This window comes from Giraffa tippelskirchi, chromosome 8, assembly GCF_054371585.1.
Source record: "Giraffa tippelskirchi isolate mGirTip1 chromosome 8, T2T-mGirTip1v1.2.pri, whole genome shotgun sequence".
Classification (NCBI taxonomy): domain Eukaryota; kingdom Metazoa; phylum Chordata; class Mammalia; order Artiodactyla; family Giraffidae; genus Giraffa; species Giraffa tippelskirchi.
Window position 1 is genome coordinate 15,821,316 of NC_137282.1, and position 269,135 is coordinate 16,090,450.

The window sequence follows — 269,135 nt, forward strand, 5'->3', positions numbered from 1 at the left end:
ATGCATCATGACCAAGCAAGATTTATCCCTGGGATTAAAGGCTGTTTCAACCTATGAAAGTCAATTAATTACAATGTACCACATTAACAGAATAAAGCATTCAAATCACATGATCATGACAATAGAGGCAGAAAACATATTTGACAAAATTCAGCACCCTTTCATAAAAGAATTGCTCAACAAACAAGGAAGAAATCACCTCAACATAAAAAAGACCATATATGAAAAGCCCACAGCTAACGTACTCTGCAGTAAAAGACAGAGTTTTTTCTCCAAGATCAAGAAGGCAAGGATGTCCACTCTCACCACTTCTATTTAACTTAGTACTGAAAGGCCTAAGTAGAGCAATTAGGCAAAAAAACAAAGAAGGAAGAAAGTAAACAGCATGATCTTATATATATAGAAAACCCCAAAGGCTCCACAAGAAAGAAACTTTCAAAAGTAATAAATGAATTCATTAGAGTTACAGGATCCAAAATCAACACACAAAAATCAGTTGTGTACACTAACAATGAAAACAATCGCATTTGCAATAGTGAAACCTAATATAAGGCCACCTGATGTGAAAAGCCAATTCACTGGAAAAGACCCTGATGCTGGGAAGAAGAGGGCGGCAGAGGACAGGGTGGTTAGGCAGCATCACTGGCTCAATGGACATGAATCTGAGCAAACAGCAGGGGATAGTGAAGGATAGAGGAGCCTGGAGGGCTGCAATCCATGTGGTTGCAAAGAGTTGGACACGACTTAGCCACTGAACCACAGGAACAATATTACTTAAAGACTTCAGGTTTTCTTTTTTTTTTGGTGGATGTTCTAGGATTTCAAATATACATCCTTAAGTCATCAGAAGCTGCTTTCAAATATTATGCAACTTCATATACTGTGCAATAACTTATCAGAAGCTGCTTTCAAATATTATGCAACTTCATATACTGTGCAATAACTTATAATAGTATACTTTCATTTCCTCCCTCAAATCTTTGCACTGTCTTTGTTCTACACATCACTTCTATACATGTTATAAACTCCACCATACATAATACATTGTTACTGTTTTTGCTTTAGACAATTATGTTTTAAAACTGTTAAAAATAAGGAAATGTGCCTTTTATATTTATCTTTCTTTTTACCATATTGGAATATCCTGACATGTTTGTGTGAATCCAGATTTCCACCTGGCATCTCATTCCTTCAAACTAGAAAGCTTCCTTAAACATCCCTGGTGGTGCAAGTATTTTGGCAGTGAATTCTCTAAGCTTTTGTTTGTCTGGAGAACTCTTTATTTCACCTTCATTTTCAAAAGATATTTTCATTGGGTAGAGAATTTGGGTTGCCAGGGTTTTTTTTAAAGACTTGGAAGATGTCACGTTACTGTTTTGCATGGTTTCTGAAGAGAATTTTGCTGATATTCTTCCTTTATATGTATGTTTCTTTTCACTCTAGCTACCTTCAAGATTTTTTTCTTTATCCTTGATTTTCAGCATTTTTACTATGATATGTTCAGGGACTTGGGGGAAGTGTTTACTTACTCCTTTTTTTTAATTCTCGGCAGTGGCTTCCCAGATGGCTCAATGATAAAGAATCTGCCTGCCAGTGCAGGAGCTACGGGAGACGCAGGTTCGATCTCTGGGTCTGGAAGATCCACTGGGGGAGGAAATGGCACCCCTCTCCAGTATTCTTGCCTGGGAAATCCCATGGACAGAGGAGCCTGGAGGGCTACAGTCCACAGGGTTGCAAAGAGTCAGACATGACTGAGTGAAGGAGCAGACACGTACACATTCTCTGGAATGCTTGGATCCATTTGATTTCTGTCACTAAGTTTGGAAAATTCTGTGAATTGATTTGGGCTGCATGTGACAGAGAACCCCAAGTTACAGTGAATTGAAACAAAGTAGAAGTTTGTTTCTCTTTCATAAAAAGAGTCAGAACAGTAGGCAGTCCAAAACTTTTATGGCCTGGGTCAACATCAAGGACCAAATTATTCTTATCGTTTTGTTTTACAACATTTTTATGGTGCCTTAGGATCTAACGTGGGGCTTCCCTCATAGCTCAATCAGTAAAGAGTCTCCCTGCAATGCAGGAGACCTGGGTTTGATTCCTGGGTCGGGAAGATCCCCTGGAGAAGGAAATGGCAACCCTCTCCAGTATTCTTGCCTGGAGAATCCCATGGACAGAGAAGCCTGGCAGGCTCATCTATGGGGTTGAAAGAGTTGGACATGACTGAGCTACTAAGCACACAGTGTCTAACATGGGTGCCTGAGCCTCAGTCACTATTTTAGCATTCAGCCAGCAGGAAAACAAATTGGGTAAGGGAGAAGAATGTACCCCTCCCTTTGAAGACTCTTAAGAAACTTCTTGGAAGTCCTATCTGATAATTCTTCTTATGGCTAGAACTTAATCAAGTTGCCCACACTGGACACAAGAAGACTGGGAAATATACTTTTTTATTCTGAATGGCCATCTAACTAGCTAAAACTCATGAGGTCTCTGACTAAGAAAATAATAAGGACTATAGAGTAAGGGGGGAGGGTAGCAGTCTTTTGCACAGCTCTGTGTAAAAACCGTCTCTATAGCCTTTAAAGACTGCAAGTAACTGGTGTTTCAAATACCTATTGCTATGTAACAACCACTCCAAAACTTAGTGGTTTTAAATAATAATATGTTCTTATTTCTCATCATTCTATGCTTGACTGGGCTCATCAGTTCAGTTGCTCAGTCACGTCCAACTCTTTGTGACCTCATGTACTGCAGCACGCCAGGCTTCCCTGTCCATCACCAACTCCCGGAGCTTGCTCAAACTCATGTCCATCAAGTTGGTGATGCCATCCAACCATCTCATCCTCTGTTATCCCCTTCTCCTCCTGCCTTCAATCTTTCCCAGCATCAGGATCTTTTCCAATGAGTCAGCTCTTTGAATCAGGTGGCCAAAGTATTGGAGTTTTAGTTTCAGCGTCAATCCTTCCAATGAATATTCAGGACTGAATTCCTTTAGGATGGACTGGCTGGATCTCCTTGCAGTTGAAGGGACTCTCAAGAGTCTTCTCCAACACCGCAGTTCAAAAGCATCAATTCTTCGGTGTTCAGCTTTCTTTATAGTCCAAATCTCACATCCATACTTGACTACTGGAAAAATCATAGCTTTGACTAGATGGACCTTTGTTGGCAAAGCAATGTCTCTGCTTTTTAATACGCTGTCTAGGTTGGTCACAGCTTTTCTTCCAAGAAGCAAGCTATGCTCAGTTGGATGGTTTTTCTAATCTACACAGTGTCTGCTGAGATCATGCATGAGGCTGATTTCGGAGGAGAGCTTGGCCAGCAATGTATGACAGCCTTGCTCACAGGTCTGGGGTCCTGGTAGGGAAGACTGGACTATCCAGAAGGCTGCAATGCCTCCCTCGTTCTCCATCAGGAGAGCCAGGTCTCTCTATGTGGTGATCGAAGGCTCTCAGAAGCCAGGTATAAGATGCCAGGTCTCTGAAAGCCTAGATTCAGAACTGTCATGATGGTAGTTCTATTGTATTCTATTGGCCAAAGTAAGTCACAAGGTTATCCTAGATATAAGACTAGGAGAAAGAGATCTCACCTTTGTATGGGAGGTGAGGCACATGTACAGAATGAGAGGAGGAATTGCTAGTGGCATCTTTGGCCGTTTCCCAGGTGGCACAGGGGTAAAGAATCCGCCTGCCAATGCAGGAGGCACAGGAGATGCAGGTTCGACCCCTGGGTTGGGAAGATCCCTTGGAGAAGGAAATGGCAAAACGCTCCAGTGTTCTTGCCTGGGAGATCCCATGGGTAGAGGACCCTGGCGGGCTACAGTCCATGGGGTCACAAGAGTTGCTTGAGCGACTGAGCAGAAGCACACATACGAGTCTTTGGCTGCAGTCAGATCACAGCTTAGAGATTCTCCGTAGGCTAGGAGTCTGCTGAAGTTGTCTGTATTTAGGGTGAAAGGAAGAAGTGAGGAAACTCACAGGTGGTTGTGTTTCGTATATAATAGTCCGATTCACCAGCTTCCTCTGATACCACTGCCAGAATCCCAGCAGACAAGACCTTGGAAGAACACATAGAAGTACCCATAATGGGACTTCCTGGTGGTCCAGTGGTTAAGACTCCATGCTTCCACTGCAGGAGGTGTGGGTTCAGTCCCTGGTTAGGGAACTAAGACCTGGCATGCCGAGTGGCACGGTCAAAAAAATAGAGGAAAAAAAAAAAAAAAGAAGAACCCATAATTTCTGCACAGAGCAGTTCCTAAAGTGACAAAATTCCTCTCACACAGAGTTGTCAGCAGTGCAAACCGGTATAAGCTTCCCTGATAGCTCAGTTGGTAAAGAATCTGCCTGCAATGCAGGAGACCCCAGTTTACTTCCTGGGTTGGGAAGATCCCCTGGAGAAAGGATAGGCTACCCACTCCAGTATTCTTGGGCTTTCCTTGTGGCTCAGCTGGTAAAGAATCTGCCTGCAATGCGGGAGGCCTGGGTTTGATCCCTGGGTTGGGAAGATCTCCTGGAGAAGGGAAAGGCTACCCACTCCAGTATTCTGGCCTGGAGAATTCCCTGGACTGTATAGTCCGTGGGGTTGCAAAGAGTTGGACACGACGACTTGCATGCTAATGTGTGTCTTTATTTTATTTTTTAAGATTTCTTTTGATGTAGACCAGTTTTTAAAAGGCTTTACTGAATTTGTTACAATATTGCTTCTGTTTTATGTTTTGGGTTTTTTTTGGCTGTGAGGCATGTGGGATCTTAACTCCCCACCAGGGATGGAACCAGCACCCCCTGCATTGGAAGGTGAAGTATTAACCCTTGGACCACCCGGGAATTCAGTCTAAAGTGTGTCTTTAAAATATGTGTCCCTTTGACCTAGTAATGCCATTTTTAAAGACTCTATCATAAGCACATAGTTTATCAAATGTGAACAAAAATGTGTAGTTCAGTGTTTTGTATACAGATAAGAAATTGGAAATAATTGAATATTTATTAGAAAAGGGAGATTTATCTAGAGGGATATAGAATACACTGTAGTTTTGAAGGGTAATAAAGTGTGAAAGATCTTCACCATACATGAAGCGGTAAAAGTGGCCTAAAGAGAAGATAAAGTTAGACATGTATAAATTAGATATAATTTCCTTTTTTGCAAAATTGTACACTAGAAAATGTCTAGAAGGATACATGTTAACAATGGTCATATCATGGTTTCTACTTCTTTTTCTCAGTTGTATTTTCTAAAAAATTTTTTACAATAAATAAGCATTGTTAATGACTAAAATTACATACAACATTTAATACTAAAGCAGTTGCACAGTACTCACTTGGCTTGGTTTGTGTTTTCCAAATATAACCATGTAAGTGAGGTTTATGTGAGTTCTCCTTGTTCTTCCCAAGGAACAGAGAATTATATTCAAGCATTCCCTTTCTGGATATAATTGTAATTTTTGAGCCTTGCCATCTGTGTGGGGCTTCTTGTGTCTCTCCTTACTGGTTCAGCCTTTCAGCTACACTTTGGAATAATTACAACAGAACTAACCTTGAAGTTATCACCTCTGATAGCAAAAGAAGGCAAGATCCTGGGAATCTGGATTTTTTTTTTTTTTTGCCGTGAAGCCTGTGGGATCTTAGTTCCCTGGACAGGGAACCCACACCCCCTGCATCGGAAGGCAATGTGTTAACTGCTGGACCACTTGGGAAGTCCCGATCTTAATTTTTCTTACGGTAGAAGCATATTCTTTTTAAAATTCCACATCTCCTTTATACTTTTTCATAGGTTGTGGGTAGGTTCCACAGGGGATCCTGGGTACTACGTCCTGGGGAACCATCGGGGTCTCCATCTTGAAACATCCATGGCTCCATCTGGTCCTTATTCAGAAGGACCACTGTTACTGACAGTGAGGCCTCTCCAGATCTGGGGGCTCTCTTAGCTACTCCTGCATCCCTCAGAAGTGGATTTAAAATTATCCCACTCTTCACAAACGTCCCTTGGGCTCCGTAGGAAACCAGGTGGGACTGCAGAAGAGCCTTTACCACCTATTTCTATTCAAGTACTCCTGCACCCTCTTGCAGTAGGGGGCGCTCTGAGGCCTTGTCTTAGGAACCCTACCCTGGACGGTCCATGGAGAGCAGACGGTCCACGGGGAGCAGCCGGCTCACTGTCTCCTGGATTCCTCAGATGTTGCTACAGTTTCTACTATTTCTATTTTCCTCTCCCCTTCATTTCTGACATGATGAAAGGCTCTGTCTCAATGGATATGTAACCTGTTTACCTGATTTCTTTGATGTTTTTATTCTCCCACTTTAGGGGAAAAGTTGCTCTGTGTTCTACCAAATCCTTGAAACTCAAAAGCCAAGATTTAGAAGACAATGATAAGGTTTCACCATTACGTGAGGGGTTTGTGATAGGATTCTTTTTTGTAATCTTTACCAAGCTATGGTGGCATCCTTTTACTATATTGAGATGTCTACTGCTATCAAGAATGGGCATTGTATTTTATCAATTGCTTTCTAAGTATCTATTGAGATAACCATGTATTTTTCCTATATACCTTCTAAAGTAGTAAATCACATTAATAGATAAGTATATATTCAGTCTTCTGTATTTCTGAAGGAAGGTCTCCTTTGTCATGAATTATCAGCTTTTTAATTTGCTGGTGGCTTATTGAAAGGGTCACTGAGATTCTGAAAACCTATGATTGAATTTGAGCTTTTTGTAGGTGCCTGACTCTGATCAAGTCACTTAATTTTCATTAACTTTAGTTCCCTCAAGGGTAATACGAGTACATTCCATTTTGTTCACAAAGTAGCTGTTAGGATTAGATGATATAAGATTCTTATTTAATAAAAAGGTTGCATAAATATCATTTATTATCTAAGGTATTGAAGAGAACTGAGTGCTTATACTTATACTCCCCAGTTGGGAAGCATGAGCTATGTAGCATACCACTAATGAGAGTGAACTAGTGCATTGAATTACCGCTTTGTGCAACTCCCCTTTTTCCTGGTGGCATTGGCTCCATCCCCCAAATGGATGAGGAGCCCAAGGCACACAAGATGATATTTAATCTTCACCAAGACTGCTTCGATGTTAGAAATGCCATCATGGCCTTGTCTGAGAGTTCCAGGATACCAACCAATAGTTCTTGGTTTGTAGCTGGAGCTACTTCTTCAAGAATAAAGGCTTTATTTTGATGGGTAGAAAGAAAATGGCCCATGGGATGATATTTTGAAGGTTGACCACTAGATGGCATTATGAACCTATCAGAATTGGTTTAATGAGGCATTTATTCACCAGTTAAATACTAATTAGTTAAAGTTATTAGTAAAGGGAAGTTAGTGATAATAATAGCACCATCTTTGAGAAAGCTGTTTGTACCGATTGTTTTGAAGGTCAGCTAAAGGTAGCAGTAACACACGGCTATCTAGGGACACTGTTGTTTAGCTCCACTTCAAAGTAATTACCTCTATCAGGAAAATTATTATATTATAGCAAATAGAATGGATATACTCTTAGAAACAGAAAGTCAGTGAGAAATTCTATCAAAAAAAACTAAACATATTTTTCATTCTCCATTGAATTGCCTTCGTGAGATAAATGAATTCTAAAAAGGGTTTAGATAAGTATATCAACAACAAGATTAAACTTGGCTTTAAAAGGGAGTGGGTAGGATGACAACGTGGAAATAACTTTAGGTTTAACTCAGAGAGGGCTGCTTTTTCTGTTGTCTCTTTGGGGTTCCTTTGGGCAATGGAAGACTTAGATGGATGGAATTTTATGTAGTAATAAATAACAAATGTTATGATGATAGTTTTTAATTCTTATTTTAACTCATATTAAATGTTATGATAGGAAGCAACTGGATGTAAGGCTAGGCCTTCTTTGTTGGGGACACTGATAGTAGCATTAACTTACCCTAAACAAATGCTGGCTTTTCTGTTTTTATTTTTGTGTTGTTTTTTCTTTCGGCAGCATCTCAGTTCCCGACCCCCTGCACTGGTAGCCTGGAGTCTTAAGCAGTGGACTTCCAGGGAATAAACCTCTGGTTTATTCTTCTGCTTTCCTGTAATCTCATTTATCCCCTCCATGCATCTCTACTTCCTCCAGTATACCTTTACAGGTTTCCCTTGCTATCAAAAAGTAGAGTGTTTCAATGGAACCTTTCACAAGCCACAGCGGTGTAAAGCAAAGAAGCAATTATCTTAGGACATGTCTTGCTAACGGAAGCACAAAATACATGGAGATAAAGCACAGATGCTCAAACACACAGTTCAAAGGCATGGCGGCTGGGTGCTGAGCGTGGTTGTGGGGAAGAAGCTTGGTAGGGCCACCCTCCTTGTTCCGGGCGCCCCTCTGCCTCTACAATGCAAAACAAACGCCGAACACTTGTTTTGCTTTTTGCCTTTTATGGTCAAAGCAAAAATCTCCTTCAGATTTCTTTCCATTAGAGAAAGTTAGTACTCATGCAGGTCTTCTGTAAAAGCAGAGTGGCTTAGAGTGAACTTTTGAAAATCAGGGTATACCTGCGCTGACTCTCATAGTATTTTAAAGAATATAACAAGTTTCTCTCTCTCTTCAAAAAAAAAAATTTGCTTATTTATTTAGTTAGTTATTTTTTTGGCTGCGCTAGGTCCTTGTAGCTGTGAGGGCTTTTCTCTAGTTATGATGAGTAGGGGCACCTCTCTAGCTGTGGTACGGAGGCGTCTCTTGTGGCGCATGGGCTCCAGGCACATTAGTTGCAGCGCTTGGGTTCGGTAGTTGCAGCTCCCGGGCTTTAGAGCACAGGCTCAATAGTTGTGGCACACAGGATTAGTTGCTCCATGGCTTGTGGGATCTTCCTGGACCAGGGATGAAACTGTGTCTCCTGCATTGGCAGGTACATTCTTTACCACTGAGCCCCCTGGGAAGCCCTACACTGATCTCTCTTGAATTTCTTGAGAAAGAAGGAACTACCATCAGCTATAAGCACAGCTCCTAACTTGTGCTCAGTCCTACTCCAAATGTTCTTGTGTGCGTGCTAAATCACTTCAGTCATGTCCAACTCTTTGCGACCCCATGGACTGTAGCCCGCCAGGCTCCTCTGTCTATGGGATTCTCCAGGCAGGAATACTGGAGCGGGTTGCCCTGCCCTCTTCCAGGGGATCCTCCTGACCCAGGGATCAAACCTGTGTCTCTTAAGTCTCCTGCATTGGCAGGCAGGTTCTTTACCACTATGGCCACCTGGGAATGTTCTTATTAGCATATGTTTGTGATGATGCCTGTTAGGGATCTTTTTACAACTATGAAATAACAGACCTGTCATCAACAATTTCATAATTTATATATATGGACATGCTTGATAAAGAAAAGACCACTTTCTAATGGCCAGGAGGTCTGAGGAAAGAAGAAAAAAAAGAAGAAATATCCCAAAGATGTAGTACATAGCAATTCATTATCTAGAGCTGCGATCCCACAGAAAAGTTCATACATGTCAAGGATCCTAAGAAAATTTGTTTACAGTTTTCCTGGGTCAAATTTTTGGCTTCGAACTTTATTTCACAATTTTGAGGAATTCTGTCTTCACAGTTTTTCAGTAAATGGTCAGCATTTAAGTCATGCCACTCTTCTGAAATCAACCAAAGCTCAAGTAGAATATTCTCAGTCAAGCGTTGTCATGCTGACTAAGGGCAGGGGTGAGGGAAGGTGGGAGAGGATTCGGGCCATCACAGAAGGCACGTGAACAACAACAACTTCATTCTAGGGCTGGAGAGTTCTCCAAGTCCAGGAGCCAGAGTTCCTAACCAATGGGAGAGATGGGAGCTTGAACTGCCCCCTTATGTCAGTGGGAGAAAAATGTTTGGAATGTTATTTGCATACCTCTGACCTCAATTCAATACAACATGCCCGGGCAGGTAGAATCCACTCCCCTGGAGGTCGAAGTCTCAAGGGTATACTTTTACCATTTCATGAGAGATATTCTTATCATGGGATAATATTCTCATCTACATAAGGTGAGACTATAAGTTAATGTGATTCATTTAACAAGAACACGTATAACAAATGTATGCTCTGTCCCACTCAACTCTTTCTTACACACTCTTCTGTGTAAAAGAATGACTAAAATGCATTTATCTTTCTCATCAAAAGAAATCAGATTATTTATATTATAAGCCTCCCTCTCTCCACCAAGTCAATGTCAGTCTCCCGTTTTATCCTAACACAAAGAGCATTCAGGAGCAAGAGTGAAGAGGCCCCTGGACGGAGGTACCCTGGAAAGAATGCTGAAATGTGAGACCCAGTACCACCTTTGCCTTGGAGCAACTTTGTGCCTTTGGGCAAATCAGGTGACCTCTTTAGGCTCCGGCTTCCTGGTCTGTAGGATGTGGAGCTGAACCAAAGAGTTTCTCATGCGGTGGGTTTCTACCCACTGTGCACAGTAGAGTCACCGAGAGTCTTTGAAGGAGATGAGTTCCTTGAAATAAATAACGGTGTTTTAAACCCAGAGCTTACCACAAGGCATGACATGTAGTAAGGTTGCCAAAGTAGCAAATAAACACAGGATGTTCAGTGAAATTTGGATTTCAGATAAATGATGAATACATTTTTAACATGAGCATGTCCCAGATACTTCTTTGACAACTCCACAGATAACAGGAAGTCCAAGTTTGTATCTGGAATGAATTTACATCATCAAGCCTCTACAGGGGGAAATTTAGATGAAGAAGGTAAAGAGGTAGGAGGTGTGTATTTCCATAGATTTTCAGTTATACCACATGAGGAGTCCCTTTCTCTCTCTCTTTTTTTTTCTTCCCCTCAAGCTTAACAGCCTTGACTGGAGTACTTTTTAAACCTTTGACAAGAACTATTATATCAATTGGAGTGCTTTAGTCTGTGAGTAAAGTATTTTGCTTAGTCACTGAATTGTGTCTGACTCTTTGTGATCCCATGGACTGTAGCTCTCCAGGCTCCTGTGTCCATGGAATTCTCCAGGCAAGAATACTGGAATGGGTGGCCATTCTCTTCTCCAGGGAATCTTTACAACCCAGGGATCGAATCTGGGTCTCCTGCATTGAAGGCAGATTCTTAACCACTGGAGCACCAGGGAAGTCCAGGTATTGTTCTTTTAAAGGCCTTTATACATTAAACCCTGACTCAAAACAAAGACACATCTATGTTGGTCCTAACACAACCCTTTAAAAATGTTCTCCTTTAGTCAGAATGATTACAACATCAAAAGTTCATGATCACTTTCCTCTTTGCTCAGAAAACAATTTTTTTTAACTTGAAGAAACCTTTTTCTTTTTCCCATTATTCACTTCAATCTTTTATGCCAAGCATATGGCACAATATCCCATGGAGTATATGCACAGCAGACTTAGAAGAGCTGGCAGAATCCTCTTTTCAGAGGGGGGTTTCTTTCAGCTGGAATCCATCCAAATATACTTTCATTTTTAAGTAGGTTATTAGAAGCAAGGTAAAACAGATAATAATTTTCTTTTGATGCCTGATACTGCCCAAGATTCTTAAAGTGCTCTGCACTCTGGTTTTAACCCCACATCACTTTGATCAGGCGGAGCAGGCCAACGTGCATGTTTTAAGTGTGGGCAATATTTAACTAGTCTCGAGACCTGGGTTTGGCCCTGATTTTTCACACCGTGTTATATGCTTTTGTTCACCATGTAAATGGGGTGTGTAACTGGGGTAAATTCTTTCACAGTGCTCCTAAAGCACACATATTAAAGTGTATTTTCCCAAAGCTTACATAAAATTCCAAGTGGTGTACACAGTAAGTTTTAAATGCTACATATGGAGAAAAGAGAAGAGTAAGAAAATTAGTATTTAACGAATAGCTTTGCTATTCCAGACATGATGCTAAATGTCTGACATCTTTGAATTTATAAAATCTTGCAAACTACTTTTGGGGGTTTTTTATAGGCTATTGATTCATCCAAGGTTATCCAATCTAATGAACATCAGACATGGAATGAGAATGATTGCCAAAGACGACTCCTGCAAAGGAAGCGATGTGGGGTTTCTGCAAACATACACTTGATAAGGGAGTTTTTCTTAGTCTGTATCTTTGCTTGTTTGTTCAAATAGAGTCTCTCTTTAGGGTAGAATTGCAGAGAAGCCTTTAAATCCAAAACAGCACTCTCCTGATCACAAGCAGGATATCCAAGCAGAGATCATTTCTTCAGGAAGACGTGTACATTTTCTCCTGCCCACTGGTAAGGGTAGTCAGAGTCTCTGAAATTCCCTGCATTACACATTCCAAGCACAGCAAATCAATCATTAATTATTTTCAGGAAGAGTGTTCAAAGTTCTCTTCCTTCTTTAGGTGATATGACAGAACTGTGAAGAACAAAACAAAAACCCTGGGTATGTAGTATTGGATTGGTCAAAAAGTTTATTCTGGTTTCTCCATAACATCTTACTGAAAAACCCAAACGAACTTTTTGGCCAACCTGACACTTAGGCAGCATCTGATCCAGTGTCTCCTTTGTAACAGATCCTTTAATTTCAACACAGCTTCATCATTTCCTGAGGGCAAAGAAGGGGAAGAAGATGGATTTTTGTAACGAGTAAACTGCTATTGAACTTTCTTGACCTAATTATGTAAATCTGAATCGTAGCTCAAAATAACACAGGTTTAGAATCTTGAGCTGTATGTGAATTCTTCAAAAAAGGCTTGGAGGTATGCATAAGAGTTTATAGCGACAACATGAGAAAAGTTTGAACTTTTTTTTTTTCTTTTTTTTTGGAGACAGCAGCAACTGGGGTGCATATATTTCCTCCTGGGCCTGGCAGGCTGGGAGCGGAACACAGACAAAGGGACTGAGACACGTGGGCCTGTGATGGCCTGGATTTCGCCTCCCAGGTGGTAATGAAACGGATGTGTAAGGACTGAAGTGATCTTCCCAGAACTGATAGAAGGGCCCCTGTGGTGTGGAAGCAACCCAAGTGTTCAGCATGTCACAGGTGCAGGAGAGGGGGTGCAGTGGGTGTGAGATGGGGTGTGCTGGGGTGGGGTGACCCTGGGGGCACTGCCTGTTGAAGCACATTGGGCCCTGGCTGTTAACTGGAGAAGCTGGGTGCCAGCGGCTAGGAGAATGGAAAGGCTCCTGCAGGTGTGTCTGCAGACAGGACCAGCCCTGCGTGAAATGGGAAGAGTCCAAGGTAACTCCCATAGGAAGGCGATGAGGGGGCAGGTCTCGGGCTCCAGTTCAGGAATACATGGACAGCTGCAGTCCCTCCTGCATGTCCACCTGGATTTGGCCAGTGCTATCTCTGTCAAGAGTTCTGAAGGCTCGGAAAACTGACCAGCCGGACCAGAGAGCTGATGAAGCTGTCAACACCCACGTTTCCTCCCTCATCTGGGTGGCTTCGGACGATACTGTCGTGGAGAGGCTCATTCAAGTAGAGCCCTGATGCCTCAAAGGTCCCTGGGGAGTTCCCCGCTGCCCACGGTCCCTGAACCATCAACGGTCAAACTGTATATTTCCTGCCGCCTCTGAATGTCGTTCCAGAAGTACTGCTGCAGCTGCTGCTGCTGCTAAGTCGCTTCAGTCGTGTCCGACTCTGTGCGACCCCACAGACGGCAGCCCACTAGGCTCTCCCGTCCCTGGGATTCTCCAGGCCAGAACACTGGAGTGGGTTGCCATTTCCTGCTCCAATGCATGAAAGTGAAAAGTGAAAGTGAAGTCGCTCAGTCATGTCCGGCCCTTAGCGACCCCATGGACTGCAGCCCACCAGGCTCCTCTGTCCATGGGATTTTCCAGGCAAGAGTACTGGAGTGGGTTCCATAAGTACTAGAATTCCGCAAAGTCCAGCTTGCTGATCGTGACACTATCGATCACGGCGACGAGGCTGTGACAGGTGTCAATGCTCAAACCATCAGTCTTCAGATCAGGTTGTTGGGTTATGACTTGGTTGAGAAGGTCTGAGAGTTCTGTGGCAGTGAGTGCCCTGTGTCTACAGTCAGCTAGGCAAAGAGCCTCGGGAACTGCCGGACCATCTGGCCTGGAGGTTGGAGTGAGGCGTGCAGGGGGCGGGGTCTGGTTTGTACTGCGCAAGCGCCTCCCGGTCCTGCGCCAATGACCCCGCCCAGGATGTGCGTGGGGTGTCCCGCCACCACCACCGCCACCGAGGCTGGCGCTGCTGCCACGCTCCCCCGACCTCCGTCTCCTCCCAGTTCCACCCAGGTTCCACCTTCTCCCTTGCCTCTGCCTCCCCGTCACCTCCGCCCACCCCCGACCCGCTTCTCACCAGCACCGTGGCTGTGAGTCAAGATAACCGCACGCTCACCATCGGCTGGTCCAATCACCTCTGCATCATCCCCAGGTGTTGGACTTTGGAGGAAGGCCGCTTGAGAAATCTCTAAAGAAAATTAAGCAACAAACTCCGGTTATCTCCAGCAAAAAGAAGAAAGAATTTAAAGGTAAAAAATATTTGCTGCTTGAAGTTTTCTTTTACAAGGCATGTGGGTTTTCATCTTTCTGTTTCCCAATAACTTAGACATAATAAGTGTTTAATTTGCTGCTTTAGGGTAGAAATTTCCTAGATTCAACAGTGATTTGTTCAACAATAACTTCAACAACTTTGTGGTAAATGCCAGACATGGATATAGGGGGCAGACTAGAACTATAAACTGGGATAATAGAAGCTGTCACTGCATAGAAGAACCAAAATTCAAGAAAAAAGATGGGAATAAATTCTAAGGGATTTATTCTTTAGTGTGACCCATGAATATCAGGTCATCCGTATACTACTGTCCCACCCACGTATTAGATAACTGAACAGAAGAGGCCCAAGGTCCTTGAAATTTCTCCATTTTTTTGCACATTTAACAATGTGCAAAGAACCTGTGAGAAACGTGTTTTTGAATAGAGTTAATAATAACGGAATATTACAAAGTGTGATGTTGGTCCTTTAAAATGGTTTGAGTCAAAGATCATCTGCTAGCATATGGATTTCAGTTTTGCTACCCTAAAGAGATGGCTTCAGATTACAGTATTTAAAAATTTTAGTTTACTCTCTGAACTCTAATTTAATATTAACTTTCACTTAGAGAAATGTCTTGAAATCTAACCTGAGCCAAAGGAAAACTTTCGCTGACAATACCTTTTGCCTGGGAACGATTCTTTGCCACTCCCAGTGTTCCTGTCTTGATCCTTCTGATGTCTATTACTATTTTATTTTTGAGTTCGGTGGGAGGGGAAGTCTCAAAGTGTGATCCATTCTTCCTAGAGAACCTCAGCATCACCTCGAATTGCAGACAGAAACCCTCAGCATCACCTAGAATTTCAGACAAGACAGGCGTACGGCAGACTTGCCTCAGTGTCAGTCTAACTCAGACCGGAGAGGTCCTTCTCTGATTGGGGACAGAGATCATTAAAAGTGTATAAGAGCTAGGCTTGCACCCTAATTCATGAAGGAATCACCTTTGCTTACACACCCAAAAGAAGAGGGTCCCTGATGGCTCAGGAAACCAATAAGAAACCTGACCCTGAAAATAGTAAACACATGGATTACAACTGAACATGATATTGCCCCAATATTCAGGAAACTGATGAAAGATTTTCAGTTTTAATCCTAGTGTCCGTCTCCTGAAGACACATAGCGTCTCAAATAATACAGGCCACATCCCTGATTTTTTTAAAATGAACTTGTAGCCAAACAGCTGGTAAACAGGTTTTCTTGAATGCATTCAATATCTTATTGTCTTTCCAAAGATTCCCTTTGATCATTCATTTCTCTGCTAGTCTAACTTCTTATCACCGATTTCTTCTACGGGTGTAAGGCTCATATTCCTTGTTCCCACAATATTATGCAAGTCTGTAATAACCCTAAAATGAAAACCATAATGCACAACGTGCTATTACAATAAAGACTTTTGAATTATAGTCATAAAAAGACTAATTTGGTCTCTCTCTAATTTAAAACAAGACCCTAATACATTTTAAGGATTCGAGAAAAGAGGCATTGCTATTTGACTCATTCTCCCTGACCAGTCTTTGAGTTGTTAGTCTTGAGTCTGTTTCCTATATGTTTTCTAACCAAAATATATCCTACTAAATCTGAGAAGCAACCATCCTAGGTTAAGATTCTGATTCATGTTTCTCTCTTTTCCTTTCCAGTGTTTCTCTCTGATCGTCCCTGATTTCCCATAGCATTTAATACTCATATAATGCAAAGAGCTCACCATGTTCCCTAATGGATTCGTACGTGTACATATGGTCCATATCTTGAATCAGGTTTTAATTTCATATAGCTGTGCACTCAGCTGCTGGTTTCTACTGCTTCCAGAAACCTTGCCAGACCATCTGCAGACCTCTAATTATACTTCTGACCAGAGGGCAACTGGCAGGAATTAAGTGTTATCATCGTAGTCAACCGAGTTTCACGATTCCAAAGCCCTAACTCAGAAGCGGTACCAACTGGCCTTCAGAAAGAGACAGAGGTTAGCAAGGCCCCTACTTCAGCTGCTGTCCTGCACTCATGCTCCTCTGAGTCAGCAAATATTGTTGACGCTTAAGAGGAGCCAAACTCATTTGAAGAGCAATTTCAGCAGCTGGGGAGACAGCTTCAAGTTCAAGTCCCAGTGACCCTGGCAACCACTTCCAGCTTTTTTACTGGAATTCCAAAGGACCATGCAGTAGAAATAAGGGCAAAATTAGAATACATTTTAGCTATTGTAAATCCTCTATAGAAAAATGTGCAAGCTATGCCTATTCTTAAAAATAAAGTTTTATTAGACCACAGCCAAAAAAAAAACACAAAAAAACAGCAGAGCTCAGACCCTGTACAAATATCAGTCATCAGCTGGTCAGAACAATAGGGCTGGATATGTGAACAATAACAAAGATTTTCGAGATGCTGACATACCTTCTTGGAATCAGGAGGAATAATTGTGACTGGCTTTGAGATCACAGCAAATCATAGGATGAGGCTAACTAAATGCAGCTTTAAGGAATCCCCACCAGAAGAAAAGACCCGCTAGACTGAAGGAAGCAAGCTAGTTCAGCAGACCTTCTGTGTAGGAGGTGACCTGAACGTGAGGGAGTGCAGGATCCCTGTGAAAGCCTTGCAGACCAGGGTTGATTCAGCTGATCTGAAAATGGTTGTCCCCTTTCTCCTCAATAATCCACCCCAAAGTGGCATGACTTACGTATAATCAGTTAACTCCTACAATTTTTTTTTTTTTTTTTGGTTGCATGGTATGTGGGGTCTTAGATCTCCAACCAGGAATTGAATTCATGCCCCTTGTTTTGGAAGCAGGAAAATTTAACCACTGGACCACCAGAGAAGTCCCTATTCCTACAGTTCTTTATTTGTGCCCTTCTAGCCATTTAGTTATCACATCCAATTCCATCACTTGCTTCCTTGTCTGGTGCTGCTGCTGCTAAGTCGGGTCAGTCGTGTCCGACTCTGTGCGACCCCATAGATGGCAGCCCACCAGGCTCCCCCATCCCTGGGATTCTCCAGGCAAGAATATTGGAGTGGATTGCCATTTCCTTCTCCATTGCATGAAAATGAAGTCACTCAGTCGTGTCCGACTCTTCGCGACCCCATGGACTGCAGCCTACCAGGCTCCTCCATCCCTGGGATTCTCCAGGCAAGAGTACTGGAATGGGGTACCATTGCCTTCTCCCTTCCTTGTCTAACTCCCTGCATAAAGGGATGTTTTGGGGGACAGGACACGCATACACATATGCTGTTGTGTTTGTTGTTTCAGGGGAGCCTAAAGCTGTTGTGTTAGTCAGAAGGGAACTTCATGCTTTTATTTTGTGAGTGGATTGGTAGATAAGAGTGAAATGTGGGTTATGCATGACAGGAAGAAAAGGAAAATTGGCAACCAATGGATCCCTCGTTATATGACACTGGCAAGTGATCTGGTGCTATTTGGCAAGTTCGAGTTCAAATTGCAAAGACAGGTGGTTTTATGTAGAGATGTAGGTATATGTAAAGACAGAGTATTGGACCAGCCTTCATTTTTGTTTGAAAATTAACTTTATTGAGATGTCATTTATATGCAATGTAATGCATTCATTTAAAATGCATAACTCGGACTTCCCTGGCAATCCCAGCTTCCAGTGCAGACGGTGCAGGTTTGGTCCCTGGTCACTGAACTGAGATCACACGTGCTGCACGGTGCGGCCAAAAAAAACACTCAGTGTGTACACATGTGGAACTACTGCCGCAACCGTGAGAGAGAATATTTTTGCCACCCTCTAAAATTTCTTCTTGCCTCTTTTCTGTCCCTCCCTTGTTCAACCCTTGGTCCCAATCAAAACAGAGCTGCTTTCTTGCCACAACTTTTTTTGCATTTTCTAGATTTTTATAAAAATGGAATCATTCTCTTATGTTTGGCGTTTGCACTCAATGATGTTGACATTCATTCGTTTTGTGGATATTAGCAGTGTGTCTGTTTTTACTGTTGTATAATATTCCACAACTTTTAGTTTATCTATAACCTGCCTGTGAACATCTGGATGGGTTTCAGTTTTTGATTTTTGTGCATAAAGCTGCTTTTTGGTGTGATTGTGTGCAAAACTGTTACAAACGTTTGTATACAAGTCATTGTGCGCTCATACATTTTCACTTCTTTTGTGTACTTGGGAGGGGAACATCTGGGTCATACGTTTCATTTTTTCAGAAATTACCAAAAAGTTTTTTCTGAGTGATTGAGCCATATAACTTTCCCACAAGGGATGAATGAGAATTCCAGTTGCTCAACACCCTCACCTCCATTTGGTTTCATCCTTTGTTTTAATTATAGCCATTCTGATGGGTGCATGGTGGAATTTCACGGTAGTTTTAATTTCCATTTCCCTGGTGATTTAATGTAGTTTACATCTTTTCATGCAACTTGTATCCTGTCATTAGTGAAGTATCTGTTCAATTCTTTCACTCATTTTTTTAATTGAATTGTTTGCCTTCTTACTATGGACTTATTAGTGTTCTTGAAATTGTCCAGTTACAAGTCCTTTGTTGAATATATGCTTCAAAAACATTTTTCACATTCTCTGACTTGTCTTTTCATTTTCTTTCGAAGACTCCAATTTTTATTTTGATAAATTCTGACTTGGTGGTATTTTCTTTTATGCCTCATGGTTTTTGTATCCTATTTAATAAATCTTTACAAAACCCAAGTCAGTAAAATTTCTCCATTGTTTTCTTCTAGAAGTTTTGTATAGTACTGAAAGGTACATGCAGAGCTTCCCTGGTGGCATGCATGCTCAGTCACTTCAGTCATGTCCGACTCATTGCCACCCTATGGACTCTAGCCCACAGGCTCCTCTGTCCGTGGGGATTCTTTAAGCAAGAATACTGGTGTGGGTTGCCATGCCCTCCTCCAGGGGATCTTCCCAACCTAGGAATTGAACCCATGGCTCTTAAGTCTCCTGCATTGGCAGGTGGGGTCTTTACCACTAACATCACCTGGGAAGCCCTTCCCTGGTGGCTCAGATGGTAAAGAATCTCAGATGCAGAAGACCTGGGTTCGATCCCTGGATCAGGAAGATCCCCTGGAGAAGAAAATGGCAACTCACTCCACTATTCCTGCCTGGAAAATTCCATGGCCAGAGGAGCCTGGCGGGTTATAGTCCAGGAGGTTGTTTAGGTCTATGGTCATTTCGAGTTAATTTTTGTGTATAGTTTGAGTTGACTTTTTTTTTGCATATGGATATCCGGTTGTTCTAGCGCCCTTAGATATACACGGGGGGCGTGCTTTCCAGACTCTATTCTGTTTCATTGTTCCTTATGTCTATCTTTTTGTCAATACTGCTGTGTCTTGATTTTTATAGATAGCATTAAGTTCTTCTGACACTATCAAGTTCCATCTTGTTCTTCTTTTTCAAATTGTTTTGGTTATTCTAGAGCCATCAGATTTCCAAATAAGATTTAGAATCAGCTTGTCAGTTTTAGTAAAAATGCTGACTGGAATTTTGATGGGGTTTGCTTTGAATCCAGCAATCAATTTTGGTAAAACTGACATCTTAACAATTGAATCTTCCAATGAATCTGTGAATTCCAGCTTATTATGAATGAGAACCTTCCAATAAACCTATGTACATGGATTATTTCTCTGTATATGTGATTCTTCCTTAATTTTTTTTGAGCAGTGTTCTACAATATTCAATGATGAGTTCGCACATATCTCTTTTTAAATATATTCCTAAGTATGTTTTGTTTTTAGGTTCCCTCTTGCAAGTAGAATTTTCATTACTTAATTTTCTGATTGCTTTCTGCTAGCATACAAAGTCTCTTGCCTGGAAAATCCCACGGACGGAGGAGCCTGGTAGGCTACAGTCCATGGGGTCGCTAAAAGTCGGACACGACTGAGCGACTTCACTTTCACTTTTCCCTTTCATGCACTGGAGAAAGAAATGGCAACCCACTCCAGTGTTCTTGCCTGGAGAATCCCAGGGATGGCGGAGCCTGGTGAGCTGCCGTCTATGGGGTTGCACAGAGTTGGACACGACTGAAGCGACTTAGCAGCAGCAGCAGCATACAAAGTACAATTAATTTTTGGACGTTTAACTTGGTATTCACCAGCATTGCTAAATTTACATATTAACTCTAGTAGTCATCATGTAGATTCCTTGAGGTTTTCAACACAAATGTAAACATAGTACATCAAGCCATCTGTAAATGTAGTCCAGTTTTCTTCTTCCTTTCTGCCTTTATTTGCTTTTGATGTTTCCTTTGGTTTTTCTTATTCTCATTTTATTGTTTTGTAGTCAGTTTTTGCCCTCACTGTTCACTGGGGATAACTCAACACTATGTTAAAACCCTGACCTGGGGAAATTTAGCGGAGATCTCAAACTGAGGCAGGACCAAGGGCAGGAAGATAGCCGAAAGAAGATAGAGAAGAAACCAAAGTAGATACTTGGAAGAAATCTAGCTTGTTTGAGGTAAGCCTGAAGTTTTAGTCTTGCTCTGTGCTTACTGTTATTGATGAGAGCGGTCACATCGAGGTCCTTTTGAGCTGGCTGGAATGAAGGAAAAAAATTTGTTAGGGCTCTGAGTGGACGGGTGTTAGTTGTGGCTGGAGAGCTCTGTGGACTTTGAAACTCCTAGGATTTTCAAGTGAGAAGCCAGTCAGCCATAGGCTCACATGCCAGTCAGATCCCAGTTCCCCTTCCCCTGCACGTCCACCCAATCTGGAGAAGCAGTCTCTCTCTTTCTCCATTTCTAGACCTTTCTCTCTTCTCCAACAGGATCCTCCTCACTTACCAGAGACCTTTGCTTCTTCCCCTAGCAAAAGCTCTCGGGAAAAATCTGAGTCCCTTTCTATGATTAAATTCTGCCCATCCCCACATCTTGCCCACTGTTACGTTTTATGAAGGTGTATCTGAAGATGTTTTAAATCCCAAACAAACAGAAGTACAAACACAACAGCAAAACATAAAGGGAAAGGGAAAGTCGCTCAGTCGTGTCCGACTCTTTGCGACCTCACTGGCTATTCTCCAGGCCATGGGAATTCTCCAGGCCAGAATACTGGAGTGGGTTACCTTTCCCTTCTCCAAGGGATCTTCCCAACCCAGGGATCGAACCCAGGTCTCCCACATTGCAGGCAGATTCTTTACTAGCTGAGCCACAAGGGAGGCTCTAAACAGCATTTATTGATAGGTGGTGCTAGTGGATAGATTTGAGAGATAATAAAAGTAAAATTAATAGAATTTGGAGACTGATTAATTTGGGGAGTAATGGAGAAAGCACTGATGAGGATGATTCTTAGGTTTGGGAAAATGGTGGCCAGCCAGGCTGTTTATGAGCTCTTGAACCCAAGTGGAGTACTCGTCTGTGGAAGAATATCTCCATAACTATCCTCCCAAGCAGTATACTTAGTCCTTTAATCCATCTTAACCATTTCACTAAATGATTAGCATCCCCCTCCGCAGCTAATTTGCCACATCCTGTATAATGCCATCATTTTCTGAGTCACTGAGGCTGCAGACCTCATGTGCATCATTGGTTCCTCCTCTCCTCAGCCCTCCCTACACTTCCAATTAGTCACTGAGGCCTGGTCGTCATCCTCACCAACGTCTAATGAGTCGGCCCCCTCCTTCCCTTCCCACTGTCATAATTCTCTTCTGAGCCCCATCACTTCATGCCTGAACTATTTCTTAGCTTGAATAGTTCCCTAACTTGTCCTCATACCTCCAGTTGCTCCCAAATGCAGTCCATCTGGGACCCCATGGCCAGAGTGACTTTCTGTAAACACTGCTTTCATCACCTCTCCCAGCTCAGACATGTTCAGTATACTCTTTTCTGGACCGATGAGTCACCCAGCGTCTGCCCAGGACGTCTTTGGCATCTCCACCTAGGGAAGCTTCGCTGGGATGAGACTTTCTCCTAACATCTTCCTCTGCCTCCCTAAACAGTCTTCATCCTGTTGGGCTCGGCTCTAGTCCCAGCCTCCATGAGTCTTCTGGGACCATCTGCAGCCATCTCTCTGAGCTCTGAAAGCCTCTGGCACGTCATACCAGTTTTGTTCACTTTCTTGTGTTCTTCTCTGTGTGAATCTTATCTGCCTATCTGAGTAGTCAACTTCCTGATGCTGAGTCAATGGGCCTCTTCTCCAGCTCATGATGCACAGGCAGTGGAGAGAGAATCAGGTTCTGATCAGCTCACTGCTGCTGTTACTGTTATTTTTTCAGTTCAGTTCAGTCGCTCAGTCGTGTCCGACTCCTTGCGACCCCATGAATCGCAGCACGCCAGGCCTCCCTATCCATCACCAACTCCCGGAGCTTACCCAAACCCATGTCCATCGAGTCAGTGATGCCATCCAACCATCTCATCCTCTGTCGTCCCCTTCTCCCGCCCCCAATCCTTCCCAGCATTAGGGTCTTTTCCAATGAGTCAACTTTTCGCATGAGGTGGCCAAAGTATTGGAGTTTCAGCTTCAACATCAGTCCTTCCAATGAACACCCAGGACTGATCTCCTTTAGGATGGACTGGTTGGAGCTCCTTGCAGTCCATGGGACTCTCCAGAGTGTTCTCCAGCACCACAGTTCAAAAGCATCAATTCTTCGGTGCTCAGCTTTCTTCACCGTCCAACTCTCACATCCATACATGACCACTGGAAAAACCATAGCCTTGACTAGATGGACCTTTGTTGGCAAAGTAATGTCTCTGCTTTTTAATATGCTATCTAGGTTGGTCATAACCTTCCTTCCAAGGAGTAAGCGTCTGTTAATTTCATGGCTTCAGTCACCATCAGCAGTGATTTTGGAGCCCCAAAAAATAAATTCTGACACTGTTTCCACTGTTTCCCCATCTATTTCCCATGAAGTGATGGGACCAGATGCCATGATCTTAGTTTTCTGAACGTTGAGCTTTAAGCCAATTTTTTCATTCTCCTCTTTCACTTTCATCAAGAGGCTCTTTAGTTCTTCTTCACTTTCTGCCATAAGGGTGGTGTCATCTGCATATCTGAGGTTATTGATATTTCTCCCGGCAATCTTGATTCCAGCTTGTGTTTCTTCCAGCCCAGCATTTCTCATGATGTACTCTGCATATAAGTTAAATAAGCAGGGTGACAATATACAGCCTTGACGTACTCCTTTTCCTATTTGGAACCAGTCTGTTCTCTGCCAGCTTATGCTCGTGGCACGTGGAATCTAGTTCCCTGACCAGGGATCGAACCTAGGCACCTTGCAGTGGGAGAGTGGAGTCTTAGGCACTGGGCCACCAGGAAAGTACCTGCTTTTATTTTTTGCTGCTTCTTGAGTTTGTGGTTGAAGATGGGTTATGCCAGTTTCGTGAAAATTTGTCTATGGTTGCTGGTATATTTTGGACAAGGCAATGGCAACCCACTCCAGCACTCTTGCCTGGGAAATCCCATGGACGGAGGAGCCTGGTGGGCTGCGGTCCATGGGGTCTCTAAGAGTCAGACACGACTGAGCGACTTCACTTTCACTTTTCACTTTCACGCAATGGAGAAGGAAATGGCAACCCACTCCAGTGTTCTTGCCTGGAGAGTCCCAGGGATGGGGGAGCCTGGTGGGCTGCCGTCTGTGGGGTCGCACAGAGTCGGACACGACTGAAGCAACTTAGCAGCAGCAGCAGCAGCTGGTATATCTGTGCTGTGGTAGGTCTCAGTAGTGACTTGTCTTGGGTACAGAGATCACACTTTTTCTGACTCATATTCCCACACCCAGACATTATTCCTCAGGCACATTGACAAAATCTAGAATATCCTTGACATTAGCCATGGATGATGCAGAAATCAGCTCTTCTATCAGAACCTCTGAGAAGCCTTTGTTTTCAGTCTTTGTCACCAGCCCAGGTACCTCCTATGCTCTTGGTTAGTCCAGCTTTGGGAGACTTTCTGTGCTTTTTAGAATTAGTATGTTTCCTCTCTGGGAACTACATTTCTGGGACTTCCTTGGTGGTCCAGTGGTTAAGACGCTGTGCTCCCATTGCAGAGGGCATGGGTTCGATACCTGCTTGGGCAATTAAGATCTCTCATGCCACATGGTGAAGCCAAGAAAACACATTTCCATACCCTGGATCAACTCCTATATATACTGCAATAGGGAGCTTCCATATTGTCCTCCCCTCTTCCCAGCAAGGAACACCCATTCACCCTGCATTTATGTTACCTAAATGCATTTTACAGCTCATAGAGTGAGCATATGTGGGGGGACAATGAACCCCACAAGTGACCCTATGCAGAGTGAAAGTACTTCAGTCCAAGATGACCTATGGTTGCAACCTTATACAAAGGAGAGGCCTGTTCCATTTTTCGGTGCCTGGGCCAAAAATTACTTTCTGTTTGCCTCTCTTTCATCCACCAATTCATTCTCCAGTCTTCTGTCCTGCTCTGTGGCTAAGGAGGGCTGCCTGGAGTTTGGACTAAAGGAAGGTACCTCCAGAGACTGCAGGTGGGAAGAGAAAGGAGCCACCTGTTCATTTCCTAGTTCCTTCCTGCTTCATCGCAGTTGTAGCAGCAGCTCCATCATTTATGGCAAAAGGACTTGCAAGGCCTTCCTCGGCTCTAGTGCTCTGGGCTTCGAGAATGCCACCAGCTCTGTGGGTCCTTTCAGACTCCAGGTGGTGACAGATTTCTGGTGTTGCTCCTCCTGGCATGTCACCAAGGCTTGATGGCTCCCTTCAACCCCATTTCTTCACTCAACTTCCTTAAACTCTTAATGCACCATCTGTCTGCCTCATGGCCCCTAATTGATACAATGCCCTCTCCAAGAGCACCAAGGTTAATCTTTCTTTGCCTTTATACAGATGCATCTGGGTATATTGATCTCTCCCAGGGTGCTAAACATGGTGACTGACCCTAGAAAATCACTTGTTATCTCAGATGAAGAAAGATTATTCATTTCATAAGCCAGACCTTAGTTCTTGGTGTAAATCCAGGGTTCCTGTTGACAAACCAAGCTGCTGAACATGACCCCTGTTAGCACGGGCCCCGTGAGCTTGACCCTACACCCTATGGGGTTCCCAACTAATAGTGAACAATCAGGACCACATAATCTTATTTATTGGCAGGGGTACCCATTGAATAGACTCAACGGCCGTCTAAAACTCAATGGAATATGTCCGCCATCTTCCAGCTCTGAGTTTCAGGACATTGTGACGATACCCTTCTTATGATGCTAGCTAGCTTGCCACTGTCCTAGAGGGTGGCTCTGGCTGGAGTTATTCCAAGGGGGCTGATGCTTCTACACCAGTGCCTTCAGGTCATTTGGATATGATTTGTTCACAGTCCTCTTTCTGTTCAACAAGGGTGATGTTCATGCTCAGAAGTGTAAGAGCCACTAATCGCCTGTTTCATCAAAGAGATGCCCTCACTAGCAAACCCTTAGCGGAGTTTGCCTGCTTTGCCGCTTCCTGGCGGCCTCAGAGATTCTTGTTTTGATTATCCTTTCTGCACACATCGTATTTTTGAAGTTCCCAACATATTTCCAAGTTATTTTAGCTGGGTATTTCCCTGCCAGCCTTAAAATCCGCGTTCCTACTCTTGGCTTGTTAATGACGCTTCCTGATGGGAAGAAAAAAGAAAAAAAGGAGAGAAAGGATCTATCTCAAGATCTTTTCCCTCAGGAGGTAGCGTAACCATCTCTTGCGGAGGGATTTTTTTCATTCAAGTGCAGGGTGCCGAAGGGCCAACACATGCAAATTTGAAACAAACGTTTCCAGAGCATCAGCCTTGTCACGCATGCGTAAAACAAATTATCCAATGGGAGCCGTGCGTAAATCACTCAACAGAGCATGCCAAAAAATTCCATTGCACTCCTTCCAGGATCTAAAACCCAAACATGTTAGCGTTCCAAGCCCTTACCTAAAATATTCTGAAGGGAAAATGAACTGTGAATAATTTTGGAGAAAGGAGAAGCAGTTCATCCACCTGATGTGACCACCTGCTAATCAACGTTCCCACAGTGTTTGGTATCCAGCTGCGAATCAGAGCTCTCAAGCTAAGTTTATGGCTTAAAAAGCCAAAGATTCCTGTCATCATCATCACTGTTATTTACCAGTGACTGGAGCCAGAATTTGCATGAGTCGTGATGCGTCTTAAAGGATCTTTGTCTACGTGGGTTGTGTCTGATTTGGGGGAGGAGCGTGGCTGGTTCCAGAAGCTGAGGCTAATGGGCAGTGCAGTAATTCACAGTTCAAGAAAGGAAAGGCCTTAGAGAGGATAGATGAGAGTTTTAGTGTCTTAACCCACTGCGCACCCATGGAAGAGAGACCTCGACATGTGTTAGGAACGTATAAGAAAAGGTACTTTCGCTCACTTTTTTAGTTAAGTGCTCTTGTACAAGACACAGCGCTTTGTGCAACACAGTTCAAAAAGCATTTATTGAGGTAGACAGGAAGCAATTCTTCAGCAAAATGACTGCCCTCCACATGCAGAAAGTAAGGTCAAACAGGAGGAGCCCCTAAAAATTGGAAAAAGAGAAATGGATTCAGCTATAAAACCAACGCCCTGAAATAGATTAGGGGGCACACAGTCTGGCACTGAGCTGCAAGATTCAACATAGTTATTTATCAGTTTGCAAAGGCTGCTGTAACAAAACACCCGGAGTGGGTGACTTAAAACAACAAACATGTATAGTCTCAGAGTATTGGAAGCCGGAAGTCTGAAATCAAGGCGACAGTAGGGCCACGCAGCCTTTGAAATGTGTAGGGACATCCTTCGTTGACTCTCCTAACTCCTGGTGTTTGCCCACCATCACTGGCATTCCCCAGTCTGCATCACCCTGATTCTTCTTCTGTGGTTGGATGGTGTCCTCTGAGGCTCTTTCCTCTTATAAGGACACCAATCATACTGAATCAGGGGCCCACCATACTTCAGTATGACTTGATCTTAACTATTACATCTGCAACAACACTGTTTGGAAATGAGGTCACGTTCTGAGGTACTGGCACTTAGGATGTCAACATCTTTTTTTTGTGGCGAGGGTACACAATTCAGCACACAACAATTTTTATATGGAAATACGGCGGGAATAAAATTTACAAATTAGGAATTTTCATCTTTGTTTCTTTTCACCTTTTTTCTTCCCTTCCTCCCTTTCTTTCTCTTTTTTCTTCCTCCTCTTTCCTTCCTCCCTCCTTCCTTCCCTCCCTCTTTCCTTTCTCTCTCATCTTCTCCTGATCACTCCCTTTTTTTCTTGTTTCCCTAACCGTAGCACCTTGATGAGGAGGGACGAACAGAACTAGAAGACACTGAGTTGATGTATATAAGAAAAGGCTTGTCGACAGCTAGAGAAATGTGACTCACAATGAGAAGGACCATCTGCCCGTGTTATTAGGAAACCTCACACACAGCATGATGGAATTTTGAAGAAGGAGAAAGAAGATTTAGAAGTGTAACGTGGGTGAGAGAGCTAAAGATGCTTTTCAGAAATTGGCTGTGCTTCTGGGAACAACCATCCTTGACCACCACTGAGAGCATCCTGAGTCCATAGCTGTGTTACCCTTCATGGCTTTGGAGTCACGTCTGTATTCCATCCAGATGTGTCACTGTGGTGAGGCAGGCTCTGTGGAGGGAGGAAACAGGACTGATTTGGCTCACGCTACGTGAAGCCTGGGGATTAGCATGCTACATAGATCTGATGGGGGTTCTCCAGCAACGGAGGCATGATAACAAAAGACGGAAAGAAGTGAATAGTGGTCAGGTCCGTTCAGGCACAGCCCAGAGGACAGAGAAGCTTTTCTGGTGGATTTTAGTATCATAGCTCCCTGGGACTTCGCGGCTGGTCCAATGGTTGAGAGTTCGCCTTCTAATGCAGGGCCTGTGGGTTTGATCTGTGGTTAGGGAGCTGAGATCCCACCTGCCTCTTGGCCAAAAAACCAAAACTTAATACGGTAGCAGTATTATAACAAATTCAATAAAGACTTTAAAAATGATTCACATAAAAACATCTAAAGGAAACCATACTCACGTGGCTCCTCTGTAACAGACCACTACGTCTTAAGCTTCCTCGGTTGAGAACGAGTCCTTCACGTCACCCAAGGGAGCCCATCGGTTCTGCTCCTATGCTCATGAAGCAAGCTCACTTTTAATTTTCTCCTCCAAGGGGAGAGTGTATTAGCTGTATTAACAAAAATATTCTCTTCCCTTCAGAGTTTAGTACACTTTTTTGTCAAGGGCCAGATGGCAGGTATTTTAGGCTTTGCAGGCCATAGAAGCTCTGTGACCACAAGGCGGTTCTGCTGCTTTGGGGGGAAAGAAGCCCCAGACGATGTGTAAACCTCAGGCTTGGGTGAGCTGCATTGTGATGTGATTTACACACACAGACGTCAGGCAGAACTAACAAGCCTTAGTTCGCTGACTCTGTACTAGACCATAGGACGATAATTTTTTTTTTTTTTAGTGAAAATTTGAATTTCTGTTTTATATGTAAATCTCACTTAGTTTGGTTAATGCAAACTGCCTTTTTGTCCCCCCCAGGAAATTCCAAGGGTTTAATTTTCTAATTTTATTTTTTAAATTTGAAATCTTTTTTTTTTTTTTAACTTTTTACTTTACGTTGGAGTATAGCCGATTAACAATGTTGTGATAGTTTCAGATGGACAGCAAAGGGGCTCAGCCATACATATACGTGTATCCATTTGAATCGCTCTTTTGTATGTCAGCCTCACTTAGTTTGGTTAATGCATACCACCTCTGAGAAACAGTTCCACCTTCAGTGGGCTTCCCCGGTGGTTCAGTCAGTAAAGAATCGGCCTGCGATGCAGGAGACTTAGGTTCGATCCTGGGTCAGGAAGATCCCCAGGAGGAGGAAATGGCACCCCACTCCAGTGTTCTTGCCTGGGAAATTCCATGGACAGAGGAGCCTGGTGGGTTACAGTCCATGGGGTCACAAGAGTTGGACACAACTTAGTGACTAAACCACCACCACCATCCACCAGGATGAGATTATCGGGTGCGATTAATTCACTCACTCGTTAACCTTGTAAAGCATCATGGCAACAGCGTGCTGCTTTCTCCCCAGCCTCAGCACACAATTTTGTTTCAGTGATTTTCTCTTTTTGCTTTTTTTCACTCTGTGGGGCCTCACGAGATGAACTAGTTTTGTAAAGGACAGTGTGAGCCTTAGAAATGTGAGCTGACAGAAATGAAAACTGGAAGCGAGGATGAGTATCCAGGATTCCCAGCCTTAGGTGTAGCTTCCCAGCCTTTGAACTTGGCTTCTACAACTTGGCATAAAAGCTGGAGATCTGGGACTTTAGTCAGGAGGCAGCAGTTATGTGGTATTGATGATGCTGATGGTGAGTAAGCCAATGGCTTGCTGCAGAGGGCTGTCAGGACTCCCCATAGTTTGTATACTGTCTTTTAAAATTTTTAGATACTTCCCTGGTGGTTCAGTGGTTAACAATCCATTCTCTCAAGGCAGGGGGTCTGGGTTTGATCCCTGGTCAGGGAACTAGATCCCACATGCCACAACTGAAAGGTCTCGTGTGCACAACTTAAGACCTGGCACAGCTATATAAATAAAACAAAATGTTAAAAAAAAAATTTAAATGCTGTTAAACATTATTATCCATGTATTTATCTAAGCCTGCTGCGAACCTATGTTTTCGCTTTACCACTAGTTCAGGTAACAAATTCCATGTGTTTATTTCTCTCCTAGAAATCAAGAGCATTCCAAGGGTGTCCTTTGCAAAAAGGTTCTTTGGGTATTTCACATACCACAACACTTCTAAGTAACACAGATATACAGTGATTTTCCACCATTTTAGCCACCCAAACTTCTAAAACATTGCATGGGATCTTAGATAAAACTGGTAACAAATGCACTGGTCTACTTGTAGACAATTTAATTTTCCCCCAGAGAATTCAAACTCATATCACACACAATCATTTTTTTCTTTTAATTTGGCTTCCCGTCACTCAAATATAAGCTCCATGAAGGCAAAGCCTTTGTCTATTTATCTCCATAGTCAAACGCATGTAAGGCCTCCAATGAATATTGTTAAATAAATGAGGCAACGTGTGAGGTGAGGTCCTGACTGCACACCTGAGTCTGAGGCTTCCTCTGTGATTCCCTTTCTCTCATCTGGTACCCAACTTGGGCATCCTCCGTGAAGCCCTTCCTGGGATGTAAGGTAGAGTTTGATTGGCACAGAGCCTTGAAGTAAAGCTCACATGCATTTTATCTGATTGGGGCCTCTTGATCACCCTAATATGGTGCATATTATTACCACTCCCAGTTTGCAGATGAGAAAACAGACTTGGTCACAGTCACACTGAGGAGAAATGTTAAAGCTGTAGCACCGAGACAGCTCCAAATACACTCCACTAGAATTTCAAGCTCCTTTGACTGCAACTTATAGGACGGGATTTTAAATTATACCCCAGAAAATATACACTCACACGCTTATACAGTTAAAGCAAAATTTCTACAAAAGAATGCCCTTACTGATGTAATACACTGACATTTTTTCTTCTGTTTAATTTCAAAAAAATCCTAATTGCAACCACGGACTGAAAAACAGCGTTGTCTGACATCCAGATTTTCTTGCATAATTTCCCCTCTCGTATCATCTTTGCTCTTCATTTTGAAAATGCAAGGGTAGTTGCTTTCTTCTGCCAGTCTTCCCAGTCTGGGTGAAGTCAGCCAGTCTGGGGAGCAGGGCAGTTTCCTTGAGTTGAAGTCAGGGAACACAGAATGATCAGGACATTCATCATCTGAAAGGAAATGGACAGCTTTCACAGGGGCAAAAGTGGAGAGCAATTCCGATCTGAAAGCCTGGACGTGTCGGGCAGGAAACAGTTAAGAGACCAGTCAATGCCTTGAGCTGCCAAGACCACCACACTGTTCCTCCGAAGATTAGACAGAGAACAGATGTGGGGTAACTCGAGTCCTTCAGAGGAAGATAGCAGCGACGTAAATTAACCTTGTCTCAGGCCTGACAGAGGGACCTCGCGCTTTTTGAAGTCTTCAGAGTGAAGCTGTGTTTTATGGGCCCTTCAAGGTTGTATACCTTTATCCAACAGAATGAGCTTAATTAGAGCTGCTTATTTACTGGCGGGAGGGAAGCGAGGCCAGTGGGGACTATCAGGGTGACTGCTCGGAAAACAGACAAAGGAGCCTGCAAGATGGCTGAGGTTTCCTTGAGTTCTCTTCAGCTTGATAAGACTCCCTTCACCCCTGGAGATGACTTTTGTCTATTTTTTCTGAAACTGGAGAAGCAAAGAGGTGAAAATGTTCCGTACGCCCGATCCTCCAGTTTGGAAGGATTGTGGTCACCGTCTCCCACGAGGCTGGCTTATCTGGTGGATGGCGAGGCGCACCCACACCCCGCTGCTGGAGGTTGGACCTCCGGGACCCTCACCGACCTATTGACAGGAGCCACCACCTGGGATACGGCTGAGTTTTATCAGTTGGGTGTTTACCCGGAGGCTTTGAGGAGGGCCTGGCGCTTCAGCTCCCCAAAGATAAATCCTGTTTTCGGGAGCGGCCCAGCTGGGATGGGATTTGAGCCAGGGATGGCTGTGCTAAGGGCTGGGTCCCAGAAGAAGATACAGGATTTGGCATGTCACTGATAAGGGCCTGGGGATCGGAGGCCTGCTAGGAAGTCCTGGTTGGATTCCTGGAAGAATCTGCAAAAGGGCAGGAGCTGGGCCTGGTGGGCGGCAGATGGGGGTGCTGGAGTCTGCTCCAGGCTTCCCTGAACATCCATGGGAGTGCCTGGGCTCCTGGGGAAGGAACAAGAGGATGGAGTGAGGTTGGGGGTGGGGGCCAGAAGGGGGACAGGAAGCTGCTGTGTCTGTGAGTCCCGGGCTTCTCTGAGTCCCTGGCTTGATGTGCTGGGTTCCAGTGGTCAGGAACTGATCAGGGCGGACAGACCTGGGTCCCAGAGCCGTGCTTACCTTGTCACGGGCAGCTTTCTCCCACTATTACCTTCAAACCCGCTCTTTGGTCCTACGAGGAGAGGATACAGATTCACCCAGGCCAGCCCAGGGCCCTCATGAACTGGTGGATCCCAAACTGAGAAGGGCAGAGGCTGCCTCTTCTCCCTGATGGAAGAGCTGTGTCTTCTTTTCGTTCCCAGGGCCAAGTTTATTTGTGGGTGGGGGCACCTGCGTTCTGGTTGTGGAATCTAAGGACCCCTGAAACAAGTTCCTGCCTTAAACATCCCTTCCAGATTGCCTGAAATGACACCTATAATTTGAAAATTAAAGTGTTATTAAAAAAAAAAATTGGTCTACAGGGAGATGTGAGAGCATTGTAACTGTTCACATCCTACTACTCCCTTTGCTCATCTTACCATCGGGCTGAGGTCTTCACAGTTGAAGGGATGGAGGACTTTCTGGGGAAGGGAAGCAATTTGGAGTAAGAGGCATTGCTGGGAAAGGCAGGCCAAAGGGATGTCAGCTTGAGGTATTTGGTGAATCTGAGTGTTTGTGGCGAATCTGAGTGTTTGTGGCAGGGAGGGTGGTCAAGGAACAGATTTTAGAAGGGAAAGTGTCTAGGAGAAGCCAATGAAACAGATGAGGAAGGACCAACAGAACTGTATTGTGATGACTAGGAAACTGTCCCTAAGGTTTACCTAGCCCTTCTGTTCCTCTAGCTCTTGCATCCTGGAGGGGCTTGAATGTCCTTCTGTGTGAGATGCTCTTGCCCAGGGAAACCTTTTTGCTTCCTGACTTTCAACCTGGAGTCTAGGCAACATCCTTGTGAGCAGTTCTGAGCAGACTTTGCAGGGAGCTCTTCTGAGCAGGGACCACTCGTGATTCTTGTCTGCGTCACCCCCACTTAGCCTAGGAAACGCAGAAGTTACGTAATAATGTTTGCCCAAAGACTGATCCGCCCAGTGGGTGGGGTGTGCTGGGTGCACATCTCACACCAGTATGTGGTCCCAGACCTTGGTCCTTGCTCTTCCTCCTGCTGTGTTCTTCTTAAACCATCAGATCAGTTCAGTTCAGTCGCTCAGTCATGTCCGACTCTTTGCAACCCCATGAACCGCAGCACGCCAGGCCTCCCTGTCCATCACCAACTCCCAGAGTTTACCCAAACTCATGTCCATTGAGTCGGTGATGCCATCTAACCATCTCATCCTCTGTCATCCCCTTCTTCTCCTGCCTCCAATCTTTCCCAACATCAGAGTCTTTTCAGATGAGTCAGCTGTTCGCATCAGGTGGCCAAAATATTGGAGTTTCAGCTTCAGCATCAGTCCTTCCAATGAATATTCAGGACTGATCTCCTTTAGGATGGACTGGTTGGATCTCCTTGGAGCCCAAGGGACTCTCAAGAGTCTTCTCCAACACCACAGTTCAAAAGCATCAATTCTTCGGCGCTCAGCTTTCTTTATAGTCCAACTCTCACATCCATACATGACCACTGGAAAAACCATAGCCTTGACTAGACAGACCTTTGTTGGCAAAGTAATGTCTCTGCTTTTTAATATGCTGTCTAGATTGCTCATAACTTTCCTTCCAAGGAGCAAGCATCTTTTAATTTCATGGCTGCAATCACCATCTGCAGTGATTTTGGAGCCTGCAAAAATAAAGTCAGCCACTGTTTCCACTGTTTCCCCACCTATTTGCCATGAAGTGATGGGATCAGATCAGTAGGTGCCGCCTAGTCATCCCTCCAGACTCAACTCAAATGCCACGTCCTCTTTGTAGCCTCTTCTTTCTGTCTTCATGTGAGTACACTCATGTAAACACCTCATCACATATGTCAGAGTGGATTACCATTGCTGACTTCTTTTGTAATCTTACCCACTTGACTTTGACCTTCTTGGGGTCATTTGTATCTTATTTCCAGCACATAGCGCAGTACTTGGCACCTAGCAGACTCTTAGTAACCTTTCAGTGAATTGATTAGACCTTATATAAAATTGGCTTCCCTGGTGGCTCAGACGGTAAAGAATCTGCCTGCAATGCAGGAGACCCCAGTTCTATCCCTGGGTTGGGAATATCCCCCGGAGAAGAGAAAGTCTACCCAATCCAGTATTCCTGCAATGCAGGATACCCAGGTTTGAACCCTGGATCAGGAAGTTCCCCTGAAGAAGGAAATGGCAACCCACTCTAGTATTCTTCCCTGGAGAATCCCATGGACAGAAGAGGCTAGTGGGCTACAGTACATTGGTTTGCAAAGAGTTGGACATGACTGAGCGACTAACACTACTGCTACTGCTATATAAAATTACTTTCAAGAGATCAACATTCCCAGTGGTTTTTCAGCCATTGTAGGGCTCAGCAGCAGAGAAAAAAAACAACACCTGCGTTGGAATACGAGGAGGTCTGTCTTCTCATTTCAGTTTGCCACAAAGAGCTAACTCCCTCTCCTCACCAAGTCAAGTTCCCTTAACTTTCCTTCTAAACACTTTCTGGACTTGGCATCTGAAATGGCAGGTGATTAATTTGGCATATGAACAGCTGACATGCATTTCTAGAGCTGCCAGGTAGTGAAGGATTTTCAAGAAATAAAAGAGTCTATACAAGGATTGCAACTCGAATCCATAAACTAAGAGGCCGTCCGGTTGTGATGAAGCCGTGCGGCTGGGAGGCAGATGTGCTGGGCTGGCCTCTCGAGTGGCGCAGAGAAGCTGGACCGAGGACTGAACACGCAGGGGGCATGTTGAGTTCACGTCGGATTTTCTGCCTTTGGACAGATCCAGCCCCTCCCTGCTGATCCTCTCAAAAGGGACCCCTGCTTCCCAAGAGCTGAGGCAGTTGGTGGGACAGGTTTCTGGCAAAGTAAAAGACCCGTGTTAAACGCAGGGTCAGAGTGTGGGCCCCGGTTTACATAGATATGCACAGAGTGTGGAGTCTTCTGCTGTGGTCGTGCTTCATCCTTGGTTTAGGGGGGAACTGCCAATTTCCTTCCGCAAGACTTGAAGCTGGCCTTCCTCCCTCCCTTCCTTCCTCTTCACTTTTTTCTGTCTTTATTCTTTCATTTTCTCTTTTCTTTCTTTCTCGCTTTTTTCCCCTCCCTTGCTTCATTCTGCTTCATTCACAGTTGAAGGGATGGAGAATAAATCCTGTCTTCTTCTGGGTTCTTCCCTCTCTCCCTCCATTCCTTCCTTCCTTTCTTCTCTCCATCATCCTCCTTTCCTTCATTCACTTTTATTATGACATATAAAAATAGACATAGATTAGTGAACACACTATAACAACCCCCCATGTTCCTGTCACCCAGATTCAATAGCTGTCAGCCTTTTGCTCACCTCCTCGTATGTCCTGCAGATCACAGACTGGATGATGTCTGAGGTCCCTTCTAGCTCTAAGAAGACAGGAGTCTTTATTCACATCACTTGTTCCTGCTCTGTCTGTTGTTTCTCCACCATAAAGAGTATACAAAGGGGTTCGTGTGTATTCAAACTGCAGTGGCAGGTCCAAAGGAAGAGTTGTATATACGTGAAGGGTGTTTTTGATCCCTCCCTACCCCCCAGTTTTTATCAATGCCCTAAGGCCATCCACATAAAGATGTAATTTACTGTAAAAGGTTTGTGCTTTCTGTGCAAATGCAGCTTCCAGAGAAGCTCTTAGCTGCTGCTTCCAGCAGAATGGCTGCTCCTAAGTCACTTCTGTATAGAAAGTCTGGTGTTGCCACCAGTAGTGGGTGATCTCAGTGTCCAGCTTCTAGAAGCCAGATATCGTGGTCACTCACTTTAGCTTCAAGAGCTCATCTCTTTGCTTCATTTTTCGTTCTCAGATGTCTCTTTAATTGCCTTGGTTTGTGAGGAGGGCTACTTAATTTTTTTTTACTGTTTGCTTTTACTTTCTTTTCCTCCCTTTGCCCTCCTTCTCACTTCTTATGATCACAGCAGCTATTATTGAGCATTTACAACTTTTAAAATTAGGCTGATTCGAGTTCGCTAATGTCTTCATGGAATTCAAAAAAATGACTTTATATATGCGGCCTTTGATCTTTCCAGCCATCTGCACAGTTAAAATGCCTCTGCTTAAGCAACTTGGCATTTTTTATACCGTCTTGATCATTCATACTTTTTGTAAACAATGTCAGTATTTCTTAGAAAACTGAGCTGCGAGAAAAGTGGGTGGGAGGTACATGCCACTTCAGCATTTTTCCATTTGTAACTTTCCACCAGTCCTTTGAAGAGGTATACATTAAGATAACACTGTGTGTGGTTTTTACTTTTGTTATGTGCTTTACCACCATTCATTAATTCTCAGATTGAAAACCAAGTCACAGAAGAAAAAAATGACTTGGCTAGCGTTGCAACTTAGTAACTATCAAGTTTCAAATCAAAGTCAGAATGTACTATACATGTGATGTATGTATATATGAGTGTACATCCAAACTCCGTGTCTCAGAATAAATTAATACATGAGATAGGGAAAGTCCCTCCATTAATTGAATTGCATGTTTCTATTTCAGAATTACTGGCTTGAATTTGGGGTTTCATTTTAAGTATGCTAATGTGTAAATTAATGTGCATTTACATTTCTATGGCATGTGTTCCACTTTGTCTCAGCTTTGGACTTCTAGAACTTTGGGGGAGTCATGTAAGCTCTCTGGAATCTTGTTCTAATGTGTTGGAAAAAAACAAAGAGGACAAAAATATTTCTACCATTTCTTTTGCCTGACATGATGCACTTTTTTTTTCTTCTGTTTTAAACTTTTATTTTATGTTGCAGAATAGCTGATTAACAATGTTGTGATAGTTCCAGGTGGACAGCAAAGGGACTCAACCATACATATACATGTATCCATTCTTCTTCAAACTCCCCTCCTATCCAGGCTGCCACATAACACTGAGCCGATTTCCCTGTGCTATACAGTGGGATCTTGCTGGTTATCCACTTTAAATAATGACATGCTGTACTTTAACATCAAGACATGAGGCTGAGTCCATTTTACCAGGTGCTGATAACTCCAAACAAGGACATATGCATTAAAATCAAATAATTAAGTTGCCTGAAAGCTACAAGTGCAAATACAACCGTAAGTGAGAGATGTGCATGTTTATCTTTTCTGCTGTGGCTGTTTAACTTCCAGGTACGGTGCCTCATGCACATGCATTTTGAATGTGTACACAGAGTGAGAATTTGGCCCACTGTATGAAAATAAAGCAAAAGTATTTGGTATTCAGCTCTAAAAAATGTTGGAAGATTTTTTTCATTCTTCTCAAACGAGTGTTGCTTGGGGGAGATATATGGCATGCCAATTAAAATGTAGACTTTTTCAACAGTTTTGACTTTTTTTCCTTCAGAGCTTCGAGGCATCATGTCAGGTTCTCTTCTGCCAGTCACTTTCCATAATTTTGCTGTTTATTTCTTGTGAGGGCTCTAAACCGTGTTCTCACGGCAGGTGCCATCTGGCAGCCTCCTGGGTCAGCCCTGTCGGCAGGTGCCCCAGGAACCAGGTTGTTCTCAGGATGCAGCCAGACCCATGTTGAGATGGAAACCTCTGCTCCTTTCCAAACTGCTGACTGCCAGACGTCACAGAATTTCACCAAAAAATTGATAGTAGGGAGGACTGGGAAATGTCGCTGAGCCCCACATAAGAATGCAGGTCATCATTCATTACTTTATTTCATGAATAGTAACTGAGCCCTTTCTTTGTCCCAGGAACTGCTCTAGGGGAAGGGCATATAAAAGTTAAAACACATGCAAATTCTAAAAAGGGAAAATGCAAGTAAAGAAATGATCGAGATACTTTTGATGGAACTAGACAAAATTGAACTTAGGGGGTGTGGCAAGAGGCTGAATGGTCACTTTGGAGAGCAGGTTGGGAATGACCGGTCTGAGGAAGTTGTATGAAGGTTGGGGATTGAAGGTCAGGAAGGCCGCAGATCAGGAAGGGAGAATTCAAGTGCAGGATACAGGGCGTGCAGAGGTCCTGAGAGAGAAAACGCCTGGTATGTTTGAGGAACAGAAGGGAGGTGGCAAGTTGGGAAGGTGTGAGTGAGAGGGAGTATGTACGTCAGAAGGAAGAGCCTGGAGAACCAGAGTGAGAAGTTTGGATTTTGTTCTCAGGATAATCAAAGTGATTAGAAGATAGGATCTGAATCATTGTGCTACCAAAAATACATACATACATGAACACATAATACATACGTATATACATACATACATGCTAAGGCACTTCAGTCACGGCCGACTCTGTGCGACCTATGGACTGTAGCCTGCCAGCTGTCCATGGGGTTCTCCAGGCAAGAATCCTGGAGTAGGTTGCCATTTCCTTCTCCAGAGGATCTTCCCAACTCAGGGGTCGAACCTGCTTCACTTATGTCTCCTGCATTCACAGGCAGGTTCTTTACCACTAGTGCCACCTGGGATACGTACAGACATAAATGGAATTGGAAGAACCAAGGTATCTAGAATGACGTATTAGGATTGAAAGTTCTAAATTCATGTAGTTTTGGAGCAGGTGGCAGCCCACTCCAGTATTCTTGCCTGGACAGTCCCATGGACAGAGCAGCCAGGCAGGCTACAGTTCATAGGGTTGCAAAGAGTGTGACACGACTGAAGCAACTTAGCATGCATGCATGCCTTAAGAACAGATGTTCACACTGAGGGAACTAGAAATGAGACACATGTACCCCAATGTTCATTGCAGCACTGTTTACAATAGCTAGGACATGGAAGCAACCTAGATATCCATACGCAGATGAATGGATAAAGAAGTTGTAGTACATATACACAATGGAATATTACTCAGCTATAAAAAAGAACACATTGGAGTTAGTTCTAATGAGGTGGATGAAACTGGAGCCTATTTTATAGAGTGAAGTAAGTCAGAAAGAAAAACAGCAATACAGTATATTAATGCATATATATAGGAATTTAGAAGGACAGTAACGACGACCCTATATGCAAGACAGCAAAAGAGACACAGATGTAAAGAACAGACTTTTGGACTACGTGAAAGAAGGTGAGGGTGGGATGATATGAGAGAATAGCATTGAAACGTGTATATTACCATATGTAAAATAGATGACCAGTGCAAATTAGATGCATGAAGCAGGGCACTCAAAGCTGGTGCTCTGGGACAACCCAGAGGGATGAGGTGGGGAGGGAGGTGGAAGGTGGGGTTCGGACGGGGGGCACATGTACACCCATGGCTGATACATGTTGATGCATGGCAAAAACCACCACAGGAGTGTTAAGTAATTAACCTCCAATTAAAATAAATACATAAATTAAAAAAAAAAAAGAACAAATGTTCATAACAATGTCTGGAGGGAAACGAGACTTGGAAGTGAGACTGAAAATGGCTCGTTTTGCAGCAGGGACCTCACCCCCATGCTCCACTCTGGCAGCAGAAAAGGAAGTAAACATGCGAAGGTCCATTAGATGAAAAAGAACACTGTGCAGCCCACCAGACATCAGCCTGGAAGAGAGAGGTCTCTGCCCTAGAGAACTCACCGTGTCAGGCAGCTTGGGGAATGAGTGGACCCACACACCTAAACTGTGGTCAGCAGTAATAAACGTTGGTCAGAAGAAGCCCAGAATCTAAACTCTGTAGCAAACACAGTTCTCATCCTTCCCTTCCCCCTCTCTTTACGATTTAATACTTGGCAAGAGAAAGGTCACTTGACAATATTTATTAGCTCATTAACTGTAAGTGTCTTTGCTTCCAGGGGAGAGATTTTTTTATAACAATTCTATTCTTTTCTACAAGCTTCGCTGCAGGTGTAAATGGAATAGTGAACACTAGCTCTCTCCTGGCACCTAAGAGCTATAACTAAATATTACTTTTTCTCCAGCTGGTAAAAAGGAACATGATTAGACTGAGTCTGGCTTGGCTGACTTACATGAGGCCAACTAAGCAAAAATCAGCATTCCCTGTCATGGGCAGTGCTTTCAAGATGGTGAGCTCACTATCCCATTTCCACTGTTCAGACCCCTGCTCCCAAGAAAAGGGAATGGGAACAGAATTAACTGCACCAAGGGCTTCCCTGGTGGCTCAGGTGGTGAAGAATCCGCCTGCAATGTGGGAGACCTGGGTTTGAGCCCTGGGTTGAGAAGATCCCCTGGAGGAGGGCATGGCAACCCACTCCAGTATTCTTGGCTGGAGAGTCACCATGGACAGGGGAGCCTGGCGCGCTGCAGTCCACAGGGTCGCAAGAGTCGAACATGACTGAGCGACTGAGCACGCACACAAGTGCCAGATACTAGGCGCTTTATATACACTGAAAAGTGAACTGAAAGTGTTAGTTGCTACGTCGTGTCCAACTCTTTGTGGACTGAACAAATGATACCCACTGACCAAAAAACACCAAAAAAAAAAAAAAATCCATTCACCCATTCACTTCCAGCGTTTGCACAGACTCTTCTTGTGCCCCCACCCTTGACTTCACTAACTCCTAATTCTCTTAAACTTATCTCAGGAGTTCCCTGGCAGCCTAGTGGCTAGGATTCCATGCTTTCGCTGCCATGGCCCAGGTATGATCCCTGATCAGGGAACAGTGAGCTCCTGCAAGCCGTGGGCACGGCTGAAAAAAGAAAAAGAGAAACGACTCAAGTGCCAGCTTTCCTGGGAAAGTTACCTTCCCTCTCATAGTACCAAGTACAACTGTCATTGTTGTATATGTTCCACCCTGAGTTTGCTTGTCCAACTGCTGCTGTATTTATTCCTTGAAAGCGGAGATTTCTTGTCACTCATCTGTGTTTTCAGTGCCTACTGGCTGCCATTTTACTGGGTTCCTGAGTTAGCTGTTGAATGAATGAGTGAATCATGAGTTAATATGATGAGATGATTATTTACTCGGCACCTATAGTGGGTAACAATATTTCATACCAGCTCTAATGCTGGTTGCCACTGCTTTGCTGATATTTGAATCCAAAACCCTTGGTACAATGACAACAGTAGAATCCTCAGGGCAGACCTCAAAAACCAAATCAGTTTCTTTCTCCTTCTCTCCCATCCTCTTTCCCTCCTTCTCGACCCCCCTGCCCTATCTCTCTCTCTCACACACACCCCTTTTCTCAGATCAGGGGATCAAGAAAGCATCCCATTGTTTTGCTATGGGATGAACTTGTGAGGTCAATTGATGTAGGTCTCATTTGGAGTGGACATTATCTCTCCATCAGTTCAGTTCAGTTCAGTCGCTCAGTCGTGTCCAACTCTTTGTGACCTCATGAACCGTAGCACACCAGGCCTCCATGTCCATCACCAAGTTCCAGAGTTTACCCAAATTCATGTCCATTGAGTCAGTGATGCCATCTAACCATGTCATCCTCTGTCGTCCCCTTCTCCTCTTGCCCTCAATCTTTCCCAGCATCAGGGTCTTTTCAAATGAGTCAGCCCTTCACATCAGGTAGCCAAAGTATTGGAGTTTCAGCTTCAACATCAGTCCTTCCAATGAACACCCAGGACTGGTCTCCCTATCTCTCCATGACATCCATCTATAAACAAGGCCCTGTGAACTTTTAAAGAAAATGCTGGCTTTTGGAGGAGAGGTTGACCAACCTTTGAGAACTGTCCCATAGGACCTGGAACTGAGAGCTCATATTCCTGTGAGTCGAGCAGATGGGTAGCAGAGTATGATTAACCATGACAGGTCAATGGTTAAACTTTTCATCATTTTTGAGCTTCAAAGTTAATGCTTATTGAAAATGAATTCAGCCATTCCAGAAGGTGAGAATACAGTATATTTAAATAGAATCATCACAGAATGTCAAAGCAGGAAGTCTTTCCAGGGTTTTGAAATAACTTGATTTTCTATGATAATTAATTGAATTCTCCACTTACCCTATTCCCTTTGAGTGGAAGTCTGTGGATTCAAAATTTTTTAGAACAATGAAAGCATTAAGGATTATTTAACTTTTCTCTACTAATGGGGCCTCAGAAAAGGATGGGTCTGTTCTGCTTTATCCTGTCTTTATGATCAAAGCGGTGCTTATGAGCCCAGCTGAACAGGGGAGAAACTAACTTGTGATTCAGAACCAGCCCTGTGATTGGTGGGGATGGTGTAAAGAAGAGAGTAAACGGGGTGCTGATATTAGAGAGACTGGCTTTTCAGGAGAAAGCGTTTGTTTTACAGGTTTTGGGAGAATTTACTACATGGTTAATATTGGCAACCATAGCACGTTTTGTACAAGGAGGGCTTTGAACAGCAACTGACCAGATGCCAACAGATGTGAAAGGGGATAGTGCTTTGGATGTGAAGTGCTGTCTGTATTTGCACGGGGGCAAATCAGAAGAGTCCCTCTTGTTCAGTGGACACTGAGGACCAGCGGCTACAGTTTTGCAAATTACCAGCCAGTAGTTTTTCCTTCAGAGCGTGCCTTAGATTACCTTTCAGGATTTTTTCTTCCTTTCTGAAGGAACGTGCCCTGTAGCCAGAACAACCGTCTGTCCCAGACTTTTGAGAACCATTCTGATTTAAAATAATCTATCCTGTCGTGCGCCCCCTGCATGTTAGATTGTGTGACCAATTTGGGGTTCTGAAAGCGTGGTCACCATAGATTCAGCCATTCCAGCTGAACAATTGCATTCCATCAACTCTCAGACGATTCCATCATCCAGTGGTCGCCTTGGCACCCCCTCCGGCTTGGACCCCACGCGCTATTGTTCTTGAGGATCCGAAATGAGGAGAAAAAGAGGGCAATACTTTATTACCATATTACAGAAATGCTACTCCAATTTTTTAAGTGTGGACAAAAGTCTTTTTATTTTTTTTTTAAGTCACACAGTGCAAATTGTAGAAAAGTTAAAGGAAATATAATCAAGCAAACAAAAGGGAAACATCCCAAAACTACCAACCTGACAGCATTCCCATTTTAATGTACGTATATATAAACACACTTTAGATATCTTTTTTCTTAGCTAAACATGTGGTCCTAATGACCACGTATAGGTTTGTCACCCTATTTCTCATTTAGCAACGTCTTATGAACATCTTGGTATATCATGAAATGTATATTTATGTCATCCTTATAATCACTGCCTAGTCCTCTGTAGTAAAAATATGCAATAAATTACCTTAAACCCCTTGGATGTTGTTATTTTGATGTTTTGTTGTTATACGCAGTGCTGAGAAAAGGCATGATTTTCTTCATGGAAAGTATTTGGGTGGTGATATGGGACTTGGTCCAGTAAGTCTGCAGATCTTCCTGGAAGCTGCCAGGAATGATAGCTTGCTGTAATGTCTGATAGTCTGGTCATTTTATGCCCAAACACATCAATGACACACTAACAAATTCCACTTTAATCTTTATTATCATTTACCATTGGCTTCCTGTGTGTTTCTCAAGGATTCTCTGGTGTCCAGACCAACTTTGTTGATCATCCAGTTGCCATTATGTTTTTGGCTGATGGGGCAAGCCTTGCTCTGAGGTCAGCCTATGGTTGCGTCTGTCTGGATCACATTTTCGGGTGATGCATCATACACCATGTCTGCTCCCTGGCTCCAACCAACAAAACTTTGAAGAGACTAAAGAAAAAAAAAAAGGCTCAGAAAGTTTCTTGGATATCAAACAGCTCTTATAAAAATAACATTTTTATGACTTAAAATGTAAATGAATCAGAAACATATGGATTAAATTTCCTTTGAAATACCCAAGGGCTCAGACACTGAAGGGAAGAGCACTTGCAAAATGAGTTAAATCGAGTTGTGCCAAAAATAAAACATTTGAAAAATTGTTGGGCAGGTTTCGCTGACCCCTAAGGTGCTCAACAGCCTTCCAGTCTTGGTTTGAAAAGTCCTTCGATTTAAAATTTTGGGTCACTCACTGAGGATGAGTTCAATGGGTATCTGGCTCTTGAGTTAAAGAATTGATATTAGAAAGTCAAATTTGGATCAAATGTCCTTGAAACACGCCTTCCTTCTTCAGTATCTCTCAGTGTCCCCCTCCAGCTGTCATCCTGCCTGTCTGGTGTGAAGGATGTTCCAGCAGGACTCAGACTGTTGGGAAAAAGATTGATGGGATCTATTGATCAAGTCCAAATTCACACTCTGTTCTTCTCATCCCTTCTCTGTTCCCTTCTCTGCCCATTGCTCCAGTCTTTCCCTCCTCCTGTCCCTGAGGTCAGGAAGCAAAGAAGCAGAGCCTAAGATGGGGATTCTTGGGTAAGTGATTTATTGAGCAAATGCTCCCTGGAGAAATCTGTAAGGAAGTGAGGGAAGCAGGGTGGGGACAGAAGGTAAAGCCAAGATGTGGGTACGGCTGGTATCTAGTCTCAGCCAGGTTCTTCAGGGAGCTCTGAAGCCTGAATGGCTCCTCTGAGTTGTCCAGAGTTTCCATATTTGGAACCTTGAGGTTCCAACCTCAAGTGGTCTTGAGGTTCCCTATCAGTCAGTCATTAGCATCAGCTGCCCCAGGAGGGAGACTGTAACATCCCTGGAGTTGAGAGTGGGGCAGCTCCCATGTCTCTGCTGTGAGCAGTCCTTGAAGGCATTTCTCCAGGCAAGAGTAAAACTGTGGGTCTTAGTGGACCACACCCAGTGCAGTTGGGGAATAGATGTAGTTTCACATAAAAGGGATCTGGTGGGGATTAATGGTGTCCACCATATCCCTCTTCTCAGAGCTTCAAAGACATCTTTAAATTCACTCTCTCCGGCTTCCCACATATTCAGATTCTTTCCTTTTTTTTATTTTTTGCAGTTTTTTCTTGTCTTTATCTTCTTTGCATATTTCCCGCTGCAGTCATGCTCATCTAGACTTCATCATCCTCAAAGCTAGATTACCTTCCTCATTTCTCAACTGAATCCCCAGCTTTAGAATATCCCCTAATCCAGGTTTTCTCACAGATGGCTGGATTACTGTTATCCTCCAAATACCAGTTTCAAACGTTGAGGGATCAATTGTAATTCTTAAATATCTATGGAAACATTTCTCAGTTGTTTTTTTTAAGATGAAGGATATGTTAAGATCATGGTGTACCCTTTGGAACCCCATTCAATGCTAATGTAGTAACTTTAATGACAAATTTGCTATATCTTGTTTTATACTAAAGTAGGTTATATGGAAGAGTAAAGTTTAAGAAAAATTATTGGAAGATAGAATCTATCAATTAAGCTTTAATTTTACCTATGTGTAATAATATGTAAAACCCTTAGATCAGTGCCAGAAAAGTGTAAGTCCTCAATGAATATTGGCTCGTATTATCATGGTGGTTACAATAGTCTCATAATTCATCTCTCTGGTTACACTTCTGTCTTCCTCCAGTAGTTGTTTTACTGTTTTACACAGAAGAAAGAGTGTTTAAGATCGTGCACGCATGCCAAGTTACTTCAGTCATGTCTGACTCTTTGGGACCTTATGAACTATTGCCCGCCAGGCTCCTCTGTCCATGGGATTCTCCAGGCAACAATATGGGAGTGAGTTGCCATGCCCTCCTCCAGGGAATCTTCTTGTCCTAGGGATTGAAACCTTGTCCCCTGTGTCTCCTGCATTGGCAGGTGAATCCTTTGCCACTAGCGTCACCTGGGAAGCCTGTTTAAGATTGCATTTAAACCCAAATCAGGTTATTATGTTAGTGTCTTGCATATATTTCTTCCCAGCATGTTGACAGTAAAACCTAGTCTTTTTCAAATTCTTTTCCCAATTAGGTTGTTACATAACATTGAGCAGAGTTCCCTGTGCTATACAGTAGGTCCTTGGCGGTTGTCCAGTTTGAATATAGCAGTGTGTACATGAATAGATGCATATGTATCAATTCAGTTCAGTTCAGTCACTCAGTCATGTCTAACTCTTTGCGACCCCATGGACTGCAGCATGCCAGGCTTCCCTGTCCATCATCAACTCCCAGAATTTACCCAAACTCATGTCCATTGAGTCAGTGATGCCATCCAACCATCTCATCCTCTGTCGTCCCCTTCTCCTCCTGCCTTCAGTCTTTCCCAGCATCATGGTCTTTTCGAATGAATCAGCTCTTTGTATCAGATGGCCAAAGTATTGGAGTTTCAGCTTCAGCATCAGTCCTTCCAATGAATATTCAGGACTGATTTCATTTAGGATGGACTGGTTTGATTTTCTTGCAGTCCAAGGGACTCTCCAGAGTCTTCTCCAAAACACAGTTCAAAAGCATCAGTTCTTTGGCGCTCAGCTTTCTTTATAGTCCAACTGTCACATCCATACACGACTACTGGAAAAACCGTAGCTTTGACTAGATGGACCTTTGTTGGCAAAGTAATGTCTCTGCTTTTTAATATGCTGTCTAGGTTGGTAATAGCTTTCCTTCCAAAGAGCAAGCGTCTTTTAATTTCATGGCTGCCATCACCATCTGTAGTGATTTTGGAGCCCCCCAAAATAAAGTATCTCACTGTTTTAATTGTTTCCCCATCTATTTGGCATGAAGTGATGGGACCAGATGCCATGATCTTAGTTTTCTGAATGTTGAATTTTAAGCCAACTTTTTCACTCTTCTCTTTCACTTTCATCAAGAGGCTTTTTAGTTCTTTGCTTTCTGCCATAAAGGTGGTGTCATCTGCATATCTGAGGTTATTGATATTTCTCCTGGCAATCTTGATTCCAGCTTGTGTTCATCCAGCCCAGCATTTCACACGATGTACTCTGCATGTAAGTTAAATAAGCAGGGTGACAATATACAGCCTTGACGTACTCCTTTCCTGATTTGGAACCAGTCTGTTGTTCCATGTCCAGTTCTAACTGTTGCTTTTTGACCCATATACAGATTTCTCAGGAGACAGGTCAGGTGGTCTGGTATTCCCATCTCTTGAAGAATTTCCCACAGTTTGTTGTGATCCACACAAAGTCTTTGGCATAGTCAATAAAGCAGAAGTAGATGTTTTTCTGTAACTCTCTTGCTTTCTCGATGATCCAGCGGATGTTGGCAATTTGATCCCTGGTTCTGCATATGTATAACTGAAACTAACACAACATTGTCGATCAAATATACTCCAATATAAAATAAAAAGTTAAAAAAAAAACAACAGTCTTTACGTTGGTCTGGGAACACACCACAGACCTGCCATGCCCGTGTTTCCAAACTTGGCTCCATCTGCTGCCCAACACATGCTTCCAACACGGGGGCCTCCTTAATTTCCTTAGTGCTAGCCTCGTTCATGCCTCAGGGTCTTTGCATCTGCTGTTTCCTCTATCTGGAAAGGTCTCCTCCTCCTGCTCCCCCCTACCCCGCCACCCTGCATGACTAGATCCATTTTTAGGCCTCAGTTTAAATGTTTCTTTCTCGGAAAGTCATTTCCTCACTGCCTCATTCATTCATTCACCCAACAAGTATTTATTGAACACCTACTCTGTGCCAGACACCTTCTAGCCCCAGAAGAAAAAAAACAAAGACAACCATCATGATAGAAAGGCAGTAGTCCTTGACCTCATAGATAGAACTTACATAAAGCAGAGAAAGAGAAACCAAAATAAGTAAGTGAATTATATGTGTGTATGTGTGAGAAAATAAAGATGAGAAGGAAATAAGAAGTGCTGGAGAGGAATGATTGCTAGTTTTACTAAAGAGGTCAGAAAAAGCCTCTTTAAAAGAGGATCTTTCTTGGAGCCAAGACCTGACATAGCTCCAACAATCCCACTATTTATTCTGCATTTCAGTCTTCTGTGTTATGTCCCTCCTCGGAGCTACTTATTAAAATGGATAGTTTCCCCCCTTTTTTCCTTGGTCTGTTTCCCCCACTAGACTGTAAATTTAATTAGGACAGAAGCAGTCTGTCTTGTTCACTGTTATAGTCCCAGCCTGTAACACTGTACCTGATACCTAAAAAGTATTCAGTATCTATTTATGCAAGGCATATGTGAAGTTATTACTGAATCAAATATTAGAAATCAGTTACTCTTGAAGACAACCTATCATACTGGAATGAAATGAAATGCCACGTGTGAAAGATTGCATAATGACAAAAGCTAAGAAAGGCACAATGAAGTGTCATAAATAATGCGAACCATAACGTGGTCTCATACTTTTAGAATAGAGATGGAGCATAAATAAAAGAGAAACACTTTCATTACCATCTCAGCAGTGTGGTGCGTTCCATCATCTTGCGACAGAAGCCAAGAACAGAGTCATGTTCCACTTCTGAACCTCTGACCTCTTTTATCTCCCCACTATCCCACCCTTCTTCCAAACAGAAAGAAAAGGAGTCCCCACCAGATCTTCCAGGTCTATCTCACTTTCCCCAATGAATGCCAAAGATACTGAGAAGATAAAGACTGAATGTATACAGTGATTCATTTAGACCATTTTGCGTATGGATGGGGATGAAACCAATCAGGCTGCTTGTCAATTGTTAAATAGTCAACAGTCTGAATTTCAAAATCACCCCTAGATCTGGCAAGAGGAGTCCTTGCAGTGGGCCTTGCACTTCCGAGAGCCTCACTCTGCTCTCTTAGTTGAACTCCTTCTGATGGGGAAGGGTCTTTGGGCTAAGAAGCCTTGTTCATACAGTGACCATCTCTAGGCACTAGGATCTCAGAATTCTTTGCCCAAGCACTTCTTGGGCCTGTGCTCCCAAAGAGCAGATGGCAAAGCTGACGTGCCTATTCCTACACACAAGGAACCGTGACCAAAGATTGGCTACTCATGGGGAGAGGATAGACCTGGGTGGCTTGAGTGTCCACATGGACATTCATAAGATCCCTTGCAGCACAGGATGGAGCCAATGCGGGAGAAGGAAGAAGAGATGCAGGCTGCAGTCCAGGTCCTGGGCAGAAGGACACTGGCTCTCTCTTTGCTGCCACTGACAGACTTAGAATTCTAAGGAGTCTGGGAATTCTCTACATCTGAATCTGACCTTCTAACCTTGACAGTGTTACATCAGTAGAAGTGGAAGATCAGGGATTCCGTGTGGGTCAGGGTGGCTTGACTTAGATTGAGAGCCTTGAAGCTCATGGCATGTAAGTGTCTCTATCTGTGTCAGCCCCAGGCAAAAAAGTCTAATACCTTTTAAAATTTTTCTCCACGCTTGTCCTGGACTAAGAGGGAAACTTCATGCAGTCTGGTAGCAACTCGATTTAAGGGGGCGACGGACAGAATATTTGTTGAATTCTCGTTTCCCAGTAGGATGGTATTTGGAGGTGGGATCTTTGGCGGGGAATTAGGTCATGAGGGTGGAGCCCTCGTGAATGGGATTGCTGCCCTTATAAGCAGTAATGTGAGGATAACAGCAAGAAGGTGCAAACCAGGAAGTGGACCCTCACCAGCCACTGAGTTGGCTTACACCTTGATCTTCTACTTCCTAACCTCCAGAGCTGTGAGAAATAAATGTTGTTTAAGTACCCACTCTACAGTGTTCCTGGGTGCTTCCCGGGTGGAACTTAGTGGTTAAGAACCCACCCACCAATGCAGAAGAAGTAAAAGATGCAAGTTTGATCCCTGGGTTGGAAAGATCCCCTGGAGGAGGGTGTGGCAACCATCTCCAGTATTCTTGCCCAGAGAATTCCAGACAGAGGAGCCTGGCGGGCTACAGTCCATGGGGTCACAAAGAGTTAGCTATGACTGAAGTGCCTTAGCACACACCATGATGTTCTGGTTGGGATCAAACCCAGGTCTCCCACACTGCAGGCAGATTCTTTACCAGCTGAGCCACCAGGGAAGCCCAAGGATACTGGAGTGGTTAGCCTGTCCCTTCTCCAGCAGATCTTCCCGACCAGGAATCAAACTGGGGTCTGCTGCGTTGCAGGTGGATTCTTTACCAACTGAGCTATCACAGAAGCCCCACGATGTTCTGTTTTAGCAGCCTAAACTGACCAAGACAAGTGGAGATACATCTTAGGAAAAAAAATAGAACCACAAAGCACATTCAAAACTTGGAGACCAGGGACTTCCCTGGTGGTCCAGTGGCTAAGACTCCATGTTCCCAATGCAGTGAGCCCAGGTTCAATCCCTGCTTAGGGAACTAGATCCCACGTGTCACAACTAAGACCCAGGTGCAGCCAAAGAAATACGTAAATGTTTTTTAAAAACCCACAAAATCTGGGGACCTGAGAGGGATTCTGTCTTTGTATATACAGGCCTATAGCTGGTGAGTACCAGCCATAAGCTCCTGAGTGTCACATCCAGTGCTGGGAAAGCTATGGAATGTGCCCATGGAGGTATCATTTCTTACAAACACCTGCAACCTTGCTGAGGTTTGGGTTTCAACCCTTTTCCTAGACTCTCTTGTTCACTCCAGGTGGACAGTCTTGAGAATTAGAAAGTATCCAACTAATATGCTAGTGTTATTCTAAGGAAGAACAAGAAGACAAATTAGGAAGTTCTAAGCCAAGAAGTCAAGGGAAGTACAGTGTCTTGTAAATTATTCTAATGGATGTATTCAGAAAGAGTAGTTATGAATTCATTTAGATTACTGAGGAAAAATGATCTAGCAAATCGGATTCCAGGTGGAGCAGGAAGGTTCACAGTTTGGTCAGGGCTTTTCTAGACACTTAAGATACGTGAAATATTGTCTTATTTCATATTTCTTTGATAACTAGGGATATTTAATATCTCCTAATGTTTATTTATAGACCAGGTGCATTTCTCTATTGTACACTGCCCATATTTTTACCTGTGATACACTGCGGCATTTAGAGTGTTTCTTATTTGTTTGAATGTTTTAAATATTTTGTTTCTCTCTTAATTTTATGCATTTTTAATATAGAGAGGTTTTACATTTTATCAGTTTATAATGTAAATTTTAAGGGATTGTGACTTATCTTGTACAAAGTCTGCACATCAATTAGGACAAAAATATTCCTTAGGCAAAATTTGGTCTTTTATCTAGGCGTGTGCTCTGTAGTTACATATCTTTCTTTTTTTAATAAACTTTTATTTTAAGATAATTATAGATGAACTTTCAGTTGTAAAAAAGAGAGAACCTGTATACCAGTTTTTGCCTATGGTATCTCTAGTAAAACTGTAGTCAGTATCACAAACAGGATATCAGCATTGATACAGGCAGGATGCAGACCATTAGCATCAGCACAACGCTCCCTCAGGTTGCTGTTTTGTACCCAAACCCCACTCTCCCAGTCTTCCCCCTCCCTCATCCCCAACATCCACCAAGCTGTTGTTCATTTCTACCATTTTTTCATTTCAAGAATGTTGTTGTTCAGTCGCCAAGTCGTGTCCGACTCTTTGGGACCCCGTGGGCTGCACAGGCTTCCCGGTCTTTCACTGTCTCGTGGAGTTTGCTCAGACTCATGTCCATTGAGTCGGTGATGCCATCCAACCGTCTCATCCCTGTCGCCCCCTTCTCCTCCTACCCTCAGTCTTTCCCAGCATCAGGGTCTTTTCCCATGGGTAGGCTCTTCTCATCAGGTGGCCACAGCATTGGCAGCTTCAGCAACTGTCCTTCCAATGAAAGCTATACCAATGGGATTGCATAGTATGGAATTTAAGACTGGCTTTTTTCATATGGCATAATTTTCTAAAGATTTTTTCAAATTGTTCTGTATGTTAATAGTTTTTTCTTATTCAGTTTTTTGGGTAGACAATCACCCAGTTTCCTTTCTTACTTGCATATCAGAATTTCCCTTTCTTGCTTTATTGTACTGGGTAGACCTTCCAGCACTATGCTGAATAAGAGTGGTCAGAGGGGATACCTGCCTTTTCCTGAGCTTGGTGGGAGGAAAGACTTCATTCTTTCATCATTAAGGATGTTAGCTGTACGTTTTTCATAGGTCTTCGTTATCAAGTTGAGGAAGTTTGCCTCTATTCCTGTTTTGCTGAGTATTTTTCTCATGAGCAAGTGTCAAATCATTTTTCTGCATTGATGAAAGTGAGTCATGTGATATTTCTTCTTTAGTGTTAATATTGCATATTACCTAGATTCATTTTTGAATATTGAACCAGTGTTGCATCCTCAGATAAATCTCAGTTGGACATGCTTGTTTAATTCTTATGTATTGCTGAATTCTATATGCTAATCTATCTTATGGAGAAGGAAATGGCAACCCACTCCAGTATTCTTGTGTGGGAAATCCTATGGACAGAGGAGCCTGGTGGGCTATAGTATATGGGGTCACAAGAGCTGGACATGACTTAGTGACTAAACCAGCACCAACCTGTCTTTAACGATTTTTTTGTGTCTATATCTACGAGATATTTTGGTCTATAACTTTCTTTTCTTATGCTTGTTATTTATGTCAATTATTTTCATAATTTTCTTTATCTTTTCTTTATTAATGTATAGAAGTTTGCATTTTACGATTTATAAATTTTGGTACTAGGGTAACACTAGTTTCATGTAATGAATTGAGACATGTTTTTTTCCCCTCTATTTTTTCAAGGAGATTGTATAGAATTGCTTTTAAATCTTCTTTATATTTGGTAGAATTCTTAGGAAAACTATTTGGGCTTGGAGATCCCCTTTTCAGGACTTTTTAAATCATTAATTCAATTTTTAAAATTACTTATAAGGCTATTTATTCAAATTATGTATTTCATATTGAGTGAGTTATAATAATTTGTGGAGTTTTTTGTCTAAGTTGTCAGATCATGTGTAGAGATATCCTCTTATTATGCTTTTGATGTCTGCAGTATTGATTTCTGCTGTTGGAAAGTTGTGTCTTTCTTTTTTTCCTTTGAGCAGCTTGTTTAAGGTTTGTCAAGTTACTAATTTTTTTCCAAAGAACCAACTCTTTGTCTCTTTCTCTATTGTTTTTTCTGCCTTCAGGTTCACTGATTTCTGCTCTTATCTTTATTTCCTTGCTTTGGTTTTATTTCCTCTTCCTTTTGGTTCTTGAGGCAGTAATTTAGATTATTGGTACGAGAGCTTCCTCTTTTCTAGCGTTCGCACTTGGCGCTACTGATTTCCCTTCTACTTCTTGCTTCTGCTTTAAATGTCTCCTTCAAATTTTGATATGTGTTGTTTTCCCTTTCACTCAGTTTAATATACCTTTTCTGTTTCCTTTGAGGCATCCTCTTTGACTCACGTGTTATATAAATACCTATAGTTCAGTTTCCAAGTGTTTGGAGATACTTCTTTTAGCATTCTGTTATTGATTTCTAGTTTGATTCTTTAGTGGTTGGAGAATGTGTTCTGTAGCATTTCAGTGCTTTTCAGTTTGTTGAGGTTTGTTTAATAGCCCAGGGTCTATTTTGGTGTATGTCCTATGAGTACTTGAAAAGAATGTATATTCTGCTGACCTTGGGTGGAATGTTCTATAAATATCCATGAGACCCTACTGTCTCCTGGTGTTGTTTACTTCCCTGTTCTTCCTGGTTTTTCTGTCCAGGTGTTTGGTCAGTTGTCGAGGGAGGGATGATGGAGTCTCCGCCTGCAGTGAGTAGATTTTGGATGTTATGGCTCCCTCCAGATCTATCAGTTTTGCTTCACATATTTCCCGACTCTTTTGCTTGCAGCACACTACTTTGTAAGTGCGATGTCTCCTGGGTGGATGGACAGCTTTGTCTTTCTGTAATGCTCCTCTCTGTTGCTGGCAGTTATCCTTGTTGTAAAGTTCACTTCAATATTAAGACAGACGTTCTTGCTTTCTTTTGAGTAATATTATCATGATATATATGTTTCCTTCCTTTTATTTTCAACCTGAATATATCATCTTTAATGTGAGTTTCTTGTAAGCACCATATAGTGTCTTATGTTTTTTAATTCACTCTGCCAATCTTTGTCCATTAAGTGGTTGCTTTAGTTATTACATGGTGTGTATGCGATTTATCTTAGTCTACTGGTGTGTTATTTTAACCTCTTACCTCATCTTCCTTTACCCTTTCTCATTTGCAATATAATTGTCTTAAATCTTCTGTCTGCATACACTTCACTTAGAACCATACCAGACAGTGTTACAATTTTTGCTCTAAACATCAGTCATAATTTAGAAAATTTAAGACTAGTTAAACCTGTTGTATTTACCCAAATATTGCTTCCCATATTCTTTCTTCTTTACTGAAACCCCAAGATTCCTTCTATTGTCATTTATTTTGTGTTCAGAGAACTTAATTTAGCCATTCTCTTTGGGTACCTGTGCTGGTGACAAATTTTTAATCTTTTTCATCTTTGAATGTCTTGATTTCCATCTCACCCTTGAAGGATATTTTCACCAAGTACAGGATTCTCTATTGACAGTTGATTTCTTCCAGCATGTGAAAAATATCGTGCCACTTCCTCCTGGTCTCCACGGTTTCGGACGAGAAATCTGTCCTCGTTCAGCTTGTTTCCCCCTGTAGGTGGTGTGCATTATTTTCTGGCTACTTTCCATATTTTTTACTTTTTCTTCAGTGTTTAGACGTTTAATTATGATGTCCTTTGATGAGAATTACTTCGGTATATCCTATTTGGAGTTCACCTAGCATCTGTAGGCGCTTCTCTGGTGGCTCAGATGGTAGAGAATCTGCCTGCAATGCGGGAGACCCGAGTTCAACCCCTGGATCAGGAAAACCGCCTCGAGAAGGGAATGGCAACCCACTCCAGCTTCTTGCCTGGGAAATCCCACGGACAGAGGAGCCCGGTGGGCTTGACTGAACGACTAACACTTCACTTCAGCTTATTGAATCTGCAGATTTAACCCTCTTGCAAAATGTGAGATGTTTCCAACCATTATCTTATCAAATACTTTCCAACTCTCCCCTTTCCTGTTTCCAGCAACCTGATGCCGTGAATATTAGATCTTTTGTGATAGTTCCACAAGTATGGGGCTCTGTTCCTTTTTTTCCAGTCTATTTTCCATCTTGTTCAGGCTGTGTATTTCTGTTGCTCCGTTGTCCTGTGCTCTGCCTCCTGCCTCTGTCAGTTCTGCCCTTCTGTTGGGTCCCTCCACTGAGCTTTTCATTTCAGCTATTGCATTGGTTCCAGACATGTTTGTAATTGCTTGTTGAAGGATTTTTACCATGGCTACTTTAAAATCTTTGTCTCATAATCGTAACGTCCTTGTCATCTCTATGTTGGAGTCTGTTGACTGTCTATTTTCATTCAGTTTGAGATCTTCCTCATTCATAGCATGACAAGTAATTCTTGATTGAATCCTGGACATTTTGTATCATGAGACTCTGGCTTTTATTTAAACCTTGTGTTTTAGCTGGCTTTGTCTAACACTGCTCTGGCAGCAGAAGGTGTTACTTCCAGGTGGAGATAAAATCAAGGTCCCTGTTCAGGTTCAGCGTTGTTTGCACCTAAGTGGGGGGCTTGGGGAGTGTTGACTGGGGTTGGGGTTGGGAGGTGGGGGGTGGTCCTTGTTACTGCTCGCAGGCTTCATATTCTGCTCTTAGCGTTACCTTGACTGACACGGTGGTGGGGGTGATTTCATAGCTGAAGGATCATATTACATGTCTTGACTCTCCAATTAAGCTATTAATACAACAAACGAGGCAAGAATATACAATGAGGAAAAAATAGTCTTTTTAAAAAGTGATGCTGGGTAAATGGAAGAGCTGCTTGTAAAAGAATGAAATTAGAACATCTTCTCACACCAAGTACAAAAAAAAAAACCTCGAGATGGATTAAAAACCTAAATATAAGACCTGAAACCATAAAACTCCTGAAAGAAAACACAGGCAGTACACTCTGAGATAGCTCTTAGCAACATCTTTTGGGACTCTGTCTCCTCAGGCAAGGAAAACAAAAGCAAAAATAAACAAAATGGGATCTAATCAAACTTAAAAGCTTTTGCATAGCAAAGGAAACCATCAACAAAGCAAAAAGGTTACCTACTGAATGGGAGAAGATAGAAGGTATTTGCAAATTATAAGGGGTTCATATTCCAAATATATAAAGAATTCTTACAACTCAGTTTCAAAAGCCAACCAACCACCCAACCAAAGACCTAATTAAAAAGTGGGTAGAGGACCTGAACATGCCTTTTTTCCTGGAAGATGTACAGATGGTCAAAGGGCACATGAAAAGATGCTAAACATCAATAATCAGCAGGGAAATGCAAATCAAAACCACAATGAAATATTACCTCACACGTATCAAGATAGCTATTATCAAGAAGATGACAAATATGTGTTGGTGATGCTGGGAAAGGGTGAAGGAGGAGGAAAAGGGGACGACAGAGGATGAGATGGTTGGATGGCATCACTGACTTGATGGACATGAGTTTGAGCAGGCTCTGGGAGTTGGTGATGGACAGGGAAGCCTGGCATGCTGCAATCACAAAGAGTCGGACATGGCTGAGTGACTGAACTGAACTAAACTGATGTGTTGGTGAAGATGTGGATAAAAGGAACCGTCCTGCATTGTTAGTGGAGATGTAAATTGATGTAACCACCAAGGAGAAGAGTACGGAGCTTCCTCAAAAGAAGTAAAAATAGAATTACCATATGATCCAGCAATCCCACTCCTAGGTATATATCCACAGAAAACAAAAACAGTAATTTGAAAAATATGCACCATTATAGCAGCATTGTTTATAATAGTCAACATATGGAAGCGACCTATATGTCCATCAATAGATGAATGGATAATGAAGATGTGGTACATATATACACGCTAGACTATTACTCAGCCATTAAAAATAATACAATTGAATAATTAAAAAAAAATTGCAGCAACATGGATGAGCCCGAAGGGTATTATGCTTAGTGAAGTAAGTCAGACAGAGAAGCACATATATGTATGTTTTCACTTAAATGTGGAATCTGAAAAATAAAACAGATAACCAAATACAGATTCACAAATACAGAGGGCAAATTAGTGGTTACCAGTGGGGAGAAAGCTATGGGGAGGGGCAAGATAGGGGAAGGGGATGAATGAGTATAAAATAAATAAGTTGCAAGGATGTAATTTGCAGCCCAGGGAATATAGTTCATATTTTATAATAACTTTATATGGTGTATAATCTATAAAAGTAGCAAAAGTATCACTATGTTGTACATCTGAAACTAATATTGTAAGTCAACTATACTTCAATTAAAATAAAAGCCTTGACTCTCCATTAGGCTTCTTCTGACACCACCAATTAAGGAGAAGAAGAGATGGGACTCCCCTGGTGGTCCAGTGGTTAAGAATCCTTCTTGCAATGCAGGGGGCACAGATTGATCCCTGCTCCGGAACTTAGATCCCACATGTAGCAGAGAAACAGCCCTCGCGCCACAACTAGCTGTGTGCTGCGACTAACGCCCAAAGCAACCAAATAAAGAAAAAAATTGTTTTTTTTTTAACAAAAAAGAAGAGATAACTCATTAATGCTGGGCAGCAGTTGAAATCTGGGCACTTCATGGGATCTCTCCTACCCGGCTGGTAGGGCTCTGCACCTCTCATTGGAACACAAAAGCCATGGCTTGCTTCTTAGACACTGCTTCTGCAAGGTATCTGCAAGGTGGGACACCTTGTTGCAGACTCTGGGGATGGAAGTTTTTATTGTTGTTTTGTGTTTGGCTGGAGTAGATGATCTCAATATTTTCTCTTTCTAGGCTGTCTCTGTCTTCTTCTTTTGGATACAGATAATAGGCTTTTGTTGGGGATAGATTTTTTTTGTCTGTACTTGGCAGTCCCAGACTTCTAGCTTCTTTAGCTCCAGTAGTGGGATGTAAGAAGCAATAAACAAACAGACAAACAGACTCAAAAAGCCTATTAGTGTAACTCACCACCTTATCATTGTGCAGGTTCAGAGATCCCTGACCTGTCTGCCTTCTTTGTACTTTTCAGAGTCTTCTTCTGTTTGCTTTGTACATAATGTCCAGAATTTTTAGTTGTAATTGGAGGGAGGAACAGGAAGAAGTACATCGACTTCATGTTCTCCGAAGGGCAGTTCCTTACATCTTCTTTTATTTCTTTCAGTTGGTTTGTCGGTATTTTATTTTTATTTTACAAGTGCCCTGTAGTTCTTGTTAAGCCTATAAATAGCATGTGATATTGTTACTATTTCTAAGCTGAGTCTCTGTGGGATCGAGAACACTTGAATCCTTCACCAGTTCTTAGTTTCTCTGAAACTACAAGGAGAGTCCCAAGAAACACACGTATATATGAAAAACATTCCAGATAGAATGCCATTTTATTATCAGCTGGGGCTTTGACTCCACAACCCCATATAAATCAGTGTTCTGGTGATTGGGGCTTGAATGTATGTGAATCTTTGAAACAGTAGAGGCTTAGTTTTGGCTTCATTAAGCCCAGGGTGAGAGCATACAACCTGGCATCTTCACTTACTAGCTGGGTGACCAGGAGAAGGTTCCTGAGTGTTTCAGGGCCTCTTGATTTACCTGCAAAGTGGAGATAAATGAGCACCTCCGGAAGAGAAACCTGCTGTCATTCTAAAACGTTCCTCCCGATAGATAAGGTGTCCATTTCCTCTGGTTGTTGTCCAGAATTTTTTTTTTTTGTCTTTAGTTTTCAGAAGTTTATTTATGATGTGCCTCAGTATGGATTTTTTTGGTTTATCCTGTTTGGAGTTCTCCCAACATTTTTAAAACTTTGCACTATAGGTGATTTACAATGTACACCTGTCAGTTTCAGGTTTAGAGCAAAGTGATGTAGTTATATACATTTATTCTTTTAAAATACTTTTTGTTTATAGGTTATTATAAGATTTCAAATATAATTCTGTGTGCTATGCAGTAAGTTCTAAATCCTTGTTGTTTGTCCATTTTATATATAGTAGTGTATATCTGTTAACCCCAAAGTCCTAATTTATCTCCCTCACCTTTCCCTCTTGGTAACCATAAATTTGTTTTCTACGTCTGTGAGTCTCTTTCTGGTTTATAAATAAATTCATTTGTATAATTTTTTAAAATTCCACATATAAATGATGTCATATGATATGTGTCTTCCTCTGATTTACTTTGAGTGTATGATAATTTCTAGATCCATCCATGTTGCTGCAAATAGTATTTCACTCTTTCTCTGACTGATATCTCCCAGCTTCTTGACTTTGTAGATTTAAGTCTACAGTAGGATTAAGTGTGCTACTATGCATACAGCATTTATAACGATCTCATAAGAACCATATAAATGTTAGCCATTAACATAATTAGTACTCCTTTTCTCAAGGTAGCACAGAAAGCAGAAGGCAGTGCAGTGTGGTCAGAGTCTACCATATGACCCAGAAATGCCACTCCTAGGCATATGCCCAGAGAAAAACATAATTATGAAAGATCCGTGCACCCTAATGTCCACTACAACACTATTTCCAATAGCCAGGACATGGAAGCAACTAAATGTCCATCAACATAGAAATGGATGAAGAAGATGTGGCACATTTATGCAATGGAACATTACTCAGCCATAAAAAGAACGGAATATTGTGCCATTTGCAGAGATGTGGATGGGCCTAGAGACTGACATACACAAGAGTGAAGTCAGAAGAAGAAAAACAAATAGGTATTAACCTATATATGTGGAATTTAAAAAATGGTACAGATGAACGTATTTGCAAAGTAGAAATACTCAGATGTGGAAAACAAATGTATGGACACCAAGGGGGAGAAGGGGGGAGTGGGATGAATTAGGAGATTGGGATTAACATATATGCACTATGTATAAGACAGATGACTAATGAGAACTTCCTGTATAACACAGGAACTCTACTCAATGCTCTGTGGTGACAAAGAGGGGATATATGTATACGTACAGCTGATTCATTTTGCTGTACAGCAGAAGCTAATGCAAAATTGTAAAGCAACTAAACTCCAATAAAAAAAAAAAAATCTGTCCTTCCCAATGATAGTAGTATCTTCTAACCTTTTGATCGTGAAGACTGTTTATTTCCCTTTGTGCTTTTCCCTTGAATATCTGAGCAGTTCCCTAATGTCACTGACACTGAAATCTTCTTCATTATGTGATAAACAAAGATTCTAATTTCTTTGTGGTTGTTCTACATCTTGTTACCTTACTGCTCTCTCTTATTAACTCTAAGTGGTTTTTAGTTGATTATTTTGCATTTCTGGGTGGCCAATTATTTTATATGTAAACAATAATAATTTTACTTCAGTTATGAGACTTAACTGTGCTGCCCAGACTTTGAAAAACAGATAATTTTCTGTTTTCTCTTTGCTTTGATTCCCAATATAGGTAAAACATCTATTCTTTCTTTCCATATCAACAACTTCTTTCTTGTAATTATCACCTATTTGCTTTTCATCCAGGAAAGCATCTCCTTGCTTATGTTTTTGTTTTTTTGTTGATCCCAACATTTTTATTGATGGTTTTATTGCTGGAAAAATATCTTAAAAGTAATTTCCGATAATGACGATGTTATGTGGAAGAGACTTATTTTCAAACATTGATGCTTCTTTATTACAGAATTAGAATTATCAGAGAAGATGAGCCAAAATATTTTTCTATCATCTTCTGGTCCATCTGCATCTGTTCTGTGCATAAATAAAGAAAACTCTATGATTTTTTCTCTGTCCAATTCCTTGGGGCTACAATTACTGAAATTTCAATTAATAATCTTTCTTCTCTTATACTTACTTTGCAGCAGAGTTGCAATTTCTTGCCTTTTCGTGTATCTTTATGATCTTTCAAAAGAAATTTAAAGATAGTGTATCAAGTGTCAATTTTAACACATACACTTTTGTACCAAATACTAACTTATAATTGTTACTCATCTGTGTGAACTTGAGTATGTATCTTTCCAGACTCAGTTTTACATATAAATTGGGGGAGGATGAGTGAACTAAAATTATTTATGATGTTTTCCATTGCTAATATCATCTTTTATCATAGGCTTATGTTAATAGAAAGTGAAAGCTGCTCAGTCACATCTGACTATTTGTGACCCCGTGGACTATACAATCCCTGGAATTCTCTAGGCCAGAATATTGGACTGGGCAGCCTTTCCCTTCTCCAGCGGATCTTCCTGACCCAGGAGTAAAACTGGGGTCTCCTGCACTGCAGGCAGATTCTTTACCAACTGAGCTATCCGGGAAGCCCAATTATTTATCAGAAGCAAACAAAGGTGGGTTTGTCCAGGATTTGAACCCAGGACTTCTCACACCCTAAGCGAGAATCATACCCCTAGACCAACAAGCCACATGTTAATAGGAAATGTTTAAATTGTGAGGTAAATATAATGCAATTTAAGTAATGAAGATTATATAAAAAATATTCAGCTCAGACTCATGCAACCCCCAAAACTCAACTTAAAGATAAATACTTGGGTATGGTGTAGCAATTCTGACAACACTGTGCAGGTATACTGGAATTGAACAAGTAAGTACATAGATACTGGATGGAAAGATCCAGTTTTCTCACTGTTGGGGTGGGAGTTTGCAGACAAACAAGAAAAGGAAGCTGGAATGATTCCTGTAGTAATAGATTAACATTGAAATCAGAGATATAAACTTGTGTTTAGCTTAGTATCAGTGAAGATGGTTACAAATAGAAATAGACAGTGATATATACACATACACCAATCTGTATAACACATATATTGGGTGGTCCAAAAAGGTCATTTGGGTTTTTCCATAAGATGTTAGTTATTGAAAAATTTGAATGAACTTTTTGGAAAACCCAATATTTCCTTGCTCTGTCAGCTGGAAGGGCCTGGGGACAGCACCCTAGGAGCAGTGAGCATATCTAGCATCCAGATTTGGGTTTTAATACCATTCTCCAATAGACAGAATCTGGGCTCCTTAGCGAAATGGCTAATTCCAGGATTGGGGCAGAAAAGATGTATGATGAAAAACCTGGAACATCTTTTAGTATCAAAATGTAAGGAAGTGTAAGAAAAAAAAACTCTATAAGGATGAGGGTGCATCAAAAGCACATGCGAGCTGCACCATAAAGAAGGCTGAGCGCCAAAGAACCGATTCTTTTGAACTGTGGTGTTGGAGAAGACTCCTGAGAGTCCCTTGGACTGCAAGGGAATCAAACCAGTCCATCCTAAAGGAAATCAGTCCTGAATATTCATTGGAAGGACTGATGCTGAAGCTCCAATACTTTGATCACTTGATGGAAGAGCGGACTCATTGGAAAAGACTCTGATGCTGGGAAAGACTGAAAGCAAAAGAAGAGGGCGGTAGAGGATGATATCGTTAGATAGTATCACTGACTCAATGGACATGAATTTGAGGACAGGGAAACCTGGCGTGCTGCAGTGCATAGGGTCACAAAGAGTTGGATATGGCTTAGCAACCAAACAACAAGATCAAAAGGACACCAGAGCTAATGGAAAGATCTCTCAGTGGCCCAAACTGGAATAATTTCTGCAACAAAATAAGGTAGTAGAGGATTGATTATAACTCAAAGTATAAAATAAATATCCAAGAGTCCATATTGATAGAAATAAAGTATTGAGTAGGGAGGCTAGACAAATCTCCCATACTGAAGAATTCAAAATAATTTATGTAGATGCTCAGCCCTCTAGTAAGTGGAGCATAGCTCTCCTTAAGGGTGGTCTGTGGATAGTGACTTCTTCACAAAGAGAACAGCATGGAATGAGAAGGGGGAAAGTGACTCTACAGAGGAGAACCTCGACAAGGCAACCTCAGCCAGATGATCAAGGTCAAAGTCAACAGTGATGAGTCATGGGGTTAATAGGTGCCCTTGATATGATGTGATGAGAAGAGCCCCTCACCTCTGTGATCTTCCTCCCAAAACACACAACTCCAGTCTGATTATAAGAAAAACATCAGACATATCTCAAGTGAGGAAAATTTTACAAAATACTGGGTTAGTTAGTACACATCGAAACTGTCAAGGTCATAAAAAACATGAAAAGTTTGAGAAACTGTCACAGCCAAGAGGCCTCTAAGGAGACAATACAATTAAATGTAGTGTAGTATTTTGGATGAGATCCTGAAACAGGAAAGGATGTTAGGTGAAAAGTGAGGAACTACCTATAAAGTATGGACTCTGGTTAATAATGCATGCAGGCTAAGCTGTTTCAGTCTTGTCTGACTCTTTGCGACCCTCCTCTGTCCATGGGATTCTCCAGGCAAGAATACTGGAATGGGTTGCCATGCACTTCTCCAGGGGACCTTCCTGATCCAGGGATCGAACCCCTGTCTCTTACATCTATCTGTATTGGCAAGTGGGTTCTTGACCACTAGTGCCACCTGGGAAGCCCCCTGGTTAATAGCAATGTATCAGTATTAGTTCATTAACTGTAACTAATGCACCATACTAGATAAATAATATTAAATAATAGAGAAAATGGGCTGTGGTACATGTAAAGATTACATATCTTTGCAGGGTTTTTTTTTTTTTTCTGTAAATCTAAATCTATTCTAAAACAAACCAAAAAAAATTTTTTAAATGAGTGAATGGAAGGAACAATAAAGAACAGGAAACAAAGAGATTTTTAAAATATTGTACAATGAAGGAAACTTTGTGGAAAATAATAAATTTGATTAGTTTAAAAGTATAGACTAGAATCAATTATTCTTTTATTTTCCTTTGCAAAAATAGATGCAAATAGAAGACAAAAAATTTGGACACTGTGTAACTAAGTCAGTATGTGGCCAATAGCATTGATTTCAGTTCATAGCTTATAATCACAATAATCAGACCAGAGCCGATGAGCCAAGCTATTGAAACTATTTTTCCAATAGAGTAATTACTTTAATTCGGACCAGGGAACTATTTGGGGGAGGGAGGGTGTGTGGTTAGGATAGTACATAGACCCACTGAAGTTATTAATTAGTTTACACAGCTATGGCCAAAAAGCACAGGAATAATGGGCTTTTATGAGGGAAATAAACCAATAAAAAGAGGATACGAATAGTTTTTCACAGTTGTGCTGATCTGATTACTGAAAAGTGTATTTTGAATCCATTTCGGTATTGAATCATTGCAAAGCAATGCTTTTGTTGTCTAATTGTTAATTGCTTTTCATGATGTAGATAAATGATAATCAACTTTTTACATTTGCAAATGTTTCCCAGCAATCTGATGGTGAAGTGATATTTTGCATTGTTTCTTTTTGTTAATTTTCAAGCTATTTTTACATGCTTAATGATTTATTTTTTGTCATTTGGAATAAAATGTTTTTTCCTTTTCCATAATTACATCTATTAATTCTCAAAATTTAAAATATAGTGAAAAAAATTAGCCATAATCCCATCATGTTAACTTTTTAAATATATTTCCCATTAGGCTTATTTATATTTGAACTACAATTGTGACTACATGTATATCCAATTCAGGTCTGACTTAACAGTTGAGTTTAAGGATTTTCTCATACTGTTTAAAATTTTTAATAGCCACTATTTTGAGTATTATAAAATATTAAATCACTTGTTACATGATTTATTAACTTATTAACCTGTTGGATGTTTATAGGTTTTCCCCAGTGATATTTTATTCACCCATATATGTTCCAATACCAGAAGAAAACGCCAGATCCACTGATTTTTTTTGTGTCTTTGTGTGTGCTGTGACTGTAGTAGTCTTATATTTGCAATTCAGGAAAGACACCTGGGGTCCGAACAGTCAAGCATGCAAGTAAAATACAAAGGTATTTTTTAAACTGCCATCTTCATGTCAAATCCCATTCACTTAGCCTCCCAAAGATGAAGCATATATCTGGTTAGCTATGTAATAAAATAGCAAACATACTGCATTCTGAACATCACAGGACAGTGGCCTATAAAACTAGACCTCAGGCAGACACCAACACAGCATTGTAAAGCAATTTTCCCCCAATTAAAAATAAATTTTTAAAAATGCCCAATTTAAGAAAAATATATATTGAGAAAATAAAATATAGACCTAAATCTTGGTATGTAATACTTAAAATGTAGAATACAATGTATCAAATTGGGGTTAAAATGAAGACATTTTAATATTAGTTTTGATTGACATGATAGAGAAGAATGAAACTTCAACACATTAAAAAAAAAAAACCTAGACCTCAGACTTCAGCTGCCTTTATCCTCAGAGTATCGTCCTCTCTGAGACAGTTGTCTGAGCAAGCTCTGTGCTCACGCTGAATTTCTGAAACTGAATCCATGACTGTGACCGGTAGGGCGAGAGCATGTATGCCAACAGACTCCAAGTCAGAACTGTCAGTTTTCTAGGAAGTCAAAGGATAATAGTTACTTCTGGCAGAAATCTCTATTACTGAAGATTCTCCCCTCATTGGAGGACAATGGATTTTTCCTTAATTTCCCGGTCCTTCATATCTACTCGGTTGCCATGATGTAAAATGGGGATGTTTTCATATATTCCTACCAGATCTCTATGCCACTTAGGTGCACATTTGATAACCCTTGATGTCACAGCAAGTGTTACAATGGCACACTGGAATTGGGAAGAATAGTCATTTCTCAGGCCACCAATGTATATCTAATGCATTGAATTTAGAAAGTCTTGTTGGTATGAAATGCGGGGTGATAGACCTCAAATCAAACTAACTAGTCAAATAATACTTTGAAAATATAGTTTTATCAGTCTTGTCATCACCAGCCAATTCATATTTAAACAGAACTTGGGATTCTTTGGGCTTCCCTGGTGGCTCAGATGGTAAAGAATCTGCCTGCAATGTGGGAGACCTGGGTTCAATCCCTAGGTTGGGAAGATCCCCTGGAAGAGGGCACGGCAACCCACTGCAGTATTTTTCCTGGAGAATCCCCGTGGACAGAGGAGCCTGGCAGTCCACGGGATCATAAAGAGTCAGACACGACTGAGTGACTGAGCAGATTCTTTGGGGGCAGCCAACATGATGGTTCTTCTGGAAGTGTCTCTGTTCCTCACCCGGCTAAGTGCAAATCCATTTTTTACTTGATTGTTGATTGGCTTTTACGTGATCCCTGTTAGTGATGAAATTGAGAACATTTAAAAATGTCAAATATTGCAGCATGAACATGCCTTTGACCTAAAATTGGTGAACTTTCTTTTGAACTGAAAACAATTCAGTTCATAAATGGATGCCTCATTCATAGATATCTAATTCATTCATTCACTACATACTTATTGAAAACTGGCAGTGTACCAGTCACTGTCCCAAATGCTATGAACAAAGCAGGTAGGAATCCCTGCATTCATGCAGTGTACCATTTTGCAGCCCCAAATCAATGAACCCCACTGCCTTCTGAAGTGAAGTTGGTAATACCGAGAAGATCACTATTGCTGAAGAAGGAATCTTGACTAGACACGAGAAATTCTTTACATCCCCGCTCTGGGTTCACCTCCACTTCCATAGAATAAGCAGTTTCTGAGACAACAGAGGCATCAAGAGCTTCTGAAATGAGACAGAGAACCCAGGGAACAAATTCTGCTGAGATGGGGCCAGTGAACAAATTCTACATTTTTTGTGTGTTGGGAGCAGGGAAGCTTGTGGGCCAGAGGGAGCAAGGAAATTATTTTTCAAAAACAAAGCAAAAATACCTGCAAGACTGAATAAGATATACTCTACAAAAAACAGTAATGTGTAAGAAAGAGAAAAACAAGGCTGAAGTTTCACAAAGATTTGGATGCAAACCAGAGACTTAAATCAGAACAAGAGCCAAATAATGCTAGACTGGAAACAAGTCAGAATGATAGGTTTTATGGCTGGTTTAAGAACTATGAAGTTGCTCAGGATTTGGGGATCTTGTTTTCAGTTTGGAGGGTGGATGAGTACAAGGAGTCCCCAGTACTTCAGAAATGTAAAAAGGGTCTCTGGGAGTGAGGAAAACTTACGGAAAGTTAAGGACCCAGTACTGTCAGACTGGATCTCTTAATCCAACAAGAGCAATTACTGAATTTACCAGGTCCCTTCTCTGCTTCATACTGCACTTCAAGGATGAGAAAGAGACTAGAGCCACAGCCTTGAAAGTGTTCTGTATCTTGTCTGGATGGGAATAGGAAAACCATTAGAGAGCCTGCCAAACATTGCATAGGAATTCTAAGGGGAGCTTAGAAGAAAAGAAAATAGATTGAATGTGTCCAAAGCAGACAGACAAATAAAAGGAAAAAAAAAAAAGAACTAGGGTTGAAGACAGACGTAGAACATATTAACTTGTACTCCTTGGGAAGTTAGTTTCTCATCCCATCCTTGAAGATATTACATGCACGATTTAGCATGGTTGTGTTGAAAGAAGACAAAGGGACAGGTTATAAAAAAGGGCTTGGGGGAAATTAGGGAAATGTGGAGCTTCATCTATCTTCCTGTCATTGAAACACTAGAGTTTATTTGGAATGACTAGGAAGCCCTGGTGGCTCGGTGGTAAATAATCCACCTGCCAATGCAGGAGACCCTGGTTCGATCCCTGATCTGGAAAGATCCCCTGGAGAAGGAAATGACAACCCACTCCAGTATTCTTGTCTGGAAAACCCATCCTGTTTAGGCTACAGTCCATGGAGTCACAAAGAGTTGGTCATGGCTTAGAGACTGAACAATAACAATTGGAATGAAGCAAGACAAGTTGTGAACTTGGTTAAATGAAAGGAAATGGATTAAAATGTGGTTTACTATTTGGTTTCAAGGTTGCCTGTGGAATTTTTGCCAGACTACATGCATGAATTCCCAACATAATGCTCTTCTAGCAAATTTCTGGAAGACTGTATGGACTGTGCTCACTGAATATGTCTTGGTGTTCTCTGTCTGCCCTTTATATCTTAACACATCAATAACTGTTTTTGTTATATACTAAGAGATTTTTATTCTTTTAGATGAGGATAACTACAGTCATTTTCCCTTGAAATTTGAAGTAAAAACATTATAAGGCGTGAATAAATAAATAATTCCTTCTGAGTTATATCAACTGACGATCTAAATATGCATCCTGAATGTGTGAAAGAGTATTTTGGAAAGATCTGTGCCTGCAAAACATTGATATGTGAACAAAAATCTCTCTGTTTTCCCCCATAAGGGGAGATCTTTTTAATGATGCTCTCAAGCTGAGAAAGATAAGAATGGTTTCCTGGTTCATCAGCATCACGTGGATCCAAATATTAGCTGGGTATGAGTAGTGAGGTCACTAGATCTGAAACAAGAGGCTTTTTTTTTTCTGGATCCTTAAGGTCCCACTGTGACCTAAATTACACACAGACGTACACACATACCATTTCCAATGACATTAGTTGAAACTTCCTGCGAGCAACTGGGAAGGAGACTTGGCCCGGAATTCCAAGAAACCCAACCTGAGGTTTTAAACCATAGTCATTCCCAGTACTTTGCAACTGATTCAATTTCCAATGAAATTATTGTCGTCCCTGGTTCCAACAGCAAACTAAAGGGAGAATTGAATTAGAAAGGAGAAACAATTTTGTTGGAAAAAAAAAAAAAACAACCCACATTACTTTGTGAGAACATTTCAGGAGGACCCCAAGGAGACAGAACCCCAAGGTGCTATTCCCAAGATCTGTTGGATTACCTGGAAACAGATGTTTCGTGTAACTGAGGTGGTGACCGCAGTGAGCAGGAATGGAGAAATGGAGTGAAGAAACCAACACCTCCTCTTTCCTTCAGTCTTATTTCCACCCCCCTCCCCGAAACCCAAGCTTGATCTGCTGTTTGGCTCGAGGAGCAGAAGAGGACAGAGGAAGTCACAGTGCATTTCCATTTCTTGTCCAGTTTCCAGTCCCATGTCAGTAGAGCTAAACCTTGGATGGCCTGGTAGCATCCCCACGGAGAGCTGCTTGGCAGAGAAAGGGAAGGAGCTGGCGTTGGGGGACAGCCGTCTGCAGTGTTCAGCCCGCAAGCTGTCTCTCCCCTCTGACCCCTGTCAGTACTACAACGGGAAGAACAAGATAAAGAACACTCCCTTTCTCATCAAAAAGACAAGACTTTTGTGTACAGCAGGCAGCAGACACTGCCTCCTTGGCCAGTGTCCAAGCTGGCTACAGAAATTCATCTGCAACAGAACAAATCAGTGCTGCCCTGTGACTTGAACCGTAGGAGGCCCAAGTCCACCTACACAGCAGCTTCTCCAGGACTGACAAATGTCACAATTAGTAGATTATGGGGCCAACTATATGGAAATGTATATATATATATATTTTTTTTTTTTAACAAGATAATATGGTTTAGAGTCACCATCACTGACACTTTAGAATGCTTGTTTCTACCAGACCTTGGATTGCATGATAATGTGAAGTCATTCAATGGCCCACATTTATCTACTTTTGGAAAATAGGGTTCTGAATCCCAGGCTGCTGAAGAGAATTGCCTGTGTTAAAGTCATCTATTTCCAAAAGTAGCCACGACAGGAATTCAGATCTCTTGCTGGCTATTCCAGGCTTAATGATTCACCTTCTATAGACATGGTGCTTGCCCTGGATTCCACACAAGTTGACATGCCATCCAGAAAAGTTTGGAGCAGATTATCCTCAGGACATCTATGTCCTCAAGTAGGAATTTACTGAGTATCTTTTGTTGACAGGAGATGAATGTGAGGGGCATCAGTTCAGTTCAGTTGCTCAGTCGTGTCCGACTCTTTGCGACTCCATGAATTGCAGCATGCCATACCCCTCTGTCCATCACCAACTCCCGGAGTCTACCCAAACCCATGTCCATCGAGTTGGTGATGCCATCCAACCATCTCATCCTCTGTCGTCCCCTTCTCCTCCCGCCCCCAATCCTACCCAGCATTAGGGTCTTTTCCAATGAGTCAACTCTTCGCATGAGGTGGCCAAAGTATTGGAGTTTCAGCTTCAACATCAGTCCTTCCAATGAACACCCAGGATTGATCTCTTTTAGGATGGATTGATTGGATCTCCTTGCAGTCCAAGGGACTCTCAAGAGTCTTCTCCAACACCGCAGTTCAAAAGCATCAATTCTGCAGCGCTCAGCTTTCTTCACCGTCCAACTCTCACATCCATATATGACCACTGGAAAAACCATAGCCTTAATTAGACGGACTTTTGTTGGCAAAGTAATGTCTCTGCTTTTAAATATGCTATCTAGGTTGGCCATAACCTTCCTTCCAAGGAGTAAGCATCTTTTAATTTCATGGCTGCAATCACCATCAGCAGTGATTTTGGAGCCCAAAAAATAAAGTCTGACACCATTTCCACTGTTTCCCCATCTATTTCCCATGAAGTGATGGGACCAGATGCCATGATCTTAGTTTTCTGAACGTTGAGCTTTAAGCCAACTTTTTCACTCTCCTCTTTCACTTTCATCAAGAGGCTCCTTAGTTCTTCTTCACTTTCTGCCATAAGGGTGGTGTCATCCGCATATCTGAGGTTATTGATATTTCTCCCAGCAATCTTGATTCCAGCTTGTGTTTCTTCCAGCCCAGCATTTCTCATGATGTACTCTGCATATAAGTTAAATAAGCAGGGTGACAATATACAGCCTTGACGTACTCCTTTTCCAATTTGGAACCAGTCTGTTGTTCCATGTCCAGTTCTAACTGTTGCTTCCTGACCTGCATACAGGTTTCTCAAGAGACAGGTCAAATGGTCTGGTATTCCCATCTCTTTCAGAATTTTCCACAGTTTATTGTGATCCACACAGTCAAAGGCTTTGGCATAGTCAATAAAGCAGAAATAGATGTTTTTCTGGAACTCTCTTGCTTTTTCGATGATCCAGCGGATGTTGACAATTTGATCTCTGGTTCCTCTGCCTTTTCTAAAACCAGCTTGAACATCTGGAAGTTCATGGTTCACGTATTGCTGAAGCCTGGCTTGGAGAATTTTGAGCATTACTTTACTAGCATGTGAGATGAGTGCAATTGTGTGGTAGTTTGAGCATTCTTTGGCATTGCCTTTCTTTGGGATTGGAATGAAAACTGACCTTTTCCAGTCCTGTGGCCACTGCTGAGTTTTCCAAATTTGCTGGCATATTGAGTGCAGCACTTTCACAGCATCACCTTTGAGGATTTGAAATAGCTCAACTGGAATTCCATCACCTCCACTAGCTTTGTTCATAGTGATGCTTTCTAAGGCCCACTTGACTTCACATTCCAGGATGTCTGGCTCTAGGTGAGTGATCACATCATCGTGATTATCTGGGTCATGAAGATCTTTTTTGTACAGTTCTTCTGTGTATTCTTGCCACCTCTTCTTAATATCTTCTGCTTCTGTTAGGTCCATACCATTCCCGTCCTTTATCAAGCCTATCTTTGCATGAAATGTTTCTTTGGTATCTCTAATTTTCTTGAAGAGATCTCTAGTCTTTCCCAATCTGTTGTTTTCCTCTATTTCTTTGCATTGATCGCTGAGGAAGGCTTTCTTATCTCTCCTTGCTATTCTTTGGAACTCTGCATTCAGATGGGAATATCTTTCCTTTTCTCCTTTGCTTTTCGCTTCTCTTCTCTTCCCAGCTGTCTGTAAGGCCTCCTCAGACAGACATTTTGCTTTTTTTGCATTTCTTTTCCATGGGGATTGTCTTGATCCCTGTCTCCTGTACAATGTCACGAACCTCTGTCCATAGTTCATCAGGCACTCTGTCTATCAAATCTAGTCCCTTAAATCTATTTGTCACTTCCACGGTATACTCATAAGGGATTTGATCTAGGTCATACCTGAATGGACTAGTGGTTTTCCCCACTTTCTTCAATTTAAGTCTGAATTTGGCAATAAGCAGTTCATGATCTGAGCCACAGTCTGCTCCCGGTCTTGTTTTTGCTGACTGTATAGAGCTTCTCCATCTTTGGCTGCAAAGAATATAATCAATCTGATTTTGGTGTTGACCATCTGGTGATGTCCATGTGTAGAGTCTTCTCTTGTGTTGTTGGAATAGGGTGTTTGCTATTACCGGTGCGTTCTCTTGGCAAAACTCTATTAGCCTTTGCCCTGCTTCATTCTGTAGCATGAGGGGCATGGTTTCCTCATTATGTCTAGAGAAATCTGTGGATCTACCAAGGCTTGCCACTGTGTTCCAAACAGCCTTGTCTGAAGGCTCCATTTCTTACTGAGGTAGTCTGGGACATTTTTTTCTGGAGGAAACACCAAAGAACGTCTACCATTCTAGAGAATTCTGAAGAATTTCTAGGCTTGCAAATAATATCGGCAGTGTTGTGGAAACTCTGATTTCCAACTGAACTCCCACAGAACTTCTTGGAGTTATGAGACTTGTTTTAAAATAGCATATGTCAGAGAGCAAAGTGTAGGCACAGTCTCTTTTTTTAAAAAGAGCTAAGTAATATAAGAAATTTTAAAAAGAAGCTATAAAGAATTTTGAAAATGAAATCTGAAATCTTGGTGCAATGGAAATGTTTAGAGTAAAAGATACCTAGAATGTAGTTCAAATGGGACCTGGGTAAGAAATGAATAAAGCTAAATAATAAAGTAGGATGAATGAGATAGCATCACTCAGTGATTAAGACTGCAGATTCTGAAGCCAGACTGACCTGACTTGGATCCATATTTGGTCATTCATTAGATATGTAGCCATAGGAATATTACTTAAAACCCTTTCACTTAAGATTTTCATTTGTTAAAGTCGGAGATAAACAAACCGATCTCATAGCTGTTCATCAGGCTTTTCAACGACATGAAGTGTGTGCAAGCTAAATATGAAGCCTAGTACAGATTAAGTGCACAATAAATGTCAGTTAAAGTTATCTTGAAAAAAGAAATCAAAAGTCTGAAAGAAAGTGAAGAGAACCTGCAATTTATTTGGTGGGCAGTAGCAGAAAGCAATTTAGATATAAGCAATATTACGGGAAAATGCCCAAAGTATGGAGCCCATATTATCTGAAAAAAGCAAATAAGCACACATGGCTAGAGTGGGAGACATGACTGTCTAATGGGGTTTCCATAGGGCATCCAGGAAAGGCCATCTCTGCATGAAAGTGTGAATTATATTTGCAGAGGAGAAAATTCCTAAGCTGAGGGCTCTGAGAAATTAACATCTTCCCTTAGGCTATGATTTTGTGGTAGCGTCAACTGTGAACTACTTCGTTTATTATATTAATGTGGTCTTTTTCCTTCTTTGCGCTTCTTGATACACAGATTTTGATCATTTGACTACTTGGTAACCTTCCACCAAACATACTTAATGGAGAAGAGATGAAAAGGCAACTCATCTTGATTCGCCAGGTGTGTACAATGGCTGCCGAGGGGAAAATGGCCACAGCAACCTCCCCATCAGCTTGGGCCTAGTTGATCGGGATTTCCCGAGACACTATGCCCGTCACTTGGTTCTGTTCCAAGTGCATGAGCCCAATTTCATGAAGACTTTGGGGGCTTATACAATCGTCTCCCCTTTTCCATGGTTTCCCGTCCCTGAGTTTCACCAGTGGTCAACCACGGTCCAAAAATGTTAAATGAAAAATTCCAGAAATAAACAGGCCGTATCTTCTATTTTTATTTATTTATTTGACGGTGTTGGGTCTCAGTTGCAGCACACAGGCTCTTTGTTGCGTCATTTAGGGTCTTTCGCTTCGGTGCACGGACTCTGTAGCTGTGGCGTGCACCAGCTCAGTAGTTGCAGCGCACAGGCTTGGTTGCTCTGCGGCATGTAGGGTCTCAGTTCCCTGACCAGGGATTGAACCCTGGTCGTCCCCTGCACTGTAAGGCGAATTCTTAACCACTGGACCATCAAGGAAATTCCAAATCATACCTTTTAAATTGTTTTGCCATTCTGAGCAGTGTCATGAAATCTGCTGACTTCCAGACCCATCCACCCAGGATGTGAATCATCCCATTATCCAACTCACCCCACCTGTTAGCCTTCTGGGTTATCAGATTGACTGTGGACTGTTGCTATCACAGCTGATGTTCAAGTAACCCCTGTTTTATTTCACAATGGCCCCAAAGCATAAGAGGAGGTGATGCTGGCAATTTGGATGTGGCAGAGAGAAGCCTAAAAGGGCTTCTTTTAAGTGAGAAGGTGAGGCTCTTGATTTAGTAAGAAAAGAAAAACTTTTTATGCTGAGGTTGCTGAGATCTACAATAAGAAAGAATCTTTAATCTGTGAAATTATGAAGAAGGAAATAGAAATTTGTGCTAGTTTTCTCTTTCTTCTCAAACTGCAAAAGTTATGGCTACAGTGCATGGTAAGTGCTTGACTAAGATGGAAATGGCATAAAGTTTGTATGGTAAGATATTTCAAGAGAGAGATCGCATTCACATAACTTTTATTACAATATATTGTTATAATTGTTCTATTTTCTTGTTGGTTATTGCTAAACTCTTACTGTTTCTAATTGATACTTTAGCTTAATCATAGGTATGTATGTAAAGGAAAACACATACCATATACAGTAAGTCTACTACATATGAACAAGTTCTATTCTAGGAGTGCAGTTATAAGTCCGATTTTTTTGTAAGTCCAACAAAGTTAGCCTAGGTGCCCAACAAACAAAATTGGCTATAGAGTACTGTACTGTAATAGGTTTATAATACTTTTTACACAAATAATACATAAAAAGCAAACAATAAAGGAAACATGTTAAATCTTACAGTACCTTGAAAGGTACAGTAGTACAGTATAACAGTTGGCCTATAGGGGCTGGCATCGAGTGAACAGGCAAGAAGAGTTATTGATTGGAGGAGAGACAGGAGGTGGGAGACGGTAGAGCTGAAGGATCGTCAGCAATAGGAGATGGAGGGCAAGCTGCAATTTCACTCCCACCTGACGTTGATGACACAGGTACTGTTGTCTTGCTGGAACCAGATGTACATTTGCATATTTGAAAGTTCACAACTTGAAGGTTCATATGTAGGGGACATACTGTATAGGGTTTGATACTGTCAGTGGTTTCAGGCACCATGGGCTGGTCTTGGAATGTATAACCCATGGATAAGGGGAGACAGCTATATAAGCCTTGTGCCAGGAGCTAACCCAAAACTCCCAATTCATCCCTCCCTCTGGGCAACCACAAGTCTGTTCTCTATAAGTCTGTTTTTATTTTGTAGATATGTTCATTTGTGTTGTATTTTAGATTCCACGTAGAAGTATTTACAGTTATTTTAAATCTTTGCCAGGCAGCTCACAGAGCTGTGTTTCTTCAGAGTCCATTTTTGGGTTTTTATTTTTTTCCTTAACGACCCAATGTTTCCCTGTTTGTATGCCTTGTAAGTTTTTGTCATGATTTGGGCATTTGAGAAAATATCCACTTGTCCAAGTCTTTGCTCATTGGTTTCACCCAGGGAATGATCTTCACCATCAGCCCGGCTGGAGGTTCTCGGACTTTTCAAACTCAATCTGTTCTCTTACTCACCCTGGCATCTCCTTCGGCTTCAGTCTTGCTCATCTCTGTTTTTCAGCACCTCCTAATCTCTAAGAGCGGTCCCTTAAGCTCTATGAGTCAGGCAAAACAGAAACTAGTTGCTTGGGAAGTCCCCCGAGAAGCCAGACTATTAGACTGATGAACTACTCTCTGTTCTCAACCAGGAGGAGGAGCCCTGGTGTGGAAGGTTTCCTCTCACTTCCTTGAGGCAGTTCTGTATCAGGGAGAGGGGGATGGATGGCCATGTCAAACACCACAATGTTTCCTATCCCTTGTGTTGGAATTTGTTCTGGATTTGCTATGTTCTGGAGGCTGTAGCTTCTCAACTGGTCTCTATTGTTCTCGGAGAAGTATTATGGTTCATTTTTTGTTGTTAACTTTGTGTCTTTGTTGGGGAAGGAGGGCTTGTAGCTCACTAGCCCTCCATATGGCTAATGTCACTTGATTAATGAATTTTTGACTAAGATATGAAGGCAATGTAACGGAGAAAGCCTAGTCTTTTAAACATATAGTGTAGCAACAATTAGGGCTTCCTGGTGGCTCAGTTGGTAAAGAATCTGCCTGCAATGCAGGAGACCGAGATTTGAACCCTGGATCAGGAAGTTCCCCTGAAGAAGGAAATGGCAATCCACTCCAGTATTCTTGCCTGGAGAATCCCATGGACAGAGGAGCCTGGCAGGTTGTAGTTCATGGGGTCACAAACAGTTGGGCATAGCTGAGTGACTAAACCACCACCACCAAGGGAAAAAGAAATTTTGATCTATGTATAAAGGTAATTCAAAAGCAATCATAGGACTTCCCTGGTGGTCAAGTAATTAAGAATCGCCTGGATTTTTTCAGCAGTCGTGTATGGATGTGAGAGTTGGACTATACAGAAAACTGAGCACTAAAGAATTGATGCTTTTGAACGTGATGTTGAAGAAGACTCTTGAGAGTCCCTTGGACTGCAAGGGGATCCAACTAGTCCATCCTAAAGTAAATTAGTCCTGAATATTCATTGGAAGGACTGATGTTGAAGCTGAAACTCCAATACTTTGGCCACCTGATGCGAAGAACTAACTCATTTGAAAAGACCCTGATGCTGGGGAAGATTGACGGTGGGAGGAGAAGGGGACGACAGAGGATGAGATGGTTGGATGCATCACTGACTCGATGGACATGAGTTTGGGTAAACTCCGGGAGTTGGTGATGGATAGGGAGGCCTGGTGTGCTGCGGTTCATGGGGTCACAAAGAGTCGGACATGGCTGAGTGACTGAACTGAACTGTCAATGCAGGGGACACAGGTTTGATCCCTGGTCCAGGAAGATTCCACATGTCGCGAGGCAACTAAGCCTATGTGCCACAACTACTGAGCCCTAAGCCCAGAGACCTCAAAGCGCAACTGCTGAGCCTGTGCTGTGGAGCCTGTGAGCCCCAACTACTGAGTTTGCATGCCCGAGAGCCTGAGCTCCACAACAAGAGAAGCCACTACAATGGGAAGCCTGCACACCGCAACTAGAGAGTAGCCCCTACTCGCTGTAACTAGAGAAAGCCCTTGAGCAGCAATGGAGATCCAGGGCAGCCAAATACATATTTATTTATAAATAAATAAATAAATAGCAATCATACACCTCAATGTAAAATTTAGAAAACTATAGATGCAATTAGTTGGTGTATACAACTTCTTGATAACACCATTTATATGGCAATTTAAAGGTCTTGGAATAGTCAAAGCATCTTGAAAAAGAGAAACAATGCTTGAATACTCATGTTGCCTTATTTTGTAATTTAATATAAAGGTATTAATACTATAATCAAGATAGTATGGTACTGGTTTAAGGACAGATAAGTAGACCAAAGGGACCTAATGGAAAGTCAAGTAATAGATCCACACATAGAATCAATTTTTTTTGACAAAGGCGCTATTGTTATCTACTGTGGAAAGAAAAATCTTATCAGTCTTATTGTTCCATCTGGATATCTTTGTAGCAAAAAGAAGTACACTTTGACCTATATTTCACACTATACATAAATCTCAACTGAAGATGGATTATAGACCTAAATACAAAAGCTTAAAAAAGCTCTTGGCTACCTGGAGATTATCTTTGCTACATTGAAGGAGATTACTTAGAATATAAACATCACTAACAATAAATGAAACACTTGAGAGCCAGATTTCATCAAAATTAATAAGCAATTTGTTCATCAAAAGAGATTGTTAAGAAAATGTAAAGGCAAGGCACAGATGGGGAGAAAATATTCAAAATAGACATATGACACAAGGAACTCACATTGAGATTGTACAAATATCAAAACTTCTACAGATCAATAGCAAAAGTAAACAACTCATTAAAAATAAGAAAAATATTAAAATAGACCTTTCAAAAAAGGATGTACAAATGGCCAATGAACACATAAAACATATTCAATGTCTTTAGTCAATATGGAAATGAAAATTAAAAGCACAGTGATTACCAGTACATACCCGTTAGAATTTCTGAATTTAAATTGACTATAAATTTCAGTTGTTGAAAAGGATGCAAATCAACTGGTACTCTCATAGAGTATGGTGAGAATATAAAATAGTCCAACAAGTTTAGACAGTTATTAGCGTTTGCTTTTATAGAATTAAACATACATTTATCTTAAAAGCCAGCAATTTCACTTCTACTAATTTACCTCAAAGTAATGAAAGCACATGTCCATCCAAAGACTGGCACAAAATATGTACTGCATTTTTATTCATAATAGCAAAAATTGGGAACAATCCAAATGTCCATCAACAGGAGGATGAATAAATTGTGTACATTCACACAGTGGACTGGTATTCAGTGATAAAAAGGAATAGATTATGGATACATGTGGCATTATAGACAAATCTCAAAAATAGCATACCAGACACAGAAGAGTACATACTATGTTATTCCATTTTTCAGTGGTATCTACAGTTATTGAAATCCAAATGGTAGTTCATTTGGGCTCTGGAGATGGGGAAGGTAGACTAGAAAGAGATTTGAAGACATTTTGTAGTGTGATGTCAATGCTGTAGATCTTAACTGGGATGTTGGTTACATGGTTATATGTATTTATGAAAACTTATCACACTGTTCACTAAAGATCTATGTATTTTAAAAATCTATAGGTGAGTTTCTGGAGAAGGGATTGGCAACCCACTCCAGTATTCTATCCTGGAGAATCCCATGGACAGAGGAGCCTGGTGAGCTACAGTCCATAGGGCTGCAAAGTCAGACGCGACTGAAGGGACCTAGTGTGTACTCGTGAACATATGTATGTTTACCTTCATAAAAAATTTTTTAAAGAAAAGTAAAAAATATTTTTAGTTAAGCAAAAACAAGGTAATTCATTAGTAGCAGATGAGCTCTCATGGAAATACCAAAGGTTATTTTTCAGGCAGAATAGGTGTTGATGAAGATGTAGTTGAAATTCAGGAGCTGCAGATAGCAATGTAAATTGGTACAACTTTAAGAAACTGTTCTGCCTTATCTATAAAACCAACAACCTGGCAATTCCACCTCTCTTTACCGAGAACCATACATTTGTGATTTTGCAACAGACTATGTTCCATGTGTATCTGCAATTTTCAGAGAAGGTGGGAAATTTCATTAACAAAGTCAAAGTATAAGAAGCAGTTAAGATCTCTATTTAGATGATGAGACTGGTAGACATAACCTGTGACGGAACCTGGGCTCCTGAACAGTCAAGGAGGGTGAACCAAACATAGGATGAAGGGAGGACTTCAGACTCATCCCAGCGCCATGTGACCTGGCAGGCTGGCTCTAATATCCCCAGAAGCACAACATCCAGCGCACCCCAGCATCCACACAGCCACAGCTCCGCACTCTCCCAGAAACAGATTAACACCTGCAAATCCAAGGCTATGGAGATGCCTCCAACTAGTCTTACTATTTCACTTTTAATAAAATTATTTCTTTATTTGGCTGCACCAGGTCTTAGTTGCAATATGCAGGATCTTTAGTTGCGGCGTGTGAGATTTAGTTCCTTGACCCAAAGCATGGAACCCCGATCCCCCTGCTTTGGGAGGGCAGAGTCTTGGCCACTGGACACCAGGGAAGCCCCACTATTTTACTGTAGTTAAAACTCTGTCTCTTCTTTAATGGAACAACAACAAAAAAAAGTTCCTGATTACAAGTGGTACTTTTCTGCATGAAACTTTTCTACCTAATTCCCTGTCTTTTATTTCCAAAGCAGTCAATTAGAATTTCCTGTGTTCCTTACATTTTCCTGGAACAGCAGGCTCAGTGGAGGGTTGCGATGGAAGGACGCTTAAAGCAGAGAACAGTAAAGTCAAAGGCCCTGAGATGAAGGAGAAAACAACCTAGTGATTTAGAATTAAAAGTCATTCCGTCTCACTGGGCTGTCTGCAGTCTAGGGAGCTGGCATGAGAGATGAAGCGGGAAAGGTAGGCCAGCCTCAAACGGGAGGAATTTTGCAGATATGTTTGGATTTTCAACTTTTCCTCAAGTGGTCAGGAGTTTTTTGTTACCACTTCACTCACAGTTACAAAGATGAAAAACTCCAATCACTTTTATTTTTTTTTAATCTACCTAAGATTTTTTAAAGGCAAATGCTCTCGAGAAGTTTAAGGATTCTCTCTCTATAAATACATTCACATGAGGACTATAAAGCTGTATTTTGGAAAACAACGTGGTGTTCCTTTTGTGCTTTAATCTGTGCTTGACATAGAATAGTAAGAAACGATCCAGTTTCCTCCTTTTGATCCTGGTTCTCGTACCATGAGCACTGACCCAGTTAATACCAATGCCATTCTCCACAGGCTTCATTATCTACTTCCTCTGCAGGTTTGTGTTGGAACGTTTTAAACTCTATCCAGAGATGCTTTAGTGAAATGACGATTTCACTAAAAAGTGAAAATAATTTAATTCATTTGAGTCCTCTCCTGACCAGCTCATTCATTCTTTCACTAGTTTTTTTTTTACATTTTTAAAAAACTTTTTATTTTTTAGCCACGCTGCCCAGCCTGTGGGATCTCAGTTCCTTGACCGGGGATGAAATCTACGACCCCTGCTTTGGAAACACAGAGCCTTAACCACTGAATCACCAGGGGTGTCCCACACTATTCTTTAACTTCAGAATCTCTAGTACACTGACCTTTCTTTCTTCCAATCCATCTATGACCTTCTGTGTCCATTTCTTTTGCAATTCAGATAAGACCTATGAATCATGACTTCAAACTCTCTGTGTATCCTTTACTTTTTCACCCTCCTTGCTTTTTTTGCACGGTAAAACCCCAATGAACCACTTCAAGTCCAGGGGAAGACGGACAGGAAATGAGGAATATGGAAAAACAATTTAGATAGAAGCCGGCCTAGAGGCGGGAAGCCCGTCATGATGGTCTTCTTGTAATCTAGGCAAGAAGTGAGAGGAGCCTACACTATGGCAGAGGGACTTTATAAAACACTAGGACCAGATTCTAGGAATATCAAAGAAGTGGAATTATAAGACTTCATTTCTGGCTTTTGCAGCTAGATAGTGGCCAGCTGTTCACTAAGATTGATAACAGTGAAAGGGGAGACTTTGGTAAAGAGAGAATCCACTTCAGCTAACAATTGGAAGTCCTTTTGAGGTCTCCAAATGGAGCTTTTCCAGAGTTGAGGAGACAGTTGTGGGGTGCATAGGAGACTTGGGAGTCATGGCAGGTAAACAGTAATTGGGGCCATGGGGTTTAATTAAATACAAAAGGAAAATATGTTGAGAGAGGAGGAGAGAAACCCAAGGCCAGAACAGAAGGATCCATTAAATAAATGTGCAGAAGCCAAGGAAAAAGAAATCATCAAAAAATTAACTAATGAGATGAACCAAGCTCTAAGAGATCAAGAAAGGGAAAAAGAGAAAACGTCCGTTGGATTTAACAATAAAAAGTTAATTATTGACTCAGAATATGAAATTATTGACTCATATTTTCAGCTGGAAGTCGTTTGCAATAGCTTGAGAAGTGAATAGAGCATGATAAAATGGAGAAAACTTAGAAATTGTCATTCAATAAGCTCAGCTGAAATAGAAAAGAGCCCAGTAAGAGGGCAATGCATGGATGAGGCAGTACTTTAAAGGCGGTGAGCGTTTGAATATGTTTAGATGTTGACGGGGAAAAGCTCGAAGATAAGGAGAGTTGGAAGGTTTAGAATAAGATGGAAGAAATAAGTGGAGTAAGGATGCTGAGAGGTGGGTGGGGATGGGAGTGAGAGCACAGGCAGGGAGACTGAGACTGAAAAAGGTCTCCCTGTTGAACCCTTCTACACTGTTGGTTTAAATGTAAGTTGGTGCATCCACCATGGAAAACAGTATGGCGGTTCCTCAGAAAACTAAAAATAGAATTACCACATGATCCAGCAATCCAGCCCCAGGGAATATCCCCAAACAAAATTATAATTAAAAAATATACATGTACCTGTAAGTTCATAGCACAACTATTCACGATAGCCAAAACTTGGAGATAACCTAACAGATATCCATTCATCTGTCAATGAATGGATAGAGAAGATGTAATACATATATACTATGGAATACTACTCAGCCACAAAAAAGAACAAAATAAGGTCATTTGCGGCAATGTAGACACAACTGGAGATTATCGTACTAAGTGCAGTAAGTCAGAAAGAGAAAGACAAATAAGATATCACTTATATGGTATCACTTGTAAATAAGATATCACTTATAGCTTCCCTGGTGGCTCAGATGGTAAAGAATCTGCTTACAATGCCGGGCACCAAGGTTCGATCCCTGTGTCAGGAAGATCCCCTAGAGAAGAAGATGGCTACCAATTCCAGTATTCTTGCCTGGTGGATTCCATGGACAGGGGAGTCTGGTGGGCTACAGTTTATGGTGTTGCAAAGAGTTGGACACAACTGAGCGACTAACACTTTCACTTTTTCTATATACAGAATCTAATACATGGCACAGATGAATTTATCTACAAAACAGAAACAGACTCACAGACATAGAGAACAGATTTGTGTTGCCAAGGGGAGCAGGGGAGGGAGAGGGATGGACTGGGAGTTTGGTGTTGGTATATACAAACTATTACATTTAGAGTGGATAAACAACAAGGTCCTAATGTATGGCAGAGGGAGCTATATTCTATATCCTGTGATGAACCATAATGGAAGAGAGTGTATATAGACTTATAACTGAATCATTTTGCTGTACAGCAGCGATTGGCACAAAACTGTAAATTAACTATGTGTATGTGCTAAGTCGCTTTAGTCATGTCTATTTGTGATGCTACGGACTGTGGCCTGCCTGGCTCCTCTCTCCTTGGGATTCTCCAGGCAGGAACACTGGAGTGGGTTGCCATGCCCTCCTCCAGGGGATCCTCCGAACCCAGGGATAGAACCCATGTCTCCTGTGTCTCCTGCATTGCACCTGGATTCTTTACCACTGAGCCACTAGGGAAGCCCTGTAAATTAACTATACTTCAATTAAAAACGAAAACTCCCTGTTGTTTTGATTTGAAAGGTAAAGATTATCGGTGAAAACAGATGTAGGCAAGTAGGCTGGGGGAATCTGGATTGGAATAGGGAGTAGCTGGAATTTCTTCCCAAAAGCATCTATTTCTAATATCAATTATTTTAAGGAAGTGAAGGGAGAAATTCAAGCTCAAAAGGAAAAAGGGACTAGGACTGAGGAGAAGGAAAACTGAAGGTGAAGATCCAGCTAGACTGGTCAGATTCTCAACTCTGCCTTCTAATAGCATCACCTGGGGAACTTTCAAAAATACTTATTCCCAGTTTCCAACTCAAGAGATGCTAATTTAATTGTTTTGGGCAAAGTAGTTTTAAAAAGCTCCGTAAGTCATTCTAATGTACAGCCAGCGTTCAGAAAGTTCTGTTCAGACCCCTTTGTTTCTGGAATTTTGCACCAGCTGGGTAGAATTAGTGAAGGCAGATGGTTGAACTGACCAGAGTTAGAGTTTTGCTGGGCAGGTTCGGAGGAAGGAGAATGGAAAAACATTGAAGGCTGGTCTACATAGTCTAGGCTGAAGTGAGAAAATGAAGATATGAACTGATTAAAAAGACTGATAGAAAATAGAGTAGCCAAGGAGGGTGAACACATGTAGAAAGAGGAAGGAGGTGATTGATCCGGAAGCAATGAAGAAAGTAGTATTCCCTTTGACCTTTCTGATGATCTCAATCCACTCCTTCAGCCACATGCCCTTGAAAATAGTTTTTAAAATATTTCTGATTAAAACTATAGAAGAAATAGAAAATAGAGTTTGTAGGGAATTGGTGATTATGACAGCCCTTGAAAGGTAGGGGAGCAGAACGCATAGATGGTGGGGGAAAATTCTCAATTAAAACCTTTTTTTATGGTTTCTTCTACTTCTCATGTGTCAGTCTGAGGTTTCTTGCTTATAAATAAACACTTAGCACCTAAGAAAATAATTGGAATTTTAAGTTTTAGTGGGTATTAGGTAGTAGTAGTATGGTTTGGAGATTATCCCTCCTCTGGAATTAAAGATATGAATAATGCTTTTCTCTAAAGAAAGGATGTGATTAATAGAATTAAGGGGTGCTGGCTATATTAGTAGTAAGTTATTGGAATGATCTTAAGTCATCTGCATATAATATAAGGTTTTAAGTAATAGGAGTCCCAGAGAGGAATGATTAACAAAGCATCCGTAGACCTCAGGACAAAACTCATTTACTCTAGATTTCTGTAAGAGTCTAGGGAAAAACTCTGAACTCTCCTTAACAAAGGTGAAGTGACAGTAAGATGGGGGAAAACAGCAGAGCCATCACATCCCACAGCCACACAAAATAAAGTCTTGATCATGCCTCAAGAGAAGAGAAAGAAAAATGCATTCTGAGAATACGTGCGTTATTTCACAAGGAGTCTTAGAAAAAAGACGGCCAGAGCATTATTCATTGGAATTCTTTTTTTCCATTGTTCTCTCATTAAAACTGGCCCTGTTTTATCTTCCTCTGAGACTGTTTGAACTGTAGATTCTGGTGTCCTTTGAACTTTGTTCTTTGATAAAAGTTGGGCAAAAAACACATGCCACATACAACTGGGGACCTGAGATTTGAGACTTGTGATAGTTCTAGGGAGGACTTCCTGTCCTGTGCCAAAAAAGAAAGACAAGTGTTCAAACTGACCAGGGGGCAAAATATTTCCATAGTTACTCATTCATATCTACTGAGAAGCATCAATGAACTACAAGTTTTTTAGGTTCAAGGTTTTTTTTTTTTTTTTTTTAAATCCTGTTTACTATCCCCATCAATCTGACAGGGCGGAAGGAAACATTCCCTAGGATTGGTGTCCGTCAACACATTTCCACCAAAATGGTCTCTGGGAAAAAAAGCATACTTCTGTATGTTCCTCCTTAAAAGATGGTGCCTTTTGAAGAGCTCAAAAGGAAACAAAGTGGTGGAGTTTTGTTTTCAACTGTTTTTTCCACTCTGTGACTTTTTTTCTTCCTTCTTGCAAAAGAGCCTTTAAATGGAGGCATTCATGATTTTAGTATTCTCTTTGATTTGAATACTTTCATAATGGTGGTAGCTTAAACTGATGGAGGTCTGTATTCCTTTTTTTTTTTTCCTCCCCAGCAGGCTGTTTCTCTGTGTTTTAGGAATTTTATGGGGCTGCTCTATTCCAACTGGCTGGATTGTGTTGCATTCATGTTACCCAGATCAGCCTTCCTCATAATTGAAATACATAAAAAGCTAAAATATGGCTCAAAGGATTTCAGTTGAGTCCCATATATTTGAAGGGAATTTTTGAGCACAGAATGCAAAGCTGATCCTATTCTCATCATGTGATAGAAAAACAGATTCCAGAGCAGTAATGCTGCTTACTTCCAACGCTAGACAACCAGAGGAGCTGACCCACTGAGCTCCAGTCTGGGGGAAGACAGAGGTTAGGATCCAAGGCTGATAAACTTCACTGTACCCTCAACCCAGGAAGTGAAGTAATAATGAGGTAATACACACCGATAGGAAGTCAGGGAGTGAAATCTGCATAAGGTCTCCATAGGAAAGTGGACTGAACTCCCTCTTCTATACTTAATGGTGTGACATACGGGGGGAAAAAAGGTAGGTTGGACTCATGAAACATTAATACACTCAAGAAGCAAACACAGAAGTAAGAAGATAGTGTGTTTCATTTCTAGATAACTGCCAGGAACATTTTTCAGGTTAATCACCTCCTAACTCAGCACAATTAATTGAGCAATTGTCATGTTTTTTTGACTTGGCCTGAGAAAAATGGCTTTAACACACTGTTGACTGGGGGATTATTGCAGAAACTAATGCATGTGGCCAATGATTTGTTATGTAAATGAATATTGAAGCATTCCAGTCAATAATGTTTGGGTAGCAAAAAACATATTACTATGTCTCTGGTCAGTAAGTTGTTAAAAATGAACTCACCTGGTCTAGTCAAAATTTGCTCTGTTTCACAAGTCCATCTCATCCTTGAACTTTTATCATTATAGGCTTTAGCACAGTTATTGAATCACAGGGAAATAAAGACGTGATTCACACAACTAAGTATGTGTCGTTCATCAAGTTACCCATGGTTTTTTCTTGGGTTTTGATGGTAAGAACCAAATGATACCTTATGTTGTTTAAAAGTGGGGACAACTACACATCTGTGAGAGCAGCTAAAATGAAAAATAGTGACGGTACCAGATGTTGGCAAGGATGGAAGGAAATAGATCCTGTACTTTCCTGGTGGGAGTGTAAAACTGTACGGCCACTTGGGAAAATAGTTTGCCAGTTGCTTAGAAAAGTAAAAGACGTGAACCTTATGATTCAACAATCACACTCTTGGGTATTTATCTCAGAGAAATGAAAACTTATGCCCACACAAAGACCTGTATGCAAGTGTTCATAGCAGCTTTATTGGTAATATACAAAAACTGGAAACAGTCCAGACATCCTTCAGTGAGTGAATGGTTTAAATAAACTGTGGCACATCCATACCATGGAATACTACTCAGTAATAAAAAGGAACAAATGATTAACACACACTACAGCTGGGATGGGTCTGAAGGGAATCGTGCTAACTGAAAGAATGACAATGTCAAAAGGTCACATAATGTGTGATTCCATTTAAATAATGTTCTCAAACCATTAGAACATGGTAGCTACATGAATCCACACATATGATAAAATTGCATAGAACAACACACACATGGACACACACACAGGTAAAAGTAGTAAAATCTGAATAAGCTATGTGAATTGTAACAGCATCAATTTCCTAGTTTCCATATTGTACTGTAGTTCATGGAAGATGTTACCATAGGGAGAAATTGGGTAAAAGTTACATGGGATTTTTCTAAAATTTCCGCAACTTTCTGTGAATCTATAGCCCTTTGAAATGAAAATTTGGAACAAATGCAGTATAACATGAAATCAGGGCCACTCTTTGAAACATTGTCTGAAAAATATGACCAACTTTGTTTTGTGGCAATAAGAAAGCCAGGGTGACAACTTGTGGATAGTTGATGGCTCTAAAAATAGAAATTCCCAAATATAAACTGATTTAGTCTATTTTTGTGTTTCTGGTTGCTAAAACATCTGATTTCCGTGTGTTTATTGATACATTTTGCTAATTGTGACATGTCAGTTTTTCCTAATGGAAAACATTCCCGAAGACCAAGCAACAACGTACATTTCTATACAGCTTCAAGATGCTGTTCTGTTGTTGACTTTGAACTCCTGCCGTATCCCCTTTCTGAAGATGTGCAGCAGCTGATAATAGCCACTGGGGGTCAGACTTCCCCACGGCACCTACTCACACGTGTTCCATACCCAGTGCAACCGCAAAGCCCAAACTTAAAGATTAGTAGCACTCAACCTTTCCTTTCTACTTGTAAGAGCTCACCAAAACAGACAGAAATATTTATATCCATAGTAATCATCCAGCCTGGAACACAAACAGATCCACGGATAGTGGAAGAGATAGCAGAGTAGTTTTATGTAAATCCCACTTACATAGATCATAGTTAACGAGGAATCCAGCAAAGGGCTAGTGTTTCCTCTAACCGCTGGATGAGCTACATTCTGCCTTCTAGCAATCTGGGAAAGAGGCGCCTCACCCTCGGCCCCTCCCATTAGAAGTCCCACTCAGGCTCCCATCCAGCCTTGTTCCTCACAATGGGACAAGAATCCTAATTACTTTTCAAATAGCTGGAAAAAAAAAAATGCTAGATTTCTTGCCAGTAGTTAGATATCACTATAGTTATAGTACTTAGAGAGCAACTTTGGTGATGAGCAGAAGATAGTTATGAAAAAGACCTCAACCTAGAGAAGATATCAGCCTCCTATGGCTATGGATGGAGGAGCAAATTTTAAAAGGAGGACTCTGTCCCATGGGGTCACAAAGAGTTAGACATGATTGAGCAGCTAACACTTTCACTTTTCCTGATGAATCACAGGAGAAAGTAAATCAGGCTTGATGTGGCCAGATTCTAGGAGTTTTGGATTTCTTGAGTTTGACCAGTGTATCACTGAATCTGATTGCCAGGCCATGGCACTGAAACACCAAAAGCTGAGCTGTCACGTTGCAATATGGTGATGCCAAGGGACAGGCACCAAACACCACTGCCAGGCTCACTGATCCAGAAAAGATGCTGGTGATCGCCAGCGTGCTATTATTGCCTCCCAGGTAACGCTAGTGGTAGAGAATTTGCCCGCCAATGCAAGAGACATGGGTTCCATCCCTAGGTTGGGAGGATCCCCTGGAAAAAGGAAATGGCAACCCACTCCAGTATTCTTGTGTGGAGAATTGCATGGACAGAGAAGCCTGGTGGGCTACAGTCCATGAGATCACAAAGAATCAGACATGACTGACCACACACGCACACACACACACATCATTGCCTCCAGTTGGTTCTCTGAAGACAGGGTGGATGAGTCATAAGGGCACCACCTGTGTTTCTGCCTCTATAGAAAACCAATGACTTGAACCCTCTCTCAGAGGAAGAAGAGAGATTTTATCTTCCCAGGGATTAGGGGAAGAATTTCCAAGTAGTCAGCTTCACAGGTCAGGCATTACTTGGTCTAGACACTTCAATGATCAGATCTCTTCCCTCTCTATATATTTCTAAGTGGAGTTTGGATTCGGGAAAATACATGTCACTGAGATGGTTCTGGATACCTGTTCTCAGACTTTGAGAATCTAATTTGGTTTGAACTAAGGGATTTTCAAAGCAATCAATGCAAAGAAATAGAGGAAAACAATAGAATAGGAAAGACTAGAGATCTCTTCAAGAAAATTGGAGATACCAAGGGAACATTTCATGCAAAGATGGGCTCAATAAAGGACAGAAATGGTATGAACCTAACAGAAGCAGAAGATATTAAGAAGAGGTGGCAAGAATACACAGAACTGTACAAAAAAGAGCTTCACGACCCAGATAATCATGATGGTATGATCACTCACACTCACCTAGAGCCAGACATCCTGGAATGTGAAGTCAAGTAGACCTTAGGAAGCATCACTACGAACAAAGCTAGTGGAGGTGATAGAATTCCAGTTGAGCTATTTCAAATCCTAAAAGATGATGCTGTGAAAGTGCTGCACTCAATATGTCAGCAAATCTGGAAAACTCAGCAGTGGCCACAGGACTGGAAAAGGTCAGTTTTCATTCCAATCCCAAAGAAAGGCAATGCCAAAGAATGCTCAAACTACCACACAATTGCACTCATCTCACACGCTAGTAAAGTAATGCTCAAAATTCTCCAAGCCAGGCTTCAACAGTATGTGAACCCTGAACTTCCAGATGTTCAAGATGGTTTTAGAAAAGGCAGAGGAACCAGAGATCAAATTGCCAACATCCGCTGGATCATCGAAAAAGCAAGAGTGTTCCAGAAAAACATCTATTTCTGCTTTATTGACTATGCCAAAGCCTTTGACTGTGTGGCTCACAATACACTGACGAAAATTCTGAAGGAGATGGGAATACCAGACCACCTGACCTGTCTCTTGAGAAACCTGTATGCAGGTCAGGAAGCAACAGTTAGAACTGGACATGGAACAACAGACTGGTTCCAAATAGGAAAAGGAGTACGTCAAGGCTGTATATTGTCACCCTGCTTATTTAACTGATATACAGAGTACATCATGAGAATGCTGGGCTGGAAGAAGCACAAGCTGGAATCAAGATTTCTGGGAGAAATATCAGTAACCTCAGATATGCAGATGACACCACCCTTATGGCAGAAAGTTAAGAAGAACTAAAGAGTCTCTTGATGAAAGTGAAAGAGGAGAGTGAAAAAGTTGGCTTAAAGCTCAACATTCAGAAAACTAAGATCACGGCCTCCAGTCCCATCACTTCATGGCAAATATGTGGGGAAACAGTGGAGACAGTGGCTGACTTTATTTTTGGGGGGCTCCCAAATCACTGCAGATGGTGATTGTAGCCATGAAATTAAAAGACGTTTGTTCCTTGAAAGGAAAGTTATGACCAACTTAGCATATTAAAAAGCAGAGACATTACTTTGTCAACAAAGGTCCATCTAGTCAGGGCTATGGTTTTTCCAGTAGTCATGTATGGATGTGAGAGTTGGACGGTGAAGAAAGCTGAGTGCCAACGAATTGATGCTTTTAAAGTGTGGTGTTGGAGAAGACTCTTGAGAGTCCCTTGGACTGCAAGGAGATCCAACCAGTCCATCCTAAAGGAGATCAGTCCTGGGTGTTCATTGGAAGGACTGATGTTGAAGCTGAAACTCCAATACTTTGGCCACCCGATGCGAAGAGCTGACTCGTTTGAAAAGACCCTGTTGCTGGGAAAGATTGAGGGCAGGAGGAGAAGGGGACAACAGAGGATGAGATGGTTGGATGGCATCACCGACTCAATGGACATGGGTTTGGGAGGACTCTGGGAGTTGGTGATGGACAGGGAGGCCTGGCATGCTGCAGTTCATGGGATCACAAAGAGTTGGACACGACTGAGCGACTGAACTGAACTGAAGGGATTTTCAAGCTTTACTTGTGTCTCCTTTGCATACCTTCCAGCTCTTGCTTTGCAAGGTGGGTTGCGATGTCATCACTTAAGATTTGAGAGCACAAATGAACGGTCTAACCACAGAGTCAAAGGATTTCCTAAGATGACTGTCTTGGAGACCTAAGTGGCAAGACACACAGCTTGCATTAAATGGCAGTAAATACAGTCGTGTGCTACGTGAAGCAATAACAACTAAACCCATCAACTTTAACTGAGGTTGAGAAAACAAAAGACCTTCTAGTTTACAGTGGCCCCAAGCCAGGAGACTGCTGAGACTGGAGAAAAATCAGACTGCAGACTGAAGAATGCTATCTTCTAATAAGAATGTGCTCGTGAAAAAATTTCAGGAGCAGCAGTTTTGTTAAGTTTCTTCCAGAATGTTAATCAGCCAGGACTTCAAAGTATTACCAGTCAGGTAAATATTCTCTGGCAGGTGCAAGGAAGAGAAACACACAAAAGCTCCCTTGAGCAAACCTAGAAGAAATAAGATCTGATGTTATATGCTGGCTCTTAATTTTTTTCCAATAATGATAAATTAGCTTGGGATTGATGAAAGATTGAAATATCACCTAGACCTTTGAGGATATACGTAGATATAAGTATAGCTTACGGAGGAGGCAGAGGCAGAAAAGAAAAAAATAAATGCTGCCCTGAGAATGAGCTTGGGGTTTTCTGGCATACTACAAGATTAAATAAATGTTTCTTGCCATTGGCAAAAAAGTTAATTTCAAGTCACAGCTTCTATGAGTTCTCATCAATCTTCTCAAGTCATTTCTTTTGATCTAAGCTTCTTTTGAGCAAACAAGTACAAGATTATGATTCTCAATAACATATTTATCCAGCTATGATGAAGTTAAACTCACATGGAGCAGGAAGAGTAAAAATCCATATTGTCAAAATTTACTGTATGGTACTAGGGAGGTGGGATAGGGAGGGAGGGAGGCTCAAGAGGAAGGGAATACATGTATACATATAGCAGATTCATGTTGCGGTACAGCAGAAACTAATACAATATTGTAAAGCAATTTTCCTCCAAATAAATTTTAAAAATCTGTATCTGAAGTCAGACACTGAGTTATAAGGCTCAAAAATCTCATTTTTACATCCCATGGCATTCAGAGAGGTAAACATCTCGATTTCCAACACAAAGTTTCCTATCTTGTGTTAACAGTTGTTCGGTATCTTTGAGGTGCCGGAGAGTTGCTGGGTTGGGATAAAACCATGTAACGGGATTCACAGAGGGCTTTGCTTCCAGAATGATTGGGTATTGTTCTTGCTGCATGCACAAGCTACTGAAGCATTCTGAAACTCAGTTCCACACCTGTAAATGAAAAGAGCACACCTCTCCTGGAGGGTTGTTATGAGAATTAGGGGAAGCATGAGAATTTGCTTGTAGTAGGAGGCATTCTGCGGATGGTAGTTATCACCACCTGAGCACATTGAATGAACACACTTGACAAGTGATTAAACATTTCTTCTGGGGAATGTCTCAGGTCCTAAACTGGATTTGCTGACCTCACTCTGAGAAGCATTTTGAAAACCTCAGAAGTCCTTGTAATTGCATTTTTCCCCCTAGTTTTATTGAAACATAATTGACACTGCACTGGATAAGTTTAAGGTGTACAGCATAATGATCTGACTTATGTACATCATAAGATGATTACCACAATAAATTTAGCGAACATCTATCATGTCATAAAGATACAAAATTAAACAAATAATTTTTTTTTTTCTTTCTGGTGAGAACTCTGGGTTTACTTGCTTAACAACTTTCATATATAACCCAGGGATCAAACCCAGGTCTCCTGCATTGCAGGCAGATTCTTTACCGTCTGAGCCACCAGGGAAGCCCATATATAACACACATCAGTGTTAATTATATTTATACTTATCACATTGTACATTACATCCCTAGTATTTACTTATAACTGGAAATTTGTAGTTTTTGATTGCTTTTGTCCAATTTCCCCTCTCCCTAGCCTCAGTCTCTGGTAACCAAAAAAATGATCTCTTTTTATATGAGCTCATTCATTTTTGAAATATAATTGACCTTCAACAATTTGTTAGCTCCTGATACACAGAACAGTGAGTCAACATTTCCATACATTTCAAAATGATCACCGCCATAAGTTTAGTTACCATCTGTCACCATGCAAAGATGTTCCATAATAATTATTGACGATATTCCCTACACTGTACATTTCATCCCCGTGACTCATTTATTTTGTAACTGGAGGTTTTGTACCTTTTAATCTCCTTCACTTACTTCTTTCTTCCCCCATATCTTCCACTCCTCTGCTCTTTTTTTTTTTCTTTCTTTCTTAATAGTGTTTTCACTGGATTGTGTAAGCCAGGTATAGAGCTTCCCTTTTTAAGAAATGCTGTTGTGTTGAAGAAACTAGTTCAGAAGCAACAGAAAGCAGACAACATAACAGTGGAAGCTGAAATGGAAGTAACCAGAGGTTTTTGTTTATCTGTTTGATACTAAAGGCTTGCAGTATTCATTTATTTTCAAACTCCACATACATTCTTATCACTACTATGGTTGCTTTTCTTATTGTCTGCCGATTCCTAGAATGACCCTTTTCTTCTCTCCTCCTTACCATCACAGAAACGAATGTGACCTTGCAACATTTTTGTGCCATTTCTCTTCTGGTTTGCTGTCACACAGTCCCTGTGAAGAAGTGGAGGTGACTCCAATTCATCTTTCATTCCTTGCTTTTTGTCCTCCAAACTTGATAATGATTTCCTTCCCGGGAAAGATAAAATTCCAGAGTCTCTCCTCTCATCGACTCTCTCCTTTTCCTTCTGAGCTGTGAACCATCCATAATTGTTATTCTTTACATGAAACGTTCCCCTTAGACTTCCTGTTCTTTTATTTGTTCTCGTGGGTAAGCAGATGAAATTGAGCTGGGGGATAATGTTATAAAATTCATTTTTATCTGAATGAATAAGGCACCAAAAGAGTTCTAATTAGGGCTACAGGGGAAAGCTGAAAGGATAAAAAAGAAAAAAAATATGTATATATAAAGAGAGAGAGGTCTTTAGTAGGAGAGCACAGGACTCTGGCCTGAATCTTGTCTTGAGTATTTGAATGAACACAGATAAGACATCAAATTTGCTGATGAACCAAAATGTAGAGAGATAATTAAAATGAAAATTGAAAGACGAAAAAGCCAAATTATTTCAGTGTATTAGAATTATTGATGAATGCCAAGAGAACAAAATTGAGCAGGAGTGCATGCAAAAATCTGTATCTGGTATTTAAAAGTAGTTGACTGTAGTGTGGAAAATTAATAAAGTGTTTAAGAAGAAACAAACCACAATGATGGAAATATGTCTAAAGGACAAGGGAGCTAATTGAAAGAGCTCCCAATGGCCAGAGCTAGAACAATTTGTACAAGATAAATTGGATTATAATCCAAAGTATAAAATATTGGATTATAATCCAAATTATAAAATAAATATCCATGAGTCCCTACTGATAGAAATGTTTGACTAACTGGGAGAGAATAGCCTTACCTTGACTATACAACAAAACCAAATTAAAAATTCTATATGAAAAGAAATCATTTATATTTTCATTTTTCCTTGGCACATAGTAGTCTTTTCTAGAATCCGTTTAGATACTAATAAAGTATTCCTGATATTTACAATAAAAATAATATCACTTGCTTTTGAGAAGAATCTTAACCCATGACTTGTTGTGCTGTATGAGTTGTATCTATTATTTCTATATATTTCTCTGCTAAACTCTCCCTCTTATATTTATTATCCATGGGCTTCCCAGGTGGCGCTAATAGTAAAGAATCCACCTACCAATGCAGGAAATGTAAGAGAAGTGGGTTCAATCCCTGGGTCAGGAAGATCCCTGGAGGAGGAAATGGCAACCCGCTTCAGTAGTCTTGCCTGGAAAATTCCAGGGACAGAAGGGCCTGGTGGCTACGGTCCCTAGGGTTGCAAAGAGTGGGACATGACTGAGTGACTGAACAACAACAACGTCTCCATCTCAGTCCTGACACATGCTAGCTTTTGCCTGATGTTTTTCTTTCCGTTTTACTGTATGGGAGAGGGTGTTTGTTATTCCTCCAATGTCCACTGTCCAATTGAACCACAGTAACAGAACTCTTGATTTTTACTATCTATGTGACTAACTAAAATAAGCATTGCATTTCCCAGCATCAGTTGTAGCTACGTTCTGATATTTGGCTTGGTTCTTGCCAATTGGTTGTAAACAGAAGCTTGTGCAAGTTCCAGGAAGTATCCTCTTTCTAGATTTCTGGAATGTGGAAAGTAATTTTTAGAGTTCCTGCAAGCATCTGGGACCTTGAGGTGACTTTGGGGACCGGAAGTCATGCGTACAGAAACAGAAGATAAAGAGAGGCTGAGTTCCTGTCACTGAGGACGAGCCTATCAGGCCTGGATGGCTGCCTACAATTTTTTCCCCCAGGGATATCGTATTATTTATTTTTCTATAATTTAATTTTTGTCTAGCATTCACATTCTTCCCAGCAGAGGAAAATTTAATTAATTCAGAGAAAACTCAGTCAGAACGACGTATATAGTAGGCTGCTTGAAATCGTAACACAGGTCATTGAAGCTCTGTCTATTTTTTCAGTCTTTTTTCTACTTTAATGGTTTTTACGGCATGTCTTTTTGCCCATTAATCTTTATTTTTTCAGCATGGAATCCATTGTTAATTCCTTCCAGAGTACTTTTTTTTTTAATTCTAGCTCTTGCATGGTTTGCCTCTAAAAGTTTTGTTTAGGTCTTTTTTTATATTTTCCATGCCTCTCCTTAATATGTTCAAACATTACACTGCTTTCTTCAACATACAGAATATAGTTATAATAACCATTTTAATGTTCTCATCTGCTAACTGCGTCATCCATGTAATTATAAATCCGTTTATATTGCTGTTTCTCCTAATCATGGGTTATATTGGTCTAGTCTTTATATGCCTTGTAATTTTTTATTTGATGCCAGACATTGTGATTTTTACATTGTATTAGATACTTTTGTATTCTTATAGCTATTCTTGAACTTTCCCCCCTTAATTGAAAATAAGTTACTTGGAAATAGTTTGATCCTCTTGAGGCTTTTGATATTTGTGAAGTGGGACCAGAGCAGCCTATAGTCTAGCTGAGATAATACCCTTCGGAGTACTTCACTCAATGTCTTGTGAATTTGCAACCTTTCCTTTTTCTTTTTTTCCTGAAAGAAACACAAACTATTCCTGGTCCTGTGGGACTTCCAGAGATTGTTAGTTCTTCTCTTTTTAGGTGGTTCTTTCTTCCCCCTCCTATGGTCCCTCCCACTCATGCTCAGCAAAAGATCTAAGGGGGATCCGCTGCGATCTTCAGGACTCTGCTTCTGTGTGCCTCTCTCCTCTCGGATATTTGGCCCTATGAATTCTCACTGCTGTCGACGAAAAACGATGTACAACGTGAAAGCTGTGAGTTAAGTTTGAGGCAAAATGATGACTAGAGGCTGGCAGACAGCATCTCAGTTAGCTCTGAGAAACTGCTCCAAAGAGGGGGGAAGGTCAATATATATGATTTTGGTGAAGAGGGAGTTCATGCAATCAAACACGTATCTTACAAAAGGTTTTCTGCTGGTCACGAGCTGCTGATGTCATCGTGAAGGGATTTAGTGCTTTTCTAGATATGGGGAGATGCAAGGATTGGGCTCATAAAATTGGGTCCTAAAAATATCTATCTAGAGACTTGTTCCACCAGTTTTCCTGGAGCACAAAGGGCCTCATTCTCCATCCTGAACTCCCTTCAGGGAGTGTCAAAGGTCAACAGCTGCACAGGATTCAGTCCCCGCAGAGGCAGATGGCAAACGCCACTGGCAAGTTCCAATTAGTAGTTGACACTGGTTCAGCCTAACTCTGTCTTCTCAACTCAGCCAGGACTCTACCTCATTTTCTCTCCTGCCCTGCATCCTGGAAACTCTCTGCAGTCAGTAAACTGAGACATCTTGTTTGTTTCCCCTCTCTTAGGGCTTATTGTTCTGTGTTGTCTGATGTCAGTGTCAGAAAACCACTGTTTCAAAGACATGTATAATTGTTTAGTTGTTTCAGATAGGAAGGTAAATCTGGTCCCTGTTAATTTATTAAATTCTTTTTATTTAAAAATTATTATTTATTACCTATTTATTGTAGAACTGATTACAAACACATAAGGAGAATGTGCATGTATATTAAGTCACTTCAGTCATGTCTGACTCTTTGTGACTCTACGGACTGTAGCCCACCAGGCTCCTCTGTCCGTGGGATTCTCCAGGCAAGAATACTAGAGCGGGTGCTATGCCCTCCACCAGGGCATCTTCCTGACCCAGGGATGGAAACTGCATCTCCTGCAACTCCTGCACTGCAGACTGATTCTTTACCTCTGACCCACCGGGAAAGCCCACGTAAGGAGAATATTGCATGTCAAACCCCAGCATCCTTAAACAGTAAGGTTGAAAGAAAAATATACATGGAAAAGTTAAATCAAGGCCCTCAAGAATAAATTATTATTCTTTAATAATCATTCTTTAATATCAGTGTTAATTTATTAAAACTCCACAATCCCATCTCCATGTATATAAAAGATACAATGGCTTTTAAAAGGTGTTTCACACGTAGCATACTTCTCTCTCTTCATTTAAATAAACTCCTTACTTGTAGTCACCCTCTATGACTTTCAGGAAGTATTACTTTTTGTCTTTTCCAACTAGATCACAATTATCCACTGAATAAGTATTGGCGTGTATGTAGTTCTTTTTAAATGAGAGAAATACACTTCTCTGGCTGCTGTTGACATAGTTCTAACATTATACTTAATTCTAATATTATACTTAACTTGCATAATCCTCACTAAACATGCCCAGTAAATTTTAGTTGGATATCTGTTTTTCTAAATAATTATCCAGGAATCAATATATTTGATGGATATATTTTTACTGGGTGGAGAAAATAGTCCATTGTGCATTTCTTGAGATGCTGTAGGTTACATAATATTTAGCCACTGAGGAAAAAGATTTTGAGGACTAATTAACAAATGATCAACTCCTCTCACAGGGCTGTAATTGGGCTTTTCAGTAGTTAATAGGTTTAATTATTGAGCTGGTTCTTAGATGTCAATGTTAACTCTCAAACTCGATACACACACACAGAGTGAAAAACACAATTTTTTCTCCAGCTGGATGGAGAACGTTCACATCATCCAGGCTATATGGTCATATCATTTTGCGAAGTTCCATCTTTACCCTTCTGCAGGCAGTTACTCAGGATGCTTCTTTTTGTGTCTGTCTTTAACATCTCCTATTTGCACATCTTTTTCTCAGTATGGTCCAAGCTTCAAAGATGATGTAATAAGAGGAAAATTGAAATCAGATCTGAATTTATCAACTACGTGGTTACTGCTTATTATTTCATTACTTAGTTTCATCCATTATTCATCACTTAGTCTTAGTTTATTTCATTTATAAATGGAGTATCACCTACATCATGGAGCTGTTTAAAGAACCAAATGAGATAATTTAGTGCATACAAAAGTGTGCACTAAAGTGTTTAAAGAATATTTGTGTTAAGTAAGTGTTGATGGATTGCCTTCTTTACAATTCAGCCTTCCTTTTTCTCTCTTTTATCCTCTGCTTTTCGAAGGGAAGCTTCCTAATGAAATATTCAAAATGAAAGAAAATTAATGAGGATTATCTTAGGACTTGAAGGGGCTATAGAGTAAGGTGTTATTTATAAGGATGCTGTAAGTGTGTTTTATCACTATCCACTTTGATCTCAAATGCAAATGTCACTCACATGCAAATATCAAATAAAATAATCTTTAGAACATGCCAACTCAGAAAGTAAGAACTGTGGTCTCTGAGATAAGCATGCCAGTGTCCAAGAAATCACTTTAGAAACACTTCTGGCTTCTATTAAATCTCTATTCAGTACTAACATTGGCTTACATTTAATGCAGGAGGTAATGAGAGCCCATTTCAGTTGTCTCCTAAAGTGGCCAAGAACTTTTATTGCTGTTCTCAAAGTAGAGCCAAGAACTTAACCCTCATCTGTACAATGAAGACATTTGATTAGATAACTTCCAGCTGTAAAAATTCTATGACTTAGCTAATTATTCATTATAGAGGTCCAGCCCTTTAAATTTATCTCACATGGATCATGTCAGTTTATGTCAGTTCAAGCCTGGTGGGCCTAATCCATAAAGGAAAAAGTTGGTTTTGCATTTTATCTTGGCTTCACACCTATTGCACTACAAATAATAACAATAACACTTTAATAAGAATAACTTATCCTGAAGATAAATTTTAAATTTATAGAGCCATTGATAGTTTCTCCAATATGAACTGTGGTTATGAAGTGTGGAGAGAGGGAAAAAGAAGAAAAAAGGAGAAGGCTCAGAATCCTCTTTCCCCATCACTTTGCACCATCTTCCTTCTGTTGGCAATGACTAGCATAAAATTTTTTCCTCTCATGAGACTCTTTCTTCCCCTCCCCCTGCTTTTTTTTTTTTGATGTGGACAATTTTTGAAGTCTTCATTGAATTTGTTATAATGTTGCTTCTGTTTTATGTTTTGGTCTTTTTTTGGCCAGGAGGCATGTGGGATCTTATCTCCCCAATCAGGGATCAAACCAGCACCCTCTGCACTGGAAGGCAAAGTCTTAACCACTTGGCCACCAGAGAAGTCCCCATGATAGCCCTTTTTGTAGACAAGAGCAGACCTCTTATCTTTATTTTTTTTAGCTTTAAACTTTTTCTTTTGTGTTGGAAAGCAGAGACATTACTCTGCGGACAAAGGTCCATATAATCAAGGCTATGGTCTTCCCAGTGATCTGTACGGTTGTGAGAGCTGGACGATAAAGAAGGCCGAGTGCCAAAGAATTGATGCCTTGGGACTGTGGCGCTGGAGAAGGCTCCTGGAGTCCCTTGGACAGCAAGGAGATCCAACCAGTCAATCTTAAGGGAAATCAACCCTGAATACTCATTGGAAGGACTGATGCTAAAGCTGAAACTCCAGTATTTTGGTCATTTGATGCAGTTAACTCATTGGAAAAGTCCCTGATGCTGGGAAGTATTGAGGGCAGAAGGAGAAGAGGACATCAGAGGCTGAGATGGCTTGATGGCATCACCAATGCAATGGACATGAACTTGAGCAAACTTCAGGAGATGGTGAGGGACAGGGAGGCCTGACATGCTGCAATCCATGGGGTCACAAAAAGTCGGACACAACTGGGCAACTGAACAACAAAATAGCCAATTAACAATATTGTGGTAGTTTCAGGTGAACATCGAAGGGATTCAGCCATACAGATACAAGTATCCATTCTTCCCCAAACACCCCTCCCATCCAGGCTGGCACATAACATTGAACAGAGTTTTATATGCTATACAATAGGTCCTTGTTGGTTATCCATTTTGAATATACCAATGTATACATGACCTCCCCAAATTCCCTTACTATTCCTTCCCCCTGGCAACCACAAGTTCATTTTCTAAGTCTGTGAGTCTCTTTCTGTTTTGTAAATTCATTTGTACCATTTCTTTTTAGATTCCACATATAAGGGATGTCATATGATATTTACCTTTTTCCGTCTGACTTACTTCAGTCGGTATGACCCTCTCTAGGTCCATCAGTGTTGCTGCAAATGGCATTATTTCATTCTTTTTAATGGCTAGTATTCCATTGTATATACACCCTTGTGTATTTCTCTGTTGATGTCCATTTAGGTTGCTTCCATGTCTTGGCTATTGTAAACAGTGCTGCAATGATACGGGACTGCATGTATCCTTTTGGACCATGTTTTTCTCTGGATATATGTCCAGGAATAGGATTGCAGGGTCAGATCATAGCTCTATTTTTAGTTTCTTAGGGAACCTCCATACTGTTCTCCTTAGTGGCTGTACCAATTTACATTCCCACCAATAGTTTAGGAGGGTTTCCTTCTCTCCACCCCATCTCCAGCATTTGTTGTCTATGGATTTTTTGATAGCCATTCTGACCTGTGTGAGGTGATATCTCATGGTAATTTTGATTTGCATTTCTCTAGTAACTAGCAATGTTGGGCATCTTTTCATGTGCCTGTTGGCCATCTGTATGTCCTCTTTGGAGGAATGTCTATTCAGGTCCTTTTGCCCATTTTCTGAGTGGGCTGTTTGTTTTGATGTTGTTCAGCCTCATAAGCTTAGATTTTGGAGACTAATCCCATATTGGTCACATCATTTGCAAATATTTTCTCCCAGTCTTTGGATTGTCTGTCCATTTTGTTTATCATTTCTTTTGCTGTGCAAAAGCGTTTGAGTTTACATAGGTTCCATTTGTTTATTTTTGTTTTTATTTCCATTATTCTGGAAGATGGATCAAAAAAGGTGTCACTGTGATTTATGTCAGAGAGTGTTTTGCCTATGTTTTCCTCTAGGAGTTTTATAGTGTCCACAGACACCTTATCTTCAGGCTAAAATTTTCCCAGTTCCGAGCATTTCCATCTAAATGTCCTAAGCAAAGGGAGAAGGGAGAATATATAGACAATCTCATTTCCAACATTCTAGCCCCATTTTCAGCATTTCTTCAGTGCCATATCAGACATGGCTTGGTCCTGAATACCTCCCGGATCTTCAGCATCAGTGAAAAAAGACATGACTACCCACCTTGGAAATCTGAAAAAACTAGGAGGGAAAACATTAGAGAAAATGTTTCTTCAGCAGCCATTCCCTTTTTCTGTTTTCCTCATTACCTTTCTGGAACAAATTAACTCTATTACCATTTCTTCTGATGAGCAGTGCTATTTTTTACGCCACTCCAGGCAAGTTGAAGCATTTGGCTACACTGCAGCCAAGCCACACTGAACAGCCATCAGCATTCAATCTATCACGTACAAACTCTCAGAAGGAAAATGGAAAGATGACCTTGATTGAAAATCTACAGAATCCCTTCCTGTGGGGAAAAGCTCTCACGGTTTATCTAAATACATAAAGACCACCCAGTGGCAATCAATCTAATTATGGGCCCAGAGATGATACAGATTGTGTCTCTCTCACCGTGACCTTTTTCTTGTTAACCAACATGCTTTTCAATGACAGGGGAAGGATCTTATTAAATGAAAGCTGCACAAGAGAAATAAAAAATTTCTTAAATCTTCGGGGTAGGCAATTGAATGTGACCACCTGAACTTAAGGTCAGTCGTTGTATTTAAAACTACTCCTTTGTGGAAATTTTGATGAAAATAAACGTGCTTGTTGGGATAGACAAGTGGTCAGTCCAATAGCTTGCATTTTATTTTGAAGCAAAAGATGGCTCTTGAACAGAATTGGGCTATATATTCTTCAGTAGGTCTGGCAGTTCAAATGTGTTTCTCTGGGGATTAAAATATATGCTGGAACTGAAGGATACTTGAAAGCACACTTTATCCTTTTAACCTACAAATATTTATCGAGTAACTATTATGTGCCAGAACTCTTCTCAGCATTGTTTATACTGCGGTTGGAAAAAAATACAAAACAAAAATGAAAGCAGAAAAAGCCTCTGCCCTCAGAGAGATTCCTTGTCAAGTCTAATGGGAAAGAAAGGTATTAGAGATTTAAAACCCCGAATAAATAGAGAATTATAAAAGAATAGGTTGCTGTGAAAGAGAGAGAAAATATAGTTCTCTGATTTGAATCGCTTTGGGGAGGGAGGTCATGTAAGTTCTCTCTGAGAAAGAAGTATTTGAATGGAAACCTCAAGGACGAGTAGGGTTTCACCAAGAGGGATGTTCAAGGGAAGAGTTGCTGGCAGAGGAAACATTCACACGATCAGTCGTGCTCAGAGGTTCAAATTTCACCAACAGAACCAGGCGTCATGCGAGAGAATTGCTGTCCTGTGTTTTTAACAATTGGGAATTTTTCTGGATGGTGTCACAGAGTTGGACCATCCTTGTGTCTGGAATTCACAATGAAACACTCCAATAATTCTCTTGACTGGATAAAATTTGATATCGATAACGGCCAACAGTAAACTCTATCTAGTAAGCTTGTCCGCCTAATTTCACAGGAATTAAAGACCCAGCTTCTATTTAAGATTATATTGTCAGACGTATAGGTGTTGCCAAGAGGGTCAGAAAATCTCAGGAAATACAGAATTAATGACTGTAGATGATTTCAGATGTGAGGAGGGCATGCAGACTGATAGGCTTATTAAATGGACCACTTGGCCATTCAAAATCTGTTTTTAAAATGCTCAGTCTATAACATTAAATATTTGTTTTACTTCTTATTCTGATAAAGGCTGGTAATTATGCCTTGTTCACGAGTTTCCCAAAATCCAGAAACACTACCGTATTTACAGAAGAAGAGTCCAAATTCTGTGGACCTTGATATCAGCTGTCTGCAAAAGTCATAGAGATTTCTATTATAAGTAAAACAGCACTGCCTGTCCCTCAAATGAGGTAAAGAATTTGTAGACATAATCTTCATTAACTTCATTACTCTCAGAAAAATATTTTCCAGAGCATATTCCATAGAACACCAGAATCAAAGAATATTAATAGATGTTACTTGAAAAAAAACAGATTTGTAATAGTATGGAAATGACAAATTAAACAAAGTAAAAGGATTATTTTTTACATAACTCTTCAGATCCCTTAATATACAAGTGTTCATTGAAAATATCAAGGAGGAATCACTATGTAGTGTTTCTTAGATGCATTTATCTCAGGAACCTTTTCCCAGAGGTCATCAGTGGGGATTGGCATTCTGTGCTGCATTCTTTGGAAGCGGTACCCTAATGAAGACGTTTAAGTTGAGTAAAGCATATATCTAGGAATCATGTTACATGGAGATTTGTAAGCTGTTAGTAAGCAAAGTCTTGCAAGTTTTATTGTTCAAGTGAACTATTTAGAAAAAAATTGATATCAATAAATGAATACTGTGCCGTAATTAGTCTCTCAGTCATGTCCTACTCTTTGTGACCCCGTGGACTGTACCGTGCCAGGCTCCTCTGTCCATGGGGGCTCTCCAGGCAAGAATACTGGAGTGGGTTACCATTTTCTTCTCCAGGGGAACCTTCTCAATGCGGGATTGAGCCCAGGTCTTCCGCATTGCAGGCCGATTCTTTACCATCTGAGCCACCAGGGTTTATTAATAATTGCTTCGCCTGGGTTCATGCAGACTTAAATAAGGACATATGAGACCATTACAAGATACAAGATGATCTGTGCTGCACCTAATGTTTTTATTGGAATGTAATTGCTTTACAATGTTGTGTTAGTTTCTGCCGTACAATAAAGTGAATCAGCTACATGTATACATACATCCCCTCCCTCTTGGACCTCCCTCCCACTCTCCCATCCCACCCCTCTAGGTCATCAGAGAGTATGGAGCTGAGCTTCCTGTGCTATACAGTAGCTTCCCACTGGCTATTTTACACATGGCATATACACACACACACACACAGATAGGTAGGATGCCTAATGATGGTGGAGTAGAAGGATGTGCACTCACGTTCTCCTGCGAGAACTCCAAAATTGCAACTCACTGCTGAACAACCATCGACAGGAGAATGTTGGATCCCACGAAAAAAAGATACCCCACATACAAGGGCAAAGGAGAAGCCCCAACAAGATGGTCGGAGGGGTGAAATTGTATTTAGAATCAAACCCCATGCACGCCAGAGATGCTCGGAGGGCTCAAACAAAACTTTGTGCACACCAGGACCCAGAGACCCCACAGAGGCTGACCCAGACCTGCCTTTGAGTGTTTGAGTGTCTCCTGTGGACACATGGGTCAGCAGTGGCCTGCCACGGGGACAGGGGCTCTGGTTGCAGCAGACCTGGGTCACGCAGTGTGTAGCATAAACCCTCTTGGAGGAAGTCGTTATTAGCCCTACGAAGCAGACGACCCACAAACTGAAGAACAATTATACCAACGAAATTCTCGCACCATTAAGAAAGTTCTAGGACCCACAACAGATTTCCCAACCTGGGGTTCCAGTGAAGGGATTGAGAACCCCCAGCGAATTTGACTTTGGAGGCCAGTGGGGTTTGATTACAGAACTTCCACAGGACAGGGGAAACAGACTCTTGGAGGGTACAAACAAAACCTTGTGTACACCAGGAGCCAGAAGAAAGGAGCAGTGTCCCTACAAGAGACTGAGCCAGACTTACCTGTGAGTGTCCAGGAATCTCTGGTGGAGGTGTGGGTCAACAGTGCCCTGCTGCAGATCAGAGGCACTGAATACAATAGTGTGTGCATAAATCTTTTTGAAGAAGGTTGCCATTACAGTCATTACCCCTACCAGAGTTTGGCCTGAGGCCAAACAAAAGGGAAGAAACACAGCCCCGCCCATCAACAGAAAATTGGATTAAAGATTTGCTGAGCATGGCCCACCCATCAGAACAAGATTCATTTTCCCCCACAGTCAGTCTTTCCCATCAGGAAGCTTCCACAAGCCTCAACTTCATCCATCAGAGGGAAGACAGAATGAAAACCACAATCACAGAAAACTAACCAAACTGATCACATGGACCACAGCCTTGTAGAGCTCAATGATACTATGAGCCATGCCGTGTAGGCCACCCAAGACAGACAGGTCATGGTGGAGAGTTCTGACAAAACATGGTCCACTGGAGAAGGGAATGGCAAACTACTTCAGATTTCTTGCCTTGAGAACCCCATGAACAGTATGAAAAGGGAAAAAGATATGACACTGAAAGATGCACTCCCCAGATTGGTAGGTGCCCAATATACTACTGGAGAAGACTGGAGAAATAATTCCAGAAAGAATGGGGAGACAGAGCCAAAGCAAAACAACACCCAGTTGTAGATGTGACTGGTGATGGAAGTAAAGTCCAATGCTGTAAAGAGCAGTACTGCCTAGGAACCTGGAATGTTAAGTCCATGAATCAAAGTAAATTGGAAGTGGTCAAACAGGGAACGGCAAGAGTGAACGTCGACATTTTATGAATCAGTAAACTGAAATGGACTGGAATGGGCGAATTTAATTCAAATGACCATTATATCTACTACTGTGGGCAAGAATCCCTTAGAAGAAATGGAGTAGCCATCATGGTCAACAAAAGAGTCTGAAATGCAGTACTTGGGTGCAGTTTCAAAAATGACAGAATGATCTCTTTTCATTTCCAAGGCAAACCATTCAGTATCACAGTAATCCAAGTCTATGCCCCAACCACTAATGCCAAAGAAGCTGAAGTTGAATGGTTCTGTGATGACCTACAAGACCTTCTAGAACTAACACAAAAATGATGTTCTTTTCATCATAGGGGACTGGAATGCAAAGGTAGGAAGTCAAGTAATACCTGGAGTAACAGGCAAGTTTGGCCTCGGAGTACAAAATGAAGGCTAACAGAGGGCAAAGGCTAACAGACTTTTGCCAAGAGATTGCACTGGTCATAGCAAACACCCTCTTCCAACAACACAAGAGTTGGAAGACTCTACACATGGACATCTCCAGATGGTCAACACCAAAATCAGATTGATTATATTCTTTGCAGCTGAAGATGGAGAAGCTTTGTACAGTCAGAAAAAACAAGACTGGGAGCTGACTGTGGCTCAGTTCATGAACTCCTTATTGCCAAATTCAGACTTAGATTGAAGAAAGTAGGGAAAACCATTAGACCACTCAGCTATGACCTAAGTCATATCCCTTACGAGTATACAGTGAAAGTGACAAATAGATTCAAGGGATTAGACCTGATAGACAGAGTGCCTGAAGAACTATGGACAGAGGTTCATGACATTGTATAGGAGGCAGTGATCAAAACCATCCCCAAGAAAAAAGAAATGCAAAAAGACAAAATGATTGTCTGAAGAGGCCTTACAAATAGCTGAGAAAACAAGAGAAGCTAAAGGCAAAAGAGAAAAGGAAAGATATACCCATCTGAATGCAGAGTTCCAAACAATAGCAAGGAGAGATGAGAAAGCCTTCCTCCGTGATGAATGAAAAGAAATAGAGAAAAATGATAGAATGGGAAAAACTAGAGGTCTCTTCAATAAAATTAGAGATACCAAGGGAATATTTCATGCAAAGATGGGCACAATAAAGGACAGAAACGGTATGGACCTAACAGAAGCAGAAGATATGAAGAAGATGGGGCAAGAATACACAGAAGAACTATACAAAAAAGGTCTTAATGACCAGATAACCACAATAGTGTGATCACTCACCTAGAGCCAGACATCCTGGAGTGCGAAGTCAAGTGGGCCTTAGGAAGCATCACTACAAACAAAGCTAGTGGAGGTAACGGAATTCCAATTGAGCTATTTCAAATCCTAAAAGATGATGCTGTGAAAGTGCTGCACTCAACATGCCAGCAAATTTGGCAAACTCAACAGTGGCCACAGGACTGGAAAAGGTCAGTTTTCATTCCAATCCCAAAGACAATGCCAAAGAATGTTCAAAATACCTCACAATTGCACTCATCTCACATGATAGCAAAGCAATGCTCAAAATTCTCCAAGCCAGGTTTCAACAGTACATGAACCATGAACTTCCAGATGTTCAAGCTGGATTTAGAAAAGGCAGAGGAACGAGAGATCAAATTGCCAACATCTGCTGGATCATTGAAAAGGCAACTGAGTTCCCGAAAAACATCTACTTCTGCTTTATTGACTATCCCAAAGCCTTTGTGTGGATCACAACAAACTGTGGAAAATTCTTCAAAAGATGGGAATACCAGACCACCTTACCTGCCTCCTGAGAAATCTGTATGCAGGTCAAGAAGCAGCAGTTAGAACTGGACATAGAACAACAGACTGGTTCCAAATTGGGAAAGGAGTATGTCGAGGCTGTATATTGTCATGCTGTTTAATTAACTTATATGCAGAGTACATCATGTGAAATGCCCGGTTGGATGAAACACAAGCTGGACTCAAAATTGTCGGGAGAAATGTCAATAACCTCAGATATTCAAATGACACCACCCTCATGACAGAAGTTGAAGAGGAACTAAAGAGTCTCTTGATGAAAGTGAAAGAGGAGAGTGAAAAAGTTGGCTTAAAACTCAACATTCAAAAAATTAACATCATGGCATCTGGTCCCATCGCTTCATGGCAAATAGATGGGGAAACAATGGAAACAGTAACAGACTTTATTTGGGGGGGCTCCAAAATCAATGCAGATGGTGACTGCAGCCATGAAATTCAGACAGTTGCTCCTGGGAAGAAAAGCTATGGCCAACCTAGACAGCATATTAAAAAGCAGAGACATTACTTTGCTGACAAAGGTCCGTCTAGTCAAGGCTATGGTTTTTCCAGTAGTCATATATGCATGTGAGACCTGGAGCATAAAGAAAGTTGAGTGCCGAAGAATTAATGCTTTTGAACTGTGGTGTTGGAGAAGACTCTTGAGAGTCCCTTGGACTGCAAGGAGATCAAAGCAATCCATCCTAAAGGATATCCTAAAGTCCTGAATATTCATTGGAAGGACTGATGTTGAAGCTGAAACTCCAATACTTTGGCCACCTGATGCAAAGAACTGACTCATTGGAAAAGAGCCTGATGCTGGGAAAGATTAAGGCTGGAGGAGAAGGGGACGACAGAGGAGGAGATGATTGGATGGCATCATGGACTCGATGGACATGAGTTTGAGCAGGCTCCGGGAGTTGGTGATGGACAGGGAAGCCTGGCATGCTGAAGTCCATGGGATAGCAAAGAGTCTGACAGGACTGAGTGGCTGAACTGAGCTGAAAGTTGGTGGACTCTTTGAGAGGAAAGAGAAACCATCATAAAATTTCAAAGCTGTGCAGAATGGAAACAACAGACTGAAATCTGGCGAAGCCTTAAATATATAGCCAGTTGTTACCATATGCCAGTTTTCCTCTATAGGACTTTTCATAAATATTGGGAATCAGAGAAGGCTAGGGGCTGGGCTGGAAAGATGGAGAGAAATTCCCTGCATCTCACAGTGCTTAGAAGTCCTGAGATAAGGAGGGCATCACAATCCAGCAACAGTTCCTGGATATTTGAGGGGGAGTTTCCTGATAGAACCTGGGAAGTTTCAGAGGCTTCCCTCGGTAGTCTAGTGGTTAAGACTCAATGCTTCCAGTGCAGCCAGCGTGGGTTCTATTCCAGGTTGGGGAACTAAGATCCCACATGGCACTAGGCACAGCCAAAAATTAAAAAAAAAAAAAAAAAAAGAACCTTGGGGTTTCAGGGTGGTAGAGACTAGAGAGTGACTGCAAAAATATCCCCAAATTTTCACACCTCTCTACATCCATGCCTTTCACAATGTGATTTGCAGTCCATCCCATAAAGAGATATATTGTACACCTTGAAGAGAGCTTAATCTTGTGACTTGCCTTGAACAGTAGAAGGTAGCTCAGTAACAGTGTTCGAGTTCCAAATCTTCAAAATGCCGGTGTATTCCCTCCCTTTCTTCACCCTTGCTCTCTCCTGGACCCCTGCCTCTGGCTCGGAGAACAGGCATGGCTAGCCCCAGGAACCATGAGAGACCACGTGGTGCAGAGCTGACATCCAAGTAATCCTACACCATTCTGCCCCCAGGTGATCTGCCCGCTGGCTGCTTGTTCACCAGTGAATTCGACCACAATGGTAACAATAGCTATTGGATATAAATGAAAAGCAATTGAATAGCGATAGTAAGCCCTGTTTACCGAGAGGTTAGTAAGGAAAAAACAGTCCTCTTGGCTATATTCTTTACTTACCTTGCAGAACTTCAAACTCCCATTTATTTTTTTCTTGACTTTGTTCTTTCTCTGTTTCCTTTACTGGTTCTTCTTAATGTTGGAGAGTCCAGAACTGGTCCTTTGCCCTTCTCTTTAATTGTATCCAGGAGCTTATCAGTTTCCTCCAGCCACTTGTATATCAATTCCGTCTATGTGCTTGACCTCCACATTTTATATCTTCAGCCTGCATCTCTCTCTCCCAAAGTCCTATCAATTGTCTACTCGACGTTTCCTATTGGAAATCTAACAAGTATAGATAAGGAGGTCGTGGTACATATATGCAATGGAATATTACTCAGCCATGAAAAAGAATGAAATGGAGTCAGTTGTAGTGATGTGGATTAACCTAGAGTCTGTCATACAAAGTGAAGTAAATCAGCAAGAGGAAAACAAATATAAATCAATACATATATATGGAATCTAGAAAAATAGTACAGATGAACATATTTGCAGGGCAGGAATGGAGAGGCAGACATAGAAAATGGACTTAGGGAAGGAAAAGGTGGGCGAATTGAAAGAGTAGGATTGACATATATACACTACCAGGTATAAAATAGGTAGCTGCTGGGAAGCTGCTGTATGACACAGGGAGCCCAGCTCAGGACTCTGTGATGACCTAAAGGGGTGAGATGAGTGGCTGAAGTGGGAGATCCAAGAAGGAGGGGATCTATGTGTACATATAACTTGTCCATGTTGTTGTACAACAGAAACTAATGCTGTACAACAACACTGAAAGGCAATTATCCTCCAGTTTAAAAAAAATCTAACAAGCATCCCAAACTCAGTATATCCAACCTGAGTTCCTGATCTTCTCTCTCATTCCTGATCCATCACAGCCTTTCACGTATGAGTTTATCAGGGACTTGATCCTTCTATCCTGTCCCCATACGGTCTATTCTTAATTCAACAGTCAGATCAATGGGAGAAGTGTCATCAGATTGTAGCAGACCAAAATTTGCCAACCCCACAATGTCTTTTTGCATTGCAGATTATTTTGAGCTGAGAATAACAAGACCCAGAAGACTTAGGATTTTCCCTTAATTGCCTAACAATGTAAACAACAGTTCCAGGAAGGGAGCATCACCAAAGATCACTATAGCATGAACTGGCTGTGTAGACAGAGAGGAACCCAGCAAAGTCTGTTTGTTAAAATTCCACTCTGTTGTCCCATGGTCTCTGCAGGAGCCAGTAAACATGTGTTTATCAAATATTTGCTTTTTCTTCTTCATGTCAATGACTTTCATCCCCTTTGATGTCTCAAACCAGCATCCTCATTTGTCTTTAGCTGAAGATGCTATTGAAGCTGAGGGTTTCCTCCATTTTGGTGAGTTACTCAGTTCTGCATCTCTCCCATGGATAAATGTTATTCAACTTTTGTTTGATTTTCCACTGTTAATTTGGCTCCTGTCAATTTAACTCTTTAAACAATCAAAAAGACCTAGAGAGGTAGAGGAAGATTTTCTCCTCTTCAACATGTCATTTTTCAGTTCAAAATCTTGCAGTCGCTTCCCATTTTACTCAGAGTGAAAAACACTATGCTTTCTGTGGTCTCACAAGCTCCTGTGACCAGCCCCCTATGACCACCCTGACCTTCTCCTTCTCTGTGCCAGCAGTTTGCACTCTGTGTCTTGCCTTATATGTGCACGCTAAGTTGCTTCAGTTGTGTCCAACTCTTTGTGACCCCATGGATTATAGCCCTCCAGGCTCCTCTGTCCATGGGATTCTCCAGACAAGAATACTGGAGTGGTTTGCCATGCCCCCCTCCTCCAGGGGATCTTCATGACCAAGGAATCGACCCATCTCTTCCATCTCCTACACTGAGACATGTTCTTTACCACTAGCACAACCTCTTCTTAAATACGATCCAAGTTTAGAGCTTTAGCTTAACCTGTTCCATCCTGCCATTTTCTTTCTGAAACCCGTGTTTCTGGCTTAGAACTTTGGTGAACTTTGCCTTCACCTGAGCACTCTTCTGAATTTCTATGTGCCTGACTCCCCGAGTGCATTCAAGTCTTAGCTCAGATGGGATTTAAAATGACTCAACTAGAATGAAGCCTTCATAGGCACAGAGAATCTTGGTAACTGAGGTTTTCCTAGCTCTTAGAGCAAGGCTTTCCCAACTGGCCCTCAACAAATATAGGTGAAATAAATGAATGCATGTTGTTGTTGTTCAGTCACTAAGTTGTGTCCGACTCTTTGTGACCCCACGGACTGCAGCATGCCAAGCTTCCCTGTCCTTCACTATCTCCCAGAGTTTGCTCAAACTCAAACTCATGTCCATTGATTTGGTGATCCCATCCAATCATCTCACTCTCTTCTCCTGCCCTCAGTCTTTCCTAGCATCAGGGTCTTTTCCAGTGAGTCAGCTCTTCATATCAGGTGGCCAAAGGATTGGAGCTTCAGCTTCAGCATCAGTTCTTCCAATGAGCATTCAGGGTTGATTTCCTTTAGGACTGACTGGTTTGATTTCCTTGCTGTCCACTGGACTCTAAAGAGTCTTCTCCAGTACCACAGTTCAAAAGCATCACTTCTTCAGCACTCAACCTTCTTCATGGTCCATCTCTCACATCTGTACATGACAACTGAAAAAACCATAGGTTTGACTATACAGACCTTTGTAGGCAAAGTGATATGATGTTTCTGCTTTTTAATATGCTACCTAGGTTTGTCATAGCTTTTCTTCCAAGGAGCAAACGTCTTTGAATTTCATGGCTGCAGTCACCATCTGCAGGGATTTTGGAGCACGCATGCTTGAAGATGTGATAAATATCAGTGTATTGCAAAAGGGGGAAAAAAACCCCAGCTACCACAGGTATGTGAAAGTGAAGGTGAAAGTCTCTCAGTCGTGTCTGACTCTTTGCAACCCCATGGACTATACTGTTCTCTAGGCCAGAATACTGGAGTGGGTAGGCTTTCCCTTATTCAGGGGATCTTCCCAACCCAGGGATTGAACCCAAGTCTCTTGCGTTGCAGGCAGATTCTTTACCAGCTGAGCCACAGGAGAATACTGGAGTGGGTAGCCTATCTGTTCTCCAGCAGATCTTCCTGAACCAGGAATATGAAGCGGGGTCTCCAGCATTGCAGGCAAATTCTTTACCAACTGAACTATATATCAGGGCTCAAATCCTGCCTCTTCTACCTGATGTTTTGGGTGTCATTTTAACATGTCTGTGCTTCATTTTTTTCTTCCATAAAATGGGGATAAACTACTATCTACTTGATGGGGCTGTTGTGAGGGCTCAAAGAGTATATTTATATACTAATTAATACTAATTAGCATAATACAGCAGATAATACATGTTAAAATAGTTTTTATTATTAGCATTTTTATTATTAATAGTACCTATTTCATAGATTTAGTGTAAGGATTGGATGAAATAATCTGTATGAAGTTTTTTAATAAATGTGCAATTGATATTAGCTGATGATGGATGTGAGAGCTGGACCATAAAGAAAGCTGAGCACCAAAAAACTGATGCTTTTGAACTGTGGTGTTGGAGAAGACTCTTGAGAGTACCTTGGACTGCAAGGAGCTCCAACCAGTCCATCCTAAAGGAAATCAGTCCTGAATATTCATTGGAAGGACTGATGCTGAAGCTGAGGGCCCAGTACTTTGGCCACCTGATGCGAAGAACCGACTCCTTGGAAAAGACCCTGATACTGCAAAAGACTGAAGGTGGGAGGAGAAGGGGACAACGGAGGATGAGATGGTTGGATGGCATCACTGACTCAATGGACATGAATTTGAGTAAGCTCCAGGAGTTGGTAATGGACAGAGAGGCCTGGCGTGCTGCCTTCCATGGGGTTGCAAATAGTCGGACACGACTAAACTGATGATCCAGTTTCTGTGTTTCCAAAACACACACGTCTCCTCCCCCATAAGGTGCAAACTAGCACTCAACTTACAGTGCACAATAGCTTTTAAAATTAATCTTTCTTTTATGAAAACCCATAATGCTCCCCACATCTACACTATTTATGAATTTAGCTAAGGTCTTGTTCCCAGGAATCTTCCTGGTTAATGTTTGTTGGCCAGTTTTCTTTTCTTAATGTATTATACCATGAATATCAGTTTTCTCCTAATATGTCCCTGTTTGTTTCTTTAATGAAGGGAATGTGTGAGCTTAGTTGTAAAAGTTAACAGTGACCAGCAGAGACCTCGAACTCAACAAGATCTTTAAAAAAAAGAGATCCTTAGAATTCTTTTATTATGGACCAGTCTTTTGAATCCCAGAAATTAGCTCAAATTGATGGAGGCAGAATAATTGGCATTTTCTTAGTGACTTTTCTTTATATTGTTTAGTAAGCACAATGCCTTAGGATACATATTGGTTTTCAGAGTTTCTCCTGAGAGAAAAGGGAGGACCTTATTATGCTGCTAACATTCATTATTTTAGACATTATACTGAGAGAGAGCAGAGAAGGCATTTGGGAGGAATTGCTTTTCTATAGGTCGTTGGATCATCTGATTATTGTTCTCTGTTTCATTGATCAGTATGGACTCTAACTTTGCAGATATGACCGATTGCTAAATTCAATGGAAACAAGATTAAAAACCTCGCCAAGAACTAGAAAGATGATAATGGAAGATCTCATTTTGCTGGTCCTGGGAAGTTTCCCACGAACTGACTAGTGGGTTCGTTCATCCGTCCCCCTCCCCAAGGCTACTGCGTGGTCTTTCTTCCCAGAAGGGCTGAATGTATGATATTTCAGTTCCTGGAAACAATTTGCCGTGCCAGCATAACATTTACTACCAATGCATGATGTTTAAGAGACTCATTCCCCCAATTCCCTCATCATAGTGGACAATGTTGATAACCTTTCTAGAGGGCTCATATCACTGAACAGGGAACTGAATGCTCCAAAACGATCCCAATTTTTAAGTCACTGTGGATGTTAGAAATCCATTCCAGTATGTCAATATGAGAACTAATTTGTTGACTGCATCACATGAATAGATTATAATTATAGAAACTCATAACTCAAGGGAGTTTGAGTTTTCCTTCTGTCAATTTTATCACCTTTATTAATGTCCACACTGAAATTGCCACTTCAGCCAGCTGATGGTGTATGTGTGGGAGGTGTGTGTATGCTTTGTGGAATATTCCAAGGAAAAACTCAAACTTTTTCATACGCATGTTAATGGATTGGGCTATTCTTGAATCTTCCAAAGATTAGTATATGAATGTAGACTTTAACAATTTTCTTTTTCCAGGAGTGAGAACTCAATTCTATAGAAAAGAAAAAAAAGAGGCATAATCCATTTTGTTGTTAAAGAACTTTGAGCTGATTGCAAAATATGGGGTTTTGATCTGTTTTGGTTTTGTTTTTTTCACTTGCCAGGTGTATAACCTGAGACAAGTCACAGTGACTTTCTGGGATTCATGTTAGAATGATCTCTAAGAATGCTTCCCAATTTACAAGTCTTTGATAGTATGATTTTCTGTAGGACTCAGACTTTTTCAGTTCACGGATTTCTTACAATACCACCATAGACAACCTACTCACTTATGCAAGATAAAATTTTGGGAAAATTTTTTGCTAGACAAGACAATCGATGCTGGAATAAAAGGTTTTCAAATACATTTTTTAATTTCAGTTATTGTATTCTTCACCTCTGGTTCTTTATATTTTTTAAAAATCCTTGGTTTCTCTTGGCTAAATCTTTTGGCCTGTGGGATCTTAGTTCCCTGACCAGGTATTGAAACAATGCCTCCTGCAGTAGAAGCATGGAGTCTTAACCACTTGGGCATCAGGGAAAATCCCTGGAATAGAAGTTTAATAAGTTGATATTCAGTTCAGTTCAGTTCAGTCACTCAGTCGTGTCCGACTCTTTGCGACCCCATGAATTGCAGCACGCCAGGCCTCCCTGTACATCACCAACTCCCGGAGTTTACCAAAATCCATGTCCATCGAGTTGGTGATGCCATACAACCATCTCATCCTCTGTTGTCCCCTTCTCCTCCTGCCCCCAGTCCTTCCCAGCATTAGGGTCTTTTCCAATGAGTCAGCTCTTCGCATGAGGTGGCCAGAGTATTGGAGTTTCAGCTTCAACATCAGTCCTTCCAATGAACACCCAGGACTGATCTCCTTTAGGATGGACTGGTTGGACCTCCTTGCAGTCCAAGGGACTCTCAAGAGTCTTCTCCAATACCACAGTTCAAAAGCATCAATTCTGCAGCACTCAGGCCTCTTCACTGTCCAACTCTCACATCCATACATGACCACTGGAAAAACCATAGCCTTGACTAGACGGACCTTTGTTGGCAAAGTAATGTCTGTGCTTTTAAATATGCTATCTAGGTTGGTAGAACTCCTTCCAAGGAGTAATTGCGTGGCTGCAATCACCATCAGCAGTGATTTGGGAGCCCAAAAAAATAAAGTCTGACACTGTTTCCACTGTGTCCCATCTATTTCCCATGAAGTGATGAGACCAGATGCCATGATCTTAGTTTTCTGAATGTTGAGCTTTAAGCCAACTTTTTCACTCTCCTCTTTCACTTTAATCAAGAGGCTCTTTAGTTTTTCTTCGCTTTCTGCCATAAGGGTGGTGTCGTCTGCATATCTGAGGTTATTGATATTTCTCCCGGAAATCTTGATTCCAGCTTGTGTTTCTTCCAGCCCAGCGTTTCTCATGATGTAGTCTGCATATACGTTAAATAAGCAGGGTGACAATATACAGCCTTGACGTACTCCTTTTCCTATTTGGAACCAGTCTGTTGTTCCATGTCCAGTTCTAACTGTTGCTTCCTGACCTGCATACAGGTTTCTCAAGAGGCAGGTCAGGTGGTCCGGTTTTCCCATCTCTTTCAGAATTTTCCACAGTTTATTGTGATCCACACAGTCAAAGGCTTTGGCATAGTCAATAAAGCAGAAATAGATGTTTTACTGGTACTCTCTTGCTTTTTCGATGATCCAACAGATATTGGCAATTTGATCTCTGGTTCCTCTGCCTTTTCTAAAACCAGCTTGAACATTTGGAAGTTCATGGTTCACGTATTGCTGAAGCCTGGCTTGGAGAATTTTGAGCATTACTTTACTAGCGTGTGAGATGAGTGCAATTGTGTGGTAGTTTGAGCATTCTTTGGCATTGCCTTTCTTTGGGATTGGAATGAAAACTGACCTTTTCCAGTCCTGTGGCCACTGCTGAGTTTTCCAGATTTGCTGGCATATTGAGTGCAGCACTTTCACAGTATCATCTTTCAGGATTTGAAATAGCTCAACTGGAATTCCATCACCTCCACTAGCTTTGTTCATGGTGATGCTTTCTAAGGCCCACTTGACTTCACATTCCAGGATGTCTGGCTCTAGGTGAGTGATCACACCATCGTGATTATCTGGGTCGTGAAGATCTTTTTTGTACTGTTCTTCTGTGTATTCTTGCCACCTCTTCTTAATATCTTCTGCTTCTGTTAGGTCCATACCATTTCTGTCCTTTATTGAGCCCATCTTTGCATGAAATGTTCCCTTGGTATCTCTAATTTTTTTGAAGAGATCTCTAGTCTTTCCCATTCTGTTGTTTTCCTCTATTTCTTTGCATTCATCGCTGAGGAAGGCTTTCTTGTCTCTCCTTGGTATTCTTTGGAACTCTGCATTCAGATGGGAATATCTTTCATTAGAAGTTTGTATTAAGTTGTTGAAACTAAGTTTAAATTAGCCAGAACTATAGTTATTTATGGACTTCCCGGGTATCTCAGTGGCAAAGAATCCACCTGCAATGCAGGAGGGGCAGGAGACATGGGTTCAGTCCCTGGGTAGGGAAGTCCCCCTGGAGGAGGGCATGACAACTCACTCCAGTATCCTCGCCTGGAGAATCCCCACGGACAGAGGAACCTGGTGGCTAACAGTCCATAGGGTGGCAAAGAGTCAGACTCAACTGAAGCGACTTAGCACACACACACACACACACACACACACACACACACACACACACTTATTTATGTAAAATAACTAGATTTGTTCAGCTTTTAGTAGAAAGATAAAATATGGCAAGATGATTCGGATCCATGAGAGTTTCCTGAAATAGCCACAGCTTGAAGTCAGTGCACATTAGCTTGGTCTTAATCTTCCTCTAACTGCCTCCTCTATCATTCTTACTGCACAATGACTATAAATGTTCAAAATGATGACTTCAAGTTACTGCAAGATCATCAGACATCAAGAAGAGTCAAATGAACTATGCTAAAAAGACCCCACTTAGTAAGGGAAGGATGTCATATCAGTATCTAAACAAATATATTCAAAGATATGTTTTTAAGAAAAAAAAAAAAAGGATTATTTGGTGAAGCAATCATTTCACACATATTTATTGAGCATGAGTTTTTCTACATATTACAAGGCATTTATAAGTTTGATATATACTCTTACTTGCAAAAAATTAAATGTGAGGGTAGGGAATAAGACAGTAGTTAATAGTAATGTGTTTATGGTTGTTATGGTGAATTGACACTCATCATCTCTCTTGCACACTGTTAGTGTGCTTTTCAGTGCTAGAGACTCTAGAAGTGTAAAAACCACCTCTCCCAGCCTGTTTGAAAACTAGTTCTAGATGCAAGTTAGGTTCTTCCAAATTGAGGCATTCCATGAAATTTGTAAGGCAGAAGTGGGAGAAGAGCCTTCCTATTACTGCTATACTTATTTTTACTTAAAGCCAGGTTTGTAAAAATGGGTTTTTCTGCCGCCACATGGCAGCGTCTGGTCAGTAACTCTGAGGTATGAAGAGGCATTGAAGACGTGGTGGTAATGCTTCCCAAGAATCTGAATTCCAGCTCCACAGATAGGTATGGAGCCTAGGTATGGACCCCATTCCCCTGGGGTCCTGTGTTTTGAATATGGCAGAGGTAAATTTTCCCTCTGATGGACCAGTTAGAAATTTTTGTTGGAGGGACTCCTAGGTCCTCACCCTAAAGCCCATTCTGTGAACCCTTAGAATAATTCTGTGACCATCCTCAGTCTCTGTATTAAACCCCTTTCTACTTAAAATAGCTGGCATGCTTTGCATTTCCAGCCCCAAGTACTTGTAGACTAGTGAGTGATCCTGTAGTGAACAGAAGAAAATAAACAGTGAGGACAAGAATTATAAAGTTTTATGGACTAGATGATCAAGCTGCAGCTTGAGGAAAAAATAAATGGACATCTGATAATTCTTTGTACATTTGGGGTAAAATTTATTCATAAATTCATGCTTGTACTTTATGTATGTAATACTAATTTGGATTTTGTACCAGCATATGAATAAGACCATCGAAAGCCCTAAAAGCCACTACTTTGGGACACTTTGTTTTACTAACTTTAATTTAAAGAGATTCTTAATTTTCCAGGCTCCAGTGCATGAAAGGATTCCCCAAAGAGCAGTTGCTGTTGGTTTAGCCCTAGACCTTTAGGGTAAATTATGAACGATCAAAAATGCATTCCAGATATTTTATGGATAAGGCTAAAGCCAACAAAAGCCAGAAAAGTATGGACTGAAGGATAAAAATACTCTTGTGCTGAAGTATCCTAGAGATTTTAGTTGAGTTTTATGACTTGAAGGCCTCAAATCATGAAAAGTCAAATTAAGTAGTGCTGGGGGATTTTAGGAATGCTGCTGAAATTGACAGAAACCCCAGTCCTGTTAGGAAGCTTCAGGGCACCGCTTTCATCTTCTTGTCTTGAACTGTTAAAAGAATTTTCTTGCTCCCTGAGATTAACAACTCCAAAGCAACCTGGTCTTTTACTGGACCTAATTCTCTTAGTTATAGTAAGCATGTGTCCTTGGCTTCTTCCCCAGAGGTATAAAATGGTAAGCATTCCTTCTTTCTACTTATCCTCCAAGTGACCAGCCATCCTTGGTCTGACTTCTTTTTTAAAGGTATTTCTTCCTTTATTATTTTTGTGGTTGCACTGGGTCATAGTTGTGGCACTTGAAGTGTTTTAGTTGAGGCTTGTGGGATCTAGTTCCCTGACCAGGGATTGAACCCAGGCCTCCTGCACTGAGAGCACAGCGTCTTAGCCACTAGACCACCAGGGAAGTTCCTTGACCTGACTCTTGGGTGCAGGTCTCCTCCTGACATGAAGACATAAAAGACAGACTCTTGATCGTCGGCTTCTGAGATCAGGATTTTGGGGCATCTGTACCTCTAAACCTCAGACCAGTTACACATCAGCAGCAACAGAGCACATCAGATTAGCTGAGAACAGGATGGGGCTCAAGTGTCTTATCGTTCCATTTGCTTGGGACTTAACAACTGGTTGAGTTACAGAAAAGAATTTCCTCCAGGAACCACCAAAGAATCAAAGGATGTTTATGCTCTGCCTTTCTAGAAAACGCAACAAGTTCCATTCTTTGTCATTTATTGGCCATGCATATTTATATGACTCAATCATCAGTCACTAGAACGATGGCGTGTGCATCACGCCATCTGTGCATTTCTGACTCTGTGAAGCCCTGGAAGGCTCCCTGTCCATGGGATTCTCCAGGCAAGAATACTGGGGTGGGTTGCTGTGCCCTCCTCTTGGGGATCTTCCCAACCCAGGAATCGAACCTACGTCTACCTGCATTGGCAGGCTGTTTCTTTACCACTAGCGCCACCTGGGAAGCCCCTCACTAGAACCATTAGGAGATTGTAAATGGCAAAGAGGACAGAAAGCAACTGTTGCTAAATAGCCCCATGAAATTGATAACATGAGTCCTCATATTCCAGACTGATGGATTACTCACGGGCTTCCAGTTCTAAGTGGAATAGAAATGTGAGAAGCAGATGATGGAGAAGCTTTCCTCTTTCTTCCACAATTAACTCTGGGATGGATTTTACAGATCACAACAAGATCATGCTCCCGGAATTCAGAAGATGCTCTATAGAGTGGGGGTTTGCAACCTAAACTAGACCTTCTTTATTGTACTGCCTGGAAGGATCTTTGAATCCTGTCATACCAAGGGGGCTTCGCCCTTCTGCTCACAGACTCTGGTGTTCTCAACTTCTGCCTCCCTCCTACTCTGATGAAATCAGTACATTTTAATAAATAAGTGATCAGACCTTGAACCTTGGAGTTCTCCTTGGAGTCTCTGTGGGAGAAAGGAAGTCCACCTCTGGCCTGGCCTCATGCACAGGTTGGAGAAGGCAATGGCAACCCACTCCAGTACTCTTGCCTGGAAAATCCCATGGATGGAGGAGCCTGCTGGGCTGCCATCTATGGGGTCGCACCGAGTCGGACACGACTGAAGCGACTTAGCAGCAGCAGCAGCAGCATGCATAGGTAGTTTTTATGGATGACAGAGAGATGTGTGGAAAGATTCAGTCCTCTGGCACATCACCCCACTTTGAAGAGGCTGAGGCTTATTAAAACAAAACTAAACAACTGTCTCAGTTTGTGGAACTTTGACTGGCTCACTCAGCATGGTTTTAGGGTTTGTTTTGTTTTCTGATGACCGACGAAAGGAATCTTCCCTTATTGAGTAATAGCCCACTGTTTAATCTCCCTCCCTGCTGAAGATCAATCTCCAGTGAATGAAGTTTCTCTTATTCCCTTATGATGAGAAGAGTAAGCATCTCAGGGGGAGGAGAAGATGCAAATATAAGCATCTCTACTGCTCCCCAGGATGAGCATTTAGGAAAGGAAGAGAGGAAAAAAGAGCAAAGGGCATCTTAAATACAAATATATACAGCGAGGCTATGTAGCTAAGTGAAGTCACTCAGTCGTGTCTGACTCTTTGTGACCCCCATGGACTTTAGCCTACCAGGCTCCTCTGTCCATGGGATTTTCCAGGCAACGGTACTGGAGTGGGTTGCCATTTCCTTCTCTAAATAAAGCTAAATAAAGGAAATAAAAGAATTTTGAATGGTATTGTCTTTTCTAAACTTAAAAAATGGATGGTAGGAAACATTTTTATGTGTTAAATTGAGTTGTTTTAAAGAGTTTGCCTACAATATTTCCTCTCAAAAACTTATTGCAAATGAAAAATAGTATGTGTTCATTGCTTGGTGATTTATGTCTTTTCCCATTACTTCAAAGATGAACATGTTGGAAGATATTTAGATTTCTAAAGCTAGCTAGAGTTTCCAGAGAGAAGGTTTATCATATTGGAAATGTTATAGGTAATGCTGGTTTTTGTGTGGAGTGTGGAAATTCTTTGAGGTGAAATGTAAGTACCAGGAAATCCCAGAGATCACCACCGCAGGGGAGAAACATTTCATGTTTGTTAAATTAAGAAATGGCATTTGACATTGAGTTTTTCCTCCTTCACTCACAAGCTGCTGGGTTAACTCAAATCTGTACTAATTGGGGGTTGTGTTTGGCTCAAAATTACAGGCTCTTAAAAAAAGGCACAAATGTCCATATATTATACACCATTCCTAATTATAAAATAAAAATGACAGTACCGAATTGGCTCAGTTTCCCATTTCAGATATCACATGTGGTATTAAGTTCAATAATGACAAAATATATTGGAGGTACTAGAAATATAAAACTTTCATTTGTCAAACATGCTTCACATATTTCATCTTTGAGTTTCTTATCTTAGGTTTTAATGATACAAAATGAAGCCAATTTCATATGTATCCTGTGTGACCAGAAAGTGACCCTTCTTGAACTTTAATGACTTCTGGGATTTTGTGACATTGTAACACTGGCAGAGACATTTTATTCTTTGAATACAGCTTCTTTCTAGAGAGGTAATTAAACTTGACCAGTATGCCCCTGCTAGAACTGTGGACTCAGAAATAGTTCTTTGGTCTTTAGAGAAAAGTATGAAAGGTACTTACCCTTGGAAGGAAGGTTTGATCACATAGGAACAACACCAGGTGTCCTGACCCTACTTGACTGCTGTCAGCAATTCTCTGCTCGTGTGTTGGATAATGGATTATGAAGACATGAGCAATGAATGTCAGAATCTCTGGTTGGGCAATTTATCCTCAGGATCCAGTGTCTTGATCTGTTCTGTTATACAGGCTCAAATAAGGATGAGAAGAGTTCACTAACTGACAGTTACTCACTTGTGTGTCTACCGCCCTCCCTCTCCAGAAAATCCTAAGTTGCCTTCAAGAACACAAATCAGTTCAGTTCAGTCGTTCCATCGTGTCTAACTCTTTGTGACCCCATGGACTGCAGCACTCCAGGCTTCCCTGTCCATCACTAACTCCTGGAGCTTGCTCAAACTCACGTCCATTGAGTTGGTGATGCCATCCAACCATCTGATCCTCTGTCCTCCTTTCTTCTCCTGCCTTCAGTCTTTCTCAGCATCAGGCTCTTTTCCAATGAGTCAGTTCTTTGCATCAGGTGGCCAAAGTATTGGAGCTTCAGCTTCAGCATCAGTCCTTCCAATGACTATTCAGGACTGATTTCCTTTAGGATTGACTTGTTTGATCTCCTTGCTGTCCAAGGGACTCTCAGAAGTCTTCTCCAACACCACAGTTCAAAAGCATCAATTCAAGAACACAAAGGAAGAGCAAATACAAGAAGATAGACCTGACTGTCATGGGACCATTTCTTTTTCTTCAGGAAAGTCCAAATCCAAAAAGTCAAAGTTTTGGTGTTGTCACCATATTCTTCTTTTTAAGGAAGAATTCATCACTTCAGTTATTATTTTCCTCTACCTCAAACCTTCTTTAGTTGAGGCTTATCTTCAGAAACTAGAAAGACTGAACTTCTCTTCATGACACAGTTCTATAGCTCTCTCATCAATCTTGTCAAGGATGGGAGTCCTAGATTCTAAGACTAAGGAGGTCCAGGAAGGGGAACACATGTAAACTCATGGCTGATTTATGTCAATGTATGGCAAAAACTATTACAATATTGTAAAGTAATTAGCCCCCAACTAAAATAAATAAATTTATTAAAAAAAAAAAAGACTAAGGAGGAGTATTTGAAAGCATCTTCAGTCTCTTAATGTTACACAACATGAGGCCACCAAGGTTTGAGTATTCAAGTAATGAGTTCAAAGTGACTCAGACACCTAGTAATACAGACAAAACCAGTTTCCACAAACCCCTGTTCTGTATCCCCTGCTTTTCTATGTAACCTACAGTACTTTTTTAGTTCTCCAGACTTTTCATATATTCAGTTTATTTCTTCTAGAATTGGTCTGCATGAATGGATCCACTACCAGTCATGAATCCTGATAGATTCAACTCAAGCTTTATGGGGAATCTAGATAAAATCTCAGTGTTGTCAGGGACCTCACTCAGTGTAGTTGGTTTTGGCTTTTTGGCTGTTTGTTTTGTTTGCCTTTACCATTGTTGCGTATTAGACATCTGTCCTCTGCTTGAATTACTACAATATCAGAGAATGCTTGAGTTTTGAAGATAGACCACTGCATTCCTGAGAAACCCTACTCATGCAAAGAATTATGTGTTATTTTAAGCAAATTATGCCAACCAATAAATTCCACGAACTGGCCAAGGTTTGTTGCCCAGTGAGGGGAAAAGGGCTCACTTCTCTACTCTGGTACAATAGAAGAGCAGACTGTCTCCCTTGAGTCTCGGTACTTGAATCTTTGAAATTTAATAAGACACGCCCATCCCAGTAGGCAGTCTAAGAGAAATCTCAGACCCAAGACATCTCTTCTGTTCCTGTGAGATTGACAGGTGCCATGGGAATGGAGAGAGAGGGAGGTGCTGTCCTCAGAGCCTCCATGATTTCATCCTAGCACAGTTCCTGTGGGGACCTAAGTGCCTGCTAAGATTTTTATAGAGGCCCATCATCTGGGCCTTGTAGAGGAAGTGCTGGGTCCCTCTGCACCAGAGGAGGGAACATGATTTATTTAGTGCTTACTGAGTGGCTCTAATGTCCCTGCCTGGCCTCCCTCACTGAAAAACACAGAAATTCTGATTTTATTTTAACTCCAAGCTCCTGTTTCCAGTTATAATTCTTGGGTGGGTTTCAATAGTTTCTAATTAAATGAAGAGAGCACTGTGATAAACCCTCAGCCAATCAATGACCCATAGGTCCAGTGGATGCATCTAAAGTGCAGATCAGATTCCAAATGGTAAGCCCTTAGTTTTTCTGTGGCTATAAACATGAGGAAAGCAGCTCAGACTGGCTTCAGTAGGATCTTCAATGTGACTCACCCAGGCTTGGGAATTTCAGCTGAGAATACAGTTAGGTTAGTTTGCAAACTAATGGGAAGCTCGACTCTGTCCTTAGAGGGAGACACCACTCAGAAAACCACATGACCATGAGTATGCACATAAAAGGGAGCCTGGGAGCCTGAAAGGGGCTGCCAGGAGCCACCTAATGTGAAATCCAAGGCTGGAGTTTGTATTGATCTTGGAGTGGGGCAGTGAGGAGCATTCTGTGATAGTGAAAGCTGCGTCGCTAGAGACTCCGAGGCACTCTAGGGAAGCCTCAGAACCATCCATCATCGCTATTTTGTCAGGAAATAGAATAATTGCATCTATGTTAAGTTCCTAAATAGGTTTAACAATATCTTTGCCAGTTTATAGGCAGAACACCAGCATGCATCATCAAAGTCAATACCTTGCCTAGGTACACCTGTTTATAGCTGTGGTCAAGAAGTAGACCATCTCTTAAGCACTTCTCAGATGTATTCTACATCCAAAATCCTTATTCAGTTCTCAGAGTGGCAGTTCTTGGAAGTTTCTAGTAATTCCCTGGAAATTTCAGAATATCCAGTAAAAAGCCATTTTTCTTGAATAATAAAGAGGTTTGTCATGCAAGGTGGGAATTTCCTGAAAAGCAGCCAGTTTGTCACTATTAGAACATTGCAGGGAGTCTGTGATGTGCATGCCACATTATGGGTAAAGTTTAAAAAATTAGTAAGATACACAGAAAGATATGGTAGTAACACAACTCTCAAGATCCATTATGCAGCATAAGAAATAAAATGTGATCCATAAATTTGAAACCTGTCTATACTACCTCCCCAAATCATCTTCCCAGCACCTTGAAAAGTAGTCTCTATCCTAAATCACCTGCTTCTTATTCTCAAGAATTTCTTTGTAAAATTAGTGCATAGTATCAACTCAAATCTTTATAAACTTTATATAAAGCATATTCTGCACATCTTTTTCTGTAATTTGTCTTTTTCCTTTAAACATTATGTTTGAAAGATTCATCCATGTTGGCAAATATAATCCCAGTCCATTCATTTACAGTTCTGATTAGTATTTTTATTTATTTTCAGCCTCCTGTTGAAAGATACGTGGTTTTTATTTTGGTTAAAGAATGTATACTTTTAATTCTTTTATATATTGTCAGATTGTTCTTGAAAGTTGTTCTTTGTTCAGTCACTCAGTCGTGTCCAACTCTTTGCGACCCCATGAATGGCAGCATGCTAGGCTTCCCTGACCTTCACTATCTCCTGGAGTTTGCTCAAACTCACGTCCATTGAGTCAATGCCATGCAAACATCTCATCCTCTGTCTCCCCATTCTCCTCCTGTCCTCACTCTTTCCCAATATCAAGGTCTTTTACAAAGAGTTGACTCTTTGCATCAGTTATCCAGAGTATTGGAGCTTCGGCTTCAGCTTCAGTTCTTCCAATGAACATTCAGGGTTGATTTCCTTTAGGATTTACTGGTTGGATCTCCTTGCTGTCCAAGGGACTCTCAAGAGTCTTCTCTAGCACCATAGTTTGAAAATAACAATTCTTTGGCACTCAGCCTTCTTTATGGTCCAACTCTCACATCCATCCATGACTACTGGAAAAACCATAACTTTGACAATACAGACCTTTGTTGGCAAAGGTGAAGATAGTTATGCTAATATGTACTCAGATGGGCAGTGTATTAGTGAAGTTTCTATTCTTCACATCCTTGCTAATATCTGCTATTGTGAACCCATTAATGTGTTTGCCAATCTAACGGTATCTTATGGTTTTAATACTCATTTCTCTGAATTCTAGTGAGATTGAGCATCTTATTGGGAAGGTTTGTATTTTCAATACTAAATTTGCTCTCCCAATTTCCTTCTCCATTTTTTACTCTAAATATTGCCCTCTCTGTGTACCTCTCTCTCTGTCTCACACAGACACACACACACAACACACACACATTCATACGTTGCAATACCTTCCACTGGTATGTATGTTCTGGAAGGCAGAAGCATAGATATATTCTTCATTCTTAACATCAGATCTGACTGAAATAAAGTGCTTAATAAATATTATCTGAAGAAGTAAATTTGTGTTTTTCCAACTCTTAATTCACTGCAGGTCCTGGCCACAGAAATCACCCACTCCAGTACTCTGGCCTGAAGAATTTCATGGACTGAGGAACCTGGCAGGCTACAATCCATGAGGTTGCAAAGAGTCAGACACTACTAAATGACTTTCACTTTCACTTTCAAGAATATTGACGGGCAGAGTCTTCATCTTTCACACCTGGAACACAGTAGGACTTGTTGGCTTTCGGATGAATGGATTGTGTTTCTTGGTTTCCTGAGGTAAATGTAACATGCAGCATAAACCGAGAACTCAACTTTAGTACAAAACTGATACAACCCCTACTAAGGGATTAAAACTCATGGAATTTATGATGGAAACTCGCTGTAAGTAGGTGCCAGGCACTGTGCTGTATAAGCGATACAAAGAAAACTGTCATCAGTTCTCTGTCCTGAAGGAACTTAGAAAAAAAGAAAAAAAACAAATATTAAATATTATAATTTCTATATTTACCTCTACATTCACACAAATTATATATGGTTGAATATATGTACATATAGTAAATGTACATTATGATAAATTATGCAAATATTTTAATATCTTTTTCTACCTCTACTTTTACAACGTGTGTTCTACAAGCCCTGTTTGGGCTACTTAGACACCAACTAATAACCAGAGAATGTGACCTTCAAAACAGTAACTGGAAGTCATTCTTCCCTTTTTAAGGGTCAGCTATTTCTTTCATAAGATGACGGACTCACTTTGACATTAGACTCAGAAAGGACTAACTGCTGGTAGCTGGAAGATTTCTTTACTCCTTATTTTCAGTGATGGGCCCCCAGAATGATGTAAAGCGGTAAAGGTCATTGAAATAAGAAGGTTCATATAGGTCCAAAGCCAGTGTCGGGGCTTCCCTGCTGGTCCAGTAGTTAAGACTCTGAACCTCCACTGTAGGGGGGACAGGTTCGATCCTGGGTTGGGGAACTAGGATCCCGCATGCTAGGCAGCATGCCCAAATAAACATGTCTTAAACAAATAAGTAAAAGATAGCAATTTAAAAAATTTGCTTTTTAAAAAAGCTAATGTGGGATGTAGTTACAGCCCATAATGGTTTAGTCGAGTTTTTCCTTTTCCTTTATTTTCTATTGGCACATACACAGTATGTCTTTCTTACTCTTAAAAGCAGGTGCTCTGTGTTGAGGGAAAGAAGAGTGAAGTCAGCAGAACGCTGAGGCCCTGGTTTTGTTCTGCCCACTGACACGAAGGAGGAGTGAGGAAGTGGCCCCGTCCCCTCCTCAGTGGATGGTGAACCCTGATGTTCTCTAGCTCAAGGCGTCTCAAGTCAGAGGTATGTTTGGTGCACATTCTATTTATTTATTGACAAATTCAGTGGCTCTAAGAGTTTTTGTATGTGTATTTCAAGTTTTGAAAGCACAAGTTTTTTTTTTTTCAAATTTTAGATAGCCCCTAGAAACAGTGAAAGAAATCCCTTTCATTAACTGCCCTGAACACAAAGTTTCTAACAGTTTCAATGGAAAGCAATTGGGTTTTCCTGGAGCCTGTGTTTTCAAACTGAGAATTCTTAGCAGATGGCTGTGTGCAAGGTGAAGTCCAAGGGGAAAATAAACAGCACCCCCACCATTAAAACACCCATCTAGTTACATTCTGTTCAAAATTCTGAACCCTACTAAATGTACTGGCTGTACATCAAAATGCTGAGTGTCCTTGGTAAATAGTATAGGGAAGGGGAAATATGAATTGTCAGTCATTGTTGGAAATATTACTTGGTTATCTTGCAAGGTCTGAGACTCTGAAGGAATGAAATAGAGAAGTCATTTGTATTTATAATGAGTGTAAAAAAAAAAAAAGACCAGCTGTTTTCTGGAAAACGCAAGTAGAGATAAGGCATGTGGTATGTGTAGAGATCGTTACGTGGCTTCAACACAGAAAAACTTACTTTCCTAAATAAAAGCAGGCTGGTGTAGAGGTTTCAAGAAATCATCTGAAATTAAAGCATCTTTTGTGTCTGTCCTGCTACTATAGACTTCAACTATCGACTCTGCATCCCAGCCTCCCACAGGAAGAGAGAGGGGGAGGGAAATAAGGCCCACCTCTAAGCTGAGTTGAATCTCTTTAGAAGGAGACTTTTTAGGTGTTTCACATGATAATTCTGCTTTCATCTGACTGGCCAGATGTCAGTAGCATAGTCACCCCTAAGAGCAAAAGAGGTTGTGTAACATAGTGCCTAAACTGGGTATATTATGTTCTGGAATAAACTTAGGGTTTGGTTATTAAAGAGGAGGGGATACTTGATACTGGGCAGACAACTGGCAGAAAAATCAGCAGATGGAACATTAGGAAGGAAGAAGTAGTACATGAAATTGGACAATAGCTTTTCAGACATCACAAGTTTATGTGTATAAATCCTGTCGCTGGTGGGTCATTGAAGCTTCTAGACTTATCTACAGTACTATGTTGAGTCATGGAACTGAGAAATCTGTATGCAGGTCAAGAATCAACAGTTAGAACCAGACATGGAACAACAGACTGATTCCAAATCGGGAAAGGAGTATGTCAAGGCTGTATATTGTCACCCTGCTTATTTAACTTATATGCAGAGTACATCATGTGAAATGCTGGACTGGATGAAGTGCAAGCTGGGATCAAGATTGCTGGGAGAAATATCAATAACCTCAGATATGCAGATGACACCACCTTTATGGCAGAAAGCAAAGAATAACTAAAGAGCCCCTTGATGAAAATGAAAGATAGTGAAAAAGTTGGCTTAAAACTCAGCATTCAAAAAACAAAGATCATGGCCTCCAGTCCCATCACTTCATGGCAAATAGATGGGGAAACAATGGAAACAGTGAGAGTTTTTTGGGGTTCCAAAATCATTGCAGGTGGTGATTGCAGCCATGAAATTAAAAGGTGCTTGCTCCTTGGAAGAAATGCTATGACCAACCTAGACAGCATATTAAAAATCAGGGACATTACTTTGTTGACAAAGGTCCGTCTAGTCACAGCTATGGTTTTTCCAATAGTCATGTGTGAATGTGAGAGTTGGACTATAAAAAGAGCTGAGTGCTGAAGAATTGATGCTTTAGAATTGTGGTGTTGGAGAAGACTCTTGAGAGTCCCTTGGACTGCAAGGAGATCCAACCAGTCAATCCTAAAAGAAATCAGTCCTGAATATTCATTGGAAGGACTCACACTGAAGCTGAAGCTCAAATACTTTGGCCACGTGATGCGAACTGACTCACGTGGGAAAGATTGAAGGCAGGAGGAGAAGGGGATGACAGAGGATGAGATGGTTGGATGGCATCACCGACTCGATGGACATGAGTTTGAGCAAGCTCCGGGAATTGATGATGGACAGGGAAGCCTGGTGTGCTGCAGCCCGTGGGGTAACAAAGGGTCAGACAAGACTGAGCGACTGAACTGAACTGAATAGAATGAAAATAAACATTCATTTTCACCTCTCTTGGTCTCAATTTATTTACCAAAAAAATGAGGGCATTTATTATATTAATAGTTTTCAGTTTTCTTAGCAGCAAAATTCTTTCTTCTAACATAATTTTTTACAGATTCCCAGATAACACTGATGAAAAGGGAAACTTATGCAGTTGAAATGGGAGTAGTGAGCTGGCAGCCCATTCCACGGTCTTCTCTTTGTTCTAAATACAATATGGCCTTGGCCATACCCTAGGACTCTAAGTAAAAAAAAAAAAAAGTAAAATTCACCAATCTTGATGTTTTTCAGACTTGAACATTTTAGGGTTTAATGACTTACACCAAAAAAGGAGTTCTGTAGGCCTTTTGTCCATAAGCTTTTGTCTTTCTCTTCTTAGAATTTGGGGAGAAGATTTCAACATTTATTTTTTATCCAGGGAGAAAATAAGATTCTTATTGTTTATTTTTATTTGGGAAGAAAATAGAATAAAAATACATATAGTTCTGATTTTGTATTTATGTTTGGAAGAAAAATTTGAGTAGCCGTTAAATGTCTGACCCTTTTTTGCATAAAATGAAATATAAAATCTAGTTCTGTTCATAGGGTTTCTTTGGAATTTTTTATGAATGTACACGTTGTGCATGCCTTGTTATTTACTAGAGTCATGTAAGTAACTACATTTAGATGTGTTGTTGTCAGAATCCTCTCCTCCCCCCACCCATAATATGTTTCCTTCCATGAAGTGTTGCTTCTAAAAACCACAAAAGCGTATTCCAGATAATCTATGTCTGATCACACATGATTTTCTATATATATATTTTAGTTAGTGCTTGGATTCTATCCAAAGGTGAATATTGAAGGGATGACTTTGACTCTCTTCCATGTAGTCAATTTAGTAGAGTCATGGAGAAGGGAAAAGATGTTTTCCTATAGGAATTGCAGCCAAAGTGTTGGAGTTTAAATTTCATGTGTGGCTTTTCCTTCATGAGGATTAGCTGCTGTGCGAATCTGAAAAACACAAAACACTAGGAAGAAGTAAAACCATAGATAGAGGTAGCGTAAAAATGGAGGGTGGTTTTTGAGTCACGCTTAATAGGAATCTAGAACTCTTTGCACTTTCCAAGTTTTCGCCATTCTATTGGGACTCTTAAACTGAAATAGTAATCTCTTTTCCCCTTTAAATAATTCTTGTCCTACTTTTAAGGCTATTAGGGGAATAAAATAAAACACATGCAAAACTTAACATCAACATTACTAAAACATATGTAACAGCATACTGAAACTCTGCAGACCTTGTAAAAAACCATTTAAGACCACAGAGAAAATCACCTAACACAGAGACCGAAATATATTTGAATGCAGAGCGTAGGTTCAATGGGCAGGAAACTCAGGATTTACTTTTGGCTTTGTCATTGCCCACATCTGTACCTTCTGTGTGATCATTCTTATCCACCCGAATTTTTAGTCTCATCCTTTATATTGTTGGGCGATATTTTTCAGAGATACCTGGAATAGTATGATCATTTTTTTCTAAAAGTCTTAGGCCAAATGAGAGAAGATGACTAAATAACTCAAGAGGGATTACTGCTGTGACAAACACTAATGAAATACAAGACAGTCTGGCTCTCACAGTCATGGAACTGGCCTTAACTCTACCGTCATTTGCAGAACATACAAGCTCACGATGATCTACTGTTTTCTCTAGATCGTTAGTTCTACAGCCAGATTTCCTTTAGTGGAGCTAGATAATTGAATCTTCCTTTGACCCTTAACATCCTGGCTTTATCTCTTTCCTATTTAACCAGAGATTTTAAAAGATCAACTTCTACATGCAGTGGGTTTTTTTTTCATCCTAAAAATCTAATGGATTCCCCTTGTGAAAGCTCAAAATGGTAGGAAATGAGGCGCTACAAATCAATGGACTTAAAAATTTCTCTCTTCAATGTTGAGGTCACTAGGGCCCTCTTCAATTCTAATAGTTCCAAGCAGCCAAACAGTCCCTAGTCCTTGACCTTGAAATTTGGGCTTGGGTCCACAATCTTCAGAACTGGGAGGCAGCCCAAGTATAGCTCTTATCTGGCTGCAGCCCAAAAGTTTGGTAAAACTCCTAGAAACAAAATATCTATAAACAAACAAAATGAACTAATATATTGCTTTCATGCCATTTGAATTGAAATGAAAGCAATTACTTTAAAAATGTCACATAAAACCATCTAAAGAATTTGCTAATTTGCTAAAAGCGGTTCTTTAGCAAACATGATGGTTTTTAGGAACCTAGCAGGTTAGGTTTTAGAGAAAGTTTTGTATGACCTCCCATTAAACTTGGTTCTGCAACCACCCTTGACAACTGCACTGTGTAAGGTTGTGGTCAGGAACAGCATCACAGGTAGGCACCCTCTGCAGTCTCACAGGACCCCATGTGCAGAAGGGCCCCATGCTTGGTTGAGTGCTCTGTGGTAGCCTTCTTGAAATTCTTAATAATTTTATCTGAGTCTGGGTTTTGTAAGTAAAGTTTGATGGGACAAGGAAGTGTGAGCATGAGAAGAAGCACAACACCATTCTTTGTCTCCTTCTTTGTATACATTGTTCACCTGTGAGCACACAGTTTCCAGGGACCCACAGTGCACAGGACGTCAGTGATACTCACAAGGAGTCCAAGGTAATCTTCTTAAGTCTGTAACAGAGTAAGCAAGGGTGCTGACAGCCCCAAGAAGCAACACTTTCCATTAGAACCAGAATTTGCCCTGAACTCAGAAGCAAGCACGTCCATCTAAGAAACACTGACAAAGAGCCCTCTTATATCCCTTATTTGTGTTGCTGCTCTGTGCCAGCCAACAACTTAGGCTGAAAATGACGACACAGTAGAAACGGCAGTTCCTTCACCTTTTCTTGTCGCTGTTGAGTCAGTTGCTAAGTCGTGTCGGACTCTTTGCGACCCCATGGACTGCAGCATGCCAAGGTCCTCTGTCCTCTGCTATCTCTGCGAGTTTGCTCAAGTTCATGTCCGCTGAGTCAGTGATGGTAGGTATCTGATCATCGTCCTCACCTTTTCTTACTCATTAGTAAACCAAAGGTAGAGAGTGTGGGGATCAAGGAGTGAAATTTAAAAAGTTGAATTTATTTTGTGAAATCGGGATTTGTACCCTTCCCCCACTCTTTTTCTTTTGTAGGAGAGGGGAACACTCAGGGATGGCATTCCACTCTCAATCATTACTGTCTACTTCTGTTTCTTTTTTTTGCTGTTCAAATCACAATCAGAACTAGCTGCATCATTTGCAGCATCCAGTGCAAAATGAAAAATGTGAGTCCTCTTGTTCAAAAACCAGGAAAACATTGCTATGAAATCCCCTACATTGTTTCCTCTTTATTCTGTGTTCTCTCGCTTGGTGTTGTATACTTTAAATGATGACTATGGATGTTACCATTCATCTCTATATTTCACAATACTAATTTTGAATGCAATCATAAGAGCACTTAACTTGTACGGGAACCCATCTCATTTACCAATTTGTATTTTGTAGCTTATACACGTATATGTATTTTGTTGTTACCAGAATAGTGAAATGCTTCATAAAATGCCTTCCAGCACATCCCCTTCCATGGTGATGCCTCATCTGTCTGTTCCACTTCCAGGAAATATTCTCTCTTCCCTTTTTAACCAAATCTGACTCAGAATCCAAAGTCCAGCAACAGTCCCCCTTCCTCTCTGATGTTTTTCTTCACTCATTTGGCCCTCAAAATTGGTCTGTCCTTTAAATTCATAAAGAATATATACTTACTTTATTTTCTATGCCTCTGCTTGAAATCTGCCTACACTCAGCTTTCGATTTAACATTTAATCATCATGCTTTTCCAGCATAAATATTTCTTGAGGGTAGAGATTGTATGATTAAGAAAATAGCCTCGATGATCCGAAAGTTCGTTTTGAACAAAGACAGTCTCCCCCCAGTTTTGGGGTAAATAATGAATGTGAATAGTTTTTCACTGTCCTGTATCCTAGGATCTATGAGTAGAAAAGGGAAGGGAAAAGGGAAGTCGCTCAGTCGTGTCCGACTCTTTGCAACCCCATGGACTGTAGCCCACCAGGCTCCTCCGTCCATGGGATTCTCCAGGCAAGAATACTGGAGTGGTTTGCCATTTCCTTCTCCAGGGGATCTTCCCGACCCAGGCATCGAACCCGGGTCTCCCGCATTGGAGGCAGATGCTTTAACCTCTGAGCCCCCAGGGAAGTCCATGAGTAGAAAAGTAGGAAACAAATAATAAAAAGTAAAGAAAAATAAAAATTCTGTAGATCAATGTAGATGGTTCATGGGAGGGCCATATGGTTATGTAACTTCTCTTAAAAATTTTGAAGGTTCATTCATTCTTTTAACAGGTCAAATAATCTTTAGGACTCCACTTGCCTGAAACAAATTTCTAACTCTCTTTTGGTTTTTAAAAACATTTTAGACAATTATCAAACATTTCTGGATATTTGTTTTCCTCATCTCCAAAAAGATCTAAAGGAAATACTATAAAAATGAAATTAGACTACATCAAGATTTAAGGATATACAATTGAATAAGTTAAATTTTTAGAGTAAATTCACTTCAATAACAAATTGAATTAATGCTCTTTTAAGCGGAACTCTGCAATTATCCATGGAGCTGGAAAAAGTAAGGTCTTTCACAAACCTCTCACATATTAAGAAACTAGAGAACAAAGTTACAAATGTATTTGAATTTCTCAGTTTCTTTCCTTCCCCAGAGGACTCCTATTCAAGCAGTTCCTTGGCATAGTAACCATGTTTACCTCTGAACATTTTTCATCTTTAAATTTCTGTGGAAACTTTTGCTAATTACAAAGCAAATTCTACTCGGCTTTTAAGAAATGATACAACCATAGTTTAGGGTATTTTCAGACTGGGTTGTTTTTAGGGGACTTTTGACTTGTATTCAGTGGGTGATTGGAATGTAAGCAAACTCAGCATGAAATGAAAGCTCAATTGCTCACCAGTCTCACACTGCAGAGTTACAGAGACCACCAGGAGAGGCATGGTGTGTGTGTGTCACTCAGCCACGTCCAACTCTTTGCCGCCCCATGTACTGTGGGCCTCCCAGGCTCCTCTGCCCATGGAATTTTCCAGGCAAGAATACTCGAGTGGATTGCCATTTCCTCCTCCAAAGGATCTTCTCAACCCAGGGATTGAACCTGCATCTCTTGTATCTCCTGCGTTGGCAGGCAGGTTCTTTACCACTAGCGCCACCTGGGAATCCCTCAAACAGATATTAGAGATACATTTACATGAAATGGGCTTCCCTGATAGTTCAGTTGGTAAAGAATCCGCCTGCAACACAGGAGACCCCGGTTCAATTCCTGGGTCAAGAATATCCACTGGTGAAGGGATAGGCTACCCACTCCAGTATCCTTGGGCTGCCCTTGTGGCTCAGCTTGTGAAGAATCCACCTGTAATGTGGGAGACCTGGGTTTGATCCCTGGGTTGGGAAGATCCCCTGGAGAAGGCTACCCACTCCAGTATTCTGGCCTGGAGAATTCCATGGACTGTATAGTCCAGAGGGTTGCAAAGAGTGGGACATGACTGAGCGACTTTCACTTTGACTTTACATTAAATACAACCAGACCATCATTAGGATGGAGGCCGTGTGTTTTTATAGCTTATCTAAGTTTTTACTATAGAAAACCCTATGACCATTTACAAGTTAAAGGCTATGTGAGGACATTTCTGTATTTGAAGTAAAAAGAATATATCTCAACCATACATCAGATAGTGTTATGTGTATGGTGGATCTGGATTCTAAGAAATGAGATTCTGAGTCACCTCACTGGCAACCTAAAGCTGAGGGGCGTCTAGAAAGCATGATAAAGGAAAATCATAAAAAATTAATAATGATCTGGGGACCAGCTAAGGGAATAGAGACTGTAGCTGGTCCCACTACATCCTTTTTTCCCCCTGGATAAATTTTGCCTGGCCACAACTTGGAAGCATTTCTAACATGATAAAGTGAACTCAACATGGCCATGAGTGGGTCTGAGAAGTATAAAGGATGGATCAGAGCTGATGTCTCTGCTGCCCGATTCATATCAGTTCAGTGCTCAGCATGCCCGTAATCACCTGAAGGTTTCTACCTCAAGCTCAGCTTCTTATTTGCAATCACTCTGACTGAGAGCTATTTTTAGGCATCAGAACATGTTAAGTCCATGGGGGACAGGCTGGAGGGAGCCAGGGCTAGAAGCTCTGTGAGCAGCTTCATTGTCATCAGTAGATGACATTCAGGAAGGGACTCTTTAAGAGATGGATCGCCATCCAGAGGTTATCAGTGGGCATGAAAACTAACTGCTCTTGGTGGTTGGCTGATTCTTGCCTTCTGTTGCCTTCTCTCCCTTTCCCTTTGGAATGGCCTCCCAAATAAACCAGCACTAAATCCAGCTCATGGTCTGCTTCTATGGGGAGGCAAATTTAAAACAAGAGACTTTGGGGACTTCACTCGTGTTCCAGTGGTTAAGATTTCGCCTTCCAGTGCAGAGGGTGAATGTTTGATCCCTGATCGGGGAGGTAAGATCCCACATGCCTCAAGGCCAAAAACCAAAACACAGAACTGCAGCAATATTGTGATAAATTCAATAAAGTCTTTAAAACTGGCCTGCATTTTAAAAAATCTTTAAAAATGAAACAAGAGATTTTTAACCTAGGTGCACCTGAAACCAAAGAGTGAACTCATAAGCATTATGCTATCCTGCAAAGTCTCTTAAAATATGACCTATGGAATCACTGCCTTAGAATTACATGGTGATCACAGTTGAAAATGAAGATTCCCAGGCAAATGGGTCTTGAACACCCTGGAACTTGAGACCCACTTTGGTATTTTGGGTCTCAGTTAAGATTTCCAAGGTTAAGGTGGATACTCTTTTCACATGTAAAAATTACACATAGCTTCAAGTTGCTTAGACCGGCTCTAATGATTTTCCACATTCTTATTTCTTGTACATATATCTGTATGTTATTTATGCTGTATGCTTCTGCTTACAGATACATTTCTGTGTTTTGTAGTAAGTAGGTCAAGAGTCTCCTTAGAAAATAAGAAGTTTTTCTAATTGTGGAAAACAAAATCCAGGGAGCAGAGAAAATGGCTTAAAGCTAAGGATTTTTTTTTTATTGGAGGATAATTGCTTTACAGTGTTGTGTTGTTTCTGCTGTACAATAATGTGCATCAGCCATAAGTATATATATATATTTATATCCCCTCCCTCTTGAATCTCCTCCCACCCCTCCTCCCACCCCTCCTCCCACCCCTCTAGGTTGTCACAGGGCAGCAAGCTGAGCTCCCTGTGCTATACAGCAGCTTCCAACTGGCTATCTCTTTTGCACATGGTAGTGTATATACGTCAATGCTATTCTCTCAATTGACTCCACCCTTTCCTTCCCCGACTGTGTCCACAAGACTGTACTCTACGTCTGTGTCTCTATTCCTGCCCTGCAAATAGGCTCATCGGTACCCAAGAGGCCTTGAAAAGACCAGTTAACCTCTTAGTGTCTGTGTTTCCATATGTGTTAAATGGGACTCATAACCCTGATGATGTAAGGGTACTAAGCAGATGAATTATTTAATGTTAGATGATCTATAATCTGCCACACAATATTATTTTGAAGATGCCCATCCATTATTCATTGCTGAATGCACTTATCTTACATTATTAGAGTGTGCAGTCCCTCACAAATTTCAGATTATTACACACAGTTTTTAATAGGTGGCAATGAGCTACATGCTGTGGGCTATTTTTAGCTCAAGTGAGTTCCTCCTAGGTGACCCAGAGGGAGGTGTAGGGATCTATCGAAAACAATGAACCTAATCATCGTGGTAGATGATAAATATTACTGGATTTATTTATAGTTCGGTAGACCCTTGGCTTTCAGGGGTTTAACATCACGCTTTGTAATCTTCAGAGGTACCTTCAGAGGTTCATGTCACAGAGTGATCTACAGTTTTGTGGTGGCATGATTTTGAGTGGTACACTGTAAGCCTGGAGAAGGACACGGCAACCCCTTCCATTATTCTTTCCTGGTAAGTCCCATGGACAGTGGAGCCCCGGGGGCCACAGTCCGTGGGGTCACAAAGAGTCAGAGTGGACTTAGTGACTAAACAACAAAAACAAGCCTGAAACGTGGGGCCTGCCACAGTAGCGCAGAGGAAAATGAGCTGGGTTCTCCTCATCTGTGCTTCATCTTGCCCTGCCTTTCTCTTCTCTCAGATGTAGTAGCTGTTCTTATGTGATAAAACCTTGGTATATTTGTGAAAAATGGCTCTTCTGGGAGAAATAAACCATTGTGAGTGCTGGTGATGAAACTGAAAAAATCTAAGACGCACCTATACTCAGCCAGAAAAAAAAGAGATTTTAATAAATTAAAGAGTGGAATGTTGAACTTGGCAGATTTAAATCTGTGATACAATCAAATCCACCAATGAGTATATGAAGACCAGAAAAATCACTTCTTGAAATTATGTTGGTCATGGTCCTTACAAAATCAAGATTTTATTCATTTATTTTTGCATTTTTACTTTTCCAAATATGGCTAATCTGAGGATCAGAAGAGGAGCTGTTTGTAGAGTTCAATGTTACCTTGTAGTGTTTTATAGGAGAGGTCATATGCTGTGGTCATGCTCTATCACATTCTTTCTTTTGCATTTTATAGGAGGAAATCCTATAATCTCCAAATGAAAATTTTACCTCCTCCTTTTTGAATCATTTAAGCTCCTTGTTTTGTCATATTGTATCAGTGCTTCAGAAATCATGCTCAGAGGTAGACATGCTTCTATTGTTCTTAACTTTAACCAGAGTATTTCTAGGGTCCTTCAAAGTATAAAATAAATTTTATAATTATTTAAAATTATAAAATATATAAAAGTATGAAAATAATTTTTATCTTTCATAACTTGGGTGTCCATATAAAAGTTAGTTTGAAAATATTTTAAAGTTCTATGTTGCTGTTTGTTTTGATTAGTTGTCATTTATGTTCTTCAGTGAAATTTGCTTAAAGTTCTCTCTTGTTTGTACTTGGTCAAGTTTGGACATCAGACATCCATTTTTTTCTCTTGTATTTTAAGACATTCTATATATTTTGTTAATTATCTATCCTCCAAAGATTTTCAAAACTTCATCTGTAAATCTATACTGCAGTAATTTTGAATAAGCTATAAAATTTTATTTTCTATTTCTATTTATTGCTATATTTAGGCTTCCTATATTCTTTAATTAGTATTGGTAATGTTGTTGTTTAGTCGCTAAGTCATGTCTGACTCTTTGCAACACTATGGACTGTAGCTTGCAGGCTTCTCTGTCCATGGGATACTGCAGGCAAGAATACTGGAGTGGCTTGCCATTGCCTTCTCCAGGGGATCTTTCTGACCCAGGGATCGAACCTGTGTCTCCTGCATTGGCAGGTGAATTCTTTACCACTAAGTCACCAGGGAAACCCCATTGGTAGTGTTAATTTCCCTTAAAAGTATAATTTTTCCAATGCAATAAATATCTATAATTTGTGATTAGAAAAAAAATGTAGCTGTACCACTTTCTCTCTAACCTTTTCCCCATGTTGAGAAGGAAGAATAGAAAAAGAGAAAGAGCAAGAGAGTGAAGAGTATTAAAAGCAAAGGTGGATTGAAAGAGACCCACTGAGGGGGATGGAGTAGAAAAACCTGCTTTATTCCTTCTTGATACAGACCTCCTTTCTTAAAAGAAGAGTTATTACACAAGAAGGTAAAGCAACAGGGAAAAAGATAAAGAATGGGTTTTGAAAGGTTTAGGTAGGCCACCGTCAACCAAGTTTCTTCAGCTATTAAAAATGATTTATATTAACTATATCCAGCTTTTCTTATGAAGATTAGGTAAAATATTCTATAGTTCTCTGAAGACAACCCTATATAAATGTAAGCTAGTAGCATTATTTTATAAATTTCATATGCACAATCCTGACTCATTCTCTAACAAATTTCCATTTTTAAATTATGTCCTCTATTTTATGTTGAGGAAGATAACCAATATGTGCCTTATTGATTGAGGGCAGGTTCTGACATGGACAGGGCTTTCCAAGAAAAAAAGGGCCTTGTGAGATTAGTTAATATAGTCATTATTACTGATAAGGGTTGTAACCACCAGTATAGTCTTCTTGACTGGTTTCTTAAGAGAAATTAAGCAAATAATTATAATTTTGGAACTATGATGGCCCTTTTAAAAAGAATCAGTACTTACTGTGAAAAGAGAAATAGATATTTTAAAAAATGTGATACCTTGATGAGAAGTGCATGGAAAAGAGAGAAAGACATTAGCTCGTAGCCCAACTGCTTATCTTCATTCATTAACCTCTCTGTTCATGTACTCTTCTTATATACTACCCATGACGTGGGAAATTTGTGGCTGATACTATGGTAACGATGGTTGGAGAAGTTACTTGATTTCTTTCCTAGACATCATTTCCCCCATAGTTTTGCATTTCATCTATTGTCTCATGATCAGGGGCAATGTCCTGCTGGTAAATAGAGTTTGTGCTTCCTGAAAGCCATCATTTTAGCTGTTCCACAAACGTCTCTAACTTCCTCATGCTGATACAGTCACTTCTGCGGGTGGCAAACAGTGTTTTGGCCGTTACAAGCGTGAACTGAGAATCAGGAGAAGAAATAATGCGGTACTTAATTGAAGCCCCAGGTGTTAAGCCCGCCTTGTCCTTGTGCAGCTCATTAAGGCCTCCATAGACGCGTATTTCTCTAGAAGGAAATGACCAAATGAAATGTCCATTCTCTATGCTATTCGTAGGCATCCATTTGTACAACTGGCAAGAGAGTAGAAGGGGAAGTGCTGATGGTCCTGGAGAATTTTATAAATTAATCTGCTTATCAGATTAATAAATAATTAATAATAAATAAATAATAAATAATTAAAGTATACTCCAAACAGGGGTATACTTTAAAAATAAACTTCATTAATTTTAAAAATTAATTTTATTAAAGTATAGTTGATTTACAATATTGTGTTAATTTCTGATAGACACCCAAGTGTCTCAGTTATATATTTATATATGTTCTTCTCCATTGTGGTTTATCAATGGAGAAGGATATTGTATATAGTCCCCTGTGCAATACAGTAGGATCTTGTTTATCCATTCTGTACATACGAGTTTGCATCTGCTAATCCCAAATTCTCAATCCTTTCCTCGCCTACTCTCTTCCCCACGGTGACCACAAGTCTGTTCTCTATGTCTGTGGGTCTGTTTCTGTTTTGTAGATATGTTCACTTGTGTCTTATTTCAGATTCCACATACAAGTGATATCACATTGCAATTGTCTGACTTATGTAACTTAGTATGGTGATCTCTAAGTTCACCCATGTTGCTGCAAATAGCGTTATTTCATTCTTCTATTGGCTAATATTCCATTGTATATATATGCAGCATCTTCTTTATCCATTCATCGGTCAATGGACATTTAAATTATTTCTGTGTCTTGTAAATAGTGCTGCTGTGAACATAGGGGAGCATGTATCTTTATGAATTATACCTTTGTCTGGATATATGCCCAGGAGTGGGACTGCTGGGTCATATGGCAACACTGTTGTTGTTTTTTGAGGAACTCTATTCTGTTTTCTATAGTGGCTGCACCAATTTACATTTTGTATCGACTGTGTTGGAGGGTTCCCTTTTCTCCAGCATTTGGTTTTTGCAGATTTCTTAATGATGGCCATTCTGACTGGTATAAGGTGGGACCTCATTGTAGTTTCTATTTGTATTTCTCAAGTAATTAGTGATGATGAGCATCTTTTCATGTGCCTGTTGGCCATCTGTATGTTTTCTTTGGAGACATTTCTGTTTAGGTCTTCTGCTTAATTTTTGATTGAGTTGTTTAAAACTGCATAGATTTTATGAGTTTGTTTCAGAGAGTGTGTATGACAAGGAGGGCCATCTCATGAATGAAAAATATTTAGATAAGCAGAGGCAAGAGAAGCACAGTCATGGCTGTGTGGCAGAGGTGCAAACCTAATTTTCTTATGTCCTCCTTCTTCCCCCTTGCCGGCCCTTTGGCTAACCCAATTTCTTAAGATAAAATGACTAAGCTGGTTCAGCAAAGACCAAGAACACCAGGTATACAACTGTAATTTATTGACCTCCACTGTGAGTCACATGGAGTTACATGTCACTTGTGAAACATATTAGTATTTGTATTAATATTTAATTTACAGATCACCTTGAACACTGGAGCCTTGCTCTTCTTACGCTGGAAGTTTTACTTTGATTATTTTACACTTTGCAAGCGCAGTAAACAAACTAAGAGTCCGCAGTCTTAAGTGACTAGTCCTTTGCTTTGCCCCTTCTAAGCACAGAGCTGGGGCCCAAATCCTGGGGGCAAGCTCCAAATCCCATGCTGTCCTTGCCTTCAGCAGTTACCGATGTAGGGGAGGTATGGCCCACACATATGAAATAACAGGGAATTAAGCAGAACACGTAAAGTGGATACTGGGGTGAATATCATTCCAGTGTCAAAGCAAAGCTGGTGGGTCCAGATGGCATGTTTGACCGTTAGTAACTGACTCTGAAACAACTCTGAGATTAGCTTGAAGGATTCTTATGAACCTTATATAAAGATACACCCATATGAAAAATACTGTTACATACATCTGCCAAACATATATTGATTCAATCTACAAGCAGGGATTACATTCCCATTGCACCCATTATTTACCCCAGGGTGGATAACAATTCTTCAGGCTCCTTTGGTCCTGGCTGTCCCCCACCTCAAAAGATGAAAAAACCTGCAATGCAACCTTCTCTTATGTAGTCAACTCATGTATTTTTAAAAGTCATTATTAAAATGCTTGAAAATTAAGAGTATTCAAAGGAACACCCCTTAAAATGAATAACCAACAAGGACCTGCTGTGTAGCCCAGGGAACTCTGCTCAATGGTATGTGGCAGCCTGGGCAGGAGGGGAGTTTGGGGGAGAATGGATACATGTCTATGTATGGCTGAGTCCCTTTGTGGTTCACCTGAAACTATCACTACAATGTGAATTGGCTATACTCTAATATAAAATAAAATGCTGACAAAAAATTAGTGGAAAAACTGGTGAAGTTCAAATAAATACAATATTTTCATCAGTAATATAGTATCAAGGTTGATTTCTTAGTTTTGATAATTGTTCTGTTGGTATATGAGATGTTATTAGAAGGTGATGGTGAAGAGTATATGGGAACTCTCTACTATTCATGCAGCTCTTCTGTAAGTCTAAAATTATCTCAAAATATAAAGATTTAAACATTAGAAAAGGAAATTCCCCCACTGTGTTCAGAGAACTTGACTGAATGCTCTCTGAACTTGGGGGTTAGACACTTTGGACACTGTTTCTTATAACCACCATCGTTCTTTCCTGAATTTTCCCCAAAGGTGTAGGAATTGGTCCTTTGACATTCAGATTATTGAAAGGAATGAGCAGGTTTTCTAGGTAACTTCTTCAACCTGTTCCAAATTATTTGTCAGAGGAAGACATGAGTCTTCTCTCCCTAATGATAAATGCCAGCTATTGAATCATCATTTCTAAACCATGATTGGGGCCGTCCTGAGAGCTTCATGCCAGGGTCCCTTGGTTTTCTACATTAGCATATGGCTTCTTTGCCCCACACAAAAGCTCTGCGACAACTTAGCTGTCAAAAATACATTTTTCCCTAAGTGGGAGGTCAACGGCATCTCCATATCCCTGACCAGGAAAAAGAAATGGGGTGACAAGAGAGATTCCCACTAATCATCTGCCTTTCAGGGCTTGATTGGGTAATTTTCTTCAACAGGAAGATGCTGACAAGAAATTTTGTCAAGATGGAAAAGGAGCTTGTAAACTGCCTGACTTATTATTTTCTTTCTGAAAGCAACAAACATCTGTTTTCTTGATAAAATAACCAGGTTCCTATTTGAGGGGAACAAGGCTATTTAGTTGGCTTCCAATTATTGATTCTTCTTGAGAACATTACTCCGAGGGCTCTGTGCAGTGAAACATTGGACATTACCCCAAACCCTCTAAATTCCCTTCTGCGGTCTGCCCATAGCCCAGATTCCAGCCCCGGGGACACTTTTTCATACTAGACAATGTTGGCAAGTCTGTGGAGCACAGAAAGTAGGTAATGGCTGTTCACTTTGAAATATTGGAGGCCCTCCACTTATAGAGATGTAGACGGACCTAGAGAGTGTCATACAGAGTGAAGTAAGTCAGAAAGAGGAAAATATCATATATTAACATGTATTTGTGGAATCTAGAAAAATGGTATGTTGTTTAGTTGCTAAGTCATATCTGGCTGTTTGCAACCCCATGGACTGTAGCCTGAAGCTCCTCTGTCCATGGAATTTCCCAGGCAAGGATAATGGAGTGGGTTGTTATTTCCTCCTCCAGGGATCTTCCCAACCCAGGGACAGAACCTGTGACATCCATGTTGGCAGGTGAGTTCTTTACCACTGAGCCACGAGGGAAGGAAAATGGTGTAGATGATCCTATTTGCAAAGCAGAATTAGAGACACAAATGCAGAGAACATATGGATACCACAGGGCAAGGAGGGTGGGAAGAATTGGGAGACTGAGATTGATACATATACACTATTGATACTGTGTGTAAAATAGACAACTGAGGACATACCATATAGCACAGGGAACTCTACTTAACGTGCTCTGGTGACCTGACTGGGAAGGAAATCCGGAAGAGAGGGGATAAATGTACACGTATGGCTGATTCATTTTGCCGTACAGTAGAACTAACACAGCATTATGATGCGACTATATGCCAATAAAAATTAATTTAAAACGTCATTCCCTATATTGTTAGCCCCTTAGGAGAGCAGTTAGAAAAGCTATAGATTTACCTGGTAGTGTTCACATCTATTAAGTCATAAAAAAGTGTTCTTCTTCCTTTATCTTATTAGAAAAACAATGAGATATTGGAGGACCTCAAAATTTAGGGAAGATAGTCTTTCTCACTTATCGGTGAGTTCCACTTCTGAAAATTCAGAAGTAATTTTTTTGAACTTTGATAAGCAGGTAGGTCTAGAAAGAGATGGGACTTGTGTGTGTGTGTGTGTGTGTGTGTGTGTGTGTGTGTTATGTCTTACTTAGAACACTTGGACTCTTGGTTTTCAATTAACAAAAGTTTATTCTATTATACATCATTTAAAACTGTGACAAAAACTGTTCTTTTGTTCACTCATGTATTCAGCAAAACATTTTGGGTATCTCTACATAGCAGACACTCTTTTTTCTTAAAAAAAGACTAGGAAACAAAAGACCATAACTCCTCTCCTCCCGGAAACTTATATTCCAGGCAATAAATAATAAGTATAGTGAATAGAGAGATTCCATACTGTGGGAAATGGAAAGAGGTAGTGGAAAACTAGAAAGAGGTAGTGAGTAGAGAGTACTTGTAATTTTTAAAAGAGTGATCAGAAATGAGGATCACTGAGAAGGTAATGTTTGAGCAAAGGTTTGATGGATATGAGAAAGCTCTTCATACAGATACTCAAGGAGGAACATTCTAGAAAGATAGGAAAGCTTGTGCAAGGGCTGGAAGGCAAAAGTATGCTTGAGAAGTTCAAGCATCATCAAGAAAGCCAGTATGCCTGAAGAGGAGTGATGGGGCAGGGAAGTCTAGCAGAATAATATCAAGGAGTAAGACTGGAGGGCAGGAGAGGGGATGGAATATGCAGAACTCTTTGACTGTATCGAGAACTTTGAGGTGAGGTACTCAGAGGTGAAATAAAGCCTTTTCCAGGGTATTGAATAATGGAGTGTATGATCTGACTTGCATTTTAAAAGGATCACTCTATCAACCTTGTTAAAAGGGACTGTGATTGTTGGGTAGCAAGCATAGAATCAAGGAGTTGTTTCAGGAGGCTACTGCAATAGTCCAAGCAAGAGGCTCAGGCAAGAATGGTAGCAGTAGAGATGGTGAGAAGTGAGGGACTCTGAATATATTTTGAAGAGTCCATAGGATATCATGTTATGTTACATGTGAAATGTGAAAGAAAGAGTCAAGAATGGCCTTAAGATTTTTGATCTAAGCAACTGGAAGGATGGAGATGCATTAACTAAGATGGGGAAAACTGTGGATAAAGTAAAATTGAGGAAGAATATTGTAACTTCAGTCTTCAACATGTTATGTTTGAAATTATTAGTTATCTTAATGTAGATGTTACAAAGGCATCTTGTTGTGTGGATTTCAGAAAACTCACATTGCTTTTCAGGACATTACTTAACCTCTGTGCAAAAGTTTTCTCATCTTGCAAATTGAATATTAATCTACATTAAACTAATATTTAATATAATTAATATATTTAATTTAATATTTAGTATAAATAAAGGTTTAGATGGTAGTAGTTGTACAGTAAGCCCCCTACATACCAACCTTCAAGTTACAAATTTTCAAAGTTGCGAACATGCGTTCACACGTCCAGTCATGTAAGTTAGTTACATGTCTGGCGTACATTGTCATGTGCGTGCATCATTTGCGAGTGGTTGTGCTCTTGTGTGCTTTACTATGCAGTACTGTATAGAGTACAGTAGTTTAGTATCTTTATTTCAAGCCCAGGATGTCTCAAAGCAAATGTAAAGGCAGCAGTGATATAGCTGGTTCTACTAAGAAGTGCTAGCTGTTGTACTGTACTACTATACTTTGCAAGGAACTGTACTGCAAGATTTAGAATGTTTATTATTTTTTGTTTTTTAATGTATTATTTGTGTGAAAAGTGTTAAAACCTATTACCGTACAGTATACTGTATAGCTGACTGTGTTAGTTGGGTACCTAGGCTAACTTTGTTGGACTTAAGGAACAAATTGGACTTAGAAACATGCTCTCAGAATGGAACTCGTTTGGATGTAGGGGGCTCACTGTATTCACAGTAGATAACATCCACTGAGTAATATATTAGTCGTCCTCTTGGCAGGAAACAGAATCCACTCAGATGTTTTCAGTAAGTGGTTTTCAACTCTGGCTCCATTACCTGCGGAGCTCGTAAACAACGCAGTACCTAGAGCCCACCCTAGGCTTGTTGCATCAATCTCTGGGGATCGGGGCCCAGGCACTGGTGGTTTTCAAAAGCTCCCTTGGTGATGATGATGTGCAGGAAGAGTTGAGAATCACTTATTTAAGTGAGTAGATTTTAATGAAGGGACTACTTACAGAGATTTGGGAAGAGTTAAGGAAACAGAAAATGGGATGCTGAAGCGCTCAGGGACCAGCAAGAGAGGGAAGGCGTTAACCTGGGCTGCAGGGACAGAGGGACCAAACAGTGTCGCTGCGTCAGTGGAGGCCGGGCCATCTGGCGGGGTTTAGTAATGGAAGGGCTGGACCCCTGCCAGACAAGTGAGCAGGGGCCGGGAAGGAAATTCCCTGTGCCCTCCCTGCTCCTCCTTTCGGCTTCCCTGACGCTTCCTCCCATTGGCTGACCCCAAACTGAAGCTGGCGGCAAGAGAACCTTACTGTCCCTCCACAGAGGTTCCCTTTCCTGGAGCGGGCCAGCGGAGAAAAGATGGGAGAATGAATAGTGGGAGGAGACAGGGCTGCTCGGGGTCAAATGGAGAATAATCGGCACAAGCACCTACTGTGGGCCAGGCTCCCTTCCGAGTGCTTTACATGTATTAACCTTTCAGTAAATGGCTTTATTCTTTATCATTAAAACCCAGTACTTTCTTATTGAACAAGGATATGTTACAGGTCAGTTAATTATTAGAGACAGTTAAATATTTCAAAGGGTTCAGATGCACCATCCCCAGAAAGTGCTTCTAGAGCCCAGAGCACAGCAAACACATTCTCTAGACCAGCTGGGTGCACCTAGTAGATTCTTTTATTTATTAAATTGGGATAGAGTTGCTTTGGGGCTTCCCTGTTAGCTCAGCTGGTAAAGAATCCGCCTGCAATGCAGGAGACCCTGGTTTGATTCCTGGGTCGGGAAGATCCCCTGGAGAAGAGACAGGCTACCCGCTGCAGTATTCTTGGGCTTCCCTGGTGGCTCAGCTTGTAAAGAATCTGCCTGTAACGTGGGAGACCTGGGTTCACTCCCTGGGTCGGGAAGATCCCCTGGAGGAGGAAATGGCAACCCACTCTAGTATTCTTGCCTGGAGTATCCCCATGGAGAGAGGAGCCTGGCAGGCTACAGCCGGTGTCACAAAGAGTTGGACACGACTGAGCAACTAAGAGCAGCACAGCACAGTATATATATATATATATGTCAATCCTAATCTCCGAATTTTCCCACCCTCTCCTCCCCCGACTGTGTCCTCACATCCATTCTCCTTGTCTGTCTCTCTATTCCTGCCCTGCAAATAGGTTCATCTGTGCCATTTTTCTCTACTCCACATGGGTGCTGTGCGCTCAGTCGCTCAGTCGTGTCCGACTCCATGGTCCCAGGGACTGTAGCCTGCCAGGCTCCTTGGTCCATGGAGTGAGTTGCCATTTTCTACTCTAGGGGATCTTCCTGACCCAGGGATTGAACCCACGTCTCTAGCATCTCCTGCATTTGCAGTCAGATTCTTTAGCACTAGTGCCCAGCTCTATCCTCCATGTCTGCATCTCTATCCCTGCCCTGCAGATAGGTTCATCTGTACCATTTTTCTATATTCCACATGTATGTATTAATATATATGTTTTTCTGACTTACTTCACCCTGTAGATTCTTGATAATCAGTTAGTTGTAGGAGTAATCAGCCTCATCCTAATGACCTGGCTTTCTAATTTGTCTTAGGAAACTGACACAGTGCCCCTCACCCCGCCCCCAGTTGCAGATCCTGCCAGAATTCCAAGACCCGTTGCATGAGCTACATGAGAAAGTCTACAAGATCAACTCTGTCAGTTCTTTTGTTCTCTCTTGAAAGATAGATTTTTATATAATTAACAACAGTCTGGGAAAATAGGCAGGAGAGGATAACTCGGTCAAGGTCAGATGAAGAGTCCCGTTCAGTCAAGACATCACAAAAGATAATCTGGGTCACATTTTAACAAAGTACTATGTGTAAAGCAAATAAGCAACAGGTACACTATACAGCACAGGGAAATATAGCCATTAGGTTGCAATAACTTCAAATGAAGTATAATCGATAAAAATATTGAATCACTATGTTGTATCCTGAGACTAATGTAACATTGTAAATCAACTATACCTCAATGATTTTTTTTAAAAAATTAAAAGTATTGGTGGGACTTCCTGGGTAGTCCAGTGGTAAGACTTCCCCTTCCAATGCAGGGGATGAGGGTCTGATCCCTGGTCGTGAGCTAAGGTCCCACATGCCTCCAGGCCAAAAAAGCAAAACATAAACAGAAGCAATGGTATAGCAGATTCAATAAAAACTAAAAATGGTTCATATAAAAAAAATCTAAAAAAAAAATAAACAAATAAAGCTATTGGTGAAAAGTTAATTGATAGCATTTTAATTGATTTTCAATTCAGACAGGTATTCTACTTATTTAGACCCAGAGAGAGAAGAATTGAAATCAGAGCTTTGTTGGATTCTGGCTTGACTCTGCTGGAACATAATGCATGAGAGCAGGTATCAGGCAAGGCTCGTCTCTGGTGCCAACTGCTTTTCTCTGCATTTAAAAAAGTTGAAGTATGTTGATTTACAGGGCTTCCCAGGTGGTACTAGTGGTAAAGAACCCACCTGCCTATGCAGGAGACTCGGGTTCGAACCCTGGGTCTGGAAGATCCTCTGGAGGAGGGCATGGTAACCCACTCCAGTATTCTTGCCTGGAGAATCCCATGGACAGAAGAGCCTGGTGGGCTTCAGTCCGTGGGGTCACAAAGGGACATGACTGAGGGGGCTTAGAATGCACACACACGTCGATTTACAATATTGTGTTAATTTCTGCTGTACAAGGAAGTGATTCAGTTTGATGTATATATATGTATATACATATATACATATTCTTTTCCATTGTTCTTTTTCTTTCCATTGTTCTTTATCTCAGGATATTGAATATAATTACCTGTGCTGTACAATAGGACCTTGTTGTTTATCCATCCTATGTATAATAGTTTGCATCTGCTAATCCCAAACTTTCAGTCTAAACCTCCACAGTCCCCTTCCCCCTTGGCATCAACAGATCTGTTCTCTAAGTCTGTGAGTCTGTTTCTGTTTCATAGATAAGTTCATTTGTGTCATATTTTAGATTGCACATATAAGTGATATCATATGATATTTGTCTTTCTGACTTACTTCACTTAGTATGACAATTTCTAGTTGTATCGCTGTTGCTGCAAATGGCATTTCATTCTTTTTACGGCTGAGTAATATTCTTTGCGTATATACCACGTCTTCTTTATCCATTCATCTGTCAATAGACATTTAGGTTGTTTCAAGACCATACTTCTTTAAAACACCCTCCTTTCATGTCTGTTTGTCCAATGCAGGTTTCCCAGATGCCTAATTCAAATTTCATTCCAAGTCTCAACTTTCAGAGAAAATTGATAAGATACTCTTAAAGGTGTACTTATCACTTTTTAAAACATTTTAAAATTTATTTTTGGCTGTGCTGGGTCTTTGTTGCTGTGTACGGGCTTTCCCTAGTTGTGGCGAGTGGCAGCTACTCTCTAGTTGCGGTGCCAGGCTTCTCACTGTGGTGATTTTACTTGTTGTGGAGCATGGTTAGGCTCTAGGCTCAGGCATTTCAGTAGTTGCGGCATATGGGCTTAATCATCCCACAGCATGTGGAATCTTCCCAGACCAGGGATCGAACCCACGTCCCCTGCATTGGCAGGCACATTCTTAACCACTGGTCCACCCGGGAAGTCCCTTGGCATATCATCTTATTAGAAGTTTCCAGGGAAAAGAAGAATCTTCTAGATTCATAGACAGTCTCCTTCGATAGTTATCCAAGCACTGTGACAAGTCTATGGAAGAGAGAAACTGCCCTCAAGGTTCGCTAACCCTTAAAACTGCTTAGACTGCTTTCACAGCCAGACATTGTGCTAAAAGAGTTAATGACGACTGTGTCTCCTCGCTGGTGATGTTCATTTAACATGCACTATCATCCAAGCTGACACTTCCTAATGAGTTTATGGCTGCTGTGGAGTTAAAGCTCCCCCACTCAAGAAGCTTATGCTTGAGTGTCAAAAATGAAACATAGTCAGTCCTGATGCTTCAATGGCCTGTATCGATTCTCCACGAGTCTAACTGCTGTAGTCTGGTGCCGGTCCTCTGATTTGTGTTCCTGAAGTGTACAGCCTCCCTCGATTTAGATGTCAGAATAAGGCAGCCCATCAGTTTAAGAGGTCAGCTGAGACATTCTGGAGCATTGGTCTGCGTCTCTTCACCTTGCATTGTAAAAATCACTGCTCTTACATAAACAAGGGGCTAAATAATATTATTCCCATAGACTCTGTGTGTGTGTGTGTTTTATCAAAGGAAATGTCCTCAGAGTCCAGGCTTGCTGGGTTTTGTGCTTTATCTGTATAGCAAATTCCAGTTAGAGAAATTTAATGCCAAAGTTGTAAGATCTGCATTCCTAGAGAATGACTACTTAGGGTATTGTCTTTGACTATGAGGTAAACACACAGTCAGAATGTTTGTGTGACGCTCTTTCAATGGCCGGAACGGGCTCACTATTCCTAGGAGTCAAAAGGACTCAGATGCCTCGAAGATGCTGAATGTGGCGCTGACAAAACACCGCTGTATTTTTCTATCTCCTCTGCCTCAGAGAAATCAACCACCATTTCCAGTGGAGTCAAAGACAGTAGCGGAAGAACTCGCAGCGAGAAGGTCAGCCAGATTTCTACTTAATGCTGGCAAAACCCAAGAAAAGCTCATTATCTCCTTGAAACTCCAAGTAAAAAAATTCAAATACTTAGAATTATAATCTAGACTTGAGATGCTTTTAAAGCTAGAAGAGTCTTAAAGATCAACTCCTCTTTACGACAAAAGAGACAAAAATTCAAACAACGTGAAGTGACCTCAGCAAGTTGAAGAGCTTGCCAAGAGGTATGGAAAGGACTAGAATTCAAGCCCTGGACTTTTCTCTGGCAGGTTGACTTCTTGCTAGAATGGTGTGGATTTACTTTTGTACTTGTTCTCAGTCACTTCAGTTGTGCCCAACTCTTTGTGACCCCATGGACCGTAACCTGCCAGGCTCCTCTGTCCATGGGATTTACCGGGCAAGAATACTGGAATGGGTTGCCACGCCCTCCTCCAGGGGATGTTCCCGACCCAAGGATCAAACCTGTGTCTCCTGCATTGGAGGTGGAGTCCTTACCGCTGAGCCACCAGGGAAGACCCAGATTTGCTTTTATCTTGTAATTTTCCAGGGAAAGCATCTTTACTTCCTTTCTGTTGAAATTTTGATATTGTTATAGAGACAATGTTCTGAAAAAGTTGTTAGCAAATAGTTCTTTAGATTTTCTGTCCTTAGAAAGCACTCTTTCTCAAGTCTCGGTCTATGGGTTCCTTCCAGTTTCCTTGAGATGAGATATTTTGATAACTGCCATTTACTCTAAAATATTTGATCATATACAGTGTCATATAAAGGCATAGTGCTAGTCTAATTCATACTCTTGGGGGTCAGCAAATATGTAACCAAAAACCCAGAGGCTGCTATGACTGCTCTGCTAGTCAACCATTGAGGTTTTTCAAAAAAGAACATTGAGTATGAGAAATGTAATTTTTTTATTTAAAGTAATGGCTAGTCAACTACTGGCTCAGATGGTAAAGAGTCTGCCTGCAGTGTGGGAGACCCGGGTTCAATCCCTGGGTCAGGATGATCCATGGAGAAGGAAATGGCAACCCACTCCAGTATTCTTGCCTGGGAAATCCCATGGGTGGAGGAGCCCGGTGGGCCCCAGTTCATGGGATCTCGAAGAATCAGACACAACTGGGTGATTCACACACTCACAATCAGTCAACTAACGTAACAAGTAGCAGAAATAAGTTCTCTGTGGTTTCACAGTGTATGAATAGAAGTTTTAGAAACATGTAAAGGGTATAAGAATGCAGCAGATTCTTCAGGTTTTCTTAATAAGGGTGCTACACTCCCATGTCATTCTGTGTCCAACTGATTGTCTAGAGGGTTGCGCCCATGATATGTCAGCCAGAAGCTTGATGGCATCTGGCTTCAGAATTCTTTCCTCAGCCACATGTTAAGTCTTTCCTTCAGAGAGGGGCTAAGGCATTTAAAAGAAGCGAGCATAGAACTTTCCTGGCGGTCTAATGGTTGAGACTCCATCTGCCAGTGCAGGGGACACGGATTGGATCCCAGGTCCAGGAAGATTCCACATTCCACAGGGCAACTAAGCCCACGTGCCACGACTGCTGAGCCCACGTGCCCCGGAGCCCATGCTCTGCAACAAGAGAAGCCACCACAACAAGCAGCCCCGTGCACCATGACTGGAGAGTAGCCCCTGCTCACTGCAGCTAGAGAAAGCCCAAGAACAGCAGCAAAAACCCAGTGCAGCCAAACAAACAAACAAAAAAATGTAATTTTTTTTTTTTTTTTTAAAGAAGAGAGCATATTTGTTGTCACCAAAGATCCTGGTTCGCTCAGGACTAAGAGGTTTCCTGGACTTGGGACTTCAATGCAAAAATTGGACAGCTCTGAGCAAGCTGGGACAGCTGGTCACCCTCCTGACTGCACGGCCTGTGAATTGTTATGTGCTCGCTTGCTAAGAAATGATGATCTCTGTGTCAGGCTTTGGTCTGACACTTGTCTTAATTTTACAGATTTCTGCTAACAAGTTTGTTGTGGAAAAACCTAATGGTGCTCACCTATTCCTAACTGTTGGCGCAACCAGTATCTATTTTTAAAAACCTGATGGTTTTGTGGCCAAATTGATTTGAGGTCCCTCTACAACACAGGGAGAGGAATGAGAAGCACATTTTTCATGTCATACTGGCCTGGATATTTGTGCACCTATACAATATACAAATATAAGCCTACACACTCAAACCCAAACACCAACAAAGACAAATGCAAGAAAATCCTCCATAAATAAAGATTATATAAGGAGTATAAGCAGATGACTCACAGACACTTAGCCGACCATAAATTATCTTATGATTTTATGGTTACAACCATCGAAACTTTAACTCTTTATATTATACAAATGTGAAGAGGAAGAAAAACTTCAAAGATCCCTTCAAATGAGGTTTTGAAAGTTGTTCCAAGTGTCTCAAAATGAATATCGATGATCACAGCTTGATTTCTCACAACACAAAGGATCTCCCTCTTCTACTTAATGTAATGGAAAGGTACAATCTGCTTTGCTTCTTTCCTTAAACTGTGATTGTTTGATTTCTGTAACTTACACAGGAATTACAGAGAAAGGCAAAAACAAGCACCAAAAGAAGAGAATGAATTTTCAAAAATGAATGCTTCTTCTTAGGTTTCATTGACTGAACCCGGTGAAATTGTCACTTTAAACCCTGGACAATTTCTGTCCTAAAGCAATAGCATCATTTTGTTGTTGTTTAGTCACTAAATCATGTATCACTCTTTTGCAACTCCATGGATTGTAGCCCACCAGGCTCCTCTGTCCATGGGATTTCTCAGGCAAGAAAACTGGAGTGGGTTGCCATTTTCTTCTCCAGGGGATCTTCCCAACCCAGGGATTGAACCCATGTCTCCCACATTAGCAGGCGGATTCTTTACCACCGAGACAACAGGGAAGTCCGTAGCATCACTTATACACTCTAATCCAACACAGTCTTACTTGATCACTCTGGATGGATTGAAGCTATTTCCTGTGATCCAGAGAGTCCTCTTGCTTGCCTAGCTCTTTCACTGTTTTACTAGTATGGTGTAGGACCTAGAACCCTAACTCCACTGAAATTGCAGGAATTTTGCTTCAACTCAATGCTATTAAAACTACTCAGTTCAGTTCAGAACAGCTTTTACCAAGTAAGAACTGGGTAAAAGAACATCTTAATTCTTTTTTTTAAAATTATTTTATTATCTATTTTTTAACTTTACAATATTGTATTTGTTTTGCCATACATTGACATGAATCCACCATAGGTGTACATGTGTTCCCCTTCCAGAACCCCCCTCCCACCTCCCTCCCCATCCCATCCCTCTGGGTCATCCCGGTGCACCAGCCCCGAGCACCCTGTATCATGCGTCGAACCTGGACTGGCGATTCGTTTCACATATGATAATTTACATGCTTCAATGCCATTCTCCCATATCATCCCACCCTCGCCCTCTCCCATAGAGTCCATAATACTGTTCTATTTATCTGTGTCTCTTTTGATGTCTCGCATACAGGGTTATCTTTACTGATTAACTAAATACCATATATATGTGCTAGTATACTGTATTGGTGTTTTTCTTTCTGGCTTACTTCACTCTGTATGATAGGCTCCAGTTTCATCCACCTCATTAGATCTGATTCGAATGTATTCATTTTAATGGCTGAGTAATATTCCATTGTGTATATGTACCACAGCTTTCTTATCCATTCGTCTACTGATGGGCATCTAGGCTGCTTCCATGTCCTGGCTATTAAAAACAGTGCTGCGATGAACATTGGGGTACATGTGTCTCTTTCATACACCTTAATTCTTTTATTCAGTTCAGTTCAGTCACTCAGTCATGTCCGATTCTTTGCGACCCCATGGACTGCAGCACTCCAGGCATCCTGTCCATCACCAACACCGAGATCTTGTGCAAACTCATGTCCATAGAGTCGGTGATGCCATCCAACCATCTCATCCTCTGGTGTCCACTTCTCTTCCTGCCCTCAATCTTTCCCAGTAATTAGAATTACTACAGAGAAGATGTCACGCTACAGGTTTTGTATACGCTGAAAGGCAGAACAGCTGCAGCCACTTTACTTGCAAATTGAAATCCTAGCTGTGAAATTCAGCAAATTAGATGAATTTAGCTAATTGTCTCTACAGTTCGTTACTGATTGGTCACAAACTATAGCATCTTTCGGGCATTTTCAGACTCAAGGACATCTTTTTAACAGGTACCTGCTGAGGCCAGACTATATTTTTGAATTCTTTTGCCAAGGAGGTCACACCAAGTCCTAGGTGGCCTTCCATCTCATCATGGGGCTTTTTATTCAGCTAGTCTCTGAAAAGAAAAGTAACTAGCCAAGTTGTTCATCCAGTCTTGGTTTTTAGGGTTGAGAAATATATTCCACGCCATTATTCCCAGCCTCATCACAGGATCATAGTCAACATTATGCACCTGATCAATCTCATTTCTCTAATTCAGGTAGGCTTTTGAGGATGAAGGAAGAAACAATTCTGGGGGATTTTCGTCCTCATCCTCCCAGAACGTATCATCTCAGAAAAGGCAAGTAGGATAAAAGGTGAAATCAAGAATTCTCAGACTGTGATTGAGCTGGGAAGTTTATTTTCAGACAGAGAAATTCAGGGCTATTAGATGTTTCTCATCCATAGTACTGGGGTTTGGCTCCACAGTTAGTATGGGTTTTCAGTGGGCCGTCAGGGAAATAAACCCGGATTCTGTGGGATTAACAGCACCCACATGGCATGGCAGAAGATGGGAGGAAAACAGCCCTGCCACATACTTTGTGTCCCAACCTCCCCAACTCCCATCATCAGGATGGAGCTATGACTATCCATTTCTGCCTATTCACAACATACTACCTCCCCTTCATTATACATGCCCCAGAAGATGTATTTCCCTGTTATCAGCTGTCTGGGATCTTCGTTTTAATCAGATTTCACTAGGTTTTCATATGAGGTGGGATGGACGTATCACTCAATGTCACTTTCTTGGAGCATCTTGTACTAGATATGATCCCGTTTGACTTTAGTTGCAGTGAAAAAAAAATGAGGCACCCACCACACATTTCAGAAAGATGACTTTGTTCTTCATGTTCATAACTCACTAACACATACCAGGCAGAAAAATGAATCCTCCACCAAGCAAGTAACTGCTTTTCATTAACTGGGTCACTCCTTACCTCTGGGGGGTGCTTAGCTAAGTGGAGATTTTATATAAATATGTGGTCAGGTGGAAGATATGAGATCTAATTTAATAACACTCAAATATCTTCTCCAATGAGTGGAAACTGAACAGTTCAGGGGTTACTCTAACTTCAAGAATGCAGTCCTTTTTGAGTTTGGCAAGGAGTGCTTTCTCAGGTGTGATGTCTGAAATTTTAATAACTCACCAATTACATTGGACTTAACCGAACATCAGCGAGGCTGCCAGCGTTAAACATCCACCGTGCAGCATAGTGTGTTGGCCTGAGAATCGGCCCTGTCTCGTCTGTGGTGGCCTTCCTAGAACTGGGGTGCAGTACACCTGACTCAGTCTTTATTCCATGGGCTGATTCACTCTAACACATTTATTGTCCTGTACAGGTCCTAGAGAACACAGCGTCCCACTTCTATCCCAGAGGCCAGGTAAGGCCAACACCCATATTTGATGTTCTGCAAACTTCTGTGGATGCTCTAGATTCTTTTGAGAGCCTGGATGGAAGGAGTTCACCAAGGTTCTTCAGAAGTCACTTGGTCTCTTTTACAGACTCCCCTAAAGATGAATCTTATTATATACCAATCGATTCTCCACAGTTTGAAGATTGGGAAATATGTGACATGAGCTCCAGCCATGTTTGAGCCTTGTACCAAATATAAAAGCCTTCTTTCAAGCAAGGTGTAATATATATATATATTCAATGGGATGTTACTCAGCCATACATAAAAAATAATGAAATAATCTGTAGCAACATGGATAGACCCAGAGATTATCATACTAAGTGAAATAAGTCAGACAGAGAAAGACAAATATCATCTGATATTACTTATATGTGGAGTCTGAAAAATGATACAGATGAACTTATTTACAAAACAGAAATAGAGTCACAGACATAGGAAACAAACATGGTTACCAAAGGGGAAAGCAGGGTAGGAATAAATTAGGTGTTTGGGATCAACAGATACACACAACTGTACGTAAAATAGATAAATAACATGGATTTACTGTATAGCACATAAAATATCTTGTAATAACCTATAATAGAAAACAATGTGGAAAAGAATATGTATATATACATATATATATATATAATGAGTCACTTTGCTGTGCATCTGAAATACAATGTTGTAAATCAACAACAACACTTCAATTTAAAAAAAAAAAAAGAAACTTACAGAAAATAAATTTTGAAAATTTGAAACACACAAAACAGCCTTTCTCAGTGACTGTCTTTCTCTGAAGCTAAGGTGCCTGCATGGATCGTATTAAAACTTAAGCCATCTTCCACGCTACGGATACTTTCTGTTCTAAAAAGCAGGCATGCCCCTCAGAACGTAAGTGACCCATTCATCCTGTGCTCCATCCTGTGTTCCTAAAGTCATTCTTGGCAAAATCTGATACTCTGCTCTGTGTTTGAAGTTTCTTTTTCTTTTTTAAAAAATCATACGAGACAGGAAAGTTGGGGTGTCCCCTAGATGTCCATTTAAAGAAAGTTCAATATGCAGAAATTCAACAGGTTAGTTTAGGAGTGGTTATTCATTGTTAAAAAGGGTTTCTTTACTTTTCAGGAAAGTCTAATAAGATATTTTTATTCATCCAGCAACTTTGGTTTACTTTCTTAAATGTCACTTTAAAAATTCGGTTTCTATTAAGTGTTTAAAAACGAGATCTATTTTTTATGTTGTGATCTAACCAGAATGATATTAATATTTCCTTGAACTCAATGGCTAAACCAAGCAATAGTACAACCAGAATAAAGCAGAGGTAAAGTATTTCCTCATCTGTGAATTCTATGCTCTTAGGTTAAGTGTATCAGGGAAGAACATTGATAAACATTAAGGAATTAATGAATTGTCAGACAACGCAACAGAGGTCAACAGAATGGTGACCAAATGCAACAAAAAGAGAAAAATCTCTTTTTAAGTGTCTTTGATGAGTTTTATCTGCAATCCTGAATATAAAACTGGGTATACTGATGCCAGAAAAATATAGGTTTACTCAAGGGAGTTAAAAGAACAGGAACATATATGATTAGAAATAGGGAGAGTGATTTATGAGCAAAGACCCACAGAACTAAATACTGTCCATGTAGGTTACTCAAACAGGAGGCCAGGCGTGGAAGTGACAGCTCAGTAATTGAAGAATGCAGGAAGGAGAATAATCTTTGAAGGGGGTAGAAAAAAAGGTTAAGTAGGGGCAATGGAATGGAATAAAATGCCCTTGTTTATATATTTAAAAGACCCTCAGAGACAACCTTCTGAATTCCAGATTAGCTGAGTCATCACAGTGGTCCCTCAAACTTAAAAAGATCAAAATACCTAACCATAAACCCTTGAGATGATTGTGTTTGCAGCTCAGAGAGGAAAAAAAAAAGGTCGAGAAGAAAAATTCTGGTTAGACATCGGGAAAAATCTTTCCACTTCCCGATGGTGAGAAATATTAGATCATGAAGGTGGTCCCTGAGGGAATGGACAGAAATCACTGTGAAGCTCTTAAAAATCAGGCTCCCAAAGCAATAGAAATCCAGCAGGGAGAGAATGAAATGACTGTATTAATGAAGAGATGAAACAGACTCAATGATACCCTTCACTTCTCCCCTCCTCTAAACCACTGGTCCTCTCTGTTACTGTTAGTGCCACCAACATTTCCCCAGACACCGAGTACTTTAACATCCTTTCCTCTGGTCAGTCAGCTGCCAGCTCCAGTTTCCGTAGTGCATTTTGGGGATCAATTTCCTCCTTTTCATTACAACCCTTTTTTTTTCGAGTCACCCATTCCCTCTCACAGAGATAACTTATAAGAATCCTGAACTCTGTCTTTGCCCCCAGTATTCCTACCTACCTACCTACCCATTTTTCACATCACTGTCAGATTTATTTTCCTAAAATACAACTTTGATTATGTCACCTTCTTCTTCAAAAAACCCCTTTCCTTAAAAGAAGCATTCTGGCTAGTGAATCATGAAAGTATCATGGGATATCACCACTTCACAATTCTTAAGGAAATAATGTCTTTTGGCATTGATCATCAACCGAAAAGCGTTAGATGAAGAATTGAAAGGGAGCTTAATAATGAAAGTTTCAGGCTGACAGCATCAGAACCCACTGACCAATTTTAGCATCACTAAAAAAGAGACAAACGGGTCTTCCCTGATGGCTCGGTCGTAAAGAATCCGCCTGCCAGTGCAGGAGACATGGATTCAATCCCTGGTCTGGGAAGATCCCACATGCCGTGGAGCAACTAAGCCCACGAGCCACAACTATTGAACCTGTGCTCTAGAGCCTGGGAGCTGCAGCTGCTGAGCCCATGTGCCCTAAAGCCTGTGCTCCCCAACAAGAGAAGAGATAGCAATGAGAAGCCCATGCACCACAGCTAGGGAGTAGTCCCAGCTCACTGCAACTAGAGAAAAGCCTGCCTGGCAGCGAAGACCCAGCACAGCCAATAAAGAAATAAATAAAATATAAAAGAAGAAGAGAGACAAACAATGCATACTGATGGAAGTATAGCACTTAGCTTACAAAGACTTCTTGCCAGTCAATAAAAGCTGAATCTAATCAAATATCTAGATATAACTACTAGGTTTAAGAAAAGATAGGGACAGAGAAGTATGTTAAACTAAACCCTGGTGGTGCAATCAGTAAAATCCAGAATACGGAACAAATTCAAGGGATCAAGGACCCAGTTTCAGAAAATAAGAGGCAAGTTAAAAGAATAAGAAATAGATGATGAAAAAGTGAAAGTGAAAGTGAAAGTGAAGTCACTCAGTGGTGTCCAACTCGTACTGTAGCCCACCAGGCTCCTCCGTCCATGGGATTTTCCAGGCAAGAGTAATAGAAGATGAAGCAGAAGATAAACCTACATAGATACAGAAGGGCATAGAAGGTTTGCAAAAAGGAAAGATACTTTTCTTTCCCTTAGTTTATAATATTTGAGTCTGAAAAGAAGCAATAAAATGTACTGAGATTTTCATCACAGCTGGCTCAGTTTTGATGGGTTTATCCATAAGAAAAATTTTCTGTGTATTCTTTACTGCCAAATCCTATGTTTATGAAGACTAGAACTTGATTTTTCTACCTGTTATGCTGATAAATAAGTTGTAGGATTCTGAACAAGAGGTTATGCTTTATTTTCTGTGTGGTCTGTCCAGACAGCATAGACCCCATAGTTTATCGTACAGTCTCCTTTGAACGTATTTAGACAAAAACATTTTTAGAAGATGAGCTTTGTGTTAAGTTTTCTACTCTTGTTAAGCTTTTGTATTTGTGTATCTTTGAATAGTAACCCACTACCGCCAAATCCAAACACTCATCAAACAGAAAGGAAGAAATAAAAACAAGAGGAAAATGGGGATTTCCCTGGTGATTCACTGGTTAAGTCTTCATTTTCCAATAGAAAGGGTGTGGGCTCGATTCCTGGTCAGGGAGTTAAGATCCCACATGTGTCAAGGCTGAAAAACCAAAACATAAGACAGGGGCAATATTGTAACAGATTCAATGAAGACTTAAAAAAAAAAAAAAAGAAGACGATGAATTAGGAAATACAAGGCTAAAAAGGCAACAGAAATAGGAGAAGTCATTTATTTCTCTGTCTTATTTCAATATGAGGCTATAATTAGTAGCTTCGGGAAAGAACTGTAGTAAAGAAAAATAGCTATTACCCATGTAGAAAACCGACTTGCATTTTGAAAGAGAATTTAAAGACAGTAATAGACAATAACACTACTTAGTCCTTAATGTCTTAGTCAATATGGATGTTAGTGGTACATTTGATTCAGGTGTCTATCTATGGCGTGATACTTTGTGCATAGAGAGCCAGGAGAAGGCCCTTGGCGGTGTTCTGGAGGACTGCACACGTAATTACTCACCGCCGTTCAACAGAGCATTAATGTAGATCATCAAATTCACATAACAATCTGTTGTGCTGAGTTTTCCTGATGCATGTTAAAGGCAAATTGCTTTATAGGAAAAGCAGAATAAATGAAAAAGAACTCATGGTTTTCATGTTGATAAATCAAAATTATACCAAATATCTAGGGACTTTCCTGGCAGCCCAGTGGTTAAGACTCCTCGGTTCCAATGCAGGGGGTTCAGGTTCATTCCCTGGGCAGGGAGCTAAGATCCCACATGGTGTGCTGTGCAGTCAAAAAAAAAAAAGAATGAATGAAAATTATACCAAGTATCTAAAACAAACTCATCAGGCTAGTTACATGCAGTTTGGTACATCAATGTCATGGCCACTGCTACAAATAATTGTTTTGATAAATACAAGCTTTTTCACAATAATTTGCTATTCATTTGCCATATTAGATCCTGAAATGATATAAAAGGAAAAAAATACATCAGATTTCTTTGAAAGCTAGAGAGATTTTGGAAGATTCCCCTCAACCACTCATATAATAGAAAATAAATGAAGTCCAGAAAAATTAGGCAACTCTTCCAAGGCTATGTAGCTAGCTTTTTTTTGGTTTTTTTTTTTTAAAAAAACTCCAGAGCACTGTTCATTTTATCTATTCAAATATGGGAATGAGAGCTATATAAGAATTTTAAGATGGTTTAGTCCAAAAATTTATTTTTTTTTGAGAATTTAAAGAGATATACAATCACTCCATCCTAAAGGAGATCAGTCCTGGGTGTTCATTGGAAGGACTGATGTTGAAGCTGAAACTCCAATACTTTGGCCACCTCATGCGAAGAGTTGACTCACTGGAAAAGACCCTAATGCTGGGAAGGATTGGGGGCGGAAGGAGAAGGGGACGACAGAGGATGAGATGGTTGGATGGCATCACTGACTCGATGGACACGGGTTTGGGTAGACTCCGGGAGTTGGTGATGGACAGAGAGGCCTGGCGTGCTGCGATTCATGGGGTTGCAGAGAGTCGGACACGACTGAGTGACTGAACTGAACTGAACTAAAGAGATATGACATAATACAACAATCATCTTTCCTTTCATACTTCAGAATTGGCAACTGTCAACCTTTTACCTTGTATTTGCTCCTATTTTTCTTTCATACAATTAAACCTTACTAAAATAAACAATTTGTTAAATATCATTCTAAGTGCTACTTCTTCCCCCTTCTGCTCAGGGGCTGGATTTGAGATGTAAACCTGTAGCCCAGCACTGTCCATAATAAATATAATAGGAGCCATATATGTAAATTTAAATGTTCAGCAGCCATATTTTAAAAAATAAAAAGGAACAGTGGAATTAATTTTAGAAATATATTTTAAATTACCCAATATGAGACTTCCCTGGTGGCTCAGATGGTAAAGCGTCTGTCTACAATGCAGGAGACCCGGGTTCGATCCCTGGGTGGGGAAGATCTCCTGGAGAAGGAAATGGCAACCCACTCCAGTATTCTTGCCTGGAAAATCCCATGGACGGAGGAGCCTGGTAGGCTACAGTCCATGGGGTCGCAAAGAGTCGGACACGACTGAGCGACTTCACTTTCACTTCACTTCAATATGCTCAAGCTATTGGGTAATTTAAAATTACCATCATTTAATTTAAAATCATTTAAATTTAAAATCATTCAGCAGGTAATCAACATCAAAAAAGTATTAATAAGCTATTTTTAAAATTAATTTATTTTTTATTGAAGGATAATTGCTTTACAGAATTTTGCTATTTTCTGAGTATTAATAAACTATTTTGACTTCATTTTTTCATACTGAGACTTGAAAATCAGTGTGTAGTTTCACTCACCACACATCCCACTTAGGATTAGTTGCTCAATAGCCACATAGGACTAGTGGCTAGGAATTGACTAGTCCAGCTCTCATCCATTTTTAAAGTGGCTTTATTATATATCTATTTATATATACCCTATATACATATATATGTATAAAGATGAAGGAAATCTTAAATCTTATAGGGGCAAGTAAAGGAGGAAGTCAGGAAGAAGGACGCATGATAAGTCTCACAGGATTCCCAAGGGAGGACAGTCTCATCTCACATATGTGAGGGCATCATGGTCCTCCATGGTGAACCATATGTTTATATATATGGACATACATATATATGCATTTACTACATATAGTGTTGTTTCTTTATTGTGAGTTAAATGTTCTTAAGTAGTGATACATTGTTGGTGTCACTTTCTACTTTTTTTTTACTTAACATTGTCAGTTTAAGACCTGTTTGTGATCCTGTGTGTTAAGTGAAATTAATGTATTTAAACTGCCATATTGTATCTCATTCTGTGAATATAAAGAATTTGATATGTTCATACCCCAATGACATGCATTTAGGTTGTTTCCGGTCTTTTGCCTTTTATGGACAAACATACAGTGAATGTCATTGTGCCATTTGAAACCTCCTCGTTTTGCTGGCTAGGAGAGAGATGGTGAGAGAAATGAAATATCAAATGTCATAGGTCAAAAAGGGACATGATTATAGAAATTGCTGACTTTAGGAACTTACAGAATAAGATATTTTAATTTGAGAGGTACATTTCCAAATTAAACAGCTCCACTTTTTCATATGTACCCCAGGCTCTAAGCCCCGACACCAGGTAAGATCCGCTAGAAGGTGGGAGATGGCTTTGCTTACCTTTAGCTGAACCCTTGGGTTTGACAGTCAATCAGTCTGCCCATTAACTTTGCTGTACAGTAGAACCCAACTTAACATTAAATAAAAATTAATTAAAAATAAAATAAATAAATAAAATTAAGTCAAATTGTAAAAAAAAAAAAAAAGAAGAAGAAGAAGTCTGCCCAGTCGTTTATGTTTTGGGAAATGGCTTACCATGAAGGACCACGATGCCCTCACATATGCGAGATAAGCCTGTCCTCCTTCGGGAACCCGATGAAACTTACTGTGCATCCTTCTTCCTGATGCCCTCCCTCAAGTATTGCCTCTAAAGATTTCAGATTTCCTCCATCTCCTTTGCAATGTTCCTCACTCATGAATATTCTCCCTGTTGCAATAGCCTGAGTAAAATCACCTGCTTCATTTTATAGTACATTTGCTTTTCACGGTTTTGGTGCAATATCTTGAACAGCCTTGTACCTTGCTTTCAAATCCCCATTTATTCCACCCGAGCCGAGAGGTCTCGTGGAGACCTTTGGGCTCTGATCCTGCCTGGGGTCCTCAGCAGTGTCTGTTTCCTCGTGCTGTGCTTTGCTCACTTATCCATTGGCAGGGATTTGACTTGGATTCCTTTTGAGTAGTCACTTGATTTCTGATTTTGGCTTCTTTGGGTTTCATGCTCTGACCATTTGGTGATTTCTGTAAATGAATGAATGATTTATAAAGACCTTTCACTTGGGTGAGAAACAGCAGATAATCCGGTTTGTTAGTCTTTTCTGTTTGTCTACCTGTCCGATATTGAGCTCAGATAAATTAAAAATTCATACCCACTGTGAGGAGAACAGGTCTTTGATATGGATCATTGAGTTTTGTAATTATGTGTTTACGCTTGACTCATGGCTGAAATTTTAGAATTGAAGCTATTAGGTATCTCTATGCCTGCATGATTATGCATTTGTAACTCAGAAAGGCTTTTACCTCTCATTGTTTGTGTAATATTTCTCTACCTCAAGATGGTATTTCTAAATTAGATAATAAGATTTCTTAAAGGAGCTCTATCTGATGGCTTAATGCTAAATTAGTATTGTATAGGTTGAATATTCCTAAAATTCCCAGAAGTTAAGGAAATTGAATCTCAAATACTTTCAATACACTTGATTTAAAAATATCTTTACAGGAACCAACTTGAATATGTTTTAGGAATTCAAGTGTATGTAATTTGGATACAGTTTTGGCAAATAAGAACAGTTTAATACTTTAGGTTTAATAAAAACAGCTCTTCTCTCATTTATTAGGATTAAGCATAATATATACATAGATTTTTATTCTACTTAGAAATGTTCTGTGCAGACTTATACAGGTTTACGGGTTGATTAAGCTAGCATTACTAGTGTTTAAGATTGTGAATGTTTATAATTCTGAAAAACATAAATTTGTGTTTAACCAAATAAAGGCATTATAATGACAAGTTGCATTTCAACAGTAATAGTATTTTATAATATGTGGACAGGAAGGTAATTTCCAAGATCTTTGGGGAACTTAAAACCTTAGATTTATGCTCAATTGAGTTGATATTAATTAAATACATAGATCACTTCAAAGTAAGATGGAATACTGAAGCATTAATTTATAAGCATCATTGTAAGTTTATATACTATTATGTTATATGGTATAGAGAAACTATATATTTGAGTCTGTCTGTGAATGTGTTCATTTTTACCACTTTGAGAAGTTGTACTGTGGGTGTATGTAAGATTATAGATGTCTATTCCTGAAAAGTATTGGTGTGTGACAGACAGTTCATGTTTATTTGTCTCCTGGTTTTCTTTGCCAAACAGAAGTCACTGTGGTTAAATAATATGTGCCCGTGAAACTGTACCAAGAGCAACTGTGGCAGGAGGCACAACTTTGTGTTGAAGGTGTGTAGGATGTGTTTCTGTTAAAGAAAAAGATTGTGGTTTTGTCCTAAAGTAGGTTTTGTCCTAAGGTAGGGCTTCCCTGATAGCTCAGTTGGTAAAGAATCTGCCTACAATGCAGGAGACCCTGGTTCAATTCTTGGGTCGGAAGATCCACTGGAGAAGGGATAGGCTACCCACTCCAGTATTCTTGGGCTTCCCTTGTGGCTCAGCTGGTAAAGAATCTGCCTGTATTGCAGGAGACCTGGGTTCGATCCCTGGGTTGGGAAGATCCCCTGGAGAAGGGAAAGGCTACCCATTCCAGTGTTCTGGAGAATTCCATGGACTGTATAGTCCACGGGGTTGTGAAGAGTCAGACATGAATGAGCGACTTTCATTTTCATTTCCTAAAGTAACCCGCCTGCCTCCTCTGTGGAATTCTCCAGGCGAGAATACTGGAGTGGGTAGCCATTCCCTTCTCCAGGGGATCTTCCTGACTCAGGGATCGAACCAGAGTCTCCTGCATTGCAGGTGGATTATTTGCCATCTGAGCCACCAGGGAAGCCCTCAGTCTTGCAAGACAAAATTTGAGTGGCTATAGAGAGTTCATAGAAAAGGAATTTTATTTACCATGGTTAATAAAGCTAATGTATGATGGTTTATTTATATCAAAGTGCTTGTGTTTACATTTGTTTTAGCTAAGAGGTTATAAAATGTTACTTTTTTTTCTGTATCCTTTTGAGTAATCTGATAAAATGAGCAATGATATTCTTCCTGAACACAAAGAGAGGCTGATAATATTGAACTTTAATCCTCAACCCCCTTATGTTCTAGGCAATGACAAAGTAAAAGGACCACTCTGCTCACTCATATTCCAAAAAAAGAAAGGCCCCCACCCTCTTCTCTAATCCCATAAGACTCACTGTCAGTTCTTCCTTATGACTCTTGTTTACTTTACTGCCTCTGTAAATCCCAGGTTTTCTCCCTCTTCTTTGAGAATCTTTAATAATGAATTCTCTCCCTCTGAAAAAATCATAAAATCATTTCTTTAGGGACTTCACTGGCAGCCCAGTGGTTAAGACTTCGCCTTCCAATGCAGGGCGTGAAGGTTGGATCCCTGGTCCCGGAGATAAGATCCCACATGCCTAGTGGCCAAAAAAACGAAACATAAAACAAAAGCAATATTGTAACAGATTCAGTAAAGGCTTTAAAAATGGTCCATGACAAAAAACAAAAATCTCAACAAAAATCATCTTCTTAATCATCCAGAGTTACAAACCTTAAATTAAGTGACCTCACAAATTAATAAATGTAGCAGGTAATGCATTTTAAAAAAGATGACAAAATGGCATATTTTGTGGTGACTGTAGAAATGAGCTTCAGAAAAAGGGTGACAGTGAGGTGGGGAAGGGAAAGTTTAGCCCACTCGTAGGACCAGAAAAAAACAAAACCATCTTCTACATGGACCACCACTAGGGAAGGTCCAAAAGAGCCAGAAATAAACTATTACTGAAATTCCAACATCTAAATAGAAATTTTCAAAGTATCTGAAATAATAGCCTTTACTGCAAGTTCTTCCACAGTATGAGCCGGAGTTTTTGATTGAGAAAAGATTTATTAAGCTCGAAAGGGTTATTAGCCACCGAGGACTCACAGCAGAGCATTTATGTCATGAACCACAGAGTAGGGAATTATAAGTAATGATCCAAGAGCAGTTTCCTGCCCTAAAAACAAAGGTTCATCCAATGTAGGAAGAATCAGGGGATCAGGAATAATGGGTAGGCTTCCCAGGTGGCGCTAGTGGTAAAGAATCCTCCTGCCAATGCAGGAGATATAAGAGACGAGTGTTCGATCCCTGGGTCGGGAAGATCCCCTGGAGTAGGAAATGGCAGCCTGCTCCAGTATTCTTGCCTGAGAAATCCCATGGACAGAGGAGCCTGGCCTGATACAGTCCACGGGGCTGCAGAGTTGGACAGGACTGAGTGTGAGCATAGCACACACCTTAGAATGAAACCAGAGTTGAGGATGGATTTACATAAGCATTGATAGAAAGAAACCCTAGGTTCTAGAAGAAAAAGCACATTGCCTGGGCTACCAGGGTATAGCCTGGGGAACTGGAGGCATCAGAGTAGAGTGCCAAGTAAAGTCTAATGGAAGCTCAGGGACGTATCTGAGAGGCACAGCATGGATGTTAACACCCACAGTGTGGCCTGAAAAAGGCAGGTGAGAATTCTCCAGCCCCCAAGAAGGACCACTTTCCTGTTGGGCAGAATGTAGTCTGAAGTCCAGGCAGGGGTGTTGATAACTACCATAGAAGCAGCAGGGTTAGTAATGGATGCCCCAGACCAGGTAAGACAAGGGATAGGCCAAGAGAACACAGGGCAGCAGGTGGACCAGACAGCCCTCATCAGTCCCAGAAGCATAATTCACAATAAGTCAGCTTCCTTGAAACTTATATAATCTCCGGGAAGAAAGGCAGTGAATTTCTGGATTGATTCAGTAGGCACAGAAACATACAGTTTTTTATCTAGAAGAAAATGAGTGACTGAATTCACACGGTTAAGTTTTTGCCTACCTGGTGGAAACAGGTACTTCCAAGCTACATTAGATTCAGTTTTTAAAAAAAAAAAAATCACATCTTTTCACACTTGCATATGTGAATGTGAAATGTTATACCCACTGCAAGTTATCAGGAATGAGAGAGATTGTTTTTGAGTAGCGTAGGTTAGGTTAGGTTACTCATAGCATCCATAGCATAGGAATGATTCTTAGGGCTTTCTGGATCATGATCCTAGATTAAAGTCCAAGTCAAAGGAATTCTGTTTTTAAAAACGACATGGTGCAAGGTTCACAGAGCTCTTCTCTAGGAGAGGAAGCATAGAAGACACAAATGATGGATGCATCAGTTAGATCACATCCTAGTAGACAGTATCTCTTTTTCTCTGACTCCAGGATCACCCAACAAACCTCTGTAGCTGGGCTGCCTTCCTGAGTAGATAACCTTACTAAAAGCATTGTGCTGAGTATAGGGTTGACATTTTCTGGACATTCTACCAACAATCTAGACTTGTAGATCTATAGATAGAAGTGCTTTATGTAGAAGACATACCGTAAACTCAAAATTCAATATAATCCTTGAAAATCCAGGCTGTCTGATTATACAACCCATGCAGATAAAAGATCACAGTTCTCTGGCCAAATAAGCATAAATAAGAGAGTTATCAATGCCTGCCAATACAGGAGACACAGATTTGATCCCTAAGTTGGGAAGATCCCCTAGAGAAGGAAATGGCAACCCACTCCAGTATTCTTGCCTGGGAAATTCCATGGACAGAGGAGTCTGGTGGGCTACAGTCCATAGGATCACAAACAGTGGGACATGACTTAGTGACTAAATAACAACAGCAACAACAACAATCTGATTTGTAGACTGTCCCTTGGACCCTTGGTTTACAAGTATGTGTTTCTGAAATTACTTTTCCTTGAATTTTTGTGTAAATTGGAAAAAAAGTTGGGTTTTTTTGTTGTTTATTTTTTTTTTTTTAATATATCTGAACACACACAGAAACACACACACACACACACACCACCCTGACTGTTGCAGTGGCTTCTTCACTGACCTCAAGTCCATCATATTCTGTAGACTTTGGTCTATAACACCTGCCACTCATAAAAATCTTCACATTGAAACACTGGATTATAAATTGCGAACCATTTGAAATGCACATCTCTTAGGAAGGGAAAAACCCTTTAATAATCACAAAATGTGAAACTAAAGGAAGATATGCTAATAATGAATTAGCAGGCTGCCTCCAAGTAGGTGAGAGAAGTATCTGGAGACTATAGATTTACCCAGACCAGCCTGAAATCATGCTACCTATTTGGTAACCTCATCCATGAATAAGTTGGCCCTGGTGGGATCACGAAACATTTGTCTAGTTAGGGATCAAAGTAAAGCTTGTTGGGAATGAAGAGAAAAGTGAAAGAAAGTGAAAGTGAAGTCTCTCAGTCGAGTCCGATTCTTTGCGACCCCATGGACTGTAGCCTGCTAGGCTCCTCCGTCCATGGGATTCTCCAGGCAAGAATACTTGAGTAGGTTGCCATTTCCTTTTCCAGGGGATCTTCCTGACACAGGGATTGAACCCGGGTCTCCCGCACTGCTGGCAGACTCTTTACTGTCTGAGCCACCAGAGGACAGATAGAAGAGAAAAAAGTAGTGCATTTGATGGAAGCTTGGAAATATATGCCAAAGAATATATTAAAGAGTCAACTGGTACTCATGATCATTTCCTAAATAGGAACAGAACTTTAAGAAAGAATTCTTTATGCAAAAAACAGATAAAAGACATGGTAGATAGATCGAAAGGAACAGTGATTGATGGCAGACAACCCAATATAGCACGTTTCTGTTGGGGCATCTATACAGTTCTGTTGATAGACTCTCCATGAGTCAAGTCCCTCAGCGCAGGCAAGGCAGGGTTTCTTCCTAATAGAAAATTCCATGTCTGTGGTCTCTTGCCTAATGATGGCTTAGCTACAAGTATCCAAACTTCTGTGATCATTTTGATGTGGAGAACTTAGATTTTACTGAAAGAGGAAGAAGATTCCATGGTATCGGTAACAACCCTGGTGGCATAAGACAATACAGCAACAGCCCTGGGAGACAGGTCCCATTGCATCATCAGAACCCAAGGCTGCGTCACTTTGGCTCTGAGCCTCCTGCTCATCTTTCTTTTCTTTCTCTTTTTGAATTACATCGGGAGCCCAGTACCATTAAAGTGCACTTCATCCGAGCAGCCTGTGACAAAGATGTATAGGCTCCTTGTGGGGGCTAATAATTTAACACTCTGAGCCTGCTAATACACTCACCCCTTCACACTTGTATCCTTGGGTCATTTGTTCACGTTATTTGGAGGAGAGGCTGAGAGCTTCCTGGGGGGAGGTCAGAGGAGGACCCTGCAGCTGTGGTCAGACTCTCCGCCTGGTCCTGCACAGTTCTGAGCCTAGGCTTGTACGACTGTCAGCCAAGCACAAAACTCTGACCTTTCCTGGGCCGTCCCTGTTTAGCAAGGAGTTAAATGAATATCTTAAGTTTCTGGAGCATAACCTTGGGGATCGGGAGGGTCACAAGCACCTTTCTAAGAGGCTTTTGAAGTACTTATTCTAACGCCTACTATTCCTCCATATGAGGTTAACTCTCCTAGCTGTGTAACTCTGGACAGTTAGTTAACCTCTCTGTGCCTCAGTTTCCTCATCTGTAAAATGGGAATAATAACAGTACCTCCATCATTGGGTTGTGGTGAGATTTAAAGACATTAATATAGTATATGTATGGCTGAGCCCCTTTGCTGTCTGCCTGAAACTATCACAACATTGTTAATCGGCAATACTCCAATACAAAATAAGCAGTTTGATAAAAAAAAAAGTAAAATGAAATAAAACCAAAAAAGACATTTATATAGTTACATAGTTAATTCCTGGTACAGATTGAGCTACATATGGGTGTTTGCTATTATTAGGGCAAATATTAGCAATATTATTATTATTATTGTTATTGTTAGGAAGAAAAATTTGGGTAATGGCTATTTTCTCAACCTCCTTTCATTTCTCAAAATGTTTGTTAATTTTTGTTGCTCCATATGTATTTGCATCCTAAATATCTGCTTGACCGGCCCATCCTTTAGGTTGCCTCTGTGTCCTAACAAATTGCCATGCAGAAGTATTTATGTAAGAAATAATTAAACAAGACAGAAAGTACACTCTCTTTTCAGAGGATGGGGCACTAAAACAGTTATACAAAGCCAGTAATCCTTTCACGGGTGCAGGAAAAATGGGGAGAATGCCATTGGTGGTGGCAGAGGGAAAGATCTTCAAGGGGCTGTTTATGAGAAAAGAAACCCAACCCTGCATATTAAAATGCTGACAACATATGCATCTCTTAAAGGCTATACTCTTTTCTCAGTGATGCTGCTATATTTAATAATATTTTTTTGGAAATGTGGACATTTTCAGAAAGCCAAATTGGAAATTGTTTATGAAAAGATCACTATTTTATTTTTTTCCCCTGATCTCTGTTAGGTAGTGGGGCTGTTCCCTGTATTCACTGGACTTGTCTCTGAATTTCCTATGGTTATTTCTAAAAAGCCAGAGAAAGGAGAGGCACTTCCACCCCTGAGGCTGTCCAAATCTGAGTTCTGAAAGTGGCAGCAGAATTTGAATAAGGATATTTCATTAATATTTTAGGTTGTGGTATAGAATTTCTTGAATGTTCGTAAGGAAAATGAACTGCATACTCTTCAGTCATTTTTGCAGCTTTGGATATCATTAAATGGCTACAGTTGACCCTGAAACAACACTGGTATTAGGGATGCTGATCCTCTGTGCACAGGTGAAAATTCCAGTATAACTTAGAGTTGATCCTCAATGTATATGCTGTTCCCCTGTACCCACGGTTCCGCATCCTTGGATTCAAGCAACCCTGGATCCAGTAGTACTGAAATATTTACTGAGCTTCCCTAGTGGTCCAGTGGTTAAGAATCTGCCCTGCAATGCAGGGGACACCTGTGTAATCCCTGGTCTGGGAAGATCCCACATGCTGTGGGGCAACTACTGAGCGTGTGCTCTGGAGCCTGTGAGCTGAAACTACTGAAGCCCACGCACTAGAGCCTGTGCTCCACGACAAGAGAAGCCATTGCCACGAGAAGCCCATGCAGCGCAGTGAAGAACAGCCCCTGCTCACTGCTACTGGGGCTTCCCAGGTGGCTCAGTGGTAAAGAATCTGCCTGTCAAGGAGGAGACACAGGTTGGCATCCTGAGTCGGGAAGATCCCCTGGAGAAGGAAATGGCAATGCACTCCAGTATTCTCGCCTAGGAAATCCCATGGACAGAGAAACCTGGTGGGTTACCGTCCATGGGGTCCCAAAGGGTTGCACACAACTGAGCGACTAAACAACAACACCACAACTGGAGAAAGCCTGTGTGCGGCAACGAAGACCCAGCACAGCCAAAATCAATAATTTTTTAAAATTACTACTGAAAAAATCCTAGTATAAGCGAACCTGCGCAGTTCAAACCCATCTTGTTCAAGGGTCAACTGTGTTTTTTAGGTAGATCAAACTCAGTGACACATGGTCCTGCCTAGAAAAATGAACAAAATACAATTAACCAGGTATGTATTTCACAGAGTACCTTTTAAAGGAAATAAATATTTGCAAAGTAATTCTGAGTTCTTACTCTGTGCGTGTAAACCATCAGTATCAAAGTCGGCAAATAACACAGCTGCCTCAAATGGAGGCAGTCAGGGTAAGAGCTTTAAGAGAAGTGTTTAAGGAGCTATTTCTCTTCTCTCCTTTGTGGAGAATAACTTATTCTTTGTACTACCTTCCTGACAGGAGTGGAAACATGCTGCTCTGGGAATGCTGACTGCATTGCAGTGAAGTCATTTGTGACTATTAAATGGTTTGCATCCTAGCAGGACTGAGATGTATCAGAACTGTGTGGGCCCACACATTTCCACTGCAGAGATGCTGCTCGCTGGACTCTCAGGCGTTTTTCGTTCTAGCTTTCACCCTGATGAGGTCGTGAGCCAGGGTTTGCCTTCAGATTCTGACTGGTATTGAAACCAGAAGCCCGTGTTCCTTGCCCTCCATGTCCTCCACCTGCCTTTTGTCTGTGGAAAAACTTTAGCCAAAGAATAAGTTTAATGAGAAGTAAGAACATGTAGAAACAAAGGAAAACAGTCAGAAGAGATCACACGGTAATAATTTAGCCATGAAGCAAAGTCAGGGACATTTAGTTCCTCCTCAAGGGCTATAGATATCTTCCCTGATAGCTCAGATGGTAAAGAATCCACCTGCAATGCAGGAGACCTGGGTTCAATCCCTGGGTTGGGAAGATCCCATGGAGAAGGGAGAGTCTACCCACTCTAGTATTCTTGGGCTTCCCTTGTGGCTCAGCTAGTAAAGAATCTGCCCGCAATGTGGGAAATCTGGGTTCGATCTTTGGGTTGGGAAGATCCCCTGGAGAAGGGAAGGGCTACCCACTCCAGTATTCTGGCCTGGAGAATTCCATGGACTGTATAGTCCATGGGGTCGCAAAGAATTGGACATGACTGAACGACTCTCACAAGGGCTATAGATAGTATTCTGAGCCATATCCTGTGAGCTGTCTTGTAGATACTGAAAACCCCACCCCCATTCAAAAAAGTTAACTAACTGATGACCAGACTATACCCATGACATGAGCTTCCACAATTCTGAGAACTGGCTCAAGGAATGGAAACAAACTGACCCAGGAACTGAAGATTAAATGTACTTAAAACAATCAAGATGACGTTGATCAGACCACTGATGACCAATTTCAAGATGACTGTCAGAGCTGACTGTACTTTTTCTGCATGTAGCCCCCTCCCTCAGTCTATAAAAGCTCCAGCCCACTGATTGTCAGTGGTGGGGGGAGGTGGCCTTTGGACATGAGTCTGCCCACCCCCCACCACCCCACTGGGTGGCTAGCATCCAAAATAAAGTGAACTTTCCTTTCCACCAACCTGGCCTCTTTAATGGCTTTTGATCGGCAAGCAGCCAGACCCCATTTTCGGTTATGGTATGAGTCTGTGGAAACAAAACAGGCAGGGCACATATATTGAGATGGCAGAGCTGAGGAAAACTACAAGGAAAATCCGCATCTTCTCATGCCCAACACCAAGTCTAACTCTGGAAAGTGTGAAGAGCATGCATCATTAGATTGCTGCACAAACATCTGGTTGGGACTTCTCTGGCGGTGCAGTGGGTAAGAATCCACTTGCCAATGCAGGGGACATGGGTTCAGCCCCTGGTCTGGGAAGATTCCTCATGCCATGGAGCAATAAGCCTGTGCACCATGACTACTGATCACAGGCTCTAGATTCAGGAGCCGCAACTACTGAGCCTGCGTGCCTTTGCAACAAGAGATGCCGTCAAAATGAGAAGCCAGTGCACCATAGCGAAGAGTAGCTCCCCACTCACTGCAAACAGAGAAAGCCTACACAAAGCCAGGAAGACCCAGTGCAGCCAAAAATAAATAAATGTTTTAAGTGTAAAAAAACCCAAAACAACAAACACCTAAGGGTTGACCCTTGGAATGGCTATACACTAGCCATAACATTGGAGACAACTTCCGCAAGCTGATATGTGGCTAATTTTAGACACTGGATGTAAAAAGTGCCATCAGTCAGTTTTCACTAGTAGGTTGTATATTACTCTCTTAAATTAGATTCTCCCAGATGTAAACCTTGAATGAAGGATTTGCATGCATGTCTTTTCTTTGGGAGGTGATTCTAGGCAGGCTCCTTAGGGAAGTGGGGAATGAAGAAGGCAAGGAAGCCAATGAAGCCCAGGTTGATGAGCAGATTACCTCTCAGGGTAACTGGGGCTCCATCCTTGGGCATTTCTGGGAAACTTACAGAGGGCACTTGTCAAAGCTGGAGTGAGCTAGCTGGGGTGTCTGCGGACCAACTCCCGTTCGTTACTAGTTGAAGGTTGTTCCTGGGAGCCTTAACTCCCTGGCTTGAATGGCCACAGAAAACCCTCAGGCAAAAAGCTGAAGGTGCTTGCATTCTGAAGTCCTGTGGAATGGTGAGTTCCAAAATGAAAAGGGGGTGGGCAAAGATGTATAGGGTTTACTGCAATTGTTACCCTCATTTCATACACAAGACAACTGAGAAACAGAGAGACTAAGCATCTCACCTGGTTATTCAGGGATTATGAATATGTAGACGCTGCTAGACACTGTTACTTATGCCCCCAAAATGTGTGTGTGTGTGTGTTTGTTTTATTTTATTTTTTGGCCATGCTGTGCGGAATTGAACCTGTGACCCTTGCAGTGGAAGCTCAGAGTCTTAACCACTGGACCACTAAGGAAGTCCCCCCCAAAATATATTTTCAGTGGTGGGAGAGGATAAATGTATTAACTTCTCAAAGTGTGTCCTTGTGAACACATTTACTCCCCCTGGTGAGAAGTTGTTTCCATCTCCTCATTCTGCTTTCCTTTCCGTTGTCAGCTCTCAGCTCATCAACTCTCCTCAGCTTACGGGACACTCAACACAGTCTTCAGAGAGCATTTTCTCTGCCTTCTGCAGTATCACCCTCACCCATTTTAACTCATCACCTCTGTAAAGATCTTTACTCCAAAAAAGGTCACATTCTGGGTCATGGAGGGTAGGAGATGAACATATGACTCTGGGGGTGATACAATTAAAACCATAACAGTATATACCTGAAGAAGTAATTCAGACCCATGGAACAATCATTTATGTTAATTTTAGAAATAATCTTCATTTTTTGGCATTTCAAATGATTATAGTATTGCAAAGGATTTGGCATTTTGAAATTCTGAAAGATTAATGTTACAAGTCAAATGTAAACCATGTAACTGAGTCATTGATTTTGGATTTGGAATTTTAAGTTGAAACGTATAAGTCTTTGGCTAAGTTTGTAAATAATATTAGAATGTTTTAAAGAGCTTGAGAGTCCCTACATTTTAAAGTATAACTTAATAGATTTATATGGAATATCAAAGTATCTGGGAAAGTTTTGCTTGTTGAACATTTATTTTAAAATATGTAAAAATAGGATCTATTATGTTACAGTTATAAATGAAGTTTAAAACATTTTAAGCGAGTGTAGCCAAGTTTGTAAATGGTATAGAATATTTAAGAGAATGTAACGATATTAAAGTTCCAGTGGAAGTGATCGTTGAATGTTATTAAGCTTATAACCATAATAACAGTTTTCTAGGTTGAATTTAAAAGCTTAAGCAAAAACTACGTTTTTCAATTTCTCACTTTATGAAGTTGAATACTGATTTTTAAAAAGCAGCCACCAGTAGTATGTTCTGTGCATCAGTCTGCCCTCTAGAACACAAAAATCTCCTACTGGTATTAAGAATATCGTGTAAAAAAAGAGTTGCCTCTTTCATTTAAAATTATAATCTTCTCTTATTACAAAAGCAACACAGCCCTATTATAGAAACCTTTGAAAATTCTTTTCAAAGATTTGAAAACATTCATAAGAAAAATTGTGTCATCCAGGAGACAATTACGACAGTAAACATCCTTGAAATAATAGTGTCTGCGTATGTCAGTCTTCTCAGTATGTGGTTTCCAGGTCAGGGCAGTGGCAGCACTGGGGACTAGTAAACTCCTCCTCTCTCCCCAACATCCCAGATGTACTGAAAAGATTCTGGGAGTGGAGCCCAGCCATCTAGTTATCATAGTGCTTCCAGGTGATTCAGCTGTATGCTAAAGTTTGAGAACCACCCATACATGTCAGAATTGTATTCTTACAGGATAAGTACCTAGGAGAAATATTGTTTGGTCAGTGGAGTATTTTTTTTTTTTAACTAAACCAAACATTTTATTTAGATTGTACCAATTTTTCCACTAATGTCTTTTCTCTCCTGCAATCTAATCCAGGATCCTATATTACCTTCAGTCATCAAGTCTTTTCTGTCTCCTCTGGCCTATGGAGATTTCTCATGCTTTCCTTGTTTTTTACAAGGCCTCAATATTTTTGAAGGGTATTTTTGAGATGTTGTTGAATGTCCCTCATTTAGGGTCTGTCTCATGTTTTGTCATGATCAGATTGAAGTCATGAGTTTAAGGGAAGAATACCAAAAAGGTAAGGTACACTTTTCAATGCATCATATCAAAGGGTACGTGATACCATCCTGATTTATCTCTGGTGATGCTACTTTAACCAAATGGTTAAAAAAGTTACTATTTTTCTTTTTCTTTGAAAGCAAGTTACCAAGTCCAGTCAACACTCAAGTGAAGGAACATTAAGCTCCACCTCCTAAAAGGTGGTAGTACCTGCATCTATTGTTTGGAATTGTTCTCCTAAGAAAAAGTTCCTCTCCCTTATTGATTGACTGGTTAGTTAATTTCTATCAGTATGGATTCATAGTTATTTATTTTATTCTTTAGGTTATAATCCAATACAAACTTTATTTGTTCTCATTCTGGTCTAGTTTTGGCCAACTCTTTCAGATTGGTTCCTATCAATTTTTTTCCAGTTTTATTGAGATATAATGGACAAGCTAAATTTTAATATATTTAATTGTACAATGTTATGAGATAACATTTCATAACATGAATATATATTGTGAAGGGACACCCAAGATCAAGTTAATCAACACATCCATCACTTCACATAGTTACCTATTTTTTTTCCAATGAGAATGCTTCAGAGCAACTCTCCATGCAAACTTCAATTTTATGATACAGTGTTATTGGCGGTAGTCACCATGCTATACATTGGATCCTCAGAACTTACCCATCATATAGCTGACAGTTTGTACCGTATTACCAACCTCCCCATTTCCATTTCCTTCCATCCTCATGACAACCATCAATCTACTGTCTGTTTCTATGAGTGATACCATGCGGTATTTGTCTTTTTCTGTCTGACTTCTATGACTTTTATTTATTCTTTCTTTTTGATGTCATAAGATGCTCCAAACTTCCAAGAATTCCAATTTTTTCAGCTCTACAATCAATCATTTCTCCATGGAGCCTTGATTCCTTTTAATTGGAAAATTGTGTTTAGTGACCGAGATCTGGACACTGGGTGTGGTTGTTGCTATTAGGATGTTACTCATCCTAGATATTCGGAGTGGGCTGAGCTAAGAGATAGATACTTTAAAGGATTCCAATATTTTGCCAAATTACCCTCTAATTTTTTTCAAGTTTACATTATATCGCTAATATATGATAGAGAAGATTTTCCTATCAAAATTCCTATCAAAGATTACATACATCTTTGTAAAGAATTACTATGATTTAATTTAACTTTATCAATAAGGTGCATTATTTTTAATGGTGTAACCATGCAGTTTATATTTCTGTGCCAATTAAATACTATCCATATACTTAAATGGATATTTTACTTTCTCCCTTCATAAATTTTCTCTTTGTGGCATTTTCTTAATATATATATATGTATTTTAATTGAAGTATAGTTAATTTCCCTAGCGGTTCAGATGGTAAAGCATCTGCCTCCAATGCAGGAGACCTGGGTTCGATCCCTGAATCGGGAAGGTTCCCTGCAGAAGGGAATGGCAACGCACTCCAGTATTCTTGCCTGGAGAATCCCGTGGGCAGAGGAACCTGGCAGGCTACAGTCCATGGTGTAGCAAAGAGTCAGACATGACTGAACAACTAACACTTTCACTTTCATAGTTAACTTACAGTGTTGTGTTAATTACTGCTATACAGCAAAGTGATTCAGTTTTATATATATATGTATATATATATATATGTATGTATGTATGTATTTTCTTAAATATTCTTTTCCATTATGGTTTATCATAGGTTATTGAGTATAGTTCTCTGTGCTATACAGTAAGACTTTGTTTATCATCCTATATATAAAAGCTTTCTTTATGGCATTTTCTCATTTATTTTTCTACTACTGGTTATTTTCTAATATTGTAAAAGAAAATATTTAAATGTATGCTCTTCAGATGTTAAGATGACAGAAAATGAACATACTAATAGCCATGTCTAATAGACCTCATGGCTTAAACATAGTTAGGGAATGAACGAACAGCCATTCAGTTATCCGTTTGACCTGAAGCTCACCTGAAAAGACAATTGTTAGAACAGACTCCAGAGTAGAATGAAATACTGCAGCATCTCTGGTTGACCTTCTGCTGCACTGGCCGCTGACAGCAACCACTAACATCCTCTGAGTTTGTATGAAGTATGGGGTGATTTGAAGTTCTTCTCCCCTCTTGGAGAAAAGTCACGATTTAGCCGATGGCCTCATTTATAAGGATTGGCAGTCTGTACACACTTCTTCCTCTGAACCTACGTGGGGCACATGAATTTTGCTATACCTGCCAAAGAAAGTTAAGTCAGAGTCTGAAGCATTAAAGTGCAGTACAGAAGATCATAACCAGATCTTCATTTCATTTTTATTATAGTGACTTTGGTATAAATACTCAAAGTTAACAATAAAATTTTGCATGGGCTTTAAATATGAAGGTAATGGGCGTATAAGGTATAAGAACAGGTCCAGAGCCTAGAATAGTCTTATAAGTTTCTCTAGTCCTGAAAAACCAGGCAGTACCTTCTTTCACTTAATTCAGCCCTTGTTCTTTGATCCTATTTGTTGTTGTTGCTCCGTCACTAAGTCATGTCCAACTCTTTGCAACCCTATGGACTGAAGCACACAAGCCTTCCCTGTCCTTCACTATCTCCCGGAGTTTGCTCAAATTCATGTCCATTGAGTTGATGATGCTATCTAACCATCTCATCCTCTGCCGCCCACTTTTCCTTTTGCCTTCAATCTTTCCCAGCATCAGAGTCTTTTCCAATGAATCAGCTCTTCACATCAGGTGGCCAAAGTATTGGAGCTTCAGCATCAGTCCTTCCAATGAATATTCAGGGTTGATTTCCTTTAGGATTGACTGGGTTGATCACCTTGCTGTCCAAAGGACTCTCAAGAGTCTCCTCCAGCCCCCAAATTTGAAAGAATCGACTTTGGCATTTCACATGATATACTCTGCATATATATTAAATAAGCAAGGTGATAATAAACAGCTTTGTCATACTTCTTTCCCAATTTTGAAACAGTTCATTGTTTCATGTAAGGTTCTAACTGTTGCTTCTTGACCCACAAACAGGTTTCTCAGAAAACAGGTAAGGTGTTCTGGTATTCCCATCTAAGAATTTTCCACAGTCTGTTGTGATCCACACAGTTAAAGGCTTTAGTGTAGTCAATGAAGCAGAAGTAGATGTGTTCTTGAATTCCTTTGCTTTCAAATATTGGCAATTTGATCTCTGGTTCTTCTGCCTTTTCTAAACCCATCTTGAACATCTGGAAGTTCTTGATTCACCTACTGCTAAAGCCTAGCTTGAAGGATTTTAAACATAACCTTACTAGCAGGTGAAATAAGCACAATTGTCCAGTAGTTTGAACATTCTTTGGCATTGCCCTTCCTTGGAATTGGAATGAAAACTGACCTTTTCCAATCTTGTGGCCACTGCTGAGTTTTCCAAATTTGCTGGCGTATTGAGTGCAGCACTTTAACAGCATCATCTTTTAGCATCAGCTGGAATTCCATCACCCCCATTAGCTTTGTTTGTAGTGATGCTTCCTAAGGCCCACTTGACTTCACACTCCAGGATGTCTGGCTCTAGGTGAGTGATCACACCATCGTGAGTACCCCAGTCATTAGACCTTTTTTTTTGTATAGTTCTTCTGTATTCTTGCCTCTTTTTCTTAATCTCTTCTGCTTCTGTTAGGTCTTTATCTTTTCTATCCTTTATCTGCCCATCTTTTCATGAAATGTTCCCTTGATATTTCCTATTTTCATGAAGAGATCGCTAATCTTTCTCATTCTATTGTTTTCCTCTACTTCTTTGCCTTGTTCACTTAAGAAAGCCTTCTTATTTCTCCTTGCTGTTCTCTGGAACTCTGCATTCAGTTGGGTTTATCTGTTTCTTTTCCCCTTGTCTTTCACTTCTCTTCTTCCCTCAGCTATTTGTAAAGCCTCCTGAAACAACCACTTTTCTGTCTTGCATTTGTTTTTCTTTTGGGATGTTTTTGGTCACCACCTCCTGTACCATGTTACGAACCTCTGTCCATAGTTCTTTAGACACTCTGTCTACAAGATCTAATCCCTTGACTCTATTCATCACCTCCACTGTATAATCATAAGGTAGTTGATTTAGGTCATACCTGAATGGCCTAGAGCTAACTGTTGTCCTGGGACGATGCCAGGCATGTTTCTGCCTTAAGGCTTTTACACATACTATTTTCTCTGTCTGGATCATTATCTTTTATTTCCCTCATTTGAAGTATGCATTTTTAAATTTTTATTAACACTGGAGTAGAGTTGATTGAGGGGTTTCCCAGGTGGCCCTCATGGTAAAGAACCCACCTGCCAATGCAGGAGACACAGGAGACACGGGTCCCATCCCTACAACAGGAAGGTCCCCTGGAGTAAGAATGGCAACCTACCTCAGTATTCTTGCCTGGGAAATTCCATGGACAGAGGAGGTTTGTGGCCACAAAGAGTTAGACGATTGTAGCCATGAAATTAAAAGACACTTGCTCCTCAGAAGGAAAGCTATGACAAACCTTGACACTGTATTAAAAAGCAGAGATACCACTTGTCCAACAAAAAGTATAGTCAAAGCTATGGTTTTCCCAGAAGTCATGTATGGATGTGAGATTTGGGCCATAAAGAAAGCTGAGTGCTGAAGATTTGATGTTTTTGAACTGTGGTGTGGGAGAAGACTCTTGAGAGTCCCTTGGACTGCAAGGAAATCAAGCCAGTCAATTTTAAAGGAATTCAGTCCTGAATATTCATTGGAAGGATTGATGCTGAAGCTGAAACTCCAATACTTTGGCCACCAGACGCGAAGAACTGACTCATTAGAAAAGACCCTGATGTTGGGAAAGATTGAAGGCTGAAGGAAAAGGGGACGGCAGAGAATGAGATGGTTGGATGGCATCAACAACTTGATGGGCGTGAGTTTGTGCAAGCTGCGGAAGCTGGTGATGGACAGGGAAGACTGGTGTGCTGCAGTCCATGGGGTCGCAAAGAATCGGACACGACTGAGCGACTGAACTGAGCTGAGCCATAAGTTTCTCCATCTACATGGTCACAGGGCTCCCTCCCTCTGTTCTCACCTGTCTGCTCACATGTTACATTCTCAATAAGAACTCCCTGACCTTGACGTTAAAAATGACAATCCCGTACTCTCAGATCTCTTTATTAATTGAGATCCTGTTAGCCACTATTACAGATACAACCTTAACTCTCAGTGGTTTACCATAATAAAGGTTTTATCGACTCAAAAGTCCAAATGGTGAATTGCCCTAGAAATCAATAAAGAAAAGAAGGAAACCGATCATCACAGCTTTTATTTATTTGTTTATTTATTTATTTTTGGCTTCGCTTGGTCTTCATTGCTTTGCACAGGCTTTCTCTAGTCACTGCGAGCAGGGGCTACTTTTTGTTGTGGTGGGAGGGCCCTGGGGTGCACGGCTTCAGTAGCTGCGGCGCGCAGGCTTGGCTGCTCTGTGGCATGTGAAATCTTCCCAGACTAGGGATTGAACCCCTGTTCCCTGCATTGGCAGGCAGATGCTCATCCACTGCACCATCAGGGAAGTACACAGCAGATTTTTATGTGCCAAGAAAGAACCCATTCAGCATCTCTACCCACGGATAATCGGCCTGAATTTGGTCCCATGATTGAATGTAACTATAATACAAACGGACAGATGAAGGCTAGCTATATGCACAGGAGGAACAGCAAAAAGGATGGTTTAACAACTAACCAGAGTCTTCAACAGACATGGTAGGGTTTCTTTAAATGTCTCCTGACAGATTAAGTAAGTGAATGAATCAGGGCTGTGGGTAGTTCATCCCAGAAGGTTCAAAGGGGCTTTGAGAGATTCAGTAATAAGGATGATTTCAGATTATTTCAAGGAAGTTGTGTTAAAGTGGAAAAAGAACATGTGCTCCCTTGAAAAATTAGCACAGAAAGCAGTAGGTGAGAAACTAAGAACTTTCATCATCAGGACTTCAGGAACTCGAAGGAAGGATTCAGCTCTGAGTACTGAAATGGGCTTCCCAGGTGGCTCCGGGGTAGAGTCTGCCTGTCAATGCAGAAGACACAAGAGAGACACGTTCAATCCCTGGATTGGGAAGATCCCCTGGAGAAAGAAATGACAACCTACTACAATATTCTTGCCGGGGAAATCCCATGGTCAATGGAGCCTGGTGGGCTACCGTCCATGGGGCTGCAAAGAGTCAGACACGACTGAGTGACTAAAGCACAACTGAAATGGTCAAGGAAGGTTTGGGAGGAGGTAGGACGCTCACGTTGAGTCTTTACAGAAAGGTTAAGAATTCAGTGAGGGGAGAGGAAGAAAAGGACTAATCAGATTAAGGAGAAAGCAAAGAATGTTGAGGACACTGGAAACTTGAGATGGACCTACTTATATAGTTTAGGTCAAGAAGCATATCCATCAAGAGAAGCTACGTAATCTTATGGTAATACAACACCAACATCTCAGAGCTTTTAGACAACAGTGGTTTATTTCTAGCTCACATAACATGTCGTTGAGGTCAGCTGGGGGCTCTGTTTACTTGCCACTGTCTGCTGCGGGGTGGGCGGGTTGATAGATTAGTCACTCATGGGAACATTGTCAGTCACTGTGGAAAAAAGAAACACAGAGAGTCTTACTTTACCAGTTGACAGTTCTGCTTCAAGGTGATATATGTCACTTCCACCTAAACTCATCGGCTAGAACTAAAGTCACGTGGCCTATCCCCAAATGGAAAGAATCTGAATATTTGGCAAACAACATCAAAGACCATCACAGAGGGCAGTGGAAACTCAGGTTAGATCAGATTACCAGCATTGCCTATGTCTGTATAAACACCATGCTTGGACAGAAATTAACTCAAGTTGAAAAGTCCAGAGAGACTCCCAAACATACCTTTTCACCCAGATCACTTTTTAAATTCTCCAGCTATTGATCTGTCTCCTCAATATAAATCTCCACTCAGGTATTTGTGACTGTTTCAATTTATCAGTTGATTATTCAGTAAATATTTGCATACCGATTAGGCTAGGTGCTGGGAACACAGCAGTGAATAAAGCAGTGATATTCCCTTCCTTGGATGAATGTGATAAACTGCAGGAGACTTTGGGGGCAAAGAAGGCACTGATGAAAAAAAACAAGACTCGTTAGAGGCACAGCCTCGTTGTTCACATGTGCGTGTTGACCACAGAAGATGACCGTGCCATCTGTTAGGCAGGCTGGGTCTTACTTTACTTCTTCCACATCCCCTAAGCTTCTAAACAGGATCCAAGGCACAGAGCAGATGCGCAATGCTACTAACTGTTCCCTCGTGCAACCTCATTTCTTCTCTTTTCTCTCTCTCCCTTCCTCTCCACCTTTCTCATTCTCTTAACTTGCAGTGACAACACCTTCCCCAATGAAATTCTGTCTTGTGAAAAGTACCGATCATATTCAGAAAAGAAAAACAAACAAAAAACTGGCCAAGAATTTTGGTTCAGCCTTTTCATTCCTTAAGTTGGCAGAGCGATGTATTTACTTAGAAAAGAAAGTGCCAAAGATAAATTTTGTGGATAATAAAAGTTAAAGGCAGGTGGATTGATTTGGGTTCTGCCAAACACAGATGTCTTGAGGACCTGCCCTAATTCTACAACTCAGTGCAGAGGGAGCCATTTATCCAGTGTTCGAAGAGTGGCTTAAAAAAAAAAAAAAACCCTCATGACTGGAATTTAGAAAATAAGCTTGCATGGAGAGAAAAAGCACCTGTTCCTTATCTCCTTTATTTAGAAAAAAATGCTAGATCTCATTCTTTGTAAAATCTAGTGAGAAACCTGAATTTGGTGCACAATGGCTGATCAATATTATTTGTTTCTCTGAATTTATGTTCTTGTTTTTATTTCCCATAATAAGTATTTCCCTAATACTCCACACACACACACATTAATACACACTTTTCAAAGGGCTCTTGAAATAAGAACCTAATATGTAATTAGGAACACCATGACAAAGTACCTCCATCCCAACCCTAAGAATTGGTAAGTACTATATTGCAGTAATGTATTTTGAAGTCTAATTTTACAAAATTTACATTTTGAATTTTAGTCCAAGAGGTTTAGAAAATTACAAACTGAACTTTGCAGTTTTCCAAGATTCAGATTCATTTTCCAAGCAATGCTGTGAGTCAGCAACCTTAAATATGTCACATTTGATTACTAGAATATGTATATTCATGTTACTATTGCTCTAATATTAGGGCATCAATTCCCTGCTCTAATGAGCTAAACGTGAAAAACAATTAATTCCAAACAAGACAAATATGCACAACTTTCTAAATGAAGTACATGCTGTGTAGCTTACTTTTCATGGTCACATTTAATAAAATAAATCAGAGCATAAATAAACAAATAGACAAGCAAGCATACATCAGCCCTTACATTTGAGTTTCAGCAAGAAGTAAGGACTTCGGTTGTTTATGGGGTACATGTTTATCCCTGAAAAGGCTATAGCAAAGTCATCTGTAATACCACTCCTCATGGGCAGAGATATTTGTTTTCTCTTGTTCAGTCTAATTATCTCAGCTTTCTTTACTTCTGTAAAGGTTTTCTGAGCACTGAGGACTCACGGGTGCATTATTAGCAGTGGGCAGTTTTAGAAGAAGGTGCAGTGGAGAAAGAGGTGGACAAGGGACGAACAGGAACGAAGGCTCACGAAACCTCGGCTGAATACAGAGACAGGAGAAGAAAGAAAGGAGCTCAGCAATGAGAAACGACAGGGACAATGGATTGGAGAGGATTTGATGAGGTCCAAGTACTGTTGGTGGCTTCCCTGGTGATTCCGTGGTTAAGAATCTGCCTGCCAACGCAAGAGATGCGGGTTCAATCCCTTGGTCTGGAAGACCCCCTGGGGAAGGAAATGGCAACTCACTCCAGTATTCTTGCCTGGGAAATCCATGGACAGAGGAGCCTGGTGGGCTATAGTCCTTAGAGTCTCAAAGAGTGGGACGCAGATTAACGACTAAACAACAAAGTACTGTTGAAGTGAAAGGTGCATTCGAAAGGTAGGAAGAGGGACGCAGGATGTATTAGGGAGTGAGCGTCTGTGAACAATTTCAGAGGTAGTGAAAGCTGGAGTGCGGTTCTGAGCATGGATAACACAGCATGACTGGAAAAAAAGGAGATGAGGATAGGGTGCCTTGTCTGTGCCATCTCACAGCTGCTAAAACCAGGAGCTGCTGTGGAGAAGAGAAAAGTGGCCCCGTGGACCAGGCGTGGGATTCCTCAGTGGACAAGGAGAATGTGTTTGGACAGTGAAAATAATGAGAGGGTATCCCCTGGCCAGTAGCCCTGCTTCTGCATGTTGCCCCAGATACACTTGAAGACATGACAATAGACAGCATTACTGAGAAATTTCCACAAGCCAGACACTCACCTAAAAGCTTTATCGTCATCTTCTCACTTACTCTTCCCAACAATATAAAGCTATTCAGGGAATTCCCTGGGAGTCCAGTGGTTAAGACTCTGCGCTTTCACTGCCGAGGGTACAGGTTTGATGCCTGGTTGGAAAACTAAGATCCTGCAAGCTGCACAGTCCAATTAAATGAATAAACAAAGCTATTTTTCCCCTCAATTTTGCAGGTTAGAAAGGGGATCTAAGCAAGATGAACTTTGCTCAGTCAACAGGATTACATTCATCGACCACATTCTGAACTCGTAACCTATTCCAGATTCTGTGTGCTTAACCATGAAGCTGTATTGTCACTCAATTTGGGACCCCATCTAGGGGAGCTAATGACCTTGAGTGAAGACTTTTTCTGGAACCATTGTGAGAAACTTGAACAGCCTAACCACTTGATTGAGACCAGTTTGTTAGATTTCAGAGGCAGGTGCTTAAACATGAAGTGTAAACAGAGACTGTGCTGTGCTAAGTAGTGTCTGTCTCTTTGTGACCCCAGGGACTGTAACCTGTCAGGCTCCTCTGTCCATGCGATTTCTCAGGTAAGAATAGTGGAGTGGGTTGCCCTTTTCTCCTTCAGGCGATCTTCCTGATCCAGGGATCGAACCTGCATCTCCTGTGTCTCCTGCATTGCAGGCGGATTCTTTACCACCGTGCCACCGGGGAAGCCCCCAAATGGACTAAACTGCTTTATGATAAATAACAGGAGAGAAGGGGAAACCTGCTTCCCATCCTCCTAGGCAGACATCACTATCAGCCTGATGAAAGCATGGTGACGGAAGAGAACACTGTGTTGACCAAGGAAATTGCTTAAGTGGCCGTGTGGTTGCTGATTTGGAAATTTTGAGACTACTTGAAGCTCAGAAAGGGAGGAATAGCTGTGGAGGGGCATGAGGAGAGGAGGTTCCCCAAGCTGCAGTATGCTCAAGCCTGAACTAGTTCAGGTTACCGAAGAAGATGATATTTGCTGCCCTAAGTGATCTCTAAATGGCTATGAAAAGCTGTGGATTCATATCTGAGTCCTATTTTACATCTGTATAAATTTGAGAAAGTCAATCTTTCTCTTTTTTTTTCCTTTGAAGATTTTTTAATGTGGACTATTTTAAAAGTCTTTTTTGAATTTGTTACAGTATTACTTCTGTTTTATGCTTTGATATTTATTGGCTCCAAGGCATAGGGGATCCTAGCTCCCCAACTAGGGGTGGAACCTGTGCCCCCTGCATGGAAAGCAAAGTCCATGGAAGTCCCAGAAAGTCAGTCTCTCTTAGTCTTCATTTCCTCAATGTAAAATAAGAAGAATTTTACCTATGGTTGTTGTGGTAGTAGAGGAGTATATGTGAAAGGGCCTGATATGGTGCCTGACATGGAGGATCTTAGACTTTAATTTCCATTTCCCTCCTAGCGAGCAAAATTGTAAGTGAGTTTTATTCAATCAAAATTAATTACTTAATTTGTTGGATACCAACCATCACAGAAAATACCCAGACCGAGGCTTGAGTCCTGGAGGCCCTGTCCAGTGACCCTACCCCTCTGTCACTAATTTCCTATATGATCTTGAGAAAATTGCCAGCTCTTCCCAAGGTGCATTTTCCTTGCCCCTAAGAGAGCAATGTGTTCTGATTCAACGAGTCTCAACCTAAGGCTAGTTTTGTATCTGTGTGCCTTTTAAGATAAGATCAACGCAAACATAAGAGGACGGTCTTGTAGACACAGCAGGGGAAGGGGACGATGGGCTGAATTGAGAGAGTAGCGGTGACATATATACACTACTGTGTGTAAAACAGAGAGCCAGTGGGAAGCTGTATGACACGGGGACACTCTGTGACACTCTGTGACAACCTGAGGGTGGGATGAAGGGGTGGGAGAAAGGCTCAAGAGGAAGGGGATATACATATATGGCTTATTCATGTGTATGGCAGAAACCAATGCAGCATTGTAAAGCAATTATCTTCCCATAAAAAAAAAATAAGACCTATTGCTGTTAGCCGATTTTCAAAGAGCTCTGTGATGCAGTCATGGATAGTAGTATCCTAGAATCTGCATAGCCTCTGAAATTTCATCTGCCATCTAACACTCCCAATCTAGTCAAGCTCATAATTGACTCGTCCTCTTGAGCTTCCCTGGTGGCTCAGACAGTAAAGCGTCCGCCTACAATGCGGGAGACCCAGGTTCAATCGCTGGGTAGAGAAGGTCTCCTGGAGAAGGAAATGGCAACCCACTCCAGTATTCTTGCCTGGAAAATCCTGTGGATGGAGGAACCTGGTAGGCTACAGTCCATGGGGTCACAAAGAGTCGGACATGACTGAGCGACTTCACTTTCTTTCATTTTCTTTCTTTGGTTCAATAGTATCCATTAATATATTATAAAGCAATATAATATTTTATTGGTTATTTTCCAGTCAAAATGGAAAGGTTCTTTCCTGGCCTCCCTTCCTGCCTGCAGCATTCTCACAGCCCCTGGGAAAATGATGTAGCCCTGGTGTTTCTACACCAAAGGTTCTGATTACCCAAATGGTTTCCTGGACTTAATATCCTCCTTATCCTTCTTGGTTCATTTAAAAAAAAAATGTTCTCTCTTTTGGCTAATTCACCAGAGGACAGATTTAATTAAAAGGTGGCAACATATTGCAACTCTCACTGCCAAAATACATGATTAATAAGAGAGCCTGTAGGCTTCCAGATCATTTGATTGTTTTTATTTTGAATGTCTTAAAATACGCAAGATCACATTGAGATCAGTGTCAGGTTACAACCTCACCATGCTAAATAAATAACTGCTAATATTCAAAAGTAAACTGAGGACAAAATACTAGATGTAAATGAATGTGTTAGTAAGCAATATATTCATTTGCAATGAAAATTACAGTGTTAAACAATTGCATCATGGAGCTGGAAGAAGTAAAACATTCATTCTGTGAATATTTACCGAGTCAACAATGTGCTTTGCAAGGAGATGTAATGCTGAGCTTGAATCCTCCAAGAAACTAGTTTATTGCGATGTACAAGAATGCGGTAAATGTATGCAAATAACTAAAATATAGGGTTACAAGTGTTAAGTTCTGGCTCAATGCTGATAGATAAACTGCTGCAATTGTCAAAGGGTAGAGAGAAAACTTTAAAATGTGGAAAGATCTCAGACAGACATTAGCCGTTGAGCTGATCCTTGAGTCACAGGTTGAGTTTGGACACGTGAAATATAGGTATAGACATTCAAATAGAGGCAATGGTGTGGACAAAGCAAAAAGAGAAATCTGGAAGGTTTGAGGCTTCTTCAGGATGTGCATTTACTCCTGGTGTCAGTAGTACGTCTTGACTTCCTGGAGCTGGGATTCAGAAATGGGAACAGGCAGAAATAAGAGAAGCCTCTTCATCTCAAAGGGAGGCTTTGCTTGTGCTCTCATCTCAAGTGCTCTGATGGGATCCCTGTCTATAGGGACCATTTACATGATGAACTGCAGTGGGGAAAGTATCCAGAGGAGGAGAGATGGTCCCTAATGCTGAGAATGCACAGTCTCTGTCGGGAGATCACCCTTCCTGTTACTTCCTGAAAGGCAGGAGTGATGAGTTAAAGGGACCAGTGACAATGGAAAACGTAACTCGGGAAACTTCAGCTGAAACTTGAGCTTCTTTAAAAATAGGAAGACCTAAGGATTTCCCTGGTGGTCCAGTGGCTAAGACTTCTCTCTCCCAATGCAGGGGGCCCAGGTTTGATCCCCAGTCAGGGAACTAGATCCCGCGTGCCCATGACTAAACACCCCACACAACGGCAATGAAAATCAAAAATCCCGCATGCCACATCTAAGACCCAGCACAACCAAATGAATAAATAAATATTTAAATAAAAAATAGGAATATCTGGAAATTCTGGGCAGTTTCCCTCATGTATATTACTTCACTAGCCTTTATAGGAATTTAAGGTTTATCTCCACAAAGTAGAGAAATGTGACATCATGTGGGCCAGATTTGGGGTGAAAACTACATGGAATGGGTGGGCTACGTGTGTTTGAAGACTCACAGACTGAAAAAAGGGCTTCCCAGGTGGCAATAGTGGTAAAGAACCCGCCTGCCGGTGCAGGAGACATAAGAGACGCTGGTTCAATCCTGGGTCAGGAAGATCCCCTGGAAGAGGAAATGGCAACCTACTCCAGTATTCTTGCCTGGAAAATCCCGTCCACAGAAGAGCTTGACAGGTTACAGTCCATGGTGCTGCAAGGAGTCGGACACAACTGAAGCAACTTAGCACATGTGAATTGAAGAAGCTTCTGTGATAAATGGTGAGCAGAGGATTAAGCAAAAATTAAGCACCTTGGAACAGAATAAGAGCAAAACTTCCCTTTCTGTCTTCCTCCCATTTAGCTGCTGGCCTCTGTTCCATCATAACAGGCACACTTTCACCATTCACACTTCCTATGAACTGCTGCGGCCAGAAATCCTGGCAAAAGTCCGAGTGATCAGACAGTTGTCTGTTGTTCGCCTGTTCTAGAAAAATATTCGTCAAAGGCCAACAGGGACCTTTGCTTGGCCCTTGGCAGCCACCGTTGACTGCAAACTGCCTTTATTTGCCCTTGGCTAGCATCTCTATTTTTTTTTTTTTTCCTTTCTGTATTTTTGGCCTGAAATGCTAAATTTAATGAACATTATTCAATTGTTCTTTTTCACCGCTTGCTTTTTTTCTAATGAATGATTTCACAGCATTCTTTTTTTTAATGGGGAAATTGTCAAAGTTTAAAACAAAGCCTCCATTCTGCAGGTCCATTTTCTAGGTTAATCTCATTAGTAGGTCTAGATAAGGCGTAATATTTGTGTCAAAGAAAGGAAGTCAGCAAGCTCCCGTATCTTAAGAAAATTACATTCTCTGAAAGCAAGTTTGCCTCTATCTAATCACCATAAGACACCTTTTTTTTTTTTCTAGACAACCAAACACAAATTGGCTGATCCCTTGAAAAAAATAATTCAAGGGTTAGAGAAGGAGGTTAGAGTTTATGTAAAATAAAACAACCAGAAAAACACATTGTCATCCAAGTTACCAGTCATCTGAATAGACAGGAAATATACACACGTATCATCTAGACTCAAATAGTAGAACTGACGGCCAATATTTAGAAACACATAATTTCTTGGGTAGAAGTCAAAGCTCAAATTCCAAGCCAAATTGTGCTGCACATGTCATGATTTGTCATGGAGTTGATGGGGGGATAAGGGGAGGGGGGTGGTGCTCATAAAGACCCATAACTTCTCTGGGAGGAACCTTATGTCATAGAGTGTGAGGAGCAGACAATAGATAAAGTTGTGATGCTTGGCTGTGGGTTTCCCTGTGTTGATTTTTTAAGATGCCTGCTGGCTGAGTCAGAGTGGAGAGTGACAGCTAGCAACTCGATGGGGTGGGGAGTGGCCGTGAAAGTCCAGGCAAACCAAAAGGAAATAGAGGACCAGACCCTAGGGCAGATGTGAGCAACTGAAACAGCCCCACACCATCCAGGAAGGTCCTGACTGCCCTGGGCATCAACCTGTAGGATGTGCTAGCGGGGAAAGGAGGGTTTTGGTCTTTTATTTTTTTTTTTTAAAGAACTATTCTTTTTTCTTAAATTTTATTTATTTATTTAGTTTTATGTTTTGGCTGTGCTGGGTCTTTGTTGCTGCCTGGGCTTCTCTCTAGTTGCAGAGAGCAGAGATTACTCTCCAGTTGCAGTGCGGGGGCTTCTCATTGCAGTGGCTTCTCTTGCTGTCAAGCACGGGCTCTAGGGCCTGCAGGCTTCAGTAATTGTGGCACATGGGCTCAGTCATTGCAGCTGCCAGGCTGTAGGGCACAGGCTTAGTAGTTGTGGTGCATGGACTTAGTTTGTTGTGAGGCATGTTGGATCTTCCTGGAGCAGGGATTGAATCTGTGTCGCCTGCATTGGCAGGCAGATTCTTTACCACTGAGCCACCAGGGAAGCCCCAGGGCTTTGGCCTTGGCTAACATTTACTTCTTACTCTTTTCTTTCCTTCCTTGTGCTCGTAGGAGCTTCCCCAGTGGCCTGTGTCACTATGTGTGTTACACCGAAAACTTCTGAACGCTTACACTAATACCAATGGATTGTAGCAGTAATAGTAGTCAGTGATATTAACAGCAAATATGCATATTGTACCCACTATTTTTTATTCACTGTTCTAACTATGTATATTAATGGAGCTAACCCTTGTAGCCACTCCGTGAGGTTGTGGTTTGAAACAACATCTAAAAATGAATGAAGCAAGATATTTAGAATTGGGACTGTCCCTCACAGTGTCCTCAGTTTGTTTGTTTTTTTCACTTTATTCTTTTATCGGGAAGCAGACACAGGGTACACAGGTTGAGAAGCAGCGTGATACCTCCCAGTGAGATGCAGCATAACGATAGCAGGAGTCAGGGACACTGCAGTGGCCAGGCCTAAGCCCAGCCTCCCCAACGGAGGAGAGGAGGTGGAACCTTCCACCAACACTGTCCTGTTTTTTTCAAGTCACCTGCTGAATGGCTGACTGCCTTCAGCTGAGGAACCAGGGATGCCTGGTAAAGCTGTGTATGTACACATGGAGGCACACAAGGCTCCAAAGGGCTCAGCCAGCCACCAAATCAACCAACCAACCAATAAACAACACTCTTGAGAACTTGGGGCTTCCCTGGCAGCTCAGATGGTAAAGAGTCTGCCTGCAACACAGGAGATGCAGGTTCGATCCCTGAGTTGGGAAGATCCCCTGGAGAAGGAAAGGGCAACCCACTCCAGTCTTCTTGTCTGGAAAATCCCATGGACAGAGAAGAGAAGCCTGGCGGGCTACAGCCCATGGGGTCGCAGCATCAGACGCGACTAACACTTTCATACAGTTTGCCATCTGCGGGCTGTGACACACGTCTTTCATTTGCTCTCACAGGCTGTTTGACATCACACACGCCATCCTCACTGTTGAATCTCTACAAATGCGCAGCGAAAACTAAAACCAGAAGCCAAAGCACTTGCCTCATATTCATGGCACACGTCTCTCGGGCTTTCGGGAACCTTAGGAAGATTCTTTAATTAATTACGACAGAACAATAATCCTGACTGACCTCTCTCCCCCTGCAACTGCCTGCGGCTTCCGCCAGCCGCATTCTGGAGAGCTTTGTCTTCCGATAATAAGAGACACTTCAAAAGAAACGTCCCCTCTGACATGGAGAAGCGCCAGGGGAAATTCCCTTCAGAACATCTCCCATAAATGCTTCCATTTCCTGAAACAGGGACAGGAGGCCACAAAAATGAGCTCCCCGATGAGGCGCCATGGTGGCATTTGTCACAATGTATTATCATCATTTATGGGGTTTTCTGTTTCTCCTGCGTGGGCCTCTGTACTAACCTGTATTTCACAGGGTAGCAGGCATAGGAGAGGTACTCTGTGAAATTTTTTAATCCAAAGGGATGAATGAATTCACTGGTTCTGACATGAAAAAGGAATTTTAAGCTCAAGCGAAACACACACGAGCGCGCGCCCACACACATGCGCGCTTACACAAGGTACAAAACCAAAATAAATCTTTTACTTCATTAATTGTAAAGAAAGTCAAGTTAGTAAACACAGTAATTCCCACAGTTATGACAACATTTCTTTCTGGCTTATCTTCCTCATTTATCGCCTCAAAAAAAATCTGGCTGATAGGTTTAAAAATTTGCTTTTATTATTAATAGAATACTTCTTCTAAGAAGTCCACAATATGACTCTTCTTCCTCAGGGGTAGGAAACTTTGAGTGGGTGCTAACCAATGACAGGTCAGTTCTCACAAAGAAGGGTCGGTTCTGTCATTTGGTGAATGAGAAAGTGGGTCTAAGAGACTAAGACAACTTCCTTTGGTCACACGGACGTCACGTGGCAAAGTTATGATTCAAACTCCAACGTCTTTTTTTTTTTAATTTTAATTTTATAATGAAGAATAGCCGATTAACAAGGTTGTGATACTTTCAGGTGGACAGTGAAGGGACTCAGCCATACATATACATGTATCCATTCTCCACCAATCTCCCCTCCCATCCAGGCTACCACATCACATTGAACAGAGTTCCCTGTGCTATACAGTAGGTCCTTGTTGGTTATCTATTTTAAATACAGAAGTGTGTACATGTCAGTCCCAAACTTCCTAACTATCTCTTCCCCACTTGTTACCTTAAGTTCATTCTCTGAGTCTATGAGTCTCAAACTCCAGTGTCTTGATTTCACCATTGCAAGGCATGTATTTGCCAGTTTCATAAGCTTGCCTTTTTTAATCTCAGGGAAGAAATGAGAGGGAAGGGGAAGGGTGAGGGAGTCAGAGGAGTAATCAGAAATAAGAACACTGTCTTGGAGGAAGATCACCTTAATAGGAAACAGAGCAGACAGTAAGACCTCAAGAGCCAGAGGCAATGGGTCATTTCTGAGTTGTTTTAGAATGAGTGAATTTTAAACCTGGCCATAAGGATAAAAATACTGGAATCATTTGCTCCAGGAGGGCGCAGGAGAGATGATGACATAGAACAGCATCGAGCCCCAAACTTACTGAATGGTAATTCAAACACAAATAGTAGGGCATTGAAGCTGTTTGTTGGCTGCAGGGCTTAGAAACATGACTCATGTCAAAAACCTGAAAAGGTCCTTTAGAAGCATAAGGCTCATAAGAAAAATCCTTTGGGAGGCAGAATAAATAACTAAAACAGTTATAGAGGTGCTAAGATACAGACTTCAGCACTTCTTAGAAACCACAGCTTGTGAGGGGTAACTGGGTCTCCTGCGGGTGGCACTGTCTGATTTCATAGATTTGGCCCAGTTGATCTTGGACACGGACATGGGTGGATTTCAATCTAGTATAATTTTAAGGATGTCAAATGTCGATTTCCAAACTCAACTCCCCGCTCCCTCCCGCCCACCAAAGCTTGTTACAGCATTAAGAAGTCCATATCTGGAATCATTGTGGGTTTAAAGTATAGGATGCAAAAACTTGTGTTGCTTTGCAAATTCCCAAGAGTAAAAACACATTAAATTATTTGCCAAGTAGTATGGCCGTTTCCAAACAGAAAGTAAGTTGCTGATGCGATTGGGCAAGACAGGCAGTTTCTGAAAGAAGCCAGAAGGTGTCCAAAGTACCCAGCACACAGCCGTGTCAAAGATAGCAGGAACCAGGAGAGAGTGTGGAGTAGGAGGTAGCTTATGCAAATCATTCAGTTAACAGATATGACTGTCTATGTGCCAAGAACTCTCATAGCACTGGACATATGTAATGGACAAAATAGGCAAAAATTCTGGCCCTCATATAGCTTATGGTTGGTTGGTTGGTTAATCACTAAGTTGTGCCTGGCTCTTTGTGACCCCATGGACTGCAGCACACCAGGCTCCTCTGTCCATGGGATTTTCCAGGCAGAATACTGGCGTAGGTTACCACTTCCTTCTCCAGGGGATTTTTCCAACCCAGGGACTGAAGCAACAATTCTTGCATTGGCAGGCGGATTCTTTACCACTAAGCCACCAGGAAGCCCCAGATAGCTTATAACCAAGGATAAATATAGATAGGCCTTTCTTACTTGGCCATTTCCATTTGACTAAACCAACTCCGTGATCTCGGAGTCCTTGACAGAGATCACCAATGATAATAGCAAAATCATGCATAAACTTGATCCCCTTTAAGCTGCCAGTGGTCTGTTAGTTATGTATCACCCCTGTTTCACCAAAGAAGAAGCCAAGGTTAAAGTTCTCATGAGATTACATATAGTGAGCAGAGCTGGAGTTACCTATCGGGACTTACTGGATGGAGAGGCAGCCCAGAGTAGGACATGAACTCTGGGGGCAACAGAACTGGATCTGTGTTCTGGCTCTGCTGCTCATGTGACCTTGGACAATGTATGCATTTTCTGCTTCACTCAGCATCCTGATAGATAGGCTGAGTTGGGATGATAAAACCTATTTCAAAGACTGAAGATAAAGCTAACATGAAAAGTGCAAGGAAAATACATAGAATAGCTCTTGGCATAGAGTAAGTGCTTAATCAGTGATGGTTATTGTAACAGCACCAATTAATCAGCGTTCCTTTTCTTGTTCATTACTTGGCACTTGGCACCTGGATCAGGGTCTCCATCATCCCCAGCCCCACCTTGATCATCTCCCTCTGCTTCTGTGATCTGTGAACCCAGGAGCAGACTCAAATATGCCCAGCCATGGAGGGTCCTGGCTCCGTTTCCCAGGCACAGGGAATTACACAACACCAGCCGACCTGATGTGCTTTTCTGTAGGCTATTTTTGAAAGCTTGTCCCTTTGAACACACAGAAGTCAGGAAATGCAAAATGAAGGTTCCCAGAGTAACCACAACTCACCTGCATTGCACATCGAGGCATATGTTTCCTGGGAAGTACAATAACATAAGACCGTCAGCTTACCAGTGTGGGTGAAGTTAAGGCTGTTGCAGAAGTTGTCAATTTGAATGTCCTGACCGGGGTGCATTTTCATTGTCACCTATGATACTGCATTGGCATAGTATTCACACTAGAAATGGCAACATAATTCAGAGGCCATTGTGCCTGTGACTGAGATAGTTATCTCTAGAGGGACCTCTCCTCGAACATTCACAAGGATTTCAAGAAAAGAACCCTGAGAAGAAACATTAGTCCCCGGGGGGAATGCAGCTAAATTCATCCAGCATGAAAGAATTGAGCCACATTTATTTTCTAGCAATTATGGAAGCAAGCAACCTTTTTCTTTGCAAATACATCCTGAGAGACAGTAGCTTACCTGATTGCTGCCTTTATTTGAATCCTCCACCTGGGTCCTAAAGGAGTGTGGGCTATAGATATCCTATCTCCTTACCTGGGTTAGGGAAGATCAAATAAAAGAGTAATAGATAAATTGGTGCATGCAAGTTGATGATTTGTACATTTACAGAGAAATTGATCCAACGTTTCCACAGATGTAAAATTAGAGTAAGAACTGTGCCCACTGGTCCTCAAGGTTTACAAACTCTGGTGAAGACCCATAGGATCAAAGGATCTGAAAACAAGTCACCACTTCAGTTCCAGCTCTTCTACCTGGGCCTGGGGGCCTTGTATCAGGAGGCCTAATGACAATAATCCTTCATCTTCATAGAAGGAGGAGACCACAGGAGCTCTTGGACCTATTGTCTCTGTGATCAAATGTTCTTCGAGCATAATGTGTTTCTTAATACCCTCTTTGCACAAATTATATTCTGAGACTAGCACATCCCCTAAAAGTTCACTACTCTTTATCTTGAGCGTTCTCTGTGTCTCAGAGAAAACACACACTTCCTTCATAAAGAGAATGCTTATTTCTCTCCGGAAAGACTTTCCAAGAACTCTTAGCAATCAAAACAGTCAATGGGGGTACTTATTGTACTTATCTCAAGCCTCACTCTTCCTTGTTGGATTTTTGTAAAATTTAAATAAGACAATGTGTCTAAAGTGCCTGACACCCAGTAGAAGCTCAACAAATGTCAATTTCATATAAGTTACCAGCCCCAGGTTAATTAGTTCCTTCCGTACCAAGAGGAGCGTCCTCTTGTTCCTATTCTCTATACTCCCCTCCCCATACTGAACATGGACAGAATTCCATACTATACCTTGGGCTTCCTTTGCTCAGAGTATAAACTCATCCTTAGAGGACTTGCAGAAGCAAACTCTGTTATAGTTACTCCAGTCCGTTTTGACATTTCCTCTTTCATTTCAGTAACCAGAACACAAAATCTACTTGAGATGTACTTTTGGTCTTGTTTGCTCTGTGCTCCATCAGGAGTGCACCCTTGGTTTTCATATTCCCTTCCATGGCTATCACACATCTGTGCTTCTCGTGTAATAAAAAGATGTGACAATTGAATGGTGGGTTTTTTTTTTTTTCTCTCCAAGTTGCACCTGCCTGAGGACTGGGGCTGCTAAGTGCATTACGAAGTCAAGGAGAGTTCAATCCCTGATATCTCATCCATCACCAAGCACTTTCCTTAGCTCTGCAATCCTTCCTCTCCAGCATTTCTCTGGCTCACCCTCTCCTTCTCATTTCCACTGCTCTGCCCCAAGACTGGTCATAAGAGACTTGTACTTGGCTTTTTCCCAGTCTTTTCACATACAGCCTTGTGACTCAAAATCTTCTTCAGATTTTTGGTTTGGGTCATGAAACAATGCTTATTCAGAAACTGACAGAGGCTCTTTATGTCCCCTCATGTCAAATCCTGACTCCTAATCCAGTTCTCTGAGGCTCTTCACTAGAAATAGCCTCCTCCCTAAGGATTGGGAACTCTTAAAGTTGGAGGCAAGGAGGTCAAGGAGTGTCTGAATAGTCATCCTCGAACACTTAGGCATTTCTTATGTGAAGGATGTGTTTTTACTCAGAAGACCTAATAAGAAGAATGCTTAAATAACCATAAGAATGCCTTTGGTTGGGATAAAAGAAAGCGTGTCTTGACCCTCAGATGTCCTGTCACTTCCATAAGGGTTTCCTTAATCCTCTAGCTGTCTCCGTTTGTGTTTTCCTTCATTTGACCTCGTAGCCCTTTTCTGCACCATTTATTTTAAAGTGGTCTGCCACTTGGCTTTCTGACAGCTCTTGTATTGTTGCTCTGCACATCATTTACTGTGTTTGATATGTACATTGCGTTTCTTCTAGGCATGTTATAATTTTTGTCATATGAAACCTTTCCAAAGCATTTGAGCTGCTGCTGCCTCTCACCATTTCAAATTGCCTTCCATCGAATTCTGTCGCTGTGGACTGCCCAGTAGTCCTTAGAGCTCCGCGTCTGTTTCTTTTAATCCCTCACGCACCCTAAAAGCTCATGCACCTTGAGTGTCCTTTTATTAGTCAACATTATTTTCTGATCATATACAAAGAAAATGTGAACTTTAAGATCATAGGCTTTTGGGGAATCCATGAGCTATTATAGACCACCTCACCTGAGAATTGCACTTAAAAATCTGGCCTCTATGAAGTCATAAAATGCTCTGTGATGAGATGAATCCCAAGAAATGAATGCCTGCTCTGACCCAGTTCCTACTTATTGCATTCAAAGGACAGTCAAACTTATCTTCCTTCACTCTCTCTCCTTTATGCTTCAGACAGTCAAATGGCTTGACCTTCTAAAATATGGTATTTGACTCCCATCTTTGATTAGTAAAGGATTTTTCTAGTATTAATTTAGTTATTTACTGCATCGTCCATATCTTGACATTGTTTCTATACCTTAGGTCACAGGGAATTAATTTAATCCTTCTTCTACGTGATGCCCCTTCCCATATGTAAAGACATCTATGACAAACCCAGCTGCTTCCATCTCTCTTCTTAAAATGAGCATCCCTCAGATCCCTCATCTTTCTCTGACTCAGTAGTTATTTGTCAACGTCCCTCTTAAAATCGGGACCTACACCTGATCACAGCATTCTAGGTAGGTTTTGATGGTGTAAATTGTAGTATGACTCTACCATCTCTTATGTGAGACCTATAATGTCTTAAAATTACTCTGTTTTCCCCACTTGTCCTTCCTATTAAGACACCAACTAGAGCTCCAAAGTCTTTTTCATAAGTGTTGCTTTTGAAACACATTTCTCACATCCTGTATTTTTGTAGCATGATTCTTTTAAAATTTATCAAATTCATCTTGGTGATTTCCACCTAGTTGTCCAACAGCTAAAGTATTTTTCTTTATCCCTCAGTTTTATTGAGATATAATTGACAGACAGCACTGTACAAGTTTAAGGTGTACACATAACAATTTGACTTACATATACTGCTAATGATAACCACAATAGGTTTAGTTAACAACCACCATCTCATGTGAATACTAAAAAATGTCTTTTCCTTGTGCTGAGAACTTTTATAATCTTCTCTCTTAGCAACTTTCAACTATACCATATAGCAGTGTTAATTATAGTCATCATATTGTATATTACTTCTCTAGTACATTTTTATCTTATAACTAGAAGTTTGTACCTTTTGACCACCTTCATCTTATTCCCCCAATCCCCACCCAGGAAACTGCCAAAGTCATCTTTGAGTTTTTATTGTCCTTCAGGTTTGTGCTGAAGCCCTGTGACATGCTACTAGGAACACCTTCCATTCTGATGCTGATTCATTGACCTCTCAGTTCTATCAATGATCTTCTCTCTATACTACATTTAAAACCAATTTGTCAACAGACATACAATGACAAAACTTTTCAAGTAGCTGGGGGGAAAACAAATACATTTGCTGGGGGGAAGGCAAAACTTTCTTGGTTTGTCAGTTAAGAAATTCTCTCCCAAAAAAGAAATTGCCCATCTTGTTCTTAGTGTTATTCCTATAATCACCAATTCACATATACTGAAAACATTAATCAATCATTCCTAGAATTTCACAGGAGATCCATTACAAGCTCCTCAGATAATAGATGTCAGAAATTACCTTCCCACTGACAATTCTAAAAGTATTTGTCCACATATCAGTCTTCTGATACCATTCTCATTCTCCATGAATTCTCAGAAATGTGGTCACTGATCATAAATTCTCATCTGCAAACATTAGGGAAGGCTGGCTAAACTCTGCACAGGACCTCTCTACATTTCTTTGTGCATTCCTGTGAATCTATAATTATTTCAAAATAAAAATAGTTTTTAAAGAAGTCCCATCAGTTTTATCAATGTCTTGGGATATAATATATCTGGACCTAAAGCTTTTAGATATAGCTTTTTATTGAAGTATAGTTGATTTTTCAATACAACGATGTGTTAATTATTGCTGTACAGCAAAGTGATTCTGTTATATGCATATATACCTTCTTTTTTAAGTATTGTTTTCCATTATGGTTCATCACTGGATATCGAATACAGTTCTGTGTGCTATACAGTAGAACCTTGTTATTTATCCATTTCCTATATAAAATCTTACATCAACTAATGACAACCTACCACACCATCCCTCCTCCAACCCCTTGTCCCTTGGCAACCACCAGTCTGCTCTCTATTTCCATGATTCTGCTTCTGTTTCATTGATATGCTCATTTGAGTCATATTTTAGATTCTACATATAAGTGTTGTCATATGGTATTTGTCTTTCCTTTTCTGCCTTATTTCACTTAGTATGATTATCTCTAGTTGCACAGTGCAGTTTAAAAGTGAGAAGCCTACATATATATGGAATTTAGAAAGATGGTAACGATAACCCTATATGCAAGACAGCAAAAGAGACACAGATGTATAGAACAATCTTTTGGAGTCTGTGGGAGAAGGCGAGGGTGGGATGATCTGAGACAATAGCATTGAAACATGTATATTATCATATGTGAAACAGATCACCAGTCCAGGTATGATGCATGAGACAGGATGCTCAAGGCTGGTGCACTGGGATGACCCTGAGGGATGGGATGGGGAGGGAGATGGGAGGGGGATTCGGGTTGGGGAACACATGTAAACCAATGGCTGATTCATGTCAATGTCTGGCAAAAACCACTACAATATTGTAAAGTAATTAGACTCCAGTTAAAATAAATAAATTAAAAAAATAAAAAAATAATAAAAGTGAGAAGCCTTTTGAAGTAGCTCACTTCTTTGGGGCTTCAGTTTCTTCTTCACCAGGTTTGTTTTCATCTTTCTAGTTTGAAGGCAATTGTCTTTTTTAGAGAAGCATGGACTCCATGGGAGGAGGACAGCCCAGTCTCCCCTGTGCCATCCATTCTCCATACAATGTACCTTATCTCCCCTGCTCTCAGTATCATCCCTTTATCACTGATTCCCAGCTGACACAAGTCGGGAAGGGCTTCTCAGATGGCACTGGTGGTAAAGAACTTGCCTGCCAATGCAGGAGACGTTAAGAGACGTGGGTCTGATCCCTGGATGGGGAAGATCCCCTGGAGTAGGAAATGGCGACCCACTCCAGTATTCTTGCCTGGAGAATCCCACAGACAGAGGAGCCTGGTGGGCTACAATTCATAGGGTTGCAAAGAGTCGGACATGACTGCAGTGACTTAGCACACAGCACACCCAGCTCTCACATTTTCCAATAACTTTTCTCTCCCTCTGGACCACCCTCTCGACCCTGTTTCTACCCAGTTTTATGTCCTTCCTTTACATTTGTTCTTGACCACGTGCTCTTCACTCTGCCCTTCACCTACATACTTTAAAAACTCAGGTTCTTCTGTGACCTTCCTGGTGCTGAGTACACTGTGACGTGCTTTCCAGGTGCCGTGACCTGCTACACCGCTTTGCTTCTCTTCTATTATCATTTTAGTAACTCTTGGGTAAGGGTTTTCTTTTTATCTGTGCATTTTAAATTATTTATATGCTAAAAAATTGCTCTGGCTTAAACGAAGAAAGAGGAGATTTTAACATTTTGTCAGTGGGCCAAGATTTAAGGCCTCCTGGAAATGGTAATTTTTTCTTCTGAAGCTTCAGACTGCTTTATCTAGACCCTCTTAGAGACCGCTCCCTCTGAATTCAACTTTTTCATGTGCATGTATTTCTGACTTCATCATTCTCTCTCATTAGGGGTCTGGGAAACCCAGCTGAGACTCTTTTAAATGATTTCTCACGTGAAATTGGGTGTAACCTATTAGAAACCATCCATCGCGCCATCCTGCAGGCACACGTGGAATACTGAGAGACTTCTTGCTTAGCTAGACTTCTCCTGCTATGATTCCTGCTTCAGAGTGACTTCTCCCAAACACTGAACTGAAATCATTTCATTCCATCCACGTCCCAGCTGGGCTGTGGAATTCCTTTCAGTGTATACTAAGGAGAGTGCGAATGGAGAGTTTCTGATAGGCCTTTATCTGAACTCCTTAAGAGCTTGATACTAGAAAAGTACAGATTAACATGTAGCAAGAAAATAGGTTCAGCAAACATAATCCCATCTGTAACTGCCAAAATCTTCACTTCGCTTTACCAACATCCTTGTAATAACATTGTTAAATGGCTCTGACACTTCTTAGATAAGCGCTTCATTCAGCTCCCTGCCTCCTTCCAGGAGGAAACAGGAAAATTCCAAATACAGTCAACTTGGTTATCAAGGTCTTCTTATCCACTGTGAAGTAACCAGGCCCTTTGTTTCTCTTCCTTCTCCCTTTGACCCCCTCCATTTGGGATGTATTAGTTCTACTCTGTACCAGCACTTCAGGGCACTTTGCGAGAAAAGAATAGGAGGTTGCCAGAAATGTTTTTATTTTACTTTTTATTAGCATGCCTAATAAAGGGCTGGGTGAGCGAGGTCTTTGGAACCAAAAAGCAAAATGAAGCCTGATGGATCCAAGTAAATTTGACTTGAAAATGCTTGGGTCCAAGATACTGTGACTTAGCAACAATAATAGCTACCCTAAAGGGGCCTCCTTCCCATAGAAGTTGCTGGACATTTTCTTTTCCTTTCTCTGCCATGCCATTTTCTTGCTATTTCCTTCGTCAGCAAAGATAAACTATGCATAGTGAAGCAGAACTAGTAATAATAAATAACCCATGTCATTAGTCTCAAACCCCTGAATGGACTCTCCTGGCGACCCAGTGGTTAAGAATTCACCTTCCAGTGCAGGGGGCGGTGGTTCAGTCCCTGGTAGGGGAGCTAAAATCCCACGTGCCTTGAGGCCCCAAACCAAAACATAAAGCAGAAACAAGATTGTAACAAATTCAATAAAAACTTAAAAAATGGTCCACATCAAGAAAAAAATCTAAAAAAAAAAGTTAAAATAAAATCCTTGAGGATGTTGCCATACCTCAATCAGGTGATCCCCTCAATTTCCATCCAGCTCTTATCCTGTTCTAATTAAGGGATAAAGGGAGGGGGAATAAAAGGGATAAACAAAAAGAAGTTGATTAATTCTAACCCCCTCACCCCAGCCCAGTCCCTGTTCTGTGTGATTCTGCAACTGTTGTTGAGTTTTTATATAGTAGAGGGGGGTTGACCCATATGTGATTTATATTGACTTGGGAGGGTTTTGGGTTTTCTGAAGTGGCGCTAGTGGTAAGGAATCTGCCTGCCAATGCAGGAGACGTGGCTTGAACAACTGTCCTTGGGTCAGGAAGATCCCTTGGAGGAGGAAATGGCAACCTACTCCAGTATTCTTGCCTGGAGAATCCCATGGACAGAGGAGTCTGGTGGGCTGTGGTCCATAGGGTTCCCAAAAGTTGGACAAAACTGAAGTGACTTAGCACACAGCACATGGGAGGGTTATGAGAGCCAGAGAGCCAGCCAAACTGTGTCTACCTGTTTCTTTACATAAAATGTACTTAGGTTTCCAAGGAAATGATTCATAGACAAAGTCTGGGACACAATTTGTTCATCACAGGGAGTCTACCTAGGTGCTGGGTTTTTCCTTGCTGCAGCAGTCCCTGTAAAGAGAGAGTCCAGGGCTTCAAGTCCCAGTAGAACTGACTCTGAAATGTTTTAAAGAAAAGTTAGAAATTGATTTAGGCAGTTCGTTAGAGCATGCAGGCTAAGACATTGCTAGAAGTTGTATTGCTTCCTATGGCACCTGGGACTGAGTTACTTTAAGTACATAAATCAGCCTTTTGAGAAATAGTATTCAGTTTCCTGAGCTTAGTTGAAGCTGAATTACAAGTGACTCTATAGAATTATTATATTCCCCTTTTGTCTGAATTCCTGTGGAAAGGATTAAAAAACCATGCTGTCTGTTTTTATTGGCATGTTTTCGCTCACTCTACCCTTTTTTAATAACTTCGGCCCTTTTAATCTATATTCTCTATGCAGCATTTTATAGAATTTTGCCAAACATGTAAATGCCCAAAGTGAACTAGGACCTCACTGTTTCTACAAAAACTGGTGCATATGCAGAAGATGTGATGGCCCTTGGGTTACCAATAATTTCTCAGGAACATAAAAATGAGAATTGCTGCTTTTGCCAGGATCTCCCAGGGCTTTATGACATCACCAGGCATTTTGTGACACCATTACTTTAAAATACAGACTTTGGCCCTAGACTGGAAGCAAAGAAACATGTTTATTGACAGAGGCAGTGGAGTCAGAACTGGAGATTGGAAAGGAAAGACTCCGAAGGTGCCTGGAGAAATTATCCCAAGGAAAAACAAGATCTGGACACTTACAAAGGGGAGCCGAAGCGGGGAAGAGCAAAGAGGGTTGAGGGTTAGGCAACACTGAATTTAAAATCATCCTATTTGGAAAATTCCAATTAAATACCAGTGCATCATGCTGGTGGTATTTTTGTTTTTCTTTTTTTTCCCCATTTTAATCAAGACATGCATGAAAGTCTCTACTCTGTTACCAGCTCAGATTCTAAAAGAAGCAATAAAGGAGAGGTATCTGCAGTAAACTATCAACTAACAAAAAATCAACTTTAATCTCTCCTCATTCACTCTCCACCCCTGCTCCCCATTAGTTCCAGATTCACTGGGTTGTGAACAGTACCCCTTTCGTTGTGGAATTGCTGACCACTATGTTCTGTGACGCTCATCAACAAGAATGAGGTTTTCCCTTCATATCAAACTAAAGTTGAAAGTCTTTAAAGGAATATTGCTTTCCTGGTGGCTTGGATGGTAAAGAATCTGCCTGCAATGCAGGAGACCCCAGATGGATCCCTGGGTTGGGAAGACCCCCTGGAGAAGGAAATGGCAGCCCACTCCAGTGTTGTTGCCTGGGAAATTCCATGGACAGGTGGCTACAGTTCATAGGGTCGCAAAGAGTCGGACACAACTGAAGAGACTTAATAAAGGATTATTTCCTAGAAATAAAAACTTAAGAATTTATAAATCACATAAAGCACATGAAAATGTGTATAAAGTGTTGGTCCCTAATTACAGTTTTTTCATAAGTAGCCAAAATTTATCATGGCTGGTAACCATTGAAGGGTATCTGGACTATGAATCTTTTTCTACAACACAGACAAATGAAATGAATATTAGACCAGGTCCACCCTCATTTTTTTTTTCAAACCAGAAGGCAAGTTACAGTTAATATATCCAGATTTCATGAAAATGTCAGTTTCTCTCATCACATTCTAGATATGATTCTGGATTATGCCACCTATGGAGATGCTACCACCGAAAGAGAGCTCTGTAGAGAATGGGCATCTGACTGCTGGGGTAGTTCTTAGACTTGTGTGTCGTAAAGAAGAATCTCTGAAGTCCTTGGGTCTTTCAGTTACAGACTCAGATTTCTGCCATCTCTCAGTCCAATCCTGAAAACAGGTAACACAACGATAAGTAGGAAAAAAGATGAAAAACACAATAGCCTCCACACAACACCCAATACTCATTCCCACATACTTCTTAAATCCACTTTACTGAGTAAATCCAACAATTCCTTCAGCTGTTGAACCTCAGACAAATCCATATTCCCTGTATTCAGATGACAGGTTGAGGGGGGGTCTCCATTTTCATTTGTGCTAAGTCGCTTCAGTCGTGTCTGACTCTTTGTGACCCCATGGACTGTAGCCCACCAGGCTCCTCTGTCCATGGGGTTCTCCAGGCAAGAATACTGCAGTGAACTGCCATTTCCTTTTCCAGGGGATCTTCCCAACCCAGGGATCGAACCCATGACTCTCATGTCTCCTGCATTTGCAGGCCGGTTCCCGGTAGCACCACCCGGGAAGCCCCCATTTCCGTATGGTTGTGCCCTAATCCTGGTCTTACTAACTCATTACTAAGAGACCCCAGCTTCTTGGTGAAATATCAGTGGACAGAAGGAGAAAAAAAATGCAGAGCTTTTTCAGCCAGTGCTATGAGATTTGTAGTCTCGTTACTTTTTCTCCCCGAAATGAAAATAAACTGGAAAGAAAAAACCGGATAAGTGAAGAAAATGATGATGAAGTCTCGCCTCTTGATAGACTATCTTCAGGGAATAATAATGAAATTCACACTGGAGAATTTTATGATGCATGATTTCCATTTGGGAAAATCTTTATGCTCCTTGGAGCAACCAGTTTAAGATTTGTTTGGAGTTTGTTTTTTCCCTTTTTGAGGGGGAGAGTGAAATGCTGGTCTAACATTGACATTATAAAATCCTGGGAAATACATAAAGTCTAAGAACCATGGCAATTAGAGATGGAGAAAGCCCATTATATCATCGCTCAGGCCCAGGGGAATCAGTGGAGAGTCTGTCCTAGGATAGATTTTCTAGTTCTTTATCCTGTTGACTTTAAAAACTCCTGGGATGGGGTTTCCACCACTTCCTTTATTACATGTTTCCCCAATCTCATAATTTTTGCTGTCATAATTCTTCAGGGTGTTTAGTCCAAATCCTCCTTTTTTGAAAATGACAAGTGCTCTCTTTATTCAAAGTTGTGTCCACTTGTTGGCATGAACACTTCACTTGTTTGAAGCTGCAGCCATTTTCCTTTTTTTTTTTTTAACCAGGATTCTCTGATTCTCTCTTCTCTAGAAACCACTGTAGCTGCAGGTGGGGCAGGGAACGTGTTCAAGGAATCTTGGCAAATGGAGTTTTAGCCTGTTTTGAGCCTCGATGTTTCAGGGAGGACGGTGCCAGGCTGAGATTTCTTAGTGGCACGTGTGGAGTGTGTAGTTCACACTAGCATCTCTAGCATTGTGCAGTGCACAACCTCAACAAATGTACACAGTCCTATATAGAGTAGCCTATCCCTTCTCCAGGGGATCTTTCAAACCCAGGAATTGAACTGGGGTCTCCTGCATTGCAGGTGGATTATTCACCAGCTGAGTTACCAGGGAAGCCCATACATATATACCCCCGCTTTTTTTTCAGATTATTTTCCTGTATAGGTCATTACAGAGCATTGAGTAGAGTTCCCTGTGCTATACAGTGGGTCCTTTTTAGTTATCTGTTTTGTAATAGTAGTTTGTAGATGTCAATTCCCATTTCCCAATTTATCCCTCCTCACTCCCTTTTCCTCTTGGTAACCCATAAGTTTGTTTTCTATGTGGGTGACCCTATTTCTATTTCATAAATAAGTTCATTTGTACCATTTTTTTAAATATTCCACAGATAAGTGATATCATATGATAGCTGTCTTTCTCTGTCTCACTAGTTCTGAGGCTCTACGTCCTGTGCCTTTGAGAGTGGCCTTTCCCCTTCTCTGGTACTCAAGTTTCTTAAAGTCTGAAACGGAGAAGTTTGGCAGATAAGAGGTGGCAAGGGAATGTCCACGGAATGACTTTTCTTGCTGGGTTTACTCTTGTTAAATTTTATTTATTTTATCTTTGGCTGTGTTGGGTCTTTGTTGCTGCGTGCGGGCTTTCTCTAGTTGTGGCCAGCGGGGTTTCCTCTCTGGTTGAGGAGCACAGGCTTTAGAGCACTCAGGTTTCAGTAGCTGTGGTGCCCGGGCTTAATGGCCCCATGAAATCTGGAATCTTCCTGAACCAGAGATGGACCCGGTGGTCCCCCACACTGGCAGGTAGATTTTTAATCACCAGAAACCACCTGGAAAGCCCATGTTGTTTTTTTTAAGTCAGTAGATTTTTCATATAACAATCTGGTTTTTTAAACGCTCCCAAATGCCCCCCGCTCACCTCCTCACATTCGTCCCCATCCCCACTCCATCCTGTAAGCACCATAGCTCTTGCCGTCCACACTGCTGGTACCCAACTCTCGGATTCTGGCCGTATCAGCTCCTCCTCTTCGAGCAATTTTTTTCATTATTTGCTGGTGAAAGCCTTCTGAACCACTGGCTTCATTTTATAGATGAGAAGATCTGGCAACCCCTAGCCAAAATTCCCTCTTGGCCACAGGGAGCTGGAACCCGTAGGGGCTGCTGGCTGCTCCCTTTCAATGGTCCACATGCCCTCCAAGCTCGGGGCTCAGTCCTCTCATCTGGTGACTCACTGGCCCTGTGGGGGGATTTTAGTCTCTGACTCCTGGTTAAATGATTACGTGCTACGTGATTTTATATGCTTGATGGATGTAGCACATGTGGATGTGACTCTGGGTGGGCATATTGGGATTCGGTTGTCTATTCGATTAGGGCAAATAGCAAGTTTTTCCTGACATGACCAGGCTGTACTTTTAACTGACCAAACAGACTGGTGATTTTGGCATCGTGTGGAGGCCGCCTGACTGAGGCTCTGCCGAGCTTCATGGAGAACTAGGTGCCAAATTATATGCAAATTTGTGTTTTTCATGGGAGCTGAGAGCTCTGGCGCTTAATTTTGATTTTTTTTTTCATAGCTAAGTATGTAGCATTGGCCAAGTTCTGCATGTTTAATCTTTTTAATCATTCAACATAAATCATGTTCTCAGCCCCTTAATCATTCTTGTTATTCTTCTTTGAACCTCCTCCAGTTCCCTTACATCCTTCATTGCATAAAGAAGAGTTTTTTAACAGGCCTGTTTCACTTCCAAAAATCCACTCTGTGATGGAAACAGTGGGGGTTCAGAAGATCCAATGCCGGGAGAGACTCCGAGGGAAATTCAAGGTTTGGTGCTTGGAAAGTCACAGACCTTCTCAGCACAGAGATTGAAAGGTAACCAGCGCCCACTTCTTTACCACATCTGATCCAGAAAAATGATTTTTGTATCCTTTTTCTTTTCAGGAATGCGGAGAACGGTTTGTAGGGTGACCCTTGGTGATATAGTCTAAAATTTTTCATTGGGTCTTTTTTTTTACTTACTGAGCATCTACTATATGAAGGAGAGCATTGTTGCTTTTCCCATGTTGAGTGAAGAGAGAAAAATAGCTAGTGGAAGAAAAGCCACTTGTCACATCTCTTAGGATCAGAGATTTATCACCGATCCACAGTTCTCCCTTTAATCTGCTTATTGATCATGGTGCCAGAGAAGAGTGTCTCAGGGAAACTCATGGAGGAAAAAAAACGACTCTAGAGGAAGTGGCAGAAAAAGTTGATGGAGAAGCATTAACATGCACCCACTTTTCCTTGTATTTGCCTTTTCTTCTCTCCACAGAGCCTTCCTTGCTTCCAGCTAGAATGCAAGCTCAAGAGGAATTTTATCTTGCTTACCAGTCTATCCCAAAACCTAGAAAGGAGCCTGCCCCGTAAGAAGTGCTCAACAAGTGTTTGTAGAATGAATAAACAATTGCCTTCAGCTGTCAATTCGTACTTTTGAGACAGGCTGGGACCTGGGACCCATTACTGCAGTGCTTGCACCTGGACAAATGTCTCCTCAAGAAACAAAATACAAATAAACTATAAGGTATTAAAAATAATTGCACATGTGCCCATTTGGGGAAGATTATGGACAATAAGATATTATGAAAAGACCAAAGACCCTGAGGAGGAGCTGGGAGCAAAAGCAGGGTACTGTACTTGTATGCTGCACACAGCACCACCAAACAGGTGGGGAGACTACCTAAACCACCCCTCTGACCTGATCCCTGGGCCCACCCCTATCTTTACCCCATTTAAGAAACCAGCTCACCCCCTCTTGGAGAGCTAGGGAGCAAAGGAACCTGTTACTTGTTCTTGTTCCCCCCCTGCTGCAACAGGGGCCCCAATAAAGCCTTGCCTAAATTTCTTGTTTGGCTTCTTATCAATTTCTATTGATTTAAGAGGCCCAGAGGGGCTTCCCTGGTGGCTCAGCAGTTAAGAATCTGCCTGCAGTGCAGGAGACATGGGTTCAAAATGGTAACCCACTTCAGTATTCTTGCCTGGGAATCTCCATGGATAGAGGAGACTGGTGGGCTGCAGTCCATGGGGTCACAAAGAGTCAGACATGACTTAGCAACCAAACAACAGCAATGAGGGGGCAAGAACCCTGGTCGGTAACAATTTGATAAGGATAATTGGTACTTAATTTTATGTAAAGCACAATGCAAAATGGAGCTTCAAGACAGTTATGAAAGCCACATTCACTCTCCAATTTACCTTTGAAATTGGATTTTGACCTAAAGAGCCTCTTACAGAGAAATTTAAAGCCACCACTATTGAAGGCCATTTGGTCCAACTGATGCGTGGATCCCCGTTATTGACCATTCTGCCTGTTATCCTTCAGCCTTTGCTTGAATTTCTCTAGAAACAGAGGCTCATTTTTTTTCAAGAGCAGCCTTCTTGTGCAGCTCTGACTGTCAGAATGCTCTTGCTTGAATTTAGCTAATATTTTTTTTTTCTCTAGCCTCCACCTATTGTCTTGGTTGATAGGAACAAATAAATCTTTCTTTCCACTGGGCAATACTTCAGGTATCTTGAGACATGTAATGCGTCCCTCCCAAACTTTCGCTTCTCTATGTGAAATGTCCCTTGTTCCTTTCTACACCTAGAAACATACAGCAGACCCTCCAACTCAGGAGTCGCAGGTATTTACCTTGAGGACTCACAAGTGAACAGCAGGAATGGCCCTACTGGGCGTCTGTTTATGGAAAGGACTGAAGAGCATCATAGGGAAACTGGTAAGTAACTAGCTAACCAAGGACTAGTTATCTGTCCAGAGCTATGAGTCAGAAAGAGGGAGGAGGAATGTTAGGGGCCTTGATTCTGTGGATCAGCTTTCTTTCCTCCATGAACAGTAAGCAGACAGGGTGAGGGGATTCCCCGAAGACAAAGAACAGGGCAAGGCTTTCTTGACAAAAGAGAAGCCATTTTTAGCCTAAGCCATTTTGTGATCTAAGCCTGGCCACACTGAGTGCCTTAAGCAAGTCTCAGTAATTGAAGACCTTAAGAGAAGCGAGAGAACACAGGAACAAAGAAAAAGCAATCAAGAAACAATAGTTCAGTGATTAAACAGAGTCCCAGTTCCTCCTCAAGGGCAATACATGACAATCTGATACATGTCTTTAGGTTCAGTGGGAACAAAAGCCCTCACCCACGTGGAGGATGGAAAGATAATGTTGACCTTTTCTGATCCTCTTGACTTCAATCAACTAAAGCTTGGACTCTGTTGACCTTTACCGCAATTCTATGGTGAATTTTCTATCCTATGCTGAATTCTCCTTTGCTCTAGCCCCTTCAGGAATATGCATATATTCTTAGCCTTAGACTTGCTCAACTTTGCTGTTGGGGACACATTGCTTTCAGAAAGATCTCCGGTGTTCTCTTTACTGGCTGCATGTAATAAATCCTTCCTTCTTCTGCTCTTTGGCTTGGTTGTATCTTTTGGCTCAACGCCCACCAGGGGGTGATTCAATTTTTTCAGATTAAGGTAACAGAATACAAAATCTGCTTTTCAGGTAATAGAACTAGTGCCAAACTGGGGTAGAGGGACTATTAGGCATCAAAGGACAAAAATCTTTGGTCAACCTTGTGCTGACTTAAAGAAAATGCACAACATGAGAGCTGTGATTTATGTTTTATTTGGAGCAAAATGAGGACAATAGCCCAGGAGACGGCATCTCAGATAGCTCTCAGAAACTGCTCCAAAGAGGCAGGGGGAAAGGTCAGTATATGTGTGATTTTGGTGAAGGGGGAGTACATGTAATTAGGTGCATATATTTTTTGCAGAAGTTTTCTTCTTGTCAAGAGCAGACATCACCATGAAGGAATTCAGTGCTTTTCTAGATATGAAGAGATGTAAGAATTGGGCTCATAAAATCAGCTCCTGAAAATATCTGACTATCTGAAGAATGTTCTGCTAGTTATTCCAGAGCACAGAGTGCCTCATTCCTGATCTCCACCCTGAACTCCCATCACGGGGTGTTGAAGGTCGGTAGCTACAGCAGCACATAATTTAACCCTTGCAGAGGTCGATGGCAAGTACCCATGGCAAGTGCCAATGTGTAGTTGACCCTGGAAAGCAAGGGGCGCAGTTTTGAAACTGGGTGATGTTACATGCCATGTAAGTGGAGAAGTGGAAGAGAACGTCATATCATATCATGTTAGAGTAGAAACGACGACATCAACTTTGCAGCAAGGCAGGAGTGAGAATGGATAAGTGGTAGAAGAAACAGCATCACAGCAGCAGGCGCTGGTTCAGGAACAGCTGCTGTAGGAATGGGAAATGGTGGCTGGGGTGACCTCTAGGAGGAAAGGAGTCTGCAAGTGGCAGGCACATCTGGGTAGGGTTTGAGGGGGACTGGGGTCCTCATAATTCTGCTATGAGAGATGCTGGTTTGTTACTATTATTCCCCCAGCACTAGGAAACTTGATTATAAGTCCTAATGATTCACAGTCGCTTCTATTCACTCGATTGAGCCTGTTTTACGAGGCTGGCACTGCAGTAACCCTGGGGTAACTCATTAATCCTCGCAATCAACCTGTCCTGTAGGTACAATTCTTATTCCCATTTTACAGATGAGAAAATTAAGACAGAAGTTATCACAAATTACACAGTGTGTCACGGCAGAGCTGTGAAACAAAGCCATTTTTGCCTACCTTTTAAGCCTGACTTCTGAAATGAGATAAAAAGTCTTCATTTTAGTACCATTTCCTTGACTCACAGCTCAAACTGCAATAGTAAAGTGTTTATATTTCAGTTAAACACATTTGGTGCCCTAACCAAAGTATATTTTTTAAATTGCTGAATCTAAGTATTTACATACAGTGCGTCTTATGGAAAAACCCAAACGAACTTTTTGGCCAACTTAGTATATTCAGTACGTCGAGAAAAAGACACGTGGGGAAGTGAAGTTAGTTGATTTCTGCAGGAACTGTTCTCATCAATGGAGAGTATAGGATAGCCATCCCCTGTCCCTGGGCTCGAGGTTAGTGACGTGAGTTTTCCCATCAATACAGCCCTTTCAGCCCCAGAACTAGCAGTTTGCAACGTGCCATTTCTCTAAAGCAGCCTCCGTTTGTTACCAAGGCAACAAAAGGAGGGAGGTAATGAAAATGGTTCCACATCTCACGTTTCCGTCACCATCTTCTACTCCCTCAGCGATCCCCTGGACTGAGAACCTCTCACTCTGGCCTAATGAAATCTGAATCTTCTCATGAGTATTCTGGGGCATCTTGTTTTATAAAAAAATCATGGGACCATAAAATGCTTCACCTCACTGCCTAAGAAGTGAGTCTCAGGAATCTTTCATAACAAGGTTTCATGCGATGTTGGTCACAATGTAAACTTTGTTTCCCTGAGCTAGACAAGTTCAGTAAATTGACATTTCCCTGACTGAAGCACATCCAATGTCCTCATTGGATTACGTGTGAAAGAAAACAATATTTTTCTAATATTTAAGTTTTAATATGCCTATAATTATTGAACTTAAAAACTTCACAGAACTATAAAACTTTTCATGTAGGAAGTGAATCAGAGATCATTTATTTAGGTCCCCTCCATTGTATGGCCAAGGAAAGCAAGACCCCAAGAGTTTAGATAACTTCTACAACGTCCACAATCTACCAGTAGTAGAAATGGAAAGAAAAATTATTTTTGAAAATAGAATTCAGTAATAAGAATAGAATTTTCTATGATTACTTGATAACCAGTTTTTGAAGACAAGTTTCCTTAGGAAACAATGTTTTAATTGCAGATTCTTCTTTGCAACAAGCAGATCCTTTTAAGACTCGCATAGTAAGCCAGGAGTGACTCCAGTATACAAAGCAGAAGGTTCTAGACATGCTGATACTTTACCTGCCCAAGAACACGGCTGATTACAACCCAGAGGTACTTTATTACTAATGATCTTTGAAGTTAACAAGGTTTGCGGAAGCTTCTCCGCATGATTATTACTATTTATATTAATAGCATTAGTGATCCCTTTTATTCTACAAAGACTTAGCACTGCTAATTGGCATCAGTATAAACAGAGGTATTAATGTTCGGCAATGCAGGCAGAGCAGACTCTGGCAGTTTCACAGGTTTAATATGGAAATGTTTGCTATCTAATGAGGACAGAAAATGTTAATCTGCAGAACAAATTGTATTTATAGAGAGACTAATAATCATATGCAAATGTGACACACAGCACTTGCAAAATTCCTGTCGCCACTGGGCCAGGCCTCTGTGACCTTTTTGAAATGCTGCGGCTTGGAAGCGGTAGCTGATGGTTTCGTGCACTGAGGCTGGTTGCTTTTATTTCCATACAGAAATTAGCTAAATGCGAGAGACTCAGGATAAACACAGCAGAGTCATCCCTTCTGTAGCTATAACTTGCACTCTGATGATTTTTTATCCTTTCCTTTAAAATTCAGAATTTTCCTGCAGTTTTTGCTGTATCTGAAAAGCCAGATAATAGAGACTAGACGTAGAGAACAAATATACAGATACCAAGGGGAAAGGAGAAGGGGGAGGAGTTTGGAGATTGGGATTGACACCTAGACACTATTGATACTATGTATGAAATAGATAATTAATGATATAGCGCTCTACAGATACACAGGGAACTCTACTTAATGCTCTGTGGTGACCTAAATGGGAAGGAAATTCAAAAAAGGAGGGGTTGTATGTGTCTGTATGACTGATTCATTTTGCTGTACGACAGAAACTAATGCAACATGGCAAAACAGTTATACTCCAATAAAAATTAATTTAAAAAAAAGAATTATGGATCCCATTAATTATGTTATGAACCCCATTAATAAAAGAGTTAAGGTGTTCTTATAAATGGAGTCTTACTGGGTAAAAGCTATTTTGGTATTATTTCCATAATTAGTTTTGGGGTTTTTTTTTGGTCTTTCTTCTTCATTGAATAAGAAGCGATTCTATGGCACAGATGGCTAAATCTAGTGCATATAGTGTTAACCCCTTTTCTTGATACTTTTTTCTCTTCTCTTTAAATTTTGCTGTTGTTTAATTGCTGAGTTGTGTCCCACTCTTTGCGAGTCCATGAAACATACAACCCCACCAGGTAAGTCCTTTTATGGTTCCATTTTATAGGCACAGAGAGGTTAAGTTAGTTGCCAAAGGTCACAAAGTAGCAAGTGGCAGAGCCTCGATTCCACCCAGGTGTCTGGCTGCGCTCTGACCGTCAGGTGTTCCTGCCTTGAAGCACACTGACCAGTCAATAGTGGTTTGGCAGGTCCTGTTAAAGTAATACCTAGTGTCACCATGTGTAAAAAAGATAGCTGGTGGGAAGCTCCTGTATAGCCCAGGGAGCACAGCTCTGTGCTCTGTGGTGACCAAGATGGGTGGGCTGCGACCCAGTGGGGAGAGGGGATATATGGATACATGTAGCTGATTCACTTCTTGTGCAGCAGAAACTAACACAACATTGTAAAGCAATTATATCCAATAAAAAATTATCATACCTCATGTTGATGAGGGTTTGAGAAAATAGGCACTCTCCTTTGCTACCTGTGAAGATGGTAACAAACCTTTCTATAGAGGTTTTAATAATATGTATCTAAAAATATATATATATATTTTAAAAACCACATAGTCTTTAATGTAGCATTTCTTTCCTGTTCTTTTATCCCGATGAAGACATTAGGTATGTATAAACATTTAATTAGCTTTTTAAGCATAGCTGTCAAGTTCCTCATAATAGCAAAAAATCAAAACAATATTAAAAATGGAAACAACAAACCAGAAGCTACATCAATTATTTTACATTCATGCACTCAGTGAAAATCTATGTAGTTATTGTCACTATGGTTTATATTTTAGAGTATTAACAGAAAAAAATGGTACTGTATATATTAGGAACAAAAAGCAAAGGTAAACAAAAAGGTAATAATATTACCTTATTATATGTAATTGTCTTTTTTTGTTTTTAAGAAGTCTGCATATATGAATACTAAAAAAAAGGTATGGACTGGAAATATATTCACCAATTAAGTGTGATATATTCAAAAAGTGATGGAATTATTAGTTCATTTCAGTTCAGTCTCTCAGTCGTGTCTGACTCTTTGCGACCCCATGGACTGCAGCACACCAGGCTTCCCTGTCCGTCACCAACTCCTGGAGCTTACTCAAACTCATGTCCATTGAGTCGGTGATGCCATCCAACCATCTCATCCTCTGTCATCCCCGTCTCCTCCTAGAATTATAGGTGATTCGTTTTTAAAAAAAATTTATTTTTGAGTATCCCTTTATTTGGGTAGACTCAGGGAGTTGGTGATGGACAGGGAGGCCTGGCGTGCTGCAATTCATGGGGTCGCAAAGAGTCGGACATGACTGAGTGACTGAACTGAACTGAACTGATCCCTTTATTCAGTAGGTGTCATATACTAAGAAAAAATAATGTAAAGTTAATTAAATGCTCTTTAAAAGTCCTTTTATAGTACAATCTGAGATCCACATTTCATAAGTCGTTCTGTAAAAGTGGTTCAACCGCATGCTGTGACATCAAGATGGAACTCAGAGTCTGGTGATCCGTCCTCTGTCCTTGTCCAGGTTACACATTAACTCCAGAAAGTTAGAACTGGAAGATATCCTAGAAATCAAGTGACCCAACACTTCGGTTTTACAGATGAGAAAGCAAAGACCACAGGGAGCAGATGACTTGTCCTAACTAACAGCCAGTGTGGGGCTACCCAGGACTTGAAGGCAGGTCTCCATGCTCACACTGTTTTTCTGGATTTGAGTGTCTTTAGTTGTGAAATCGGAACCCTGAGTCAACAATTTCTTGGGGCAGAGTGTGATCCTCACGCACACAGTTTGGGGTCAAATAACCCAGTGCCAGGGCTTCCCAGGTGCCTCAGTGGTAAAGACTCCACCTGCCAATGCAGGAGATGCAAGAGATGTGCATTCATCCCTGGGTTGGGAAGATCCCTTGGAGAAGGAAATGGCAACCCACTCCAGGATTCTTGCCTAGGAAATCCCAGGGACAGAGGAGCCTGGTGGGCTGCAATCCATGGGGTCACAAGAAGAGTCAGACACAACTCAGTGACTAAACAGCAACAATACATTCCAATGTCAGCTCTTCTGTTTCAGAGAGATCTTAAGCAAGAAGATTGACTTTTTTGAGTCCTTTTCTCAACTGCAAAATGGTGGTTAGAATAATCCTCATCTCTTGGGATATAGTGACGATTCTAATATAATAATGTGTGTGAAGTTTTCAGCATAATACCTGGCTTTCTTGAAGTCTCGAGAACACAAGCTCTTCTCCAGCTGTTTGGATCTCTGGGCATGGACCCCTAGGCTGACTCTGTCTTCTGGCAGGAGGAACACTGGAATAACGATTGGCTGCCAGGACCACGGCCCCACTTCCCCATCTTTGGACACAGTTAAAAGCCTCATCCATCTTCCTTGGTGGAGGAGGAGTTACATTCCGTCTACTGCCCGCCCTCTGGGGAAATCACTTTTGCCCCACCACTGCAGCATAAGCCATCCAGATTTACAAGGAACGTAATTTATGATGTAGAGGACGTCAGCTCCTGGTGTAAATAACTAATGAGGTTGGCTAGTAAAACAATCACTGAAGTTGGCGACTCTGGAGAATATGGCTGATGCTGGGGTCACTGCCTGCAGGAGATGAGGGTCCCACACACTCACAACCTTCCATGCACCCTCACTCCTGGCTTGTGCAAAATCACAGAAGTAACTGGTGGTCAGAACTAGGGTTACAGGGCAGAAGGGAAAGTGAAGGTGAAAATGTTCTTCGCTTCAATTGTGTCTGATTCTTTGCGACCCCATGGATTGTAGCCCGCCAGACTCCTCTGTCCATGGGATTCTCTAGGCAAGAATATTGGGATGGGTTGCCATTCCCTTCTCCAGGGGATCTTCCCGACCTAGGGATCAAGCCTGGGGATGGAACCTTGTCTCCTGCTTTGGAGACAACAAAACAAAACCATTGTGATGCTATGTGCGCATGCTCAGTCACTTCTGTCGTGTCCAACTCTTTGTGACCCTATAGGCTGTAGTCCACCAGGCTCCTCTGTCCATGGGGATTCCCCAGGCAAGAATACTGCAGTAGGTTGCCATGCCCTCCTCTAGGGGATCTTCCTGACCCAGGGATTGAACCTGCATCTCTTATGTCTCTCACATGGGCAAGTGGATTCCTTACCACTAGTGCCACCTGGGAAGCCCATATGATGCTATATCACAGCCCTAACCCTGTCTTCACTTTGCTCTGTTGTATGGGTGAGACTTATGACGAAGATGCAGGAAGTAGGCTCAATGGTGGAACAAGGCATCTTCTGATCGTAACATCTTCTGATCATATGATTCAGGATCTAAGACTCTGTCCTAGTGTACTCAGAGAGTATGCACTCAAGCTAGAGGTCAAAACCCAGTTGCTATGGAAATGTTGGGCAGAAAATCTCCCTCAGACAGTTTCCCAGCCTTTGCTGGCCTGCAGTTCAAATCTGTGCTCCCATCACGGAGAAGCCAGTAGAGTTTATCAGGATCTCAGAACTCCTAATCCCATTAGCCACCTGTCCAGCGATTAGCCTTCATTCTCCCATTGCCCCTTATCCAATATTTACATGCAATTAGGTTCCACTTGGTTGACTGTTGAGCTGCTATTTGGAAATGGTGATAAAAAGAACTCATCACATTTGGCTAAGTCATGTTGCAAGTTTTCCAACTGTTCACTTATGCCTCTTATTGGTGCTCAGAGGAGTCAGAGGCTCACATCTCCCCCCGTAATGCAACCCTTGACATGAGAGGAAGGAAAGCATTGTGGTCCCTGAACACTTGGGACCCGTTATAACCAGATGACTTCCAGAAGGTTCGGGCCATCAGAACAACTCTACACGTGATTCTAATGTGTCACAAAGATGCTATTTTTCATGGTCATTTCAGGTTTAGAAGAAATTGACTGTTGAACTCTTTTGTTTCTTGTCTTCCAGGTGGCAGAGAGGCGAAATCATTAGTCAGACCCATTGCCTAAAAGCTCAGAAAACATAAAAAACTCACCCCCACTAGGGACTTCCTTGGTGGTCCAATGGTTAAGAAATCTGCCTTGCAATGCAGGGAACATAGGTTCTATCACTGGTTGGGGAACAAAGATCACACATGCCTTGAAGCAACTAAGTCCATGCAGCCCGTGAACCACAACGCCATGATGAAGGATCCTAAGACCTGACACAGCCAAATAAATAATTTTTTTTAATGCACCCCTGCTGAAAGGTGAGCTTTTTAAAGATTCACGAGAACTTATAACCTTCTTTTGAACCGCCGAGGGGAAAAGAAGATCAATTTTCACACTTCATGGAGCAGAGCAAAAGGCAAAATAAGCGACTACCTGATAAGTGCCCTTGAAAAATGTTCAAATAAAAGCTAAATGGTGTGAAGACTGCAGCTAATCCCCTTATCAATTCCGAGGTCCCAAATGGCTAAGGTTCTGGAGAAAGTGGTCCAACAAAATCTATCCAATCCAGGTGAAGGGAAACAGAGACACAGGGTCTCCAGGCCAGCGTAGTCATCGAGATGGTCTAATTAAAGAAGACAATTAGGAGGCTGGCTTCTGTCCTGCCATGATTCCCCCACTGATGAAATCCCAAGGAATGGCAGGGAGCCAACAATGCTCAAGTGACTTCTTGTTTAACTCAGCCATTTAAGTGCTTGTCAAGTGTTAAATTTAAATGTGTGTAAAGATTATTACCAAAAAAAAAAAAAAAAAACAAACCCTCCAACCCATCAGGGGGAAAGTGGGAATATGTACACACACAGCCACACATATAGGTCAAGAGGGAAATAGCTTCGGGGGTATTTAGAGATTTTGCTTTTAGCAAAAGTCATTTTTCTCCCTCCAGTAAGCCTGTGAGCTTTTAATAGCCACTTTCCATGATTGCTTTCTAGATCATCGTTTGCTGCCAAGTGGCCCAATATGAACACACAGACTGGAGGTCTTGAGGGGGAAGGGGGCTTTGAGGGGCTCTTCAGACCAGAATTCTGAAAGCTTGCCCAGACTGAGTCAACCACGTCACTCTCTTAAATCATGTAATAAAATAAAGTCTTGAATATTTTTTTGTTTTGTTTTGAGTATTTTTCTATTCTGAGTAGTCCAAAGAAGTTTGGAAAAATGCCCTCCTCTGAGTTCCTTATACATTTCTGAAAATACAATGATGATATTGCAATTAAAATAGTTTAGGGATATCATGAGATTGCCTAGAGAGTGAATTAGTAAAATAATTTATGATCTTGAGAACTCCAGATACTAATGTGCTCTTTATTTTCTTATTAGTAGTTTGATTTGGGGAGGGGTAGAAATTATTCAACCTTGGACAGTTTTTTGTTTTGCTGTTAAGTATGTGGTTGAACTAGATTCTGTAATGTGGCACAGGTTTTTTAAGAGTAGAGAAACTGGCATAATGTTTATTTATTTTTAAAAAATATTTATTTATTTATCAAATTTTATTTATTTACTTGCCTGCACCAGGTCTTAGGCACACGGGATCTTCCATCTCTGTTGCCCAGACCAGGGATTAAACCTGGGCTCCCTGCATTGGGAGTGCAGAGTCTCAGCCCCTGGATCACCAGGGAAGTTCAGTGTTTGTTTTAATACAAACACCAGTCAGTAAGGAGGCAGGGGACCTACCCAAGATCAAAGACACAAGTAAGTGAACACATGATCTCCTCTCTCAGCTCCTCCCCAAAGCACACGACTTACCTGCTTGTTGACCGCTGGAGATTTCTGTGGACTCGCAGTCATTTATACCATTTAGCCCACACATCACTTCCAGCTGCTCCAATCAGCACTCAGGTGCTCAGGTGTGCACCCTATATCCAATAAGGGTTTCCTTGATTGACACTATTATATTCTAACCCTGCTTTATCTTTTACCAGGACATTGTGGCTAAAGGAGATTCCTATCCAGTGGATTGGGCTACACCAACCACTGTAGTGAAATAATAACCACCTTTGAAGAGCGCACTGTTCTTCCTTTTGAAACACTTTCCCATATTAATTTGCTATAACCACTCACCTCATAGAAACAGCTAACAGTTCTGGAAAGGACCTGGGGCTTCCCGGGTGGCTCCATGGTAAAGAATCTGCCTGCCAAGGCAGGAGATACTGGTTCAGTCCTCTGGGTTGGGATGATCTCCTGTAGAAGGAAATGGCAACCCACTCCAGTATTCTTGCCTGGGAAATCCCATGGACAGAGGAGCCTGGTGGGCTTCAGTCCATGTGTGCGTGCTAAGTCACTTCAGTCGTGTCCAACTCTATGCAACCCCATGGACTGCAGCCAGCCAGGCTCCTCTGTCCATGGGATTCCCCAGGCAAGAATACTGGATTGGGTTGCCATTTCCTTCTTCAGGGGATCGTCCCAACCCAGGGATCGAACCCCCATCTCCTATGTCTCCTGAATTGACAGGCGAGTTCTTTACTACTAGCACCACCTGGGAAGCCCATCCATGGGGTTGCAAAAGAGTTGGACATGACTTAGCAACTAAAACAACTGAAAAGGAAGTCAATATTTGGGTCTGTGTCTTAAATGCTACATTTACTGAATACCTGCACTTGAACAGGTATTGAGTTTCCTTCCAAAGAATACTGAAGACAGATCTTACCTTGAGTACAGTTTGGAAGAGGAGCATTGCCAAAGCCTTAATAAGAACCTAACGTTGCAAACAAAGGGGCCCACTTTTATTGAGCACATAGTATGTACCAGGTACTGAGTGAAGCACTTTCCATATATTATTTCTAGTTTCCCCATCAATTCTTCACAAGTTATAAAGGCCACTTGATAGATGAGACAAATTACATTCTAAGAGATTGTGACTTCTCAAATATCACACAGAAGATATCACAATTAGGATTAAAATCAGTAATATTAAGCTGATACATACTCCACTGTATCCTTGCCTCTATACAGAGTTCACAATTCACTTTCCTACCTGTCCTTTTAAAAAAACCATATAGTGTAATAAAAAGATGTTTAAAATGTTTATTGAGATATTCTAGTTAGTATTTACCTACATCAAATCATCATGTTATACATTTTGAGTATATTACAATTTTATTTATCAATTATACTTCAATAAAGTTAGAAAAGAAAGTTGAAAATAAAGCTTTATACATGTCAGTCAAACCTGTTATATATTTGTTAATCTCTAATATCTGATTTTCAGTTATTGATCCTCAAGCATTGAAGATTCTGAGTTATTCCCAAATGATGGTTAGTTATACAACCTTCAATCTTTCTCATTTAGGCCCAAGGGTCTTTTGTCCTTCTTACTACTGATGGATGGGAAAAAGGGATTCATCCTTCCGAAATTTTATAAAATGTGTTAATAGGGATGTGATCAAATATTCTAGATTCCTGCCTTGGAACTTAGAACATGAAATAACCTTTATTAAATCATTGAGAGGCTGGTCAGATGCAGGCTGAAACTAAGGTCAGCAACTATCCTCGGCTGCCTGGGACTGAGGCAAGGAAGCCCTGAGGGGCTGCTGGGACACAGGACTTCCAGAGCTAAAACTGCTAATGCCTGTGTGCTAAGTCGCTTCATTTGTGTCTGACTCTGCAACCCCATGGATGATAGCCCGCCAGGCTCCTCTGTCCATGGGATTCTCTAGGCAAGAATACTGGAGTGGGTTGCCATGCCCTCCTCCAGGGGATCTTCTTGACCTAGGGATTGAACCTGAGTCTCTTACATCTCCTGCACTGGCAGGTAGGTTCTTTACCACTAGCACCACCTGGGAAGCCCAAAACTGGTAAAGTCCCAGGCAAACCAGTTTAAGTTGATCACGCTACTGAAATATGTGAGACTTCATATACTTCTGAACCTAGACAGGACCAATAAATGCACTGTTGAGATGAAAGTCTATAAGGAGATTAACCTACAGTGCAGTTTAAACAAGAACAGAAATAACAGCATCCCACCATGAAAATATTAGGCATCTTTTACATTTATGAAATGTCAAAGAGTTTATATTTTCTTATTCAAAACTGTTCTCCATTATTCTGAATTTCACCTGCCCGTATGGGACTTTGGGATTAGACCACCTCTCCTGGTGGACCCTACACTTATATTCACGTGTGCTGAGTTGCTTCAGTTGTGTCTGACTCTTTGCGACCCCATGGACTGTAACCCCTCAGGCTCCTCCATCCATGGAATTCTCCAGGCAAGACTACTGGAGTGGGTTGCCATGCCCTCCTCCAGGGGATTTTCCCAACCCGGGGATCAAGCCCAGGCCTCCCACATTGCAGGCAGATTCTTTATCATCTGAGCCACCTGGGAAGCCCACACTTATATAACAAATGGTAAAATAAGTGCTAAGATAACGTTTGGCAAAGAGAGGGCCTGAATTGATCTCCTCGGAGACTTTCCTGGCTCCCGCATTGCATGGAAATTATCTGGAAACTCCCATTCACTCTGTGAAAGGATGTGGAAAGTAGCTGATGATACTTGCCTTAGGAGCAGGGCACGTGTCCTTACAGTAGGGAAGAAGGTGAGATGTTATTGCTAGGGAGTGGGTGTTGAATGGCAACTTTATGGAGACCTCAGGTTATATAACACTTCTAAGAGAAGAAATCAGGAACCGGTCACCTACCAGTTGAGAGAAAGCAGGCTCCATGTTTATCAGCGACAGACAGTGGCATGAGGTGAGATAGGCAGGGGCCACCATCTTCCAGAGACTGGCATCAACAGACTCACCCAGTTTTCACTTCAGAGAGGCAAGACCCTGAAGGATCTCAACAGACTGAGGATTCAAGGCTCTTCTCCATCCCCCGCCGAGGACACAAGACCCTCCTCGCCCAGACATCAGGACTCATCTTGGGAAGAAGAAAGATGGAAGGCTCAACTCTGAAAACTTGAGTTGTCAACTCATCACTATGAACTAAAGGAAATCGTTTAAAAAAGAAGACACTGAGATACTGTCAGTTAACAAAGTTGAGCTCCTCAACTATCCAGTAGGAAGGGGAGCGTGTGAGGAAGAAGATGCAGTAATAAAGAAATAAGCAAATAGATGAAGGAATGAATATAAAATTTGTTTTGATATTTGCACATCTAAGTAGCAGTGAGAAAATCTGCCTACTTGCTACAAAGCAATTCATTAGAAGATTTGGACATTACAGAAAATTATAATAAAACTTTAAGAATTGTACCTCTCAGTGATATTTTGGACAAATAGATAGATAGGGATAAATAGCACTATAATATATAAGTAAGCTGTATATACAATTCTGTGTCTTAACTTTCACATGTTAAGATTATGGAACCACATAAAATGTTCTTTAATAATTATTATTAGTTTCATAGCAGTCAGTCATCTGGAGGGACCACAATTCATTTAGTTATTTTATTATTGCTGAGCATTCGTTTACCTCCACTATTATAAACCATGCTGTAATGTAATGAACTTAATGGGGCTCCCCTGGTGGCTCAGTGGTAAAGAACCTGCCTGCAATGCAGGAGACCTGGGTTTGATCCCTGGATTGGGAAGATCCTCTGGAGGAGGGCATGGCAACCCACTCCAGTATTCTTGCCTGGAGAATTCCATGGACAGAGGCACTAGGCGGGCTACAGTCCATAGGGTTGCACAGAGTCGGACAAGACCAAAGAGACTAAGCAGCAGCAGCAGCAATGAACTTGATATATAGAGCTTTTCCATATATTTAACTGAAATCATTGAATGAGAGGATATGAATTGATTTTAATCCCTTAATGGGTTTGGCCATGTATTTCCTGCAAGGCCGTACCTGTTTCTCTGTCAGGAGTAGTGTACAAATGCCTTTTTCAAGGCATCACTGTTACCAATTCTAAAATCACTTGATGGGAGAAAAATAGTATCTAATTTTTGTTTTAATTTATACTGTTGGCTGTAATTGAATATTCTGCTCATTAGCAACTTGAAATACGTGAAATCTTTTTTCTACATTTTTTGAGTGCTGTCTTTTTTATTTGAACAGCCTAATTAAAAAGTGTATTGATGCTTTTTGCATATATTTTTTATATTTTCTTCTCAGTTTCTGACATGCTCATTTTTATTTCCATGTAGTCAAATCTCATCCATTGCCTTTTGCTAAGAAAAATCTTTGTGCTTAAATAACCTAAGGAAATGTTCTTCTACACTTTGCTTTTCACATATAGCTTTTTAACCTATCTAGAATTTTTTCTTAGTATCATGAAGATTTAGTTTTTTCTAAATATTTAATTAGTTGTGCCAGCAGCTTTTACTTCCTTCACGCCCAGTAATGTGAAATGACTTCTTTATCAGATAATGAACTTGTGTATGGGTTTTCCCAGTGGCTCAGTGGTAAAGAATCCGCCTGCAGTACAGGAGACATGGGTTCGATCCCTGGGTTGCGAAGATCCCCTGGAGGAGGGGATGGCAACCCACTCCAGTATTCTTGCCTGGGAAATCCCATGGACAGAGGAGCCTGGCGGGCTACGGTCTGTAGGGTCACAAAGAGTCAGACGTGACTGAAGAGACACCCGAAGCAGCTCGGCGCTCAGGCAGGCTTGGGTACATGGGAGTTGTTTCTATACCCTTTACTTCACTGATCTGATGACTTCTGTTCCAGCAGGATATGATTCTAATTATTTTAATTTTATAATGTACAGCGATACCTTCCATTGGTTTTCCTTTTCAAAAATTTCTTGGGTATTTATGCCACTTTAGTATTTTACTTTGTCAAATTTCAGGAGAGAAAACAAGCCTTTAGGCTTTCCATTAAAAAAATTCATCTGGGAAAATTTTTAATTGCTTAAAACTTACCAGTTAAGAACATGTTTTAACTCTCCAGTAACTCAATTCTTCTTCTATATCCATCAATAAAAATTTTAAGATATTTTTATATTTGTTTGTCAGGTCTCACATATATCCCTTGAAAGTTGATTCTGGTTACTTAATCTTTTGGGCGACTATTGTAAGAATGAGAACTTAAAGATATGTATTATTGGCTGTATCTGTTACATAGAAAATACTTTTACAAAGTCCTTAGCTTTATATGCCAGGCTTTCAGAACTCTTCCTTTCAGCACTAAGGGTTTTATGCAAACTTTTGAGATTCTACTCTGTATTTTCAACGTGTTTCTGCTATAATCACCATTTAATTTTCTTGTTCTCTAATGGATGCAATGTTTTTCTACTCGTTGAATTAATTATAACAGGACTGTTGATGCTAAACTGTGTGTTAAATATTGAAATTTTAATTTCATATTACTCATACATAATAGAAAGAACAACATTTTTGTATAGCAAACAAGTAAACTAGCATCATTGTTTCAAGATTAATAGTTCTCTGATCATTCACTGAATTTCAAGTAGACTGTGTGAAAAAAATAAGCCCCAATTAAATAGAGCTAGGATACCAGAAGGGGGAGCTCTCAAACGCCTGTGAAGTTAGCTGAACCCAATGGGAAGAAGAAAGACACCTCTTCTTTCCTGGCAAGAACTCAGCCAAGAAAAAGTCACTGACTCTGCTTACTAGAGCCCTGCCAACTGCTTTTCCCTCTCTATAAAACTGTTCCCCTTTCCTTGTCCTGTGGAGGAATCACACGTGGTTGACTGTGCCTGCAGACCCCAAATTGCTGCCGCTCCCAAATAAACCCATTTTCACTGGAGAAATATCTAGCAGTCTGTTTATTTCAGGTCACTAATTCTCACAGCAGAGTTTCCTGCAAACAAACTGCACATTCTTCAATATTCTGATGACAAGATACAGAAGAAATAAAAATCTACTAGAAGGAGCTTCACCTTCATTTTTTATAAGAGATGATACAGATTGCTGTTCATCCAACATGTTCATTCATTTAACAGACTTCTGTTTTTAACCCTCTGACCTATTTCATCCATTTCTCTCACCCCCACTCCCTATCTCTGGCAAGGCTGCTGTTATTATTGAAATTTGAATATTCTTCATATTGCCTTTCAAGAAATTTATAAATTTGCATGTAAATATATATATATATGTATTTGTTGAATTTATAATAATTATCTAGATTTCATGCCTTAAGCTTCCTTTCAACTTTTCTAAGAATTGATGGCACAGTTCAATAATAGTGCCAAAGATAATAATGTGAAATTTAGGGCAAACAATGAAATTTTTGAATATGTTTAGTTTATGATGAATTATATCCATAAGACACATAATTAGACATATTTTTGTGTGTTGGGATATAGGCAGTTAGAGTGAAAGATCAATATCAAGGCAAAAGGTAAACATCCCTGGAAAGAAGCTTGTGGTCACTCTTTACAACGCAATCTAGTGAATAGCCCAAAGGCATCATGTTTACAAGGTCATGAATTATTAATATTCTGGATCTAATTCTAGAAATCTGTTGGAAGTACAGGTTACCTCTACCTGGACTAGCACTCATTGCCTTATGAGGCAGGTTCATGCTGTATCCCATTGTACATGCATAGATGGAAAAATATACCAGTGGAAACCGAATTTACTCAATACTTTCCTGAATAATTCTTTTTCTGTTGTGATTTGTTTGTTGGTTTGCTTTTGGCCACACATATGAGATCTTCGTTCCCCAACCAGGGATTGAACCTGTGCCCTCTGCAGTGAAAGAGTGGATTCTTAGCCACTGACCATCCAGGGAAATCCCGCCCAGAATAATCCTTCGTTGAGTTAGATATTTTCTACATGTAACTGTCTGGACAGAAAGGTGATTAGCTCAGATGCTAGCTACATATGGACATCAGCCCCTCTTTTTATCAAAAGTTTATCAAGGCAGCTTTTGCTGCAATGGAGCTGCATAAAGAAATGTCTTCTAAAGCTCAGATGATGGCGACAGCAGACACTTTTTCTTCACTCTCAGTTCTGTGAGCTGGTGATGGTAGCTCCACTGGTTTGGATCAGCCTTATATGCTTGGTCCTTCTCACTCCACAGTAGTGTGAGTGGCTTCTATCCAGGGCATGCTATTACCAGGATAAGGGCTGGAATGTAGGAAGGCTGTCATAAACCTTCAATGTTTCCTAAAGCCTTCTTTACACCTGGTACATTATCCCTCCCTACACTGTTCTTAGTGAGTCATATGGCCACATGGCCAAGCTGACATCCCTGGGGCTCAGCAGTATTTTCTTCCTGTGGGGGTGGATAAGGAGAGAGTAAAGATTTGCCAGTGGGGAAAGGTTGGGCAGTTCCTTCATCAGCTTAGTCTTAGATGGAACAGAGGGGTGTTGGGGGAGGGGGCAACTGGGCCAAAAGAGGAGGGGGAGCTGGGGAGACTACGGAGACCTGGCACCTCACCGTCCACATTTCCCAGCCCCCTGTGCTTTGGGGAACAGATTTGGGATGTCAGTGGAGGGAGTAGAGCTCACCAGAGTTTATCCTATTGGTCTCAACTATTGACGGACCTTCTCTCTGCATTCAACGTAAACTCATACACTTCTGGAGGTGGGAACTCCAAAGGGCATCTGATTTGAAATTCAGGATCTTGTACTAGCATCTGCAGCAGGTCCAGATTTGATTCCTCTTGATCCAGACACTTATGAGCTGAAAACAAAATCTATTTATATCCTCTTTTGACCACATACACCACCACCCCCCCACACACACACATACATATATATCATATAAAGGTGAAAGGAGACCAGGATGACAGCAATAAACTATCCCATTAAAAAAGGTGAAAAATGGGAGAGACACAGCAATCAATGAGCCATAACAATTCTGAATTGCCACTGAGCAAACGTTCCTTATGAAAACGCTTCATAAGAAGCAACCCCAGGGGACTTACATGGCAGTCAATGGTCAAGAGTCTGCGATTCTACTGCAGGGAGCACAGGTTCCATCCTTGGTTGGGGAACTAAGATCCTGCATGCCACAGCGAGATTAAAAAAAAAAAGTCTAACTGTATATAAAATCCAACTGTATAAAAAATGTACAGTCCAACTGTATATATAAAAAAAAGTCCAACTGTATAAAAATCTGCCTGCAATGGAAGAGACCCCAGTTCAATTCCTGGGTCGGAAAGATCCCTTGAAGAAGGGATAGGCTACCCACTCCAATATTATTGGGCTTCCCTGGTGGCTCAGACAGTAAAGAATCTGCCTGCAATGCAAGAGACCTGGGTTTGATCCCTGGTTTGGGAAGATCCCCTGGAGGAGAGCATGGCAACCCATTCCAGTATTCTTGCCTGGAGAATTTCATAATGGAAAAGAATATGAAAAAGAATATATGTGTATGTATAGCTGGGTCACTCTGCTGTCCAGCAGAAATTGACACATGTTGTAAACCAACTATATGTCAACTAAATAATTTTTTTTTTTAAAGAAGCAACCCCAAATCTCAGAGACTTACAACCATTATGTTTCTCCACATTCTGACCTGGTTTGCAGGTCAGTTATATCAACTTTCTACAGGTAACAACTCTGGTTCAGAACTACCCCACAAGTCTTTTTACTCAAAGTCTCAAAATGAAAGATCAGCTACTACCTAAGGCATATTGCTTTACTGCAGTGCCCAGCAGTGCAAGCAGAATGATATAAACATATATACTGTCACATCTGATTTTGGTATTGACCATCTGGTGATGTCCATGTGTGTAGAGTCTTCTCTTGTGTTGTTGGAAGAGGGTGTTTGCCATGACCAGTGCGTTCTCTTGGCAAAACTCTGTTTATCTTTGCCCCGCTTCATTTTGTACTCCCAAGCCAAACTTATCTGTTACCCCAGGAATCCTTTGACTTCCTTCTTTTGCATTTCAGTCCCCTATAATGAAAAGGACATCTTTTGGGGGTCTTAGTTCTAAAAGGTCTTTATAGGTCTTCATAGAACCACTCAACGTCAGCTTCTTCAGCATTACTGATTGGGACATAGACTTGGCTTACTGTGATATTGAATGGTTTGCCTTGGAAATGAACAGAGATCATTTAATGATCTATACAGCCAGCAAAAACAAGACCGGGAGCTGACTGTGGCTCAGATCATAAACTCCTTATTGCGAAATTCAGACTTAAATTGAAGAAAGTAGGGAAAACCACTAGACCATTCAGGTATGACCTAAATCAAATCCCTTAAGAGTATATAGTGAAAGTGACAAATAGATTCATGCTGGGAAAGATAGAAGGGAGGAGGAGAAGGGGACTACAGAGGATGAGATGGTGGGATGGCATCACCGACTCAAAGGACATGGGTTTAAGCAAGCTCCGGGAGTTGATGATGGACAGGGAGGCCTGGAGTGCTGCAGTCCATGGGGTTGCAAAGAGTCGGACATGACTGAGCTACTGAACTAAACTGTCACATCTGTTCACGCTTTATTAACCATGTCATGTGTTCAAGCCCAACACGAATATTCTATTCTTCCCATGCCGGGAGGAGGGGGAGAGAATATTTGCTAAACAAGAATACAGTCTACCACAGAGGATGAGATATCTTTTAGAGAATATTTCCTCTGCCAAAGGAGCCCAGTGAAAATAATCTTTCCTAATATCAGAAGATCCCAGTGTGTAGCTAAATGTCCTTCATGTAAATTATTCTATAGGCACAACAGTAAGTTATACTTACCTATTGGAAAAACATGAAGGGAAAGTACTTTGCAGTACATAAATTTCACTTTGAATAGAGAGCTGAATAACATACAGTTCAACAGAGAATTGGAAATCAGTTTGAATTACCAAGGAAAAAGAGCAAAGAGACAGAATGATACAAATGAATTTCACATAGATCTGGGAATATCTGATTAGGTAATCCATAATTCTTCCTCTACCTGTGCTGTCTTAATGGAAAAAAGATAATTCCAGGGAATTGGACTGGGTTTGTTTGAGGGGCCAGTGTTGGAGTGTACAGGAGAATTTGAGCAGAAAAACTCACAGGAAGAATTAATGAAGCTACAAAAAGACACTTTCCATGGGCAGGGAAGTTACGTATCTGTCTCAAAAGAGTCTGTCTGGATAAAATCATCACAATATTTCTTAGCAATCAATTACTGGGGTGAGCATCAGAATCTTAAGTAGGTTAAAACTATACATTAATTGAAGCTTGTGATAAATCTCTGAGACCCTTAGGACAGAGCAGAGTGTGAAGAGCTAAAACAAGTTCATTTTACTACCTCTTTGATAAATGGAAACATGGACAGGGCTTGCTCGAACATGACCATGTAGATATGAGAATTTGAGAGTCATATTCTTGAGCACTGCAAATTATAGCATCACATCAGTGCACCCACAGAACACAAATGTTCAGCCCTGTGGATACATGGATGCTATGATCATGTTAACACATCAGATTTTGTGTATTTTCTGAGTTTGTCCATCCTTTATCATTTAAGACCAGTTATGCAGGCTGCATTTCTGAGTCTAGCTGATAGCCACTTAGTGTTATAGTTGCTCAGTCATGTCTGACTCTTTGCGACCCCAATGACCGTAGCCCTCCAGATTCCTCTGTCCATGGGATTCTCCTGGCAAGAATACTAGAGTGGGTAGCCATTTCCTTCTCCAAGGGTTCGTCCTGACCCAGTGATTGAACCCGGATCTCCTGCATTTCAGGCAGATTCTTTACCATCTGAGCCACCAGGGTAGCTCTTAGATGGGTAAAGATACAATTTCAAATCAAGGGAGAAGTCATAAGGGTAAAGAAATCACACAAGTGGTGAAGTCTTTCTAAGAAATCACTGATAAACATTACACTGTATAAAAAGTCTGTAAAATCTAAGCTGATGTGGTGGTTGGGACTAGGGAAAGTTTGAATTTATTGTTGAGGAAACTAGATATGGTTATTTGCATATCCATCTGCTGATTTTACAGAGTTCCAAGTTGAACTTGAAAATAACTTAAGTTTTCGTCTAGGAATAATATTGGTAATGTTTCTGGTGGTCAGACCTCACAGGAATCCATCTTCCACAAAAGTGCCTGTAGAAAGGAGGTTATATGTGGGTAAGTCAAGGAAAGCAAAAATGAGAGCAGAGAAGTTGCTTGCAACAGGTAAGAGCAAGAGACTCGCCTGGTGGTCCAGAGGTTAAGACTCTGCCTGCCAGTGCAGGAACATGGGTTTGACTCCTGGGCCAGGAAGATCCCACATGCCACAGAGAAGCTAAGCCTGTGCACCACAGAGACTGAAGCCTGCACTCTGCATCAAGAGAAGCCATCGGCATGAGAAGACTGCGCACCCCAACTAGAGAAAGTCCTTGCACAGCAATAAAGACCCAGCCCAGCCATGAACAAATACTTAAAAAAAAAAAAAAAAAAAAAGAACACATCTTCCGCAAAGGGGCCTGTAGTAGGGAGGTTATATGCAAGCAAGTCAAGGAAAGCAAAAACAAGGAATTTGCTTGCAAAAGATAAAGGCACCATTAGTTTTCTCTTTTAATGTGTTTATTGAACAGTTAATATGTGCAAAGCACTATACTGTATATATCAGTTCAGTTCAGTTCAGTTCAGTCGCTCAGTCGTGTCTGAGTCTTTGCGATCCCATGAATCGCAGCATGCCAGGCCTCCCTGTCCATCACCACCTCTTGGAGTTTACCCAAACCCATGTTTATTGAGTCGGTGATGCAATCCAACCATCTCATCTTCTGTCGTTCCCTTCTCCTCCTGCCCCCAATCTTTCCCAGCATCAGGGTCTTTTCCAATGAGTCAACTCTTCGCATGAGGTGGCCAAAGTATTGGAGTTTCAGCTTCAACATCAGTCCTTCCAATGAACACCCAGGACTGATCTCCTTTAGGATGGACTGGTTCGATATCCTCCAGTCCAAGGGAAAACCACAATAAGGCAAACATGAACACTCACACTCTAGGAGTGGAGATAAAACACACACACATTCACACACATGATTGTGATACAAGATAGAAAATATAAGCCTTTGGGAAAAATAAATCAGCAATTTAAAGTACAAGACATGAAATCGGGACAATAATCTTCTCCCAGCTAAAATGAAACCCAGATGCTGAGAGAAAGGTACAATATTAACCTAATATCCTGAAAATGCAGGAAAAAGATTAACTTTTAATAAAAGGTCATCACACATGAGCAAAGGGGAAGAGTATTGCTAGCAATGATGAAATAGGAGAAAATGTAGAGTGGGAGGAAAAACATTGGAAAGTATAGAAAAGAGGTTGTTTCAATTAGTTAAGTATGTGAATGTTAAATTAATGATTTCTGCATATTGACTGAAATTAATGAAATTATCAGTGCCTGACACTGCATTAGGGTCCTTAAGATAATTGCAAATGTGTTTAGAATACTGTAAGCTAATAGAATTTCATGGAAGAGAAAAGAAAATCAGACCAAGAATGGATGAAATATTTTCTGTGTATATATTCAAATACATATACACAAATTAATATAAATGAATAACAATACTCACCTAAGGTGGGTTTAGAAATTAAACTGCTGAGAGATCTTAATAAGTATAGATTAGCTGTTTAATATTTGAAACCTGGCATTTACCAGCATAATTGATTCACCAATTTATAATCACTTCAAAGAACTCAGAATGCAATATGGCAGATAATCCTGCTTTTCTCAGCACAGGCGCATTTAGGTGACTTCTATAAGGAGATGACCAGTCACATAAATAAGGGAGAAGCAAAAAAATGTATTTTATAGTATTCTCCTTAGCTTTTAGCTATGGTCTCACACTATATTTCCTTTCTATCCCATTCCATTAGAAAGATATGGATGGAGTTCATCCATTCAGCAGCCTAATTAGGTCATCAAAGGTAACTTAATTTTTTTATCATCTTAGAGGAAATAGTTCAGTGTTGTGATTATTTACTTTAATTCTTTTTGCCAAAAAAAATTTAACTCTTAAGATAATTTTTTGCCTATCTTTAGATATAACCTGCTTCAGTTCAGTTCAGTTCAGTTGCTCAGTCGTGTCCCACTCTTTGCGACCCCATGGACTGCAGCACGCCAGGCCTCCCTGTCCATCACCAACTCCCAGAGCTTGCTCAAACTCATGTCCATTGAGCAGGCAATGCCATCCAACCATCTCATCCTCTGTCGTCCCCTTCTCCTCCCATCTTCAATCATTTCCAGCATCAGGGTCTTTTCCAGTGAGTCAGTTCTTCGCATCAGGTGGCCAAACTATTGGAGCTTCAGCTTCAGCATCATTCTCTTTCAAATGAATATTCAGGACTGATTTCCTTTAGGATAGACTGATTGGATCTCCTTGCAGTCCAAGAGACTCTTAAGAGTCTTCTCCAATATCACAGTGCTGGATAATGTGCTTATCTGGCTGCATATCAAAATATTGTTTTTATTTTTAAAATTTTTATTGGAGTACAGTTGCTTTACAATGTTGTATTAAAACAAGTATTGTATATTAATGCATATATGTAGAATCTAGAAAATATTGTTTTAATATATAGCCTCCATTGCTGTTGTATTACATGCAATTATTCTTCTACTTACAGTTCCCTCTCTTACTTAGGAATTGTTTGGAATTGTGATTTTTTAAAATAGAGATTGAGTTTGGAGAGAATTATTGATTTTTTTGTACTATTAAAATCTGCTAATTTTAGAGTTCATTTTCATCTATAAATATAGCTTGCATAGTTTCTGGTTTTCAACATTTTATTTTTGGCCCAGAATTGAACACATTCTGTAAGCGTTTCATAGATACTTGAAAAAGGAAGGTGAGTTTTTTCTTTGTGTATAGATATAAAAACAAAGTTTATTAATTAAATAATACAAATCTTCTGCTTGCTTCTTATTTATATTTGCTATTTAAACATTAAAGAGCTAGGGTTAGGCTATTTCTTCCCATAAACCTTGCCCTCTCCCCACCCCCCCACCACCCCAGCATTCTGTCATGGTTGGTTATGCCAACTGGAAGTCAGGCCGCCTCTCTGAAATCCTGGTTCCAGACTCGCTAGTTGTGTCATCTTGATCAAATAAGTTAACGTTTCTAAATCATAAAATCACTTGTAAAATGAAAATAATAATCCTCTATTTCGTAACACCAGCCTCAGAGTAAAAGATATAAAGGAGATACAGTGTCAGGCACATAATATAGTCAATAAACATTAGTTTTATTATTACTGGTATTGTCATCATGCTCATTTCATTTCTAACACTTTTTTAATTTCTTAATTTTCTCTTCCTTTTTATTGACAGGCACTTGCAGAGAGATGGAATGGTTTATCTTTGGTCAAACTGCTCAGAATGCTTTCTCTATGAGGGCCAGTAATTCCAAAGCATCCATTTTACAGATGAAGCTACCACACTAAAACATCCAGAGAAGGATCCTCTGTCCTGTTGTATTAAAGTCATCTGAAGAACTTTTAAAAAATAATTATTGCCCCAGTATTTTTCAAACTGTTGGATAGACTGTTGCAGGCAAGAATTTTAAGTAGCAGAAACAGCGATGGCAGTGGTCCACGGAGAGAAGGCAGGTCTGGGTGAGACTTAGGAGTGGCTTAAACCTACCCATGGGTTTCCAGGTGGCTCAGTGGTGAAAGTATCCGCTTGCCAGTGCAAGGAGACATAGGAGACTCAGGTTTGATCTTTGGATAAGGAAGACCCCTTGGAGGAGAAAATGGCAACCCAATCCAGTATTCTTGCCTGGGAAATCCCATGGACAGAGGAAATTGGTGGGTTGCAGTCCATGCGGTTGCAATGAGCTGGACATGACTGAGTACAGCTGCTGCTGCTGCTGCTGCTGCTGCTAAGTCGCTTCAGTCGTGTCCGACTCTGTGCAACCCCATAGACGGCAGCCCACCAGGCTCCGCCATCCTTGGCATTCTCCAGGCAAGAACACTGAAGTGAGTTGCCATTTCCTTCTCCAATGCATGAAAGCAAAAAGTGAAGTCGCTCAGTCGTGTCCGACTCTTAGCGACTCCATGGACTGCAGCCTACCAGGCTCCTCTGTCCATGGGATTTTCCCGGCAAGAAGAGTGCTGGAGTGGGGTGCCATTGCCTTCTCCGCTGAGTACAGCACACGTACACAAACCTAATCACAGCCAGCAAAGAACATTGGTGTGCTGGTGAGCATCCAGATAAAACAGATAGAAACCAGGCCTTCCAGTTGACTCATCAGAGCAGGAAAGACAGAGAAGGACCATGTCACCTACCAATTGGCACTTGCCATCTATCTCTACAAGGATTAAATTGTGAGCTGCTGCAGCTGCTGACCTTCAACACCTGAAAGGAGTTCAGGGTGAGGATCAAGAATGAGGCCCTCTGTGCTCCGGGAAAAACTGGCAGAATAGGTCTTCAGATGGTTAGGTATTTTCAAGAGCTGATTTTATGAGCCCAAATCTTGTATCTTTTCATATTGGGAAAAGTACTGAAGTCCTTCATGGTAACTTATGCTCCTTCTGACTAGCAGTGACCTTCATGAGACTAGCAGAAATCTGCAAACGTATGTGCTTGATTGCACATACTCCCCCTTCACCAAAATCACTTATATCCTGACCATCCCCCTACTTCTTTGGAGCAGTATCTCAGACCTAACTGAGATACTCCAGGGCTATAGTCCTCATTTTGCCCCCAAAAATCTTAACTCCCAACCTTCATGTTGTACGTTTGTTTTTTTTTTTTCAATTGTCAGCTGGTAGAGAAAAATAGACAAAAACTGTAATGACCTTAAGTCAGACCATGGATGGCACATTTATTCTGTTCCAGCTGAGCCCACACTTTAGTTGGCAAGATCCATGTACCCCGAAGTCATTACATTACCCATATGATGGGGCTCTAGAACCATCAAGATGAGACAATCACTTGAGGAAGAGGATGACTCAGTGAAACCTTACAGAGAACTGGTGTTTCCACTCTAAGGGCTCAGTGAAGCCTTCCCCGCTCCCCACCCCCAGCAGCAAAATAAAAAAAAAAAAAGGAAACAGATACAGGTACAGAAAAAGCAGACACAATCTGGAATGGACTAAAGTCAGCAAAGATAGTGAAAGCATCTCAATTTTATTTATGTATTTGTTTATTTTTTTCTCTTTCAGCTGGTCTACAAAGCATGGGGGAATCTTAGTTTCCTAGCCAGGAATCTAACCTGCACCCTCTGTATTGAAAGCATGGAGGCTTAACCACTGGACCATCGGGGACATCCTAAATATCTTAATTTTAAATGAATGAAGATTTGATAGGTTAGTAAATAGGTTAGAAATATGCATTCCAGCTACTTAAACTTGAGCCAGTTTACTTAACCTACATGCCTGGATTTCCTCGTTTGTTAACTGGGCATAACCTGACACCTACCCAACAGAGGGAGAAGACCAGAGTTCGAGAACATCAAGTATTTGGTCCATGATAAGCGTTCAAGGGCCAATTTTCAGGTGGTGCTAGTGGTAGAGAATCTGCGTGCCGATGCGGGGGACGCGAGAGATGCGGTTTCAATCCCTGGTTGGGTAAGATCCCCTAGAAAAGACAGTGGTAATAACCCACTCCAGTATTCTTGCCAGGGGAAACCCCTGGGCAGAGGAGCCTGGTGAGCTACAGTCCATAGCATCACAAGCAGTCTGACACGACTGGGCACAGAGCACACGAGCAAGAAAAGTTTTACTGTTTTATTATTTTGGTTGTGTTTTTTGTTTATTGTTGGTTTATCATTAATATCTTTCAATTAGGTTAGAGAATATGAAATTAGCAGCCTCTTAAATGAGAATGGACAGTGCCATTGAGGATTGAATGAAAAGGCCATTGCTGGTGGGCGTGCAACTATTTCAGGAAAAAAAAAAAACTAATCAACAGCCTGAAAAATTAATGTTTTTCCACTTGAACCCACTCATTCTATTCCTGGCCTCTATCCTAAGCAAATATTCTGAAACAGAATTAGAAAAACACATTCAATGCACAAAAATGTACATTACAATATCATTTGTAATAACCAGAAAACTGGGAACAAAAAGATTTTAATCAGGCAGCTATGAAAAATGATGTTTACCAAGCATTTACAACATCATAGAAAAGGCCTGTGAATAAACAAAACAAGAAAGACACAAAAGCTGTGTACATTATAACCACAACACCACAACTCAGAGGATCAGCACAAACAAAAAAGATCAGAATCTGCCTAAAAATGTTCATGGGGTTTCCCAGGTGGTTCAGTGGTAAAAAAAAGCCGTCTGCCAAGTAGGAGACACGGGTTCAATCCCTGGGTCAGGAAGATCCCCTGGAGAAGGAAACAGCAACCCACTCCAGTATTCTTGCCTGGAGAATCCCATGGACAGAGGAGCCTGGTGGGCTACAGTCCATGAGGTCTCAAAAGAATCGGACATGACTTAGGGACTAAGCAACAATAAAAATGTTCATGTCTACTTGGTGTGGTAGGATTACCTGTAACTTTTCCCTTCTATTTTGTTACTTTTTCAAATTTTCCAAAAGGAACAATTTATTACCTCCATACTAAAATTACATTTTACGCAAGCAGAAATTGGGTAATATTAAGCCTTAGGTAGCTAAGGGAATATCTCTGTAGAGATGCGTGCTGGAAATAATTTGGAATGGCTCCCACCTCTATGTCTTCCAGACGGATTTCCTTATGAGTGTTTCCTCTCTAAAGCAAGACAGACAGGGACAACCATGCGCATACGCTCATGACCCTCAGCTGTTTCCATGGCAGGTAAAAGTAACAACTGTGACCTTGATGGGCTCCCAAGCAGTCTTCCAAGCCAGCAGTGATATTTCACCAGGTAGAGCAGACTTCTGCAAGGACAACACTCCCTGCTGCTTTGAAACTTCCTCAATGTGAAGACACACGCCACCCGCCACCCCTCTCCTTTCTTCCTCCACTACCTTCTTTCCTATCATTTCTCATGTCTTTGCATTCAGCTCCCTTGCACACACCACATGCTACCCTCCTGCCCTGAGCTCACCCCATATTCCTGATAGGGACCCTGCACTGCTTTCATGCTTATCAGTACCTCATCCTCCTCCAGAAACCAGATGTCAAAAATCAAAGTTTATGTGGTCCTCTGTCACGGACAAGTGAGCTTTCTCATATTTATTGGCATGAAAGACACTTGGCTGCCTTTCTTAATAAATATATTTTTTTATTATAGAACTATAGTTCTTATATTATAATCTATGGTAAACAAATTTCCATAGGAAAATTATAGTCTATGGTAAACAAATTTCCATAGGAAAATAACTCCTCCTATGACTGCCTTAACACACATGCTATTTGATTATTGACACTCTATAGTCTGGGCTTCCCTTGTGGCTCAGCTGGTAAAGAATCCGCCTGCAATGTGGGAGACCTTGGTTCGATCCCTGGGTTGGGAAGATCCCCTGGAGAGAGGAACGGCTACCCACTCCAGAATTCTGGCCTGGAGAATTCCATGTGGGGTCGCAAAGAGTCAGACGTGACTGAGCGACTTTCACTTCACTTCTCTGTATAGTCTGTAATACAATCAATATTTTTTCTAATAAAAATAGTATTTAGGCAAGGAAGTGATGAAATAAATAGGTATTTTTCCCCTCTCCAAGACAATTCCTTACTTATATTGAGTGGTTATATTTACAAGGCTAACCTCTGAATGTTCGCAATTTTTAAATTTTACTTTTGGCAGCACTGGGTCTTGGTTGCTGTGCGGAGGATTTCTCTAGTTGCAGCAAATAGGGGCTACTCTCTAGCTGCGATACACAGGTTTCTCATTGCGGTGGCTTCTCTTGTGGGGGAGCATGAGCTCTAGGCATGCTGACTTCAGTAGTTGCATCACTTGGGCTCTAGAGCCCAGCCTCAGTAGCTGTGGCGCATGGTCTCAGTTGCTCCACGGCAAGTGGGATCTTCCCAGACCCGGGTTCAAACCCGTGTCCCCTGCATGGGCAGGCAGATTCTTAACCACTGGACCACCAGGGAAGTCCTTGCAATCTGGAAAACAATGAGAGTTGGAAAAACCTCAGGATTAATGTTCTAAATCTTTTTCAAGAGATCTGTAATTGTCAAACTTTGGAAAGCAAACATCTAAATTGTAAGCCTCGACGTTTTCCAGTTGGTTATGTCCCAAGGCCTGGAGAATTTGAGAACTCAGCACCACATTATAGCTGAAACCTATGGCAATTGTATGTTCATATCTTTAAGGTGCATGGTCTAGAAAGAAGTCATTGGATATCATGAGATTCTGTTGAAAAGTTCTGTTGCTTTTCTTATGACATTACTGATTTAAGGTGTTTCTTTGTTTTCTTATTTTAAACCGTTCTTTAACTTTGCATTTTTAAACAAATTTTCAACCAGAAGGGAGGATGGAAACTGCCCTGACAAGAACACCACTAACAGTGCTGCTTTCATGAATGTTTCTCCCAGTTTTGAAAGCCTTTGGTCAATCTCTGGAGCACTCAAACGGCTGTTTTTGATAGTTCTGTCCAGCTTTATACTGCGTTTTAAAGAAAGTATTTATTGACCTCTTCAATACATCGTAAGGGAAATTATTCTCCCTCCTGCTCGTAGTTTTTGAAAGTGAAACTCAGGTTAGTATAAGGAGAGGCTAAGATTGGGAGCAATAAGTAAGAAAAACAGAGAGAATCTTATTACCTGTTAGAGTATGACTGATTTCCCGATTTGACAAGCCTTCAAACAAGATGTCTCTTACTTCTCTCAAACTTGAGACCAACCCAGAGTATATGAATCAGAAAGGATAAATTTATCTTTAAATTAGAAAAAAACCAACCCTTGTGCCACAATTCTTAGGGATACAGCAAGGTATACTGTAAACATTCTGATAGAAGGCATCTAGTAGATCAAGACTCAAGATAAATTTTGGCTATGTCAGTATCACTTTGGGCAATTAAATGCAGTTTTCTCTCTCAATTTACCAGCTAAGAAAAGGAGGGACTTCCCTGGTGGTTCAGTGGTTGGGTAACTGCCTACCAATGCAAGGGACACTGGCTCAATCTCTGGTCCAGAAAGATACCATGTGCCATGGGGCAGCTGGGCCCATGTGCCACAACCACTGGCACCCACGCGCTTTAGAGCCCACGCTCCACAACAAGAGAAGCCCCCGCAGTGAGAAGCCAGAGCACCGCAATGAGAGAAAGACAGCATGCAGCAATGAAGACTCAGCATAGTCAGAAATAAATGAACATTTTTAAAAAGAAAAGGAGAATGATGTCTAGTTCATAAGGATGTTGGGAGGATTACATGTGATCACAATTATGAAACAAATTTGCTCATATCAGCAAGTAGTAATTGCTTCATTTATATTTATTTCTTACTATACATATTTTTTCCCCAGCCTTTCAGAAACTCAGTGCTCTTCTGGTTAACTTGACATCTAGGAAAGGGTCTACTTTAATCCATCAAGAAAGCCTTCATTGATGTTTCACTTTTACTGGGCACATTATCTTTTGAAATCACAGGTCTGAGTTTTGAATCAGAGCTCTGATGATGAAGAGAGATTTTTTTTCTCAGAAAGAGTATAGATTTGTTTGCTTTGTCTTTTTTTTTTTCCCCCCCAAGAGCCCTTAAAATTGCATCAAGGTGGGTAAGATTATTAGGTTAAATAAAATGAAATTAATGATATTGCATCATTTCTGATCAACAAAAAGGGCAATTTCCTATGGTACAGTATAATGTATTGCAGAGAGAACTGACCTAGGGGTCAGGAAAGGGGGTCTTAGTCTCCCACTAATCAGCTGTCTGAGAAGAGCAGGTCATATGCTCTATGGTCCTGAAGCCCTCTTGGGGAAGCAGTGTGCTTCTGATCTGATCTCTACATAAGCATTTCCCCTTCCTACTCAACCCAATTTGATTTCTAATAGCATTCGAACTGCCCTCAAAGATCAATAGTCAGCCAGACAGGGCAGCATAGGGAATTTGTAATGTCCTGTAGAATGACAAAATTCTCACCTTGACCAAACTTGAACCAGGCTCCTCTGAGCTCTCCACTCAAGTAGGTATTAACCTTGCCCCCTAAAGACTTAACAAATGCAGAAATAGCTTCTAATAGTTCCAAGTCACATCCCTGGAGTGCCTGCCTGAGAAAACTCTAGGCTCCCTTAAAATCTGTGGTTTGTTCTGGCCAGTACTTGAAGATGGGATCTCTGTCTCCCAGTCTCTGTGGGAGGGTTGTAGTCCAACTTTGAGACGTACCAGGTAACAAATCCAGATGGGTGTCACATGGACCAACACTCCCCTTTCCAGTTTTCATGATTCTTCACTTCCTGACAACTCAAAGCCTCTGTTCAGCCGCCTTCTCATTCCTTCATCCTCCCTTTAAAACATCCAGTCACTTCTGTAAGAATTGAAATTGAATTCAGCTGCATGCTGGACACACTCCTGTGTGGCAGCATGTTCCTGATTAAAATCTGACCTTACTGTTTCAGCTAGTGTCTGGCTTTGTTTATATTTGATGCAAATGACCCTCACGTTTTGGATATTTTCTAGATAGGGAGGAAAATTAGCAGTGGCCTGTCATCTCCTATGAATTCTGCCAGATGGCTGGGCTTCATAGAAACATAGACATTTGGAGTGATGTGCACCATTTTTCTTCGTAAAAGTGTATGATTGACTATTGGATAAATCAAGAAAATGTTTTTTTCAAAAATTACTTTCTCAAGTTAAAACACATTATTTCCTTTATAAAGGAAAAAGAGCACTAACAGTATCATTATCCAAAGAAAACCACGATTTTCATTCTATATAATTACAATAATGACGTTTATACAAGTTGCTTACAGTTTTTCACAAAATACCTTGGCATCATCATTTTTCTGTGTTACTGCAAAAACTTACATAACTGTATAGTATTTCATCATCTGAAAAGAATTGTACTTATTTTTAATAATTTTCTATTCTAGTGTATTTAGGTTACTTTTATTTTTTCAAACCATACATAATGTTGTGGTGAACATCCTTTGACAATTTTTTTTTCTTGTCATATAATTATTTTGTTAGGACAGAGTTCTAAATATGGGTCAAAGGATGTGAACAATTGCTTATGTTGAAATAAATATTTATTGGGTCTAACGTGCATAAAGTTGAGATAGATGGCATTGCATCTAGGGTAAATTATTCATAATAACAGAGACATCATCGCTCAATCACTAGGAGAGATGAGGGGTAGTTTTGGGGACCAGATGTGTGTGAACTAGATTGCACTAGTGGCCACAGTTTAGTCTTCATTTGCTGGCACCAGAGATAGTGACATTAACTTGGTATCAGAGAAAGGAGGGAGACCTCTCGATCCTAAACTTAGGAAGTGACACAGAATGATTAGTTAATTCATAACCTTCACAAGTGGTGCATGGCATAAAACAATCAAGCCCAGAAATATCTCCAAAGCATGTAACCATTTGTATATCATTCAATCCACACTGTGGGGTGCACTCATGTAAAAAAGACCAGGATCAGGAAACGGTAATGATGAGCATGTAGCAGCAATTGCCTTGTTAATGATTCAAAGCTCATTTTTCTCAGGCAAGCAAGATTTATGCTGAGGTTTTACTGTGTTCATTCTTTCCCCTGACTCCAGGTATCTAGAAAGGGAGCGTGATGCTGGCAGGCTGCTGTAGGGATCGGAGGCCAACTCACTGGGAAAACTGGGACCTTCAGGCTTCCCGGCCATGCTGCTCCCTTACTCTCACTCCCCACGACGCCTCCTAAACGCCTTGCCTCCGTTCTGACTTTACTTCACCCTGTGGACTCTGCTTCATGACGGTCCCTCTTGAACCTTTGGCTTAACCTTCTCCCACCTACAATGAAAATGATCATTGTCTACTTCCTGGGCTGTAATTCTAAGAAGGCAGAGATACTATCTGTCTCCTTCATGATGCTGTTCAGGTACACAGAGAATGACTAGTGGACAGTAAGTCTCCAATAAAGATTATTTAATTAAACAAAAGAGATATAGCTGATTCTTTACCCTCTGATCTCTGAATTACCCCCTGATAATTCACCCCCAAATCTTCGTGCCTTCTTTTACTCCTTTCAAGTAATTATGGCATTTTACTAAAGCGATTCTGTACATGAACCCAAAGATGTAAGAAATGCGGGAATTTTAACTATAAAAGTAACATAAAGAGAGATGAAGGGAGAAATGAGAATGATTTGTTCCTTTGCAAATTTATTGTAAATAATTTGAAAAATACATAAAAGATAAAGAAGAAAATAAATATTACCTCTCGCTCTACCATCCAGGAACACCCGTTATACTGCTCCAGCTTCTTGCCCTAACAATCACATCAATCCTTTTCTCAAACTCAATGGCATTTTGTTGCCTTTAAGAGCCTGTCTGCTTAAACAAGACTTCAAGGCCATGGCCTCTGTAGTACAGGGATCAACAAGGCTCCTTAGGGGCAGAATATCACCAGCTTTGGAGTTCAACTCCTTTTACAATATCTCAACTTTGAGCAACTCACTTAAGCTTAAGGGGCTTCAGAGTCTCATCTATATGTGGGAAGACATAACAAGCATCTCAGAGGCCATCAAGGATAATGAGATGCTGCATATACTGGAACTCAGAGAGTGTTTGGCTTCCAGGGGAGGTTCTGACCCTTCTGGGGCTCCTCCTGGCTCCCACCATGTTTCTCAACACCCGATAGCTCAGCCGTGTGAATTACCACTGTCCTGCAGTTCCGTGCTGACCCTTAGGAATCTCATTCATCTGTTGTTTCTTTTAGGGGACCACCTTGCTCCTGCTCATGGTCTGGTGCATGCCTGCTCAGTCATGTCCGACTCTGCGACCCCATGGACTGTAGCCCACCAGTCTCCTCCATCCGTGGGGATTCTCCAGACAGGAATACTGGAGTGGGTTGCCATGCCCTCCTCCAGGGGATCTTCCCAACCCAGGGATCGAACCCGCGTCTGTTGCGTCTCCTGCATTGGCAGGCAGATTCTTTACCTCTGTGCCACCTGGGAAGCCCAATTCCTCATCACTGTCTTTATTTATTCATTCATTTAACACCTGTCTATCGACGGCCTACCACGTGCAGATCTCTGTGCCACTCAACAGACACACAATAATGAATGAGAAAGACAAGAGGGTCTCTGCCCTTGTGGACCTTTAGGCGGCAACAGAAGATACAGAATTACAAAAAGGGAGGGTATGCCCAAATTCCACTCAAGCTGCAGATCAAACTAGTTATGTTCTGACTGGACTGCCTTTTTTTTTTTTCATGAAAGCATTTATTCTTATAATTATAAATGAGTGCCTGTTAATTGTAAAAAAAAAATTTGAAAAAAAACATGAAACAATAAAGAAAATAAATATCACCTATAGTTCTACCCAGGGGCTTCCCAGGTGGCTCAGTGGTAAATACTCCACCTGCCAATGCAGGAGACTTAGGAAACTCTGGTTCGATTCCTGGGTCTGGAAGATCCCCAGGAAAAGGGAGTGGCTACCCACTCCACTATTCTTGCATGGAAAATTCCATGGACAGAGGAGCCTGGCAGGCTACAGTCCGTGGGGTCACAAAGAGTCGAACACAACTGAGTGACTAAACCACCACAGTAAAACACCAACAGATCACATACCTTCCCTAAAATAGTAGAGTAAGTCCTGAAGTCTTCTAAATTTTAGTCATCATAACTTCTCTGTATTCTTATATTTTTTTTCTCTGTAATCCTGGGATATAGTATCATTTTTAGTTCAGGCTCAAATAAAGCCAGGTTTTCTCAAACACCATGATACATAATCTCTGGTTTTGAAAATTTAAATGGTGGGTCCTTCATCTTAGAAAAGAACTAACTGACATGGTAGGGCCAGGTTCATTGTGGGTTGCTTACATTTCCCTTGGCAGAGTCCCCACACGAACCTTGAGCAGCCAGCCTTCTGGACGGTCTGGCACTCACTCCATCACACGTTTTGCCCATGCGATGCCAGTATAGGAAGAGCAACAACAAATAGGTCATTTTTTCTGCTACTTCGTTTCGATATCTCCAGGTCTGTCTTGTCCCAGAAGCAGACAGTGAGCCAAAGATGTCGGGGCAGTGATTTATTAAGGAAGAGGCCCCTGAAGAAATCAGTAAGAAAAGGAGGGAAGGAGAATAAGGGAAGAAGAAGCAAGCAAGGTGGACTTCCTTGGTGGTGCAGTGGATAAGATTCTGCCTGCCAGGACAGGGGACATGGGTTCAATCCTTGATTTGGGAACTAAGATCCTACATGCAATGGGGCGACTAAGCCCATGCACCCCACAACTACTGAGCCTGTGCTCTGGAGCCCGCGAGCCACAACTACTGAAGCCCAAGCATCTAGAGCCTGTGTTCTGCAGCAAGACAAGCCCCCTTGACCACAATTAGAGAAAGCCCACGTGCGGCAGCCAAGACCCAGCACAGCCAAAAATGAATAAATAAGTAAATTTTAGGAAAAGGAAGCAAGTGAGATCATCTTGATAGTGTCGAGAACCCTGGTATGAATGCAGACTTGGAGACTGTCGCTGCACCTTGAGGTTAAGAAGCTGGGATCTTTTAGCACCATTCAGTCACTGGCCACGGACCAACAGGAGGGGCAGAGGTGGCTGGATATAAACCCCCAGGCCCAGAACAACCCTCTGAAGGCGGTGAGTAGAGGACATTAACCATTTCCAGCAGAGCCCAGGGCATGAGAGTGCGGAGCTGGACAGACACATGGGAGGGGACTGGGGCAAAAAACCGAGTGTCTGATAGACTTTCTAAACCAGAGACTGCTGCTTCTGCTGTCCTGTTCTCCACCAGCCCAGGAAGTTCACTGGTAATCAGTATGTTCCCTCCCCAGGGGTCAGCTCTGGCTACAGGACCAGAAACCCACCTAATTGATAGGAACTCTAATCCTCTCCAAGTCTCCAGCAGCTTTCCTCATCTGCTGACTCAGAGTTGGTATGTATCTTACAAATGTGCTGGCTTGTGAGACGTCTTTCTAAAAAGTGTCCCACTAATAAGTTTTAAATACCTCTGCAGAAAACTGCTCCAACTCGGTGAGATAAAGCAGGTCTGGAGAAGAGAGCCTACATTTCATTAATTTGAGCAACAGAACCATCTCTTAGGATTTCGTTTGGGCCTGACAGGCTGGGGTCAAGGAGTCACTACCGAGGAGAAATATCACTAACCTCAGATACGCAGATGACACCACGCTTATGGCAGAAAGTGAAGAGGAACTAAGGGGCCTCTTGATGAAGGTGAAAGAGGAGAGTGAAAAACCTGGCTTAAAACTCAACTTTCAGAAAACGAAGATCATGGCATCTGGTTCCATCACTTCATGGCAAATAGATGCTGAAATGATGGAAACGGTGAGAGACATTATTTTTCTGGGCTCCAAAATCACTGCAGATGGTGACTGCAGCCATGAAATTAAAAGACGCTCCTTGGAAGAAACATTATGACCAACCTAGACAGCATATTAAAAAGCAGAGACATTACTTTTCCAACAAAGGTCCATCTAGTCAAAGCTATGGTTTTTCCAGTAGTCATGTATGGATGTGAGAGTTGGACTATAAAGAAAGCTGAGCGCCGAAGAATTGATGCTTTTGAACTGTGGTGTTGCAGAAGACTCTTGAGAGCCTCTTGGACAGCACAGAGATCCAACCAGTCCATCCTAAAGGAAATCAGTCCTGAATATTCATTGGAAGGACTAATGCTGAAGCTGAAAACCCAATACTTTGGCCACCTGATGCGAAGAACGGACTCATTGAAAAAGACCCTAATGCTGGGAAAGATTGAAGGCGGGAGGAGAAGGGGACGACAGAGGATGAGATGGTTGGATGTCCGACTCGATGGACGTGAGTCGAGTAAACTTAGGGAGTTGGTGATGGACAGGGAGGCCTGGCGTGCTGCAGTCCGTGGGGTCGCAACGAGTTGGACATGACTGAACGACTGAACTGAACCGAACCAAGGACTCCCACATGGGGGCGATCTTTTCCTTAAGACAGCTTTGGTGTCTTTTCAACTTTAGGCTGATGGAGGTGGGATGTCATTTACCAAAGAATCACACACTGGTATGGTTTCCAAGTATATACTCTCTAATCTGAAGAGACCACTCAGTATCATCACAGTTGCTTTCAAAGACACACCCTTCTGGGACTAAAATGTAACAGAAAAGCAGATTAAATCCTTTTTTTCCCTTTCTTAATTTTAAATTTATTTTTAAATTGAAGGATAATTGCTTTACAGAATTGTGTTGGTTTCTGCCAAACATCAACATGAGTCAGCCTAACAACCTAGACAAGTGGGATGGGGAGGGAGATGGGAGGGAGGTTCAAGAGGGAGGGGACTTATGTAAACCCTTACTTTAGTTAAACCAAAAGGAATTATAGTTAATAAAGCATGCACACAGAGATCTTATATTTCTCTTTTTTCCATTTGTCCTCTTTCCTTCTCTCATGCCTATGCCCAGGAACCCAAATTGTCTCTCCTTCCTTGGCCCAAACTCCAAGAAAATCTTGTCTTACAAACTCAGATCTGGAAGGGGCTATTCTTTCTCTCACCTTTCTGTTTCCACACCTGTTCTCTTTCTGTGCCCTCAGGAAGTTTCTCTAGCTACTCAAGCTCTCTCCTTTCCTGTTGTCCTGATGTGCATTATAAAGTTTCAGGAGACGATGAAGGAAGGATGGCCCAGTCGAGGATTCTCCTAAGTGTGGGACAAGGGGGTACATCTTGTCTCGCCAGACATTCAGTCCCCCATGGAATCACATGAGCCACCAGGGTGCTGAGGGATGGACACGTTCAAAGGCCCTGGGGTCACTCTGTGCACGGTCATTCACAGTTGAATGAACTCTGAGATAGCTTCCTGTGAAGCAAGCCTGCAACAGTGCCCTTGGGTCCCTCTGCTAACACTGTTACGTCTGTGAGATCTCTTTTGCTCATGACTTTCTTTAAAGGTAACTAAGCAGACAACTACAGCATAGCATGACCTCAGGGTTCTTCTTCCTTTTTTAAGAATTATTTTATTGAGGTTAAGCTGATTTACAATGTTGTGCTAATTTTTGCTATACAGCAAAATGATTCAGTTATACATTAAACATATATGTAATTTTTCACATTCAGGGGTTCTTTGTAAGGCTCCCTGGACCCACAAATACCCCCATTCACTTGACTTTGCTGTTAAAAATCATTTAAAAATTTTAAATTTTCATATTGAAGTATAGTTGATTAACAATATTGTGTTATTTTCAGGTACGTAGCAAAGTGGTTCAGTTATACACGTACATCTCAAAAATCTTTTGACTGAGCCAAAAAAAATTACAGAAATGATCCTGGATGGAAGCCTGCTAAAAGTCTTTTCAGAGCAGAACCTTACAAGTTGTGGAGTCACAGAGGTTGGGAATTTTCAGGGGAAAGAGTTCATTATGCTGGGGAAAAGGAAGAACAAAAGAAATGTTAAGATATTCAAGTAAATTTTGTATCATATAGGACCTGTTTATTTCTACCTTGTCTCTACCTCTATTTCTGGATTGATATCACATCTACGTTTGCTTTATTGACTACGCCAAAGCCTTTGACAGTGTGGTTCACAACAAACTATGGCAAATTCTTCAAGAGATGGAACTATCAGACCACCTGACCTGCCTCCTGAGAAATCTGTATGCAACTCAAGAAACAACAGTTAGAATTGGACATGGAACAACAGATTGGTTCCAAATCAGGAAAGGAGTATGTCAAGGCTGTATATTGTCACCCTGCTTATTTAACTTATATACAGAGTACATCATGCGAAATGCCAGGCTGAATGAAGCACAAGCTGGTATCAAGGTTGCCGAGAGAAATATCAATAACCTCAGATACACAAATTTGGGGCTCCAAAATCACCGGAGATGGTGATTGCAGCCATGAAATTAATAGACGCTTGCTTCTTGGAAGAAAAGCTATGACCAACCTAGATAGCATATTAAAAAGCAGAGACATTACTTTACCAACACAGGTCCATCTAGTCAAAGCTATGGTTTTTCCAGTAGTCACGTATGGATGTGAGAGTTGGACTATAAAGACAGCTGAGCGCCGAAGAATTGATGCTTTTAAACTGTGGTGTTGGAGAAATCTCTTGAGCGTCTCTTGGACTGCAAAGAGATCCAACCAGACCATCCTAAAGGAAATCAGTCCTGAATATTCATTGGAAGGACTGACGCTGAAGCTGAAAACCCAATACTTTGGCTACCTGATGTGAAGAACCAACACACTGGAAAAGACCCTGATGCTGGGAAAGATTGGAGGCGGGAGAAGAAAGGGACAACAGAAGATGAGATGGTGGGATGGCATCACCGACTCAATGGACATGAGTTTGAGCAAGCTCTGGGAGTTGGTGATGGACAGTGAGGCCTGGGGTGCTGCAGTCTATGGGGTTGCAAAGAGTCAGACACGACTGAGCGAATGAACTGAACTGAACTGAAGCAGGTTATATCTCAAGATAGGCAAAAAACTATCTTAAGAGTTATTTATTTTTTTTTAGCAAGACATAATCAAAGTAAATAATCATAACACAATTATTTTTTCTAAAAAATATGGACACGATGGACGAGTTTGAGTAGGCTCCAGGAGTTGGTGACGGACAGGGAAGACTGGCGTGCTGCATTCCATGGGTTGCAAAGAGTTGGACAGGACTGAGCGACTGAACTGAACTGAACTGATCACAAGGAAAATTCTAGACAAGTCACATTTGTATTGTAGGCATATTTTTTAAGCAGAAGTTGGAAGCTACAGTCTGATGGTCATTTTTTCTTTCTTTTTTCCAACTTGTTGAGATACAATTGACATATAACTTTGTATAAGTTTACCATGTGCAATGTGACTTGCTATACATATATTTTGAAATGATTACTATAATAAGGTTAGCTAACATCTCTGTCACCTCACATAATTACTACTTTTGCGTGTGTGCATGTGGTGAGAACACTTAGAATCTCCTATCTTACCAATTTTCAAACATACAACATAGTATTGTTAACTAGAATCACCATGGTGTACATTATATCCCCAGAAGTCATTCATCTTATAACTAGAAGTTTTTCTTGAAAGCAAGTTTAAAAAGTAAAGCAAATGTCTTCCATTACACAGATTTTGAAAAATATTTTAAAATATATTAAAAGTAAATTAGCTGTAAATAATATTTTTGCTATTAGCTTTAGGTAAAGGAAGTTTTAAGCATAACATATGCATTTACCTTTGGGACATTGGTACCGATGGTGATTGAAATTGGATATTCTTTTCTTCACCTCTGTAAGCATCAATTTGCATCCTGTAATATGTATGGTGACTGTCGGTTCCCCTGGAGAAACATGGAATGGAATAGTAATACCAATTGTCTTCAAAAATTAAAAGGTTCATTGGGCACAAGATTTTCCCATCAACTCTCTGCTGGGTACCACTTTGTCACTTTGCTGCTACATACCAGGGGCAGACATCTCCCAATGAGCATCACCTGGATACCCTCACATCCTTTAGGCATTTTTTAGATTATTTTTGAAATTACTTTTGTCTTCTGACACCTAATAGTACTGATGATAATTCTTGTGAAAAATAATTAAAAAAAAATTTTAAACACACCCCATGGCATGTGGACCTTCATTTCCTGACCAGAGATCAAACCTGCGCCCTCTGCATTGGAAGGTGGAGTCTTAACCACTGGATCACCAGGGAAGTCCCACTCCTATAGGAACTGATTCTTCATGCTTCACTGGACATTGGAGTCTTTTCCTCCTCAACTGTTGCTGCTCAGCCACGGACTGTACTGAATGCTTTGGCGACATCACAATACCCAAACTGATTTTTAGTGAGAAAGGGGAAAATGCCTCCCTTCCGTTGAGGTTTGAGTCTATCAGATGACTCCTGAAACACAGCAGTGTTCTTCAATGTAAGATATTAGTAAAGCAGATTTGTTTGTCTTCGTTTTGTTCATTTAGACTCTCCACTTTCTGTGACACGTCGGCATATATTCCTGTGATCCAGCTGGGAGATAGATCTAGATGACAGACCACACTGTACACAGGCTTCCTTGCTCCTCTGTTGGGTAAGTCTGTCTCCATGGGTCAAATTCTTGTTGCCAGGCAACTTCTTCCTTCAGAATGAGAACTGTCCCAAGAGGACCCTCAATCCATATGCAAACAGGCTCCAGGCAGCTGCTCTCACCAATTCAATAGACAAGCCCAGGCATGACTGACTCTCTCTTGAGCTAAATTGAGATTCCCCATTACATTAATTGAAGAGACCACAGAGTCTTCTTTCTACTCTTTCTTTGGTGAGATTTTTTTTCTTTTAGGATGTATTAGGTCATAATAAAAGAACAACACTACAATATTATAATCCATCTTCATTTATAAAACCATCCACTTTCCCCCACCCCCAACAACCCCCATATTCTTTTGCCATTCATCTTGGGTAAGAGAAATGCAGAGAAGACTCTAGAGTGAATTAAATTACTTTCTTCTGTGAGCTTTATGATCATCCCTGTCGACAGTTAAGGCCTAAAGCGGTAGCTCTGAACAGTATTTATTAAAGACTTTCTAAGTTCCAGGTGTTGTGCTAAACGTTAGCGCTAAAGGTGAATCCAGCATAATCCCTAACATCTAAGAAATCATAACGATTTGGAGGTCCGCCATAAATGTAAGTTTTCATACGACGCTGTGTGTGCTGCAGTGAATAATCTGAAAATCAAAGACAAAGCGGTGTTCCAGTCTTTCTAGAAACAGTTGCACTGATTTATAGAGAAGCAATATTGCCCCTCTGATCCCCCACCTTGAGCTCTGGAATTTCTTATTCATGGCTTACCTATCAGCTGCACTAATGACGGTATTTTGATGGCCACCCAACTGCCTTCCACTGCCACTTTGACAGTGAGACCAGATCCCCTAATTTTAATTTTCAAAACAGGCATGGGCATCTCATTTTCAAAGCAGGGAGGGATATGTGGGTGACGGAGACTTACAGCGGCACTAATTCTGCAGACCTTTATGTTCCAAAGATGCAAGTCACAGCTGAGGCATCTCCACCCAGTAGGAGGACAGCGTGGTCCTCCCTGACTGGGAAGATCTGTCACTCTCTGCAAAGACTTAATTGAGATTCAAACTGTCAACTAAAAAAATTTTCACAACTTGGGATTTCCCTGGTGGTCCAGTGGTTAGGAGTTCACTTTCCAATGCAGGGATCTGATCTCTGGTAGGGGAGCTAAGGGGCTTCCCGGGTTGCACAAGTGGTAAAGAATCTGCCTGCCAATGGAGGAGATGCTGGAGACGCGGGTTCGATTCCTGGGTCAGGAAGATTCCCTGGAGGAAGACATGGCAACACTCCAGTATTGGATGTGGGCATGCTTAGTCGCTCAGTCGTATCTGCCTCTTTGCAACTCTATGGTCTGTAGCCCACCAGGCTCCTCTGTCCATGGGGATTCTCCAGGCAAGACTACTAGAGTGGGTTGCCATGCCCTCCTCCAGGGGATCTTCCCAACCCAGGATTTGAACCCAGGTCTCCCGCATTGCAAGCAGTTTCTTTACCATCTGAGCTACTAGGGAAGCCCAAGAATACTGGAGTGGGTAACCTACCCCTTCTCCAGGAAATCTTTCCAACCCAGAAATTGAACCAGGGTCTCCTGCATTGCAGGTGGATTCTTTACCAGCTGAGATAGCAGGGAATCCGCATTCCAGTATTATAGCCTGAAAAATTTCATAGACAGAGGAGCCTGACAGGCTACAGTCCATGGGGTTGCAAAGAGTTGGACATGACTTAGCAATGAAACAGCAGCAGGGGAGCTAAGACCCCACATGCCTTGTGGCCAAAAAACCAAAACATAAAGCAGAAGCAATATTGTAACAAGTTCAATAAAGACTTTAAAATGGCCCACATTAAAAAAAAAAAATCATTCACGACCATTAAAAAAAAAAAAATCATTCACGACCTTAAAGTTGAGAGTTATGTTTTATTCAGCAGGAATTTTTAGGACCTCGAAGGAGAGAACATCTCAAGTAACCCTGAGAGAACTGCTCTGAGGAGGTGAGGGGGGAGGCAGGACGTATGGCTCCAGGAGTTTTGCAACAAAGGGCAGGTTAATCTGAATGTCAAAAGATTACTCTTCATTAAAGAAAACCAGTTATCTCAAGTTAAGGAATTTAGCACTTTACCTTGTATGGAAAGATGCAAGACTCTGGGCTCACTGAAACCACTCTTTTGATATGCACCTCAGGTATCTGAGGCCAGTATCCTGTGTTTTCACATCCTGAGGGTCCTCAGGGCTCACAGCTCGCTATAGGCTCTGATGGCAATCCCTGAGGACTGTGACATCCTTTGTTTACTCATATGGTAGGCAGTATTCCATTTATCCAAACCTTAATTTTCTGAAAGACTGGTGGGCAGAACCCAGTACAGTTCCTCAGATGTTAGGTTAAAAATGATCTGCAGTATTTTCAGCAATTTCAGAAATGAGGAACACAATGATTCCTCTATGAGCTATCAGAACGCCAAAGGGGTGACACTTTTTCCGTGGAAGTTGGTAAAATGAAGAAGAGCAGCCCGCCAAGTTTCCAGAGGCATCCCAGACATTGTCAAACAATTGACACAGTGCGTGGCGGAGCATAAGAAAGCAGCGCACATCAGTAGGCTACTACCAGCTGAATGAATGAGCATAGACCTGGGGGACATTGTGAGGTTCTTGCCTGGCTTACTCAAATGTTGCTCCTATAATAAACAAATTGAAAGAAGGAGGCTTCAGTCAACGTTTTCAGTTCAGTCAAGAAGGAGGCTTCAGGCTTCAGCCTGGCTTCAGTCAACGTTTTCTCTCCCACATTAAACCCAGGAAAAGAAACGGTTACTGTGAAGAGATATTATCTTCATTTGAAGAGGGTGATCCTCTTAAGTGGCTTTACAATATTAATCCTATAAGGTATGCATCTCCAAAAGAGAAACAGACAGAGGGAAGGGGTTAAGGGGAGGGAGGCTGGCATCAAAAAAATTTTTGGTTGATTTCCAGCTCCAGTGTTTACTGGCAGTACAACATGAGGCAAGACTTTTCATATAGCTGGGCCTCAGTTTTCTCATCTGCAGTCTGAGAATGGTAGTACCTGCTTCAGCGGATTGTTGGGAGGATTAATTGTGGATATCCCTGTAAACGGTGGCACAACACAATACTCATTGCCCATGGCTACAACCAGGATTGGACTGTGCTGATGAACAGAGTGTTGGACTGGTTTCAGCCCCTGCCCCGTGGACTCCTATAAACTCACGAAGGATGCTCCACTGAGTTTCATGGAGCAGATGTTGGCAACCTTTTCACAGCCCAAGCTCAGTGACATCCTTGGATCCTCTCCCATCTCACACCCTGTGTCTACTTGGTCATCAAGTCTATTTCTCTTCACTTCATAGATTCCCCTGACTTTCATTTCCCAGTCTCATCTTCCTTGTCTCTAGTCCAAATGAGGTGCTGACCTTCATCATTAACCTACAACATGACCTTCACCTCCTAATTCACCCTCTCTCTTTATTGCCCTGATGCCCTGCTCTCCAGAATTAATTCCATCAATCCCACTTTGGAGCCAGTCAGCCTGCTTCTTAAGCACCCCCTGTGATGACACGGTGATCTCATCCCAAAATTTAGTCCCAGCTGGCCACACCAGCCTTGCATTTGTATCTGCCTCCAGTGCCACCTACGCTTTACACCCTCTGTACCAACTTGAATGGACCCTGCTCACTTCTCTGGGTTATTTTCTCATGAAAATCAATTGATAGTCATCTTTCCCTAATTTTTTGTTGGGTTAGCAACAACTCTTGTAAAACCTGGCCGAATGATAACTCTCAGAGCAGCTATCTGTTCTCTGCTCTCATCCCACTTTGTGATGTCATTGACACAGAACTTTCAAATTCCCGGTGAAACCATTACTGAGTAGCTACTCTGTGCCAGATGATAATTTGGAGATATATGTATGTTTACATATGTATATGTGTGTATATCCCTAATGATATCGTTTTGAGACTATTCAACTCTTACAGGTAAATATACTGGGGTCCAAGAGGTTTAGTAACATGCCAAAATTCATATAGCACCTATGTGGCAGGGTTAGCAGTAAATATATGATGGAAGAGCCAAGTCCCATGTTTTTTTTATCATTAAAGCACAGCTCCTCAGTTCACCAGTCACATTGCATGTGTTCATGCATTAGTTCCCAGAACTAGATCTGCTCTCTTGGAAGGGTTGCTGCTGCTGCTGCTAAGTCGCTTCAGTCGTGTCCGACTCTGTGCGACCCCATAGACGGTTAGATGTGTCCAAATGAGATGTATTTTATTCTTCTTTGCATCACCAGCTCTTAGCCCAGCATTATGCATGTTCCATGTACTCAGTAAATGTTTGCTGAGTGAAATAATGAGCTTCATGTCCACAAATGAGGTATGAACACATCTCTTTGAGCATCTATTCTGGAAGGAGTGGCAGGACAGCATCGGAGATTGATATTCAAACATCTAATGGGCAGGCAGTGTGGCTGTGAGTGGGAACAGAAGGGGGTGTGTCTGTCCCAACCGGGCACATCAGTAAGTCTTGTGTCCTAGGCCATCTCTGGCTCTGGGTCTGAAGTTGCAACCCTGTTCTTAAGTGGGATGACTGGTTCCCTGTAGCCTCTTGGGAAGTCATTTGTCAGTAAAACCTTCCTCATTTCCATCTTAACAGAAAATCGTTATCGCTCATCCTCCACCCAATCAGTTATCTCTCCATCTTCTCTGTCTGAAGATAGCAAATGAAATGGATCCAGGGAAAAGCTCTGCTCCCACAAGGATGCCTTTATATCCAGCTTGAACACAGCTGCCAAAATATCCTGTAACTTTAGGGCCTCAGGTTTTTTTTTTCCCACTTTTGAAAAACAGTATCTGTGAAGTATCATGTCCTCAGTAAGGGTAATCAATGTCAGAGTCTCCGCACATCTGAAATCTTGCAAAGGCATGAGATAACTCCGTGTCTGCCAGAATGAGAAACAGCATCTCAGTCTCCTGACTTCTCCGCTTGGGCCTCGTGCCCTTGAGAAGCTTCCAGCTAAGAGGTCCTAGCTGTTCGGCGGGGGGTAGACACAGTTGATCCAAGTCCCAGATGGCTGGATTTAACTGCCTCAGTCAAAGTCTTCAGGGTCCAGCAGCCACAGAATAATTTGAAGGTCAGACAGTGGTTTTGCTGATTACTTCACTGTAAGCCTATTTTGAAATGATTTAGTAAACGTGGAGTTACCAGGTGTCTGCACACAGGGGAGCTTTCCCAGTCACCTTGCCTGATCCCGTTGAAACAGAAAAGGTTTCACTGTATTTTTCATTAGCTGACGAGTCATCCAGCAGCTCTCATACATGCTCTGCTCTTAAGGTTGCCCTTGGGCATCTTGGAGCCCATTCGGCAGAGCGACTCTGGCACTGAGCTGTTACCGGAGGTCTAATTAAATAAAGCCATAAGGCAGGAGAAAACAAGTGCCATCACCCTCATAATCTGTGAAACCTTGACTCGTTTGCCAAGCATTGATTTCCTGAAGGTGGGGACTGCAGCGCATCACCAGGAGACGAAATCCTAAGGTGGAATGCGTGATTGTTTACAGTGCGTGCAGGGATGCTGAGCCCCAAAACCAGAGAGGGAGTTAAGCCAAAGCACGAGGCGTGGAAAGGAAGAGTACACCATCCACAACGACCTTGAAATCCAAGGGAGCTCCTGCTAATTGGTGGGAGAGAACCGCTGTGTCCATTTCAGAATTTGTCAAATTGTTTTCTTCTCAGAGAAAAGGGAACATCTGTTCTACCGGCCTAATTCTGTTCTGAGTCACTTGGTCTCCCTGTGTTTTGGTGAAGCTAGGTAGCCAAAGAGGGACTCCATCTGGGCAGCAGAGCCTGGGATCCAGTTTTCTGAACACACATCTCCTCAACTAGCTTCCCTCCGGGGAGCTCTCTAGAGGCAAGCCTGGCTGGGTCGCTAAGCTTGGGAACACTGTCTGTCTTCTCACTGCCACACAAGCTGGAATTCCTACCCAAGAAATTTGCCACCAAGGAAGATGCTATGTTTATTGAGCATCTACAATGTGGCCAAGCCCCATACTACAGCTTACACATATAATGATTATCTCATTTAAGCCACACAGTGAATCTGAGACTCAGGGATGCTGACTTGCCTTAAACGCCCAAGTAAAAGACGAAGGACTTAAAGCCAGATCTCACTGGTTTCAGATCTCATCTTCTTTACACTGTATTATTCTTGTATTGTAATGTAAGAAGATGCTAGGGGAAACTAGGCAGTATTTCTCAGCTTCCAAAATGGAACGTGAGGGGGACTTCCTGGTGGTCCAGTAATAAAGACTCCATGCTTCCAATGCAGGTGTTTGATCCCTGGTAGGGGGCTAAGATCCTGCAAGCTTCAGGGTATGCCTCCCCCCACCCCCCAAAAAAGAAGAAAGAAATATGGATAATGAGCACAGGTAAGAAGGAGCAGAAGGTTTCTACTCTTTGAATTTTCTTCAAAGGTTTTAAGGTCTGTGTAGCAGCATGGCCTAGTGACAGGTGAATTTGACAGTTTCTCTTTCCAGTCTTCATCTTATGGGCTAGGTGTTAACAGGCAAACCCACTCATTTGATGGAAGTTGTGTATCCAAAGGGAAGAGGTGTAATCATCTAAGTAGTTCATTCTGAACTTCTTGGTTCTTGATTTTATAAGAAAAATAAACCTCTGTCATTGCCCTGGAGCAAAGATATTTTGACTTCAAAGATTTGACCATGTACAGCTCCCCTGTTATTCGTATTTCAATATATGTTTGTAAACCTGGTGCATTTTAGGTGGGGAATTTAAGATGTCAGGAGGATGTGGTATCTGCTGTCCTTGGTGCTATACATAACACTGGCATCGTAAAGCATCTGACAAGCACAGAGTTGGCAGGGTTACAACTGTGATCAGCTCAATGCTAGTGATACCCCATTTCACCAAAATTTTCAAAAGTCTCTGTAAATATTTCCAATCCAACGGTCCTTCCTCAAAAGTTTAGAGTTGCCTAGATTTCCATTGATCAGTAGGTAGCCATAACATTGGGCTTGTTTAGTCCAATAAAGCTTAAATAACTACATGGTTATATGCTTTTAATCTTTGGATAACTGAATTTGGGGTCAGCCTTAGGCTCACAAACTATAAACAGCAACAAAAGAGCTTTACTTTTAAACAGATAATTTGACAGTTTTTTTTTTTTTTTTAAACGATGAAGAAGACTACTTCTAGACTAGGTAAACTGTTAGGAAAAGAAGTCTTGAATAATAGAAGGTAGATGCCCTTCCTCTGCCTTGCAACTAGTCGTAGTAGACCTAACTGTGAAATAGAATCATGTAGAAAATATCACTAAACACTTGGTCTTCCAAATATTCTCTTACTATATATAATATAAAGGGTTAATTTTAAGCCAGCGATCTCGGGCCTTGATTTATAAGAAAAGTAAACCACTGGGGAGGGAGCCAGAACTAAAAGTGCAAGGCACAGGCAGGATTTGCTACAAAATCTAGTTAAGCCATGGAACTTCCATATCTCAAGACTTTTACTTCTGGTCTTCCGACCATGATTTAGCAAGCTTGGTTCCACTCTTTTCTTGATCTTGGCTTTTCAAAATGCCTGTGATCGGCTAGATCAGGGGTCTCCAACCCCAGGGCCACAGACCGCTTCGATCCATAGCCTGTTAGAAACCTGGCCACACAGCAGGAAGTGAATAGCTTCCTCTGTATTTACAGCTGCTCCCCACACTTTGGGTGCCACTGACTCCCATCACCCCCAGATGGGACCGTCTAGTTGCAGGAAAACAAGCTCAGGGCTCCCACTGATTTTGCATTATGGTGAGTTGTATAATTATTTCATTGTATATCACTATGCAATAATAATAGAAATAAAGTGTCCAATAAATGTAATGCACTTGAATCTTTCCCAAACCACCCTCCCAACCCAGTCCATGGAAAAATTGTCTTCTACGAAACTGGTCCCTGGTGTCAAAAAGGTCAAGGACGCCTGGCCTGAATTCCTCACATGCTTGCCAACCCATGTAAATATCCAAGTCTCTGGTTGGCGATGATATATCTCTATACAGCCAGCATTTACTGTGTTCCAGGCACTGTGTTAGGTACTGGATATACACATATATAACAGCCTCTCTGCTTTGAAAGAGGACATGGTCTACTGAGGAGAGAATTCAGTTCACTAGAAGTTGTGAGCTAGGGGAAAATTTTTGTACAGAAGAATGCATGGCTTGCATTGAGTCAGCAAAGGAGGAGCATTTATCTGGGAAAAGGGGAAAATTGTTATGGATGGATTCCCAGACAAGTACCCTCTATCTCCCCAGAGAAGGGATAAGAAACATTTGTCAGCTTTCACCGTCATGGGCCCGAGTTCAAACTCTGGTTGGGGAACTAAGATCCCACAAGTCACGTGGTGCAGCCAAATAAAAATTTAAAAGGCAAAATTGACTCAAACCTCAATAAATTTGGATAGAAAAGAAAGTGCATCACACTAAAAAAATTTTTTAAAGGGTAGAAAAGAGGAAATAGGAGTTTCTATAAAACCACATGTTCACATGAAGGCAAGGATAGATGACAACACTGTGTGGTTTTGTAAGATATTTTGTAAGATATATGAGCGATTGAATGCCGCATCCAAAGTGATTTTAGGATCTAGCATTAAACAATATTGAATAAAACAGTAGAAGTAACTCACTGTCAACTGCCTCTCCATTGTGGTTAATTCAGGGAATAAATCTTGTCATGTTCCTGAATCTATTTCCCATTTATCTAACACCTGCCGCTCTCTCCCGGTGTCAAAGGGAGAACAGGCTCTCAGCTCACATTCTTTAGCAGGCCAGTGTCTTCTCAGAGCTTAATGACTTTGCTTCCTCTTTATTATATTTATTTTTACAGTTCTATTTTCATTATGGCAACTGATTGCAGTTTTCCATTCACAGCATTGATACAATGTTTCATTGGAAATGATTTTATTTTTGTTAAAAATGCAATCAATTGAAAGAAAAACAATAAGCGAAAAATAACAGAGGTGATCCGTGAACATGGTAATCGTGAAGTCGGAATAGCAATCAGAGTTTGATAAACACAGATGGGGTGTATTTGGAAGACAGGAAATCAGAAGATGGAGTGAGGGGTGGGAGGAGGGAATGAGCTAGAAGGGTTTGACAGAAGCCAGCCTGGGACGAGCCTCTCACGTCAGGCTGAGTTAAGCTGTGAGAGGAGCCACGGAAGGGTTATAGTCAGGAGAAGGGCTCGACAGGGTTGGCAATTGGAACCTTCTGGCAGAAGGTGAAGGATGCCGTAGAGGAGCTGAAGGAAGCAGATCAGTTAAGAGGCGAACAGAGCCCTGTGATGAGAGTGTGACCCAGAAGACGGGCAAGCGGGGGGTCCTGAAGAGAGGAGGACGTGTGTGTGCCATTTCGGTGGTACAGTCACTGTTGTCATCGGTTAGATGAGGAGGGAGAACAAGAGAAGGTTGCTGAGGTCCTGGCTTGCTCCGTGGGGGACACGGGGCTCCCTTAACCAGGGGCAGGGTTATGTTCCCTTAGTTGCTCCTTTGCTTGATGATTGACATGATTTTAACCCTGAGTGGAGCCCTAAGTCTCATGTATTAACAGCTTAATGGGAAGGACCCCAGGTTCTTCCTCTCACAATCCTGGCTAGAGATCTAACTCCTCAGACAAACAGAGCCATCCATACTCCTAACGTGGAGGGGAGTCCGCATTGCTTCATGTCATGCAGGAGTTTTTGGTCAAGCTAATGGGATGTCCTCTGACTCGGTCCTAAAATTTTCTGCGGTGCCTACAACAAATCAAGAAAGATTTCCTAGTTTGATAAAATGACTTTAAGTCCTAAACTCTGCAATTTCTGACTAAGTTTTTGATCAAAGTATGAAGAGGCATGGCCCTATGACTTCAGAATTTGGAGTCAGAGAGATCAGAGACGGTCTAGTAACTAAGCAGCTATTAACTGAGGGCTTTATTTTGAAAACAAACAAAAAAAAAGGTTTTTTGGAAGGGAGGACGGGATCTTTGCAGGAAGCTTCTCATACGAGACCAGAGTCATCTTATAATCGGCAGGAGCCTGGGTACTGGGAATTGAGGAGCTCAGAACGCATGGCTCTCACCCATAGCATTTCCTCTCTTCCTGATTCTTCATGGCAGAGAATCTAGGATCCAAGGGGGAAATTGCCTGTTTTGTTACTTTATTAATTGCTAAAGTACACACCCATGAAGACTCATTCTCTGAAGAAGATGAGAAGTTCACTTTGGGTTCAACTGTGGGAAACTGGAGGGGCTCTAGGAAACGACCCTGGCTCGAAGCCCCCAAACCCTGGGGAAGCACTCTAAGCACCTCACTTCAAGAGACGGGCTCAAGGTCAGGCAAGAAGGAATCACCTGAGGAAAATCATGGTATCAAAAACAGGTGTTTGCTTAATTCCTGATGATTGTTAATAACGAACAGGATACAAAGCTTACATCTAGATTATTTCCTTAAAACTATCAGAAAACTTCCTCATGTATTTTTTTCATAGGGAGTCAGGATTATTTTCAATAGAATACATTTTAATTTAAATGAAGGATTATGTATGGGCAATGATCTTAGACTTTCTCGCCTTTAACAGTAGAACTATATTAACTATACCACAGATCTGATCATGGGTGTAATGACACCAAGTCACCCACCATCCTTGATGTAGGATGCAAATTTAAAGGGTGAAATCCAAAAGCTTAAGTCTATAAATTATTCATGGTTTCATACTCAGGATGAGAAAAAAAAGTTATCCTGTAGTATATGCATAAAGAGTGACTAGAGCATGAAGAATTATGGGAGAGATAATGGAAGTGAGTGAGAACCATCCATAAATAATGTGGCTTCTTATACGTACGACTTCGTCTGGGAGCTGACTCCTCTAATTTTGTCAATGTAGATCTTTGCCTAGGTTACAGTTTTTTAAGGAAATGGACATCCAGGATGCAATTTAATGGTTTCGTTTGACCATCCTGGGTGCAAACTAAGGCAAATGGGTGTGCGTGGGTATTCTATCAACTTAGGATCCTTTTGTGTTTATCAACTGTTTGCAATGAAATTTGAAGACAGTATTATGAAAACTCTACCAAGAGTTATGTTTCAGTAAATTTCCATGAAATTATGAGACATTAATGCAATGTCATTAACAATTAGAGACTTTACGGGAAGCAGTGTGGCTACACCAGGGGCAAATAAATTGCAGCTACAACTTTCTATCTTTTTAAATAATAATGCTGCTCAACATACAGTTGTTATTAAAAAATGGATTGGTGCTAGATTGGAGAAATGATAAAATAAATTTGATCAGTTTGTGGCATATAGACTGTGTCGTTTGGGACTGAAAAGTTTAGTTTCCAAAATAACCTGGAGCGGAAGAAGCAAATGGAAGGTAGCATTTGAGTACTCACCATGTGCTAGACATTTTCTAGCTTCCTCCAAGTGTTCAAATGTAATTCTCACTACGCTATGTCTTTGTAAAGTCATTTGAATTCCCATGTTAGAGATCAGGAAATAATCTTGGAGGAGGAAACTGTCCAAATTCACAAAGTCACTAAGTGGTGGGGACAGTGCTTTGACAGCAAAGCCCTTCCCCGTTGCACCGTAGGATGCTACCAACATATTGAAGTTGTGAATTCATCTTCCTGGCTACACTTCATTTCCTTGGAAAGTGACTTTTAGGGAAAGAAGCATTGAGTTACTCAGCCAAGCAAATTGGGCTCCAGAGTAACTTGTGCTGAGCCAGAGGGGCTCATATTCTTTCAAGCAGAGACTTGGTTTTGCATGAAACTTGTACTGTCCAAGTGATGAAGGGCTGAGAAGGAAAGAGTTGTTTGTGCTCGGCTCAGGGGAAGGGGAGGAATACAATTAGAAAACCTGGGAAAACATATTACCTCTGCAACTCACTAGATGAGCAGCCTGAGGACAGTTTTTTTGTTTTTTTTTTTATATTTCTGAGCCTCAGTTTTCCTCATGATTTCACCTACCAACCTACCAACATCCCAGGGTATTAAGAGAACGATAAAGAAATAAAGGATGTTTTAAGTCATAAAATAGCATAAAATGTTATTCTATTTAATAGTTTCTCTGCATAAGAACAAACCCATAAAGCTATGAAAGACGTTTATGTTGACAAAGGTAATAATCCTCTAGCCTCTTTGACATGTTGTGGGGTGGGAAGAGGTGTTGTTTTTTCCATCAAATTCTATCCCCGAAAGCTCAGTTTGAAGGAAGAGGGTTGGGGAATGATCCTGGATGGAACTATTACTCTATACTGTCTCCTCCTTAGGATTCCTACTAAAGTATTCCTCTTTAGGAATTACTGGTCTCCCTCTCCTGATGTGTTTTTAAAAGGATTGGGTAGATCATGATAGATTTCCTCCAGGTTAAAAAAAAAAAGCCTTCTCCTATCTCCCTCGTGGGTGATATTTGGGAGCTTGAAGTTCAAAACCAACAGCTCACTGGAGAGGTCCAACAACTGCTATGTCAGGAGATTAATAGGAGCCACAGGTACACGCAGAAGCGGGTCTGACTACTCTTTCCAACAATAGCCTTAAAGGTTAGGAATATGGCAGCTTCCTGGAGCAGCAGAAAGGTTCTCCCGTAAACTGAAAGCTTTTCTGTTTCTAAATTAATCTTTTGGAGCAAGAATTTCCATCAATTTATTTTATTCCATCCATTACAGAAAGAGCAAGTCAGAGACAGAGTGCAAAGTGATACTACATGAGATCATCAAAAATTTCCACTCCATCCAGCATCCCAAACCTCTAGATTTCAGAATTACCTCACATCACCCCAAATCTCTGACATTAAGTCCTTTTGTCAGTTATCGTAAGGACGGAGAGCCAAAAAATCTAATGATGGGGAGGATATTAGGTTGGAAAGACAGACTGTTTGCTAGTTTGCAAAGCTGGCCTGTGTGACATTCAGGTGTCTACATGGTTAAAATAAATGGAGGATTGTAATCATTATCCAGATATCGAATGTGGACGTGTGTGAATCTCTGCTGTCTCCACAGCACCCTCTGCCACCCATGCTTCTGTCTCCAATATCAATATATCTTAAGGAGGGCATTGGCAACCCACTCCTGTATTCTTGCCTGAAGAATCCCATGGACAGAGGCGCCTAGAAGGCTACAGTGCATAGGGTCGCAAAGAGTCAGACATGACTGAGGCGACTGAGCATGCAAGCACTCAATTTTAACCTACACGACTAAGACAGCTGCCTGTAATTTTTAATTCCGGGGATGGATGAAGCCTTAGTTATAAGCTGCATATACAGGAACAGAAAAGGATTTATAACAGGGCTATTATAAGGCATGGAGAAGGAAACAGCAACCCACTCCAGTATTCTTGCCTGGAGAATCCCAGGGACGGCGGAGCCTGGTGGGCTGCTGTCTATGGGGTCTCACTGAGTCAGACACGACTGAAGCGACTTAGCAGCAGCAGCAGCATATACAGCAAAGTGTCTTCATCTTTAATTTTTAAATATTCTGTGCACTCCTTGATTTGCTCAATGGCTGCATGGGTGGATTGGACACGTGGGTGAATGTCATGACTTCAGGAGAATGTGTTAAGAATTTGTAAGTGCTTGCGAATGTATTTGTGTGCATATCAATGTTAACACAAATATGAGGATTCTGAATAGCTTTGAAAATTCAGTAAAGCAATAGAAAAAACTAGCACAAAGGCCCCTCCTTAAATCTTCTAGACATCCAGATGGCTTTGGAAATGATGCTAGTGGATCTCTCACTAGGTAATAGGAATTGCACAGTTATGGAGGTGAGAAGACTCAGGGTGCCCTCAGACTCCAAAGGAGGCCGATGGTCACCCCAAAGGACTGCTGACCTCAACTGCACACACTTTGGAAGTCCCAACCCTGTTTGGAATAATGAGTGAGATGCTTGAAATATACAAAAAGTATCACTCATGCAAATATCTATTTGCTAAAATATGGCTTTTGTTGAGGCTAATTGCAAGAAGAGAAGGAATATCTTCACTCCTATGACCGAGTTTTAGAATGTGGGACATTTCTCATGCTTAGGTCCTTCCCTGAGCAGTAAGATGGACACTGAGCTTGATTTACTGATAGAATGAGGAGGAAAGAACCCAATTTAGCTTTATTTTCTCTTAGAACCACGAATTGCTCAATCATAGAGCAGATGGAGAAAGTACATTTACTTAAGCTCTAGGAGAGCTTAGCAGGGCCCAGTTCTGACTGGCTGCCTTTGAGCCGTGGTGGCCACCGGATCCTTTGGACCACGGTAACATGTTTCCGACTCTTGACTGAATGGGTTTCCATACTGACATTTCCATAAGTTGGAAGAAATGACATGCTGTCTCTACAGAATGTGGTAACAATCGGGATCCAGGCAATCATGCCCTATGATGTCCTGTCTATGCTCTTATGTAAAAAAGTCATATTGCTTGGTTGTGATTCCTTCAACAAGGAGCACAGTGGTAAGCAGAACCGACAGGCAGGAGATGATTTGAGAACATGCAGGGTGGCAAAATCAATGGACAGACAAGATGAACATGGGATTCATCAAACAGGGTCCTGAATTAGCACAACCATCACAGTAAAAGGCAAGATGCTGGTCTAACAGACTGGACCCTTCGTCTGTTGACCCACACTCCCAGATCTCTGCAGAGTAGCATCTTTATTGCAGTATGTCTCTCATGGAATATGGACAAAACTTTAAATAAATCACAATTACTTATTGCTTAGTATTTTGGATAATAAATTCTTTAGTTTATCAGTACCTCACAGCCTTCAAATGTGCATTCTTCAAATAGTTTCAGTTACATATACATTCTTTCTCCTGAACAATAAATTATTCTTAAAAAAAAAAGCAAAAGGAAAAGATACATAACTTTAAAGCAAAGAAAAACTAAAAAACATATATTTTTGACATTTATCTTAAACTTATATGAAAACAACTCTATGTTAGATGTTTAAATATAAATAATAAAGGACATTATGTTATTTACAATGTTACACAGTAAGTTAAGAGAGTAAAAAAAAAAGAAACTGACATGAACTCATAAAGACAGTAAATGATTTAGGAACACATCCAAGTAATGTACAATGTGTATTTACAAAAGAATATATAATAGAACTTGTGATATGTGGCCATTTCCTTTTGTCTGCATTTCTCTGCAGTGTTTCATGGGCCTTTGTGGATAGACATCTTTGTGGCTGGTGGGATGCAGCCAGGACTAAAAAAAACTAGGTATTCTGTATTTTTACCAATGTGAGCCATACACCTTTCAACTCAGGCCAAAAAAATAAAAAATAAAAAAGTTACAGAGAAAATGACCCTGGATAAACTCTATCATGACAGTCACACTTTAACAAGGAAGATATGGCATATTGGTCTTTGGGACACATTCACAAATACCCAGGCAGAGTGCCATTTTGCAGGAAGAAGGAGACTGTCCAGACACTCTCAAAAATAAAAGTCCTACCAGTCAAGGAGGGAGAGCAGAATAGAAAAGGAACCTGGAGTGAGAAAAAGGCATTTTTCATATACTACACTCCACTGCATCTTCCTCAAAGGGACATGATCTCAAACCCAGGAAACAAAGTCACTGTCAAATGTCTCAGCAATTTCCACCACCTGAAGACCCACAGAGGTTTCCCTTATGCTGATACTGTTGGTTCACATGCTTTCTTTGCATTGCCACGGCACTCCTGAGTTTATAAACAGGGATGGTGGCATTTGAACATCCCAAAGATGCCCCTGTGGACACAAATCTGGTGGCCACAGCAGGGAGCGAGTGGTCAGCTGACCTTTCCTATGAAGGAAATCTATCATTCTATGGACAGAAAGCCTGTCCTAACTGATATGCCACCTTGATGAGTGTCCAGAACCAAGTTGGAAAGCAAATTTCCTCTTGTCCTCAATTGTCATCTATTTTTGCAACCTGAAAATTGACAGAGAGTTTTCATACTGAGGAACATG

At 41.2% G+C, this 269,135-nt stretch overlaps 5 long non-coding RNA genes, 1 other non-coding gene and 1 pseudogene across 6 annotated transcripts; 4 read left to right on the top strand and 3 right to left on the bottom strand.

Moving 5' to 3' along the window:
- The first annotated feature begins 3,648 nt into the window (after positions 1–3,648).
- LOC145518672 (uncharacterized) lies at positions 3,649–9,017 on the top strand. Its single transcript, XR_014063110.1, has 3 exons — positions 3,649–4,324; positions 4,441–5,771; positions 7,655–9,017. It is a non-coding gene; the product is annotated as an uncharacterized LOC145518672 (long non-coding RNA).
- A 4,170-nt stretch (positions 9,018–13,187) lies between these two features.
- LOC145518668 (calpain small subunit 1-like) lies at positions 13,188–14,068 on the bottom strand (annotated as a pseudogene).
- A 1-nt stretch (position 14,069) lies between these two features.
- On the top strand, positions 14,070–221,438 carry LOC145518669 (uncharacterized). The gene is made up of 11 exons (XR_014063107.1): positions 14,070–14,401; positions 126,047–126,276; positions 127,179–127,343; positions 156,785–156,826; positions 165,766–165,846; positions 210,083–210,221; positions 210,661–210,909; positions 211,973–212,101; positions 213,150–213,350; positions 215,117–216,433; positions 220,320–221,438. It is a non-coding gene; the product is annotated as an uncharacterized LOC145518669 (long non-coding RNA).
- On the top strand, positions 26,218–29,953 carry LOC145518673 (uncharacterized). Its single transcript, XR_014063111.1, has 2 exons — positions 26,218–26,709; positions 27,621–29,953. It is a non-coding gene; the product is annotated as an uncharacterized LOC145518673 (long non-coding RNA).
- Positions 162,646–162,717, top strand: TRNAC-ACA (transfer RNA cysteine (anticodon ACA)). The gene has a single exon. It is a non-coding gene; the product is annotated as a tRNA-Cys (tRNA).
- Positions 183,894–199,774, bottom strand: LOC145518671 (uncharacterized). Its single transcript, XR_014063109.1, has 3 exons — positions 198,431–199,774; positions 197,590–197,664; positions 183,894–184,029 (listed from the first exon to the last, which is right to left on the bottom strand). It is a non-coding gene; the product is annotated as an uncharacterized LOC145518671 (long non-coding RNA).
- Positions 221,439–240,798: 19,360 nt separating the features above from the next.
- On the bottom strand, positions 240,799–253,187 carry LOC145518670 (uncharacterized). Its single transcript, XR_014063108.1, has 3 exons — positions 252,711–253,187; positions 252,328–252,432; positions 240,799–241,136 (listed from the first exon to the last, which is right to left on the bottom strand). It is a non-coding gene; the product is annotated as an uncharacterized LOC145518670 (long non-coding RNA).
- Between the last annotated feature and the right edge of the window lie 15,948 nt (positions 253,188–269,135).